We start from the raw sequence: 288,358 nt of genomic DNA, 5'->3' as shown, positions 1-288,358 counted from the left end.
AATACTCCCTGCCCCTATGCCCACACCACGGAGCACCCAACAGCACACCCCCCCACACTTTTCCTGGACAAATAAAAGCAGACACTTGTTTGTGAAATCAAACTTGTTTACTTTGAACTCTGTTCTAACTAATACTAACTATATACAGGAACTTCTAACTAACTTAAATATGAAAAGTGTATGTATATATTAACAAAAAAAACAGGGATAACAAGGAAGGGGAGAACTATTTACATGGGGGGGAAGGATCAGACTGGGCAAATGGTGGGGCACAAATAAATAAATACAAACTATATACAATGCAAAGAACAAAACAGTGGGGGGAATATATACACGGGAGGGGGGGCCACGTCCTGGGCCCACGCCCCTATAGTCTGGCACTGGGGGTGGGCGGCCAGGAGCCCCGCCTCGGCCACAGCCCTGTCCAGGGCTGGCTGGGGGCCGGGCGGACCAGCAGATACGGCCGGCGAGTATCAGCTGGCCCCAGGTCTCCCTCGGTGGAACGGCCCTTGGGGGCAACGGCGGACGGTGCGGCGACGACAGGAGCAGCGGGTGGCGTGGTGGGTGGAGCAGTCAGGGCGGGTGCAGCAGCGGCCGGCATGGCATGGGGGGCCAGGTAGTCCGCTATGCGGTTAAAGGTCTCCATGTAGGCCCCCCATACCTCTTGGCACCAGGCCAGCGCCCACTTCTGGAGGCGGAGGTGGCGTTGCTCCATCCGCAGCCACTGCTCCGCGAATTCCACCTGCCGGCGGTGGAGGGCCAGCAGCTGGGGGTCCGTCGCCGTCGGGTGGTGGTGCTGGGTCCACCGTCTTGCCCGCCATGGGGCTGGTCGGTCCTCCGCCGAGGGGCTGGCCTGGAGTGATGGCCCTGGAGGGGATTCTGGGACCACTGACGCCTTGCCGGCACTCTCCGGTCCTTCCGATGGTGCAGCTGTGGAACACAGGAGTGGGGGAAGAAGAGTGGAGACAGGCGTTAGTGTGGGCCCCAAGCCGTGGCCCTTGTCCCCCCACCCCTCTGCTGCAGGTTCCCCATCTCCGTCCCCAGGAGATGCTGCTGTGATGGGGTTCAGGGGTCCCCCTGCACTGCACCCCGTCCCCCGGTGGGAGTGACTCTCACTTCACTCAGCAGGGTCTGACAGGAGAGGTTTCTTAGGCAACAGATGCCCAGTTTCTCCCAGAAGTGACAGTGCAGCAGTTAGAGACAGTCCTTCCAACCCATCCTGGGGAGAAGACCCCGAGGGGTGCCCCTCTGGGGTGTAGCTTTCCCCCTCCTCAGGCTGGCTGCCTTCCAGCTCTCCCTTCCCCTAGCCTCTAACTGCGGCCCCCGATTCAAACCCAGCTCGGCTCCTCCCTCCTCTTTGTTCAGGGCAGAGGTGTAACCTGCCAGTTGTAGCCCCAGGATCATCCTTAGCCACTGGGAGCTATTCAGCTTGTTGCTCATATCTAGCCTGAGACTCACATTTGCACTCCCCCCACTCCATCACATGCTGCTGCTGCTGCCAGGTGTCCCACCCCCTCCTCCCAGGGGACCCTAGAAGTTCCGCTCCCCCCAGCCCCGGAGATGGGGCATGGCACTGTCGTGCTGGGCGGGGGGGCAGGGGCTGATGCACTCCTGTGAGGGACATGGCACTGCTGTCCTTGGGGCCATGGCCATCTGGGCATGTGGACAGCCCTGGCCACATATCTATTACCCCCGCCCCTCAACCCCGGGGGTGTACACCAGGGGGGGTACATACCTGTAGGTCCACTCCCATGGTCGGGGGACACTCGGAGGGCGGACGCCCGGCTGCTGCTCCTCGATGGCAGGAGGATGTGCAGGCCGGTGTCGGTGGAGGAGGAGTCCCCCTCCTCCTCCTTCTCCCCCTACTCCGGTGCCCCAGGGGTGGGCTTCAGGGGTGGCCCCCAGGGTGCGGGGCTTACCTCTGGGGCGGACTCCGGCTCCGGGGCCTGCTGGGGCTCCTCAGCCGAGGTATCAAGAGTGGCCGGAGGGAAGGAGGTGTCCGGGGGCACAGGATGTCCCTGAGCTCCCTGTAAAAGGGGCAAGTGATGGGGGCGGCCCCAGATCGGCCAGCCGCATCCCGGGCCTGGGCGTAACCCTGCCGCAGCTCTTTGACTTTACTCTGGACATGGTCCAGAGTGCGGGCAGGGTGACCCCTGGCAGCCAGGCCCTCAGCCAGCCGAGCTAACGCATCCGCGTTCCGCCTCTTGCTCCCCATTACCTGGAGCACCTCCTCCTCGCTCCAGAGCCCCAGCAGGTCCCGAAGCTTGGCCTCCATCCAGGAGGGGCCCCGCTTCCGCTTGCCGGCCTGGCTGCCAGCCTGCGAGCCCTGGCTGCCCTGGCTCTCCTTGGGGCGGGTCCCCTGGGGGCGCTGGGGGCGGTGCCAGGCGGCCATCGCAGCTGGGGTGGCTGTCTGTGCTCGCTGAGGAACGTGCAGGCTGGCCGCGTGTCTGGGCTGCCACCTGCACATTCTCTCAGCTTCCTGCACAGGAAGGGAGGGGGCAGGGTCCTTTAAGGGGCGCTCCATGCAGCCACCATTGAGCTCAGGGGCTAGAGAGAGCGTCTCTCAACCCCTCAGCTGATGGCGGCCATGGAGGACCCCGCAATTTTGATGTTGCGGGACGCGCAACGACTACACAGTCCCTACTTCGCAGTTGAACGTTGAAGTAGGGCGCTATTCCCATCCCCTCATGGGGTTAGCGGCTTCGACGTCTCGCCGCCTAATGTCGATGTTAACATCGAAATAGCGCCCAACACGTGTAGCCGTGACGGGCGCTATTTCGAAGTTAGTGCTGCTACTTCGAAGTAGCGTGCACGTGTAGACATGGCTCTAGAGTGCAAGGATAAGGGGTTTTAAAAGACAATATAGACAGATTACTCTGGACTTTTAATTAAGAAAAAGAGTACTCAGACAGCACATGAGTGCGCACAGTGGCAAAGCACAGTGAGGAGAGGGGGACAGCTGGGCCCCAAAGCCCTAAAGCTCGTCCCCAGTCAGGGTCCAGGATGCACCCATGCCTGCGGGCAGCACCCAGCTCCCTTTCCCATGGAGCACTCCCTGAGCATGCTGAGGCCTCCACAGGGCAGCATAGGTGCATCCAGAACCCCCCCATGGCTGAGCCCCTTGACAGGGTGAGCCACCATGGATAGTTCCCCAGCCCCAGCATCATGCCCAGTGGCCGCCGTGGCGAGTGCACGCAAGCCCACATGGCAGCTTCCCCTGGCACCTGCCTGTCCTGTGGGTCCATGGAGAGGGTAACCAGCCGGGGAGACTGGGACCATGCCACCCAGGTCCCAGATGTGGCACTGACTCCCCCCCACCCCCACCCTCTCTCTCTTAACAGTGGTACCATCCTCAGGCTGGGGCAGCCAGACAAGGAGCCCGGGGCCTGACAGCCCCATCCAGGCCAGAGGACTCAGCAGCCCACCAGCTGGGCCCTCACCAGCCCCTGTTGCATGGAGGCCATGGGTGCGCCAGACCTGACACAGCACCAGAAGGAGGAGATTGCGACCTACATGGTGGCCTTCTGTCACCAGAACACCCTTTCTGAAAGACAGCTGGCCCTCAACAAGGCTGAGCTACAGTGGAGGTGGGACACATGAGGGGAGGTGGTGGGGATGCTCCGCACCATGTGTGGGGCCCAACCAGGCCAGCCCCCCAGCCCGCACAGCTGCTCCCCTCACAGTCCCACTCAAGGATCCCCCCACAGTCCACCCTGAGGCCTCCCCTTCATTCCCCCCCAACCGCTCCCCCGCTGGCCCCTCAGCTGCTCCTGTGCCCCCAGCCCATGACCCTGAGGCCCTGGCTGCCCTACTGCCCCTGGGCCTGCCCAATGCTGCACTGAGGGACCTCTCAGCATGGCTTGTGGCCATGGTGAACCCTGTGGAGGGTCGCCAGAGCCACAACCCCCCCCCCACTCCAGCCCTCTGCTTAGGCTGGGCCAGGTGCTGTCCGGCCCTACCTGCCGGTGCTTCCAGTCCCATCAGCTCCCCACAGGGGACCATGTACCTGCGGTGGCAGGGGCACACACAGGTGGTGGAGCTTGCGACCTTCCACCCTGTCCCCTGATTAGGGTCCCCCACCACTCCTGCCCCAGTCCCTGTACAAGTTTAAGTGTCCCTACCCTATATATATAGTTCACTCACTCTCAGGTTTGGTTCATTATTTTTATTATTCCCCCATTTACTATTTACATTGCTTACAGTTGTTAAAGGTTGAGGGTTAAATATATGTTAGCATTCTGCACTCCCTGTGTCCCTAATTACTGTGGGGGAGGGTGGGGAGTGGGGGGGTGGGGTGTGCACATGAAGGTGTGTGTAGGGGGGGCTGTGGGCTGGAGCGTGGGGGTTAGTAGTCCCCTTGGCTGAATATCTCCTGAAGCACCTCCCGGATCTGGAGCCCATCACAGTTGAGCCACTTGTCGGGGGCCACAGCGGGCTGTTGGTAGCAAAGGGCCAGCTCCACCATCCAGCCCTCGGGCAGGGTCCCCTCACGTGCCTCAATGAGGTTCTGGAGTGCGCAGCAGGTGGCCATGACCTGCAGGACGCTCTTCACCCCAACATTGAGGCGCGTGAGGAGACACTTGAACTGCGCCTTCAGATGGATGAAAGTGCACTCGACAGGATCCTGGGCCTGTGTGAGCTGGGCGTTAAACAGCTCCTGGGAGGGTGTGAGCTGGCCCATGTATGGGCACATCAACCAGGGCTGGAGTAGGTTGGCCGGGTTGCCCACGAGGCAGAGAGGCATCATGACATCCCCGACAGCGCGGTCCCACCGTGGCACAAATGTCCTGGCCTCCATCCTGTGGAACAGGGCAGAATTCTGCAGGATCCGCACATCATGTGTCCTGCCCAGCCAGCTGACATAAATGTCCATGAACTTCCCACGGGCGTCCACCACCGCCTGGAGCAAGATGAAGTGGTACCCCTTGCGACTGATGTATCAGCCACCACTGTGGTCTGGGGATCCGATGGCAATATGCATCCTGTCAATCACCCCAAAGCACTGGGGGAATCTGAACACAGTGAAGCCCTTGACGGCTGCATCCAAGTCCCCGATGCTCACCAGCTGCCACACCAGCATGTGGTTGATGGCCCTCATGACCTGCAGGGGAATGGGAGTATTCAGGGCATATACAGAGGGGTCCCTGCCCACTTCCCCTTCCGTCCCCTCCCTCTCTACTGGGTTCCCCCTGCTGAGGGACCTACTCCAGCGATGGACATGCGGTATCCCTTCCGGGCTAGGCCTGCCTGCCTCCCAGTCCTGCTCCCTCCCAGTTGATGCCTGGGGTCCCCCAAGCTCGCCAGCCCCCTCCCTCCCACCAGTGGGGCAGTTTCTGGGGCAGGGCTTACCTGGAGGACGATGGCCCCGACGGTGAATGTGCCCACCCCAAACTGCTGCCTGATGGATCGGTAGCTGTGGGGTGGCCAATTTCCATATGGCGATGTCCATGCGCTTCTCTGGGGAGAGGGCCAGCCTCATCCAGGTATCCTGGCATCATAGCATGGGGGCGAGCCAGGTGCAGATCTCCAGGAAGGTCTCTTTCTTCATCTGCAGGTTCTGCAGCCAGAGGTCATTGTCTCACTCCCCCATGACCACCCTGAGCCACCAGTCCAAGCTGGTGGTGTGGGTCCAGATGCGCTGGACCGGTTGGAGGGGGCCCGGCAGGGGCGGTGGGGGTTCAGGACCCACGGCCCTGGGTCTCTGACTCCACAGGAGGCTGTGAAGGGTGACCAGGAGGATGGCTATCCTGCGGGAGAGGACAAGCCTGCTGTCCTGCGGCTGCTGGGGGTCCGTGCCTGCTGGTCGGCGGGCTCTGGACAGGGACCTGGGTCTGGGTTGCTGGGCTTCTTTGGTTTATATTCTAGACTGCCTAAAACTGCCTAGCTAAATGTAGAGTCCTTTATGTTTCCATAGGTCATGTTCTAAAAGCAGCAATGTGTACTCCTGTTTTACTCGTAAACTCAGTATAATGAATTCTAGAAGGATATTTCTGCTAGGTAGCTCTGGGGCTATGTGAGCATAGCAAGCCCTACCAAGCTATCTCTTCTCCTGCCCCACCTTCAGATACCTGCCTTTGTGTTATGTATGGGCTAGGGACCAGTGATTTGTCAAATGCCATTGCTCTTTCTCTCACACAGGGCATTAAAAATAAAATGCACAACTGAATCTTATTCAGACCCAATTGCTAGTTCCCTTTCTCATCTTTATGGTCTCTCTCATGTCTTCTTTTGTGTTTCCACTTCCATATATCAACTTCTGCACGCACGTATAAAGGTTTTTACAGTCATGCCAAGAAGTACTTATCAAGCCCATAGTTCACCTGCACAGAACCCCAGGCACTTTGACCGCCCCCACCCCCAGGCTCTTAGCAACCCTCTTTCAAACACTCCTGTTCACTTAACCAAGCTCCCAGCTATGTCCCTAAAGGACCTAAGCTTTGATGTTGATGAGGCTGGGGCGGGGGGGCCCTAACAGTTCTTGCAATGGCCGCTTTCACTCTGGAGCCAAGCTGCACTGAAATCTTCTCCTGGAACCACAATGCACAGTGCCAATATTAGAGCATATTGTCCTGTATAGCTTTGGGTCTCTCTTTGATGTGAAAGGTGCTATACAGATTGAAATTGCTGTAATATCTTCAAATAGCAGCTTTGTTGGCTGTGGGTAATCATACACAGCCAATTGCTGCCCCTGGAGCCTCTCCAGCCTATAATACTCTGCACAGAATTCGTCTTCCCGGCAGCATCTTTTTTTTCCCCAACTAGCTTTCTGTGAGAGATTTTCAGTCGAGCAGGAGCTCTTAGTGTTTTTATTGGCTTGTACTATGTGGGAAAAGTGTCAGCAGATTTTTCCGACAATGCCAATTAGGCCATCCTGCGAGCGTTGAGAGGTTCCCTGACCAACAGGTTTACGCAATAGACACAGCACAACACCTCTGTCCTCACTGCAAGCTGTCAAAGTATGCCTTTTTCTCCCTGCAAGGGGGAAGCCTGGTTTCATGCTCCTTGCTGGGAGCCACTTATTAAATGGCTTTGGGCTGCCAAGCCGTAGGTAATGGTTTGTGTGTTCATTTTTAAAACCCAGTGACACAGTGCTGCCTTTCTCCTGGGTGCTGTGAAAGCACACCCAGGAAGCACCAACAGCCAGGTGGTGCACGTTTACCTGTCTGCAGTGGTATGATGTGCAGCCTATGTTATGAAAGGTAGTTGTGAATGAAAAAGGGTATATGAAGGTGGTGTGCCTGGAGGCTGTAAGTTCACTCTTCTCGTCTTTCATTGGTGCAGAGCTGTAATGGGGTGCCTATTGCCGACAGGCAGAGAAGGGGTTAATGCCCTGCCCTGAAAGGAGCAATGGAGAGGAGTCCTGCTAAAAGCCCAGAGTGGATATGTGAAGCTACAGTCATTCCAGGAGGAGTTGCAGGGAGCAACCCAAGGCTGGCAGGCTAAGATAAAAGGGAGCTGCAGGGTAGGATAAGATCAACTGCTGCTGGGAGCTCAGGAAATAAGGATGGCCTCCCTGGAGGTCTGAAACCACACTAAGCACCTTGAATAGAGCAGTGGCTGGCTCCTGGGACTGAGCAGCTGAGTGCCCTGGGTGCAGGTGAAGAAGGTCCTGGGGCCCTGGAAGAGTAGCCAAGGAAAACAGAGCAGCGTAGACAGAGGTTTCCGAAGAGCAGCAAGAGCTAATGTTTACAGGATCCCTGGGTCGGGTCCTAGTGTGGTGGGCTGGCTTGGGCTCCCCCAGTGCCAACATGCTGCTGGAAAAGTGGCTGGACTATCAGATAACTACCTTCTTTGTCCCTGCATGCTCCCCACCCCCAGAAAAGGGAAACATGGATGGTGACGTGGCCAGCAGGCTGAGTTTGGGAGAAGATGCTGTGTTTCCTGAAGCTGAGAGAGGAGCCATAGGTAGAAGCAGAGTCAGAGTGATGATGTGCAGGCTGCAAATGAGGGCATTGACCTTGAGCAAATTCCCAGAACTGCCATGAGGAGGCAGCAGTTTAGTACTGAGGGCTGCAGCCCATGACACAAGCATCCCATTGACCCTTTTATAAATGGGACAGAATCGTGGTGATGATCTCTTCCCTTCTTGGGCATCCCATCCCACCTGAGTGTCAGAGCAGAAACAGTGTTTCCAGTGGCATCTGTGGGGTCAGGTTCTCCAAATGCTAGACCTGCTTCTCTTCCGTTTCGGTGCTCTGGGGCCATTGGGATGGAAAATTCAGTGATTGTTGCCTGACATTTAGGTGAGCAGCACAAGCAGAGAATGATTCCTGCTGGAGAACTTGAGATATAGCTAGTCTGGAACCTTACGTGTGCTTGCAGCTGGCTGGTTTGGAATTTACCAACTCCATTATGAAGGCAGAAGGGGTCACTTTTTCAAGTCCTGGTGACTCCCCTCAGAAATTAAATAATCTAGTCAAATCAAGGCAGAAATGAAAGCTCCATATGGAAAACTATGTATTTACAAAGATTTGAAATAAAATCAAAAGAACAATGATTCCCTCCACTACACTTTCATTCTGAATCATTTTAACACTTCCTACCCTGGGTAGCAATAACATTTTCTAGTTTTTCCTGTAGCAGGACAAAGACTCACCTGGGCTACGTCTACACGTGCAGCCAACATCGAAATAGCTTATTTCGATGTTACGACATCGAAATAGTCTATTTCGATGAATAACGTCTACACGTCCTCCGGGGCCGGCAACGTCGATGTTCAACTTCGACGTTGCTCAGCCCAACATCGAAATAGGCGCAGCGAGGGAACGTCTACACGCCACAGTAGCACACATCGAAATAGGGATGCCAGGCACAGCTGCAGACAGAGTCACAGGGCGGACTCAACAGCAAGCCGCTCCCTTAAAGGGCCCCTCCCAGACACAGTTGCACTAAACAACACAAGATACACAGAGCTGACAACTGGTTGCAGACCCTGTGCCTGCAGCATGGATCCCCAGCTGCCGCAGAAGCAGCCAGAAGCCCTGGGCTAAGGGCTGCTGCCCACGGTGACCATAGAGCCCCGCAGGGGCTGGAGAGAGAGCATCTCTCAACCCCCCAGCTGATGGCCGCCATGGAGGACCCAGCAATTTCGACGTTGTGGGACGCGGATCATCTACACGGTCCCTACTTCGACATTGAACGTCGAAGTAGGGCGCTATTCCTATCTCCTCATGAGGTTAGCGACTTCGACGTCTCGCCGCCTAACGTCGAAGTTAACTTCGAAATAGCGCCCGATGCGTGTAGACGCGACGGGCGCTATTTCGAAGTTGGTGCCGCTACTTCGAAGTAGCGTGCACGTGTAGACGCAGCTCTGAAGAATAGATTATAAGGACAGTATAAATACTCCCATTATGGCTATGTCTACATTAGCACATTACGTCAAAGTAGCCTATTTCGAAGTAAGAACATCAAAATAGGCTACTTCGATGATTATCATCTACATGTCCTCCAGGGCTGGCAATGTCGACGGGCAACGTCGAAGTAGCAACGGGGAACGTCGAAAGGAGCTGCCCTGGAAGGAAATGCAGAGCGTCCACATACACAAGCACCCTCTTTCTAAATAAGGGGCCAGGAAAGACCGCAGACCGGGTCACAGAGCACACTAGCCCTTCCAGGGCAGCTGCAAGCCGCTCCTTTAAAGGGCCCCTCCCAGACACTATGTTGCTCCAGAGGGTCGTCCAACTCGGGGACCTGGATGCAGCCGTCGCCGGATTCGCCTCCATGGGGTTCCCCAACTGCTTCGGGGCCCTGGATGGGACCCACATCCCCATCCATGCCCCAGACCACAGCGGAGGAAGATACATAACCTCAGGGGCTACCACTCCATGGTCCTGCAGGCCATGGTGGACAGTCAGGGCCACTTCCAAGATGTGTATGTGGGCTGGCCCAGCTGCACACACGATGCCCGTGTTTTTAGGAACTCAGGCCTGTGCCGCCTGATCTCCCTCTGGGGGACACCACCGTGCCCCTCTGCCTCATGGTGGACGTGGTCTACCCCCTCCAGCCCTGGCTCATGCACCCGTACACTGGCCACCTCACGCTAGCCAGGAGCGGTTCAATGCCCTCCTGAACCACACCCGCCAGGTGGTGGAGAGAACATTTGGCTGTCTGAAGGGCTGCTGGCGGTGCCTCCTTTCCTGACTGGACGTCAGCCTCCAGAACATCCCCCCAGTTGTGGGCGCATGCTGCACGCTCCACAACATTGTTGAGAGCAAGGGGGAGGCTTTCGTCTAGGGGTGGGCGGTTGACGCAGGCACCGGCTTCCCCCAGCCAGCCACCGCACCCAGCCTCCAGGCCCACCATGAGGGGATACGGGTCCACGAGGCCCTACAGGCCCACTTTGATCAGTGAGACCCCTGAGCACCTCCCTGGCCTTCCACAGAAGACCACCCCACACACACAGCCCACAATGCCCACACACTGCCCCCAACAACTGCATGCCATGCCGCCAACAAGCACACACCTCCAGCTTTTTGGAAAATAAACCCTTTTTTTTTTAACCGGATAACTTGTTTGATTCAACAAGAAACTGCAACTTATCTACACAAAGGGGGACAACTATATACAAAAAGGGGGGGCAACTATATACATGGGGGACTACTATATACATGGGCCAACAGCCAAGCCATCCGCTGGGCCCCCATCACTCCGGGGTGGGGGTAGAGGAGCACAAGCCCCAGCGGGTACAGCTCGCAACCCCCCCTCCCCGTGTCTGCGGTCCCCAGCATGGCCAGCTAGGGGCTGGGAGGACCAGCAGGTATGGCCGGGATGCCTACACTGGCCAGTCTTCTGCCCCAGTGGGCTCTGTGGAGCTTGCCGGTGGTGAAGCGGGTGGGGCGGCAGGCGGGGCAGCAGGCGGCGAGGCAGGTGGGGCGGCAGGTGGGGTAGCAGGCGGTGAGGTGGGTGGGGCAGCAGGGAGGGCAGCCTGGGGTGCAGCGTGGAGCGGGAGCCGGGCGACGGCCTCCCAGATCGACCTGACTATGTCCCTGAAAACCCCCATAAAGTCCTCCCATGCCGCCCACCGCCGGGTGGACTCCTCCCGCTCAAAACAGAGTCTTTCCTCCACCACCTCCGTCTGCCGCCGGACAGCTTCCAGGAGCTGAGGGTCCACCGGGGCCATCCCCAGAGTCCGGCGGTGGCGGAACCATCCCGATGGCCTTGGGGGTGTCTCCGGGCACTGGCAGTGGCTGACCTCCGGTGGGATGTCGGGGACAACAGAGGGTGCCTGGCTGCCTGGGGCGTCGGATGCTGCAGCTGGAGAGAGGGAGAGAAGGAGGGGAAGGCTGTTAGTACAGTGCCCTGGCCTGTGGCCCGTTCTCCCCACCCCCTCTTGGACACTGGGTCTCCGTCCCTGTCAGTGGGTTTGATATCCCTGTTGGCTGTTGCCATGGCATTTTCCCCCCGCCCCCGGGGTCAGGACTGAGTTCTGTCTATGGGTACAGGTGCTGATGGGCGCTGATGGCCATACCACCGTCCTGGGACTGTACTGTGTCTGGGCATTCACGGGTTGGGGTCCGCTGGGGGTGTGTGAGGCTCCCAGTCGTGGCTAGTGCCCCCGCCTTGTGGCCCATGGGTGTGTGCTCTGTGGGGTACGTACCTGACTGTCCATTGCTGAAGTTGGGGGAAGCCCGGTAGGCGGATGCCTGGCTGGTTCTCCGGGAGGGGAGATCAATGAGGAGACGCCCTTCCTCACTGCTGGACCCCTCCTCCGCTGTCCCAAGGGTGGGGGGGCTCCTCTTGTGGGCCCTGGTGTGCGGGGCTGGCCTCCGGGCCAGACTCCGGCTCTGAGGCCTGCTGGGGCTCGTCAGCCATGGTGTCAAGGGTGGCCGGCGGGAGGAGGTGTCCCGGGGGCCCAGGATGGCCCTGAGCTCCCTATAATAGGGGCAAGTGGCGGGGGCAGCCCCAGACCAGCTGGCTGCATCCTGGGCCTGGGCGTAACCCTGCCGCAGCTCCTTCACCTTACTCTGGACATGATCCGAGTGCAGGCAGGGTGACCCCAGGTGGCCAGGCCCTCAGCCAGTTGGGCAAACACTTCTGCATTCCACCGCTTGCTCCCCATCACGTGGAGCACCTCCTCCTCACCCCAGAGCCCCAACAGTTCTCAGAGCTTGGCCTCTGACTAGGAGGGGCCCCGTGTCCTTTTGGCCCCCTGCCTGGCTGCTGGGGGTGCCTGGGTCCCCGCAGGAGGGGAGTCCTGGGGACGCTCAGGGGGCTGGCTTGAAGCCATAGGTAAGGCAGCGGGGATCGGGGCCTCTGAGATGTGTGCAGGGCTAGCATGTGCCTGTGCTGCTGCCTGCATGCTCTCAGCTTCCTGCCACAGGAAATCCAGGTCCGTGCTGCCTTTAAGGCTGCTGCGCGTGGGGACCATAGAGTCCCACAGGGGCTGGACAGAGCGTCTCTCAACCCCTCAGCTGATGGCCGCCATGGAGGACCCCACAATTTCGAAGTAGCGGGTTGCAGATCATCTACACACACCCTTCTTCGATGCTGAACGTTGAAGTAGGGTGCTATTCCCATCTGAGGATGGGAAAAGCGACTTCGATGTCTCACCGCCTAATGTCGATTTCAACGTCGAAATAGCACCCGGCGCGTGTAGACGTGATGGGTGCTATTTCGACGTTGTGCTGGCTACTTCGAAGTAGCCGGCTAGTGTGGACACACCCTATATGTAAGTCTTTTGAATGGCTTCAAAGTAAGAAGTGAAAAATGTCTCTATGCCATTCATTTAAATTATTTCTTTCTCACTTAAACACACAACCTGAATCAATCATTCTGATTTTACCAGTGCGAAGTAACTCTGCCATGAATCTATGAGCTCCATGCAAGTCCCAAGCCTGGATGAAAGAGGAGGGTTGGTCAGATGTATGTCAATGCACTGACCATCAAACAACAATACGAATTAAATCTGATACCAGTACGACTGTAGCCAACCAGGCTTGGGTTCCCCAGAGACGAGGCTGCACCCAGAAGGTGAGTGCCATATTTGGTTTATTGAAAGCACGTGACACCCGCGACGGGAGCCCCGGAGACACCGCAGTCACCAGTGGGGGAAGACCTGAAGCGCCAGAGCTTCGCTCAGGGAGAGGCTCAGTAACAGGCCTCCTAACACTAGCTGATAAAGCTGAACTCATTAACATAAGATTGCCTAAAATTGCCTATGCATTTCTTATCACTATCTCTTGTGGCCTACTGCCAGCGTAGCCTTGAAATCTTGGCAAGCGCGGCTTGTTCTGCAGCTGTTCCCATGGCAGTTAGTTTGCAGCTTTTTACCTTGCACAGACTGGTCTGTTTAGATTCTCCTGAGGATTCACAGAGGGGTCGATCTGCTCTCATGAGACCGTTACAAACTCTTCTCGCACCCTACAATGACTAAATGATAAAAGATGCTGGCTTGGACATCACCCGGATAAACAAGGTCCGCGATACCAATCCAGCTATCGGGGTTGGGTCAGTAAGTTGGCTACCGAAAGAAAATTACAACTAACACAAATGCTATCCAAGTGTATAAGACAATTAAGAATGTTAATAGGAAATGGCAACCGAAGCAGATGGCAGTCAAAGATGAGAATGAAGAAGTGCTCATGAACAGGGAGAAGATTGTGCAGCAATGGACGAGATATTGCACCAACCTGTACAAAGCACAGTTGGACCCCAGTGTCTCAGAGAGACTGATTGAAGAACTGAAACAGATATCTCCATTGAGCATCGAGAGCAAGACTGGTATTTCAAAGGAGAAAGTAGAAAAAGCAGTGAAACAACTAAAGGACAACAAGAGCCCTGGAAAAGATAGGATCACAGGAGAGATGATCAAATATGGTGCAGAAAGCATGACTCAGGAAATACACCGACTATGTAATATAGCATGGAAAGAAGGGAAAGCACCTAAGGAATGGACAAGATCTATGCTAGTGACAATACCCAAGAAAGGAAGTACATTGGAGTGCAAGAACTACGGAACGATTGCCCTAACGAGTCATCTAGGTAAGGTGCTGATGATGATACTGACTGACAGATTAAGATTGCAGATAGAAGAACATATAGTAGATGAGCAAGTGGGGTTCAGAAAAGATAGAAGTACCAAACAGCAGATATTGGCACTAAGATTGATAGAGGAAAAAGCTCAACGGAAGAACAAAAACGTATACACTTGCTTCGTCGATTTTCAGAAGGCATTTGACAGTATAGATCAGAAAGTGACTTGGGTGATGTTGGAGTCATATGGAGTGGATAGCAGACCGATAAGGTTGTTGAAGGATATCAATGACAATGCGGAGGCAGCAGTGAGAACATGCAGGAAGTTGGGAAGTTGGTTTAAAACAAGTAGAAGTACGAGACAAGGAGATCCAGTATCACTAAGTATCTTCACTGCACATCTGGAGAAAGCGATGGACAAGATCAAGGAAGAGGTAAAAAGGGTATCTATGCATGGGAAAAGAATTAACAACTTGAGGTTTGTGGATGATATACTTATCATTGAGGAAGAGGAGGAGAAGCTAGCGAAAACAGTGCAGGTGCTAAACGAAGAGAAGCAGTACGGACTGATTATCAACATTGATAAAACAAGAACAATGGTATTTGCAGCTAAGGAAATAGGAAGGAAGATCAGTGTCGATGGTATTGAACTAGAAAATGTAGAGAAGTTCACATATCTAGGGAGCAACATAACATACTATCTCGACTGTAAGAAGGAAATAGCAACTAGAATAGCGAAAGTAAGAGCAAGTTTGAAGGCAATGGATAAGATCTGGAAAAGCAAAGCAATTAACTTAAGAGTGAAGCTGAGCATCTTGAAAACGTGTGTATTCAGCAGCATGTTGTACGGATGTGAGAATAGGTGGTAATGAAAGATTCAAAAAGAAGAATATTGGCGTTTGAAAGGAGTTGTTATGGAAAGATTCTGAGAATAGGATGGATGCAGAAGGTCACCAGTGAGGGATTATATAGGAAGATACAGCCGAAAGAGAACCTGCTGCAGAAGGTTATAACGGAAGCTACAACAATTGAGGAATATTTGCAGAATGAACAACAAACAAAAAATCAAGACCCTGGTATTCGGCATAATGGATTGTTCGAATAGGAGAGGCAGATCTCACAGAGAATGTACAGATGATATAGTAGATTAGTGTGGAGCTCATCTACAGAAACTAAGCTACTCTGCACTGGATAGGGAAAGGTAGAAGGAAATAGTGAGAGAGGCATCAGACAGCAACAGGCGCTGAGCCCTTGCTTATTGATGATGATGATGATGATGCTGAGTGTGAAGTGGTGGCCTAAGAATCAGTCCCACACAATAGTGGATAAACAATCATGTTGGCTAATCCAAATTATATTTCAAAAATGACTTAAAACAAATAAAGACTCATTTGTACTATGCCTATAACCCACTCAAGGGAAACCATGTGGTTAAATGTCTGAGAATAAGGTGTTCAGAGCAGCAATTTTGTTTTCTGTCACAATTATGCCACATTCCACAAGAAGGGGATTTGGCCCTGAATGGGACATTTACCACTATGGGAATATAAATATTAAAAAATAACGACTAGAACGTTACCATTCCTCTAAGAAAGAAAAACTTTGAGCAGTCCATAGCCTTAGCCTAGTTCTGCGGGTGTAGTTAGTTACCAACTCCCCTACCATTTTTAGCCATATTGTAACCAGATCACCTGACATCCTGCAGTGAGCTCCAAGTAGGCAAATTCCTGGATGAATGTGGAGCCTCACTAATTTCATGGACTTTTTGAAAGATCAGTGCCTGAAAGCATGGAAACAACAGGATCTAAAGTTTTCTCCTATGCTCCACTGAGTCATATTAGTGAAAAAGAATAGATTTGTCTGTCATCATTGGAGATGTTGTTAAAACCTTTAAAAATTCAATAAACAGCTTCACATGGTATCAATACAGTTTAATTTAAGAGCTTGAGATCTTTCAGTCATGCAATAAAAGACATCAGAACTTGAGATAAACATATTAAAAGAAATGCAGGGGCACTACAATAGTGAATGTAGAAAACTATTTGTACACAATCAAGTTAGGTAATGATGCAAAAAATTACTCCATAAATCAATCAGCCCTCTATGCTCATTTCATTAAGGGATAATATAACTGTGCTATCATTTCCCTAAAATTGGCAGGGCTTCTCAGATTTTATTTCCATCCAATTTTTTTAGCAGAACTCAGCACTTTAGAAACAAAAGAAAGAGAAAATCCAATGCAGATGTACGTTTTCATGATGTTTAATGCATAGCAGCAAGGTTGCAGTACATTAGTCATCATGGCAAGCAGCCTATATAGAATGTTAACTAAACTTTGAAGAAAAGCTGTATTTCTTCTAAATGCTTGTGCAGATCTTTCTGAGTGGGCTACATATTCCAAAGTGCTTGTGTGAGCAAATTTTTGTTAGTACATTGCAGGCCAAAGTTTGCCCTAAGTAAAGTACACGCAGCTCCCACTAAGACTAAAATATAAATTTACATTCATATTCAAAGGCAACATTTGCCCTAAGTACATGTATTGCTTGCCCGCGCTGACTTGTGTGGCAGGATTTCTTTATTCTCAAAGGCTGTAATGATTGCACAGAGTGTGTTAAACTTAGTAAGTAATACCCAGTAGTGCATATCTCCACCTCATCTCTGATTATAGCCTAGGCACTGTGGGTTTGATCCTTTGCCCCTTATAAAACATACTCAGCTCTCTCTGTTTTGTCAAAGTTTGACTCAGACTCACAATTTATCAGACCACTCTGTTTTATTAGCAAAGCCGCTCTGCTAATACATTTAGAAGTGAGCCCCCCGAGCGGGGCTTGTGTCTCTTAATTTATACAGTTTTTTGGAGAACAAGTTACAGAGAAGTTACAGACAAAAGAAGAAAAAGATTTTAGTCACCACCCTTCGAGATCCCTGAGACCAGTTACATATCTTCAATTACCTGCCATCCTTAACAATCTCCTTTAACAGCTTCCAGTTAGCTTAACTAATTGCCCTTCACACCTTCCATTCTGATGCCTGCTTCTTAGACCTGCTGGCTCCATCTTAATTGCTTCTCCATTCAAAAGCTAACTGTCCCTACGTGTGCTCCCTCAGATACTTTGTAACATGTTCTGGCATGCCCTCTCGTATACAATGTATCCAGCATGTCCCCTTACACAACGTTATACTTATACAATGTTATACTTCCACAATCCCCCCTTTTGGTCAAGGCTACGCCCATGACCAACGACTTACTGGATTTCATACATTAATCGTTTTTTTTTTATTACTTTCACTGGTGACATTTAACAACATTAGATTAGCACTCTGGTTTGATCCCAGGTTGAGAGGAAGTTTATTTTTCCATACCCGGTTTGCCATTCTTCAACCTTGTTTGAATAGTTCCATACACCATGGGACACGCTGTATTGGAGACAGCTGCTCCTCCCTAGATTCAGCCCTGTCCCATTACACACCCAGCACCAGTGGCCCTTTCCTTTCACCACACTTATAAGTTTAGGAACATATGTTTTTCACAGCCCCCAAGTGTTATTTTCCTTCCATGTCCTTTTAAGTGGATAGGGTTCTTCAGCAAGCTCTGAGGAATTCAAAGGGATTGCCATGGTGGGGATACTAGCTTGTGAGTGAGCTGGGATGTGGCTGCAGACCCAGCAACTAGAAATATTTAGGATCTGGGCTATCTGCACCTGTTGTTGGATGAAAGAATTGTCACTGTTACTCTGGATTTCCCAGACCCTCAGGACACAGTAGCTGAGGATTAAGCTTCTCAAAGGACACATGTTCGAAGCAGGACCCTTTCTGGTTCCAACAACCCCTTTCGAGGGAACCGCAGTCACGGTTTTACGTCCACCAGGCAGCAGGCGCTAGGCTCACTACTGCTTCTTGTTTGTTGGATCCTGCTGTCTGCTTACCCTCTGCTTCTGGCAACCCTTACGAGAGCGCAGATTGTAAGGTATTGCAGGCTGTTCCTCTTTGTCTTCTGGGGTTGAAGCTGGTTCTGCGTGGTCTTGCAGAGGTGCTTGGTCCCCTGGAGGTGGCGCTGGCTTACACTGTGAGGCGTGGATCCATGCAGCGATGCCGGATAATTTCACTGCTGTCTGGGTGGTGAGCAGTACCTGGTATGGACCCTTCCACCGGGGTTCCAAGGCGTGCTTCCGAAGGTGGTGCCGCAGGTAGACCCAATCACCAGGCTCAAGAGTGTGACAGGCAGCAGAGGTGGGTTCCGTCGGCCAAGCTGCTCGCACCTGGGAATGGAAGGAGCTCACAGCTTGCATTAACCCTTTGCAGTACTGGAGGAGCGTGCTGTGAGTTAGGTTTAGGTCTGGGGCTGGGGTAATAGTAGCCATTGTTCGCATAGGGTGTCCCATGATGATTTCAAATGGACTCAATTTGTGTCTCTGGGATGGGGATGACCGAATTTCCATAAGGGCCAGTGGTAAAGCAGCTGGCCAGTTTAACCCTGTGGAACTACAGATTTTTGCCAGCTTATTTTTAAGCACACCATTTCGCCTTTCAACTGCCCCTGCACACTGTGGATGGTAAGGGCAGTGCAACAGGTGGGTGACATGTAATACCTGGTTTAGATGTTGAACAATTTTTCCAGTAAAATGTGTTCCCCGGTCACTAGACAAAGTGGCAGGAATTCCCTTGGTAGGGATAATGTGGTTTAACAGACATTTTGCAACAGACAATGAATCAGCTTTGCGACAGGGAAAGGCTTCAATCCAACCAGAAAATAGACATATTATAACTAAAATGAATTCATATTTCTGACACTTTGGCATTTGTACAAAATCAAGTTGCCAGTGTAGGAAAGGTGCTTGAGGCAAACCCCGGAACCCTTGTGTTACTTTTACAGATTTGCCTACATTGTGGCTTTGACAAGTAACACAAGCGGCACAGTGGCGGGTTGCAAAGGAGCTGAAATGGGGAGCCCACCACCCCACCTTACTCATAGCAGAGACCATCCACTCCTTGCCGACATGCGAAACACCATGTAGCAGGGCGGCTAAAGATGGGTAGAGTGAGAGGGAGGCTACAAAGGTACCGGTGGGCGATCGCCAAAGGGAATCAGAATGCAAAGAGCAACCCAAAGCACTCCAGGAGTCTTTCTCTGTTTCTGGGGCAGAATCCTGGAGCTGAGCAAGATGAGACAGGGATGGTGGTGTTACAGAGACAGAGAGGGGACCAAGAAACGCTTCTGGTGAAGGTTTTATAGTGGCGGCATGTTTTGCAGCAGCAGCAGCAAGTGCATTACCTTTTGCCACCTCGGTGTCTGCCGCTGAGTGGCCAGTACACTAAACAATTGCCAAGGCAGACGGTAGTAAAACTGCATATAGGAGGGCGGCAATGTAGGGGCCATTCTTGATAGGGGTATCAGTAGAGGTAAGAAAACCTCAAGCCTGCCAGAGGGTGCCAAAGTCGTGCACAACCCCAAAGGCATACCGAGAATCAGTAAAAATAGTGGCAGAGAGCCCCTCGGCTAGAAAGCAGGCACGGGTTAGAGCAATCAGTTCAGCCACCTGGGCAGAGGTCACAGTGGGTAAGGGCGCAGCTTCTATGGTTTCAGAGAGAGAGACCACAGCGTACCCTGCAAGAAGATGGCCTTGGTCATTTCTATAACAGGACCCATCAGTGAATAATACCAAGTCAGAGTTAGGGAGAGGTACATCTGAAAGGTCGGGGCGCGGGACAGTGATAGCAGAGACAGTTGCAAGGCAGTCATGGGGTTCACCATCACTAGGTAAAGGAAGGAGGGTAGCAGGGTTTAACCGGGAGCAGCGCTTAATAGTGATATGTGAGGCTGAAAGCAGCAAAAGTTCATACCTAGTGAGGCGAGCAGAGGAGAGGTGAGCAGTGTTGCGTTGCAGAAGGAGAGTTTCCACAGAATGGGGAACCATGAGAGTGAGAGGAGAGCGGAGGACAAGGGACTTAGACATCTCGACCAGGCGCGCTGCAGCAGCTACAGCGCGTAGGCAAGGGGGTAAACCCTGGGCTACAGGGTCCAAGGTTGCAGAGAAATAAGCCACTGGGCGATTTCTGTCACCGTGCTCCTGAGTAAGAACCCCAAGGGCACAAGCAGATTGTTCGTGACAGAAAAGGGTAAAAGGCTTGTCATAGTTAGGTAATCCTAAGGCAGGGGCAGAGGCTAAATTCTGCTTCAGGGAGATGAAAGCAGCATTCGCTTCAAGTGGCCATGGCATGGGGTTAGGTACAGAGGATCGAGTGAGTTCTTGGAGTGGTTTAGCCAGAGAAGCATATTGGGGAATCCATTGCCTACAGAACCCTGTCATGCCTAAGAATTTTCTGACCTGGCGTGGAGAGCAAGGCTGGGGAAAGCTAAGGATGGCTTGTACCCGGGCTGGAGAGAGTGTACGGGAGCCCTGGGAGAGAAGGAAGCCTAGGTATGTGACAGAGGTTTGGCAGAGCTGCAATTTTGTGCGAGAAGCCTTATGACCCTTGTTCGCTAAAGCTGTGAGAAGTGTTAGTGAATCAGTTTCTGAGGCAGACAGAGAGGGGGAGCACAGGAGTAAGTCGTCCACATATTGGATCAGTGTGGATCCTGATGGGAAAACCAGATCAGCGAGATCCCTGGCTAGGGCTTGAGAAAAATAGGATGGACTCTCTGTATACCCCTGGGGAAGGGTAGTCCATGTATATTGCTGACCCTTGTAGGAGAAGGCAAAGAGATACTGGGATTCAGAGTGAACTGGGACAGAGAAGAAAGCGGAGCACAAATCTACAACAGTAAAGTGGGTTGCATTTGGAGGAATAGACGCTAGTATTGTAGCGGGGTTAGGAACCACTGGAAAAGAAGGTATGACAATACGGTTAATAGCTCGAAGGTCTTGAACAAATCGCCGCGATTTGCCATCAGCCTTTTGAACTGGGAGGATAGGGGTGTTACAGGGGCTGGAACAAGGGACAATAATTCCTTGTTCTTTTAATGCAGATATAACTGGAGCAATCCCAGCCTCTGCCTCAGGATTCAAAGGATACTGAGACAGGCGAGGCAGAGGTTTGGAATTGTCTACAGTAATCCGAACTGGGTCAGTATTTAATCGGCCCACTTCAGATGGGTGAGATGGCCATAGGGAGGAAGGAACCTGAGGGATTAGGTGCTCTAGGGACGGAGTTAAGGGACAGCAAGGGACCGGAGTGGAGAGGGAAGTTTCAGACAGCAGGGAGGCTACAGAATCACATAAGGAAGACTGAGGGATTTGCAGATAGACACCATCTGGGGAGCAGTAAATAGAACAGCCAAGTTTGCATAGCAAGTCCCGTCCCAGAAGGTTTGCAGGGGTGGAATCAGAGAGGAGGAATGCATGCTCCTCAGAGAGGGGACCGACCTGAACAGACAAAGGTTTTGAGAGGGGAAAAGAGGTAGGGATCCCTGTAATGCCAACAGCAGACACAGATTTTCCAGATCGGGGAACCACAGGCAAGTCAGTGGTGCAGATTGTAGAAAGAGAAGCTCCAGTATCAACAAGGAAAGGGAGAGAGAGATCATTTACAGTCAGGACACATTCTCCAGTAGGGGACAGAGGTAATAAGGGAGCTAAAACTTTCTGAGGTTCCCCAGCATCCCGTCATTGTTGGAGTGAAAAATAGGGTTGGGGATCAGCTGGAGGAACCAGCGGGGGGTTCACTTGATTTCCCATACAATTATTAGGTCGTCTTGGACACTCTTTTTTCCAGTGTCCAGGCTGTTTACAGTAGTTACAAACCCCATTTAATCCAGCCCCCCGCCCCCTTCCGCAACCCCGTCCCTGTCCCCGGTGTGGTCTGCTTAGTCCTGAATAATGCTGTATCTGCAGAGCCATTAACTTTTGGGAGGACTGTTCCTCCTTTCCTTTTAAAGTGCCGTGGCAATGCTCTGCTACTGCCAGCAATTTGTCCATGGTTTCAGTCTGCCATCCCACACTTATTTGTTTTAACATGCTGCCTGTGGCAGGGAGAAGACCATCAACAAATGCATGTGCCAAGGCCCCCTGCCCATTTACATTGGGCTCTTGTATTCCTGAATGTTGTAGGAAAATATCAGTTAGCCGGGACCTATAGTCGCCTGGGCTTTCTTCTTGCCCTTGCTTACAGCAACGTATTGCTGTCCAGTTTGTTTTAGGAGACCACACTTTGGGAATGGCTTGATGCAGGCGCTTCCAAAGAGCCATACACCGGTCTCTGTACACCGAATCTGGGCCAGTACTTTTTATGGTTGAGTGGCGTGCCTCAGCTGGCCAGTCTGCGGCAGCCAACCATTTATCATAATAACTGGCAGGAGCTAACAATTTACACAGTTGGAGGAGATCTGTCTCAGAGGGTTCATAGGTTTCACAGATTAACAGAAACTCCTCAACAAATTTGACAGAGTTTTCCTGTGGTTTGGGAAAACCTTTAACTATAGATAAAAGTTCCGTACGAGTCCAGGGCTTATAATCCCATATGGACTCACTTTCTCCCATCTTAAGGACTCGTAAGGGTGCCACAACAGTTTGATCGGAGTCTCTCATTAACCTCCCATCAGGTTCTCTTTTCCAAGAAGAGATGTCAAGAGAATCTTTGCAGTCTGCTTTGGATTTCTTCTTCATAATATTTTGCAGAGCTCCGAGGCCAATGAGGGTATCTTCTTCACTTTCATTATCTGTAGTCACTGAAGATTTTTCTTTTTCTGATTTCTTATTTGCGCAGGAGTATGGTGGGGGTCGGGTTTGATCCGGATCATTGCACAGGACTGGGCAAAGGGGAGCGCTCGGACTAGTGGTGGGAGAGACTGCATTCAATTGAACTTTTAGTTTTTTGCTAGAATTTTTTAAGAGAGGTGAGTTTTGACTCAGTCCATCTACGATTTGCCTCTTCCCACCACTGCATGAAGCAGTCTACTTCTCCTCTCTCCAATTTGGTTTTTGGGAGGACGAGTTTGCTTTTTAAAGCGTCCACTCGATCCTTGTCCCAAGAACCTAACAGTGGCCACTGTAATTTGAGGTTCTCTAGAGCTAATTTGGACCATTTTTCAAGAAACCTACAAGAGTCCGGACCCCTCCTAAAATACATAAAATAAGCCGGAGTTCCCTTAGGGAACTGTTCTACCTTAGACTTCTGATTACCCATCCAGGAGGACTTCACACAGCACTCACACAAGAAGGAAATTCGGGCTCGGCAGAGCGGTACCCGGTGCAACACACAGGAAGGAGCCCACAGGCTACTGCCTCAACTGCCCTTGCTTTCACACCAGGGGTTATACCCAAGGTGTGGTGCGGCTGCAGCTGTGCAGATTCCACTTATTCAGACCGTGGGGACGGGGACCCCTTGGTCAGCCAGTCTCTGGACAGAGATGGCTCCCAGATTCACACACACACCACAGGGAAGATGGATAGACACAAAGACAAGACAGTCCTCAAACCGGTTAAAGCACAAAAATAATAATTACCTGAGACGTCTGATTCCAGAAGCTGGATCCAAAGACCCCTACCCGAACAGAGTGGGAACCAACAAGTTCAATGGCGTAGACTGCACTGCTGCTGTGTACCCTTCTGTCTTGTGGAGGATCGCTTGGACTAAGCGTCCAGGCGCCGGCTGCCACGATCATCCTGCAAGGCAGTCAGGGATCACACAGCCTCAGCGAAGCCGCTTGCCATCTCGGTGGAACCTCCAAATTGTCAAAGTTTGACTCAGACTCACAATTTATCAGACCACTCTGTTTTATTAGCAAAGCCGCTCTGCTAATACATTTAGAAGTGAGCCCCCCGAGCGGGGCTTGTGTCTCTTAATTTATACAGTTTTTTGGAGAACAAGTTACAGAGAAGTTACAGACAAAAGAAGAAAAAGATTTTAGTCACCACCCTTCGAGATCCCTGAGACCAGTTACATATCTTCAATTACCTGCCACCCTTAACCATCTCCTTTAACAGCTTCCAGTTAACTTAACTAATTGCCCTTCACACCTTCCATTCTGATGCCTGCTTCTTAGACGTGCTGGCTCCATCTTAATTGCTTCTCCATTCAAAAGCTAACTGTCCCTAGTGTGCTCCCTCAGATACTTTGTAGCATGTTCTGGCATGCCCTCTCATATACAATGTATCCAGCATGTCCCCTTATACAACGTTATACTTATACAATGTTATACTTCCACAGTTTGCATTGATTTCAGCAAAGTGACACCAAAGGTGATTGGGCAGATGCACTGGGCCAGAATCTGTCACTTTCAAGATCTTTCATTGTAGGAACAAGATGATGTTCTAACAGCTCAAAATCAGCAGGAGTCATTTTAAAAAAATCATTTTCCATTCCAAACTGAAGTAAGTCTCGATTCCACTGAATCAGCATTTTCTGATGAAACTGTGTTCTGTCAGAAAAATTCCAACCAGGTCCAGACAGAAGGAAAAACCAACAACGTTTTGTAGAACTGGGATAAAGAACAGAGGGAAATAAGTGATTACCTACTGTACTTTTTAAAAATAATCTCTGCAATGCAGAGCAAAATCCACAGAAGAGCCAGTGACAGGATCATCTGACAAGTCCCTCACTGAATTACTGCAGTATTCTTTGCAGTGAAATCCTACTGACTTTTCTTCAAGAAGCAGGAATTCTATTGCTACAGAATAAGTCATTTAAATTTCAGCTCCAGGATTTATTGAAAAAAAAAGAAATAAGCAATTGACATGATTATGGTTTTAACACCACATACACTAACAGTTCTATGCTAATTTTTGCAGTGATGCCTGTTATTTGGCATGTTAAAGTAATAGGTTATTTATTACATGTTTTTAAATATTGTATTTCCTTCCTGTAATCAGCTTTTTTTCTTCTCTTGACCTGACCTTATTTTCCTCTGTTCTTTATCCCAGTTCTACAATAAGTTGTTGGTTTTTCCTTCTATCTTGACCTGGTTGGAATTTTTCTGACAGAACACAGTTTCATCAGAAAATGCTGATTCAGTGGAATCGATGTATGGGAACATGTTTTTTCCATCAGAACTTTCAATAGAAACTAGAAAGGCAGGCTGGCCAGCTTCTCCAGAGAGCTGCCCAGCTACGTTGCCCAAGGCATCAGATAGCTCTAGGATGTAGCTGCATGCAGAGTCAGACAGCTGGAAGCAAACTGAAAATTTCCATTTTGATTCTTCTGAAATGGACTTTTTTCCAGAATTTTCCTCTCAAAGATCTTAATGTTTGCATTTTTCACTATTTTACATTATTTGCTCCCACTCCTCCTTCCCCATTGTACTCTTTCCAGAGGAGGAATTCCATTTTCCATCCAGCTTCACATCTATTATTGTTTGTTCCTTTATATCTGTTCACTTCCTTTCTATGTTGCCTGGCCATCTCTTTCCGTCATGGATTTCTTCCTTTTTCTTGCTGCCTTTGGAGTGACTTCTCTCTTGCTGCTTTCACCCTCTAGATAACTTTCTTTCTTCTAATTCTGTTTTAACTATAGTTATAGCCACTGCAGTCGGGTAGGTATACCAAACCTAGCTTTGATCTATCTACATCAAAGATATATTAAGTAAAAATATCAATGCATTTCTGACAGCATGGGTGGTTAGCCCCCTGAGTAGATTCTCAGGGTCCTTGGCAGGATTATGCTCAAGAGGTTAGACCCTGTTGCTACCCCTGCTGTTGGGGCTGATAGTATTGTCCTAGCTAGCTTGAACATGCCCACAGGATCTGCAATTACACCTCCTTATTACATTGTAAAGGTACCCTATTGTTCATCTACTACATAGATGGGACATTCCAAGAAATACCCAAGTTGCTGTAGAAAGTACTGCTGAAGATTCAGTAAATTCAGAGTCTTAGTGCTGAACCAAGGAGGCAGCTGAAAGGTGACAATATGCAGCCTAGAGACAGCCTTTTTAGATGATATATAGAAATTAAGATCTGTTCATCTGTAGCCATTAATGGCCCCATTTCAACAAATGTGTCAGGGTTATTCCCACAATATATGCCTAGGGAGGTGGGGAATCTCCATCATTAGAGATTTTTAGATCAGGTTAGACAAACAGTTCCCGAAAATCAAGTATGTAGGGGCAAAATTAGAAAGGTGATGACCCAAAATGAACTCAATCTTGGTAGAGACAGAAAGAGTAACAAGAAAACACCCTACAGATAAATTAGAAGTAAGATGAAGACCAAGGACCGGGTAGCCCCATTACTCAATGCAGAACAAAAAACAATAACACAAAGTGTGGGGATGGCAAAGGTGCTGAATGACTTCTTTGGTTCAGTTTTCACCAAGCAGGTTGTTAGTAGTGGAACACCTAACATAGTGAATGCCAGTGAAAATGGGGTAGGTGCAGAAGTTAATATAAGGAAAGAACAAGTAAAAAATTACTTAGGTAACTAGAAGGCCTCTAACTTATCAGGGCCTGAAGAAATGCATCCTAGAATACTCAAAGAAGCCAACTGAGGAGATATCAGATGTAATGGATATTACCTTTGAAAAGTCACAGAGGATGGGAGAGATTCCAGAAGCCTGGAAGGGAGCACATATAGGGCTTATCTACAAAAAAAGTGGGAAAAGGGCAACACAGGGAATTACAGACCAGTCAGTTTACCTTCCATACCGGGAAAGATCATGGAGAAAATAATTAAGGAATTATTAAGGAGTCAATCTGCAAATTTCTGGAAGGTAATAAGGCGATAAGTAACAGTCAGCATGGAATTGTCAAGAACAAACCATGCCAAAGCAACCTGGTAGCTTTTATGACAGGATAACAACAGGCCTTGCGAATTGGGTGGGAGTGGTAGATGTGGCATATCTAGATTTTAGTAAAGCGTTTGATGCAGTCTCATGTGACTTCATTAACAAACTAGGGAAATATAACCTAGATGGAGCTACTGTTAGGTGGTTACATAACTGTTTGGCTAAAGGTTCTCAGAGAGTAGTTATTGATGTTTCAGTCATGCTGGAAGGGCATAACAAGTGGGGTTCTGCAGGATCAGCTCTGGCACTGGTTCTGTGCAATATCTTCATCAATAATTTAGATGATACCAGAGGGACTGCATTTATAAAGTTTGTGGAGGATACCACAATGAGAGACATTGCAAGTGCTCAGGAGGATGGATGGAAATTTAAAATGATCTGAACAAACTGGACAAATGGCCTGAGGTAAATAGGGTGAAATTCAATAAATACAAATGAAAAGCAGTTCATTCAGAAAGATATAAGTTCCATTAGATACCTGCAAAATGGGAAAGGACTGCCTAAGAAGGAACATTATATAAAGGGATGTAAGGATCATGTTGAATCTAGGGGTGGTAGTGGACCACAAGCTAAACATGAGTCAACATTGTAACACTGTTGGAGAAAAACGCAAACATAACTATGAACAATTTGGAAGGAGTTCAGAGAAGAGCAAAAAAATTATTAAAGTATTAGAAAACATGACCTATGAGAGAAGATTGAAAGAATAGGGTTTGTATAGTTTGGAACAAAAGACTGAGAGGGTACCTGATAACAATTTTCTAGTATCTGAAATTTTGTGATAAGGGAAGGGTGAAAAATTATTTTCCCTAACCTCTGAGACCAAGACAAGAAACAATGGATTTAAACTGCAGCAAGGGAGGTTTAGGTTGCATATTAGGAAAAACTACCTAGCTGTGATGGTGGTTAAACCCTGGAATAAATTGCCTACTGAGGTTGTGGAATTTCCATTACTGGAGATTTTTAAGAGCAGATTAGACAAACATCTGTCAGTGATGGTCCAGATGGTGCTTGGGCCTGCCATGAGTGCAGGTTACTGGGCCTGATGACCTCTCAAGGTCACTTCAAGTCCTACAATTTAGGCTTCAGATCCAGTGTCATCTTTTGCAAGAATAGGAATTTCTTCAGCAGTGTCCAGAACATGTTCAGAGAAATATAGCTAAGTGGTTAGAGTTCAAAGGGTTGAGGGGGGCAACAGCCCTCATAGGAGAGCCCAGGCTCATCCTGGTCCAGCACGTTCTGATCCAGGGCCCCATCAGTGCAGAAAGAATCCACCACTTGCTCAGGAGAGAATCCCTCACACTCAGGTGGGAGATACCAATCACACACCCTCCCTGGGTCATTTACTACCAGTTCAGGCATAGGGGTGATCCACATGGTCCCAGGGTCCTCAGCACCATTCTCCCCCTGAGGCTCCACCAGTTCTGGAGGCTCAGTGCAGTCCCCCTGGTCTCCAGCTTCCATTGTCTGGGTGTCTGGATGAGTTACCTCTGGAGATTCTGTATCAGATGATTTCTCTCCGGCATCCAGCACAGACTGGGCCAAGCTGCTCCCTTTTATACTGCCCCAGCCCTTGGAGCTTGCCCAGTCTGACTGGAGGGGTGTCACTTCCTTCCACTCCTCCTCCACAGGGTTTTAACTCCTTCTGTCCCAGTGCAGGGTACGCACCCTCTGTCAAACCTTATACTACGCAGAGGACTTGTCTACACTTGCCCCCAACTTTGAAGGGGGCAAGTTAATCAGGGTGATGGGAGATAACTAATGAAGTGCTGCAGTGAATATGTAGCACTTTGTTAGGCTAATTCTCCCCCACGGCAACTTCAAAGTGTCAAATTTCAAAGTGCCGGCATGCGTGTAGCCATGGGTATTTCAAAGTGCCTGTACAACTTCTAAGTGCTTTTACTCCCCAAAATTCTGAGGAGTAAAGGCACTTCAAAGTAGCATGGGGGTAGAATTAGCCTAAATAAATGCTGCATACTCACTGCAGCACTTCTTTAGTAATCTCCCATCACCCTCATTACCAGGCCCCCTTCAAAGTTGGGGGCAAGTGTAGACAAGCCCAGAGAATATCAAAGCCAACTGGTAACTCAGTAGTAAAGAAAATGGAACTGGGGCATATATAAGCATGAACAATATATTAAATATGCTGTTTCCCAGGATATCACTTGAAGAATGTTGAAAAATTTACCATAATTATCTTCTCAGTTAAGACCCTAACTCAGGAGGAGGTTTGATAGAATTAAGGGTTGATTCAAGGATCTGGGAAGAAAAGGACAGAAATGATACATGTAACTTCTTAGTTATTTTTCCATGGTCAGCTATGGATCAAGAAAACAAGGGAGTGAGGCCAATAATTCACACAAGGTTTTGGTACTCAGAGAGGAAAGAGTATGATGAGGATTCTTCCATGAACAGGAGGATTCACAACCTCTCAGGATCAAAAGTGGCTGGGTTTGTAAGAAGAGCTTGAAAGTGTGAAGACACAAGTAATTGAAGGAGACTTCATTTTATTTTAATGCTCAAACAACCAGACAAATATATATGAATTTTGATGTCCCATGGGCTAAGAGAGAGCAATGAGAAGTAAAAACAATGGGAATGCTGTGTGGAAGACTAGTCTTACACCAAAAGAAATCGGAAAAATTGAGGAGAAGGAACAAAGAACAAGATAAATGTGTTTTCAAAATACTAGGAACGTATGTGGCAAGACTGCTGAATTAGAAACATATGCTGAGGGAGAAGTTGTGATTTAATTGAAAAGACAGGGACTTGGTTAAATCAAGTTATCAGTTGAAAGATTAAATTACCAACATAAAGACTTTACAGACAGACTCAATAAAAAAAAGCAGGTGGAGGACAGCAGTGTGGATGGGGGAATACTGAGTAAACAGAAATAAAAGATACTAGGATTTTAGCCAACACAGCAGGGACCATATGGAGTGAAGTGAAAAATTAGATATGGGAAAAAGTTGGTTTTTGGATGTCACCGGAAATCTTCTGGAGAGAATGAGAAAGCACACCAGGAAATGTCTGCAGACAAAGGAAGTGTACAACAATGCCAGTGCAGTGATCATGTTAAGAGTTCAATTACCTAAATGTTAACAGGGAAGATAGTGGGAAACCTAAGGAAGGAAGCGTGACCTGAAAGCAGTGCAAGATTGCTCCATTACATAGGATGTGTCAAATACCAGCCAGGCCAGATGACAGGATATTCTGGACCTGGTAGCTGGAAATGCACCAGGCATGCTAAATCCTGCAAAATCCTAGAAGATTTAATGATCATAACATCCACTTTGAAGTGCTGATAAGACTTGGTAGAACAGGCAATAACAAAGAAACAGTATTGCATTTTGAAAATCAGACCTCAAAGTAATGTGAAACAAGTTAAATAAAACTGGTGTGACTTTAGTACCACATGGGGGAAATACAGAAAACTGTTTAGAAAGACCTTTAGCAAGGATAAAATTAAAATAAAGACCTACAAATAAATCAGAAAGGGAAACAGAAAACAAAGCAGCCGAATAGGGGAAATAAAAACCAATGCTTAGCCCCATTTATGCTGGGGCATAGTTTTAAAAAATGTTCTGAGCTAATACATTGGTGCTTGTGGATGGGATATAACTTAGTCAAAAATTATTCACAAATGCAACAATGGAGAGTCCTTGCTCATTATTCCCTCGAGCCATGTGGGTAGCCCAGCTAGTGTTAGCTGGCTGCGCAGTAAAGCAGAGATGCTTAGAGCAGAGAATGGAGAGGCACTTTGGAAGCTCCTCATTCCTGTCTGGGAACAGAGGCAGCGGCCCCTAGCTCTTCAACCTTCAACTTCCTGAAAGGAGGTTCCAAAGAGGATGGAAAGAGGCTGTTCTCAGTAGTGATGGGTGGCAGAACAAGGAGCAATGGTCTTAAATTACAGAGGGGGAGGTCTAGGTTGGATATTAGGAAAAAAATATTTCTCTAGGATGGTGGTGAAGCACTGGAATGGGTTACCCAGAGAGGTGGTAGAATTGCCATCCCTAGAGGTCTTTAAGTTCCAGCTTGACGAAGATCTGTCTGTGATGATTTAGTTAGGGCAGGTCCTGCTATGGGGAGAGTGCTGGACTCGTTGACCTCCTGAGATCATTTCCAGCCTTAGGAATCAATGATTCTATGAGCTTTTCTGGGTGGAGTGGAATTCCAAAATGAAGTCAGCCAATGAAAAAATATGACTTCATGATAAATGTAGGTTTATTTACAGCAACAGAATATCCATGCATACAAGAGTAAAAGTCAGGCTCAGAATTTAATTACCAGCTATTCTTAATCATCATTCAAAGAAGCATGACCACATAGCTCAAAAACTCATCATCACCAGATGAGATGTATTCTGAATTATCCAGCTGACTTACTGCTATTAACCATTCTGCATTTCTCAAATGTTAGCTGTTCTCCAGTTTTTTATACAAGCAGCTTCTCGGCCATAAAACTGATTTTTAACTTAAAATTTTTACGAGCCTTGCATAGATCTGGCAAGTCAGTTTCCCTCCATCCTCATCCCTGCCTTTTATTTTGAGCATATAAATTTCCCCCTCAACCTTTTTCACCCAGAAACACCATGTTTATCTTTTCATTATTTTCAAGTGATGACATTTTTGAGTTAGCAATGTCCCTTATACCGGAAGAACTGTACAGTTGTTACAGGAGCATATGGTGACAGAGCTAAGAGGGATTGACTGTCCCCCAGTGGCTTTAGATGTACGACGCCTTTTCAGACCAGCAGGTACAGTTGAAAATGGCAACACCAATGACTGAAGCTGCATGTGCAGGGGTGTACTAGGTCTCCTGATGTCCTCTGCTGGAAACCTCCCAGTCTTACCACACCATGGCCCAGGAAAGGGGCAGTGAAGATGAATCCTCCAGGCCTGCCTAGAATGGCTGCTTCCCTAAAGCCAATCAGAGCAGAGACAGCTCAGATAGAAGGAGCTGCAGGGACTGAGCAGATCAGTTGCCGACTGAGACTAGAAGGGTGAAGATGGATTGGGAGACTTTGAAACTCTCCAGGTGAGGATGCCTGTGAGGAGACCTTGCTCAGGCAGTGAACAGACAGTGAACCCCAGGATCATAACACTGATATAACAAGTGAAGGGGATGAGACAGAATGGGAAGCAACCCAGGGGGCAGCAACAGCAGCTACCAAAGGAAGCATTTATTTGTAGGGCAAGCCCAAGCCCCACCCCCTCCCCCCACTGAGCTCCCCCCATCAGCCACTGGTGAAATGGCAAAAAACAAAGACAGAGACAAGTTTAGTTTGGAAGCCTGAGGAAGGGTCTGAGAATTTAAACAGGTCCATGGATGGGCTGAAGACCCTGAAGAGGGTCAGTGTTTTGTTGAACTTTGTTACCCTCCGGAAGGAGATTGAAGTTAAGGAGTGACCTGGCTGGAGAGGTGGGAAACCACAAAAGGCAAAGAGTCTTAAGAGAGAAAAGTGTGAGAGTGTTGCTCTCTGAGTGGGCAGGGAAAAACTAAAAACTATCCCCAGGGGCCTGAGAACTGACCGCAGAGGCAGGGATGCAGATACCAACAAGGACTCAGTGGCCGTGTCTACACGTGCCCCATACTTCGAAATGGCCAGATGGCCATTTCGAAGTTTGGGGCACGTGTAGACGTAGCCAGTGATAGTCCTTTCTGGACCTTCATTACCCTGGAAGGTGTGTGTTACTGCATGTAGACAGTCTGACTTGGCTGCATGGCTGAGCCACCCACCTGAGGAGGTTAGCAGCTAACGGGGCACTGTAGCAGAGAGAGATGGGGAGTGCAGGTTTGCACCGAGCTGACAAAAGTTCCTCATGAAAAGTGAGCGTCACTGATCCCACTCTGCTGTTGGTGATGCTCTCCTGCTTGGCAGTATCTAAGGTGCCTGTCTGCTCTTCCGCCCACATTGAAGCTAATGTGGCTCCATGCATTCACAAGAGTCTGCCTGCAGAGACCAGACTGGAGAACTGGGACGCGAATCATTTCCAAACTCTGCAACACATTTATACTCCAAAGTCAGCTCTAGAACTTCATTTGCAGCTTACATTTAAGTGTGGAGATTAATCATTTAGGATTGTAATTATACATATGATGCTCTGGGAAAGTATAATAAAATTCAAAGTACCACATCTTTAGCCTGCATTTTGGTTTAGACATGTTAAATAATGCTTGATGAAGCTTTTTACATCCTATTAAGGCTTTGTGGCACACAGTACCTCCTACTTTAAAAACAAGTTGAGAGCCTGTATGTAATTGTAGCTTAAAAGAATTGTACAAATGAAAACACATTCTACAATTTTGTCTTTCTAAATAATAAAGTGTATTATAAAAATATATACTTCACTGTATATCATGTGAATTATCTCTAATACTGACGGCAGGGTTGTGAAATACTGTACACGGTCAGCAGGCAGCAAGCACCAATAGACACAGCTGTTAACAGAATGTTGATATATGACCTGTAAAAAAGCCTCCGTATGCAATATTTTTGTCACACAAAGCACCAGGAGGCAATTATCGCTCATGATTGATAATATGCCATAGAAAGGGGTTTTTCTAATTTACTGAAATTAAAAAAAAAAAGACTTTCTATTTGCATTTGCCTTTCTGCCATCAACACATTAGTACTATTTATCAGTGAAGTACTTTTTCTCATGCAATTTAAGAAAATTATTTCAAAAGCCTTGGGGACCCAACTGAGACTGTGCTCAGTTGGGCGGAATGATTGTGTATTGACTCCAGGAACATGGTATGTAGCCCAAGATTTTTCGCAGTAAAACACTTATGCATATTCATAAGTCTTACTGGAGCTGATGTAGCAAAACATCTTTACACAAGCTGAGGATGTAGCTAAGGGCTAGTCAATACAAACACTTCGCTTGTAGCAAGCTAGGGTGCAAATCTTCCCTGCACTAGTACCTTGTCTCCAGGTGGATACTGGTGCTGGACACTAAGGCTACGTCTACACGTGAAGCCTACATCGAAATAGTCTATTTCGATGAATAACGTCTACACGTCCTCCAGGGCTGGCAACGTCGATGTTCAACTTCGACTTTGCACAGCACCACATCGAAATAGGCGCAGCGAGGGAACGTCTACACGCCAAAGTAGCAGACATCGAAATAGGGATGCCAGGAACAGCTGCAGACAGGGTCACAGGGCGGACTAGCACTTCCTGGGCAACAGCTAGCCGCTCCCTTAAAGGGCGCCTCCCAGACACACACAGCCTGCACAGCACGCGGTCTGAGAAGCCATAGGCACACAGACCCCGGGCGCCGCAGTCATGGACCCCCAGCAGCAGCAGCAGCAGCAGCAGCAGCCAGAGGTCCACCCAGCCCTCCCGGCAGGAGCAGGGCTTGCCCTGCTCCATGCCATGCGGGAGGCAGCTGAACACCTCCTTGCTACCCCGGAGGAGGAGCTGCCCCCAGGGCAGCAGGGCTCAACCCCCAACCCTGCAGCACCCCGCCCCCCCCCCCGCCTCACACGCCGGTGGCTGGGGAGCTACCCCACCAGCACCGACCGGTGGGAGCGGCTGGTGCTTGGGGAGTGGGACGATGACCGCTGTCTCAGGAACTTCAGGATGAGCCGCCAGACATTTATGGAGCTGTGCCAGTGGCTCACCCCCGCACTCAGGCACCAGGACACCGCCATGCGGCGTGCCCTCACAGTGGAGAAACGGGTCGGCATCGCTGTCTGGAAGCTGGCCACTCCCGACAGCTACCGATCCGTGGGGCAGCAGTTTGGTGTTGGCAAGGCCACCGTCGGGGCTGTCCTCATGGAGGTAAGAGAACCCTAGGGGGGAGGGCAGGGCAGGGGAGGGGGGCCCGGGCAGAGGAGGGCAGGGGAGGGGAGGGGAGGGGAGGGCGGGGGAGGCCAGGGCGGGGGAGGGCAGAGAAGGGCCGGGCAGGGGAGGGGGGCCCGGGCAGAGGAGGGCAGGGCAGGGCAGGGCCACGCACACCCTGCTCACCCCTCATTGGTGCTGTCCCATGTGCTTTCTCTGCAGGTTGTGCGTGCCATCAACGCCATGCTCCTGCACAGGCTCGTGAGGCTGGGGGACCCAGATGCCACCATCGCGGCCTTTGCCACCCTGGGCTTCCCCAACTGCTTCGGGGCTCTGGATGGGACTCACATCCCCATCCGCGCCCCGCATCACAGTGGAGGACGATACCTGAATCGCAAGGGCTACCATTCTGTCATCCTCCAGGCCTTGGTGGACAGCCGAGGACGTTTCCAGGACATTTATGTGGGCTGGCCTGGCAGCACCCACGACGCCCGGGTTTTCCGTAACTTGGGCCTGTGCCGCCGGCTGGAGGCGGGGACCTACATCCCCCAGCGGGAGATCCCTCTGGGGGACACCACCATGCCCTTCTGCGTCATCGCAGATGCGGCATACCCCCTCCGGCCGTGGCTCATGCACCCGTACACGGGCCATCTCTCCGCTAGCCAGGAGCGCTTCAACGAGCGCCTGAACCGTGCGCGCCAGGTGGTGGAGCGCTCATTTGGCCGCCTGAAGGGACGCTGGAGATGTCTCCTGACCCGCCTGGATGCGGGCCCCAACAACATCCCCCTGATTGTGGGTGCCTGCTGCGCCCTGCACAATTTGGTGGCGAGCAAGGGGGAGACCTTTTTCCAGGGCTGGGCTGTGGAGGCCGGCAGGGCCGACTTCCAGCCACCTGCTGCCCCCAGTTGGCAGGTGGACCCTGAAGGGACCCGGGTCCGGGAGGCCCTGCGGGCCCACTTCGATGATGAGGCCGCGGGGTGAACTCTGCCAGGCCCCCTACTGCCCACCCCTTCCTCCACCACACTCCTGCCCCAACGCCCACACCATGGAGCACCCCACCGCACCCCCCTCCCACTTTTCCTGGACAAATGACAGCATGCACTTGTGGCTGAACTTAAACTTCTTTTTCTTTGAGAACTTTTTTTTTTAACTATAAATATATAAAACAAGAACAAACTATATACAACATGTGGAAACAAAGTCATATGTACAAATAAAACAATCGTCACAAACAAGTGTCCTCATTAATAAAAAGAAAACCAGGGAGGATAAAGGGGAGAACTATTTACATGGGGGGGATGGGGCAAACGGGGGGCACAAACAAATAAGTTTAAACTATATACAAGGGTGGGGGCACGTCCCGGGCCCCTCGCCCCTACAGTCCGGCACTGGGCGTGGGCGGCCGGGAGCCCCACCGCGGCCGCAGCCCTGTCCTGGGATGGCTGGGGGCGGGCCGGACTGGAAGATATGCCCGGCGAGTCTCAGCTGGCTCCAGGGGTCCCTCAGCGCTCCGGCCCTCGGCGGTGGGTGGCGGGGCGACGGCGGACGGGACGGCGATGGGCCCAGCAGCTGGTGGTGCGGCTGGTGGAGCAGGCACGGCGGGCGCTGCGGCGGCCGGCGCGGCATGGGGGGCCAGGTAGTCCACCAGGCGGTTGAAAGTCTCCATGTAGGCCCCCCCATGCCTCTTGGTGCCAGGCCAGCGCCCGCTCCTGCAGCTGCAGGTGCTGCTCCGCGACCTCCAGCTGCCGTCGGTGGATGGCCAGCAGCTGGGGGTCCGTTGCCGTCGGCTGGTGGTGGTGCGGGGTCCACCGTCCAGCCCGCCGTGGGGCCGGTCGGTCCTCGGCCGAGGGGCTGGCCTGGAGCGATGGTCCCAGAGGGCTCTCCGGGACCACTGATGCCTCGCCGGCACTCTCTTCCGGTCCTTCTGATGGTGCAGGTGCAGGACACAGGAGAGGAGGAGGGGAAGAAGAATGGAGACAGGCGTTAGTGTGGGCCCCGAGCCATAGCCTTTGGCCCCCCAGCCCTGTGCTGCTGGTTCCCCATCCCCGTCTCCGGGAGATGCTGCTGTGATGGATGGGGTTCAGGGGTCCCCCTGCCCTGCACCCCGTCCCCTGGTGGGAGCGACTCTCACTTCACCCCGCAGGGTCTGACAGCAGGAGAGGTTTCTTAGGCCACAGATGCCCAGTTTCTCCCAGGAGTGACAGCACCAGCTGTCGGAAGAGACAGTCCTTCCAACCCGTCGTGGGGAGAAGACCCCAAGGGGGGGCCCTCTGGGATGCAGCTTTCCCCCTCCTCAGGCTGGCTGCCTTCCAGCTGTCCCTTCCCCTAGCCTCTACCTGTGGCCCCCGCCCTCCCCCCACAATTCCAAGCCAGCTTGGCTCCTTCCTCCTCTTTGTTCAGGGCAGAGGTGTCACCTGCCAGCTGTAGCCCCAGGATCATCCTTTGCCCCGGGAGCTATTCGGCTCTTGTTGCTCATATGTAGCCTGAGTCTCCCTTTTGCACTCCCCCCACTCCATCACATGCTGCTGCTGCTGCTGCTGCTGTTGCTGTTGCTGCTGCTGCTGCTGCGGGGTGTCCCACCCCCTCCTCCCGGGGGCCCCTCGAGGTTCCGCTCCCCCCTGGCCCGGGGATGGGGCATGGCACTGTCATGCAGGGTGGGCAGGGGGCATGGGCTGATGCACTGCTGTGAGGGCCATGGCCCTGCTGTCCTTGGGGCCATGGCCATGTGAGCATGTGGGGGGCCCTGGACACATATCTATTACCCCCAGCCCCTCAAGCCCAGGGGTGTACACAAGAGGGGGGTACCTACCTGTCGGTCCACTCCCACGGTCTGGAGATCCCCGGGGGGTGGAGGCCCGGCTGCTACTCCGGGATGGCAGGAGGAGGATCTGCAGCCCGGATTCTGCAGAGGAGGAGCCCCCCTCCTCCTCCTCCTCCTCCTCCTGCCGCAATGTCCCGGGGGTGGGCTCCGGGGGGGGCCCCTGGGGCGCGGGGCTTACCTCCGGGGCGGACTCCGGCTGCAGGGCCTGCTGGGGCTCATCGGCCGAGGTATCAAGGGTGGCCGGAGGGGAGGAGGTGTGCCGGAGGCCCAGGATGTCCCTGAGCTCCCTGTAAAAGGGGCAAGTGACAGGGGCGGCCCCAGATCGGCTGGCCGCATCCCGGGCCCGGGAGTAACCCTGCCGCAGCTCCTTCACCTTACTCCTGACGTGATCAGGAGTGCAGGCAGGGTGACCCTGGGCAGCCAGGCCGTCGGCCAGCCGAGCGAACACATCTGCGTTCTGCTTCTTGCTCTCCATTACCTGGAGCACCTCCTCCTCGCTCCAGATCCCCAGCAGGTCCCGCAGCTCGGCCTCCGTCCAGGAGGGTCCCCGCTGCCGCTTGCCAGCCTGGCTGCCCTTCTGGCTGGGCTGGCTGCCCTGGCTCCCCTTGGGGGGGTTCCCTGGGGGCGCTGGGGGGGCTGCCGGGCAGCCATCACAGCTGGGTGGGTGGCTGAGGAACGTGCAGGCTGGCCGCGTGTGTGGGTTGCCACCTGCACGTTCCCTCAGCTTCCTGCACAGGAAGGGAGGGGGAGGGGACCTTTAAGGGGCCGCTCCATGCGGCCACCATTGAGCTGAGGGGCTGGAGAGAACGTCTCTCAACCCCTCAGCTGATGGCCGCCATGGAGGACCCGGCTATTTCGACGTTGCGGGACGCACAACGACTACACGGTCCCTACTTCGACGTTGAACGTCGAAGTAGGGCGCTATTCCTATCCCCTCATGGGGTTAGTGACTTCGACGTCTCACTGCCTAACGTCGAAGTTAACTTCGAAATAGCGCCCGACACGTGTAGCCGTGACGGGCGCTATTTCGAAGTTAGTGCCGCTACTTCGAAGTAGCGTGCACATGTAGACATGGCTTAAAAGTTCCCTAGTGCACTTTGATCTACGTTACTTTGAAGTAGAAGTAGGTAAAAGCACTCTAGAGCACTCAGTACATGGCAGCAGCGCCACATGATTACTGTGCTGGTTAGATTTACACTCGGGGGGTCAACAGCCACTGCAGGCCCTGGGGCAAGATGAGTGCAGAGCCAGCCGCCACATCCCTAGAGAGGGCTATGGCCAAGAACGGATGGGGTCTAGGGCAGTCAGTCCTTGGCACTACCCAGACTGCAGTTCTGGGCACCCCCTTTTCCTCCCTCACAGCCATGCCAAGCAGTGAGGTAACTGCCCCCTTTGCCCCCCGTCCACCTCACCCCATTGGTGGGCCTGTTTATACCCCAGCTTCCAATAAATACAGTACACATAGACAAGTCCTCAGAATCTCAAGCACATACAGAAAGTACAGGGGAACTAATGGGTGAAGAACAGGCAAGAGTTGTGTCCACATCACGTATTTATTTATAGATGCTCTTAGGTGAACAATAGTTTGCATTTATTTCATTGAAACTTATCATTAGGGTTCAGTGAGTTTGGTGTTGATGGGCACTTGGCCTTTGATTCAGTCAGTGTGCTAAAGCCCACTGACTGACACCTAACACACAGGATCACAGAAGGGTATAACTGGAAGGGACCTTAATAGGTCATCTAGTCCATTCTCGTACATTCAAGTCACCACATGAGTAGTCTCCATGGTTTAAGAAGTCCACTTACATGCTTAAATTTAAGACTATACTGAACAGAGGCCTTGTTGCAGGTGAAATGATGAAGGGGAAAGACGAGTCTGAGAAATATGCCATCCCCTCGGGTCTTGCAAATCAGGGCCGAGGTACAATGGTGAGGATTTTTTTGACTATTTTGTTTTGGCTATAGCTATTTTAGAAACTGACCTGAGTAAAGGCTGTCTGTGGATTTATTCTTCTGGATTTATTCACGAGAATTAAATTTCCTTTCTGTCCATAAGTATTTTTAAGCACTATGGATTATTTTCTTGGCCAAAACCAGATGGAATATTAAAAAGATGTTTAAAACATTAAGTCAGATCCTCCGATGAGGTCAATGGTATTATGATGTCTATCCCAGCTGGGGATGTAGCCCACTGTAAAAAATACAATATCAGAAAATATTGTCATCATAACTTCACAGATTTTGTCTAGATTAGTTATTTGTCAACAGAAGTTTTTGTCAAAAGATGCCTTCCAACAAAACTTCTGTTGACAGATTGCTGACAAACTGCCTGGCTGGTCTATTGGCAAAACAGCCAACTGGAAGCACAGCAGACAGGGCTGCCCCGTGTCCTGGAACCCCAGTCTGTTCATAGAAGACTCCCCATCACATCTGGACCAGCTTTCTGTCAACAGATCTCTGTCAAGAGAGGTGTTATGCCTCATGGGGAGCGAGATAAGACTGTTGACAAAAGTGCTGCATTCTATTCATTTGCTCTTGACAGAACACCTTGGGAACCTGCACACTCCCCGGGTTTTGTTGGCAAAATTCCAGTTTTGTAGACAAAACCCTCTAGTGTAGACATAGCCACAGTTAACAATTGAGAATGCTTCTGATTATTTTTCTTTAAAAATTACCAGAGCTGGAATATGTTTGATGCAGGAATCATTATACTTAACTAAAATATTTTAGTTATTTTTTACCTAAAATATTTTGTAAATGAAGTGCAGAGTACCACTGTAATGATCTGACCTAGATTAGAAGTTTGGCATTTACTATATAGACAGTGTATTGTATTAAGATGATTTGCTTACCAGATTTCTTTATTACAGTTGACTTCCCGCTAGCAGCTGATAACAAACTAATTGTTCTGCAGGGAAAATGGGCTTTCATAAAAGAATTGTCACAGTCACTTGTCTCCTTTGTTTTCATTTTGCTCAGTGGCTTGTCCCAAGGCAGTGTTGCGGGGGGAGCATGCACTACTGCTTTACATCTGTGAAAACCACTTGTGAAATAATGTGTTGTGAGTTAGCACTGTATTACCAGACAGGTAACATCCAGGAGTGGTCAGTAATCTAAATGAATTGGATTTTTTGTAAACTGAGAAATCCATATTGGCAGGAAAGGAAATTTTCCTCATTTTATATATTGCAAAGAAAAAACTGTTAAGAGAGCATTAACATTGTATAGTCAACCACTCAAAATTTAGAAAGAGCCAGAATTAAGGTTGCCTGTCCAATCTTAATTTAGTCCCTTACGTTGCAGTTTTAAAGTGCATGATCACTTTTTTTGCAGGGGACCCCCATCTAATTCAATGCACCAGATAGACTTAATTGGATTTGTGCAGGGAATTAGGCTGTCTGTAGTGTTCTCTCTGATTTTTTAATGTCCATGTGCGGAATGAATTTTTGTTGTAGTCACCAGTGTGCAGATGATATATCACAGACAACCTCCATTTTGGTGCACGTAACACAATTCATTTGGCACACGGATGTTGTGTGGCAGAAGTGCAACAGTGGGATGTGAGAGCAGGGCTCAGGGCTCGGGCAGAAGTTTGAGGTGAGAGGAATGTGCGTTCCAGCTGGGGTTGGGCCTCTCTATCCGAGTTGTGCCTCTCTAGCTGCAGGAGTTTGGCCGAGCAGGGGGCACCTGTTCCCAGCCAGCTACACCAGTTCCAGCAGGGCTGGGCAGAGCAAGGGGTACCTCGACACTGCTGCTGCAGCTCTACTGGGCTTAGCCAGGGCTGGGCGAGGGGTGCCTATCCCTGCCTGGGCTCCCTTGTTGATGGCCTGAATGTCAGCATAGCTTACTGGGAACTGAGCCCCCTCCCATGTGTGTAGGTGACTATATCTCTCTATCCCAAATGCGGGACAGGGAGATGCTGGTGGGGGAGGGGGGCATGGTTCCCCAGCCGCGGCTGCCCAGGGCTGCCTCCCCAGCTAACTTCTCCAGCTGCCCCATGGCTCCAGGAGCCAGGAAGGAAGCAGCAGCATTGCCTGTGTTCCTCCCATCTCCCCTGAGGTGCAGGAAGCCAGGAACTGGGCGGCAGCCATGCGGGTGGGCTCCCTGTCTCCCACACCTCTTGGAGCTGTGAAGGAGGTAGCAGCAGTGTCCGTGCGCCTCCGAGCTTCCCCAAGCCTCGGGAGGCGGCAAGAAGGCAACAGCCGCTGGGTCTCCCCCATCTTCGCCAAGCCTCAGGGAGGTGAGAAAGTGCTCCAGTCTTTTTAAGGCCCCCTGCCACATACTCACGTACAGTACGTGCTCTCTGTCCAGCCGCTGCACCTGCCCAGCTGGTGAGGGAAAAGGTCAGCTGGCGTGGGAGGGGGGCAAATATGGGACAATTAGCCCCTTTTTAAAAATAAGTAGGGACACCTTCCGAAATACAGGACTGTCCCACCCAACACTCGACGGAGGGTCTCTCTACATGTGTGGTGCAGAAGTTGGAAGGTGTGTAGTGAATGAAGGGATTCCAGAAAGAGCAGGTTTGGTCTCAGACTTAAATCAGCTGAATACTGCCCTGCAGAGCTGGATTCTACCCCTGCCTGTTCCACTGAGTTTCTACATAAGGGTAGGTGGCAATTAATAGTGCTCCTCATTGTCTGGCTGAGACACCTGGGGGCTGGTTTGCAGAGGTGCTGAGCACTTACAACTGCAATTGAAGTCAATGGGATCTGTAACTGGAACAAATAGAACACTATTGTATGCCAGATTCTCTGAAAAAAAATCAGACCATAAGATTCAGTCAAAACAAAAAAGCAGTCAAGTAGCACTTTAAAGACTAACAAAATAATTTATTAGGTGATGAGCTTTTGTGGGACAGACCCACTTATTCAGCTCGTAGCCTTACCAGAACAGACTCAATATATAAAGCACAGAGGTCCAAAAGTTGTTATCAAGGTTGATAAATCAGAAAAATTGTTATCAAGGTTGGCAAATCAGAAGAGCAGATGGGTGGCAGGAGGCAGGTGGGGAAGTCAAGAGTTAGATAAAAGAAGGTGAGTAAAAGTATCCTTATAATGAGCCAAGTAGTTGCTGTCCTGGCCCATTGTTAGGATTCTTTTACTCACTTTGTTTTATCTAATTCTTGACTTCCCCACCCAACTCCTACCACCCCTCTGCTCTGCTGATTTGCCAACCTTGATAACAATTTTTCCGGTTTGTCAGCCTTGATAACAACTTTTGGACCTCTGTGCTTTATATATTGAGTCTGTTCTGGTATGGCTGTAGATCTGAAGAAGTGGGTCTGTCCCACAAAAGCTCATCACCTAATACATTACTTTGTTAGTCTTTAAAGTGCTACTTGACTGTTTTTTTGTTTCAGTAGAATACAGACTAACACGGCTATCTCGCTGTCACTATTCATAAGAATCAGAATCGTAAGAGTGTTGTGATAAATTCATTAACATTTGTGAAGCACAGAAACGCTTATAGTTATGTGAGTCACAGAAAACATCCTGAAGAAATTCAGAGCAGGATTTTAATGGTATGCAATAAATAATGCAGGGGAGGGAGCACACATTTTAATGATCAGGATAAAAGCAATATTGAATTGATGCTAATTGAATAGCATCCATCCTATGCACCCAAGTGAGGCTGTTACTGGAAGGTTTGAAATCCAATTATACTGAATCAATGAGTTTGCTTAGAATAGTGCTTTTAAATTTAAAATGATTTTTTTCCTAAATTTACCTTATTCCAGTATGCAAGGCTGTGGCCCACCCTACAGACTTTCCAGAGAAAGCTGCTAACTAAAACCAGCTGACTTCTCCCTGGAAGGACGCTGATACAGCCCCCGATCAAGAATAGGCAACAAGCAATAAATTCTTCAAAGACAACATGTATTTAGAAGAGACATGTTACAGTATAAAAGGAGACACAGAGATAGAAATAAGAGTAAAATTAAACTGCAGCATACTGTTTTAAAGAGAATGAAGGCAGTGCAACAAATTAAAACACGACACCACAATAACAATTTCACTGAACTCTATGGCTGTGTCTACACTAGCCATAAACTTCGAAATGGCCATTTGCATGCAAATGGCCATTTTGAAGTTTACTAATGAAGCACTGAAATGCATATTCAGCGCTTCATTAGCATGCAGGCGGCTGTGGCGCTTCGAAATCGATGCGGCTCACCGCCGCGCAGATCATCCAGACGGGGCTCCTTTTTGAAAGGACCCTGCCTACTTCAAACTCCCCTTATTCCTATGTGCAGATGGGAATAAGGGGACTTTGAAGTAGGCGGGGTCCTTTCGAGAAGGAGCCCTGTCGGGATGAGACGTGTGGCGGTGAGGCGCGTCAATTTCGAAGTGCCGCGGCCACCCGCATGCTAATGAAACACTGAATATGTATTTCAGCACTTCATTAGTAAACTTCGAAATGGCCATTTGCATGGCCATTTCGAAGTTTTTGGCTAGTGTAGACATAGCCACTGGCATATAACAATACAATCATTCACTTAATACTCTAACTTAACAATTAAACATATAACGGTCAGTTAAACATTTGTTATTGAACTCTCAATACTTGACACTTAACATTAAAACATCCAACAAGAGCTGAGGAGTTAATTATTAGATGAGCAGGGGAAGATTTAACACAGAACTCAGGTCCAGCAGTACCTCGAGTGAAAGAGACTAATGCCTTCTGCTTGGCTGCTGCAAAGGCCTTCTGTCAGAAGCAGCCATTGTCAGTATACTTCTGGAACCTTGGAAGGTTTGCTGCTGCCACTGCAGTGGCTGCGCTAACTGATTTTTCAAGCATCATTTCCTTTGCAGGGTTCTGATGTTGCTTCTGAGGTGGTTTCTCTTGCACATGTATCTTCTCAAAGGTGTTTGACAGCATTCCTCTCTCGGTAGCACCTAGTCCCTCTGAGAACTTCTTTTCTTCTTTCTGGTCTGGTGTTACCACTGGGTTTAACCTGCCAACTGTGGCCTTTACATATGATTTGGACTTCAAACTAATCTGTTCAGCTTTCAGTTCTGCCATAACATCATACCTCCTAACAGCCAATCAGACTGCACCTCTTGCTGACCCACTGCAAACAGGAAAGGATGGAGACCTGCTTCTGTTCGCATCATTCCTAGCCCCCATGTATTTCTATGGTGCTCCCTAGCTGATATTTATCATACAATCCTAGGGCTGGAAGAGTCCAGCCCCTGCACAAAGCATGATCATTTAGGTGAACTCTAGCTAGACAGGAAATGACGCAAGGCTGCTTTCTGGTTTTATCACTCCTATTCATTCCTGTATATTCCATGTATTCATATGAGGATTTCTCCATTGACATTTGGATGAACCCTAACAACTTCCTGTCTGGAAACCCACATATTCTGGGAATAAAATGTTAAAAAAAGGAAAATTAAATCTACAGAAGATGTCTGAAACCCCTCTAAATCATCTTGAAGGTCCTTCTAGGGATATTCAGTGCAGGGTGTTTGCCCAGGCCCTGTACGTGAGACACTGGGGAGAGGGGTTGCTCCAGGCCCTGGCCCCCCTTGGGATGGCCCTGCCTGCTGGTCCACTTCCTACCTTCAGTCTTCATTCACTTCCATCCCCTCATCCCAGTCCCTACCCCTTGTTTCTTGCCTCAGTCTGTTTCCTGCCCTTTCACATGCCACAATCCCCTTATTCCAAACACATCCCCTCAGCACCCACAGATTCTGGCACTATAGTTGATGCTACTTTTTCTTCCTTCACAGCAGTACATAATTAAAAAGCAAAGTAACCAAAAATCTATAATCAAGTTATTTCTTCAGCAGATTGAGAAGGAAGAGAGGAAATATGGACAATTGTTGATGTTTCTAGTTTCAAATAGCTTGGAGGGAGCAACTACCCCAGTTACTTTTGTCTAGAACTACATAACATGCTTCAGACTCATTGCTTTCATTGTTTCATCCACTTTTATTTTCTGGTTGTTTTCCTTTTATATAATCCCATTGATTTGATTTTTCACGACTCTACCATTCCGATCCATCTGTTTCATTTTTCTATTGTGCGTGTCCTTTATACAATAGGCTTACCCATATAGACAAGAGTACACATTTGCACATGCAACCTGTATTGTTTTCATGAACAAATCAGTGTTCAATCAAATAAGATGATTAAATCATGACTTATGAATATTTATAAACCAATTTAATTATATATCTCACCACTCTTTATACCTTATTCAATGTTCAACAGTCACTTCTTGCTTCTTTATACTATAGCAGCTCTCACTAAATCAACTTTTAAGTATCAACTTAAATTCTTGTCCCCACTCTCCCCCACCCCCCTACAAAAAAAAAAGATATTAAGATGCTCTAAAATTGCATGTAGCTTCACATAAACAAGCTCAAACCTGGGCCCTCTGGAGCTTAGCACATGCACCTGTACAGTTTGAGGTAAAAGTGCCAGCTTGCTTTCAGCTAGGACTGCATAGGAGACTCAGTCTTTCTCTCTGTAGGTTGTCAAAGTACCACCACCTGGGATATTAAACAACACCCCTAGGTGCCCCTATGTGTGTGGGTTGCATGCCCTGGTGACATAATAATTCCAAATTGTCCTTCAACGTGACCTTTCTTAATGATATGATGCTACAGGCTGATGGGCCAAATAAAATGCTTTCTCTCAGTCTCAACAGTAAATATAGCATCAACTACATGTGCGTTAATATAAGCCTAGTATGAGGTGCCTCTATCTCTCCAATCATTCATGGTTATTAATCTTTCCAAATTCTTATATCAGCTTTCCTTATCATGAAACCTATTTCAAGGATGTCAGATTTACTAATGTAAAATTCCTATATTTGACAAGGTCAAACTTTTCATGATCCCCCTCCACATTTATTCTAGTATTGTTGTATCTCAGCGCTGAAAATTAATTTCATGCTTAGAATCTTGTACTGTTTCAGAAGAGTCCTTCCTTGTATACTAAATAAGAAATAGCGGAGATCCTTAAAAAGGTCAGTATGTTACTCTGGAAAAGAAAGATCTGGGGTGAAATCCTAGCTTCCCTGAAGTCAGTGGTAGTGTTACAGCTTAAATGAATAATTTATTAATGCCACTACTAGTTTACCTGTGTATACATAGAAATAGAAGTTTAGCTTCAAAGCAATCATATATACTGTCTATTTTTCTTCCGGTAAAAAGCCTGCTGTGATTTCCATTGTTGAAAGGATATTAGCTGACTACAGAACTAGAAAGGAAACTTGGGGCTTGATCTTTCCATCTCAGATCTGCTTAAACTTTGTCAGGGGGGTCTACATCTGCACTACAGCAATCTTTTGAAAGAAGCCCTTCCAGAAGGGCTTTCCAAAAGAACTTCCTTCGAAAGAGACTGTCCACACACAAAAAAGTGGATCAAAAGCTCGATCTTCTCTTTTAAAAGAGAGCATCCACATAGCCCCTGCTCTGTTGAAAGAACATGCCAGGGATCAAAAACTCAGGCCCCATGAGGTCTTCTATTTTGAAAAAAGGGACCACGGATCATCTACACACATTTTCTTTTGAAAGAAGCTTTCAAAAGTGGGCATTCTTCCTGAAACAGGAAACAAAGGCTACATCTACACGTGAAGCCAACATCGAAATAGGCTATTTCGATGAATAACGTCTACACGTCCTCCAGGGCTGGCAACGTCGATGTTCAACTTCGACGTTGCGCGTCACCACATCGAAATAGGCGCTGCGAGGGTACGTCTACACGCCAAAGTAGCACACATCGAAATAAGGGTGCCAGGCACAGCTGCAGACAGGGTCACAGGGCGGACTCAACAGCAAGCCGCTCCCTTAAAGGGCCCCTCCCAGACACAGTTGCACTAAACAACACAAGAGCCACAGAGCCGACAACTGGTTGCAGACCCTGTGCATGCAGCATGGATCCCCAGCTGCCGCAGAAGCAGCCAGAAGCCCTGGGCTAAGGGCTGCTGCCCACGGTGACCATAGAGCCCCGCAGGGGCTGGAGAGAGAGCATCTCTCAACCCCCCAGCTGATGGCCGCCATGGAGGACCCGGCTATTTCGACGTTGCGGGACGCGGATCGTCTACACGGTCCCTACTTCGACGTTGAACGTCGAAGTAGGGCGCTATTCCGATCCCCTCATGAGGTTAGCGACTTCGACGTCTCACCGCCTAACGTCGAAGTTAACTTCGAAATAGCGCCCGACGCGTGTAGCCGCAACGGGCGCTATTTCGAAGTTAGTGCCGCTACTTCGAAGTAGCGTGCACGTGTAGACACAGCTAAAGAGTGATATCAAGGGCCGTTTCTACACAGGCCACTTTCTTTGAAAGCGGCATGGTAATACATGGCCCAAAATAGGCTAATGAAGCGCAGATGCAAATTCCCCACAACTCATTAGCATACGGTCACGTCACTTGGGGTCCAGAAGACTGTTCTTCCGGACTCCGCAACGCCATTTAGAAGTGCGGCTCCTGGGGGGGTCTTCCAGAAGGAAGTCTTTCTTCCGGAGGCCCCTTCTTCCCAAAAATTTTCAGGAAGAAGGGGCCTCCGGAAGAAGGACTTCCTTCCAGGAGCTCCCCGGGGGCCACGCTTCTACACTGCATTGCGGAGTCTGGAAGAACGGTCTTCCGAACTCCAAATGACATGACCGTACGCTAATGAGGCACGGGGAATTTGCATCCACACCTCATTAGCATATTTCAGGCCGTGTATTACCATGCCACTTTCAAAGAAAGTGGCCTGTGTAGGAACAGCCAAGAGAAGCACCGCAGTCTTTCGATTTACTTTCAAAAGAGCAATTTTGGTGTGTAGATGTGCTGCGGGATCTTTCAAAAGAACCCTCTTCTTTCAAAATGCTAGTGTAGAGGCAGCCAGGAAATGCAAGTCTCAACCTCAAAGTCTCCAAGTCAATTTGGATTACTCTGATAATTCTCATGTAATTTGAGCAAATTTTGCACATAGACTGCCTCTTGGACCATAATTTAAAGAACCAGTTCTGGAAGAACTTTCACAAAATTAGCTGTTTGCCATCTCTTCTATGCAACTCACAAGAACTTTATTCAGATCTGTATATATCAACTATAGTAACTTTTTTCTTTTGAATAAATCTAAGTTTAGTTAATGGCTATGTCTGCACTACAGCAATCTGTTGACAGAAGTCACAGATGAAAGAGATCTTCCGACAAAACTTCTGTCGACAGAGTGCGAACACACACGAAAGTGGATTGAAAAAGCGATCCACTCTGTTGACAGAGAGTAGCCGGACTGCCCAGATTTCTCTCAACGTAACAACTGACCGAAAGCACAGCAGACATGGCTGCCCAGTGGCCCGGAAGCCCTGTCTGTCGATAGAGGCCCCACAAAAACGTCCACGTTATTTTTGTTGACAGATTCTGTTGAAAATTGTATTCTACCTTGTTGGGGAGAGGCAGAAGGCTGTCAATAAAAGTGCTGCTTTTTGTCAACATACTGTTGACAAAACACATTTTGTGTGTGGACGTGTTGTGAATTTTGTCAACAAAACCCCTGTTTTGTTGGCAAACTCTGTAGTGTAGACATAGGCAATAACAATTGACTTGTGTTTGGGTAAGATCTGAAATATTCATTGCCCTGCTAAGTAATGTAACCGTTCACTTGGGACTGGAAAACCTTTGCAGATGGTAGATAAGATTTTATGTAATTCTCACTGAATTTGCTTTGGTTGTTGGGGTGGGAGCCAAAGGATGAATTGCTGAAGGGAAAATGTATTTTGAGGCTTTTTGGTAACCAATGACAGAAACTATTTTGTGACTGATTTGGTGAACCTAATAAGAACATCACCATTGAAGGACTGTCTGCCCCATTCTTTGTGGTTTGCCCTGATTAAGCAATCTCATTATGACTCATCCACATGGTCACAGAGCTACCTTTGATTATGCTTTAATAGACACTAAATTTTCACTGTATACAAGGTCATAACAGGATTTTCTAAAAACTACTGTAACGCATTTTTTCTTTTATAATAGTTTTTTAACCTGCTCATCCCTTTCCTGGGGGTTCCCTTAGAAGCCGTAAACTTTAACTCATATTGTTTAGCCAAACATGTTTTATCTTGCAAGCTCATCTGGTATTAATCACTTTACACAGTCATAACAAAAGGTTATGCTCTTAAAATATTTCTGCTCAACTAGCAGACCAGCTCTTCTTTGGTCATTTTATTTTATTTCTTAAAGGCTTGCACAAAGCAACACTAACTGGGAATTTTGTTCTTAGCATAGCCATGATGGAAGCTTAGATTTTAGGCCTCCATTTGTCAACATTACAAAACTTATAAGCCTTACTAAGACCAATCTGAGAAGCATCCCCTCCTCCTCTTACTTGCAGGGGCTATCCTGCTCATTTTTTATTAACACAGCCTATGCCACTGTAAGTGCACTGTCGATAATTAAGTCCCCTAAGGCCAGAGTAAGGCAGAAGTAGGAAACAAGGACAAAGGTTATCTCTCTGAAAATGGGCTATAAGATAAAGTGTATGTGTACAGGAGACTCCAACTGCACTTGGGAATAAATAAATCATATCCTAAGTGAATAAATTATCTTTTACATTTTACTGGCCAGACTCTGCTCACAGGTATACCAGTGTAAAGATGATAATTTGCAAGGGTTCTTATGCATTAAACCAGTGTTTCTCAACCTTTTTTCACAAAATACCCCTTTTTAAAAAATAATTATAAGTACCCCCAGATTTCTCTCGCATCCCCCTGAGAGTTCGCATACCACCAGTTGAAAAACATGGTCCTAAAGTAATATGAGGTCTTGAAACAGGTGCCATTCAACCTTTCAAAATGATGGTACCCTTTGCACAAGTCCAATTTGTTTTGCATACCACTAACTAAACATCACTCAAAAACTACTTACAAAAACATGCAAAAATATCACAAAAGACTTCTACTGAAAACATGCTGCCTTTCTACCAACATATTACCAAATAAATTAATTGGAATAGAAATATTGTATTTACATTTCAGTGTAAGGCATATGAAGCAGTAGAAACAAGTCATTGTCTGAATGATGTTTGAGATTGTGCTGGCTTTACAAGCAAAAGAAAGCAAGCAGTCGTATAGCACCTTACAGACTACCAATTTTATTTATTAGATAATGAGCTTTTGTGGGTAAGATCCCAAATCTGAAGAAATGGGTCTTTCCCACAGAAGCGCATTACCTAATAAATAAAATTGGTAGTCTTTAAGGTGCTATAGGACTGCTTGCTTTGTTCTGCGAAGACACAGACTAACATAGCTACCCCTCTGTGACTTTACTAGTGTTTTTATGAAGCCTGGTGTAAAACTAGGCAACTATCTAGAAGAGTTGATGTATCCCATGGAAGACCTCAGTGTACCCTCCAGAGTACACATACCCCTGGTTGAGAACCACTGCACTAAAACAAGCAGATGAAATAGAAGCCTGATTAGCCCACCATAAATTATTATGGTTTGTATTTCTTCACATCAGACCTTGTCCTATACTCGGTTGTCTTAGATGTATGTTTTGGTCTGTGTATAGAGCTTAGTGGGGGATTAGAAAAGGAACTTAAAAGTTACAGGTCAACTGGGTTGAAAATCTCATCCTATTAGCTGTGATTTAAGAAACTATGGGTGTGCCTGCACTAGGGCTGTGTCTAGACTAGCCCCCAACTTCGAAGGGGGCGTGGTAATTAGGGTGTGGGGAGATTACTAATGAAGCGCTGCGGTGCATGTGCAGCACTTCATTAGGCTAAATCTACCCCACAGCAACTTCGAAGTGTCAAACTTGGAAGTGCTGGCATGTGTGTAGGTGCAGGTCAGCTGCCAGTACTTCGAAGTGCCCGTGCTACTTCAAAGTCCCTTTACTCCTGAGTTCGGGAACCCCAGCACTGTAAATCCGGCAGGGGCAATGTCCAGGTCCACAATGGTGATGACGCCTTGAAGGAGCACCACACTGATGGCTCGGATGACCTTCGGGGTGGAAGGAAGACACGTCCGTGAACACCAGACCAGGTGGTCCCCGTCCCCCTTGCCCCATCCCCTGCAGGGCCCCCCTCTGCCTTGCCCAGTAGCCCCTTCCTCAGGGTGGGTCTGTGGTGTGAGCCACGCTTACCTCAAGCATGACTGGCCCAATGGTGGCCTTGCCCCCACCCTCAATTGATGGTCGATGGTGGGGAAGACCTATCAGTACCAGATCACAGGGGACCAGGGCGAGGCTGGAGAGCCCAGCCCAGGGCCTGCAGGATTTGGCTGATGCAACCAGCCCTGGCATGCTGCTGAAACATGGCTGCAAGCAGCATGGCCAGCAGTCTGGCCCCAGAAGTCAGGAGATCCTCCTGTGGGAACAGCTGTCCAGGCATGTTCTCCATGTCTGCTACCTTGCACGTAGTCTGCCCTGCTGTATGCAGCCTGGCAGCCCTGAGCATATGCAGGGTGGGGAAGCTGGGAGGGGCCCTTCAAGGGAGCATCTAGCTGTGAGCCCAGAAGGCCTTGTCAGTCATGTGACTCCTGCCTACATAATTTCCTGGCCTTTCACTTTGAAGGAGGGTCTCTTGGTGTGTAGACACTTCCCTTCAAAGTACTGGGACCCTACTTTGAAGTATGGGCTGGCAGTTTTTTGGGTGTATATGCTCAACTTCAAAGTTGCTTATTTCGAAGCTGTTTTGTAGTGTAGACACAGCCTCTGAGTTATCTTCCCATTGTTGTCTTGATGGGAGTCTTCATTTTTAGACGTTCATCTGACTGCTTCAATGACAGACTGCACTGATGCATAACTGTACCTTGAACTAAGGATCCTGTAGCTAGATGGCAAAAACTGAGAGCCAGATGGCAACCTGCCTATGCTGAAAGGAACTGTTATTTAGTATGCTTCAGCTGAAAGCCTCTCTTTCCATATCAGCTTTAAGGCTAAAGGATACTTTTGATCTGTAGAAAGAAAAAAGCATTAAGAGATTCCTCCACTTTTGTTACTGCAAACGCTGTAGGCAGCTATTAAGAAATGGGGGAGAATCTTCAGGCTCAAGGTTATGATTCTGGTGGGGATTTCAACATGAGTATGAATTCTGTTGTTATAGACACAGAAGACAAGACTAGTTAAATGCTGACGTACTGAGCATGATCTTGGATGATGTAATCGATTGGTTACACAGGGTTACAGTATAGTGTCATGCCGACTATAGGAACTGAGTACAGCACTGAGCTAATTGGCATAAATTACTCAGCACTGTTGGAGTGAAAAGGTCAGAGAAGCATAATTTCCTGACTGAAACTGAAGTGCAGTTAGTGAGTGAAACAGGAAAGAACAGAATTCATCTGCACAGGAAAGGATTTCTAATCTCTGCTGTCTGTGTGAGGAACTACTCTTAACTGTCTGCATTGTGACACTACATATTTTGAGCACTTGCGCTGTGTGTGTCACTGTTCTCCTATGTGCAAATTTATGTATGCTCCTTTAATATTGGGCATATCTGATGTTTGTCACCAAAGCTTTTAAATGAGCTCAAGGAATTAGCTTTTTGGACAAACAGGATATTTAAAGAATACAGACAAAATCTTACTGTCAGTTAGTGAAAACATGCAGTTCACACATACACAATATGGCTACGTCTATGCTGGCCCCTCTCTTTCAAAAGAGGCATTCAAAAACAGCTGATCAAAACTGTAAATTTGCATATTCAGCACCTCCTTTGCACAATGGGGGCCACCCGCCGTTCCAGAAGTGCTGTTTTCGAAAGCCAAAACAGCCATGTAGACAGGGTTCCTTCAAAAGGCAGCCCCGCTTTTGAAAGCACCCTTCTTCCTGGAAAAAAGGAGGGCCTCATTTGCATTTTCTATTGGCCATTTTTGCATGCTCCTTTCAACAGGGAGAGGCCAGTGTAGACATAGCCTGTGAGGGTTATGCTTCATAAGTGGGAGGTCATAGACATGAATTATACCTATTTTTGAAGTGTAAGTAGACCCCAGAACTTTTACATCTCTTTAGACAAAAGCTCATAAACTAAGATTTTCTTGTGTGTTGGTTACTCAGTGAGGTGTTATTGATGTGTCAGTTCTCCAGCCATTTCCATTTGTGATGTGTTTCTTCTTAAACTATGTTTACAGACTTGGGTAAATGCTGCATCTTTTGCTTTGGTCTATTGGCAAGTCAAGAAACAGACAAAAAGCTTTTTCCAGGTTGAGTTAAAAAATGCCTTTTTTAAAAATGTTTGGGGATTCAAAGTGAATATAAAGTGAGTTGAACTTTTTGGGAATGTGTAAATAAATCATATTAATCAGTTTGAATGTGAAAATTTAGGTTACATTTTCAGGCTTTTTGACATAAGGAATGAGTTTGCTAAATGGCTGGTGGAGGCCCTGCTCCCTCCCCCTTAAAAGCTTTACCCCAGTAATTAGGGGACTTACTTGGGGTATGGGAGATGCAGGCTTAGGTCTGCCTGATATGAAGTGAAGACGTGTACTTATGCCTCCCACATCCCAGGTGAGTGCAATAGAATCAGGCTCACTCATTCTCTGGACTAATTACCATTGATTGTCATGAATAACCATGGGCTTCAGCATTTAGCAAGTTCGTGTGTGGCAGTCTACAGCGCACAAGTTTTCTGAGAGCAGTAACGTGTCAAGTGCACCCCGCTAAAGCACACCAAAACTTCTATAGAGCGCTTTGACATATTCCCACTTCAAACAGAAGTAGATCAAAGAGTACTATGGTACCTGAATGTGCTAGAACAAAATCCACATGATGAGTTCATGGACAGCAAGCTACTGATCTGCAGATTTACACCCTGGCTTGTTGCCTACGAGCCAACTATGTAGACAAGCCCTTTGAATTGCCGCTACGAATAAAAAGAAAAATAAGATACTTAAAATAACTGGAGGTTTTCCTAACTCTTCCACTTGATTTCTGCACTCTTGTAGAATAGGAGCTAGAACAGCAAACAAGGACCCAGACAACAATGTTTTGTTGCCATAGTATTTCTTGTCAGTGGACTTTCTTTGGATGTGGGGAGGCTAATCAAAGGTTGGCATGGGCTGTGTTTTTATTTTATAACTTCCTCTTCCCAAAGGGATCAGTCTTGAGCTAGGTCTACACTATGAGATAAAACTGAATTTAAGGCACTTAGCTTAATATTATCATGTGACTGTCTTCACTGTAAATGCCATTAGCTCCATTTGGGGAGCACTACTACCGGTATCATACCGTCAGTACCTGCTGAGTGTAGCATCAAGCTCGAATTCAAAAGTTTGATTAAAGGCCAGTGTGGAAGTGCCATGTCTTAAAATCAAATTTATTAGCTTCCAAAAGTGTCCCGTATGTAACCCACAAAGCCCCACAGTGCTCCGCTCTGGCTGCCACTCCCCAGGTGCGCAGGAATTAGGTAAGAGGAAGACCATGAATTTCAAACTGGGGCCAGGAAGCCTGTGGCTGTGGGCTCATGCTTGTATGAGAGCCTGAGAAATGTCTTCCTTTCTTTGCTATTAGCACTGTGAGTGCATCTACCCATTACAAATACCCCCTGCGGGGAGTTCAGGGTTCTTGTTATTCTTTTCTGTGTTGTCTGGTGCCAGCTACTGCCACGCTGCACCACAAGAGGCCAAGAAGCTTCTCAGAGGTTTACAATTGAGTGCAGATTCCCCTCCCTCCCTAAAAGGCACCAGGCAGTCAAGATCTTTTCCTGCACTCAGCCACATCAAGTGCGTAGCCCTCAACCCAATAAAAGAACGTGCCTGCCTTTTGGTGCTCGCCGTGCTTGTGCATGGTTAGGGGCTCCTAGGGTGGGAAAGATTTTGGGGGGCTTGCTGCCACACAGGTGGACTACTTCAACTGCCCCCCCACCAAAAATATTTCAGGGCCTTTCTGCTGCTGGGGGGAAGTCTCTCCCACTGGCTAAGATATGGTTAAAATATTCGGGGACCTTGCTACAGCCGGGGAGGAGGAGTCTCCCCCCATCAGCTAAGATTTGCAGGGGCAGGGGAATATTTCAACCAGTTCTGCAGCTACATGCTGCCCCCCAAAAACAAAAGTATTTTCAGGGGGGTCCTGCCCATTGCAGACATCGGCTACTTTTTGCAAAATTTATGATATTTCATTTATAAAGTCTTTTTCCTAATTTTTCCTATCCTCTTTCTTCATGCTTTGGCCCCCAAAAAACACAGTGAACAGTCAGTGGAGGGCCAGTTGACATTCCTGCTTCCATTACAAGTTCAGTGTAAGAGATTTCACTGCCATCACATTTTGGAAAGACAATATAGCAATTTCACATGGAAATATACCTGTGTCATAGAACTCTAAGGGACCTCGATAGGTCACTGAGTCCAGTCCCCTGCACTTACAGCATTCCAGTTCCAAGACTTTCAGGGGCCTGCTGCCATCTCCTGTGCTGGCAAATTCTGTGTAATGAAGAGGGAAGACAAAAATCTTTTTTCCTAGCCTTTTCTGTCCTCTTTCTTCTAACTTTGCATCACTTCACGTGGGGAAGAGCATGGGGGGAGCTAGTTGAGTATACATACAGACTGTGCACGCAAGCTGTGTAATGAACAGAGAAGCCAAATACCCTCCCCTTAGCAACTCTCTTTTTTCCAAATCTTTACTACCTACTCTTTCTTCATGCTTTTCATTGTCCCCAGGTTATTTTCAGGGATCAGATGCAACCAAGGGAGGGGGTACACTCAGTGGATGGCCAGTTGAGAAGACACACACTTGCCGATTTTTATGAATCAGTTACAGAAGAAAGATTTTTGTTAACTTTGCCATCTTTGTTGATGCTCTACTTTTCCTTCCTTCCGACTGGAAAAATCAACATCTGCTTACCACAGGAGAGGAATGAGGGCAATGCAAAGTGGGAAGATGACGTCAAAGACCAGTGAACATACCCAGAATGCTATGGGGATGAGGGAACTGTGGGATCCAACATGCACTACTGCAACAGTCCATGTTTGCCAACAGAATATGGCAGCAAGAAGTCGACTCTTTGAGGATCATGTGGGCAGATGAGGATAATCAAAATTGAATTTATAAATTCTAGAATTACAAAATCAATATCAATAAATTATTTTATATCATAGGCTACGTCTACACTAGCACACTACATCGAAGTAGACTATTTTGAAGTAAGAACATTGAAATAGGCTACTTCGACGCATATCGTCTACACATCCTCCGGGGCTGGTGCTGTTGACATTTAACGTCGAAGTAGCAGTGGGGAACATCGAAAAAAGCCACCCCAGAAGGAAATGAGGAGTGTCCACACACACAAGCTTTCTCCCTCGAAATAAGGGGCCAGCAAACCCTGCGGACAGGGTCACAGGCTAGACTAGCCCTTCTGGGGCAAGAGCAAGCCGCTCCCTTAAAGGGCCCCTCCCAGACACACTCGGCCTGCACATCACAAGGTCCACAGAGCCAACGACTGGTTGCAGACCCTGTGCACACAGCATGGACCCCCAGCTGCAGCTGCAGATGCAGCAGCAGCAGCCAGAAGCCCTGGGCTAAGGGCTGCTGAACACGGTGACCATAGAGCCCTGCAGGGGCTGGACAGAGTGTCTCTCAACCCCTCAGCTGATGGCCACCATGGTGGACCCCACTATTTCGAAGTAGCGGGATGCGGATCATCTATACACACCCTACTTCAACGTTGAACGTCGAAGTAGGGAGCTATTCCCATCTCCGGATAGGAATAGCAATTTCGACATCTCGCCGCCTAACATTGATTTCAATGTCAAAATAGCGCACTGTGCATGTAGACACAAAGCGTGCTATTTCGATGTTGTGCCAGCTACTTCAAAGTAGCTGGCTAGTGTAGACGCACCATAGTGCAGCTGTAGCCTTGGAGATTCTGTAATATCAGGAGGCTGTTATGTGGCTTGTTGACCTGAAAGCTAAAGCTTCTCCACCTTGCATTGCCTCCTGTTTTTGAACAAATTAGGTGTGAGGTGTACCTTGAAGCTATGCAACTTGGGCCAATCAGGTCTAAATTAAGTCATCTGTAGTGACAATCAAGTTTGGAAAAATCCTGCTTAAATCAGAATTTTCAGAATATTTGGCATTTTACATACCACAGAACCTGTTGATCACATCAAAACTACAGACACATGAAATGGATACTTGAGGCAACTGGCATGGTCTTTATCCATGTAAAAAGGTTTTGCTATTACCTCATGTCTTTGGTTTACTGAATATTTAATATTAATATCCTACAAAATAGCTAAATGTAATTAGAGATATTTTTTCCAATCAGCTGCTCAATATCCATCCATCAGAAAAAATAGAAGTCATGATTACTTTTATCACACCAGTTTCTTCCTAGAAATAGGGATTTACAAGAACTTTCCTAATTTGAATGTAAAACAGCATGTATCCTGAAAGCTTTATCTTAATACTGTAGATGGAAGTTATTTTAAAACTCATCAATAGGAGAGCTGCACAGACATTTTCCAGAAGAATTATTTTTCTGTCCAAAAATGCCAGTTCATCAAAAAAATGAACTATTCCACAGAAATGTGTCAATTTCTGATTAATATTCCATGAGAACGCTACATGGTGGAATTCAGGCTCCCAGCCACTGAGCTGAAAGCCTAGGCCTTAGAATGTGCCAGGGATTCCAGGCTTGTCACTGTGTATCTGAGCTCTCAAACAGAATTTTGTTTTGAAATTTTCAAAATGAAGCTTTATTACTTTGAAATTACATTTTTTGGATTTCCCCTTCCACAGGAAATTCTGCAATGATACGTGTTCCAAAACACATTTTTTAAAAAATTTTGGCCAATAAGACAAGAGATAAGATATATTGTTAAGCTATATTTAAAAGCAAGCAAAGTGTATCACAAAACAGAGGAAACTGTGATGCTAGATGTATTAATTTTAAGAACTGAGTACATTTTTTTTCCCAAGTTCCTGAAAAGATCTGCTTTTTTGCACACGGCACTATTTTTCATTCAGGCCCTTTCTGACCATTCAGCTGCAGTGGAAATAAATCATGTTATTATTCAAATACAAAAACAAGATTTATCTCACTGGAGCATAATAAATCTTGGTTGAAATAGATTTTTTTTTAAACTTAATGATACTATGTTAGAAAAATGCTGAAAAATAACAAAAATCAACAAAAGCTATGCAATGTTGATAATGTCCATAAAGCACCTCATTAAGCCTAGTCATTACATCCTATATGGTACTGTCTGTGGAATCGTATAGTTTCTAGAAACATCTGCAATTGCTCATGTAAACAGGGCACAGATTTTCAGTCAGTGGTCCTGATCTAGCACATAATAATCCTTGGTTTTCCAAGCTCTGGAAGCAAGTTTGTTCTCTGTGGATCCAACCTAAGGAGCTAAGTGAAACAAATCAGCCTAACAATAGAAGACTCAAAGAAACAACTAAAAATCTTAGTTAGGAATTCTTACAGGTAAGTTTGGTGTGGATGAAAGGAGGAGAATTAATGCAAATAGGCTCCATACTTGCTATGGCCTTACATTTGGTCCAGGTATATTTAAGAACAGGTTAGACAGATGTCTATCAGGGATGGTTTAGATAGTAATTGGTCCTGCCATTGGGGCAGGGTGCTGGACTTGATGGCCTCTCGAGGTCCCTTCCAGTCCTACTGTTCTATGATTCTATGATATTGGCCACTATTCTCAAAAGTGACTGTTGATTTAGCTTCTCTCATTTTTGGAGGGTAAAAATAAGACAGCTTCTAAGGACCTGCTTTTTAGAAAATCCGCCCTCTGAAAATCAAGATTTGTTAACATTTTCAAAGTTCAGCAACTAAAAACAAGCACCCAAAATCATTTGTCCCTTTTGAAAGTTGAGATCATCACCTTCCCTTCTTCCCACATCTGTCAGCCAAGGAAAATTCCATTTGATCGATGAACCAACTCCCACATAAAATTACTAGAAAACATCAGGCTCTTCTGTTTTGAGGAGTGCTTCCCCTTCTCCCTCAGGCCTTCAGAATCACTAGCTCCATGGCTGCAGAGCCTAGAAAGCATCTTTGAGAAAGTAGTGAAAAAGGCAGCCTTTGGGGGAAATAGTTTGATATTATAACATTTTTTTTTACAGGACACAGTCAAGTGACTCAAGCACACAATTCAATCTTCCTATAGAATTCACGACAGGACTATCCCTTTTTCACTACCTACTCCTTTGTCCCATTTAAGGGGCAATTTGCCCCAGGATTCCCAAAGTGGTATTGCAACAAGTTATATGGGTTTGCAGCACCAATTATGCCTGGATTGGCTTCCCCTCCATCTCCAGCCAGGCGGCTGAGCCAAAACTGAGTGGAGCTGTATCCTGTTTTAACCATTGAAAAGGCTGTGAATAACGCTAGTATGGTGTAAAGTAGGGATTCTCCAGTAGAGAGTCCACCATATGAACTAATTACAATTTGATTGGTTCATGAACTCAAAAAGTATATAAAACTGAACATTTCAGAATTATAGGAGGCACAGAGTGCAAGTTAATCTCTAACTCAGCTTTTCCCAAACCATGTTCTGTGGAACACAAGTGTTCTGCATGATGTGAATAGGCACTCTGTGAAAAAAAACGATACTCCTGATATTTTTCATTCTAAAATATTAAATGAGAAATTATGTGTGTATCAAAAATACTAAGGTATTTGAATAATATTTAGATTGTAGGTATATTAATATTTAAAATGCATTCATAATAGTGTTGTTGTTTTTATTGACTTGTGCCAAAACAGAGATGAAAAAACATTCTTCTCATTACAAAAACTGTCAAATGTTGTTCCAGTAGTTTTCTATTAAAAAATGTATAAAAACACAAAATCTAAAAATATTTTTCCATATCTAATTGGTTTTGCATTTCTTTTTCTTAAGTGTTTTTAAGCTTTAAGGAAGCATGGTCCATTTTTCAACAATATTGTCCTTTCTATTTTCCTAGAAAAGAGCAGCACTAACCATCCTTCTTCACCTGTTATATTGATGTTGGTTTGTACTTAATTTTTGTATTTAATTACAGGGTCCTCCTATCAGAAGGATGTTAATTGTTCGTTCAGATGATTTTGCCTTATTTTTTGTTCTCTGTACAATAAAAGACATCTAAAAAACCTAACTTCTTTTAAACAAACTTTTGAGCATTATGTGCAACAATTTTTCGTTATGAAATCCTCCCTCCCGTTCCCTCCCCTTCTCTCCCCACTGCCTGACCAGCATGTTTGTGTTCCATCAATATATTCCAAGCCCAAGAGTGTTCTGTGCCAAATTAGTTTGGGAAATGCTGATCTAAATCAATCATTATGCATGGTCAGTGGTCACCGACATATACAACAGAATGCCTGATTATGGTATGTGGGTTTGCTTTTGTTTCTGAGAGAGAGAGAGAACTGCAATTTCTCTTTGTTGCCAAATTTCTGTCTTTTCAAATCTGTCCATCCACCTGAACGTTGCTTGAGGTGACGTTCAGTGGCATAATATCCATGTTCATAAGATTTGTACTCTACTGTACAGCTGTACAAGTTCTTTTGGTCTAATTCTGATGTTACTTACACCCAGTGTGTTTCCATCATCCTCAAATGAGGTGACTTCTGATTTATAAGCCAGATCACAGACAAACATGAGTATTTAAGAAGTATTGTCTTCGCCTTGGAAAAAAAATTGAAAGAAGGCCCAAAATTTTAAACCTGATTGGCTGAAGTTAGGTGCCCACATGTTTATGTTGGCGCTTTTCAGAGGCTAAGAGTTCTAATAACATCCCAGCAAGTGATTTGTACCTTTTCAGGTACTTAGAAGAATGCACCTTCAATCAAATTAAAAAATGAACACATCAATGTCCTATGTGTACTTTTATAGGCAAGGTTACACCAGCATTTACTGGATATTATGCTCAAAACCCCTGAAACCAGCCCACTTTTAATTGTGTGCTTAAATATGGAATTAGATGCCTAACTATAGACACTTAGATTTAAAAACGTTGTTCACAGATGTCTCTGTTTATCTCCTTCTGGCCTAGGAACAGACAGACCATCATATATTTTTTCTGTATGTTCAGTGACATCACTGACATTGGCATGGTGAATAGTCTCTGAGAGGTAGTCGTGTTAGTCTGTATCTTCACAAAACAAAAATAGCAGTCCTGTATTACCTTAATTATTTATTAGGTGATGAGCTGTCATGTGCAAGACCCCCTTCTTCAGATCTGGAGAATAACTGATAACTGAGAGAAAAAGAATTTTTAAAAGATAGAAAAAAATGAAAGAAAAAAAAAATTATCAATCAGCCAGATGAGAGAGAAAGAAGTGGGGCGGGGGAAGAAAAAAACTCTTCAAGGGTCTATTAAGTTAAGTGGGATGCCTGCGATCACTGCAAATATCAAAGGTGGGAAAATTGTCTGTGTAAGGTGTAAGATAATTGAGATCTTTGTTGAGTCCAGGGTGATGGTTTGCAAACTTGAAAATAAATTCCAATTCAGATGTCTCCCTTTATAATCTGGTGTAAAAATCTCTCTGTTTAAAAACACACCATTAAGTCTTTAACAGTGTGTCCTGCTAAGCTGAAATGCTCGCTTATCAGTTTAGATTCCCAATGTCTGATTTGTATCCATTCATTCTTTGGTGAAGCGACAGTCCAGTTTGTCCAATGCACATGGCAGAGAGGCGTTGCTGGCATGCGATGGCATACATCACGTTAGTGGAAATGCAGGAATATGAGCCCCGATCGTGTGACTGATGTGATTAGGTCCAGTGATAATGTCTGTAGTGTAAATATGTGGACAGAGCTGGCAACAGGGTTTTTTGCAAGGAAAGGTTCCAGGATTAGTATTTCTGTGTTGTATGGTTGCTAGTGAGAATTTTCCTGAGGTTGCACTGCTGTCTGCAGGAAAGAACAGGCCTGTCACTTAGTACCTGTTGGACTGAAACATCATATTCCAGTATAGTTTGTAGATTTTCAATAATGCACTAGAGGTGTTTGAGTTGAGGGCTATAGGTGATGACAAGTGGTGTTCTGTTATAAGCCTTCTTGGGCCTATTTAGAAGTAGCTGGTTTCTGGGTATTTGTCTGGCCCTGTCATTCTGTGTCTTTACTTCTCCTGGTGTCTAATTAAGTTTTATGAACACCTGGTCAATATATTGAAGTTTTTTGTCTCTGTCAGTGGGATTGGAGCAGATGCAGTTGTATTTTAGGGCTTCACTATAAATGATGGATTGTGTGATGTGTCCTGGATGGAAGCTGGAGGCATGTAGTGGTCAGTGGGTTTCTGGTGGAGAGTAGTATTGATTTGATATCAGTGATTTGTACTCTAGGGTCCAGGAAATGGATCTCTCATGTGGAAAGGTCAAGGCTGAGATTTATGTTGGGGTGCAGTTCTTGAAATCCCTGTAGGATTCTTCCAGGATTTGTTTACCACGTGTCCAAATGATAAAGGTGTCTTTGATGTAGTATAAGTAAAGTAGGAGTAATAGGGGACGGGAGCTGAGGAAATGTTGTTCTAAGTCAACCATAAAAATGTTATCATACTGTGGGGCCATGTGTGTGTCCATAGTAGTGCCATTGATCTGGAGGTACAAATTGTCCCCATATTGGAAATAGTTGTGGGTGAGGACAAAGTTACAAATCTTAGCCACCAGATGTGTCATGGTAATATCTGGGATAGTGTTCCTGATGGCTTGTAGTCCATCTTCATGAGGAATATTGGTGGAAAGAGCTTCTAAATCCATGGTGGCAAGGATGGTATTTTCAGGAAAATTTCAGATATCCTTTGATTTCGTCAGGAAGCCAGTGGTATCTTGGAGATAGCTAGGAGTGCTGGTAGCATAAGGTTTGAGGAAGAAGTCAAGGTAGCAGGATAGCCCTGTAGTAAGGGTGCCAGTACCTGAACTGGTAGGGTGTCTGGAGTGTCCAGTTTTGTGGATTTTGGATAGCAGATAGTATAATGCTGGTCAGGGCTCTGAAGGTGTGTCTGTGTGAATTTGGTCCTGAATAGAGGCAGGGAGTTTCATAAGCAGATGGTGTAGTTTCTGTTGGTATTCCTCAGTAGGAACAGGGGAAAGAAGTCTGTAAAATATGGTGCTGGAGAGTTGTCTTCACACCTCCTGTTCATAATCGAACTTATTTATGATGACTACAGCACCCCCTTTGTCAGCTGGTTTGATTATAATGAGCTTGAAACTCTCATCAATAACCAAACTTCCACACAAAATTCCGCATTGTGGGACTTTAATAATACAAGATAAAATATGTGTAATACACACTTCTACTCCTTTCAAAAGAGAAGAGCTAATAAACTATCTAAACTACTTCCTACCACAGGGAACTACAACTGCAACTGCTTCAACTCACCGGATAATATTCTTAATCTTTCCAGCTACCGACTTAGCCTGGAAGAGGAGTCTGTCTTATCCCCGGGACTTTCTTTCTGCCCCAGCACTCCCACAAACTTGATCCAACTTTCTGGTGACCTTGAAGTCTTTTTTCACCATCTCCATCTGAGGAAATACTACCAACACACAAACGAACATGAAGTTGTCCCACTAGATCCCCCCTTAACTTACTGACTTGACTTAAACTCTTGTATTAGAAGTGGAACATAGGACATGTACATGTTTCCTCCGCTTCACTCTGTATCGCGACTAAACTTTCAGCTGACTCCAGGAGTACCCTGGTTGTTGCCTTTCAATCTCCGTAGATCTCCACATTGTCTGAGGTCTTTCTCTTTTGTGTTTTCCTTATGGGTTCCATGTGAGAGCTTGACAGACTATGCTGAATGATGGTTTGCTGAGACTGTGGCCTAGCCATCCCCACTTTCTTCTCTTGATTTGAATATCAAGTGGTGCTTGTTCTGCTCTGTTCCAAAGCTCCTCCTTTGTGACAAAGTCTTGTCATTTGATGCAAAGGATATATCTTAGGCGGCTGTTTATGAATATCTATAGCTTGTGATCTGAAGATATTTTAGTACGCCAGGTCTCGCATCCATACAAAAGCACACTCTTCACGTTTGTGTTAAAGATCTTCAGTTTTGTCCCAAAACAAAAAGAATTCTATTTGGACTCCCCCAACAATCATAATGACAGTCTAGACTTCTATACTCAAAATGCTTCTGCAACCATGCACAGGGTGACATCATATGCAAACAACACTAAGTGACGCATAATCTCAACTGTATTGAACGCAATGCTGTCCAGAGTCTCAAAAATAACCCTGACATTATAATCTTTTCAAAAATTATTTTCCTCTCCATTACCATTTATTCTCCAGGTCTGAAGAAGTGCTTCCGTCCCATGAGAGCTCATCACTTAATAAATAATGTTGTTAGTCTTTAAGATGCTACAGGACTGTCCATTTTGTTTTGTGATCACTGACACCGTTGCAGTAAAAACAAAACAATAGAGAGAGAGAAATGTGCTAATTATAGCTGGATTTAATGTTTATGAGCTCAGTTACAATTTCTGAGACTTTGATTCTGATTTGACTCTTGAAAATGATGACAGGTACCGTCAGCATTTCAGCAACATTTCCAAACTAACGCATAGCTCTTGGAAAGGGAAGCCGTTAGGAAGGCAATTACAAACAGCAGTGAGTGGAGGAATTCAAAACAATAAAAAGATGGCTCTGTGCTTTTACACATGTAGTAGAAGTCTTCCTTTGCTGTACCATAGTTAAGTTTCTCAAAAACATGTTTGTGGAAAATGATAAACATGGGCATTACCTAAGCTACTAGAGCTGCTATGAAATACAGTACTAATTTCTTACCTGGATTGTATTTGCATGTGAAGAATAGGACTATTACTATATATGATTATGTTTTCCTTTTTAATATCTAAAATAATTTTAGTTTAATATAGTCTTTCTTTCCTGTCTTAAAATGTTCTATACGGCAGGTATAGGCTGGTAAATGTCAGACGTTCCATCTCAGAAAGGGCTGGACTTCAGTGGTAGGTGAAATACTTCTGTCTGTAGTTCAGCTTGTTAAAATGCGTTCGGCTCCTCTGCCATGAAGTGAAACAGACATGTACAGAACAAGCTATTATTTCAAGGCTGAAACTTTATTTCTCAGGTTTTAAGCTGAGACTGAATCTTTACAGCTGAGCTGTTAACCTCTGAAAATATGAGTTTAAACTGCAAGTGCTGACCTAACCTTGCTTATAGAAAAGCAAATGGTACTGTAGTAATAAAGAATTCGACAGCTTTCCCCTCCCCTCAGAAGGCAAGGCAAGCGATTTATGCTTCATTCTCTAGTTTGCTCTGTTTCTTTAGATTTGACTGTCAGGAAAACAGTAATTCTAGTTGTTAAACAGTACGTAAATCCCTTTGTTCCCTCCCCTGCCTCCAGAAGACAGTCCAATGGGAAAGGTCCCTCCTATCTTGGTTGTCATGAGTTAAGGATTTCTTTCCAATAGCCTCCTATCCTTGATCCTAAATCAGCAGCAACATAGAATTATGAGCAGGAAATCCACGCATCCACTTTATGAGGGAAACTCCGAAAAACACATAGACAAGGATCACCTTTCGAAAGATCACTGTATTGAAGACGCGGCCATTGTGTCCAAAGGCTCTATTTCTAAATAGGCTCCATTGTGTGTAGATGCTGTATTTTGAAATAGCTAAGTGCTATTTTGAAATGCATTTTGTGTGCACAGATTGAATCTCTCTCGTCTGGCACCCTTGGGACCTGACCAGTGCCAGATGAGAGAATTAGCCAGGTGACAGGAGGTCAATATTTTCTAGCACATTACTAATACTTCCACTGCTCTTAGAAGACATTTACGGGTAAATTAGAGCTATACAACAGCACAGAACACTGAGAGCCAGGACTGGTGGCTGGGCACAAACTCTGTGGGACAATGGGAAATTTGGCTGCACCTATGATAAGTGGTCGTCTGGCTAACTAAAGTCATGCTACATTAGGGAGTTTGCCAGAAGAGACAGTTCTGGATTAGAAAGGTTCAACCTGTAGCAGTGCTATTCTGAAATAAGATATTCTGGAGTATCTCTTCTGGAATAGCTTATTTCAGAATAATGCTGCTGGGTAGACATACTCTTACAATGCTATCTCCTTCCAGCTCCAACATCAAGAGACAAGTTCAAAGTCAACATGAGTTTTAAAGCACACGGTTGCTGAAGGCCTGTCTGCTGATGCATTTTACTCTTTGGCTGCATTTACACTACAGCCAGATGTCGACAGGAGTTACTATCGAGAGAGATCTTCTGACAAAACCTCTGTCAACAGATCACGTCTACACACAAAAGCAGCTTGAAAGAGCAATCGGTTCTGTTGACAGAGAGTGGCCAGACTGCCCAGCCCCCCTCTTGACAGAATGTCCTACCAGAAGATATGCAAATAGGGCTATGCAGTGAACTGGCAGCTCTCTCTGTCGACAGAGAATCCCCAGAGAGTCTACACTATTTTTGTCAAGAGAATCTGTCGACAAAGGCGTTATGCCTTGTGCGGGATCAGCTTAACTCTCCCAAGAAAACTGCTGCATTCTGTCAACTGTTTCTTGACAGAATGTATTTTAGGTGTGGACGCTCCATTGTCGACAAAACTCTATAGTGTAGATGCAGCCTTTGGGTTGGGGGACCTCAAAAGATTTGTCTAAGTATCTGACCTCTTCTGGGCTTGTCTGTATTCAGTCTTATAAAGTTGATCTGTTGTTTAGCTGGCGATTGACACTTGTGATATGTGATTAAAAACAAAGAGCCAGATCTGCCCTGGTTTAATCCACATACATTTCCCATGGGAGTACCATCTATGTGTCGGAGGAGAGAATTCAAACTTACTCCCTGGGTTGAGTATGACTTTATTATTTTTTATAATGAAAAATAAAATGCATCTCAAAATAAAAGACCTTTCTACCTTTTGTTTCAAAATTACTTTGTTCTGACAGTATCAAAATGGAAAAGCATTATTGCAACTGTCATTTTTTTGGAGGAAGGGTTTCTTCCTACATGAAATTTTGACAACATTGAGATAAAATTGAAATGTTATGGAAAGTTTCCATTTGAAATTGCAGAATTTCCTGAAAAATGGAAATTCCAATTCCTGCAGGGCTCTGCTGTCACTGTGTACTGTAATACGCATGATGTATGTATTTTTATATGTAGCTGGCTGAAGTTTTTTTTTTTTCAAGTTACTTACTTTTCTAATCCAGAAAAATAAATACAATGAACAGTCTGGCAGTTATCCATATTGTATTATTCTTTTAATAAAACGCTAAGGTTTTCCCTTCAGGTAATGCATAATACTTTATAATCAATTCCAGTAGCACAGCATATGAGATCTGAAAATAAAGTAGTCAAGAACACAAATATATTTACAGTTAAGATGATTCCAATCATCTGTCTTTCAGGCTGTACCTGTTCAGAATGACATTTCTAATTTGATGTGTGTGCAATTGCCCACAAGGCGAGTGTGTGCATGAGTGTGTGTCTGAAACCATAATTTAACAATGCACCACAAACAAAATCGCATTTTATGTATTCTTTAATATATAGTAAATATATTTCTATTCCATTTCTATGGCTTCTAAAACATGTGCAGAGAAATCCATGTGCTATGCAGTATGTGTATTTGCATACATGCATACTGGGGCACGAATGTGACATAGCAAAATGTTTCTGAAAGGCAATGCGTGTGTGCATTCACGGTTGTATTGATGCAGAAGGACCAAGTTTAAAGTGTGGCCTAGTGTATAAATATGCATCAAGGTGTCTGATTAGGAGGCATAGGTAAATAGGCTCCCTAGTCAATCTTCTTTGGCTGTTCAGTCAGACATTGCAACTTAAAGAGTTAGATGTCTTGACTTCAACTCAGACAGCCCTGGGAGAAGTGAAGAAGAATGTTTCCGAATAGGCACCTAGCTAGCATAATGCCATGCACTCTAATACACTGAAAACTTCCCATATTCATGTTCCTAAAATCAAAGCATGCCTACATCTTGGGTGCATTCTGGTTTGCTGAACTGCATCTCCGAATCCTTAGGTCTGCACAAATAGATATTACTTGGGAGACACCAAAAAATGTTGTGAGCAAGACGTGATATTACTGGATTTTTAAATTAAATATTAAAGCCATTTCTCTTGCTATTGTATGTAGTGGCACCAAATCTTGTGCCAAGTGGGCCAAGTGAGGTATCTAAAGCTGGTAATGCCCTGAATTGGTTTATGCTACTTCTATATCTGTGCCATGTTTATTGTGAAGTTATAAAAGTTGACTCCATTCTATATTAGAAATGTTTTAGAGCTTAGGGCACACAACAGGAGTTGGTGTCACCTTCCCAGCCATGATGATGGACTAGACAACAAAGGCCCAGAAGTTGATTCCACATACTATGTAAGTATGTAACTATGTAAGTTGCTGGCAAACTCAGTGACCAATGGCAACATGCCTCAGCAGCCCACCTCGTCAGAGAGCCCTGCATGGTCTACGAAAGAAAAAAGGATTTTATCTCCACATAGGCAAAGGTATATAGAAGACTCTGAGTATCACCATTTTGTCTTCAGTCTCCAGGCTTCAGTCTCCATGAATTGAGCCTATGTGAACTGGAATCCCACCCGTCATGGGGTGTGCTTTCAGAGACTTTCAAGAAATCAGTATATAACACTGCTGGCCTGCATCAATATATGTGACCGATGTGTGTAATGTATCACTTTCCCAATTTTTCTCTCACACCTTATTCTTTCTTTCTTTATTCAAAAACCTTTAGCTTTTAGATTTTAAAGGATTGGCACAGCATGCTGTTTTGGCTTAGATCTAAGTATATATTGACCTGGAATTGTGGCTGGACCCTTTGGGTGCTGGAAGAATCTGCATGGATTTAATGCTGTAGGTTTCAAAAACCTCTCACCTGAGTATAGAGGTGCTGGTAGGCAGCTGGAGAATCTGTGGATTTGCTTGTGTGGCTTCTGGCTAGCCAGTGGGGTTTGCAGTGGTGCTTCTGTGGTCATTTGATTTGCCTTAGTGAGAAGGAAATCACAACCTGGGCTGCAAGTGGTCCAGTTTTAAGCAAAATACCCTGGGATGGTTCCCTCAACTGTGCTCAGAACACTCCATCATATTACAAAAGACATGAGAAGTAATTCTTCCTCCCTACTGTGTGCCGATTAATCCTCAACTGGAATACTGTGTCCAGTTCTGGGCACCACATTTTAGGAAAGAGGTGGAAAAATGGGTGAGGGTCCAGAGAAGGGCAACTAGAATGATTAAAAGTCGAAAAAAATATGACCTCTGAGAGAAGATTAAAGGAACTGGGTTTGTTTATTTGGGTAAAGAGAAGGCTGAGATGGAACATGATAGCCATTTTCAAGTACCTAAAAGGATGTTAGAAGGAGGAGGGAGAAAAATAGTTCTCCATGGCCTCTGATGATAAGACAAGAAATAACTGGCTTGAACCGCAGCATATATGTTGCAGGTAATTGCAGGTATATGTTGGACATCAGGAAAAAAATCCTAAATGTCAGGGCAGTTATGTATTGAAATAAATTGCCTAGGGTGGTTGTAGAATCTCCATCACTGGAGATATTTAAGGGCAGGTTGGACAAATATGTAACAGGGATGATGTAGAGGCTGCTTGGTTGAGCCATGGTGGGGGGGCCTGGACTTAAGATCCCTTCTAGTTCTAGTACGCAATGATTCTCTGCATAGGTTACAGACATGACCAAGTACTGAACATTTGAAAATGTGGATTGTAAATGGAAAATAACTCTCTTTGTATTCACTTTGAGATCTCATTTTCTTTTCTAAATGAGAGCCCAATCAAATGTACCATGAAGTCAATGAGATCAATGAGCAATGGATCAGTCTCCTAACCTCTATTTCCTTCATTAACAGATTATACTTTGCAGGATGATTGCAGTCTTTTGAACTGTAAATTGTTTATCAGTCTGGCTTTTCTTGAATGTTAGATGAAAAGCCCATTAGAATAGTGCACCAATAAGAGCTTTTATGAGAAATTACCAACAACTATATTTTCCTGCAGACATTTTTACAATAGGTTATTGACGAAAATAAACGACTAATTTCTGACACAAAACCTTGGATGTCAGGGGCAAAATGTTGGGTTTAATTGTAAGTTGTGCACTGGAGTTTAGAAAATTAATACTCAGATAATTTTCCTTCGGTGTGGTATAATGTTTAAACCACATCAGTCTAGGAGAGAATAGGTTTATCATTTCATAGACTGTAAAGATTTTGGTTTCCTCCAGATAATATAAAACAACTGAATGACTTTTATAACTGTGTCATGGTCTCGCATTAGCACATAGATCATCTCTCAAAATGAGCCCACCAAATGTTACAAGCGTCAAACTAAAGTATAGCTTAGGATGGCATACCTGGGCCTTCCATGCCATATAGTGACAAAACCCTTTCATTGACTTAAACAAAATTAGGTTCCGACCTGGTTTGACTTCTTGGATTAATATAACTTTCTAGTTGCTGTAGCTGGTCCAAGAAGGCCTCTCTGTGCAACAGCTGGAAGTTCAGACTTGCTCCCCTTCTCTTCTTAAATGCCAGTGTCCTAGGGTAGTATGAAGCAATGCAGCATGGTCTCCAGTAAGCGGAACTAATACTTGCTGCACCCCATCACAACTTGATTTAGCTAGATACGAACAAATAACCCCCACTATCCTCTCTCGTCCCTCACCCCATAACTAAATAAATAACCCACCTTTTCCAAAAACTAACAGACATAATTTACACTGTTTATTATTTGGCAGATCAGAATAAAAGAGGCTACATAAGCATCACCTCCAATATAGATTTCTATAATCATTTTATAAAAATAAGGAAATCTGTCATAGTCTAAAGCAGTGTATGGTAAACACGGTTCCATAGAAATAAGTGGCAAAACTCTGTTTGACTTCCATGGGGCAAGGACTCACTTCTGACCTAGCAGTCTTGTTCTCGGTTTTAGCAATCTTTATTCTTATTAGATCCAGTCTGAGTCTTGATTATCTTCCAACTGCATATCAATTAAGTGGTAGATCCATCTACACATTTGATGAACTTTATCTACACATTTTGATGAACGTTATAGATCCATCTACACATTTGATGAACTTTATCTACACATTTTGATGAACGTTATGCTGTACTCGACACAGGAGACCAAGAATTACCCTGTACAGAAGAGGAGAAGCCTCGTACTCCCAAGGCTGGAAAGTCTACAGCCACCCCTGCAAAAAGGAAACGTAGAGTAGTGGTGGTTGGAGACTCTCTTCTGAGGGGGACGGAGGTGCCCTTCTGTCGCCCTGAAATTTCATCTCAGGAGGTCTGCTGCCTGCCAGGGGCCCGTAACAGAGACCTTACGCAGGCATTGTCGAGGATTATCCGGCCCTCTGACTACTATCCCATGCTTCTCATCCATGTGGGCACTAATGATACTGTGAGGTGTGATGCTGAGCAGGTCAAGAGTGACTTCAGGGCTCTGGGGGCACGGGTCAGGGAGTTTGGAGTGCAGGTGGTATTCTCTTCAATCCTGCCTGTCAGAGGTAGGGGCCCAGGCAGAGACAGGTGTATCCTAGAGGTGAATGCTTGGTTGCGTAGATGGTGTCGCCAGGAAGGCTTTGGTTTCTTTGACCACAGGATCCTTTTCCGGGAAGGACTGCTAGGCAGAGATGGCGTTCACCTTTTGAGGAGGGGGATGACCATATTCGGACACAGGCTGGCTAACCGAGTGAGGAGGGCTTTAAACTAGGTTCGACGGGGGCAGGGGAGCCAAGCCTGCAGGTAAGTGGAGAGCATGGATACCTGGGAGATGAACTTGAAATGGGAGGGAGTATGGACTACACTGGGAGAGTAAAAATAGGGCCAGGGCAAAACTGGGAGGCAAGACCAAATCAATGTCTGAGATGCCTATATACAAATGCAAGAAGTATGGGAAAGAAATAAGAAGAATTGGAAGTACTAATAAATGAATACAAGTATGATATCGTTGGCATCACAGAAACTTGGTGGGATAATACTCATGATTGGAATGTTGGTATTGAAGGGTACAGCCTGCTTAGGAAGGACAGACAGGGAAAGAAGGGAGGGGGTGTTGCCTTGTATATTAAAAATGTACACACTTGGACAGAGGTGGAGATGACGTAGGAGATGGACGGGTTGAAAGTCTCTGGGTTAGACTCAGAGGAGTAAAAAACAAGGATGAGGTCCTACTAGGAGTCTACTACAGGCCCCCTAGCCAGGTGGAAGAGGTGGATGAGGCTTTCTTTAAACAGCTAACAAAATCATCCAGGGCCCAGAATTTGGTGGTGATGGGTGACTTCAACTATCCAGGTATATGTTGGGAAACTAATACAGCAGGGGACAGACTTCTCCAATAAATTCTTGGATTGCATTGCAGACAACTTTTTATTCCAAAAGGTTGAAAAAGCTACCGGGGGGAAGCTGTTCTAGATTTAATTTTAACAAATAGGGAGGAAATTATTGAGAATTTGAAAGTGGAAGGTTGCTTGGGTGACAGTGATCATGAAATCATAGAGTTCACAATTCTAAGGAAGGGTAGAAGGGAAAACAGTACAATAGAGATAATGGATTTCAGGAAGGCAGATTTTGGTAAACTCAGACAGCTGATAGGTAAGGTCCCATGGGAAGCTAAACTGAGGGGAAAAACAGCTGAGGAGAGTTGGCAGTTTTTCAAAAGGACATTATTAAGGGCCCAAAAGCAAGCTATCCCGCTGCATAGGAAAGATAGAAAACATGGCAAAAGACTGCCTTGGCTTAACCAGGAGATCCTGCATGATCTCAAAATAAAAAAGGAATCGTATAAGAAATGGAAACTAGGACAAATTACAAAGGACGAATATAGGCAAACAACACGAGCATGCAGGAGCAAGATTAGAAAGGCTAAGGCACAAAATGAGCTCAAACTAGCTACAAGCTTAAAGGGAAACAAGAAGGCTTTTTACAAATACATTGGTAACAAGAGGAAGACCAAGGAGAGGGTTGGGCCGTTGGTCAGTGAGGAGGGAGAAACAGTGACAGGGAATTTGGAAATGGCAGAGATGTTTAATGATTTCTTTGTTTCGGTCTTCACTGAGAAATCTGAAGGAATGCCTGACATACAGAATGCTAGTGAAAAAGGGGTAGGTTTAGAAGTTGAAATAAGAAAAGAACAAATTAAAATTTACTTAGAAAAATTAGATGTCTGCAAATCACCAGGGCCTGATGAAATGCATCCTAGAATCCTCAAGGAGCTGATAGAAGAGGTATCTGAGCCTTTAGCAATCATTTTTGGAAAATCATGGGAGACAGGAGAGATTCCAGAAGACTGGAAAAGGGCAAATATAGTACCCATTTATAAAAAGGGGAACAAGAATAACCCGGGAAACTACAGGCCAGTCAGCTTAACTTCTGTGCCGGGAAAGATAATGGAGCAGGTAATTAAAGAAATCATCTGCAAGCATTTGGAAGGTGGTAAGGTGATAGGGAACAGCCAGCATGGTTTTGTTAAAAACAGATCATGTCAAACCAATCTAATAGCTTTCTTTGATAGAATAACGAGCCTTGTGGATAAGGGAGAAGCGGTGGATGTGGTATACCTAGACTTCAGTAAAGCATTTGACACGGTCTCACATAATATACTTATCAACAAACTATGCAAATACAACTTAGATGGGGCTACTATAAGGTGGGTGAACTACTGGCTGGATAACCGTACCCAGAGAGTAGTTATTAATGGTTTTCAATCCTGCTGGAAAAGTATAACTAGTGGGGTTCCGCAGGGGTCTGTTTTAGGACCGGTTCTGTTCAATATCTTCATTAACGATTTAGATATTGACATAGAAAGTACACTTATTAAGTTTGCAGATGATACCATGCTGGGAGGGGTTGCAACTTCTTTGGAGGATAGGGTCATAATTCAAAAGGATCTGGATAAACTGGAGAAATGGGCTGAGGTAAACAGGATGAGGTTTAATAAGGACAAATGCAAAGTGCTCCACTTAGGAAGGAACAATCAGTGTCACACATACAGAATGGGAAAGCACTGCCTAGGAATGAGTACAGCAGGAAGGGATCTAGGGGTTATAGTGGACCACAAGCTAAATGTGAGTCAACAGTGTGATGCTGTTGCAAAAAAAGCAAACGATTCTAGGATGCTTTAACAGGTGTATTGTGAACAAAACACGAGAAGTCATTCTCCCTCTCTACTCTGCGCTGGTTAGGCCTCAGCTGGAGTATTGTGTCCAGTTCTGGGCACCGCAGTTCAGGAAGGATGTGGAGAAATTGGAGAGGGTCCAGAGGAGAGCAACGAGAATGATCAAAGGTCGAGAGAACATGACCTATGAAGAAAGGCTGAAAGAATTGGGCTTGTTTAGTTTGGAAAAGAGAAGATTGAGGGGGGACATGATAGCAGTTTTCAGGTATCTAAAAGGGTGTCATAAGGCAGAGGGAGGGAACTTGTTCTTCCTTGCCTGTGAGGATAGAACAAGAGGCAATGGACTTAAATTGCAGCAGGGGAGGTTCAGGTTGGACATTAGGAAAAAGTTCCTAACTGTCAGGGTGATCAAACACTGGAACGAATTGCCAAAGGAGGTGGTAGAATCTCCATCACTGGAGATATTTAAGAAGAGGTTAGATAGATGGCTTTCAGGGATGGTCTAGAAAGTGCTTGGTCCTGCCATGAGGGCAGGGGGCTGGACTCGATGGCCTCTCGAGGTTCCTTCCAGTCCTACTCTTCTATGATTCTATGATTCTATTGGGCTCCAGGTTTGTGCCTAAGGTGTGCAAAAGGAAGTGTCAAAGGTAAATATTTTTATCTGGCTTATATTCTGAAACAAACAGCCACTAGAAATTATGAGAAATAAAGCTTCAACCCTGAACTTACCTGGAAACATGAAAATAAATGCTCATGATGAGCAGGCCATTTTACTCCCTTCTCCCTTCCATCCTACCAGTTATGGTAAAGAAAAGGTAACAAATATCCAGAGTTATGATAATGAAATAATAAAAAGTTGCAGAAGGGAGATAGACCCTCAAGCTTTGAGGCATAAATTAACTTTCAATTTAGCTTAACTTAGCTTATCTCCATAAGATTTTTTCCTTGAAGCAGCTGTTACTAGTCACTGTGAAAGAAAAGACACTAGCTTCAATGTACCACTGGTGTGATCCAATATGGTAGTTCCTATGTTCTAAGCTTTCAATTAAATGTGCAGAGCAGGTTTAGTTATGCTAAGCTAGCAGAAACCGTATTTTTTTCACACACTGCACTTGTAGTCTTATAGTGCACTGACATTGTAAATCTAAATATTGCTGCTGTTGACAGGGATATGTAAAGTACTACACTTCACTTTTCTGATTAGTGAACATGTGAGAGAGAAACAGTACACACTGGTGTACTGTGAAGGATTTTATTGACTTGGATTTGGCATCTTCACGCTACTTAGAAGTGGCTATGATGTGAAAGCTATTCCCGTCGTCCCAAATGAATACCAATAAAATCCTTCTATTAAGCCACACTCACAGTAAAGGAAATGAAACCAACCAATTTATTTTCAGGAGCCAAGCTGAGTCAACTGTAAAAATTGAACAGAGTGAAAAGGAAAGGGGATTTTTAAAATTCTTCCAGTCTTACTGATCTAAGTTGCTGTTACTAGGTGACTTTGGTGACTTGAATAATGCATGAAATATGCTGGCTCTGAGAAGCCATCCATCCTCTGTGAGGTATGCAGTCACTGCATTTTGGCCTCTGTTCCAGGTTTTACTGTCCTACTGGTGTCTATATGTTGTCAGTGTCATTAGCAGCAGAGCTAATGTTATCCGAAGTCCCCCTAACATGGCTTTTCCTTTTGTAACCAGATTGCAGTTGTGGTTTTCTGTTGGTAGGAGGCACTCATTTCACACTCCAATGGCTATGGAGATATCGGAGCTTAATTTTTACCCGGGTCCAGGACTGAATACTGCTCATCTTGGTCTTTGGGTTAGTGTCATTTGGACTAAAAAGTACATCTTTGTGGGGAAGAAGAAAATCTCCTCTGGCAAAGTATTTCATTGTGGGAAGTTTTTTTACTGCGCAAGAGGAGGGGGTCATTTGATTTTAAAATGGCAGTTCTCTGCTCAGAGGTTTGGAATGTTGAAAGCAGACCTGACAATGTGACGCCCATTGAGACCAATAGGAAGGCTTCAGTGGCAGTTAGATCAGGTCCCTGGTGTACTTTAGGCAGAGAAGAAAGGCCTGAAAATAGAGATACACTGCTTGCCAAGAATGTGGGGAGCTTCTCGAAAAAGGTGTGTGCCATGCAGTTCCTAGAAAGATTTGCAGCTGTCTCAGGACATCATCAGCCACGGGCAGCTTTATTTTCTAAGTGTGGGAAAGATTACATTACTATTTTCCTTTTCCCACTGATGTCAACAGCAACTCCCTCTGACCTGAACAGGAAGATTGGATTTGTGGTCAGTCTTGTTTTTTTTTTTTTAAATATCCTGGCAAGTAACAAACAGTATTAGCATATTCACTAGATAAATTAGATTAAAATTAGATCTAAAATACAATACTGCTGTAGTTCCTATGGCACGTTCACTCTGGTTCATCAGCCAATTTGTTTAAAAGAAGTTTCACTGTAGATCTTGGAGACAGGTCCTTTGCTGGCATAAAGATGCCCCATAATCAGTATAAATGGCCAAAGGAAGATCACCCCAGCACAGGGACATTCTAAATGAGCATAGAGCCTTGAAAGTCACATAGGAACTGCTACACTGGAACAGATCTATGGTTCATCTAATGTAGTATTTTCAATCTGACATAATCCAGAACCAGGTGCTTCAGAAGAAGATGCAGAAAAAGGCAAGTTAGGGAGATGTGGGATGTTCTGCCCTCCACATTGGGTGTTTTCCTAATCCCTAATAATTACAAATTAGCTTACACCCACAATCATAGAGTTCAATATCTCTTCCAAAAATTTACCAGCGTGAACAGTTGCAACTCTGGATATTCTTATGCATATTCCACTAATTCCACTTCAAATCTTGCTAAATTTTGGCTTCAAGGACTTCCTTTGACAATGAGTCCCACAGTTGAATTCCATGTTATTACACGAGAAAGTATTTCCTTTTATTGGTTTTGAATTTGCCATGTTTACTTTTCAATGCATGCCCCCATTTTTATTTTTTTTTCATTATGATGTAGGAAGAGCAGAAGATCTTGATGTTTCTTCTCTAGATAATTCACTGTTTCATATCTTTGTTTCATGCTCCCTTATGTTTTTTTAAGAACCCAAATCTTTTCAATCTCACTTCATATAAGAGGTTTTTTCCATGTCACTGAGTCACTTTTACCACCTTTCTCTGAACACTTTCTAATTGTGTGCTATTCTTTTTGAGATGGGTGAGCAGTACCAGAATATTTTAGGTGAGGCAGACTGGATCAATATTGTCTAGCTGCATTTCCAACACTTCCTCTGCTTACTGGGCTCTTAGAATACAGTTGGGGTAAATTAAAGCTAAATAACAGGACAGAACACTGTGAGCCAGGACTGTTGGCTTGAAACAAACTTTATGGGACCATGGAAAACTTGGTCACACCCATCCTAGTGGTCATTCAGCTAACTAAAATCATGGCAGATTATAGATGTTGCTGGATGAGAGAGGGCCAGACTAGACAGGTTCAATCCGTATTAATAATAATCTATTTATGCAGAATATTCAATACATCTTGTAGTGGATTAAATTTAGTCATATAAATGTTAAGTTGTGTATGTTGCTTCCAAAGTTCAATACTCATTCAACAAAGGTATTCAGCTTTAGACCAGTTGGTTTCTACTAGTGTGCCATGGCACACTGGTGTGACCTGAGAAGTGACCCATCATGCCCTGAAATGTTGTCAATTTCCCCTTGCTGTGACCCTTTGCAGAGCCAGGGGGTGGGGAAGTGAGGGGAAATTGACAGCCCTGTGACAGCTGGGGCTCAAGCAGCTGATGTGCGGTTCATCAATCCCCCTATTTTCCCCCATGTGGTAGCTCTTTGCAGACTTACCATGAGGGGAAATGTCAACCCCTGGGGACCCAGTTCATGTTGCGAAGCAGCTGAAATATTACTTCCTAGCCTGATTGAACTGGCAGGGAGCCTGTCCTCAGTCCCTGCTGTGGCAAGCAGGAGGAAGGGTGGGAGCTGTTGGAGCTGGGATGCAGTTTAAATGCCTCGTCCTCACTCCATGGGCTGGTGGGGAGGGGAACCTGCTTTCAGTGGTCAGTCATTTACCCACCATACCTAGCATGGCACTGAGCGGGTTTTGAAAATATGTCTGCACTCGCTCTCTAAGACTGTGTATTTTGTGGTGGGTTTGAAACATGAATGCATTTGATCCTTGTGTAGCCTATTGTATGCGCTACTCTACTCTGTTGCAAAGCTCTCCAGTTAGACTGTAATCCTAGTAAGTGCAAGTACCTGTGGTGTTTGTGAACAATCAATTCACTTGAGAAAAGTGGGTGTGCTGTGGAATTGTTTCTCACATTGACTTGCGCCGTGTTACTGAAAAGGCTGGGAACCGCTGCTTTAGAGAACAAATTTTTGTTATTTCTGCAGACTCAAGTTTGCTTTAAATACTCTCTTACTGCACATGAATATTCTTTCCCTGCTTCTTCTTTTGCGGGTGTTAGGTAAGCTAGTGCTACAGTTTAGATGTTAATCACCTAGTAAATGTGTTAACAGCAGCTATCTAGTGTGTATATATAGTCAGTGTTTCCTGAAAAGAAATATTAATATGAACGAATTAATGCAGAAGGGACTTTCTGACGCAAACTCAAAAAACAGACAATAATAAGGATGATGGCTGATGTAAGAAGGAACATTGTTGGCAACAATTGATGTGTGAGATGTCACTTTGTAGCTGCGTCTACACGTGCACGCTACTTCGAAGTAGCGGCACCAACTTCGACGTTAGGCGGCGAGACGTTGAAGTCGCTAACCTCATGAGGAGATAGGAATAGCGCCCTACTTCGACGTTCAACGTCGAAGTAGGGACCGTGTAGACGATCCGCGTCCCGCAACGTCGAAATTGCTGGGTCCTCCATGGCGGCCATCAGCTGGGGGGTTGAGAGATGCTCTCTCTCCAGCCCCTGCGGGGCTCTATGGTCACCGTGGGCAGCAGCCCTTAGCCCAGGGCTTCTGGCTGCTTCTGCAGCAGCTAGGGATCTATGCTGCAGGCACAGGGTCTGCAACCAGTTGTCAGCTCTGTGGATCTTGTGTTGTTTAGTGCAACTGTGTCTGGGAGGGGCCCTTTAAGGGAGCGGCTTGCTGTTGAGTCCGCCCTGTGACCCTGTCTGCAGCTGTGCCTGGCATCCCTATTTCGATGTATGCTACTTTGACGTGTAGACATTCCCTCGCTGCGCCTATTTCGATGTTGGGCTGAGCAACGTCGAAGTTGAACATCGACGTTGCTGGCCCTGGAGGACGTGTAGACGTTATTCATCGAAATAGACTATTTCGATGTCGCAACATCGAAATAAGCTATTTCGATGGTGGCTGCACGTGTAGACGTAGCCTGTGGTTGCAGTGTCTTGCATATAAATGCCCCTTGGGCACATAAAAGGAACACAAAAGTAAATGGCATTTGGACAGTACTAAGAATGTTAGAATAGGGATTCTTTAGGGCAAGCAAATGCTTTATTTCTAAGGAATCTTCCTGTGCAAAAGTACATTCCTGTAGTAGGCAGTTCTACCTTACCATCTTACGTAATTAAAGAATGAAAAAGTAGGGGAGAAAACAGTTGTATCATTATCACTACCAAACACTACATTTTTTTCCCTGTAAAATAATATTAGTAAATTGTTACTTGGAATTTCAGGAAAACAGAAAGGGGAGGGAGCAGTCGAGGGATTGGCTGGTCTGTTTGGTGTATAACATCAGATTTTACAGAAAAGGTTTTCTATTTCCAGGCTAGTGCACGCTAGGAAATTGTTCAACACGGCTATAATAGAATAAGATTTTGAAGTAATTATTTTGGACTGGCTTGTCCATATGGGGAGATATGCTGGAATAAAGATAGTGGTGTGGTTTATTGTGCTTTATTCTGCCAGTCAATTCCCACACAGACAAGACCTGAGATAGGGAAGCTTGTTATATAAAATCAGATTGTACAACAAAAAATCTGCCATACCCTCTCCTCTGTTCTAGCCCTATGCAATTTCTTAGAATGTGGCCTGCTCCCCTTAGAAATGTCTTTCAGCTGAATCAAAATATGCTGAATTTGTGAAATATGCTGAATCCAAAAGCGTTTCCTTTTTATTCTTAATTTAGAAGCTGCAAGAATAGCAGCCTGAATGGAAAGCCCATTCAGAGATAATAGTACCTTGATTGCAAGTACTTAAGATTCCATTTGCATGCAGGTTCATCAGTCTACCAAACACAGGGAAACCTGGTATGTGTTACTTTTGGAGCACTGTCTCATCCTGGCAATATCAAGGTCACAATGAAATAGTAATGCAGGCCTTCTGCATCTGTTCTGTGGCTTTTAAAGCCTGGTTGACCTTTATTGTTTTTGTTTATGTATCGTATCTGACCAGTCCTGGGTATGTTCCAGCCAGTATGTAAGGCATGACAAAGGGGGCCATGCTTATTTATGTGGAGTTACTTGCCATAACCTCATTTAAATGATCTCTTCCCCAGCCCACACAAAGAGGTATAAATGTATTAGATGCATTTTCCCCACTACCAGCAAGGGTAGATCACTGATAGAAAGAGTAACGGAGAGGGAGCCGTGCTAGTCTATATACTATCAAAACAAAAAGCAGTCAAGTACCACTTTAAAGACTAGCAAAATAATTTATTAGGTGAGCTTTCGTGGGACAGGTCTGAAGAAGTGGGTCTGTCCCACGAAAGCTCATCACCTAATAAATTATTTTGCTAGCCTTTAAAGTGCTACTTGACTGCTTTTTGTTTTGATAGAAAGAGGTGCTGCCCTAGAACAAGTAATAGCAACAAGCAGGAATTAGGACACCAGGCAATTTTAGACCCACTAATTATGTTCCCCTCACAGTTATTATTAAGCAGTACCTCTATAAGGACTTGCACCTTTGGGAATAGAACTCTGACCACTTATCTTTACTGTAGAGGTAATTCAGTTGAGCAGCACTATGACTGGCCTACTCCAGGTCCAGGTGCAAGCAGCTGTGTGGCAAAGATACACCTAGCAACTCTCATGTGTGACTTCTGGAGGCACTTCTCATGGTTATTTGGATTGCAGTAAGCTAAGTCTTTCCCAATGTATTGTGAGAGAACTTCCTTGTCCTTCTGAGTGCAAAGAGGGAAATGGGGGGAAGGCATTGGAGGATTAGCAGCACTGAAACAATGTAGCTTGCATCCAAAGTGCAAATCAGGTAGGTGACCTGACCAAATGAAATCCGCATTTAGGCTTTAACATCTACCTGCAGCCATGCCAGCTGGCCCAGGTTGAAAGAACCCCCAAACTCAAGTGGAAGCAGTTTGCGTGGGGAGTGAAGAAGAAACCTGACAGAAAGCTCAAGTTAATTCTGCAGTGAAGAAGTAGTCACTTCCTCTTACACAGAACCTGTTACCTCTTTGTCCCTGGCTATGCTGTCTGTGAAATGTGACTCCTCATTCACAGCTACCTCAGTTTCTGTCCTCTGTGTTATGTATTCTCCTTTAGTAGCTTGTTTACACAAGAGAATAGCTGTCAGCTAATGTAGTTAGTCCAATAGCAATACTTTGTTCTGTAATGGTGAAGATTTAGCATTCAAATATTGGTGCCACATGCTGGAGGTCAGGGGCCAGGGTTTTATAGTTGTGCACAACATAATTTGCTTTTACATCTAAAAAACAAAAGTGATGAGAAGATTTCCTACTTAAAAAAATTTCTCTGATTCTGCAACTCCCCCCCCCCCAGCTGGTTTGGTGGGAACTGTTAATTATTCCATTGAATTCCTATTCTGTCTCCTCCAATGAGCTTATTTCACTAGGGTGTTATCAGAAAGGGACAGTATTTTTTGGCCTGCATATTCATTCTTTCTCTTGCCTGGACCCTAACCTGCTGTGTGGAGACATGGGCACAGCCGCCTTTGATGCCTGGGCCCATTACTGATTTCCACATACCCACAGCAGTCAGGCTGAAAGGAGTCTCCTCCTCTAATACTAAGGAAGGGAGAAGGAGTCCATCAACTATTTAAGACTCATGTGACAGGCACTCACTCCACTCCAAGCATATGCAGATATGAAGCCCTCATGAGCCATGTTGTGCCCATGCTGCAAATGTTGCTGGTCTCAAGGTCTGGCCTGCTGCATTTTGCTCCACGCTATTCTCTGCCCTTGCTGTTTAGAATCTGTGCAGGTTTCAGATGAAATAAGCATTCTCAATACCTGTTCTCAAATTCTCCTTTGTCAGCAAAGCAAGCACAATGTCTCTCCACATCTATACTGTATATCTAGAGAAAGAATGTGATGGATGATTGTTCACTTGCATTTATCTTCACAAGAGCGAAGACAACTTTTGAGCAATGTACAGTAGCCAAGAAGATAAATATCACAGCAGAGCATAGCATCATGTATAAAATGTACTCTGCGCACTAGCTTCCATTTCAGTATGAGACTTTTTTAAGAACCATTTTCTTGGTGAGCTTCCAAATGCCAGCTATCACAGAATCTAATTTTAAATTGCTTTAAACCTTAGGAAACATACATGGTTTGGATGTTAATTCACACAAAAGACAGAGGAGAACCACCCGGCCCTTCAGAATAATGACATGGGCAAGTTTTGCCCATGAATATAATAATTTCCAAAGCTTTCTAAGAGGTATCAGAATGTAACTAGTTAGTTTCCACAATGGGGAAAAGTTTGAGAAGGAAAAAATAGAACATATATTTGTGTGTTTAGGCAAGGAGGAAAGGGTAATTTTCATTTGGTCAATAAATGACAACTGCTCATGATAAGAAAGTAAAAGTATAACATTAATCATAATTACTACAATATCTCTCAACATAATACCTGCCTGCCTTCCACACCTACAACAGACATAACAGCATTGTCATTATTTGAGAGGAATGAATGATCTTGTTGTTTAGACACTGGGAGCAGACAGGAGTTCAGAGTTCAGTTCCATGCTCTGCTACATAGTGGCTATGTTTACACTAGTGAGGTTTTTCAAAAAAGCCGGAGCTTTTTCAAAAACTCCCACAGAGCGTCTGCACACCAACTGCGTTCTTTCCATATTAAAACGGAAGAGGACAGCACTTTTTCCAGCAGCCCTCTTCCTCCCCAGATGAGGAGGAGCGCCTTTTTCTGAAAGAGCCTTTTGGGAAAAAAAAATGTATACATGCCCTGGGAGCCCTTTAAAGATCACTCCTCATGGCACCAGATTTCTCAGTCCCTGGCCCATTCTTTTGAAAGAGCGGGGGCCCTGTGGCCACTCTCTAGAGAAAGATCGGATTGATTTTTCCAGTCTGCTTTTTTGTGTGTGGACACTCTCTTTCGAAAGAAGGTTTTTTTGGAAGCAATCTTCTGAAAGAACTTATTTCAAAGGACCACTGTAGTGTAGACATAACCAAAGCGTGATGTTTGGCAAGTTCTCCTTCACTTCTCTGGGCCTCAGGTCTCCAACTCTCAGCTGGGGATAGTAGAACTTCCCTCCTTCGTGTGGCAGTTGTGAGAATGAATGCAATAAAGAGAACAGGTTACTCACATATTACACGAGTGAAGGCCATACAAGTAAGATCCTTTTAGATAAATATACATAGAGAAAGTATAAATTACTCAAGAGTTGCCACCTTTGTGATGGAACAAAACTGAGCTCCCTTGCTCCACTCCTCCTCTGAAGTACCACTCAGCTCCCCTCCATCACTTTGTTGTTCGCTCTCCCCGACCCTTCCTCACTCACTCTTATGGAGCTGGGGAGGGTCCTCTTTCAACTGGTTGTCCAGTTGAGAACTGGACGCCTGGCAACCCTGATTTCTCATATGCCTAGAAAGCTATCATTGATGTAATTAGCAGATCATAACCCATACAGCAAGTAGGGACTGCTCCTGTTGAAACCCTTACTTACTTGGGGAAATTTCATCCATTCAAAAGGGCTATTAGCTGTAAGTCTCTGTGCTTGTGATCAGGGCTGCTGACAGGGGAAGGGAATGGTGCAAAGGGGGCAATTGCCCTCAGGCACAGCATTTGAAAGGGGCTCAGAGCTTAGCCTACCACCACTGATGGCATAGCAGGGGTGGCGTCCGAGCTCCAGGCCCTTTTAAATTTCAGGGGCAGTGAGGCTGCGCACCCCTGTAAGGGGTGGGGTGAAGCACTGTGGTTCAGGCAGCACTAAGGGCTGAATGTCCTGGGTCCTGCCACTTCTGGCCTTGGCCCCACCCCTTCCAGGGGGAGAAGCCAGGCCCCCCTCCCACCTTGCCCTCAGGCCATGGTGCGTCTTGGTGCCACTGCTTGTAGTATATAATAATACCTAGCTCTGGGTGTACGTTGTCAGTACTTTTCAAAGCACTTTACGAAGGATTTCCTCATTTTACAGATGTGGAAACTGAGGTACAGGAAGAGGAAATGTCTTACCTCGTGTCACTGAGAAGCTAAGCAAGATCTCCCAAGTCCCAGTCGAGTATACCTACTGAACTTCACTGCATACCTAAATACACATTAGCCTGGTAATAAACTGCTTCTTTTAATCTAACATTATGAGTCATGACAAACTACAAGACTTGAAAAATGTGATCATGTCATCTCAGACATACACAAAAAGCCAGGCTCACCACAGGATATCTATTGTTTTATCGTGGTTTAATAATTGCCCAGTACTCAGACAAAGCAAATGTAGAATATTTATTTTGCAGGAAACAGTGTCATAAATACTAGTCATTCCCTTAAACATAAATCAATTTTTAAAATCTCTAGAGAGCTCTGGGTGGAAAGCTATGGTAAATGTTGGAATTTATTCAATCCCCAAAAAGGCTGTGTCGGGCCAAAAATGGGCCATTTGTTTAGTTAGATTAGTGTTTTATGTACGGTAAAACATAGGGGAGGCCAGTCCCTGCATAACTAGTACATACTGAATTTCCACTTCAGTTACTTGATCTTAGTCAACAGGTGATTGGAGCACACAAATGAGTATTGTCTTTGTCAGTCTTCCCATGTTCTCTTCTGTACAATAGCCTCTGACAAATGTTTCGTCTGCAGTCTGTGAGCTGAAATTGGCCCTTTCTATTCTCTTGGCTGGTATTTTTATCTTTTTATTTTATTTTATTTTTGTACCAGTAAAAGCACTTCTCATAGTAGATTTTTATCCCAGCTTGAAGTTAGGAGCAGCATATGTATTTTTCATTAGGAACCATAAAAAGGTTAAAGATTTAAAAATTTACCTGAGGGTTCAGTGAAAAGAAGGATCACTCATTAAATCCTCATTAAGGGCTTGATTTGTCCTTCTGGGATAGTGGGAGTAATGGAAAAAATATGCCGTCAAAGATTTTGATTCTAAAGCAAAACTCAGCATTTTCGAATAACTGCTGTGCGATAGCAGTATCTAAATCTCCAATTTCCTCTCTCCCCTATGACCTGCACACACACACACTCTAGCACTTGCCCTAGACTAAATGAAGCAGACCACTTTTACTTTCTCAGATCATGCAAAAGCAATTCCACTTGAATGAAAAATGTCTGGCCTACGTTTTGATGGAGTCACCTTTTGTGAATTTTACATGGTTTAGTGTGTTTCAGGGTGTCACTAGAAGATTGACCTAAGAAAAGGAAATATTAATTCTCCTTCCTACCATTCATTCTCAGACTGTACAGGGGAACTGTTCTCATCACAGTGTGAGGTAGGTGATCTTCGTAGGGTGTGCACCCCCATTTTGCTTACATGTGTAAAAAAATCAAAGCCTACAAGATGACTTGTTTCCTGTATTTTTATGTTTTGCCTGGTCCTGGATCACTTAGTTTGTGAAATCTTGTGGTGTGGTCCTTTAATACAATTCACACTGCCCACTAACTCTTTATTTTTTATATTTCTAAATACATTTCCCATTAGGCATTTTGCAACTGCTCTGCTTGTTTGACTTCATTCACATTTCAGTGCTCTTGTGTCATCCTCAAGGTTTATAAAGAAAAGATTAATTCTAAAACTGACTAAAATGTCCACAGGTAAAGCAAGACAAAGAAAACTGATTCACCACCTGTCGTCATGCTACAGTACCTGGGTATATAGACATTCTTCAGAGGTAAGGTAGTCTGTCAAGTAGAATTAAAATACACACTTTAAAAATTTCCATAGTATGTGAATTTTTAGTTAATGTATTTCTCCGCTCTTCAAGAACTGTCCAAAACAATGTGCTCCTTTTTGATGTGAATAGTTTATAAATCCAATATTTCTGTAAGAAGCTTTTTTACAAAAAAGCCCTGTCCGTGTGCCAATCTCAACTTTCAAACATGGGTAAAGTTTGACATCTCTCAGGTCATCTCTGACATTAAATAACCATTGACTTTTTACTTTGAGGTTATACTGTGCTTTTATTGGATTTTCTGTATGGGGATTTCAATGTACTCTATCAATATTTTTAAATATATCCTGCATATGACTTTGAAAGAAACAGTTATCCCCTTAAGAAGGGTCTGAATGAACTCTCCCTCCAACAGATAGCGAGGAGAAGGAGAAACTTCAGCAGCAAACTTTATTTACATAAACACACCTCCTCTGCTCATCTTCATCTTACCAAGTTTAGCTGATAAATGGGTTACAAAAACGCAGGGGTAGTGAAATGCTGTTATCAGTTTTGCTGTCTGTATTGTATGAATAAAGGAGATCAGAACTGTGCTTGCCCTGTCCCAAGTGAGGGAGTCACCTTCCTAAAGGACCTCCTTAAGCCCTGGGCTTCCACCTTGGAAGGGCTAGCCACCCCCTGCAGTGGCCACACGCACACACTCTGTGGGGAAGAGTGCAGATGTTTGGGCTATTGTAGGGCACCAGCATTGTTAGGAATGGCCCTGAAAGGAACTTTAGGACATAGAATTCAAGAATGTGATGCAGATGACTCTGCCCCACTCAGGCTAGGGTGAGTGTCCTGCTCCAATGTTTATGTTTATGAATCCTGCTTGTGACATTTTCCCTGACTGATGTTGGCTGACTTCTCCTCTTTCATTTAAAGTTTCTTTTCTATGCTCAGACTGTGTGGGTACAACTACACTACAGTGGTCCTTTGAAATAAGTTCTTTCAGATCTCTTCCAAAAAAATTTCTTTTGAAAGATCGTGACCACACACAAAAAAGCGGATCAAAAATTCGATCTACTCTTTCTATAGAAAGTGGCCACACCCCAGCCACTCTTTGGAAAGAATGGGCCAGGAAACATCGCAGATTCAAAAATCCAGTGCCATGGAGGACTGCTCTTTTGGAAAAAGGGCTCCTGGGTTGTGTACACAGATTTTTTTTTAAAAGAATCTGTCAGAAAAAAGGTGCTGTTCAACTGGGAGCAGAAGAGGATCATCCGAAAATGTGCCACTTTCTTCCGAATTAATATCAAAAGAACACATTTTGGCCGTTGCTACACAGGCCACTTCCTTCAGAAGTGGCATGCTAATACAGGGAGTGAAAGACGCTAATGAGGTGCAGATGCAAATTCCCCATGCCTCATTAGCATAAGTCATGTGATTTGGAGTCTGGAAGACCGTTCTTCCGGACTCCAAAATGCTGTGTACAAGCGCGGCCACGGGGGGGGCTTTCAGAAGGAAGTCCTCCTTCCGGAGGCCCCTTCTTCCAAAAAATTTTCGGGAAGAAGGGGCCTCCAGAAGAAGCACATCCTTTCGGAAGCACCCCCGGGGCCACGCTTCTACACGGCATTTTGGAGTCTGGAAGAATGGTCTTCCAGACCCCAAATCACTTGATGTTATGCTAATGAGGTGCAGGGAATTTGCATCTGTGCCTTATTAGCATCTTTCGCTCCGTGTATTAGCATGCCACTTCCAAAGGAAGTGGCCTGTGTAGAAACAGCCTTTGTGCGTAGATGCTCTGCGGGATTTTTCAAAAGAGCTCTGGCTTTTTCGAAAAAGCTTGCATGTGTAGATGTAGCCTGTGTTTGCAAGCGGGGAAGTATTACCTCTCAGAGACATCTGGGGGTGTCTGTAATTTTCCCAAGGTACTTACTCAAACCTAATCTGTGTTGTGCTTGTGGAAAAGGAAACCCCTAGATATTGAAGCCAGCCCTTTTTGTTGCTGGTGCCACCTGCCAGAAGGGTTACATTTCCATTTTACTGATTGAGAAACTGAGGCACAGAAAAAAACCAGCCAAATCGTCATACATTTTGTCCTGGTTCTGTAAAAGCTCTTTGAAACAGGAGTAGATTAAAGCACACAGGGAACTTTTAATGCATGCCAGGAAGTGTTGTGCAGATACTTAACGTTCATATGCACTGCAATTAAAACTGGTGGCTGACCCTGGGCCTGCTGGCTCAGGGGCTGTTTAACTGTGGTGTAGACATTTGCACTTGGGCTGGCTCTCACGCTTGAGGAACTGGTGTGGTGGGGGAGTCTCAGGTATCCAGCCTGAGTCCTGAGAGGGGAGGTACCCATCACAAGGTGTTAGACATACTCTGCATGCAACAGGCTAGAGTGGGCTAGACTTATGCTGCAGTTTGTCACCAACTAAATGTTCATTCAGACAGTTACTCTGCGAGTTGATCCTTCGCAACCAATCTGCTTTTTGGAGGTAGGTACAGCTCAGTGTGAGTGCAAGGTGGCAGAATGACTTGCTTAAGTTCGATTGCCAGAGCAAAGAGTAGAATCCACATCTTCTTACGTTCAAGCCTTTTGCTTCATCCAGCAGCCCGTGTGTGCTTTCTGTATATCTTGTATGCTCCTGCAAGGATTAATTTCTTGTTAACTACAGGAAGCTACATTAAGAGAATGGAATGTTTACACAGTTAAGCAGTCAAAAGTCAAACTAACCAAGTGAAGGCAGTACATACAAATTTAACAGCTCAGTGGTTAGAGCATTGACCTTGTGAACCCAGGGTTGTGCCTTCAATCCTTAATGGAGCCTTTCAAGGCTCTGGGGCAGGTTAGAGTTTTAAAAAAAAGATAAAAGCAGCAGGGATGGTGATAGCTCCTGCTGTGGGAGCGGGGTGCTGGACTCAATGACCTCTTAAGGTCCCTTCCAGTTCTCTGAGATCAGTATAACGCTTCCCTCTCATGTTTATTCATTACAGAAGCCCAGGCCGCTTTTCAAATAATGCACTATACCAGTATTTCCCAAATGGTGTTCTGTGGATCCCTGGGGTTCCGCAAAGTAAATATAAGGGTTCCGCAAGAAAATTCTATCACGATAACATTTTATGAGTTAAAAATAATATTTAATATTTAAGCCTTCATGAGTTTTACTAAAAACAATTTTCATATGTGTTTGCTACAATAAGCATCCCTGTATAATGCCACCTTAGCCAGGTAATGGGGACGATGATGTCACTACTCAGCAAAGCACGTACACAGTCAGTGGTGTGATTGCCTGTAATATGCCACCGTAAATCCCAATATTCACACTCAGACAGCGCAGATCATTTTGGGGCAGCTTGTCAGCAAGCATGTGGACAAGGAGGATCCTGTGGATATGGTGTACTTAGATTTTCAGAAAGCCTTTGACAAGGTCCCTCACCAAAGACTCTTAAGCAAAGTTAACTTGTTATGAGATAAGAGGGAAAGTCCTCTCTTGGATTGGTAACTTATTAAAAAATCGGAAACTTCATAGGCAGTCCGTCGTGTCCGACGAGGACGTCTTGAGCTGGCACAGGCTCATCAGTTGTGGACTCGCATGTGGCTGAGGAGTCCAAGCTTTGAACGGCATGGGTGTTCACAGTGGGGGTCAAGCGAATTGTCCTGGCTCCGTTGGTGCGGCTGCTGCTGTTGCTGTCTTCCTCTCACGAGCATCAATGAGGCGTACGCATCATTGGTCTTCAAAGTTGTCATACACGTGTCGTACAAGAGCACGCCAGCCTGTTCAGTCTTTTGCATGCTGCTCTCACTGATCTGGTTTTAAACCAGCATGAGCAACGTTGGCCTTCACACAGTTTTTATAACTCTTACCAGGCCTGCCTTGATTCTTTTTGCCCTGGGAGAGTTCACCGTAGAAGAGTTGCTTAGGGTTTCTCAACTCCTCCATTCGTATGACTTGCCCTGTCCAGTGAAGCTGGGCTTTCAGAATCATGGCTTCGATGCTCGTGGTTCCTGATCTGTCCAGGACTTCCAGGTTCGTAACTCTGTCCTGCCACCAGATGTGCAGTATTGACCTCAGGCTGTGTGTGTGGAAGTGCTCCAGCAGTTTTATGTGTTTTCTGTACAAGGTCCAGGCTTCACAGCCATACAGGAGACTGGTCAGGACTACAGCTTTGTACACTTTCAGTTTAGTGGACTGTCAGTTATTGTGCTGATTCAACATTCACACTCTCAGACATCCTAGTGCCCAGCTGCAGGAACAGAGTTAAAAACAGTAGAGGAGTTCACGTGCCTTGGCAGTGTGATAGCCAATAATGGTTCCCTTGACAAAGATCTGAAAGATCTGAAACTAAGGGTAGGAATAAATGGTCAGTCTTCAGAATGGAGAGAGGTAAATAGTGGTGTCCCCCAGGGGTCTGTACTGGGACCCGTCCTATTCAACATATTTATAAATGATCTGGGAAAAGGGTTAAACAGTGAGGTGGTAAAATCTGCAGATGACACAAAACTACTCCAAATAGTTAAGTCCCAAGCAAACCGTGAAGAGCTACAAATGTATCTTAATAAATTGGGTGACTGGGCAACAAAATGGCAGACGAAAATCAATGTTGATAAATGCAAAGTAATGCACTTTGGAGAATATGATCCCAACTATACATAAAATGATGGGGTCTGATTTAGCTGTTACCACTCAAGAACGAGATCTTTGAGTCATTGTGGATAGTTCTCTGCAGACATCCACTCAGTGTGCAGTGGCAGTCAAAAAAGCTAACAAAATGTTGAGACTCATTAAGAAAGGAATAGATAATAAGGCAGAAAATGTCATATTACCTTTATATAAATCCATGGTACATCCATATCTGGAATACTGTGTACAGATGTAGTTGCCTTATCTCAAAAAAGATATACTGGAATTGGAAAAGGTTCAGAAAAGGGCAACAAAAATGATTAAGAGTATGGAACGTCTGCCATATGAAGAGAGATTAATAAGACTGGGACTTTTTTGCTTGGGAAAAAGATGATAAAGGTGGGATATGATAGAGGTGTATAAAATCATGAGTGGTGTGGAGAAAATAAATAAGGAATTGTTATTTATTCCTTCTCACAACACAAGAACTCGAGATCACCAAATGAAATTAATAGGCAGCAGGTTTAAAACAAACAATAGGAAATATTTTTCACACAACGCAGTTAACCTGCGGAACTCCTTACCAGAGAAAGTTATGAAGACCAAGACTATAGTAGAGTTTAAAAAAGAACAAATAAATTCATGGGGGATAGGTCCATCGATGGCTATTAGCCAGGATGGGCATGGACAGTGTCCCTAGCCTCTGTTTGCAACAGGCTGGAAATAGGCAACAGGAAATTGATCACTTAACGATTACCTGTTCTGTTCATTCCCTCTGTAGCACCTGGCATTGTCCACCGTCTGAAAACAGAATACTGGGCTTGATGGACCTATGGTCTGACCCAGTATGGCTCTTCTTATGTTCTTAAGAATATTCAGCTTTATCAAGGCGTGCAATTCGTCAGTTGTTACCCTGTGCCAGCTCATGCCTGTGGGAAACGGGGTTCTTGAATTACACAGCAACAAAAATAAAATACAAAAATTGACTGAATGCTGCACCAGATATGTGAATCCAACTTCCCAGCATTCAACCAAATATAAAAAGAATTTTCCAAGAAAAGAAGAAAAAACACTCTTTGCATTGAAAACTGCCAATATAATACACATTTGTTTTTGAGCTTTAATTTTTGTACACATTAAATGAGATTTTTGTTCTTAAATATGTGCAATTTAACTAAATGTTGATCTCATGACCTTGTTGAGCATTTGTTTATTATTATCCTTATTTATTTGTGGTCTTCTTTTCCAGATCCATATATAAGACTGTTATTAGTGGCTCTGCAAAATTGTTTCAAGTTTACAAGGGTTCTGTGGCCAAATAAAATTGGGAAACATTGCACTTTGCTATCAGCCAGCTTTCTTCTGCTTCTAAATGCACATAGAGCACCTCCTAACATTAGATCACCTCTGCATTCATACACAGTTTTCAGTCTCGTGGTGCTGCAGTACTTCTTTATTGACCTAGTTGCCTCTGTAATATATGTATCTTCATTACTTTATGACCAAACAACTGCTGTCTGCTACATATTCTTTTTAGCTGGGAGCCTTACTATTGCTAAGTGCAAGTCAGAAGTTGAGGCAGTTAACTCTGAAGTTGTAGTAACTTAACTGTGCACATACAACCAGTCCTCTGAATATGTGCAGAACCCCAGACTCAAAGGTGCACAGAAACAGAGTGACTCATGAGTCATGAGTTAGTGAACACATTATTATAGTATCGTTACCATCTCCGGAACAATGGGGTTTTGATACAGCTCCACAGTAGGCAGGGTACAGGAATTAGAAGCTTCAGGGAACTAGAAGGATACACAGGAAAATTTGAAGTCCAGTCAGAAACAGTGTCTCTGTACTGCTTTCTAACAAAATCCTGTGTATGGGGAGAAGAGAGGTGCATAATATTTTGGAGACCAAAAGTGTTCATTGGATTGAGCCACTATGACTGAGCTCAGACAACTAGAATGGAAGTGCCTTTGCCTGTAGAACAGCTTCATCTTTAGCATCTCAGGGCCTTTGACTGTCAGTTACAGTCAGAACTAACCAATAATAAAACTAATAGTTAGCTTACTATTGCAAGTTTCATTAGTAGAGCTCAAGCAAGTATCATTATTCCCATTTTACAGGTGGGGAAACTGAGGGAAGAGTGACTTGACCAAACTCTCACAGCCAAACAGTAGCACAGACAGGAAGAAAACACAGATCTACAAATCCCACTGTAGAATTTCATCTCCTAGGTTCTGCTCCCTCAGCATGACTTTCATGACATCATGAATTTTTACCATTCTACCTGGAAACTGGATCGATTTGGCTTTTGTGAAAGCAGTAAACCACCACATATGTTCACAATGAGGGTGTTTCCAAAAACTGCAAATATACCTTGTGTGGCCATGGAAAATATAGCATCATAATTGTACAAGTATTCTACTTCTTCCCTGACTCCCACGGCTCTGTCAACGTTGCATGCAAACATGTAGTCAAGCACAGAGTTCAGTGACTTGCATATGCAAAATTGTTATTTGCATCCACAAATTTGCTGATCCTCACATATGTTGTAGATTAAATCATTATGCCAAAATCTGGCCTAATGGCCAAGATCTCTACTAAGGTAAATTCTAACATGTGTTGTAGCTTATCCAGAAATTATGAGTTTGATAACTGTGTAACACTCTATGGTCTGTGTCATGCAAGAGGTCAAACAAGATGATCACGACAGTCCCCTCTGGCCTTAAAATCCATAGGCATCTTAACCTCAGGCAGGGAGCAATGAGGACTAACACCCTTGCAGCGGAAATATGGTGTGGGTGGGTCTGTATTTATGCCTTGCTTCTATCACAAACCATTTTAACTAGGCCATGCCAGTTGGGATCCTGCACTGCTGGATTACTAAGAGAAAAGCAGGACCAGCAATTCTGGAGCAGCTGCTGCAGCATCCAGAATGGAGCCAGGGAGGAGATAGGAACCTGGGGAATGGGCCAGGCCTAGAAGCAGTGACCTATGTGTGACATTATTGGATTTTGAGATGAAGCTGCAAAACACTGTCGCAACCACTGTTCTATGTTTGCACTGAAGTCATGTGCAAAGTGGGCCAAGCCAAATGTCTGTTGAAAGTCTATGACTTGCTGATTCTGTGTGTACTGCTCATATGCATGTATCATTTTTATATTTGGAGCTATCAGTACGGGCTCTGCACTTGTAGCTGAAATTTTAGTTTCTGGGAGACCTCCATAGGAGGCTTGGCAAATTATTGTGAAATAAAAAAAATAGATGTGCAGATACACATCTCATAGAGTTGGAAAGGATTTAGTTTTAAATCTATTTGCCCCAGGACCACTAAACAGCCTCTTCAGGGATTGAATTTATAGCTGTAGGTGTAGCAGGCTAACACTCAAACTACTCAGCTATCCCTGCCCACACAGAGTTACCAGACAAGTGAAACAGTACTTGGCAGACAAAGAATGTTATTCCATTCCAATCCACATCTGAGGAACTTGTCTGTGAACATATAACCCAGCAGAGAGGCAATGGCAGATTGCCTAAAAAAGGACATAGGCAGGTGACCTGCCCATTTGACAGACTCCATCTCGGACATGCTTCCACACACGGAGAACAATAGAATTCCCTCCAGCTGAGCAAGGGCGTAAGAGGACCCTGAGAGGTCCTCCATTTTTGTCTTCTTTCCAGCTCATCACTTCAGAGCATCTCTGCTATGAACTGAACACGGAGGGATTGATAAACCATCCTAGCAGAGGATGCACAGCCTGTTCCACCTTTGCTGCTAGTCTGCATTGCGAACTTTGTGACTGATGTACATAATTTGATTTTTTTATCAAGTTTATGCTCAACCTTTTCTTTCTTTCTTTTTATTAATAAACTGTTAGATCTTAGATCTAAAGGATTGGCACAGCAAAGTCTTTGGTAATATCAGAGATATATATTGTCCTGGGAATGTGGCTTGCCCTTTGGGATTGGATGACTCTGATCAGGATTGGTTTTGTAACTCTCATCAGTGTAAAGAGGGTACAGGTTGGGGCACAAGGTTGAAGGGACTTGCTTGTGTGACTTCTTGCTGGCCAATGTGGCAACAGAAGTCCTCCATGTGTGTCGTTTGGTGCCACTTATAGTAGAGGACACTCCCCTCCCCCGCCATCTTGGGCTATAAGTAGCACTGTTTTTTTTTAAGCAATTTGCCCTGATTTGGCCCTCTCAGCTGTGGCTGGGAAAAACACCAACATTACCCTATCCCAACTTCCCAGCTCTGACTCTGCTTTCAGCTCCATTCCAGGCACATTTCCACTGCCTCTGCTAAAAATCTATGAAAAACCACAAGCTAAAGAAAGCTAATTTTCCCTAGGCTACGTCTACACGTGCACGCTACATCGAAGTAGCTTATTTCGATGTAGCAACATATTTCGATGACTAACGTCTACACGTCCTCCAGGGCTGGCAACGTCGACGTTCAACTTCGACGTTGGGCAGCACCACATCGAAATAGGCGCTGCGAGGGAACGTCTAGACGCCAAAGTAGCACACATCGAAATAAGGGTGCAAGGAACAGCTGCAGACAGGGTCACAGGGCGGACTCAACAGCAAGCCCTTCCCTTAAAGGGCCCCTCCCAGACACAGTTGCACTAAACAACACAAGATCCACAGAGCCGACAACTGGTTGCAGACCCTGTGCATGCAGCATGGATCCCCAGCTGCAGCAGCAGCACCCAGAAGCCCTGGGCTAAGGGCTGCTGCACACGGTGACCATAAAGCCCTGCAGGGGCTGGAGAGAGAGCATCTCTCAACCCCTTAGCTGATGGCCGCCATGGCGGACCCCGCTATTTCGATGTTGCGGGACGCGGATCGTCTACACGTGCCTTACTTCGACGTTCAACTTCGAAGTAGGGCGCTATTCCCATCCCCTCATGGGGTTAGCAACTTCGAGATCTCGCCGCCTAATGTCGATTTCAACTTCGAAATAGCGCCCAACACGTGTAGCCGTGATGGGCGCTATTTCGAAGTTGGCGCCGCTACTTCAAAGTAACGTGCACATGTAGCCACGGCCCTGGTGTCCTACTCTTGCAAGTCAATCACTTCAGTGTGCAGCACTTATCTTTACAACAACAAATACAAAAAGCAAGATGAAAATGGGAGGATGCTGTACGTATGGAGGTTTTGAGTTGCTCCTACAACTCTCCTCCTTGAACCATAACTGTTTCACTCTAATACCTTCACGGAATGGTTTTGTTTTTCTGTTGGTGAAAGACCAAAGTACCTGACATCCTGGTGCTAAAATATTTCTATCTAAATTAAAACACCTGCAGTGGCTGAAGTGAGTGTTCGTCCTTAGGGTTCATGGGCATCTAGCAGCACAACACAACTGAGTAATTCATCAGCACTATGGAAGAGCAGAAGAACAGTGCTTAATAAATGTGTTTATATTTTCATCCCTTATCTGTGTTTTCAATTTTTTCCATCTCCTTTTAAACCCCATTGTGAGTTTTATGTTCAGCAAGGGAAAGCCTGTTGTTTTTTTTTTGGAAAGCAGAAGATAGACGCACAGGTTGCTGTGTTTATTAAAGCACAACAAATATGAACAGGCAACCAGTTGCATAAGGTGTGAGGTGATTGTAGTTCATTTCCACAGTCAGGAATGGTCAGATTTCAAAATGCCAAAATGGGGTTTCAGCTGACCAAGGCCAATCATGACTTGCTGTCTGGAAATACAGACTGTAATGGGGATTACTATGCAAGTGAGTGGAAATTAATTTACTCTTGTGCTGGAATAGATTTTTGGTTATCCAATGTGAGATGAAGGCAGTCATATATTGCTCTGATTTTGATAGTTTTTCACCCTTGGGAAGTAGAAGTCTCCGTGATTCTTTCTGAACAATATGTGCAGCTTATTTTTGTCCAAACATTTATTTCAGTAGTATTATGACTTTTATTTAAAAGACAGCATGACAAAGATAATACAGTAGTCTTGGAAAGAGGGAAGTAAGAAACATGCACAGTTTTTCATTATTAACAGAGAGGAAGCCATGCTAGTCTATACACTATCAAAACAAAAAGCAGTCAAGCAGCACTTTAAAGACTAGCAAAATAGTTTATTAGGTGAGCTTTCGTGGGACAGACTCACTTCTTCAGACCATAGCCAGACCAGAACAGACTCAATATTTAAGGCACAGAGAACCAAAAACAGTAAGCAAGGAGGACAAATCAGAAAAAGATAATCAAGGTGAGCAAATCAGAGAGTGGAGGGGTGGGGGGGAAGGTCAAGAATTAGATTGAGCCGGGTATGCAGACGAGCCCCTATAGCGACTCAGAAAGTTCCCATCACGATTTAAACCATGTGTTAATGTGCCAAATTTGAATATAAAAGCCAGCTCGGCTGTTTCCTTTTCGCACCGTTCTGGAAAGAGAAACAGCAGAGCTGGCTTTTATATTCAAATTTGGCACATTAACACATGGTTTAAATCGTGATGGGAACTTTCTGAGTCACTATAGGGGCTCGTCTGCATACTTGGCTCAATCTAATTCTTAACCTTCCCCCCCACCCCTCCACTCTCTGACTTGCTCACCTTGATTATCTTTTTCTGATTTGTCCTCCTTCCTTACTGTTTTTGGTTCTCTGTGCCTTAAATATTGAGTCTGTTCTGGTCTGGCTATGGTCTGAAGAAGTGAGTCTGTCCCACGAAAGCTCACCTAATAAACTATTTTGCTAGTCTTTAAAGTGCTACTTGACTGCTTTTTGTTTTGATAGTTTTTCATTATATATGGGCTATTAGGCCTGATATGTTTCTAATGCAAAATCCATCCCTGTGAAAACGCTGTCCTACTTACATGGTGCCTTGAGCCTTATGCTAGCCCTCTGCACAGGGATAAATTTTACTCCTATTCAGTATTGCCATTTCTTCAGGTGCCATAAACAAGTCTTATAAATGCAGTAAAAATAGCTGCTAATCAACACTGGAACCATATTACAGTAGCAGAGGATTCAAGAGGTCTGGGGTGAAGAAATAGGGCCAGATCCACAAAGGGACAGAGGTACTGTGTCGCCCACTTGAATCCACAGCAGTGAGGTAGGTCCCCAGGCCCCCTCTGCAATGCATGGGGACAGTCAGGTGCCTACAAAGGTATCAACACAAGCCAGCATTCAAAATAGGGAGTTGCCTAAGCTGGTGGTGTGCAGACTTTCTCAGTCATATGCCATTACCAGTGACATTACTTGTAAACCGAAGTAATCCCTTATTTCTGAATAGCTGCTGTTGCCCCCAGAGTCGGGCAGCAGCAGCTGCTGCTTGGTATGTGTAGGGTGTTTGCACACAGGAGAATTTTTTTTAATCCTGCTCCTGTCCCGCCCCTTGGTGCCCACTTGATTTTTATGCTGCTCCCACTATTATATCAGAGGGATCTGTTAGGTCCCACAGGACCCAGTTTCTTCAAGCCCCTGTTAAAGGACCCTTGGTGCCCTCCCCACCAGTTTACACTATTGCCTAAGCCTCTAGGAAATGCAGAGATGAGAGGCATGGCCTAAGACCCATCTGTCTCAGTAGTTAAGATACCAAAATGTAGACCCACAGGTAAGTCTCTATCTCTTCTGGGGATTCTCATCATGGACCTTGTCATGTAGTTGAGTAGCTGAGCTACTTTTTTTACAAGAAACAATGGGTAAAACAGAGCCCCTCCTCTCCCTCTCTCTCTCTCTCATACACACACACAACATACACACACACTGCAACCTTTAGGCCAACAGTTAGGGGACTCACTCAGGACATCAGCTGCTATGATTCAACTCCCCCATCCCTCAACCTGTTCCAGAGAAGGGTAAATTTTCCTTTGGGATCTGGGATATCCAGGGGTAAGGCTACCTCTGTCTCTCCTATTGAAACTGTTCCACTGCAGATAAATAATGAAATATGCATTGGGCCAGGAAAAGCACAAGAGACACTAGACTATTATGGTAGAGGCACTCTACTAAGAGGAAGAAACCCAGATTTGAACCCTTTCTTTGCAGCAAGCTGAGGGGCAAATTGAGCCCCATGGGTGAATCACTGGGATATAGGTTATAAGGGTGTCCACAATCGTTTTCATCCCTATATGTGTGGAGTGAGATGTGCTCCTCCTCGTTACCTCACTCCTCCCTTTGCAAGCTCAGCTAATGCCTGCTAGAATGGGCCCTGAAGGCAGGCAGGACCAGGGTTTCCCACAGGAACTGAACATAGTGACGGGGGAGGTTCCAATTTACATGTGTTTGGGGCCAAGAGGTAAGACCATGAGGATGAATACGTCTGGGTGGAGCACTATTGTAAAAAACTCAAAAATGTTTCTTAACCATCTTATTAGATGTAATTCATGTTTTAAAATCATCAGTTAGATTAGAGACTTCTACTGATGCATCACAGCTACACCTTTCTTAGTTTCTTGTTGAAATTTTGTACAGCTCACTTAATGACCATCTCAAATATGGTGCCTTCATCCTTGCTGGCTTTTCACATCCGGTGCTTCCAGTCCATCAACTGATGTGATCATTAGTTCATTCCCATAATAAGGCAGATGGCCACTTCTATCAGAACACAAGCTTCTATCCATTGCTGAAAAACAAATGCTCAGTTATAGCTGCTGTGGCTGGAAGTAGCAAGAGATGAATTCCTATTTGTTTAATCCGAGGAAAGATAGTACAAAGATTGGGTCAAGCCCCTAGTGATTAAAAAGAAGTTGAAATCAAATCTTCACTCATTCATCAGATGACCTTCTGCTCTATGTTCAAATTCTCTATTCTGTCCTGATCACATGACAGCCCCATTGTGGGTAATGCCTCACTCCACTCAGCTGTCAGTTTTCAGTAACATATGCTTCTGTAAAAGTTACACAGGGGTTGAGAAGAATCCAGAAGTCACTGCTTGTAGAATTACAAGAATCAAGTCTGTGCACTTTTTCTACTGGCTTACTAAACACTTTGGCTGGGTCTACACAGCACTCCACCCAGCACTCCACCCAGCAGAGCTATGAAAAATTTGCTTCTCAGGATTGCAAATGGCACTTGAGGGATAAGGGACTGGTGACAGAGGGTGGTTTAGCTGGCAGAGGCATGTCCACACGGCCTCTGCAGTGCTGGCACCCCCTTCTGCCAACATTGAACTCTCATGGGGTTATGGTAAGGAGCTTTGGGCGTATGCAAATTGCACACCATTTGTAATCCTGAGAAGCTCATTTTGCATAGCTCTGCTGGCAGCGGCGCTGGGTGGAGTGCCATGTAGCCATAAAGGCTGTGGCTACACTGAGCCCTAGTGCCAACAGTTTGATGCAAATAAGCAGTCTCCAAAATGCAAAATGGCGGCTCATTTGCACATTTGTGTGGCTAATGTGCATATTCATGAGATTAGTTCACATTTTTGTGGCAGACATCAAGCAGCATAGATGTAGTTCTGCCAACAAAGGGCATTTCTGCTGGCAGAACCACATCTACACTGGTTGATTTCTGTCATAAAAATGCAAATTAGCCTCATGAGCATGCATAGTAGCCTCACAAATATGCAAATGAGCAATCATTTCACATTTTTGAGGCTCCTTATTTGCATCAAACTGTCAGCACTAGGCTCAGTGTAGGCACAGCCTTTCTGTCCTTTTCAGCTAAGGCTTTACTATGTCAACTTCTGGACTGCCATCTTTGCTTCTCTGTCACAGTATATGAATGAAATATGATCGTGTATATCATTGTTACTACCGCTGTTATATAATTGAAACAAATATTATAGAAAGTATGTCATGCAGACTGTCAATGGAAAAGATACGATTTCACCTATGTACATGCAAGTATTGTTGTGTTTGAAGCTATGAAGTTTCTTCAGTAGGTAGCTGTGTTTGTCTCTTAGGATGTTTGAAGGCAGGTACATCACTTTAGCCTTCAGATGACATGTCACTAACTGACCAGTGGGGTTGGGAGGAAGAAGATCAGGGAGGGGTAGGAAAATCCCCATCGGTGCCCTACCAGTCTGGGACAGAAGTGCCGGGATCCCTTGTCTGCTTGAATTTCAAGCAATCTAAGATTCATTCCGTGCTGTACTACCCATTCCCTGAGGTCTGGCTTCACTGTAGAGTTCATTTGATTTACTGTTCTGGTTTCAGCCTACCTCAGTGGTCAGCAACCTGCGTCTCCAGAGCCATGTGCAGCTCTTTGAGGAGTCAGTTGAGCCTCCGAGTGCTGCCGCAACTGACTGCTCAGTGGCACTAGAGGATGCCACTGTTTGACCAACCGAATTTAGTTTTTTGTTTAAGTAGCAGCAGCGGGAGCTGCTCAGCCATCAGATGTGGCAGGGAGCCCAGAAGAGAAAGGTGTCCAGGCGGAGACCCACCCCACCTGGGCAGAAGTCTAAGCAGGCAGGAGAGCTGGGGGTAGGGTGTCCGAGCCTGCCCCTGCCAGAGCCGCACAACCACTCTGAGAAGCAGGAGGAGATGGTGGGGAGCAGTGCGAGGAGGCAGTGGCTGCAGAGGAGCTGTGTGTGCTGAGGTGAGTTAAGTCTGTGGTTGAGGGAGGAGATTGGGGCTCAGGGGGGCTAAGCCTGGAGGCAGGGGGCAAGTTGGGACTCAGACGGGTAAAGCCTGGGGATGTGAGGGGAGGTTGGGCTCACAGGGGCTAAGCCTGGGGGTGAGGGAGAGGCTGGGGCTTGGGGGGGCTAAGCCTTGGAGTGTGGGGAGGTTGGGCTTTGGTGGGGGTTAATCCTGGTGAGGGAGGTGGGTTTGTGGGATGGTGGGTAAAGCCTGGGATAGGGGGTGGATTTGGGGGCCGGGGCGGGTAAAGCCTGGAGATGGGGTAACAACTTTGTAACCAGTATAAATAATTGTGTTAGTGCTGTTCTTAAAATAGGGGTGATAAAAAGCACAGTTTGATGTTATTTAGCAAGGACTGACTTCTAGTCACATGCGCTGCAGCTCTTGGAAGACTGATTTTGTAACTGAATTTGACAGAATGGCCCTTCTCGCGATTTCGGTTGCAGATGCCTGGCCTAGCTCAAGTGGGAGCAGCCAGAGCGGGAAAGAATACTTGGAGCAACTGCAGTTGCTTGTACGTGGCTCTGAGACTTCTCAAAATGTAGCCCCTGGTTCTGTGTGCTCCAGTCGGCCGCGCCACTCTACGAATTCTTTCCCAGGACACTGTGGGAGAACGTGACTGCTCTTTCTGGACACAGAAGTGGAATTGTGGGAGGACTAGTGGCGTTCACTTGGGGCCCATTCTGTGGGTGCTCTGGGGCTGGAGCACCCACAGGGAAAAACCAATGGGTGCTCAGCAAGTGCCAGCAGCGAAACTCCCCTTCTGCCCCTCTCCTCCCAGTGCCTCTCGTCTGTCAAAAGCCCAGTTAACAAACTCCTTCCCCTCCCTCCTGCCCACTGTCAAGAGCTATTTCTGCAGCCTTCAGGGAGCTCCAGGAGCGGAGAGAGGGTGCAAAAGGGGGGAAGAGTTGGGTGTGGAGTGGTGGCTTAGCAGAAGGGAGTACAATGGGAGCGGGGGCAGAGCAACGTCAGGAAGATTCAGGGTGAAGATTTGGGTGGTGGAGTGGGACGGGGTCTTGGCCAGAGGGAGGTGTGAGCAGTACCTGGCTAGACGAGCAATCAACACCTATGCGTGGAGCTATCCTGTGTCTACACTGTTAGGAGCTGAAGAGTTGTGCTTACTCAAGCATTAATTTATATATTTGGCCTTGGGGTCATTTAATCGCTCTGTGCCTTAGTTTCCACTTTCCCCAATTATTTCTCTCTCCTGTCATTTAAATTTTAAGTTGTTCAAGAACCTGATCCTTATTCCTTTAAAATCAATGGGAGAATTTCCATTGACTCCCACTGACTTTAGAGAAGGCCCCTAGGCAGCAACTCTTACTAACTAATTACACATTGCATTGAACAGTGAGGTCTCTTCTTGACTGGCAGCCTGGAGGTGCTACTGTAATGCATGCAATAAATCCAGCTCATCAGAGAGCGCTATAGAAGGTCATTGCCTTTTCTGCTTCTGGCCAAACAGTTAATTCCCCTATGTCCGGATAATTGGAATCACAGTTTTCAGTGTCTTAATACACCTTCATTCAGCAGGCTACAAAAGATGTGATACGCTTTTGTACAGCTGCTATGATAGCAAGGGGCCTGAACTTGATTGAGACAGCACTGTAACTGTGCGATTGAAATGCTACAGAAGATTTCAGTGAAGCAGCAACCACTGCATAAGTGAAATTGAATGTATTGCATAGCTTGTTGACTTCTAAATGCTGTGAAGTCACCACTGTGACCTTCTGAATAGTATGTTCAGCTAATAAGAACACTTCATTTACCAAACTGATTTTGAGAGCTTACAAATGCAAGACAAGCAAGTTTACCTTCTGAATGACATCTACGTTGTCAGATAATATGTAATCGTTACAACTGTAGGTGAAAGTATAGATCCAAGTCAAGTACTTGGTGCATGTTAGTCTTATAATAGGGTTCATACACAGCTAGTGGTCACTTATTAGTCTGTGACTTAAGCGTTTTACTTTGCAATTCTAGTTATAATGATCATTCTGAAATGTACATGGCCGGGATTGTCAATGTGGCTTCAGCCCAGCCTCCACTTGTGCTCGCTCATAATTTCAAGTGCACTTTGTGTTTTAGCAGGTGTATATAGCTGGTGGATTTTGTGCATGACAATCTGATGTGCCCAGGCGTGATGCTGTTATCTTTCATTTGTACCATATTTACACTAATGTATAGCACTGTTGCACTATTGTGTTAAATCTTGTACAAAGTATATCTTGTAAAGTATAAATAGAGAAGTTATATTCTAAGGCTCCATCTACACTACATTATGCTTTTGGAAGGGGAATGCAAATGTGGCTGATCAGAAATGCAAATAAGTTGCTGATTTGCATATAGTGTGCCTCATTTGCATAATGGACGCCACTCACTATTCCGGAAATGCTGTTTTCAGAAAAAAAAACAAGCAGTGTAGATGTGGTTCATTCAAAAGGAAACTTCACTTTCGAAAGCACCCTTCTTCCTCATATTTTTCAGGAAGAAGGGTTCTTTGAAAAATGGGGTTTATTTTCAAAGGAACCCTGTCTACACAGCTGTTTTTGTTTCAAAAGCAGTCTCTTTCAGAAGCAAGATTGTGCAGGAATATGTAAATCAGCATCTCATTGGCATTTCTGATCGGCTACTTTTGCATTCCCCTTCCAAATGGCTGTAACGTGCATTGTATAACCTTCTATATGTTAGGACAGAACAATGAGAGGTGTGTTTTATATATATATATATGGATAGTGTGTAAAATGTTACAAGATTTTGCTGTATGGTTGTGACAAAATATTTCATCAAGTTGCTAGCAGCATACAAAGAATGCAAACCACTCCTAGAAGGGAGCTTGGGAACCATTAATCAACAGGGAAGTTGTAATCAAGTGATTTCAATTCAATTACAGTTGCAAAGCCCACACCAGAGGGACTGCTCAATTCAGTGACTCAGCAAACCCACCAGGGCACATCTGGAAGGATATAAAATCAGAGACAGTGGCATCATGCTTTTGGCTTTCTCATCCTGCTCTTACACAGAAAGCAACAAGAATGCTGAGAAGAGGAAGATTCCAACTAAAAAGCTGATCCTGATTTAGGAGAGTTTTATTAAGAACTATAACATCCAGTTGGATGTTGCTACACATATCTAAAGAGGTACTGGCATGTACAAGCTGCTCTCCAAACTGGCTGACCAAAAAGGAAGCATCTACTGTTCACACCACACACACACCGTGGAGCAGAAGGTGTGTTCTCCATGTGTGCAAGATCTCCAGAAGGTATTGTACTACCCTGTATCATGTCTCTGAAGCCCGGAATTCCTTTTGGACCAGTTCAATTCTGCACCACTCCTGCAAATGCTATTACCTAACTGGCATGACTGAGCTCTACACCTTCAAACTTGTCATTCACATCCTTCAGGTAACTGCAAGCTGCTGTGTTCCCTGTTTTGACACCTGTCAGCCAAGTCACGCATATTTTGTCTTGTCGCTCTTCCTTCAACAGTCATCCCCAGAGCTTCCTGACAGTTTCTGACAGCAATGAAGAAAAATCAGTGTTCTCTGGTTTGGGAGGTCAGAGTGTCATGCGTGGTGTGCCACAGCAAAGAATGAATAGTGTACAAACTTGTAAATCATGATAATTGAAAAGACTTTCCTTCAAATTTGTGGCTTTATATAGGCTACATCTACATTAGCATTCCTCTTTCAAAAGAGGAATGCAAATGAGGGAAATCAAAAATGCAGATGAGGCACTGATTTACATACCTTGCACTTCATTTGCATAATCTCTTTTCAGAAGAAATAAAATAGGAAGAAGGGTTCTTTTGAAGATGGGTGTGTTTGAGTCTAAATCTGAATAAGCCAAGAGTGTAATGTCAGAAGCTGTTTGAAAACCCATTTCACCTTTGGGGTTCTGTCTTAGCAGTCAACCAAACTTGTCAATGGTATTTTTCTTGTTCATATGGAAGGTCACAGAATAAAGTCATGTCTGTGGGTGAATAAATTCCTCTCTTCCTTCCAGGTGCACCTTAGAGGAAAACCAGTACAGTGCTTAATGACTCCTGCAGCTAGTCTTAAAATACCCTTATTTTAAAAAAAAAAACAACTTATTTGAAATAAGACAGCCCCATCTTTTTATCCTGCCAGGAATGTTAGCCTTGAAGGTGCCACAGGAGTCCTTATTGTTTCTATGTGTGTGTCACAGTGAAGAGAGGTCAAGGATACTTAGGCTATGTCTACACTAGCCCCGATCCTTTCGAAAGGGGGATGCTAATGAGGCACTTCAGGATATACTAATGAGGCACTGCAATGAACATGCAGCACCTCACTAGCATAATGGCAGCCGCAGCACTTCAAAAAGGACCCATGTAGACGAGCCACACCACCAAAAGTGGCACTTTCGAAGTGCCGCGGCTGCCATTATGCTAATGAGGCACTGCATATTCACTTCAGTGCCTCATTAGTATATCCTGAAGTATCTCATCCCTTTTGAAGTGGGGGGCTAGTGTTGACATAGTCTGAAAGATGGTGCTTAGAGTTGTTTTTTGTTAGTATCCATATTACCTTGCTGACAGGAGATATTTCTAGACACTGATTGCTAATATTTGATGTCACTGGCACTGAATAATGATTCCTTTTCTACGAGTTGAACTATCATGTCCTAGGGTGGATGGCAGAGTTTCTTCAAATGTGTTGACAGTATCTGTTAAAAGGGGACTCAGATTTTACCACCTTTTCCCATCATTCAGAAAGGACAGGGTCAGATTTAAAGGAGGTAGATTTGATTGTCATGAGTGGTGCAAGACTAGCTCCCAACAGTGACATAGGTCGATGGGAATAACTTTTTTGTTTGGCTGGTTTGGTTTGGTTTGCCTGAATACTAGACCAAGCAAAGCAGGAGTCAGGTAGGAGATTAAATTGGAGAAATAGGCAGAAGTTATGCTGGTCAATCTCCCTGGCTCACAGGACCTGGCATAATCAAACCTATTTGCTGCACCCTAGAGATGGCTCTGGTTGAAGAGATGAAGATCAAAGACTTTGGTAAGAATGATGAGGTTTGGTTACTTTCCCTAATTACTCTACATCCATCCTCCCACACTTCCATCTCCAACATGCCCTCACGCGTAGTCTTCCTGTCCTTCAGAAAGTAAGTGACTCCAACATAAACAAGATTGAACTCATTCATACCATGAATTACTTCCTTTCCAAATGTGGCCCACACAATTTGAAAGGCAAAAGCATATCAAAATCAGAGGCCTGTGCACTGTATGTCATCACCTAACTGCTAACGCGGTTCAGAATTGTGGACTGCAGAGAGTGGGGGATGAGATTGACAGTAGTGTCCCATAATGAGTGAAAGAGAGAGAATTCATTTTAATTCTAACCGGTAACCTTACTTTGGTTTAAAATCTCAGCCTTTATATTGCATTATGTGTTTGTATCAAATGTCTTCCTTTTTCAGTAAAAGAAAAAGGAAGGGGAGAGGTGGGCTTTCTCAAGTCCCTAGCACAGGCATCAACAACCTGTGGCATGGGTGTCACAAGTGGTATGCAAGCAGGTATTCGGCAGCATTCAAGGATGGAGCTCAGTCCCACCCTACCTCCCCTATGCAGCCAAGAGGTTGCTCAAAGCCATGCCGCCTATAGGTTAACAAAAGACCAGCTAGTGCCACCAACCACCACCTAAACAGTAAAGCTCTGCATCTTGATTTAGTTATTAATGAAGCTGTTGTAAGTAGAACTATTAGTGACTTTAACATTATCACTGGTACTTGGACTGTACATAAAGGTCAAAAGGTCAAATTTTGACACTCCGCTTGGGAAAGGTTGCTGACCCCTGCTGCTGCAAAATTCAGCTTTTCATATGTGAAACTCAGACCACCCAGGGTGGACAAGGCTCAGGAGATTGGGTAATGTTTTTTTTCTTTTTTTCATGGATGATGTAGCCAATGGTTAGAGTGCATACCACTGGAAGTGGTCAAAGAATGGAGGTGGGGAAAATCTTCACAATCCTCCAAACAAACAAAAAACCCTCTTTTCTGTCATAGTTTTAAACTGACTTTTTCTTTTTTAAACACAACTTCAGCCAAATCTACAAGTGGTTAGAAAGAAAACGGAAACTTCAGAATTCGTCTTCAACCAGAGTTAGAGCAAGGTGATTATTTTCCTCTAAATTCAACTATTCAACTAAACTCTTTACCAGAGTCTTGAATTTCCAAAAACTCCTGACTAGCCACCATCATTTTTTGCTGCACTGGCAGTTATGTTTAGGCATTTGTTCTCTACTTGTTACTAGCAACCCACTTGTTGAAACTAGCAACATCATGCATATTATACCATCAAGCAAAGAAGCATTTGGATGCAGTATAAAGCCATCCACAGTGTCTACATTTCAAAAGGGAAATGTGTTTATTTAGCAATGCAGCCATATCAGCACAGCATCTCACCCACACGTAGTTTTATTATACTTCTCAAAGAGGGAGATAAAATGGACTTCTAGCCATCTCAAGCCCCATCATAGTAAAGCACGCACCATTTAAACTCACATAGGTTTATCTAGTATGTTGTGCCAATCCCTTAGAATCTTGGATGGCTTTATAATGGACTTAGGCCTTGACATTAGTGCATTTTTGGCAACTGAGATGTCTGAGCCATCTACTATCACACAATAGCTATAGCTCTCTTCCTGTGTCAGTAGTGGGGAAAAGTGGTGGAAAGTGTCCTTAAATATTGATATACCGAGAATGAAAAGATTGTTTGCTGCTCTTATTATAAAGTGCTGCTGGAGGGTTATTTTGACAGAATGTGAAGAAGCAAAGATTTGGCAGTAATATTAAAATAACAGATGAAAGAGCCACTTAATACAAAGTTGCATACATAAAACCTTGCATCATCCTTCCTTTCTTCCAGGACAGCCCCAGCTTAGACAGTCCCACAGAAAAATAAGTGCTTCCAGACTTGAGTTGTCATTTATACTAATAGGAACATAGCATGAGACTAGCATTTTCCCCCTCATATCAGCATAATAATCTGTATGTTGCTGAATACTGGGAGAACTTTGTCATAAAGTCACACTGACCCTGCTGTGAATACTGGCAGCTTGCATTTTTCCTCTGGATGGCTGTCCTCTGGCAATTATATACTTAAAACATCTGTTCCAAAATGTCATCATAAATAATTGTCCTTTGGGCTTAGATGCTCCCTGCGTTAGCTGGGGACTGGTTGTTTTCATGAGTCACGTGCTGACATGAGTTTTCAGGAGGAGTTTTCATTTTGTTTTAAATAAGGGTCATTGCTCAGTCAAGTACATGTTGGAAAGTAAGAAAAACACAGAAAATTCATGAAACAGAATTCCATTGGAGAATTACTTCAGATAACATTAAGCTTGCTGAGCAACTGGAAAGTATGACACAATCGTGAAGGTGCATATAACAGTATGTTTCACTTATTTAATCTCATGTTTTAGTTATTTCTTATGTTAACTAAGTTAACGTCCAGCTGCCGATAGTTCTAATGTAAAATCATAAGCCTTGATGTCCTTCCCCTTCACAGAAACTTGTTTTATCCCTCTTTTGTTTTTATGATATCACTGTATTCTAAAATAAGATAAAAGAGGAAATAAGCATCTCTTTAAGCATGGTTTCCAACTCTACCCATTGGTGTCTGTAGGGTTCTTTGCTTTGGGAAACAAAGAATGGTGCCTCAGATCTTGTCTAAAGCTCCACCACCTCCCATGGAAGGGCCACACATCTTTTCCAGATGTAGCATTTTTGGTTAATGTTCAAAAACAATGTTAAAAAGCAGTCACATTTTCAAAAAATGGAACGTAAAGAGTTGCTCTTCTTTTCTGGGTAGCCTAGCAATTGGCTGATTATAGTGGCACCATCAGCTCAAACAGATCCATTTTTTCCACTGTAGCAGCAGTCTGCTACACTCTTTTTAACTTTGAACTGACCAGCTTGCCCAGTCTATGCCCATGGCATTGTCCATTTGTTTGAAGTTCTATGAGTCAGCACAAGGATAAAGTCTGAGTCAGAACTACAGAGACAATTAGTGATGAATCCCTGATTAAGTAAATGTGAGTAATTAAAAATGACCTTAAAGATGAGTCCTATATTGGGAAGTTAAGAGGAGAAGGTAACTGCAGTGCTCATTCTGGAAAAACTCAACAGCAATAAAATGTGTTGAGGCAGCGGTACATATGGCTAAAAATAAGAGGTGAGGGTAGATTTTCATGGAATCAAAAGCACCATAGACAAAGCTCAGTTACAAAACTGCAAAAGGAGAAGCCAACTTGTAATAAAAGTTTACTTCTGTCATCCTCTGACTTGTCTGTTAGTCTGTTCCTGTGTGTGTAAATCTTGGTGCATGCTTCTTCATTTAGCTTGACTGTTCCTGTTATATTTGTGAAGTTTGATTTTATTTGGTCCCAGGAGAGGGATGCTCAGACATTCTCCATTTCTGTTAAGGGCCTGAGCCATACCTTAGGAAGTCAATATGATCCTTTCCATTGGTTTCAATGAGCTTTGCTCCAGCCCTGAGGGAATGGTTGGTCTACATTTTAAAGCCACTGTACCTGTGGGCCATAGCCACGCTACCCCTCCCTTTTGGAAGGGACATGTTAATGAGGGATTTTGGAAGGTGCTAATGAGGTGCTGACATGAATATGCAGCTGTTTAAAACATTTGTCCTTAAATACAGTAACATCTAGCCCTACTTTTGCTGTGCCTCTTATAAGCTGAAAGAAACTTCATCCTCTCCAACCCATATCTTCCCTCACTCCTATCTTTCCCTTTTAGCCTGCTCAGTCTTGTCACAATGCCAGGCCTCTGATTCCATAGCCTACATTAGGGGGGTTAGCTTCACTCAAGCAAGCATGCAAATACCCACCCCTACCTAACTCAATGCTACTGAGTGTTTATGATTTGCTGCTCTAAACAAACACTGGTTTTACCAATATGTAAGGCCAGACCTGTCTAATTATCTGTCCAAACACAAATGTTAAGAGAGAGAAAAGTGGTCACCCCATTTCCTTTTATTGGGCAAGTCTCCTCCTCCCACTTTTCCACCAATAGATTCTGGCCCTAGAGTTGTACAACCACCTCTGGAGGCGGAAGATGAGTTCAACAATTTGTTGCCAATTCTTCTTCCCATTTCAGTTGTCCACATGACTCAACTGGAAGCTCTAGCCAGGTCTGGAACCATTATGGGCTTTGAAGGTTTTGTTTGTTTGCTTGCTTGCTTGCTTGCTTTTTGTATGAGCAGTCAGCAGAGTATTATTGTACCACTAAGAAATTAGAATTTAGTTGGCCATGTAGCTAATCACTTGTTCCAAAGATGGTCTAGCTGATACTGACAGCACAGATGATTAGATAACTTTCACCTTGTTTAAACCACATTGGCCACATGCTATACCCCAGTGAGCTTTTCTATAATATAAAAGTGTTTTTCTAAAGCTAGCATAGCTCTTTGTAGAATATGGAAGTGGTGTTCTCAGTAATAATCTGCATTTATCTGACCCATCAAGTATGTCACAAAAGTAAATATATTACCCCTTACAGCATTATTTGAGAAAGGGATGTATTATCCTCATGAGACCAATGAGCACAGCACAGATAGTGACTAACCCAATGTCAAATAAAAAGTCAATGGCAGAGTTGGAAGGGGAGCCCAGATCTGCTGAAAGCCAGGCCTGGGCCATAACCACAATCCTATCCTTATTCCCTAATGACTGCTTCTTTACAAAGGACAAAGAGGACTTTTGGAAATGTCTTAAAAATATGGGCCCCCATCTTGAATTTCTTACTGGGGCTAATCACACCATCTAAAGATATTTCTCCGAGTAAGGGAGGACTTGGGACTAGGTCTAGTGATAACGATAGTACACTCATATTTTATTAGCCAAATAATTTCATTTCTGCTGAAAGGCTTTTGTATATTTTCTGCTTACTGCAGTGACACCTACTGCTGCTTCTGAGGCTTTATGAAACTGCAATGAAAATAAATGTGCTAAAATGATACTACAAATTCATGTATGCAATTTCAGAGTGCTATTAGCTTCAGGAATTTTGGTTTCAGGTGCTAGAGGGTACATCAACAATAGATAGTAAGCCAAAATTCAATTACATATTCTTCAAATGACTGAAGAACTTTCTGTTCTCAGAAATTCCTGCTAATTATCACTAAGATGGGGAGCAAATGGAATCAAGCTGGAAAGAGGGTTGAATTTGAGATCTTTTGTTAGTGCCAAGCGTAAGTAACAAAGGGAAAAGACTAATTTTGGAGACAACTGATGGATGTACTCGCAAGTTACAAGGCAGGGTTTTAGGCTTATGAAGCACTGAAATGAGAGCTGACTGTCACTTTTATAATGAAACTAGTCCAGAGGTCAGTTAAACACCAGATAGCAAACACTCCACTCCTCTTTCAAAAGAGGAATGCAAATGAGGGAAATCAAAAATGCAAATGAGGCATGGTTTACATATCTCATGCTTCTTTTGCATATCTCTTTTTGAAAGAGATTCTTTCGAAAGGATAAAAGCAGTGTAGACATAAAAATATAATCGCTACTATACATACAGAACGATACAGTTTCAATTAGCTGGTACCATTCAAGAACAAGATCTTGGAATCATTATGGATAGTTCCCTGAAAATATCTGCTCAATGTGCAGTGGCAACCTAAAAAGCTAACAGAATATGGGGAATCATTAGGAAAGGAATAGAAAATAAGGCAGAACATATCATATTGCCTCTATATAAAGTCATGGTTTGTCCACATCTTGAGTACTGTATGCAAATCTGGTCATCCCATCCGAAAACAAAAAAAAAAAAAGATAGATTTGGGAAAGGTACAGAAAGGGCAACAGCTCCCATACCAGGACTAATTACAAAGACGGTGGCTGTGTCTGCACTAGCCCAAAACTTCGAAATGGCCATGCAAATAGCCATTTCCAAGTTTACTAATGAAGCACTGAATATCCCTCGTTAGAATGCCGGCAGCCATGGCACTTCAAAATTGACACGGCTTGCTGCTGCGCAGCTTGTCCAGACGGGGCTCCTTTTTGAAAGGGCCCCAGCAACTTCGAAATCCCCTTATTCCTATCTGCTGATTAAGATATCTGCTGATAGGAATAAGGGGATTTTGAAGTTGCCGGCGTCCTTATGAAAAGGACCCCTGTCTGGATGTGCCACATGGTGGCAAGCCGCGTCAATTTTGAAGTGCTGCAGCTGCTGGCAGTCTAATGAGGTGCTGAATATGTATTTCAGCGCTTCATTAGTAAACTTTGAAATGGCCATTTGCATGGCCATTTCGAAGTTTTGGGCTAGTGTAGACATAGCCTGTGAGTTTTATGCTTGGAAAGGAAATAACTGAAGGGTAGGGGGATATGTTAGAGGGCTCTAAAATCATGAATGGTGTGGAAAAATTGAATACAAGAATGTGATTTCTTCATTCACTAACAACACATGACACTCATGCAACTGCATTTAGAGTCAGCAGACTTCGAACAAACAAAAGAAATTATTTCTGCACAGTCAGCCTGTGGAACTCTTTGCCAAGGACAGTGGAAAGGCCCAAACTATAACTGGGTTCCAATAAGAACAAAAGAAGTTCAAGAAGGATAGGTCCATCAATGCCTACTAGTTAGGCTAGACAGGGATGATGTCCCTATCCTTTGTTTGCCAGAAGGTGGGAATACACAACAGAGTATGACTCACTGGATTATTTCTTGTTCTGTTCATTCCTTTTGAAACACCTGGCATTGGCCATTGTTGGCTGATAGGATGCTGGGCTAGATGGACCACTGGTCTGACCAGTATGGCTGTTCTGGTGTTCCTATATAGAACAAAAATGTATCTGCCCCCTGCTGTTAACCACTTGACTCCACTTCCCTCCCAGAGCTGAGATAGAACCCATGAATCCTGACAGTCTGTCTCTCACTTGCTCGCTAGTGACAAACTAACAGTATGCATTAAAATTTTAAGCTTAATCATTGTCTCTTAAGTGACTTGCCACAAGATGTCGGAATCTGTTACTATTAGAGCTGAGTGGATGTCATATTTTCCTTCTTTTAGAGAGGAATCAGATACAGGGCTCCTGTCGTCTAATTGCTAAGTTATCTGCCAAAAGAATAGTGGTTTTGCGTGCCTTTTTCAGCTCTTGGAACGAGGTGATGTGTGTGACTGAGGAGGCCAGATAGAGTTGATCATATGACCCCTACCCTGTGATTTGCTGCTTGTCTTGTACCAAGCATGCCGAGTACCATGGCCCTCACTCAACCCTCTCCACCCCCACCCCCTGCCTCATGGCATGCACAGGGCACCCCCACCCAACCAAAATATGAAATGGCACCCCTGGTAGAAATACTTTCAAAAGGTATCACAGGTTTGACAGGTCCTTCTGTGAAGAATGAGAAATTAATCAAGAGCTATTATCCAGCAACAATAATGTAACAACAAGCTAAGTCAGAGAGCTGCATTATATAATGCACTTATTTTGCTCCCATGTGCCTTTCAGTTAAAATCAAGAAGATGTATACAAATAAGAATGTGAGTTGTCTCCCTGGACTTTATAACAATCCATATTACTCATGAATATATCCTTCAGCTGTTTGCAGATGCACTGGGAACGAATGAGTTATGAGTCATGGGAAAAAGAAAAGACATGTTTCAAATATTGGAATTAAACACAAGGTGAAGTGACAAATACTGAATATATGAACAGCTGAAAAAGTGACAGGGAGTGAAATAAGGCAAAACTAGAAAAAGCAATAATGAAAGACAGATATATAGGGACCCAATAAAGTAAAAGAGGCACAAAGAATATAAACAGATATAATGGTACCACTGATACGAAGAAGCAATGAAGGAATAAAACAAATAGCAGAACAAATGAAGCTGTCTGGAAAATACTTACCTAGGAGCACTACAAACTCTTGGAAAAAATGGAATTAGGAAAATTTCATTTTGTTAACACAGCCGTCTAATCTAGACACAGCCTAAGTGATGAGAGCAGAAGACTGAAGACTGAAGTTCATCATCTATTGGTTCTACCTCTGTCACTGCCAGTGACATTTTGCTGGGACCTACCTATGCAAAGGTCTATCCGTTTGTAAAAATGAGTACAAATCTGCATTTCTGTTTTTTGGTTATTTATCCCAAATTCAGGTTTGTTTTGTAAAAGTATTTGAATTAATATTTGTTTTATCATAGAATCATAGAATATTAAAACTGGATGGGACCTCAAGAGGTCATTGAGTCCAGTCCTCCGCCCTCAGAGCAGGACCAGGCACTGTCTTAGATCAACACTGAGAGATGTTTGTCTAGCCTTCTCTTAAATATCTCCAATGATGGAGAGCCCACAACCTCCCTGGGCAATTTATTTCAGTGCTTAACTACCCTGACAGGAAGTTTTTCCTAATGTCCAACCTAAACCTCCCTTGTTGCAATTTAAGCCCATTGCTCCTTGTCCTATTTATAATTAAATATAAAATATGAAGGACTATCCCATGGCTAAAAGCAATAGAAAGACTGGTGCAGAAACGCCAGGAGCAGTTTGTACAGATGTGTGCCACACTGCAACTGAGACTGTAGCCACACTAGCCCCTCCTTTTGGAAGGGTGTCATGACCATGAGGGTTAGCCAAAAGCCTGGGAGTAAAAGGGTTAACCTCCTTAGCCAGGTGGGGTTGGCCTATAGGAATGTAGGTAATAATTGAATTTTGGCTGCTCCCTCTTCTGTTCTCTGCCTTTCTTTCTTCTTCTTTCCAGCCATGAGGGAGACAGACACAGAATATCTCCCTCCAAGAACAGGCCCTCCAATCTTCTGTAAGTAGGGTAAAGTTTAGATAGATCCATTAGGCTTTATTGTTTTATGGTTTGGGGAGTGGGATCTGATGTCTGCGCACTTTTTAGAAATGTTCTTTTACTCTCCTTGTAACTAAGTTCTAGGCCCATGGTGGAGACTCCCCATGTGTTTTACTTTGTGACTCTTCCATCTAATCATGAGGCTTGCAACATGAATATTGTTGTAATAATAAAAGTTCTCTCTTTTTCTTTTTATTAACTTGGTATTGGTTAATGTTTGTGTCCTGGGTTTTTACTTTTGGAGCTGAGATTTCCCAAGTAGTCTCTCCCTGGTTTCCTTATTATTACTTGGGTGGTGGCAGCGAATTTTATCCCCAAAATCTAAGGTTTTTAGGATTTTGGGGGAGGAGTTTATACCAAAACCTGGTAGATAAGGTTTTGGAGGTACTTTTGCTGGCCCCTACTTCGCATTTGTCTTGCTAGAGTGGGGAGGGAGCCATGACAAGGGGCTATGATAATGTGGCTACTGATGCACTGTCATGAATATGCAGCACCTCATTAGCACAATGGTGGCTGCTCATGCTTCGAAACTCCCAGTTTCAAAACGCTCAGTGACCGAACGCTAATGAGGCACTGACTGCTCAGCGTCTCAATTGTATTCTTCGATTTGGCCATTAGTATGGCCATTCCAAAGGTTTGGCCAAGTGTGGCTCCAGGCTGTGCTTATTTGCACTGAGGCCCTTACACACTGCTCTGGTAGCATAAAGGAGTCTTAAAGCTTCTGTAATGTAAATAAAGCATATTCCTATTTACACTGCCAGGGACATTTTAAAGAGATGTAGGTTGGTCTACACTAGAAACATTTGTTGACAGAAGTTACTGTCGACAGAGAAATCTTGACAGAACCTCTGTAAGGTGCCGCAGGACTTCCTGTTGTCCTGTGGACAGATTGCTCCTACAAGCTGGGTCTACGTTAGAGACTTTTGTTAACAGAAAGGGCCTTCTGTCGACATTACTCAGGAAGCATCCGCACACGCTTATAGCATTCTGTCGACAAAGCTCTGCATTTTCCTCGACAGTATTATCCCTCAAAAATTGTTATCTGGACATAGTATTGTTGACCAAAGTGCAGTGTGGACCCTTCTGTCCACAGAGAGGACTTCTGGCTGTGGGGCAGCCCTACTGGCAGAGCTGCCATTTCGTTTTCTGGCACCAGAGGGCAGTGCAGTCTGGCAGTTCTCTGTCAACAGAGAAAGTTGTAGAAGCAATCTGTTGACAGAGGTTCTGTCAAGATTGCCCTGTCGATGGTTCTAATGTAGACATGGCCACACACGACTTTCTCTGTCAACAGAAAACTGCCAGGCTGCAGTACCCTTTGGTGACAGAAAGCAAGCAACCAGAAGCCCTCTCTGTCAACAGAAGTGTCTGCATTGCACTTTTGTTGACAGTACTATGTCCAGAGATTGCTACGCCTCAAATTTTGGAGGGATAATACTGTTGAGGCAAATCCAGAATTCTGTCGAGCATCTGTCGACAGAATGCTTCAAGTGTGTCACTTTGTCCCTTCTGTCGATAAAAGTCTCCAGTGTACATTCAGCCCATGATTATTTAATAGGACATTGCAATATGGTGGGAAATATAGAAAATGAAGTATTTAAATTATTTCAGCCAAATATTTCTGTGATTTAATCGTAAATGAATTACTTTTAGGGGAATACTATAAACAACAGAGTTAAAATCATTAAAAACAAAAAGTTGACTGTCTTTTCATAATGTATCCAAAATAACAAGGATATGTTATTTATACAAGGATTAAACATTGACAAATGTCCATTTGGGAAGTGAGGACAATACAAAATAAAACACAAGCTTCTTCAGTATACCAAAGACACCCAAGAACTGTATCAGAGAGGCAGACATGTTAGTCTGTATCTTCGAGAACAACAAGAAGTCCTTTGGCACCTTATAGACTAACAGATATTTTGGAGCATGAGCTTTCGTGAGGTGCATGAGACCTGGTTCTTCCTTGGTTACTTCACTCCAAGTACATCCTTACCAAGTTCTGAATTATCATATTCTCAGACCATTCCCTTCTGGTTCTTCATCTCTGAAGGTATGAAATCAGCCCCACCACCACTATCCAATTATTGGCTCACATTGGCATAAACCTGTCACACAGTTTGCAGTCCAGAGACCTGATTGGATAAACATAAATAAAAGGTTTATTTAATAGAAAAAGCAGAGATTCAATGACGAAATAATGAGGGAAAGCAAACGTTCAAGTTGCACAGAAAATAGAAGTATAGCCACAACCTGAGGCTTTACATTGTCTATTAGATTAAAAACCTCTTTTCTTAGGGTTACTTCTTGCCTTAAAACAGTTTCCTGGTGTACGGTCTAAGTCTAGGAGAGATCCTGAATTCACAGAGGCTGTGTCTGCACTAAGACAAGCCTTCAAAATGGCCATGCTAATGGTCATGTCGAAGAATACTAATGAGGTGCTGAACTGAACATTCAGCACCTCATTAGCATTAGGGTGCTTCGGGCTGCAGCGCTTTGAAAGCACCGCTTTTGAACGTGCACAGCTTGGTGCAGCTACACTGGGGTCCTTTTCGAAAGGCCCCCACACATTTCAAAATCCCCTTATTCCCCTCAGCTGAGAGGAATAAAGGGATTTCAAAATGCGAGGGATCCTTTCGAAAAGGACCCCCATGTAGCCATGCTGAGCTGCGCGTGTTTGAAAGTGGCATTTTCGAAACACCACAGCCGGAAGCGTGCGAATGCGAATGAGGCGCTGACTGTTCAATTCAATGACTCATTAATATTCTTCATCTGGCCATTAGCATGGCTATTTCAAAGGTTTGGCCAAGTGTGGCCACAGCCAGAAAGCACTCCACCTCAAGACTGTCCTTTAAGTTCTGAAGGCTCTTCAATTTCAACTCCTTCCATTTTAAAAGTGGTTTCCATTTTTTTTAATTCAAGCTCTGTAGGAATTCAAAGTGGGGAGAGCTCTTTCCTTCCTTAGGCTATCTCTACATTAGCACTTTCATTGATATCACCTTCCAAGCAACGTAAGTTACACAAACAAAAGTACCGGGTGGACAGTGCTATGTTGGTGGGACATGGTCTCCTGCCATTCTGGCTAATGCCTCTCATGGGGAGATGAGGGAGATCTTACAGTGGTGCAGCTTCATGAGTGTAATCAGGACCATTCTTAGAGGCATGCAGGGCCTGGGACAACTTACTCTTACAGTAAAACAACATCGTGTGTAGTTGATTTAACTGCTCATACTGGGAGGTTAAACCGTCATTTCTCCCCTCTGGACTGACTGTATCCCAAATGTCATGTCCAGGTCAAAGGAGTAAGGACTTCTGACTGCAATCTAGATGGCATAATGTATCAGTAGAAGTAAATTATTTGATTTCCCTGCAACCCTATTTATCTGTAAATTGGTGTTATTTCTCCCTATGTGCTAAGAAGTTTAATTAACATTTGTGAAGTACTCTGGGATTTTTGGATGAAAGGTACTGGATAATGATGCTGTGAGTTTGTGATGTCTAACATTAAAGAGAGAAATAAAAATGTCCTTGGCTTGACACATCATCAGTGGTTTCTTTCAGAGTCAGTTGTGTGTGTGAACCTCTTAGTAGGGAAATCTTCAATTGCAGACTTCAGAGAGGATATCATGTTTTGCTTCCAGGACCACACCATAGCAAGACACATTTTTATCAGTATGAAAACCCTTGTTGTGTTGATGTAGCACAGAATTTCTTACGTTGAGTTCAAACTGATTTTATTCATTGCATTTTCTTATCCCTCTTTCAAATCTTCAACATGGGCTTGTCTACACTGCCTTCGAAGGAAGGATGGTAATTAGGGTGTTGGGAGTTTACCAATGAAGTGCTGCCATGCATAGGCAGCACTTCATTAAGCAAATTCCCCACACAGCAACTCCGAAGTTTTAAACTTCAAAGTACCAGCACCCATCTAGCTGTGGCACACCCGCCGGTACTTTGAAGTGCCAGGGCAAAATTTTGAGGAGTAACGGGACTTCGAAGTTGCCGGCACTTCAAAGTACTGGTGGATGCACCATGGCTAGATGTGTGCCGGTACTTTGAAGTTTAAAACTATGGAGTTGCCGTGGGGGGGGAAGTTGCTTAATGAAGTGCTGCCTATGCATGGCAGCACTTCATTAGTAAACTCCCAACACCCTGATTATCATCCTTCCTTCAAAGGAAGGTGGTAGTGTAGACACAGCCCATGAGTAGTATCAACATCCAGAAAATATTCATGTGAGTTTCCTGCAATTTATGGAATCATAAAAAATTAGAATCAGAAGAGATCTCAGGAGGTTATCTGCGCCAACCCTCTTCTCAAAGTAAACTAAATCGTCCCAGCCAGGGCTTTGTCAAGCCTGGCCTTAAAAACTTCTAAGGATGGGGATTTCACCACCTCCCTAACCAACCCATTCCAGTGCTTCACCAGCCTCGTAGTGAAACAGTTTTTCCTCATATCCACCCTAGACCTGCCCCACTGCAACTTGAGACTATTGCTTCTTGTTCTGTCATCTACCACCACTGAGAATAGCTTAGCTCCATCCTCTCTGTAAACCTGCTTTAGGTAGTGAAAGGTGTGTATCCCATCCCTCCTCACTTTTCTCTTCTGCAGACTAAATAAGCCCCATTCTTTCAGCTTATCCTCATAGCTTCTTAGAAATCATTTTCCATCTCAAATCATCTTGTTATCCTTTCTTTTATGGATATATTGGCCGATTTACCTGGCGTTATTCGGGTCCTTTAACTCAATTAAGCTTTTTTAACTCAAAGGAAAAAGGACAAGATTTATTTAAATTATTGTATTTTTCAAAGATTCAGTGTGATTTTTATGAAGCTAATTTTTATTTCAGTTTTCTTTATAAAAAGGGGCTGTTTACATTTTTGCATTTATTTTTTGCAAATATTCTAAAATGGAAATTCCATCAAGTGTATTTTTCTTCATCCCTGCAAACTCTTATTATGCAGTATGTTTTAACATAAAAGACCTATAGTCAATCTAATTTGCAATAACATTCTCTTCTAGATTTAAACGTTCAACATTGATTTGGGCAAAACGAGCACTATTACACATTTCTCTGTTTTCTCTCTTTTCCATAAGATTTATTGAGAATTAATCCTATTCCAACTTCACCCTATTTTTCTGGCTCATTCAAGTTTGTCTCTTTCAACATCCGTTCAGTTATGTCAGTTTTAAGGACTGTACTTGGTTTGGTGAGTCTGTCTCTTTTCTGTTTGCTTTTATGAGAAGCAATCCCATTCCAGGCACATCCCATTTTGGGGCACAACCAAACATTTATGCTGCTTTCAGTTATGAGAAGAGGAAGCTACATACCAAATTAGTCCTACCTCTTACTGTCTGGAAGGGTTGCATCTACACAAGCAAGTTCTTTCGAAAGATTTTTTGAAAGAAGGGGGATCTTTCCAAAGATCCCATGGATCATCTGCACACGAAAAGCGTTCTTTCAAAATTAAATTGAAAGAATTAGGCACTCCTTTCGAAAATGCTCTTCCACTCCCATTTCAGGAAGAACATCTTCTTTTGAACGCTTCTTTTGAAAGAAAACATGTAGATGAACCGCAGGACCCTTTTTTGAAAAGAGCAGTCCTCATGGGGTCTGATTTTTTGATCTCTGGCCCATTCTTTTGAAAGACTGGGGCCTGTGTGGATGCTCTCTTTACAAAGAGCAGATCACTCTTTTGAGCCACATATTTGTGTGTGGACACATTCTTTCAAAATAAGTTCTTTTGGAAGGGCTCTTTTGGAAGATCTTCTTTTGAAAGATCTCTGTAGTGCAGATGTAGCCAAGGAGTTCTTGATCAAACAGACAAACAGACAAAATCTCTAAAATATATGTTAGATTTTCAAATGCTTTTACAACAAAGTATGAGTGAGTACGACTGCTATCATTGAAACTTTTATTTAATGTATTTCACATACAAACCATAAAACCACAGGTGCAACAAAGTAGTTGCATGTACAGTTATTCCACCTGAGGGTGCTAATGTTCATTTGTTCACATAGAATGTTTGTGTGGTTTCAAATCAATTAACTGAACGTGAATTTTGTGTCTCTCACCTATTTTGTAAATCTTTGAAAGTTGAACTCGGGAAGTCTGGCAAAATTTAGTATTTCAGGTAAGTTTTTCTTTCAAAGTATCTTAAAAAATGGTCTCAGTTTGATAACGTGTTTTTGTTTCAATTTTTGGGTATTGAGAGTTATTGTGACTGACTGCTCTACTTAGTCAAACTTGAGACTGATGACTGAGGACACCACTGCAAGTTTGAATTACATGTAGTCATAGACCAAGGAGATGTACATAAGATCTATCTGTTACATGTACTGGGTATGCTCCCTTTGAGACATTTTAAAGATAATCTCTCTGGGTGCACTAATTTGATAGAAGGAAACCTTATATCATCAATAAGCCAATTTGAATTGAGGAAGTCTTTTGCTCTTATCCCTGACATGATAATCATATTATAGAAACTGCCTTACATCTACTGATGAATTTCACTTTATGAGTCACTGCTTCCTGATTCAGCTGTGTTGTTGAAATTCATATTTCAAAGAATCTGTAAATATTGAGATTAAAATAATCTGTTATTGCAATCTTGTTGCGTTTTGCTTTGCTTCCTCACCTGGCTATGTCTACACTACAGTCCTCTTTTGAAAGAGGAATGCAGATGAGGAAAATCAAAAATGCAAATGAAGCACTGGTTTACAAGTTTCACACTTTATTTGCATAATCTCATCTGGTTACTTTTTTGGAAGATTTTTTTTGGAAAATAAAGCAGTGTACATGGGTTTCTTTCAAAAAAAAATTGTTTAAAAGAACCCGGTAAACCTCATTTATTTCAGGATTAAGGGGATTACTGAAAAGAGACTTTAACAACCCTCTACAGAGGGAATGCACAGAACTAACATTCATATTCAAATTTGACATGTTAACACATAGAATCATAGAACAATAGAGCTGGAAGAGACCTAAAAAAGCCATCAAGTCCAGCCCCCTGCTCTAAGCAGAACCAAACCCATCAGATCAGCCCCGCCAGGGCTTTGTCGAGGCAAGACTTAAACACCTCCAGGGATGGAGATTCCACTACTTCCCTGGGTAGACCATTCCAGTGCTTCACCGCCCTCCTAGTGAAAAAGTTTTTCCTAATGTTCAACCTGGACCTTTCCAACTGCAACTTGAGACCATTGTTCCGTGTTCTGCCATCCATGAACACTGTGAACAGCCTCTCTCCAGCCTCTTTACAACCTCCCTTCAGTAAGATGAAGGTTGTTATCAAGTCCCCCCTAGTCTGCTCTTCTGCAGACTAAACAGTCCCAATTCCCTCAACCTTTCTTCATAAATCATATGCTCCAGCCCCCTAATTATTTTGGTCGCACTCCGCTGGATGCTCTCCAGTGTACCCATGTCCTTCCTATAATTAGGGGCCCAGAACTGGACACAGTACTCCAGATGCGGCCTCACCAAGGCCGAATAAAGAGAAATAATCACTTCTTTGGATCTACTGGCTACGCTCCTCTTGATGCAACCTAATATGCCGTTAGCTTTCTTGGCTACAGTGGTACATTGTTGACTCATGTCCAGCTTCTCGTCCACTTCAACTCCCAGGTCTTTTTCTGCAGAACTACTACGGAGCCAGTCAGACCCCAGCCTGTAACAATGCTTGTGATTCTTCCAGCCCAAGTGCAGGACTCTGCACTTGTCCTTACTGAACCTCATCAGATTTCTTGCAGCTCAGTCTTCCAATTTGTCTAAGTCAGTCTGGACCCTGTCCTTACCCTCCAGCGCATCTACCTCTCCCCCTAGCTTAGTGTCATCCGCAAACTTGCTGAGGGTGCAATCCAGCCCCTCAGCCAGGTCACTGATAAATATGTTGAACAGAACAGGACCCAGAACCAAACCTTGGGGCACTCCACTAGAAACCGACCACCATCCCAACATCAAGCCGTTGATCACTACCCCCTGAGCCTAACCTTCTAGCCAGCTTTCTATCCATCTTACCATCCATTTATCCAATCCACATTCCTTTAACTTGCTGACAAGAATATTGTGGGAGACTGTATCAAAAGCGTTGCTAAAGTCAAGATGAATCACATCCATTGATTTTCTCCTATCCACAGAGCCAGTTATCTCATTGTAGAAATTAATCCTATTGGTCAGGCATGACTTGCCCTTCATGGATCCATGCTGACTATTCCTGATCACTCCCCCCGCCTCCAAAATGACTTCCTTGAGGAGCCCCTCCATGATTTTTCCAGGGACTGAAGTAAGACTGACCACATGGTTTGAACAGGGACGGCAATGACCCATTTTAAGGCCTCTTTTACATACTTTGATGTTTTATCTAATACTTAACTCCCCCCCCCCAACACACACACACCAGCCCTCTGCTCTTCTGATTTGCCAGCCTTGATAACAATTTTTGGCCCTCTGTGTTTTATATATTGAGTCTGTTCTGGTAGGGCTGTAGAGCTGAAGAAGTGGGTCTGTCCCATGAAAGCTCATCCCCTAATAAATTATTTTGTTCGTCTTTAAAGTGCTACATAACTGCTTTTTTGTTTTGATAGAATACAGACTAACACGACTATCTCTCTTTCACTATTTTACATTCAACATATTTATTTTCTTTCACATGCTGAAAGGTTGTCCCCCCATATGAACGTAACCAAAATGTCTGTGAATTTAGATTACATTAGACAGGGGCCATGCTAATTGCAGGGACAAAAAGTGTGGCCTGATATAAAAAGTTTGCACACCTCTGCAATATATATTATAGCTAAAGAAACACCCATCATCCTTGCTCAGTTCTCATGAGTTAAATCCTATTAGAATAGACTCCTTTCTTTTTCTTTAGGTATAGTGATATTATAGTGGTACAAAAATGATAAACCAGTTATCTTGGTCAAGGGTGTTGGAGCAGGGGAGTCATGGACCCCATCCTTCTTTACCAACCATAAGAGGTCAGCCGTTGGCTGGGGAGGACTGCTTAGCCAATCCAAGCAGACTGAGGGTACCCACCCCAGATCCACTTCAGCCAAAGGACAGAAGTCGAAACTGCATCTAGGGCCCATGGGCCCCATACAGCAGTATCCATATTATTTGTGGTAAAGTGAGCCAAGCAAGAGGCTGCGGTGCAGGAGTGACACTGAGTCTTCCACCACAGGTTTATGCTTCATATTTCTGACTTCAAATACAGGAATGATACATGCACACATATAGAGTGTACCCATTGAACAGATTATAACTTTTAACAACAATATGTTACGTGGAGTATTTTGCATAAAGTATATCCAAGTTATGTCATATGCCCATTCATAGGCCTATTTCCATAAAGAATATGGGATCATGTTTCCTAAGGGGAAAGGGACAAGGAATATATGAACTTGTGTTTGGATGACTGCAGCTGTACACTAAAGCAAACCGCCACCAACCATATTATCCTAGTAAAACTTTCAGTCTACGTATGACACATGTGAGCAAGTAAAATGTACTTCTACAAAATGGTTTTGGATGCATGTCTCCTGTGCTGACCTTTGGCCAGTGAAATATTCTATCTATAAATTAAAAAAAAGAAACCCACATTGGATGAAATCGTTAAGAACAAACTAATGAATTTAAAGTAAAGTGCAAAGACTTTGAAAAGGACACTGAAATAATTAAAGGAAATGTGACCTACTCTCTAACTACGGCTACACATCAGAGAAACAATTAAAAGAGCTGACTCAAACATGGGCTGCAAAGCAAACCCCACACAATGTAAATCAGAGGAATTTCAGTACAATAATAAAACTCTGTAATTAATTGTAGTATTTAAAAAGGGAAGGAGAAGGTCAGCAGGGCTAATGCTAAAACCGGTATGAAGTACTAAGCTAAGCTCACACTGAAGGCTGGATAAATTATATTTGTGATTGGGTTCAAAATATTTTATATACCATCTGAAAAATATATATAAAGTCAGCTTTGACGAAACTCTGTATAGAAGATGTCAGTATTTTAAACCAGGGATGGGAAATCCCCAACCCACGGTTCAGATCCAGACCATAGCTTGCCTTGATCCGAACCCCAAGGCTTGGGGAATCTCCGCCCCAGCATCTGGCCCATGGCACGGTTTGGGCTGTGGAGCTCTGAGCCTCGTGGGCTGGAGTAAAGCAAGCAGGGCTGGATCCAGCCTATGGGCTCTGTGGTGTGTGTGCGGGGGTGGGGGGCGGGCAGTGGTTTTGCACGATGATGCTCCCACTCACAGCCATTCCCCCAGCAGGGGAGCAGCACCGCTGCCTGGAGGCTTTATCCCATTGCTCTGATTAGCCAGTTCTGGCCAATCAAAGCAGCAGAGGGTGGTGCCTGGGGGTGAGGGAGAGAGGGATGCAAAGCCATGTGCATTGCCAGGCTGCTGCACAGGTAAGCTGCACCCCCATCACCCATACCACGCGCACCTAGACTGCCCCTGCACCTTTTCTATTGCCCAGATTCCCACTCCTGTCCCATTCCTGCACCCTTCCTCCCCTCTTGATTCCCCACCCACACCCGGCTCCTGCCTGCTCCCTCAACCCAGACCCCTCAACCCCACCCTGGCCCCTGCCTTCCAAACCCCACAACCCAAACCCTCTTGCATCTTTCTCCCTGCCCAGACCCCACACTCCAAGCCCACTTCCTGGCACCTCCCTCCCACACTTACCCCCTCCTTTTTGGCCACACGCCAGAGCTGACAGTAGCCCACAAAATTTACTGGCCTTTGCCCCCCCTAGACTCTGGGCTTGGTGTGTGAGGGGAATGAGGAGTGTCTCCTTTTTTTGTTGTCTTTCAATTGGGGACCACATCATTGAGGGGATTGAGTTTTTTTCCTTCTCGCTTGTGTGGCCACCAACTGATTTCCTCTGTTTGTGAATTCATAAATCTTTAGTAATCTAGATTTTTAGGGGGATTTTGGCAGCTAAAATTAACTAAGACTGCTCAGAACTACGCACGTTTGAATGCATACGCATCCCTTTTGTAAGATACAGAAACCTACACCTGTCCTTTGGCACAGCTTCAGTACCACAGGGTACCATAAAACTACATATATGATCTATGAGCATATTAACTTTGTTGACACCTCAGTGGATAACATCATCATCTGGGACTCTGTTAAATCGGAGCATGATTTTTGACTTTGGGAAGTTTGGGATACAGCTAGAGCTTGGGAGGAATGTGTTTTAAAGATTAAGAAACAGGTTTTTGCTGGAAATATTTCGAGTGAAGATGTAAAATGATAAGAATTAAGTTTTAGCTATTGAAATGATGCCTCATTCCCAGGCAAAGAAAAATGTCTGATAGTTCCTGGAAATGGTTAATTATTTTGGAAAATTCAAGCCTAGTCTATTTACAAATGCTTTGAGGAAAATCCTACAAAAGAAAAACAAGAGGAATCATGGGAAAGTTTGAAATAACTGAAGCAAAAGCCAGTATTGAAACTCTATACAACAGACAAATCGACTATGCACCATCAAATAACAGGTCAGACTAAGAGTTAGCCAGGAGAAGACAGAAGTATGACCCTAAACATTGAGGCACCAGCATCAGTTAAGATCAATGGTCATGACCTACCTACCACAGAGAGCTTTACATACTTGGGTAGTATCATCAGGCAAGATAGAGACATCAGAAGCACTATCCAGAGCAGACTCAGTAAAACCAGAAATGTCTTCAGGATCCTGAATGCTGTATGGAAGTCATCACAGTACCACATCCACACCAACCTGAAGTTTTATCAGAGCCGTGTCTTATCAACATTATTATATTGATCAGACTGCTGGCAGAAGACAGAGTATAACCTCGATAAATTGTTGACCTTTCACACCAGAAGCCATCAGAGAATCCTCCATATTTAGGCCAAGAATAATGTCAAATCAAGACCTGCTTGCATGGTGCAAGCAAGAGGACATGGCCACCATCATTATGAAAAAGACATTGGAGATACATTGGTCATGTGCTCAGGAAAGATGGAAGCTCCCTCACAAAGACTGTGTGCACTGGACCCCTGAAGGGAAGTGGAAATGAGAACAACCCAAGATAACATGATGTTGGACTGTTGAAGTAGAAATGAAGAGCATGAATCACACTTGGGGCACTATTGAGAGGATGGCAAGTAACAGACAGAAGTGGAGGACCTTTGTTGCTGCTCTTCATGCCAGTAGGCATAAAGGGTGATGATGATGATGAGACAGGTGCATTAAAACTTCAGGTGATGCTTCACACTCTGGGTTAGCTGCCATGATTTTACAGAAGCACAATGATTGTTAGCAAAGGGAAGTCTGTGTCAAGCTCACTGACTAATGCAGAAACCAGATAGGCATAAACTGAGAAGGTGCTTTTAAGATTACTGTTTGCCTGTGATTGATATAATCAGCATATTTACTGTCAGAAAGTGGATGTTAAAATGGACCACAAGTCCCAAGAGCATCATTTGGCAAATGGCTAAATGACTGTATCTTAAGGACTCAAGGAATGATGATATAGCTACAAAAATAAGATTTGTTTGTGACCTATGTGCCTGGTAAATTCACATATACTGACTGAGGATGCACTTTCCAACATATCAGAGGGGTAGCCGTGTTAGTCTGGATCTGTAGAGCAACGAAGGGTCCTGTGGCACCTTATAGACTAACAGAAAAGTTTAGAGCATGAGCTTTCGTGAGTTAACTCACTTCTTCAGATGCGGCATCTGAAGAAGTGAGTTAACTCACGAAAGCTCATGCTCTAAACTTTTCTGTTAGTCTATAAGGTGCCACAGGACCCTTCGTTGCTTTCCAACATAATAACTCCTACTATGAAACCAGAGAAGACCTCAGAGACAGAGATGCAAGCCTATATAAAGCTGACTCTGAAATTAATTGCCCTCACTCACAAAAATCTCCAGGAAGGCAGGAAAATGGAGAATGGAATCATTGGGAATCCTTAAGGAAGTGATCGTTAAAAGGTGGTCTGAAGACATAAGCAGTGGAAATCCAAGTCTAAGAGATTATTGGAATTGCAGATATGAATTTACTGTGATAGATGGGGTGATTATCAAGGGTAGCAAGGTTTTATTCCGATAAGCTTCTGAAAAGAAATGCTACAGAAGACCCACGAGGGTCATTTAGGAGTTGTGAACTGCAAACAACAAGCAAGAGAGGTGGTGTATTAGCCACAGCTCAATCACAGGATCACTAAGGGAAGAGGAAAATGCTTCTCAGCCTTGACATACAAGCCATTCCAACAGTCAGCTACCATGGTTTACCTAGTTCCACACAGAACTTGTAAAGGAATGAGAATGAGAAAGTCAGAACTGACATTCACCAGGCAATCAAGAGATGATTTAATAGTCACAGATTATTATTCTCTGCGCCAGACAGGTGCACAGTACACAGTACCAGTAGCAAGGCAATAAAAGCTGACCTTAAGGGAATATTTTCCAGACACAGAATTCCTGAGCAAGTCTTTAGCAAGAATAGGTCACAATTTTCCAGCACAGATTTTAAGAAATTTGCTAATAAGTCCACCAAAGAGGTAGGATTGAAGAACTGCTACATCCAAGATCTTAGGTAACCCAGACAGACCAAGGGGACACATTTTGGTGTTACCGAAGGGATCTCAGAGTAATCCCAGCAACATCAAAACATATATAGTGTATGTGGGCTCTGGCATTTACCAGATCATTTATCATCAACAGACAGTGGAGAAGATGGCAAGAAACCAGACAGCAATTCAGATTCTCATGAAAGGCTGATACTGGTACTGGTAGACCAATCTGATATATTAATAGTCACTTGCTAATCTGCCTGGAAAAGGGGTACTTGAAGGAAATGAAGGATAAAGACTCACTCCAGAATGATGTTCTGGTAATCTGCTTTTTAAATAGCTGACATGCTGGATATATAGATTTTAGTTTATGGTTTTTTACTAGTTGGATAAATATTTAATGTATATATGATTAGATACTTTTTACATGAGCTTCTTTTTTAGGAGAGATGAGAAACAGAAATATTTGTGCCAGATTATTATGTAGAAAGGCTCTGTCACAAGGGATGGTATTATGAAAATAGGAATTCTCAGATCAGCCATGGAAGCAATAATAAAAAATATTCCTTTCTTATTCAATGGTTTGTTGTTTAATGAACCTCAAGATCATTAGAGGTATTAGTCAGTGTTTTCATTAATGATTTGGATAATGAATTGGAGAGTACACTTGTTAAATTTTCATATGGCATCGAGATAGGCGTGGTTACAAACACTATGGAGGACAGGATTATTATTCAAAATTACCTTGAGGACTTGGTGGATTGACTCCATGAAATTCAATAAAGAGAAGTGCAAAGTACTTCACCTGGGCAAAAAAAATCAAATGCACAACTACAAAATAGAAGATAACTGACTTGGCAATATAGCTGCTGAAAAGAATCTGGGAGGATGAGAATTTGTGTATGAATCAACAATGCTGGGCAATTGCAAAAAAAGTCTAATAGTATTTTAGGGTGTGTAAACACAACTGTCATTTGTAAGACATGGGCAGTAATTGTCCCAAATACTTTGCACAGGTGATGTCTCAGATGGAGTACTATGTTCAGTTCTGGGTGCCACCCTTTGGGTGTGAACCCTTTCAATGTGTTACCAATAACACATTCCCTTAATATAAGAACTAGAGGACACCAAATGAAATTAATGGGTAGCAGGTTCAAAACTAATAAAAGAAAGTTTTTCTTCACACAGCACACAGTCAACCTGTGGAACTCCTTACCAGAGGACGCTGTGAAGGCCAGGACTCTAACAGAGTTTAAAAAAGAGCTCAATAAATATTTGGAGGTTAGGTCCATAGATGGCTATTAGCAAAGGGTAAGGTATGGTGACTAGCCTTTTGTTGAAGGCGGGAGATGGATTGCAGGAGACAAATCACTTGATTATTGTCTTCGGTTCACCTCCTCTGGGGCACCTGGCATTGGCTACTGTCAGCAGACAGGATACTGGGCTAGATGGACCTTTGTTCTGACCCAGTATGGCCGTTCTTATGTTCTTATGTGAACAAATTGGAAGAGCACGACAATAATGACAGAAAGTTTAGAAAACCTGGGCATGTTTAGTCTTGAGAAAAGAGGATTGAAAGGGAATCTGATAAGTCTTCAGATATGTTTGTGGCTGTTATAAAAGGGACTGTGAACAATTGTTCTACACGTCCACTGAAGGTACGACAAGAAATAAAGAACTTAATTTGCTGCAAGGGACTTTTAGGTTAGATATTAGGAAAAAAAAGTTCTAAGTATAGGTAGTTAAGCTCTGGAATAAGCTTCCTAGAGGAGGTTGTGGCATCTCCATCAGTGGAATTTTTAAGAACTGGTTGGGCCACCTGCCTGCATGGGGCTGGTCACAGGAACTGAAAATAGAAAGAATGTGTTCTTAATGACCTCCTTGCAGGCTCTCATGCAACATGGAGGAGAGAATGCCTAACTCAAATGCAAAGGAGACAATAGCTGACTGAAGTGAAGGGAAGAAGTAAATCAAGAAATAGAAGACAGAGGAGAAGAAAGAGTCAGATGAGACTGGAAAGAGCCATGGACTGGGAACTCTTGGGAAGAGTGTTATATGATAATGTAATTGGGGATGCATCAGGGTTGCATAATGAGTAAGACTGTTGTCTATATGGCCCTTGCCTCATTTGTTGCAAAACTTAGAATGAGTGCATTGGACAACAAAGGAAAAAGCAGGGAGAAAAATGAGGCCAAAAACTGGTGATCCAAAGGAGGACACTGAGCAGAAGACCCTGAACAATACCCACAGTGCCTCAGAGGTGCCTAAGGAGTCAGCTAACACCATCCAGAGGCACTCTGTCTAGAGATGTGGGAAGGCTAGAATCCAGAAATAGCCCCCAAAGTTGCAAAGTATCCTCCCCCCTCCAGCTTTCTCCTTCTGGAGTGACAGATGGCTATAGTCCTTCGGAGGTTGAGGAAGAGATCAGGAGGCACAGGGAAAAGTACAGCCAGACCTTCAGTAAGTAGTCCTAGAGGAGCCAATAGAAGAGCTGCAAGCTGGCACACCTACATAGATGTGCCCCAAAAACTCAGTCTCAGCACAGAAGAGACAGGTGTTGGAAGCGTTTCTGAGCAACAGGAAATACAAACCTGTACTCACGACTCCGCGGATGAGACACAAACTAATATCCCCAGTAGGCCATGGAACAAGAGTTATCTGTGATTTTGGATGCTCCAGGGCAGAGTTGGATGACTACTTTGGCTAGCTGTGAGTTCAACATTCAGTACTGAGCAGGGAAACGTAATAGAGGTGCAGACAGAGTGTCCTGATGTCCAGAGGCACCAGAAATTGCTGCGATCCCTGTGGGTGGAGTGAAAACTATTTGCAGTATGAATCATGTATAGTCAGAGGCCCAAGAGAGTCTTTATGGTTGCATAGCAAAAATTCTGGGCATATCTCCTGAAAGTGTGTCATCTGCCTCAGTGACATGTTGAATCAGCCTCCTCTGCCCAAGTGCATTGCTGCTAACAGGCAAAAAGCCTACCTGTAAGACAACACTTTATTTGTTATATACTGCTTGCTAAAATCAAAGGGCAAAACTCAGCTACCATTATTCCTTCTACAACTGATGACAAACTGCTAATGAAAAAGTGGAGCACACCCAAACTGAGTCAGAGACTGCTGCACTAAACCGCAGCAGGTCTTTTATAAAATCACAAACCCAACTACAGCTACCAAAGAAGTACTGAGTCTGGTCGTGAGGGTCCCACATGAAGAATTTAGACACATGGGAGTGGAGAGAGGCCAGAAAAATCTTCATAGTAGGTTCTGTTGGTCCTGGATGGCTAATGATGTTTGCAGGCAATGCAAGATGTGTGATCAGTGTCCTCAAAGGAAAATTCTGCCCTTTAGAGTTATGTATATAGCAAATATCACTAGCAGAAAATCGTTGGAGCATATCTTTGGTTTCTTGTCTTCAGAAGTGGCCAAGAGGAATGCTGGGAAAATCTTGGTAGCGACTGACCAATTTACAGGGTAAGTGCATACATATCCCACTTGTAACTAGAATGCCACCACTATTGCTCAAATGTTTTTGGAGAAACAGTTTCAGTGTATGGATTCCCAATTTTAATGCGCTACAACCAGGGATGGTATTTTGAAGGAGGCACTGAGGATGGCAGAAACTTAGGGCAACCATGTCTCCCTGTAACAAATACAGGACAGGGAGATATGGAGAGAGGGGAGGCTCCTCTTGGCTGCAGCAAGCCCCGGGAAAGCGGCAGTCATGGGCACTCTGGGTCCTGGAGCCTTGGGAAGTGCCAGCTGCAGGCGGTCCTGGCCCCAGAGCCCCAGGGAAGAGGTGGCCATGGGCACTCCCAGCCCTGGAGCCCTGGAAAGTGGCAGCTATCGGTGCTCCCAGCCCCAGGGCCCCAGGAAGTGGCAGCCGCAGGAGCTCCCAGCCCCAGAGCCTCGGCACAGCAGTGGCCACAGGTGCTCCCAGCTCCAAAGCACTGGGGAAGCAATGGCCACAGGTACTGCCGGCCCCAGAGCCCCAAGGAAGTAGCAGCAATGCACGCTCCCGCCCCCAGCCCCAGCTCCCGAGGGACTAAGTACAGGACTATTGGTCCCTTTTAAAAAGTAAGCTGGGATGCCTTTTTGGCATCCCAGATACGGGACCGTCCCACCGAATATGGGATGGATGGTCACCTTAAAGAAACCAAACAGTTCAGTCCCACGCATTATGTGCCACAAAGTGACCTCAGCCAGAGCAATTTAATCAAACTCTGTTAAATAGTCTCTGGACTTCACATCCAAAGCAGAAGGCAATCTGGAACAAACTGTGCTGTATTTTAACATGTGACTACAATGTTGTGAAGAACAATGCTGTGGAAGTCACCTGAGATCTCCTGATGTTTGGGCAAGAGCCAAGATTAGCCACAGGCTTGTGCTTTGGTGTCTCAGCAGGTGCAGATAGCCATGGGGACTCATCAGCAGCATAGCTGCCAATTAAGAGAATAGCTGGGCCATGCTAGTGTGCAGAGCGGTAGTGGGTTTGATTTCCCCCAGCCTGAGCTGCTGCTGAATGCCTGCTGGGTGCTCGTTCCCTCCCCTTGCCCTCTCCCCACATGCCCTCCCCAGAGTTCCCCTCATCCCCTTGCCAATGTGTGGAGTGTTGGCGGGAGCTTTGCCTAGCTCAAACAGCCCTAAAGAGATACCTGTCCTGTCCCCTTCCTTTCTTGCCCTCTCCCCACATGCTTGCTACAGTCCCCTCCCTGCCCAGTGGTCAGACTTCCCCTGACTCCTGCTAGTGTCTGGTAGGTTTCCTTTCCCCACCTCATGCCACTAACCTACTCTCTGGTTTCTCCTCCTCTCTGTCTCTGCTGCTCTCCTTTTTCTCCTTGTGTTTGGCCCTCTTCCCTCCCACCCCCACCACTCACTCATTATTACAGCCTCTCTTGCCCTATTCACTCAGCCCTCTACTCACTAGAGGCATTTCCTCTTCACCGCCCACTTGTCCCTCCATCCACCCCCTTGAACCTCCTCTTCTCCTTTGTGTGCTTCTCCCCCTTCCCTCACTCTTCCCTCACTGTTCACCTGCTCTCCAGTTCCACTCACCTTCTCCTCCCTCTGCCCCCTCCCACACACACACATATGCTTGCCTCACCCGAGCTTCTCCAGCATCAGCTTTGGCAGGGCCAGCAGCAGCAGGAGTGGGGTCCCACAGCTTTGCTGGCTAGCCAGTGAAGAACAGGCACACATTTCACTCTGGCCCCAGGGTCCCCCATGTTCCCACACCCTTTAGCTAGTTGTTCAGCTCAAGAAATATGGATATTCAAAAATATTTTGGAGGGGACTCTAAAAAGCCTATTTCTGAAAAAAAATGTGTGTCGAATCCACACACATGAGACTAAATGTAAAGAATGCTCTTATAACTGTGGGGTGGGGGCAGAGCAGAGAAAAAGGAAAAAAGACAGTGGAGAAGGAGAAGGGGAAGGGGAACGCAGAGACCGGGGTCTTGGGCAGAGCAAGGGTGGAGTATGGGTGTGGCCACAGGCAGAAGAAGTGGGCTGGGTAGCTGCTGCTTCCCCAAACAGAAGCTCTTGCTTGCAAATAGGGAAGCCTTGTCTCGTAAGGACCCCTGCAAGATGACTGGGTTGGAGCTTGAGCCAATTCTATTTGACACGAACCAGAGGAAGCTCTAGACACTGCACACTGCTCTTGTTGCTTCCAACTCCCCCAGCAAATGAGCAACACTCACAACTTAGTTCAGAATGGCAGTGCCCACTAAAGGCAGGTCATTGTAACAACAAAAAACCATCACCCGTTTTACCAGGTTTTGCCTGGTATCGTCAAGATTGATTTATGGCATCCAAAATCTTATATGGACATTCATAATATGACTAATTCCAAGGCTGCTGTTCAGGAAACAGAGCTGTTTTACTGACACAGCTATGCTTAAAAAATGGCCTCCAAAGAGATTCTGGTGCTCATCCAGTAGCAGCATTATATAATTTAAACAACTTTTACACACACATAAAACATCAGAGCAGAAAGTGTAATGACATAATAAATAATTTAGCAACAGTTGCTTGCGTGAGCATTCTGTCAGTAATTTAGTTCTGTCTCTTCTGCCTGACTGGTGTGAAATATTGTGTTCATGATACTAACAGCTAAAGACATTGAGACAAAGAAAGCCTGTTCAGCACTTTTGCAGTGGTGAGAGGTATTAATAATGTAGTTGTCACAAGGCAGACTGACAATACGAATATGTTGAAATGTATTGTCAGGCCAGTAAGCCATGGGACCAATGGCTCTCATGGATCATGTGGGTCTATTCTGCAAAGCGAGTATGTTCTTTCTCAACAGGCTTGAATTCCGGTCTGAACTGAAATCAGTAAGGCTACATCTATGTGAGAGGCTTTTCCTGGCAAAACTGGGCTTTTGTCAGGAAAAATCACAGAGCGTCTATACACCAAATGTGCTTTGTCAACAGTCTGTTGAGAAAACTCAGCACATCCACTGACAGTGTTAGCCGTCTCCGCATTCAGGTATAATGCCTCTCTTGACAGTTTCTTGTCAACAAAACAGCCGTGTGGATGCTGCTGGGCCCTTTTGTCAACAGACAAAGCATCCAGTTCACCAGGCAGCCCTGTTTGCAGAGCTTCTGGTTGTTTGTTCTGTCGAGAGAGGGTCAGGCAGTCTGGCTGCTTTCTGTCCACAGAGCAGATTGCTCTTTTGATCTGCTTTTATGTGTAGACGCAATTTGTCAACAGAAGTCTTGCTGGGAAATCCTTTTCGACAGTCACTTCTTTTGACAGATGCTTCTTGTGTAGATGTAACCTAAGGCTACAGTTACACTAGCAAGTTTTGCTGACAAAATCCCAGTTTTGTCAAGAAAACTTGTGCACACACAAAACACATTTTGTCCATAGTATCTGGAGAAAACAGCACTTTTGCCAGCAGTGTTCTGCCTCAAAGCTTTGAGGCATAAGACTGCTGTCGACTGATTCGGTGGACAAAAAAGCTGTGGGGATGATCTGGGGGGCCTTCTCTCGACAGACAGGACATCCAGAACAATGGTAGCCCTGTCTACTGTGCTTCTGTGTGCCTGTCTTGTCAAGATAAAGCCAGGCAGTCCGGCTGCTCTGTCAACAGAGCAGAGCACTCTCCTGATTGGCTTTTGTGTGTGGCTTCACTCTCTCAACAGAGGTTTTTTTGGGAAAACTTGCCTGACAGTGACTTCTGTTGACAGAGCACTGTAGTGTAACCGTAGCCTAAGAGTTTTGCCATTATCTTTAATGGACCCAAGATTTCACCCGACATATTGTATATTCACCCCTATCTAAAAGTGCTGAAAGTCAGTTTTTAACAACATTTTGCTCCTGCCAGCACTGCACAGCCAACTCAGCTAATGGAGAGATGCCAAAGCATTTTGCCAGCAACCTGTAATATACGCTAGAAATGCTATTTTGGGGATTTTAAGGTTTAGTTCTGTTACATTTTGTATTGTATCAGTGAGCTCAAAATTCACAGAAATTCTTCAATGGAAAAATAATTTCAAGGTTTTATTTTTTTCTTTTTAAGCGGAAAGGGAAGTGCTCCACCTGCAGAAGTTAGACTGCCAAATCAGGACATACACTTCCTTCCCTGTGTTTCTTCCACCAACTAGTTTGGGCTGGGAAATGTGGGTGGGGTTGTTTTAAACAGATGATTTCAAGATGCTAATAATAGCACATTCATTAATTACACAGATCTCAAGTGGACTTGGTGTATCACCTGCAAAGAGCTCTGCTTGCAATGACAGATACATGACTGTAAGGGTGGCTCTGGGAAGAATTTCAAATACAGTCAAGCATACCTTTCTACCTAAGTGGCCTCACAGAATTTGCCCATTCTTGTAAAACAACACTACTCCAAACACCTGCACTGCACCTTCCACTTACATTGTTCTGTTGCTCTTTCTTTGGGGGTTCTTCCAAGTACTCTCCCACTCCCTTGTATAAAAGCCTGTCTGTTCTGCAGCAACCATTCCTGCTCTTCTAGGCCTTGTGTGACATTCAAACCTACCTGCTGGTAGCATGAAATTTAAGAAGAAACATTGCTCTGAAAAGAAGACAAAAAGGTACAAATTGCTGCTCTAAAATATAGAAAAGAATTGCTTGTATATAATAAATTTGTGTGAGAACTGTACTCCTATGTGTATCACATCCCTGATATCCAGGGAGGTTGATAAAGCTTCTTGAACTGTCAAGCAGATTCAACCCTGTTCCACACTACAAACTTATGATGGTAAAACTGTCTCTCTTCTGGGTGTGAACCTAATTTGTGCTCTAGAAAGCGCTATGTTGATAAGGTTGTGTGTGACAAGGGGAAGCTTTTCCTTCAGCTTAAGCAACATCTTCCCTAAGCTACACATCACTTTTAAAAGGTTTTGACCTATCAAACTGCACATATAGCTACCATGAGATGTTGTTGTTATCCTTATCTTCTATTCCTCCTTTGTCGCTCTCTCTTGCCTTAAATTAGATAGAGATCACTTCAGGGAAGGGAACAAAAATTTTGTGTGTGTTTTTGTACTGTGTTGAACACATTAGTCCCTAAGGCCAACTGGAAGCTTCAAGTTTCCACACCACCATCAACCTTAGCCTGGACCAGTCCACACAAGCAATTCACTTCCCAGACACTACTGTGCAGATAAGCGATGGTCACATAAACACCACCCTACACTGAAAACCCACCGACCACTATGCTTATCTACATGCCTCCAGCTTCCATCCAGGGCATACTACATGATCCATTGTATACAGCCAGGCACTAAGGTACAACCGTATTTGCTTTGATCCATCAGACACAGACAAACATCTACAAGACCTTTTCCAAGCTTTCCTCAAACTACAGTACCCACCTAAGGAAGTGAGGAAACAGATTGACAGAGCCAGATGGGTACCCAGAAGCCACCTGCTACAAGACAGACCTCGCAAGGAAATCAAGAGGACACCACTGACCATCACATACAGTCCCCACCTAAGGCCTCTCCAATGCATCATCAGTGATCTGCAACCCATCCTGAACAATGATCTTTCACTCTCACAGACCTTGGGAGGCAGGACTGTCCTTGCCTACAGACAGCCTGCCAACCTTGAACAGATCCTCACCAGCCACTATAGATCACAACACAGTAACTCTAAGCCTGGAACCAATCCCTGCAACAAACCTCATGGCCAACTCTGCTCACATATCCATACCAGTGGTATCATCACAGGACCTAACATCAACCATACCATCAGGGGCTCCTTTACCTGCACATATACTAATATAATACATGCCATCATGTGCCAACAATGCCCCACAGCAATTTACATTGGCCAAGCTGGACAGTCTCTACATAAAAGAATAAATGGACATAAATCAGACATCAGGAACGGTAATGTACAGAAAACTGTGGCAGAGCATTTCAATCTCCCTGGACACTCAGTAGCAGATCTGAGGGTGGCAGTCCTGACACAAAGAAATTTTAAAAATCAAATGGAAAGAGAAATCTCTGAGCCGCAATTTATTTGCAAATTTGACTCCATTAACCAAGGATTAAACAGAGAGTGGGAGTGGTTCGCACCTTACAAAAGGAGCTTCTCTGCCCCAGGTGTTAACATCTCCACATTAGACTGACAATGGGCCATATCCCCCCGTCTTATCTGACCTGTTTTTTTTACTCTCTTCATACATACTACTGATAAAGGGCTTTTTCCACCCTGACTGAACAGACCTTGTCAGCTCTGGCCCTCCCTTTTACTGGGACCCCACTCTTTAAATACCCTTCTGAAACCACCCCCTCACTCATGCATCTGATGAAGCAGGTCTTTGCCCACGAAAGCTTATGCTCCAATATATCTGTTAGTCTATAAGGAGCCACAGGACTTCTTGTTGCTCTCAAAGATACAGACTAACACAACTACCTCTCTGATACTTGGAACGTTTGAATGCTCCAAAAATAAGTGTTAGAAACATTCCAAAACTAATAGCTGTAGAGGAAAGACCACAACAAACCTGGGATCTGAAGTCACTCCTCTCCCTGATTTCAGGGAGGGGGCTAGTTTCAAATGTCTAATGTGCATCTGCCTGTAAGGTTTTGTTTTCCAGTTCTAGTTCAGAAAGCACCCCAGGTTCAGATAAAAGTCTCATCGAATTTCCAATTTAATAAGATTTCCATCATTCCAAGATACATGATGACATCAGCAGTCTTTCAAGATCTATCACTTGGAGCTAACATCTTATGAGTCCAACTCAGAATTTCAGTGCCACGGAGTCAAAGTCATTGACCATAAATGTGAATAAAGGATTTAATTCTAGATTAAACAGGTCCTAGGGAATGTTTTGTTATTTTTTTATTTGTGGAGATTTATATCATGAGGATTTTATCTGCCATTCCTTTCATGCTTTGCCTTTCTTTAGCAGCACAGGAGCTGCGTCTACACGTGCACGCTATTTCGAAGTTAACTTCGACGTTAGGCGGCGAGACGTCGAAGTCGCTAACCTCATGAGGAGATAGGAATAGTGCCCTACTTCGACGTTCAACGTCGAAGTAGGGACCGTGTAGACGATCCGCGTCCCGCAACGTCGAAATTGCTGGGTCCTCCATGGCGGCCATCAGCTGGGGGGTTGAGAGATGCTCTCTCTCCAGCCCCTGCGGGGCTCTATGGTCACCGTGGGCAGCAGCCCTTAGCCCAGGGCTTCTGGCTGCTTCTGCGGCAGCCGGGGATCTATGCTGCAGGCACAGGGTCTGCAACCAGTTGTCAGCTCTGTGGATCTTGTGTTGTTTAGTGCAACTGTGTCTGGGAGGGGCCCTTTAAGGGAGCGGCTTGCTGTTGAGTCCGCCCTGTGACCCTGTCTGCAGCTGTGCCTGGCACTCTTATTTCGATGTGTGCTACTTTGACGTGTAGATGTTCCCTCGCTGCGCCTATTTCGATGTTGGGCTGAGCAACGTCGAAGTTGAACATCGACATTGCCGGCCCTGGAGGACATGTAGACGTTATTCATCGAAATAGACTATTTCGATGTTGGCTGCACGTGTAGACGTAGCCAGGGACTGCAATAGGATATCTTATACCATAGGTAAGCAAACTGTTTATGTTGAGCCCCATTTTTCATCCCTGCAATTAGCAGACACCCCTCCCGCAAAACCATTCTAATGTAATCCAAACTGATGAAAATTTCGGCATGTGTAAGAAAATAAAAAATAGGTAGAATGTAAAAACTTGATTTTGGTATATAAATATGAAAACACACACATAAAACCAGTAACATATTTCAAGAGTTTTCATGAGAGGTATCAGCCTGAGATCCAGCAGCTGATCATGCTGCGCCCCTGCTCCCTTATGAAATTTCTCACACCCACTCCAAGGGGGCTCACCCCCCCCCCCACTTTTCTCACCCCTCTCTGATATCATGAGAATAGAGGGCAGGTCTAAACTATTTCTTATTTGATATGGAAAACAGCTAAGGCTTTAGAAGATTGCTGGCATCTGACCATGCTTAAGTATGTCCCTAGATGTAATTTTTGTTGCATAATCGTTCCTATATAATGAGTCTGGTACATGGAATATGCTTCATTCTAGGTAATGTCCACAAGATGGCATGCAATACAAGCAGAACTACTTGAAGAACACAGAAATAGTACTTCCACTAGAGCAAGTGGAAATTTAAAGAATTTTGCAATATTGAGTCAGTGCATTTCAGTTTTGGGAGTGTCTGCCTATTCTAGTCCTAATTTCTCAGATTGGACAAGGAATAAAAATGACTCATATCTTATATTCTCACTTGAGTAATCATTAGAATCAGTTCAGAAGTTTTAAAAGATATACAAAGAAACTTTTTCATACAAAAAACAAGCTTCCATTGGAATGTAGTTATAATCCTGGTGGCAAACTTAGACCTTTTAAAAGTTTAATTTTAATAAAAAAATGTTTCTTTGCTTATTATAACTCATCCACAGGGATTTGTTCTACTAAGATAGATGGAGTTTAGTGGATGGAAACCTCAAAAAATTTCTACTGTGTAGCCAACAAAACTACAAAAAATTTAGCTGCTTCACTCTGCATGATATGTATGGCTGTAACCAGTCAGCCTCCAATTTAACTTAAACTAGTAATCTCCAGGGCACACTTTTTTAAATTAAACCTGAAGCATTCCCCCTTGTCAGACAAATTTAGGTGATATGACAGGAGTGTATTGTTGCATAGCATTTGAGGCTCAAGTCCACTTATGCTGAAAACAATGTGTGGAAAAAGTTAATTTCAATATTTCTCCATTTTTTTCAGTTAAATGTGGCCAGTCTCTATCTTTATGAAGTATTCAATGACTCTGAAGCCAGAGGGGGATGGCCTACTGGTCCACTAGCATGTGTGCGAGTATGCGCGCGTGCATGCGCACACACACACACACACACACACAATTTCCAGCCCTTTGCCTCTCTGTCAGGGTAGTAGAGGTGCCTGCTCCTGATCTTAGGCCAAGGAAACTTTTGCTTTCTACTTGCATGTGAGCCTTGGCCTTTACAAGGTACAGTTAGGGACCTGGGCCTTCCCACTCCACCAGGTCCCAATGGAGGGCTTTAAGAGAAGCAATACTAGCACCGTCTTCCCTGCAGCAAACCCAAGCTTGTTTCTCTGAGCTATTTCCTACCTTTTTGGTTTGGGACATGGTCCCTATTGCCTAAACAGACACTCAACAACAACCACAGGAGTCCAAAGAAGCAGCGTGCTGCAGGTTCTCAAAGCAAGGGGGTGGCTAGAGAAGAGCCCTGCCCACCCTGTGTCCCCTCTCAGGCATCACCCACCGTCTGGCTTTTCTGGTTCAGCTTGTCCACCTCCCTTTATCTGGGCTTCTGAGCTCTCCCTGGCCCCCTTTAATCATCTCCTCCAATGAGGGGATGTTTGACTAGTGCAAATGGGTGGTGCTATCTGGGCCCATTATTGCCCCCCTACCCACATGGACACTCTGGGGTTTGTATATCCATCACAAACTTTATGACATTTCACCACTTAATTGTGCCAAAGGTAAGGGATCGCAGTAGAGGACATGTGACCTGTGGTTTAAAATCGCTGAAAGCAGCGTTATTCAGATTTTCTAAATCTGGGACTCATTTGGGATCCACTTAGCCAAAAACAATCTCACCTATAGATAGCACCTTAGATCGATGTCTATTTCCTGCAGTACAATTCACCAAAATATTACTATTTCTACTTGTTTTTTATTGAAGGATCTTTTACTGATTGTACCCTAATAATTTACTGAAGCTGTAAATGCTGAAAATAAACCTAACATCATCTTCAGATGATAGGCATAAATTATACTGACATATGACAAGAAGCAATAACCACATTTGTCTTTTGAAAACCAAAGAAACAATTAACACAATTATTCCTTACTGTTAGTTGACAGCAAATTCCTTAGCATTAAAGACAAGTACTACTGATAAAATTCATAGATGTTACTGATGTTCAAAATAACCTACATCTAAATTAATGAGGATGAGTTACAATAAAAAGGTAAATTTGCCCATTAGATTTTGAAAGACAGGGCTAGCAAAAGATATGTTAATGCATATGATTGACAGCAAACACTAGTATACTGGTTCTATTTAAAAAAGTAAATCTTTACACAGAAACCTTGTTACACACAGAACAGCAAAACAAGTAAATTATATTTCACTATATGAGAGGGTTTCTGGTGGAGACAGCTGCAAACTGCAAAATTTGGACAAGATCTGAACTTCCTTGAAGAGGCACAAAATCCAAAGTTCCAGTGTGAGACCCATTTTGGGTTCAGTTCTGCGAGGTGCTAAGAGCCCTCAACTCCCACAGAAGCCAAGAGACATTGAGGGTATCAGCTGCCTTACAGGATCAATACCTTCCCCTATAGTTCATACTTGTTAATTTAGATGTAGCTCAGACTGAAGTTTAACTTCATGGCACATAGGCCTATAAGTTTTGGTAATTAAACCCTTAGTTTCCAATGACATTATAAATTACAAGAATGAAGGATGACTAATTTGTACGTCTCTAGACTTCATCCTCCCATAATAAAAATATAGCTAAAGGTTGGCTGTGCTTTATTTTTAAATAATTTAGTAGTGCTATAAAGCACAGAAAGCTAATGGGAAGGCTTAAGATTTGTGTCTTGTACCTCACCTTTTGTCTTAATAACTAGTTTGATTATCTTGTCATTTTTCCCCAAGTTTTGTGATGATATAGAAACATTTTACTTTGCTGAACTGTGACTGTCATTTTCATAGACATTAGGAAACAATTATCATTCAATATACAGTGCAGAACTCAGATAAACAACATAACTGAAATATTTTCCAGGGAGATATCTGATATTCCAAATAATGTTTTACATCATATCCACAACAATTCTGCTTCATTGGCAGGGGTAACGAGAGAGAGAGAGAATGAGAGAGAGAGAGAGAGATTGAACTAAAAAATGTTTTAGCACATCTCTAAAGGGCATATTTCTGTCCGTGCTAGTACTGGCTTAAGTTAAAATCAAGTTATGAGCCTCCTCAGATGTAATGCTACAAAAGGAATGTCATTAAAAGATTTAAAATATAGAGAGTCATATTACCCACCCCAGGTTGAACATTATAGGAGCTGAGACATTTCCCCGATTTCTTCCATTGAGGAGACAGAAATTATCCAAAGCAGAGAAGTGGGAGGGGTCTGACCCAAATATAGAAGACCACTGGGAATCATCAGACATAGGCCATCTATGGGGAGCCTACATGTCCTCACATGTTCCCTGGCAGAAGAGATTGAGGAAAAGGAGATAGGTAGCATAAATATGTATTTTCTTGTCCAACTACGGTTTCAAACACCCTCTTCCTACCCCTCCACACCTCTTTCCATCCTATCCTGTCCAGTGACTGCCCCTTAAGCTAGTGGAGGTGGCTCCATTGGGTCCTTGTGGTGAGGGGGGTTGAAAGAGGATAGGAACCAAACAGGTGTCTGAGCCACCCACATGAATGGAGGATGTTTCTGTGCACAGATGTAGGAGGGACGGATCTGACCTACAGATATGAAGATGATCAAACACAGCATGGGCTTTGTTATGCTCTATCACAGTAGAAGTTACTGGAGTTTCAAAGAGCGACCAACTAGCCACACTACTTTACCATGATATTATGTTGTTATAATTGTGTTATGATGTGTCATCAGAACTTAGCATCCTCACAGTGCAAAACAATATAACTCAATATCAGGCTGTAGTGCAAAGAATAGCATGTGACTCAGAGTCTGCTAAACACCTCCTCCTTCTCTTCTCCTCTCACTTCCTCACTGCTGGATAGGAGCCTGGCAACTTCCGTCTCTTTATTCAGTGCTGTCTATGGTACCAGTGTGTTGCAATTGTTGAATAGTTACACTTGTCTGCAAACAAAGTTCCCATTTAAAAAAAAAAAAAGACTCTCCGAAACATTATGAAGCCTTCAGATATTTCCTAAAAAATGTAGATCTCTAAAAACCATATAGAGATTTGGGACATGTATAGTCTTGCTCCTTTGTACTCAAAACAAGCTGCACCAAGGAATACTTTAAGACTCCAGACTGATGAGGCAACCACTGAGACTTTCAACCAGATTTGTGTGTTTCCTGAAATACAATTGCTGAAGTAGACAGAATCAGAGCCAGAGGATGCATGGGGCAAACACAGAGAAGTTAGTTACCTTGCACAATAACTTTAGTTCTTCAAGCTGTCTGTCTGTCTCTCTCTAGCGGTGGTCCACCTGCACAGGACATGCACTCACGTAAGCCATCTTGATCAAAGATTTTTGTCAGCAGTGCACAAGGGTGCACACCCAGACACCCTTGTAACCTTCATATCAAGCACATACAGAGAGGCAGACCGCCACCACTTCAGTTTCTTCCCACCCTCAAAAGTCCCATGAGAGAAACTCTGAGGCAGAGGGAAGGAGGATGGGTAGTGGAAGTCCCGGAGGGGTACACACTATGAAGAACTGCAGTTACTGGCCTTCTCTGAGTCATGTCCCTGTGGGTTCTGCCTGTCAGGAGATACCTAAGCAGTACCTCCATCCTGGAGGAGGATGCCTAGGAGGTGGATGCAATACAGTTGGTAGAACTGCATCTCTGAAGGCCAAGTTAGTTCTGGAAGTTGGCATGAGATCATCATGCTGGTAAAACATAGACAACAAAGATCAGGTATCTATCCTACAGATGTCTGAGAGGGGCATATTATTTGAAGAGATACTCAGGTAGATTGAGCCCTAGGGGACTAAGCAATAACACTTGGGCTACGTCTACACGTGCCCCAAACTTCGAAATGGCCATGCAAATGGCCATTTCGAAGTTTACTAATGAAGCACTAAAATGCATATTCAGCGCTTCATTAGCATGCGGGCTAATGAGCATGAGCTCATGGGAATAAGGGGACTTCGAAGTAGGTGGGGCCCTTTCGAAAAGGAGCCCCGTCTGGACGCGCCGCTGCGGCCCGCACGCTAATGAAGCGCTGAATATGCATTTCAGCGCTTCATTAGTAAACTTCGAAATGGCCATTTGCATGGCCATTTCGAAGGTTGGGGCACATGTAGACACGGCCTTGGAGAGGAATCAACTGCAACCCTGAGGCATGGCAGGGTACAGCCTCTAATCCATTTGGGAGTTCTTGGTTCAAGACTGTATGGCCCTGCTCTTGTTCTCCAAAACACAGGCATGAAAGTAATTTAAGATTGTTACAGGTATTGTCATATCACACCCCTACCCCAGGGAGCTGGGGGCAATATGACAATACGTGTAAGAAATTTATGTGTGGAGTGGAATGTGGGGGGACAGGAGTCAGGGTTGACGGGTGTGAGAATGGTCTCAGGGCAGAGAATTGGGGTATGGGAGGAGTGCAGGAGTCAGGGCAGGAGCCAGAGGTGTGGGGGCTCACAGAAGGGGTTAAGAGGTACATGGGGTGCAGAAGTCAGAGTTCTGAGTGAGGAGCAGCTCAGGGCAGAAGGTTAAGGTTTGGGGCCACTCAGGGCAGGTGATGGTGGTGCAGAAGTCAAGGCAGGGGCCTAAGGATGGAGGAGATCTAAGGGAATGGGGCTAGAATGTGTATAGGGGTGACTGTGTTGGGGGAGGAGCCAAGGCTCCATTTTGGGAGGGCAAGGAGCTCCAGCCACACGTACCAGGACACTGTTGCTCTTCTTCCCCTTCCCCTGACAACCAGGGAGCAAGGAGGAAGTGCCCAGCTTGTGTGCATTACTCCTCTGCTCCTCCCCTCAGCAGCTGGGAGTTGGGAAAGGAATGCATGCAGCTGTGCACTTTCCCCTCTCTCCCTGACTGGGGAAGATGAGCTGCAGAATTCTGCGTATGTGGCGCTGCAGGGCTCCCACCTTCCCTAAATGGCACCCTGGGAGGCTTGGGCCTGGAGCAATCCCAGACCAGTGGGGGTGTGCCCCAGCCAGCTCCTTTCCCTGCCTAGCTGCCTGTTGCTTAGCACAGCAGTTGGCAGCAGAGCTCTGGGAGGAAGCCAGCTGGATGCGTCTTGCTGGAGCAACACGCTGTGGTGCCTGGGCTTACTTTTACCTCTTCCAACTGAGATAAAAAGCCTAGGGGAAAACAAGAGAGCTTACTGCTGCTGTAGTAAAGATCAGGGCTCTTGTAATACCAAGCGCATGCAGGCTCGCTGTCAGGCTCTTGGTTCTAGGTAATCAAGACTGGTGGTTGGAACAAGGGTCAAAACCATACACCAAGACTGGACCTGGTAGGTGACTATATAGCAAGTGTGAAAAATCGAGACTGTAAGAAAAAAGCCTGAATATTGGGATTGGTTCTATGAAACTGGGACATCTGGTCGCCCTAGCCAAGGGCAGTGCTAAAACCAGGGTCTATGAACAGGCCATTTGTCAGATCTAGTGTCAGATGGACAAATCAGGATCATATTCAGGTGAAAGCCACAGTGGCATAAGTCCAAAGGTGGGATGCCAGGAAGTAGGTGCAAAGCTGGAGAGGGTCAGGAACAGGGTTGGAGTAAGGGTCAGGTAGGGCAAAGATGAGCTCGACCAAGCATTGCGCAATGCTGGGGCAGGGACAGGAAATGGACCAAGGCAGGCTGGAAGCCCAGGGAGACAGCACCGGAAGGCAGAAGGAGGGCTCCTGACCATGCAGTCCAGTTCCTTAGACTAATTTGCAGCTCTTGTGGAGCCAGTGAATTTCCTGTACCTGGTCAGTAATCTGAAGCAGGCACTCCTGAGGGATCAGCTGTTGCAGTATGGCTAAGGACTGAGTCACTGCCAGCTCTCCTTATGGGATCACCCAGGACAGCTGAGTTGATGCAGCATGCTTGAATCACACTGGCTTTGCTGGGTGGACGAGTCATAACAGCTGAGTGAGCAGCCTTGGATTGGCTATAGGTTTGCCTCACACTTTTCTCTAGGAAAGGGAACTCATCCAGGCTAGGGAAACCTGGCATCCCTGCAGCGAGGAGCCCTTCTTCAGCACAGAGCCCCGCTGGCAGCCCTGCAGCTGGGAGTCCCGTGGGGAGCCCTGGCCAGCAGCCCAATAGCAAGAAGCTGGAGTAGAGCCTGTCCGGCAGCCTGCCAGTAGCCAGGGGGAGAGACCAGCCATCCTCACAGAGGGAGGTTGGTGGGAGAAACTCTCCTATCGACATCTCTTATTCCTCACGATATTGAGGAGTACAGGGTTCGACTGTTGACTCTTTATGGTTCGATTCTGCACAACTCTACTAGCCATGCGAAATCGAACCTCGGATGATCAACCTCTGGGTAGTGAAAACGTATCCTGCGTCTCCTCCCAAAGGTAGGTTTTCCTTTCCTCAGATCATCCTAGTAGCCTATCTCTGCAGCTCTTTGAGTTTGAATTCAACTTTCTTTAGCATGGGAGACCAGAACTGTACTCAGTCCCAGAGGAGATCTCACCAATGCTTTATAAAATGGCAATAACTCTTTCCTTTCCTTACTAGAAATACCTCATCTGATTTTTCCTAGATTGCATTAGCTTTTTTATGGCAACATCACAGTGGTGTCTCAGTCAACACACCCAATCAATACATCAGTCAATATACCCAGTCAATATACTTCTCCTCTGTCACTTCCAACTGATACATCCCTCGTTTATACCACATTCTTTTTAATATTCCCTAAGTGAATTACCTTGCACTTTTGCACTATTAAATGTCATCCCACTTTTATTACTCCAATTTTCAAGATCCTCCAGATTTTCTGATATGATATTCCAGTTCTCCTCTGCTTCGGTGATACATCCTAACTTTGTGTCTGCAAATTTTATTAGCATACTCCCACTTTTTTGTGCCAGAGTCATCTTATTGTGGTAGAACATTGTTTATAATGTGCCCCCACTCAAGGTTCCAAGCTCCCTTACTTTCTACAAGGAATGATGTCCAAAGTGACAATTGGAGGGAACAACTCCCCATAAGGTGAAAGGGGGGATTCTTCAGAATACTGCAAACTAATGTGAGGTGCAAGACAGACTATTTTCAAACATGTTTGAAGCCATCCAAGAAAGAAGTCTTGCTAAGAGAGTCACGAATGTACAGGTTGCCATATGGCTGAGAAGTTGCGGGCATGTTGGTGGTTGACACACAGTGGTGTCTCTGGTGCATGTGCTGTGATGGAAGAGGAATACCCGAGTGGTGCAAATAAAGTGTATACATGGTGCGTGTGTTAGGGTATATTTATCCACACTGATGTGGAGACCCAGGGAATTTCCCTGCTGGCTGTGCATCAGACATCAGCAGCCTTTCAGGAGCCAGTCATCCAGTTACGGAAAGGTGATGATGCTAATCTGACACAGATAGGTTGTTGTGGCTGCCAGAACATTGGTTAAGATCCTTGGGGCAGTGGGGATGGCTCTACTTAGCTTCTTAGTGCACAACATGACGTTTTTAATTGGTACCAGGGTCATGGTAGCAAAAGGAATGGGAGGCCAAGTGGTACCCATATTAAGACATAAGGGCTGTGTCTACACGTGCCCCAAACTTCGAAATGGCCATGCAAATGGCCATTTCGAAGTTTACTAATGAAGCGCTGAAATGCATATTCAGCGCTTCATCAGCATGCGGGCGGTGGCAGCGCTTCGAAATTGATGCGCCTTGCCGCCACGCGGCGCGTCCAGACGGGGCTCCTTTTCGAAAGCACGCCACCTACTTCGAAGTCCCCTTATTCCCGTGAGCTCATGGGAATAAAGGGACTTCGAAGAAGGTGGCGTCCTTTCAAAAAGGAGCCCCGTCTGGACGCGCCGCGCGGCGGCAAGGCTCGTCAATTTCGAAGCGCCGCTGCCGCCCGCATGCTAATGAAGCGCTGAATATGCATTTCAGCACTTCATTAGTAAACTTCGAAATGGCCATTTGCATGGCCATTTCGAAGTTTGGGGCACGTGTAGACGTAGCCAGGGTATCCTGAGACCCAGAAAAAGGAGATGAGTTTCTCTTTTTCTTTTAAAAACAACAAGAAGTCCTGTGGCACCTTACAGACTAACAGATTTTTTGCAGCATAAGGTTTCATGGGCAAAGACCTGCTTCATCAGACACATCTGACAAAGAGGGTCTTTGCTCAAAAAAGTTTATGTTCCAAAATATCTGTTAGTCTATAAGGTGCCACAGGACTTCTTGTTGTTTTTGAAGATACAGACTGACATGGCTACCTCTCTGATCTTTTTCTTTTCTTATTCTGGAGAATGGGCTGTCTTCTTCTTGCAGATCTGGAGAATATCCCAGAACCTACTGGACCTTTGGGCTACGTCTACACGTGCAGCCAACATCGAAATCGCTTATTTCGATGTTGCGACATCGAAATAGTCTATTTCGATGAATAACGTCTACACGTCCTCCAGGGCCAGCAACGTCGATGTTCAACTTCGACGTTGCTCAGCCCAACATCAAAATAGGCGCAGCGAGGGAACGTCTACACGTCAAAGTAGCACACATCGAAATAGGGATGCCAGGCACAGCTGCAGACAGGGTCACAGGGCGGACTCAACAGCAAGCCGCTCCCTTAAAGGGCCCCTCCAGACACAGTTGCACTAAACAACACAAGATCCACAGAGCTGACAACTGGTTGCAGACCCTGTGCCTGCAGCATAGATCCCCAGCTGCCGCAGAAGCAGCCAGAAGCCCTGGGCTAAGGGCTGCTGCCCACGGTGACCATAGAGCCCCGCAGGGGCTGGAGAGAGAGCATCTCTCAACCCCCCAGCTGATGGCCGCCATGGAGGACCCAGCAATTTCGACGTTGCGGGACGCGGATTGTCTACACGGTCCCTACTTCGACGTTGAACGTCGAAGTAGGGCGCTATTCCTATCTCCTCATGAGGTTAGCGACTTCGACGTCTCGCCGCCTAACGTCGAAGTTAACTTCGAAATAGCGCCCGACGCGTGTAGACGCGACGGGCGCTATTTCGAAGTTGGTGCCGCTACTTCGAAGTAGTGTGCACGTGTAGACGCAGCTTTGGTTACCATAGAAGCAGGGGTGGTCAGCAGACACAAAGGATATCTGAGAACACTTCACAAGTTGGAGTTTAACTCAAATTTTTACATTTTCTTTTAAATCCTAATCACATCTTAGACCTAGAAAAAGAGCACAGGTTTCTGCTAAGCAGGAAAGGCAGCTTGAATATCACTTACTGAAAGGAAAGGCCATATACAGGACTGGCAACGTTTGAAACCCCAGGGTGTTAGAAGTAACCTTCACTCAAAGCTGTGGATGAGACTCAAGGGAAAAAATCCCTGAGGGCCCAAAATGGGCAAGCAAAGAAAAGGGAACAGGGAACACCCTCAGAGCATGAACTTGTGCTCATAATAGAAAATCCTCAGGAAATGCATAAGGCAAAGAAACTATAACAAAACAAAGGGCTTGTCTACACTTCCACCTTCCTTCGAAGGAAGGAGGGTAAGTAGGGTGTTGAGAGTTTACTAATGAAGTGCTCCCGTGCATACGCATCACTTCATTAAGCAAATTCCCCCCCGCGGCAACTCTGAAGTTTTAAACTTCAAAGTACCGGCTCACGTCTAGCCGTGGTGCACCCACCGGTACTTCAAAGTGCCAGGGCAACTTTGAAGTCCCTTTACTCCTCAAAATTTTGAGGAGTAAAGGGACTTCAAATTTGCCACAGCACTTTGCAGTACCGGCAGGTGCACCGCGGCTAGACGCATGCCAGTACTTCAAAGTTTAGAACTTCAAAGTTGCCACGGGGCGGAATTTGCTTAATGAAGTGCTGCATATGCACGGCAGCACTTAATTAGTAAATTCCCAATACCCTAATTACCATCCTTCCTTCGAAGGAAGGTGGTAGTGTAGACAAGCATAGTGAGCTGAGTTGCTCAGTTAATTAACTTCAAGATGCTCCATCTCAAGCCACAGCCATTGAACAGGAGCTACAGTGGCAATGCTCCAGACTTCTCTCTATATCCCCATCTTGGGGAACATGGGCGCTGCTGCAGCTGGTGCAGTTTAGCGTGGCCGGGAAGCATTTACTCCACTCAAACTGCAGAGCTGGAGCAGGATACAGCATTTGTCCGTCCTCACACGGACCTATTGGCCTGACTGGAGCTGCTTCCTAAACAGAGAAGTCAAGCTACACCTTTGTTCTGCCAACAAAAATCTCCCATTAAGAGTGCATGGCCACATACATATCCTGACAAGGAACACAGGCAATATTGAAGAAGAATCTAACGTTTTGGCCCTGAAGAAAGCAGGATGTGGGAACTATTTCTCTTTGATGCCGACTTCATTCTCTTTGTAAAACCAGTCACCAGGGTTTGTGCTCGTGACAAGTTTTGAAAAAATAATATCTGGAATAATTTACCATAGAATAGGATTATATATTGTGAACCTCTATCATGCAGCAGGCTCTGCAAGTGAACAGGGCTATTTTGAAATAAGGAATTGCAGCGTGTTCCAGAACTGATTGGAATTAGGTTATGGCAATGATGGGTGTACACTTAGGCTAGGGCATAACAGCCACATCTACATGAGCAGCTTTGGTCAACAGAAGTCACTGTCAACAGAAATCGCAACAGAACCTCTCTTGATAGAGAGCATCAAATGAGTTTCAACAGAGCGAGCCTCTCACTCAGCAGGGAGCGTCCACACGTGCCAGCCACGCTGTTGACAGAATGGACCCAACCTATATAAACCTATATAATGGACCCACCCAACCTATATAAAACTATGGTACGCCCACATCTCGAGTACTGCGTGCAGATGTGGTCTCCTCACCTCAAAAAAGATATATTGGCATTAGAAAAGGTTCAGAAAAGGGCGACTAAGATGATTAGGGGCTTGGAAAGGGTCCCATATGGGGAGAGGCTAGAGAGACTGGGACTTTTCAGTTTGGAAAAGAGGCGATTGAGGGGCGATATGATAGAGGTATATAAAATCATGAATGGTGTGGAGAAAGTGAATATAGAAAAATTATTTACCTTTTCCCATAATACAAGAACTAGGGGACACCAAATGAAATTGATGGGTAGTGGGTTCAAAACTAATAAAAGGAAATTTTTCTTCACACAGCGCACAGTCAACCTGTGGAACTCCTTGCCCGAGGCGGCTGTGAAGGCCAGGACTCTATTAGGGTTTAAAAAAGAGCTTGATAAATTTTTGCAGGTCAGGTCCATAAATGGCTATTAGCCAGGGATAAAGTATGGTGCCCTAGCCTTCATAACAAGGGCAGGAGATGGATGGCAGGAGATAAATCACTTGTCTTCTGTTCTCCTTCTCTGGGGCGCCTGGCATTGGCCACCGTCGGCAGATGGGATGCTGGGCTTGATGGACCTTTGGTCTGACCCAGTATGGCCGTTCTTATGTTCTTATGTTCTTATGACCCCTCTGTCGACAGAGACGGCTCTGCAACCCGGAAGGCAGGCAGGCATGGAGAGAAAGCACTTCCTGGAGCTCTGGCCCTACACACCTTTAAAGGGGTCCCTCCAGCCCATGCCCCCTGCCATTGCCCAAGCTTGCCTACCTCCTGGAGGGAAAGCAAAGCTGTTGCGGGGCTCCATGATGTTTGAGAGAGACACTGCTCTTTCCAAACCCCCTCTACCTTACCTGGCACTGCACTCTTCCTGACACCCTACCCCTCCTGCCACCCACTCCCCTGACCCCATGTCCCCCAACCCAACCCCCTGTCCTCACCCAAACCCCCCAACCCAATACCCTTCCGCCCACCCAACCTCGACCCTTCCCAACCCTCACCCTGGCACAGCAGCCCCCGGGCATGCCCGGGACCGCGGATCAGCTCCTGCTGGCCCAGGCACTGGCTATCATTGGTCTCCATGACCACATCTGGGGAGCAAACCCTGAGAGACAGCCTGCAGAGCAGGCCCCTGACATCATTGTACCCTGGGCACAGACACCCCCTCAGGTGCCTGGGCAGATGTGGTAGCACCCCACGAACACCGAGTGGTGGGACCAGGTCGTTATGCATCAATGGGGTGATGAGCAATAGACACTGCACTTCAGGGTGTGCAAGGACGCATTCCTGCAACTGCGCACCTGGCTTGACCCCTGCCCTTCATTGCCATGACAACAACATGCAGACCACCATGCCCATGGTGAAGAGGGTCGCAATCACCCTCAGGAAGCTACCGCTCCATGAGTCACTAATTTGGTGGTGGGAGGTGTCCCGTCAGGACCATCTTGAAGCAGGTAAGGGAACCAACCAACCACTGACCGAGCACAGTGGGAGGGGGAAGTGGGGGACAGGGGCAGAAGCGTGGAGGGAGAGGGGGAAGGGAGGGGTGAAGAGGGGAAGGGGCCAGGGGTCAGAGGAGGGAAGAAAGAGGAAGGGAGAGAGGGGCGGGGGGAGCGATGGAGGCGGGATGGAGGGACAGAGACACAGGGTCTGCTGCAGTCTAGGGGGCCTAATACCATCACAACCCTCACAGGCATCTCGCCCCCACCCCTACCCTCCACCTCCCTCCTGCAGGTGGTGTGAGCCATCAACACCATCCTGCTGTGGAGACTGGTGCAGATCAGCAAAGTGGATGCCCTTGTCACCGGCTTCGCCCACATTGGCTTCCCCAGCTACTGCGGGGCGCTCGATGGGACCCACATACCCATCCGGGCCCCAGAATACAGCACAGGACACTACATCAGTCAGAAGGGCTACCTCTCCTTGGTGCTGCAGGCCCTAGTGGACCACCGGCAGCAGTTCCTAGACACGTACTTTGGGTGGTCATGCTGCGGCCATGACGCGAGCATGTTCTGCAACTCCAGCCTGTTCAGGCGGATGTCAGCAGGCACATGCCTCCCCCATCAGGAGCTGGCTGTGGGGAGCACCCACATGCCCCTCTGTATCACGGCTGACGCAACCTACCCACTCCTGCTATGGCTCATGAGGCCCTACACTGGGCACCTGGACCCCGGTCAACAGAAATTCAATGCCCATCTGGCCTGGGCACGGAACCATGTTGAACTCACCTTCAGGCGATTGAAGTGGAGGTTCAGGTGCGTCCTGAATCAGCTGGACGTGGGGGAGCAAAATGTCCCCCAGGTTGTGACTACCTGTTGTGCTCTCCGCAACCTGGTGGAGAGGGAGGAGGAGGACTTCCTCCACAGGCGGGCACCAGGGGCAGGGCTCCCCTATGAACATCTGGGTACCATGCCTACTCGCCAGGCACACACCAACGGGATCCAAATATGGGAAGCCCTGCAGGAGCAGCTCACCCAGGCCTGATATGACCCCCTACGAGTCACCTCTGGGTATTGCCCCAGGCCTGCAGACCTTCCACCACCCACTGTAACCCCTACCATCACCCCCATCATCCTTCAACCCATGCCCAAATGAAAGGTTGCAGGTATGGGCTTCAGAGAACAAACTTTATCAAGAAAACCTGAACTTTTCACAAACAATATGGAAATATGAACTAATCAAAGCAATGATGTACAAAAATAAAGGACCATCTATGACATACTGATGTGTCAACTATTTACATTACTGGGTGAGGCAGGGTGGCATCGAGGGCAGCTGAACTGGCAGGGGGTACTATTCGAGGGAGGGGGTGGATGGCCTTGAGCCACGCCAGCCCAGGCTACCCCGTCTGCCTGTGGTCCAGGGTCTGCCCCAGGATGGTGTTGGAGGTGGGACTACAGGGAGTTATGGCTGGGGGGGAGGGGTACCTGTAGGCTTGGGTTTGGCACACTGACCAGGGAGACCTGGGGGCCATGGGCATGGGGGCTCCCAAATGTCCAATGCAGGGCCTGGCCCAGCACCTGGGCTATGAGCTCAGGGGCAGCTGGGGTGGGAGGGAGGACATTGCCAGCGGTATGGGGGGCAGCCAGGGGGCCATCAGTGGTGGCCAGAGGGGGAGCCTCAGGGCCCCGGAGCACCGCACACTGGGCCAGCCAGGTGGTGACCAGGCCCAGGGAGAGGTCCACCTGGGCCCGCCAGAGACCTGAGGCCTGCACTCATTCCTGCTGCCGTTCCCACTCTGCTTGCAGCTGCTCCCATTCCACCTGCAGCCACTCCGGGGTGATGGCGTTCTGCTCCCGGATGGCAGCTGCCAGGGCCCTGTAGCCATTGTCTGATGGCTGGCGATGGACCTGTGGGCCATCAGTGCACCTCGGGGGTGATGGTGTACCCTCCCTGGGCAGCACTGGTCAGGTCCCGCTGGCTTGGTTTCCTCTCTGGAGCTACCTGGCCAGGCATCAGGGCTAGCCTGGGTCTTGGACAGTGCAGTTGTGGGTGGGATGGCGGACCGCACTGGGTCCCTGCCACGGCCCATTCCCTGGGACCCCTCCGCACCGAGCAGCAGGCCCCCACTTGGGCCATGGGATGGGTCTGTCCAGGGCATGCGTGCATGTGCTCCCTGCTGGGTGGGCACTTTTGCAATGGGGCCACTGTAGTGCAATAGGCACTGGCCCATCCTCAGTGCCCTGTTGAGCCAGCCCTGTGGCCACTGCCCCTGCAGCGGGTGGGGCTGAGAGGCAGTCCCTGCCTGCAGAGCAGGTCTACCCAGTGTAGCCAGGGCGTCCCCCCTCCCTTGCACTTATGCAGCTAATGGAACTGTCCCTGGGGGTGGCTGATGGCCATTGCCTGCAAGTGTGCCCAGTGGCGTAGCAGCAAACCCAGGGTGGTGTGTGCGCGGTGGGCCCATTGACCCTGTGGGCTGGCATGCTCCCAGGCATGGCAGTGTCGGGTGCCTTCCTCCCACCACTGGAGCCCTAGGGATGGTCCGGGGGCCACCCATGGGGTCTGTGTGGGATGCTCCGATACGTACATGGCACGCACGCCAGGCCCAAGCTGTGTGTTCCTGGCGGAGCTGTCCCATCGGGGCCTTGTAGCCAGACAGCCAGCCCCCTCTCAGACCAGCATTGCTGGGAACACAAGGGAGCCAAAACAACAGGGCACTTAACATAAATTCCAGCACAGCCTTTGAAGCTGTGAGAAGCACAGGTGTGCTGCTGCAACGTGCCTCTGGGAACATATACAACGATTAGGCTCACAGCAGACAGAGAAGCTGTGACAGACATGGCTCTTAGCCCCTACTAAATAACGTGATGCACACACACCCACATCCTAGGTGGGAAAATATTTACCCTAATAAAAGAATGTCCAGTAGTCGAAACTTATTGTTTCTCTCCCTTGCAAGTGTAAACTACTCTTGCGAGAGCTGGCGTCGCCCAGACAGACCAGCCCCAATTTGGCATAAGAAAGGAGAAAGAGAATAAAGGAGTACAGAGGTATAAGTATGGGACCTACAGCACCATGATTTTTGAGTGCTTCTCACTATCTATCTGCTGGTCAGATAAGTGACAGCCTCCCAAGGCTTCTGCAGCTAAGAGGGTCCCTGAGCCTTGTCCCTTATTCGTCTTTCCGCGGAATTGAGTGACCGATCCTGGCTTGGCACCGCTGGAATCGAGAGATTCAAGGAGGGTAAGAAGCACCCACACCTGATCTCCTATCTTTAGTGTACACATATTTTGAAATAGAGCTCTATACTTTGTTTTCTTTCTTTGGGATTGTGGCTTCAGCTTTGTAACTTGTTTGTGTGTGTAACATCTATACATTTAAATAAGTAGGCACTAGCAATTTTGTAACCACATGATTAGAATCTAGTTTAATAAATTTTTGGTAACCATTTGTGCATAAGCCTGACTTGTTTCTCTGGTTTACTGTAAAGCAGCCAACACAATTAAAGAACCTCAGCCGTTTTGGCTATAAAGCCTGGCCATTAGGTGAGAGTACTAAGAGCCTAGCGTTGAGTTGTGCCGCCTCCACGGGGCAAACTCTTGGGGCGCCTGTCAGTCAATCCTGACTGCCCACTGCGAAGGAGCTCTGAGCGCTAGCAGTTAAAGTCACGGGTGTGGAAAGGCTCTTAGTGCTGCCATTGGGGCACCTGTCAGTCAATGTTGACTGCCCACTGCGAAGGAGCTCTGAGCTCTAGCAGTTAAAGTCACGGGTGGTTAGGACCTTGGGGCATCCGTCAGCCTAGCCCGGGCTGCTCGCCGCGAAGGGACAGTGCGTCCTAGCGGTTAAAGTCACGGATGGTATAAAACGGGCATAGCTGGCACCTCACCAAACATCCTTGGCCGTCGGCTAACAGGCCTGTGGCACTCCCTGTCTCCTCCCCCCTCCCACTCGGGTGTACACTCCCTGGGCGGGACTCGTCAGAGGGTAACATGTACAGATCTGGGGATGCCCAGGCTGATGCCATGACATTGGAGGGACCGGAGGACAGGGCTATGGTGAGTGTGCCCTGGCTGGTGTCAGGGTCAGAGGATGGCTCATCCTGTAGCTCTGGGGAGAATCCTGGGTCTGTGGTGCTAGCTTCAGTGAGGAGGACCTCCTCAACAGTGTCCACCATCGCTGGGCCTGGAGCTCCATCGCCTCCCCGCAGCAGGCAGTGTAGGGCTGCATAGTGGGGACAGGAGGGCACCCCTGCACCTGAGCGGCAGCAGGTGTCCCTGGCCCTCACGTATGCCTGACACAGCTCCTTCACCTTTGCACACACCTGTTGGAGAGTGCGTGCAGAGCAGCCACACCACATCAGGGCTCTGGCCAGGTGGTCACAGCCGGAGACATTGCACCATTTTGCACTGGGGTCCAGTATGAGGGTCTCGTTCAGCCCAGATGGCCAGGAGGCCCTTGACCTTGCTGCTGGACCACAACAGGGCACGCCTTTGCCCCCCATTCCTCCCGTGGGCTCCTGGGATAACTCCTGGGGTCCTTGGGAGGGCACAGGGCGATCCTGGGCTGTTTCTGCCATTTTGCACTGTGTGGAGTGTGGCTGCTGGGGTGTGTGCCTGGGCACGTGCAGCCAGCCTGCAGGCATGCCCCCAGTTTCCTGCTCTGGACTTCCTGGATCCCTGTTCCTTTAAGGGAGGGTGGAAGCTGTAACCATAGAGCCCTGCTGGCTGTGGAGAGGGCATCTCCTGGCTCTGACAGCCAGCCACCATGAAGGACCTGCTCTGTCAACAGAACTGTCCACACAGGCACACTGTTGGCAGAAACATTATACCTGAATGGGGAGAGGTATAATGCCACTGGCAGAACAGCTGACTTCTGTCGACAAACTCTTGACAGAGCACTTTAACCATGTAGATGCTCTGTGAGTTTTGTAGACAGAAGCCCTGTTCTGTCAACAGAGGCTATCCATGTAGACGTGGCCAATGATTCCCCCAACACTTTTCCTTCACTTTATCAGACAAAAAAACTTACAATTTTCATACATCACACTTAATAGAAAAACAAGTCTTACCGCTAGAAAATTCAGAATATGGAACTAAACTGTCTTGCAAATCAAAATGCAAACCTCTCCTTCATTGAGATGTAACATGATAACATCTCGGTGAGCATGCCAATATGTACATTTCACCAAACCAGTTTGACTGCTTCATCTGATCTGAAGTTTGCAGGAATCTGAAACACCTGCTGTAGGTTGTCTCTTAGGATTTCCCCACGCCAGCAGAAATGCTATAAAAGCTAGAGTGAATACGTGAACACACAAAGCATGTTCTTATCTTTCACTTGCTGTATAATCCCCAACACCGTCCCATTACAGGTAATAATTGTACAGCCAACAAAAAGACGTGGTCCATTTTCTAGTTTAAAAAAAAAAACAGCAAAGGCTAAGAGTCCCCACATTATACAGCAGCGATCTTGCTGCATCTGCATCATGTGATACAATCATGAGAACAAAATGTAACAAACAGTGGGTGTGACTAAAAACACCCACTGAAGAAACTTTAATGAAAACCTTTTAGATAATACGTTGGAGAAGATAGAGAGGACCACACTAGAACTGAGCATAAAGTTAACAACAAATAAGCAGTTGAATTTCATGCCTTTTTCTCAAAAACAACAAGAAGTCCTGTGGCACCTTATAGATTAACATCTGTCAGTCCATAAGGTGCCACAGGACTTGTTGGTTTTGGAGATACAGACTGGCACAGCTAGCCATCTGACACTTAAAACCCCTTGCTGTTTGCCTAACAGGCAAATAGTGAAATTCTTTAATTTTGTTAACATTTTGCCTATACCATAATCTTGCAAACAGTTCATTGTAAACATTCAAACCCTGAAGAAATTCATAGTGTGTCAATCAGCAATATAAAGTGGATTATTTTGCAACATAGCATGAATATGGATTACAACTGGAAATACAAACTGAAATTTGCTTACCGCAAATCTTTGAACACTACACTTAAAAATTTTCTTTCCATTGATGCATGCTAGTTAAGCTCAAAAGTTCACAAACAGCAAACACAAAAGAATTGGGTCACAGTCATTGTCGAATCAAAATTTATTTATTAAAATTCTGTGCCACTATATGATCCATTCTATTCCTAACTACATATATGGCAACAAAGGGCTGCAGAATATGTAAATATGTAAATGTTAAAAGGAATTTAACATATTTTCACATTAATAGGTAAGGGTGAGGTCAGTCTTCAATCTACCGGTAGCTGTTACAAGCATCCACAGCATTATGAAGAGGACTGTGTTCTAAATGCTTAGCATGCTTTGGTGTTTTGTCATACGCTTGTGTAAATAGTCTTATCTAGGTGAGATAGATTAGCTGCATTTAAGATTCACATTTTTCAAATTCTTTTGTTACTCATATGTAGTAAAACATGCTAATGGTTACTAGAATTTACGTTTTTTAATATACAGTTTATTTAGCAACAAATTATTTTGACCAAATACAACCACCTTTACCACTTAATTTTCATGACTGAGTCATAAAGTTATATGTCAAAACTGCAGCAGTTTATTATAGTCTGCCACAAAATTCTACACACAACCTAAACATCCTTTGTTATTGTGCTATTATACCAAAGTCCAGCACGAAAATGATTCCATGCATAATACTTCCAAAACATCTTCAAACTCCACAAAATAAGGTGTGAGTCAAAGAAATGTGGGAGGCATTAGGACAAAACCAAAGAACTCAGAACCTGATTCTGCTCATTATTTTGATTAGTTCAGTTTTAATTATTTGCAATATTTTTGTAGATTCATAGATATTACGGTCAGATCGTCTGCTTTGACATCATGCTAACATAGGCCATAGTAAGTGATGACTTGATCAAGCTCACACTTTGTGAAGCTAGAGCAGGGGTCAGCAATCTTTCAGAGGAGTGCTGAAATTTGACCTTCTGACCTCTATGGATGGTCCAAGTGCCAGTGCTACTTTTTAAAGTCACTGACAGTCCTACTTACAACAGCTTCACTAGTAAATAAAGAAAGATGCAGATCTTTACTGTTTAGGTGGTGTTTGGTAGCATTAACTGGTCTTTTGTTAATCCACAGGCAGCATGGCTTTGAGCAAGTTCTCAGTTGCATGGGGGATGAGGGGCATGGCTAAGGTCCTGCCTTGCATGCCAATGAAAATCAGCTTGCTTGCCACTCTTGGCACCTTTGCCAGTGGTTGCTGACCCCTGAGCTAGAGCATATTTTATAGAAAAATATCCAATCTTGTGTGCGGTAAAAATTGTGCAATCCTGTATGTGCTCCCTAAGCTTAGAGGTACTAAATTTTTGCAGAGGAGGAGGAGTGAGGTTGTCAGTTCTTTGGGCTTATGCACAGTTTCTAACAGAAATTACAAAAGAAAGTGGCAGTCTTGCTATCAGCAGAAACATGCATGTCACGTGAGTATGGCAAAATATAATTGTTAGTGGATACTTAAGCACGCAGGGGCCAGAAGCACACAGAAAGCATGTGTGTAATTACAGCAAGGTTCCCACATTCGCAAGTTGAACATTCACAAATTCAATTATTCATGGATGCCGGACTCCCCTGTGTGGTACCAGCAGAGGAAAGTGTCTCACCTGGCCCCTCCATCATGGGTCCACTGAAGCCCCCTGCTGGCCATCACTCCAGGCGGGGCTTCCACTCCAGCAGCCACAGTGGTGCTGACACGCCCCACACCACAGTGGCGGCACTGGCTCCGGCCCGGCCTACATAGAACAAAGCACCCGACCCTGCTTCCAGCCAGAGACACAGCCTGGCCACACAACAACTCCCCACAGTCCCACTGCCAGGCTCCTCTCCTGCCCCACTGCTGCCCAGAGCTACCTGGGAGCCAGCCAAGTTCCACTCCCCCATCTGGGGTAAAATGGGATAAAATGATATTCATGAAATTCAAGATTCACAAGGGTTCTCAAAAATGAACCCATTGAGAATGTTGTGACCCTACTGTAGTCTTAGACAGCCAGGGATTCAGAAAAGGACATTACAATTTTCCACATTTTGTTACTTAATTAAATGGGGATCTTAGCAGGTCTTTGAAGTTTATGTTGCTCACAGGAAGGGTGTCAGGAGTGACATGTAACTGATTTCTTACTTTATGCAACTGCAGTAATGGGCAACTTCTAAAAACCTTAGCTATTGTTATATTTATTAGGGTACTGCTACTCGAAATAACTTATGAAACTTGCAGAACGTAAATTGCATAAGGTATTTTGAGTTACCTTATTCTGAACTTGGTGCTGTCAAGAAGGGAAAAGTAAATTTGGGAGTTTATTAACGCAGAAGCTAAAGTTGAATACCTGAAGATTATTGAGTACTGTATTCCAGAGGGAGAAAGGCGCTGCCAACTGTATGTTGAAAGACATAAGCATAAGCAGCAATTAGGGAGGAAACAAAATGCAAGGAGCTGATATAAGTGCACGTTACCTGCTGCAGGGCTAGAGGTCACTTGAAAACCAAATTAAAAAATATCTTAAGAAGTCTGACTGTCCAATAATAAATTCATTCAAAATAATCAAAGGCAGGGGCTTTCAACTCCACCCATTTAGTACATTTGATTTTCTTTATTACTGCCCATCAGATAGCAAGAAATCAAAAAGGCACATCACAGCAGTGTAGAAGTAAGTTCATAGATCACGTGGCAAAATTAGACAGATGACAAGTTTTAAACTACATCAGAAGTTCACTGAAACACCAACAGTGTCAGGTAAAAAGCACAGAGATTCATCTATGCAAAGATCTTGTATGGTCTAAATAAAAATATGTTAAAACTCAATAATTACTTATTGGTCATACCAGCAATCAATCATATTTATTGATATAGGTTTAATTTACTGGCTGCGATTTATCTTCTCTTCTGTAATCTAATACTGTAGTCTGTGTTTTGCCAGAGCCTTTAGTTGGAAATTTATAATGCTGGGATATCCTAACTTGTGCTCAAGGCCAGGCCCAGGATCAGAGAATAGCTATAGAGCCATTTTTGTCCATGCTCAGCTTCTGCACTCAGCAAAAGGATTGTCCTGTGAGCATGTGCGTGTACCCTTACATTGGGATTATTAAATGAGAAATACATTTGGGGACAGTTACGCCCTACTGAAATGATGGGGTGAGGAAAGATAAGTGTTTATTTTAAGCACTGAAATATTTCCGAAGGAAATGTGCGTGAGATCAGACATCCAGAAAGTTGCTTGCTTGCCGCTATAAGGCCTCCTGCAACTTAAATTCTTCACTTTGATGTCTGAAAACAGTATCGTAAAACAGGAAATTCCACTTCCTTGAAACACAGAGAAGTTATAACTATGAAAGCAATATTTCTTATTGCAATATTAGATGGGCAACGAGGTTCCACATGGATGGGAATTTGATTAGATATCACCTCTAGCACTCACTTCCTCTTGTAATACAGCCTAGTTACCCTGCACTTTTCGGTAAAGCCATTAAATGCTTACAATCCAGGCATGAGTTATTCATATTCCTGTACTATACTAACAAAGAGGAAGCCGTGCTAGTCTATACACTATTAAAACAAAAAGCAGTCAAGTAGCACTTTAAAGACTAGCAAAATGGTTTATTAGGTGAGCTTTCATGGGACAGACCCACTTGTGGTCTGGCTATGGTCTGAAGAAGTGGGTCTGTCCCACGAAAGCTCACCTAATAAACCATTTTGCTAGTCTTTAAAGTGCTACTTGACTGCTTTTTGTTTTGATATTCCCGTACTGTGTGACTCAAGTTTGAAAAAAGGATGCCACACTAGAGTGGCCAAACATCAACTGTTGCAGCAGCACATTGTGGGAACCTACCCCACAGTTCCCTTAGCCCCACATTCTGCGCCCTCCCCAGGGGCCCTGCCGCCTGGTTCCTGGGTCCCTGCAGGTTGTGGGAGCTGGGAAATAGACCAGTGTTGCTGTGCCTGGCTCGTAGGAGCCAGGAGCCAGGTGCAGGAGGGAGCCAGAAGCCAGGTGCAGCAGCACCGTGAGTCTCCCAGCTCCCTGCATCTTGCCAGGAGCCAGGTGCAGCAGTGCCAGTCAGCCTCTGGAGCTAACGAATTCAATTCAAAGACATGGCGCTTCCATACTGGCCTTCATTTGAACTGTTACATTCGAACTTGATACTACACCCCCTCCCCCAGTTCTGACAATATTATATCAATATTAGCACTCCCTACAGCGAGCTAATGGTATTTACAGTGAAGACAGTCACTTGGTACAATTGAGCTAACTGCCTTAAATTTGAATTTATCTCATAGTGTAGATGCAGCCTGAGTCAATTTAGTAAAAAAAAACAGTTGTTGCTGATCACTGCTGAATCTTGTATTTATGCTGCAGGGGTTTTGCACCTGTTATAGTTTAATACTTCTTCTTGCAGTAAAAACCATCAAAGAGAACTTAAGTAAATCTGGAGGCCTTAAGAGCTTATGTGTTTTTTCCACCTGGGAAATATTTGTGGCAGAAAATGTACAATGAAGGAACAAATGACTGTAAAGGAAATTCTCAATTGTTTAACAAAAAAGGCGGATTTCAAAAAAAACAACATTAACAAATGTTACTATGTGGCACACCAGTCTTTCAGATCTTTTTGCAATTATCATTACTGAAAAGACAGACAACAAAGATGTCATAAATATTTGGCTACCTCTGATGTGCTCCATAGATAATTATTATGAAATATTGTATTAGCCTAAATTTGCTGTATGCAGTTAAGATTGCAGGTATATTGTGTATGATTCAGGGTTTTTCCATTTTTGTGTCTTAAATTATATAGATGCATAATCCAGAAAACCCACGTTTTATTTAATACGCAATTATTTTTAATGAGACTTGTATTTACCATTCTTTATAAATATAATTTTTAATATAAATGTAGCCACTTTTCTTGTTCACTCTGCACAAATGCACTTGTCAATAATACTCTGCTCTGCCTCTTATGCTCTGGGCCCCATCTTGTAGTATGATATCTGAGGATACTTGTCACCTTGTAAGATTAGGTCCTTGCTCCAAGTTTGTTTCTTTTCAAACTGAACAGTATATCATTGCCCTGTATGCACCTGCATTGTTCTTCTAACTTCCCATTGTTGAAAGTCCTCTGTGCAGTGGGGGAAGCACAAGTATAGACACGCTGACAGTAGTTGCTGACATCATCAGTCCTCTTTGAGCAGCTTTACACAAGAGGGTGGAACTGTCTTTGCTCGTGCTCCTTTATTTTTATCACAAGTAGTGCAGTGCTAGAAAGTTTTGAGGAACAATGTGATAGTGGACACAGCCTATGGGCCCAGTTCTGTCCTGATATTTACTTGTGCAATTCTGCTGAATTTGAATGGGTTCCATAAATACAACTGAAGTCCAAATTTAGTAGTGTGCCACATTCATGCATAACTGGTGAAATCCTGAATCCGTTAATGCTCATAGCAAAACTGATCGATTTCGATGAGGACAGGATTTCGCCTATTACATTGAATAGTCACTTTTACCCAACTGACCATGTCCTTTCAACATAAGTCTACCCCCAAAATACCCTCAATCTTTGCAGATTAGACTTTGGAAAAATACATGTCAACATTAATGGTGTCATGAAACTAAATATTTTAAAATTTCAATTTGTAGCATTCTTCAGATTCTGAGAAGCAAAACTATTTTATTTTCTAGCAGCAGTTAATGCCACACATTAAATTTAGAGTGATGTGAAACCCAAAGCCTTTGAGATTACATGGAAGCATGCCAAATAATGTAGACAAGAGCAATGATTTTCCCCAGAAGCAGTGGCAGATTCTTCTGAATTTTCTCTGTGTAACCAGTCATTACCTACTCCTGCATGCAGAATTCCCACTAGATTATAAAACATTTAAAAAATGCATTCAAATATGAACAATTGCTTTCAGTGTATCAAACAAAATATATAGCTAGATAAATTAAGATAGTTACTGGTACAGAACTTGAATCAAATGGAGAAACTCCATTTTCCTTCTGTCACCTTATATTTTAAAGAAGCAGAAGTGCTGTTCAGTTCAACCCCAATTTGTCATTCTAAAAAATAAAAATAAAAAATTAGTCAGCAGCAACTGGCTACTGCTTCCTATCACCCATTTGTTCTCTTATAATTTATTGTTACCAAAGTGGAAAAGATTCTGCTCACACTCAACAGGCAGAGGTTGGGAAGGCTTTCACTGACATCAGTGAATTTGGACCAGGCTCCAGTGTAATTTACTATACTTCTGAAATAAAATCCTGGGTCCTTTGATTAGTCAACATGAGTCTGAAACTCATGACAAAACTCCCACTGGTTTCAGATTGGCTAAGATTTCATCTCATTAATAAAACAGGTATGCAGCATATTTTACAGAGCTGTTCCCCCCCGCCACACACACTCTTCTGTTTCTTTTTTGTTTGTTTTCTTTTAAAATGTAATGCTCTTTGGCAATTCACTGTTTTTTGACCCTTCTAACTGCTTTTTGCAAGTTTTATTACATTTTACTGAACACAGAATATCAATACAAAAATGCGCAAAAGATATATACTTTTTGTATGCACTCCTTAGATCTTATAGTATTTATAATTCATAATGAACAGTTATAAGGGATGCCATTAAAATGGTACATTTACTGCTTACTGGCTGGGTCTACACAGAGCTCTGCTCAGTGTGGCTGCTGGCAGAGCTATGTAAACTGAGCTTCTCGGGACTGCAAATGGCTGAGTATTTGCATACTCCTGAAACTCATTACCATAGCCACGCGAGAGTATGGTGCCAGCAGAAGGGGGTGCCAGCACTTCAGAGGTCATGTGGACGTGTCTCTGCCGGCTAAACCCCCTCTGTTGTCAGTCTATTATGCCTGAAATGTTTCACAGGGGGGTTTAGCTGCCAGAGGCACGTCCACACAGCCTCTGCAGTGCTGGCACCCCCTTCTTCCGGCACCAAACTCTCGTGTGGCTATGGTAATGAGCTTCAGGAGTATGTAAATAAGCAGCCATTTGCAATCCTGCAAAACTCACTTTGCATAGTTCTGCCAAGAGCAGCATTGAGCAGAACGCTGTGTAAACCCAGCCACTGTGGTTGAATTTATCACAGTATTTGAGGCAGTTCCCATTCTAAGTCCAGCAAATACCAGCATAATAATAAATATAGCAATGTAGCAAAGACACATTTTAATAATGCCCATTGTATATTTTCATTATTAAAATGTTAATTTTTATATATTGTTATGGGCCAGGTGAGTTGAGTTAAAACTGATATGTGAACACACACTTCAACTAACATAACTGCAAGGATAATTACCCACCTACAACTAAAGTATGTGAAACTTCCCTGTGTGTGTATTGTTTTTGTATTTGCGTATGCATGTGTGCGAATGAGAGAACAAGGTGGCAGAGCACAGAATCAGGGGCCGTTTCTACACAGGCCAGAAGTGGCATGCTAATACACGGAGCGAAAGATGCTAATGAGGCGCAGAGGCAAATTCCCCGCACCTCATTAGCATAACGTCATGTGACTTGGAGTCCGGACGACCATTCTTCCGGACTCCAAAACACCATGTAGAAGTGTGGCCCCGGGGGCACTTCTGGAAGGAAGTCCTTCTTCCAGAGGCCCCTTCTTCTCGGGGCCGCGCTTCTGCATGGTGTTTTGGAGTCCGGAAGAATGGTCTTCCGGACCCCACGTCACATGACGTTATGCTAATGAGGTGTGGGGAATTTGCCTCTGCGTTTCATTAGCATCTTTCGCTCTGTGTATTAGCATGCCACTTCCAAAGGAAGTGGCCTGTGTAGAAAAGGCCAGAGAGAAAACAAACAACTAGAAACAGAAGCTGAAAGGATGATGTCAGACCCCGAAAGAAATTTGAGGGAAAAGTTTTTGGGTCATGGTGGAGGATGTAAAGAATGTGCTTGCTAGTGTAAACAAAATTAACTGTTTCCTGCTATTTGGGTTTTTTTTCTTCTGTGTTCAGTGACACAGGACTTCATACATTCTTTGTAAATAAACAAGACTGAATTTGTAAGACTTTGTAAATAAATCTGACTATCACAGATTTCTACTCCTAACCTGGACACACTAAGGCTGAATCTATGCTACCCCTCCCTTTTGGAAGGGGTATGTAAGTGCAGTGGATCGAAAATGCTAATGAGTTGATTATATGAATATTCAGTGCCTCATTTGCATAATGGCTTCCACTCGCCACTTTGAAAGTGCTGCTTTCAAAATGCCAACTAGCTGTGTAGAGGGGGCTCCTTTGAAAGGAAGCCCTACTCTCAAAAACACCCTTCTTCCTGAAAAAAAAATTAAAAAGAAGGGTGCTTTTGAAAGCAGGGCTTGCTTTCAAAGGAACGCCCCCATCTACATGGCTAGTTTGCATTTCAAAAGCAGCACTGTCGACATGGCGAGTGGCTGCTATTATGCAAATGAGGTACTGAATATTCATATCAGCACCATATTAACATTTTCGATCTGCTGCATTTACACGCCCCTTCCAAAAGGTAGGGGTAATGCAGACACAGTCTAAGGGTCCTGAACTCCTGACTATCTCATCAGGTTGAAAAGGGGCAACAACATCAACGATAGTTGGATGAACAGCACAGCATTACTAACATGCAAGAAACCACAGTGGTTTTGGACAACAGATGAAAGTGAAAGTTGAAATTAAAATAATTCTGAGCTTCCCCTATTAAGGGTACATGTCTCTACATACAATATAATAAAGCTGAAACATAGGAAGTGAACCCTCTGAAACTCAAGAGCAGAAAGGCCTCATGTGTAACATTCAAAGTGAACAGAAATAGCTAATATGGCATCTAAACAGAGAGCTGCAAAAAAGCAATCACGTATTACAATGTTGTAACTATGCAGAGTATGATTTTATTATCTGAAAATTTAGCATCCTCATCTCATCTTCCCACCTCCATTGGCAGTTGGAAGTAAAAGGGATGGACAGAAGGCATATTCGCTCTCATTCTCCCCTGGCCACAGGCTCCATTCCTGACAGAGGGCCAGGCCTTTTCCTTTTTCACAATGTCCATTTGCTAAGCCCTCCACTCTTTAATTAACTTGTATGAAGTCTTGCAAACACCACTTTACTTGCTTTGTTCAGGACCAACTAAACTAGAGCTAGCAGTAGGGCATAAAATGCACTGAAGAATTACATATACAGCTTTGAAGAGTTTTATTCTTTAGAATCACAGATCAAGCATATTTGTTATGGATATTTTACTCTTACTCCAGTGTACCTATCTACTTCTAGATTTTCTGTCATGATATCCAGAGCAGTTCATTCTTTCTAAACCATTAATTTAACACAGTATAAGTGAAAAAAGCACCTAAGAGATTTAGGATCATATGTGTCAATGAAAGTTGACTTGCTCAAACCAAATTTGGATAGGCAAGTTGAACCTCTTTGAATGTGTTATATCTGTGTATGTCCCAACAGTGCATAACGGTGGCATTTCTGAATAACAAAGAAAGCCCTTTATCTGTTATGTTAAGCAAGAATTAACTGATGAAGAAATATAATACAGACCAAGGCCATGGCTACACTACAGAGTTGTGGTTATACACTATAATATGACTTCTGGTGTAGAAAAATGCCCTGTTTTGGCAAAGAAAGAAAACCATCCCAATGAGAAAAACAAGGCTTTTTTTCTGCTAGGGTGAACTCTCCACACATTTCCTGGAAGGTGGCTTTTCATATTCAAAAATTCTGCAGGCACTGCCATCTCCAGCCTGCACGACAATATGCTCTCCTGCAGTGCTACCTTCCTGAGCCCAAAACCAATGCTTCATTTTGTACAGCTATTCCTTGAATGACAACAGGAATTTATAACTGTTCTGACCTATATTACAGAAGGCCAGGCAAGTGGGAATCCTATTCATTTGGGAGCTTCATGATTTTTGAACTAAGGGCTGGGGGAAAGCCGATGGAAGCAAAGGAGCACCTGGATCAGACATGTCTTAGGGGAGGGACTATTAATAAGGATTCTCTGTGGTCTGGTAAGGAGGAGAGGATTGAAGAGGATAAAATATGGGCAAAATCAGATGAGAAAATCAAATGAAAAAGAGCCTAACACATCAGGAAATGGCAGACAGATATATAGTGACAAATTTTAAAGTACTTATACACAAAGGCCATGTCTAGGCTAGCAAGTTGTTTCGGGGAAACAGGTCCTTTTTTGAAAGAACATGCAGATTGTCCACATACAAAATGTGCCCTTTCAATCCAAAATCGAAAGAACATGGCTCTCCTTCTGGAAGCTATCTTCCACTCCCAGATCAGGAAGAGCACCTCCTTTTGAAAGCTTCCCTTGAAAAAAAGGATGCGCTGATGCTCAGTGCGGCCCTTTTTTCAAAAGTGTAGTCCTCATGATACCGGATTTTTCAACCCCTGGCCCATTCTTTCAAAAGAGCAGGGGTTGTGTGGATGCTCTCTATCAAAAGTTTTTTTGTTTTTTTTTTGGAAGAGATCTTCTGGAAGAACTTTTTAGAAAGATCGCTATAGTGTAGAGGTAGCCTAGACATTTAACTATTCAGATGGGTGAACTATAGTGCCTCATATTAAAGGAGGATATTGATATAAAAGGCATCGCAGAAACTTGGTGAAATGAGGACAATCAATGAGACACGGTCATACCAGGGTACAAAATATATTGGAAGGACAATACAGGTTGTACTGGTGGGGAAGTGGCACTATACATGAACAAAAATGTAGAATCAAATGAAGGAACCAAAATGTTCCATATAATTTCTATGGATAGTAATTTCATGCTCTAATAATACAAATATAGCAATACAGCTATTACATTACTGACCACCTGACCAGGATAGTGATAGTGACTATGAAATGATAAGGGAAATTAGAGAGCCTAACAAAATTAAAAACTCAGTTATAATGGAGGGCTTCAACTATCCCCATATTGTCACCTCGGGATGGGATGCAGAGATAACATTTCTCGTAACTTAAATGACTGCTTCTTTGAGGAGCTGATTCTGGAACCCACAAGGAGAGAGGCAAATCTTAACTAATCCTAGGTGGAGCTGGGATCTGGTCCAAGATAACTTGATGATATGGGATAGGTACCCACAGTACTTTGCTCATACTGTCCATGCTAGTGCTCCAAATGTGTGCACGCTCTGCCAGCAAAGGGAGTGCAATGTGAACGTGCAGTACTGATTTTTGTTACACAGTTTGAACCTCTCTAATCTGGAACTCTTTCAGCCAGCAAAGTCTGTAATCCGGCATGATTTTAGTTAGCCAGACGACCATTTATCATAGGTGTGGCCAACTTTCCCATGGTCCCATAAAGTCTGTTTACAGTCACCTGCCCTGGCTCTCAGGGTTCTGTGATGTAATTTACCCCTAAATGTCTTTTAAGAGCCCAGTATGCAGTAGAGGTTTTAGAGATGTGCTAGGAAATATTGACCTAGTTTTGTCAAGCAAATTCTCTCATCCAGCACCAGTCAGGTCCTGAAGGTGACGGATGAGAAAAGCTCAACCTGTAGCACTTTTTGAGTTCTGACATAACTTTTCCAACAAAACTCTGTAATGCAGAGGAAGCATGAGGGTGGAGAGAAAAGACATACCTGGGGCTCTAGTCTGGAAAAGAAAGCAGTAGTTTCTGCTTCTTTCCCTTCAAAGCAACACGCCATTTTTTCAGTAGCAGTTTGCAGCCTACAGCCCCTTTTAGCTAACTCTGGCTTTGTCTACATGGCAGTGCTATTCCAAATACTTCAAAATATCTATATTTTGAAATAATGCATCTGCACACAAAATGCATTTCGAAATAGCATTTCCAGGTCTGCAGCGCTATTCCAGAAGAGTGCTATTGGAGCCCACTATGGCTTATTTGGCAAGAGTGATAATCTGTATGGCTGTGACCACACTAGACCCCTCCTTTTGGAAAAGACATGTTAATGAGGGATTTCGGAAGATGCTAATGAGGTGCTGACATGAATATGCAGCGCATCATTAACATAATGGCGGCCACATTTGATTCAAAAGCACTGCTTTCGGAACACCATCACCCGTGTACACAAGAGCTTTTCCAAAGGACCCCAGACTTCAAGAGCCCCTTCTTCCTAAAACTAAAGAGGAAGAAGGGACTGTTAAAGTCAGAGGGGATCCTTTCGAAGGGCCCCCATCTACATGGGTGGCAGCATTCTGAAAGCAGCACTTTCAAATTGTGTGCGGCGGCCATTATTCTAATGAGGCGCTGCATATTCATGTCAGTGCCTCATTAGCATCTTCCAAAATCCCAGGTTAACATGCTCCTTCTGAAAGGAGGGGGCTAGCGTGGCCACAGCCTGTCTTAATAATGCCTATTTTGAAACTGGTGTTACTGCTCATGGAACGAGGGGGGTTTTTTTAATTTTGAAATAGCATGCACATCATTTGGACACTGCCAAAGTTATTTTGAAATCACTGCTGTTATTATTGTGAGATAACTTTACCACGTCGACACAGCCTTTCTCTTTTAAAGACTGAAATGGAAATTACATATTCCAAACTTACTTTCTTTAAAGAAAATGAAAGCAATTATTACATCACACTGTTGATGAATGGGAAACCTAGTTTCTTGGGACATGGAAAGACAATGAGGAGGTAGAAATAGTCCAATGGATTAATAGAAAAGTGGACAGTGGTATTGAAAAGTTTGTAGCAGAAATTAAAAACAGCACTTTTTTGTCCTTCATTCACTAAAAAGGACTTTTTGTAGGAAGACATTTAGAATCTCCCTCCTCTTCTTTTACCTCGACCTCCCAGCTTCTTAAAATTTAGGGGTAGGGTTGCCAACTTTTTAATCAGAAATATGAACAATCTTGCCCAGCCCCCTGTCCTGCTCTTTTCCTGAAGCCCCACCTCACTACTTCTCTGGACCCATCCCCTGCTCATTCCATCTCCCCTGCCTCTATCACTTGCTTTGCCCCAGTCTTGTTTACTCAGAGGAATTCTGCCCAGGTGCGTGAATGGATTGAGAGGTGCAAGCAGGCCCCACAGTTGCTGTCTCCTTCTCCCACCCCCACAGCCAGCCTCCTCTCTCTGCTCTTACAAATGGCCACCTTGGCCACAGCCAAAAGGACGCTGATGAGGAGGAGGTCCTGTGACTTTGTGGATTCATGGATAGAGTGTGCAATGATCAGTTGGTGTGGGGAGAAGCAGGGCTGGTCCTAACTCATTGGTAGCCCTGGGCAAATAGGGGCCGCTGGGCCAGTGCACCCTCCTGGCTGCTCTGCCCTCTTGCTGGGCCCTACTGCAGCCTCTGCTGCCGGAGCATGCCCTGGCCACCAACCCACTCAGCTGTGGCCCTGCCCCTTCCCCAACCCCATGCGGCAAGTGGCCACAGGCTCCAGCCCCACTCGGGCTGGTCCATTACAGCAGCCCCTTGAAACTGGTGACCCCGGGAGACAACCCGACTCACCCACGCCTAGGACCAGCTCTGGGGAGAAGTACTGCCAGAACCTCAACATTGGAGATAGATATGTGCCAGGCTCCGCCTCATACCACAAAAAGGAACAAGTGCCAGGGACTTAGGCGAACCACACCAACTACATGCCTGTGCTCATGGCACCATGGGGGATCCTCCAGCCAGTGTCCCAGGTTGGCTTCAGGAAAAACTTTTATATGAGAACAACGGAAGTCCTGTGGCTCCTTAGGGACTAACAGACACTTTGGAGCATAAGCTTTTATGGGCAAAGACCCGCTTCATGCATCTGACGAAGCGGGTCTTTGCCCATGAAAGCTTGTGTTTCAAAATATGTTAGTCTATAAGGTGCCACAGGACTTCCTGTTGTTTTTGCAGATACAGACTAACACAGCTACCTCTCTGATTTGGGTATAAGGACACACTCAACAAAGTTACCAGAAAAAGTTAGTGCAGCTTGGTGTTTGCCTCAGCTCACTACACAGAAAGTCCTGGAAAGTACCAAGGGAAAGTACACTGATGGTCGTTGGGTCCACTGATTCTTCCCAAATACACCAGCTTGCAAGTCACTTTGAAAGTAAGCCTTTTCCCTATTTAAAAAAAAAAATAACCCTATGGCTCCTCACAGACTAACATATTTTGGAGCATAAACTTTCATGGGCACCGACCCCTTCATCAGATGCATGACTGGGAGGCACAGGGAAGGTTCCAGAGGATTTAAAAAGGGGGGTCACAGTAAAGGGGAGGGCCAGAGCTGACAAGGTCTATTCAGTCAAGGTGGAAATGGCCCATCATCGGCAGCTGATGTGCAGTTGTGAACATCAAGAGAGGAGAAAACAAGTAAGGGACAGGGGGATATAGGAGGTGGGGGCGGCTCCTCCCAGCCACACCAAGCTCCAGGGAAGCAGCAGCCGCGGGTGCTCCAGCCCCCAGCCTGAGGAAGCAGCAGCTGCGGGTGCTCCCATCCCCACCCCTAGCCCCGCGAAGGCCGACATACAGGACAATCGGTCCCTGTTAAAAATAAGCTGGGACGCCTTTTCGGAGTCCCACAGGGGAGGGAGGGTCCCCCCGTTAATAGCCGGGCCACGGACACACGCAGCAGGCGCTGACTGACCTTTCCTCCGCCGCGCTTTGGCGACAGCGGCTACAGACAGACCCGGGGGTTCCTAGGAAGCGTTGTTGGGCTGTTTCCCTCCCCACAGCCGCGCACTCCTCCCTCCCGTGGCATTTACACGTGATCAAAACCAGTAACTCCTTCGCCCCTGCTTCTTGTCACAGTTGCCGAAGAGTTGCCACAACCATGACGCGCTCCAGCGGGTGCGCCACTGCGCCCCCTCTCCATACACTCACCCCCTCTTCCCACTGCCGCCCCCGCCCCCCGACTTCCAGCTCTGGCCGGCCGGCGGACGAGGCCTCTCACGTTCCGCTCCGGACTTTCCCGAGTACAACCGGGCACCGGAAGAGGGAGGTGGGGACTCCAGCCCGGCCGCCACCTCCACCGCCCCCGCCGGGAGCAGCGTGGAGCGCAGGGGCCTGGGTGCGCGCGTTGCGCCCAGGAAGCGAGGAGGCTGGACGCGGCGCTAGGGGACCTGCGCTTTCCAAGCTCCCGTCCGCAGCGAGTGGGGGCCTGGGGCTGGAGCGGGGTTAGAGGGCCGGCAGGGGGCGGAGTGCCGGGACTGGAGCGGCGTCAGGGCCCGAGCGGGGTCCCGGGGCTGGAGCGGGACTAGGCGGGGCAGCAACGCGGGGCTGCGGGCTGGCGAGGGCGAGGCCGGCCAGGGGGCGCTCTGGACACTTCCCCGCGCCGGTGCGTGGGGACAGGGAGCGGCCGGAGGCAGCCAACCCGGAACCCGGCTTCCTGCGAGTCCCTCTCGCGGCTTGCCGGAGCCGCCTCCCCGCGCTCGTCAGCGGCTGGCGGCCGCGGGGCCTGGCGCCAGGATGAACAGCGGCGACGGCGGCTTATCCAGCAGCATTAGCTGCGCGCTGCCCACCATCCCCTCCAGCAAGCTGCCCGACCTGCGCTTCCTCAGCCGCGGCGCCTACGGCACCGTGTCCTCTGCGCGCCACGCCGACTGGAGGGTCCCGGTGGCCGTCAAGTGCCTGCAGGGGCCGCTTCTGGACAGGTAACGGGGCCCGGCCGGGCGTCCTCTCCCCTCCCCGGGATCCCCTCGGGCGACCCACCCTCGGGCCCCCCGCCTCTCCCCCGGTGCCCGCTCACTCGCCCCTGGGAGCTGATCCCGCGTCGGAGGCTTGTGCCTGCCTGTGTCCCCCAGGAGCGTGATGGGCGCCGCTCTGTGCGGGCCCAGGTCTGGGCGCATTCGTGGCCGGAGGAGGTGAAGAACAAGGCGCAAAGCCAGCCGGGGGGCTTAGGGGCGCGGATGCCCGGCCAGTGTGCCCAGTCCGCCCTCCAGCCCCCGCCATCTATGTCAGCGATGTACTTCCTCTTCGTTAGTATCTTTTCTCGAGTCCTGGTACAGGGAGGCCCAAGTCTTCCCCTTTGTGCCTGGCACTGCCCAAACACACAGCCAGAGCCAAGCAAAACTCTGCCCCAGCTAGTTTACAAAATGCTTTAATCGGAGTGATTGCCATGTTGCCTGGTGGAGCTGGTGAGGGTGTCCTGATAGGCTAATGAGAGGTTATTAAATCCATTTTCATTCCTGTGAGCAGCCACATTCGTTGGCTGATAATGTATCCTCACGAACTTTTAAGGTGCTGTTGTGATGTACAATGAAGTGGTGATTTTTAGCACGTCAAAGAAAAGGCCACAGAGCAACAGCAGGAATGTTTTAGTGTGCCTGTTTCAATCGGAAATTGGTCAGCATAGTGAACATTGTCTTTGACAAGTATCACAGGATAGCTGTTAGTCTGTATCTGCAAAACAACAAGAAGTCCTGTGGCACCTTTTTGAGTAACAGATATTTTGAAGCATAAACTTTCGCAGGTAAAGATGAAGATGCCACAGGGCTTCTTGTTATTGTCTTTGACAGCAGGGATTTGACCAACATATATTAGAAAGCCAGTTGGTGTGTCACTTTTTAAAACTTAATAGGTAAATTTAACATACTGATCTTTCATTTTTCCTATTTCAGATATTGAAAAATAGTGGCTGCTGAGAGAAGATGTTTATTGATATTAGTCTTGCCAAAGTAAATATAAGGGTTTGAAAAGATGAGAGACCATTCTACTGAGATTAGACAAAAGTTAGCAAAGATAGGGACTCCAAATGCCAATATATAATGTGGTAAATGTTTAAATGGAAGGACAAGTTGTTTTGCATCTTGTCACTCAAACACTTGCTTCTCATCATCATCTAGGTATAAATGTCTTTTATGGTTGTCTTGGAAAACTTACTGCCATGAAGCATCATATGCTAAACTAGTTTTCTGGCAGAACTCCTGTTCATGTTTCCACTGTCTTTATCTGGCCACTATAATTTACTCCTTTTAATGTCTCCTGCAGTTCCAGATAATCCAAAATGAGCTGTCCCATCTTCCCAACTTTACCAGAAACAAATACACATCACTTCCTTCTTTTAGAAATGTACACTGCATTCCTTTTTATATCAGAGTCCAGTACAAAATATTTTTGTGGAGTTAGGCTGGGAAAAACCCTACTCAGGACTTCCTCTGATTAAGTCATTTATGGTTTTTCCAGATTTTTTCCTGTATGTCAAACTGCTTTTTAATCTTCATTTTCTGTAGTGTCTAGTAGGAAGTCCCTTCCTTCTTGTAACATCAGAAGTAATTCCTTTTTCTTTATACATATTTGACTTCAAGGCCTAATGCTACACTCCTTTCGCAAAGAACCAGTTTTGTCTCAGGGCCTATAAATTCTAAGCTTTTACGTAATAAAACTAATCTTTGTTTTCCAAGACTCTCACTCTCCACCACCACAGTCTGTTGGGATTTTTAACCTATAGGGCTCCAAATCCTGCAGTCAGAAGTCTCAGGAAGATCCTTGCACTTGTGCAGAGCTCCATTGACCAGAAGTCTAGGTTTAGTTTCTTTTCATTGCTCAAGCTATATAAACACTACTGTTTATGTAAATTATGTCACTCAGATGTGAATAAGACACCCCCTGAGAAGCATACATTACACCAGCCTAAGGGCTGGCGTGGGCATTGCTACGTCAGCAAGAGAGCTTCTCATGGGGGCTGGAGTCAATGGGAGAGCTCTATCCCATTGACTTAGAGCAGGGGTTGGCAACCAAAATGGCAAGAAGAGGAGCCATTTTTTCCAATTTGGTAAAAAAATCAATAATTCAAGAGCTGCAGTGTCTGTGAATACAATACAGTCCTTAATAAATAATGTCAAACCATACTTTTTGTAACTCCTATATATAGCGCACACAACGATTTGTAATGTGATACATGTTTACAGCAGGACATTCACAAACTCTTTTACCTATTCTATCTCCTCACGCTTTATGTGTGTGTTTTACCAGTCTTCCTGATTTTCACTCCTGAGCCCTCTCTCTCTCGGGGATGCTAGAGGGAGCTATCCAATATTTCCGAGATCACACGTTGTTTGCTTTATAGACATGAGTTGTTCATTGAGGAGCTTTTAGATGCTCACAGTGTATTGAAAATAACCAGGAAGGGTTATTTTTTCTCTGCAAATATAGCCTCTGGAGCCATAAAGAAGTCCTTAAAGAGTTGCGTGCGGCTCTAGAGCCCTGGCTTAGAGCATCTGTGCTAGATGTCCTATAGTGAGACAGCTCTGCAGTGTAGCCATAGCTCTATCCTCTCTTCTTTTGTGTTGTCAGTCTTTTCTCCCCACTTTGCCAACCTCCAAAAAGTGATCTGTTTTAAATATTGTTATATTGAAAACAACTCCCCTTCCATCTTTTGACTTCTTTGCTCAATAGGTCCACTCAGATTACATTATCTAGCTTTTTCCTGGAGTCTTGAAAGCAAAACACTCAATTTTCCTAATATTGTTTTCTGAAATTAAAGACCAACATGAAACTGTGATTTTCTCTTCCAAACATTGCAGACAGTATAACTCCAACTAAACTGAGGAGCATCTCCTGTGTGTGGTGTGGTTTTTGATGTCTTTCAGGGCCATAGCCGGTTTTTGATATTTTTTCATTTGATTGTCAAGATCGGAACGATATATTTGATATCCAGAATAGTTAATTTGAGCCATTTCTCTTCTTCCCTCTTCGAAAATATGTTTTCATTGGATGTGTTTATCTTTATTTGTATTTTCTGAGGGTGCACCTGTGTATTAAGTCGAAGCTAGAGACATTTTGATTTTCATTAGCTCTGGTTCGTGAAATTAATATGGGAATTTCCCACATTACACTAAACGTGCAAGGGGCGGAATTGAAAACTCCAATTTGCAGTTATGGTGGTACCCTAATATGTCAAAATTACAAGCATGTAGTTATTGTCACTACATTTCACTAGGGAGATAAATTTGGAAATGGCACAAGCAGAAATACACTCGAGTACAAATTCCAAAAAAACAGACACTCCGCCTTCCCACTGCCAAGCAATACCTATTTATTCTTGCTGAAAAAATTAATTCCTGTTCTAGCATATCTGTCAATACTACTGTGTACCAAAACAGCAAAAGACAACCCATCTAGTTTACATATGTTTGCATCTACAGTAAAGGATTTCTTCCCACAACACACAATCAGCCTGGGGATTTCCTTTCCAGAGGATGTTGTGAAGATTGAGATTATAACAGGGTTCAGAAAAAGAGCTAGATACATTCATGGAGGATAGGTCCACTAAAATCTATGGTATAGACAGTGTTCCTAGCCTTTGTTAGAAGCTGGAAATAGGCAACACGGGATAGATCACTTGAAGATTACCTGTTTCTTTAATTTTGTCTGGGGCACCTGACATTGGGTACTGTTGGAAGACAGAATACTGGGCTGACAGAACCTTTGGTCTGACCCAGTATGCCTGTTCATATGTATAGACAGTAACTTGTGAAGCATTTTGTGATAATTATATACAAACAGCATAGTAGCAAATAATTTGTAATGTTTTCAATTTTTGCACATAATGAGATCTTGTGTTATACCAATATTGATATTTATTTTTCTTACCTCACAAGTAAACATCATATATTTAAAAGAACTAAAAAATAATTGCATGTTTCTTAGCACTGATTTATCAATTTAATATTTCTTCCTTCTTGAAGTGAAAGAAACAATCTCTTAAAAGAAGCAGAGATTTTACACAAAGCCAGATTCAGTTATATTCTACCAATTTTGGGAATTTGCAATGAACCTGAATTTCTGGGAATAGTAACCGAATATATGACAAATGGATCACTAAACCAGCTTTTACATGGGGTAAGTGTATAGTCCTTTTTTTATACTGTCAATTCTAATTGTTATACTGGCTTTGTATGCATGTAATACAGTTTTTTTTAAACCGAAAAACATTGGAAAAAAAAACCCTGCAATTTACTCCATTCAGGCAGGCTGCTTTATCCATGAAGAGACTCTTCACAGTGGTACCCTGCGTGGGTGTAGCAGTGTACTTTCTTTAGGACAGTTGCAGCATTTGGGGCTTTAAGAGAAATAATAGGGAAATGACTATGAAAACAAAAAAAGCTGTCCAGTAGCACTTTAAAGACTAACAAAACAATATATTATATATAATATTTTGTTAGTCTTTAAAGTGCTACTGGACTGCTTTTTTGTTTTCATAGTACGTAGACTAGCACAGCTATCTGTCTGTTACTAGGGAAATGACTGTTCAGTTAAAAACTGTCAGCTGTGATTTACAAGAAGTTAGAAGCTCACTGGGGCTTGAATAGGTGTACTCGTGTATTTGTTGCAAAATCCCTGGCCTTTCCCATGCATGCATGCATTACTTCTGGGAAATTTTGTGCCACTGCAAAAGTACAGAATTCATGTCCTTCTCCCCTCCCTCTGCAGATATATTTTTTTTTCTCTGTAGAATATACATTCTGCTCTACAGAGGAGCTCTACAGTTACACATTTCTGCCACCAGGGGCTGCTATGGCACCAGGAGAGAGGTTAGCCCACTAGTAGTGGCATTCCTTACAGAGGGTCCAGGTGAGGAAGCATGAGCTGGACAGAGTGGGGCACACAGGGGCTACTGGGAGTCATAGACTGGAGTTCTGTGCGGGTTGATGGTGATGGTAGGGGAACAGACTAGGTTACTGGCTCAGGAGCTAGTGCAGTGACAGCATTGAGCCATAGGCTGAATGGGAGGGAGATTGCATGGCCACAAGGAGACAGGGAATAGAGGGGCTGCAAGGACACACAGGAGTGGGAGCAGATGTGCCTGACTGCATGGGAGAAACTAGACGTCAGCCAGGGTCTGAATGGGTCTAACAATCCCCCTTCCCCAAAAAACTCTTTTCCCACCCACAGTCAGCAACCCTCCAGGTTCACTCCCAAGCTCCTTCCTGTCCCTTAGCTCCTCCATTACCCCTGATTCCCCCAAGCCTTTTCAGTGCTTCTGTGGGGTGCAGGAGAAGCATTTTATAATGCAGTTAAAATGAATTACTCAGCATTCTATATTTATGTGCCTAGTGAGGAATCTATTTGTCAAAAAAAATTTTCCTAATTTTTTTTTGTAGTTGTCAGCTCTATTTGTCAGACATACTTCCTGAGAGGTATTTTGAAATAAATTACCAAAATAATTTAAACTGATGTGGTTATATTGTGGTGTTCTGACAAAATATGGAGAATTTTAAAGTATTACACACAGAGGTATTTTTAATGTTTTAGTGTGAAATTAATATGTTGGCACAATACCACCACCAGCAGCGCTGCCACTGCCCCCTGGAATAATTTGTTCATGTTAGTAATGTGCATGGATTTTTTTTAAACTGACTAGTTTCTTTAAATTAAGACTGTGACTCAGTCTGGAACCAGAAATTGCAAAACTAAAACAGGCACCCAGTTGTGCATTTTTAATGAAGGATTGAACTTTTATATGCAGTTTGAATTTCTTAGCTTTTGCAAGCATATTTCACAATTGCGTCATTTTAAAAAGATAGGTTATGCTGAAAGTAACCACATACTAACATCACATGGGGGAGAGGGTGGCAGTATTATGTAGTGGACAGGACCTGGATTCTCTCTCTGCAGTTGGCACTGGCCTATTGGGTGACCATAAACATATCAACTTGGCTGTCTGTTCCTTGATTTTCCCATCTGTAAAATGGTGACTGTCCTACTTGTCTTTATTTTCTTCTTGGGATGTTGTCTATTATTTTCACTAGCCACAAATAGAAGTTTTCTTTTTCCTCTGGGCTACTGTGATAAAATATTGAAAAATGGATGCATTCTGTAACTTTGATATAAATTGTACTGTGATAATCCTTTCCAGAACATGTGCCCATTCTGTCAGGCTTTTGGCTGCCCTTCTTGATGGCATTAAACTATTGCCATCTCCATTTATGTCCCTGGTAATTGGTAGCCCAGAATATAGTAGGACGTGTTCAGCTGACAAAAAGGCATTTTTCCTGATGTTACCCATCTCATTTCACTTAGGCCAAGTATACCTACTTTATATTTGTCCATATCTGTTTGGACCATTTTACTAGGCTTATACAAGGGGTAGGACTCCCTTGGTGTGCACGCATGTCTCACTCTCACTCTCACTCTCACACACACACACACACACACACACACACACACACACACACACACACACACACACACACACACACACACACACACACACACACACACACACGGCCTCCCTCTCCCCCCCCCCTTTTGTCCTTTGTTTACTTGCTGTACTCCCCCAGTGGCAGCACTTAGGAGAGTTTTGTGACGGAATTGCTCCCTAGTACTGGGCTGGTTTTTCCTTTTTCATGTCCCTGTTAGGGAGGAGGGACTGGCTGGAATAGTGAACAGCCTCTCTTGGCAGACCCTGGATAAAGTTTTATGAGCTCAGTCTCTGAAAGTCTCCTACTCCTTAGGTCTTGTTCTCCTTTCTCTCAGTACGGTCCGTGGCTATTTGATCCTCACCTGTCCTATCTTAGTTACTTACAGACTCTTCCAGACTACTGCCCCTTTCTATGTTAGGTGTTCTCTTATAGGAGGCCCTCCTCCTTCAGAAGGAACAGGTGAGCCAATCTGGTTACAGATTTAAGAAAGAGCAAATTTAGCAACAGACTGGCATCCTGGTATGTTTGGCCACTTCACATCCTTCTCTCTCTCTTAAGTCTATTTGAGTGGAGTTCAGCTGAACTGAGGGGCAGTGTAGATTTCTCTAACAACTTTGCTTCTTACGGTAGTGAGGCATTAGGTCACTTCCAAGCACCCTATTAGGTGGGATAGCTGCTGACTTAAATCTAGGTCCTATTCTCTGACCAAGACGTGACTTCTAAAGCAATGACACTGCCAGGGGAGTAGTTAAAGGTAAACAAGGCCCCAGTGTCTTGAAAGGAAATAGTGTACTGTTCGCTGATTTTTGTGGAATGAATGACTGGTCATTGGAAGAAATATCTTCCATCACTGTATTATTAATAAGATACCAGATCACAGAACTGTGAACCAAGTGGGTCACCTTACAATATGACTCACATAGGGCATAGCATTAGAAGATGCCCATAGAAGGAATGGGGCAGATATGGGACTAGCACATGCATTAATGATAGCTAAATTTGAGAGTAAGAAATAAAAAGCAAAAAGAAATCAGTACAGCAGAGATGCCTTCATTATAACATCATCAAGCTAAAACAGATAACAATGCAACAAGAGTTTTTAGAATTGTATCAGCAAGTAGCAAGAGCTTAAAGATCATGGAACAGCAGAAGTCAAATGCAAATGGGTGAAGGAAACTATGACCAGAACTTCTGAAGGAGTCCTGAGGCTGAGAAGAAACACCACAGGGAATGGTTGTTTTCCAAGGACACAAATTCAGCAAATAAAAGATGCAAAATTAAACTGAAACAAAATTCAGAACACACCTATTTACTCTAGAAAGACTGTACCATAAAGAGTAAGGGACCAAAATGAGTGTGAAGAAAGACAAATGAGAATTTATACATAAAGTGACAACAGATGCACTACACAATGATATGAAAACTGTATATCATAACATTCAGTAGTTTTCAGGAGGAAAAATACCAACCAAAACAACAAGGGCAATATAATGATGAAGACATCAGAACATAATAGAGGCAATATTTTATACTACTGAATGGTGAGCCAGTGGGCATTGCCCCAGATTTAAAGGAAGGGGACAGCCAGTAGATGCATCAAACTAGAATCTGTCGCCAGAGGAGAAGTATAGAGGGAAAGTAGAAAGGCACCAGGTCTGGGTAACATCTCAACAGTGGTTTTTACAGTAGAAATACAGACATTTTGATAGGCCTCTTACAAAAGACACAGAAAGAATAAAAGTTTACCAGATCAGTAGAAAAGAGATCATATAGCGAAGCTGCCAAAGAAAGGAGACCTCAGTCAGTATAAAAACTGGATGGGCATTGAATCAATGTCTATCCTAGGTAAGTGTTTACACATAGTGTTCTAGATAGCAAAAAGGCAGCTAGTGCACAAAAATTGCCATGCTGAATTAGGCCAATGGTCCAGCTAGCCCAGTATCTGTTTTCAAACAGTGGCCATTGCCAGATGCTGAAGAGGGAATGCACGGAACAGGCAGGAATTTGTGCCTTGCCATCCATTCCCTACTTTAAGCAATTAAGAAGCTGCATAGGATTGCAGCTTTACCCATCTTGTCTAACTGGCCCTATCCATGAATTTATCTGGTACTTTTTTGAACCCCTTTATAGTTTGGTCCTTAGCAATACTCTCTAGGAATGAGTTCAGTAGGTTGATTGCGTGTTGTGCGAAGTACATTTTGTTTAGTTTAAACCTTCTGCTCATTAATTTCACGAGAAACAAGTAGTCCTGTAGTACCTTGAAGACTAATAATTGTATTTTATTTAAATCATTAGTCTTTAAGATGGTACAGGACTGCTTGTTTTTTTGTGACATTACAAACTAACTTGGCTACCCCTCTGAAACTCATTTCACTAGGTGACCTCTGTTTTTTGTGTTACATGGTGGGGTAAATAACACTTTTTGTTGCTCACTTTTTCCACACCAGTTATGATTTCATAGACCTTAATCATATCCTCCTTTCGTCATCTCTTTCCAAACTGAAAAGTCCCAGACATTTTAATCTTCCCTTACATGGCAGTTGTTCCAACCCCCTAATCCTTCTGTTGCCCTTTTTAAATTCTGATATATTTTTTTTTGAGATTGGGTTACCAGAATCACAGACAGTATTCAAGATGTCAGCATACCATGGATTTAAATTTTGGCGGTATGAGACTTTGGCTGTGTCTGCACTACCACCCTACTTTGAAGGGAGGATGGTAAGTAGGGTGTTGGGAGTTTATTAATGAAGTGCTGCAGTGCATATGCAGCAGTTCATTAAGCAAATTCCCCCCCTCCCATGGCAACTTCAAATTTTACTCCTCAACATTTTGAGTAAAGGGACTTTAAAGCTGTCCAGGCATTTCAGAGTACCAGCGGGTTAGGTGTGGCTAGCCACAAGCCAGCACTTCGAAGTTTAACACTTGGAAGTTGCCGCAGGGCAGGGGAGGATTTGCTTAATGAAGTGCTGTATGTGCACCGCAGCACTTCATTAATAAACTCCCAACACCCTACTTACCATCCTCCCTTCGAAATAGGGAGGTAGTGTAGACAAGTCCATTGTGTTTTTATCTTTCTTAACGCCCAACATTCTGCGAGATTTTTTTAATCAAGGCCGCTGATTGAGCAAGTATTTTCAGAGAACTCATCACAATGACTCCAAGATCTGTTCTTGAGTAGTAACAGCTTGTTTAGATCTCACCATTTTCTGTGTATTCTTGAGATAGTTTTCTAATGTACATTATTTTACATTTATCAATGCTGAATTTCATCTGCAATTTTCTTGCACAGTCATTCAGTTCAATGAGATCCCTTTATAACTGTGTGGGCTCTTGTTTTAGACTTAACCTTCTGAGTAATTTTGTATCATTTGCAAATCTTTGTCACTTTGTAACAGATAACTTACCAATATATTGCGTGGTGCTGGTCCGTGTTCTCTCTGGGTGGTGTGCTTGGGCAGTCACCCAGGAGAAATTCAGATACCGCCCAGCAAATTAGCAGAGCTCCCACTGCCTGTAGCATGTGTTTCTATTGGTGGTATACATACCAAAGTTTATTCTGCCCATGGTTGGAAGAAATAATAGAGAGAAAAATTTTGTGCTTCTTCCAATAAAGATCCATGTAGGACACTTCTATTTACATTTCTTCAATTGTCCATTTTTTCCATCCTCTGTTTTCTCTTTTTTTTAACCAGTCTATTAGGGCACCTTCCTACTTACCCATAACTGTTTACTTTGCTTAAGAGCCTTTTATGAAGGACTTAATAAAATGCTATTGCCCTTGCCAACATGTTTGTTAACCTTCTTCCTCCCTCCCCATGCTAATAGATTGGTAAGGCATGATTTCTAATTATAAAAGACATGTTGGCTGTTCTCCAACAAATTGTGTTCCTCTGTATGTCTAATATTTCTGTTCTTCACTAGAGTTTTACATAATTTACCTGCTACAGAAGTTAGGTTTAAGGGCCTGTAATTACCAGGATACCCTGTGGGGGCTTTTTAAAAAATTGGAGTCACATCACCTCTACTCCAGTCATCTGGTATAAGCAGCTGATCTAAATGATAGGTCAAACACCACAGTTAGTAGTTCTGTAGTTTCCAATGAGTTTCTTCAAAATACTTGGATTGAATAGTAAAAAGTCATGATGACTTATTACTATTTCATTTATTAGTTTGTCAGTTGAAGTGGTTATGAAACAATCTGCGACAATTTCTCAGATTTGTCTAAAAAATAACTGAGGTATGGGAATCTCACTTACATCTGCTACTGATTCAAGGTACCGCAAAGAGCAGGCAGAGTTCAGGCAGGATAAATCATATATATCAACATAGAACTGTTGATTAAATGGTAGTGCACTTTATCTGAATTGTTTGGATTTCCAAAAACACTTTGGTACTGCAGATAGAACGGTTTTGTGGAAGTTGCTACACTCACCATTACAGAATCCTTCTTAAATTTGCAAGGATTATGCCGAGCCTCTATGAAAAATACAACAAGCCTAGTAATATACAACAGGAAATTGACTAAACTGTTCAAAGTCACTATGGGTATCAAATAAGGGTATCTTATTTCATTCATGGTTTTTACTAGTGGTGAATTAGGTCATGAGACCTATCACAATTGAAGGGGATATAAAGAATTTTCAAACAGATGTTAAAACTTCTTTGTAGATTACATTAACTTGGTGTCACATGGCCATTGAGATAATGAAAGCCAAAACAAATGATTTCCAGTCTATGCACAATTAAATTGAAAATAAGCACTGAAAACCAACAACACAACACAAGTAATATTTTCTGGGACTGACACACAAGAGGTGTGATTTTACACAGCTGGTCAGCACAGTAAGTTAAATGTGTAACAGACTAACAATATCCTGCACAGTGATTATGGAATTAGAATAAGACTTAACTTAATTTCATAAGCTTTTCTGAATTAGATTCTATATCTTTGGGATTCATTGTATTAAAAATGCAGTTGTATATATTGTGAAATGTTATTTCAGTTCTCTAGGAGAAGGGGAATGCTAATGTAATTCCTCTGGTTGTGAGCTCCTTTGAAGTCACCCCTTGGTAAGATCTGTGTATACTAGTTCAGAACAGATTCTCTGTGGACCAACATGCAAAGAAGTCATTTGGATAAGTAACCTGGTTCAGAGACTTCTTTCTGGTTCAGCACATGGACAGGATTTCTGATCCATAGAGACACCTGATCTTAGGGAAGGGTTGTACACACTAAGCCTGTCGTAGCTCCATAAGACATTGTGCTTTTTCTGGTCTGATGGTGTGATGAACTTGAAACAAGAGGTAAACCCCTTTCAGCTGTAGGTGAATAGCTGCTCCTGTCAGAACCCTTGTTAGATCACTTGTAATCATGTAGGCATGCCTAGAGAGTTTTTTCTGTGATTATTTTAATGTGTTTTCTCTGTATTGTTTTTTTTAACTTTAAGAATAAAATAGGCTTACTTAAAAAGAACTGCATGATAACTTAGAACCACGAGCAGTCACTCTAGTTAGCATCTCAGAAGAGAAGGCAAGCAAATATGGTTGGACAGTCTGTGTTACTGGAAATAACTCAGTGAAAGCAGGGAATTTATCAGCCTGAAAATAAGGGAGTGTGGTGAAGGTCTCCACCAGATACTACATATATACTATGAGATAAATTTGAATTTTAGGCAGTTACCTCAGTTGTATCAAGTGACTCTCTTCACTGTAAATACCATTAGCTCGATTTAGGGAGCGCTAATATCAGTATGCTAATATTGTTGGAACCAGGTAAGTGTAGCATCAAGTTTGAATTGAACAGATGGAATGAAGGCTTGTGTGGAAGTGCTATGTCTTTGAATTGAATTCACTAGCCTCCAAAGACAGGGTGACTGCTGCTACACCTGGCTCCTGGCTCCCTGCCACTCGCGGGAGCCGGCAAACTGACCGGCACTGCAGCCCTTGTCAGTGTCCTGGCTCCTGCAAGCGGTGGGGAGCTGGGAAGCTCACCATGCTGCTGCACCTGGCTGCTGACTTCTTGTCACTTGCAAGAGCCAGGAAACTGACTGGCACAGCTACTGGCTCCTTGCTGCACCTGGCTCCCGGCTCCTGCAAGCCAGGTGCAGCAGTGCTGGTCAATTTCCCAACTCCCCCCCCGCCCCCCACAGCTGTGGGGACCTGGGACCAGGCAGCAGGGTGAGCACTGCCAGGAGTGTGGAATGCAGCTGGGTGCTGGGGGAGGATGCAGAATGTGGGGCTGAAAGAACTGTGGGATAGGTTCCCACAATGCACTGCTGCAACAGTTGATGGTTGGCTGCTCGAGTGTGGCAGCACTAACTTGACTTTGTGTGGACTTTGCAGAAAGTGATGATACTCAAAATTGAATTTATGAAACCTAGAGTTAGAAAATTGAATTTAATAAAATCAAATTTATCTGGTAGCACAAGAAAGATGGCGGTTGGGGTTTGGAAGCCTGATAGTAGATGTCCTTGGTGGACCACTGACAGGCAAAAGACAGAAGTGCTGTGATCTGTGACACAACAGAGCAGATGAAAACATTACAGCCAATAGAGCAAAAATTATACATGTAACTCTAAAGCCACTGAAAGTTGGCCTTTCTATAGAAGTAGCCGTGTAAGTGTGTATCTGCAAAAACAACGAGAAGTCCTGTGGCATCTAACAGACTAACAGATGTTTTGGAGCATAAGCTTTCATGGGCAAATACCCGCTTCTCTATGAAAGTGTATGCTCCAAAATATCTTTTAGTAGGTAAGATGCCACAGGACTTCTTGTGGCCTTTCTGTATTGTTCTGAAAAAGACCCAGACCTTGCTATCTAAAATATAATAATAAGTAGCTGACAGAGTAATCTTCAATATCAGATATTGAGAGGAAAATAAAATCACGAATCAGGAACTCTGGAGAAGGACAAAACAGATATCACTAGCACAAGAAGTTCTAGAATGAAAAAGGAGATGGCTAACACACATGGCATTAGAAACCCAAACCTTGTGAGATAGAAATTGAATCTTATCCACCAAGGTGAGAGGCAATGAAGTAGACCAAAGATAACACTAAAGTACACAATATAAGAAGAACTGAAAATTAAAATTGCAGGAGGAGACCAGCAATGGTAGAAAGCAGTGGTGAAAGCCCTCTGTTCTGCATGGATTAGAGAGGTTTAAGAAGGTGCTAGCCACTTTGGTAAAGCACTGTCAGCCTGTTATTAACGTCTACATCTTATCTATAACTTTATCACCACCACCACAAGGGCATAGAGTATGTGTATTAGTAACACAGCATATGTAATGATCATGAACTAGTAGAGTTTAATTGCTAAAGAACAGGAACCTGTTATTTTGAGTGATTAAACAGTTAATAATGTTATCACAGAAATGGTCTCAGAGAGGTAGCTGTGTTAGTCTGCATCTGCAAAAACAACAAGGAGTCCTGCAGTACCTTAAAGACTAAGGCTACGTCTACACGTGCACCCAACTTCGAAATAGCTTATTTCGATGTTGCGACATCGAAATAGGCTATTTCGATGAATAACGTCTACACGTCCTCCAGGGCTGGCAACGTCGATGTTCAACTTCGACGTTGCTCAGCCCAACATCGAAATAGGCACAGCGAGGGAACGTCTACACGCCAAAGTAGCACACATCGAAATAAGGGAGCCAGGCACAGCTGCAGACAGGGTCACGGGGCGGACTCAACAGCAAGTCGCTCCCTTAAAGGGCCCCTCCCAGACACACTTTCATTAAACAGTGCAAGATACACAGAGCCAACAACTAGTTGCAGACCCTGTATATGCAGCACGGACCCCCAGCTGCAGCAGCAGCAGCCAGAAGCCCTGGGCTAAGGGCTGCTGCCCACGGTGACCACAGAGCCCTGCAAGGGCTGGAGAGAGAGTATCTCTCAACCCCCCAGCTGATGGCCGCCATGGAGGACCCCGCTATTTCGATGTTGCGGGACGCGGATCGTCTACACGTCCCTACTTCGATGTTGAACGTCGAAGTAGGGCGCTATTCCCATCCCCTCATGGGGTTAGCGACTTCGACGTCTCGCCGTCTAACGTCGATTTCAACTTCGAAATAGCGCCCGACGCGTGTAGACGTGACGGGCGCTATTTCGAAGTTAGTGCCGCTACTTCGAAGTAGCGTGCACGTGTAGACGCAGCTTAACAGTTTTATTTGGGCGTGGGTTTTTTACCCATGAAAACTTACTTCTTCAGATGCCCTGAAGTCTATGCATGTGACAAAGTAGGTTTTACCTGTGAAACCGTATGCCCAAAAAACCTGTTAGTCTTTAACGTGCTGCAGGACTCCTCATTGTTACAACAAATACATAAATTGAAACCAGTCACTCCATGATTTATCACTTTTTAAATCTGTGACTATGAGAAGCATGTAAAAAAGACCAAATTATGTCTCCTCTAACTCTGGGATTCTTGTTAGATTATTTAAAATGGACATTCCTATTGTGATTTTTCTGGGATGTGTTTTTTGTAGAAAAATGCGTATCCTGACATTGCGTGGTCACTGCGATTCCGTATTCTGTATGAAATTGCTTTGGGAGTGAATTATCTGCACAATATGAGTCCTCCATTGCTGCACCATGATTTGAAGACACAGAATATTTTACTAGACAGCGAGTTTCATGTTAAGGTAAGGTCCTGCATATTTTAGTCCCTATGTTCCTCTTCAGTGAGCACAGAGGAATTGAGGTGTATTAATATTGCAGAGTTGGGGTGGTGATAGGAAGGGACAAACTTATGTTCCAGTCCTGTGGTTATGTTTTTTCAGTCAAAGACCCATTATCTTCTATGACGTTCTCCACAGAAAGAGGTTGATTTGCACCGATACAGTTGCTGATTCCTGGCATTTAGCAGCACACTGGCTTTCCATAACATTGGTCTGTGCAGTATGCCATGCAGATAGAATAAATTAATGTTAGTAGATGATTTAATTAAGAGAACATGTGCATATATGAAGGAATATATCTATTAGAAATAACTATATTCTTAGAAAAAATAACATGGAAGTAGTAGTGATTTCTTAGATTTAGTTACAGAGAAGAGGGAATTGCGGTCTATAATAAGGCAGTGTTAAGGTTAAACAAATCTTTCGTAAATGGTAGCAAAATGGAGAAAAATTAGAGAAATAATTAGACAGTACAAAAAAAAAATCAAAGCAGTGGTCAGTATCCAGACGTGGAAATACTTTCATAAGAAAGTCCTTAATGTGGCCCTGTCAGAGTAGATCTGCCTACAAGGAGTTATGCAAGTTTTGAAGTCAGAGAAGCTCAGGTATGCCTTGGTGGGTTTCTAATTCCCAGAAGGAGTGTAATGTATAAGTGATGTAATATATTGGTTCCAAAGTGCCATTCATCAGCCAGCAATCTTTTTAATATAACCTTAAAACAGCTCTTTAAATATGCACACTCTGGGCTTGGGTTGGATAGCATGGGAATGTGAAAAACTTACCTGGAAGATAACTTCCAGAAGGAGACTTGATGAAGAGGTGGATGATCAAGGTTTTGGTTGCTTGTTAAGCTTTATGTTCATTTTAGAACACAACAAAAAACTTACATATTTTTTTTCTCAGTCTTCCTAACTTTAAGGGTTTACTAGGTAGATATAATTTAGAGGCCAAGGGAAGGAAGTATTGGTGATAAAAAATCTGTTGAAAAAATTGTTGGTCATTGTTATAACCTGATTATAAATAAAACAGTTTGCTAAAGTTTCATCAGTACTTAGACAATTTTAAATGGAGGATCTGAAATATTCACTGTTACAGTAAGTGAGAGCGATGCTTTACGTTAAGTGTGAATGATTAATACTTAAACATTGTATGAGTAATGTAAGAAAATTTTTTACAGATAGTTTGTGTGGGGGCTAATTCCTCATTAATAAACTGTATCTTTGAGCTGCCTTGGAGTCGGGATGTTAAAGATTAACCATTTAACTGGTGTGGGCTAGAGACACCACTAGCAGGGGGTTACTCTAGTGTCATAGAGCCACCATGAGTGGGGGTGCTCCAGCTGTGCCAGAGTAGCCCCACCTGCAGCAGGAGAGGAGTAGCTGAGGAGGCCACTCCAGCCCACCTGAGATAGAGCAGACCTCCTGCTATGGACAGGGGCTGCTCCAGCGGGGCTGGAGTGCCCTTGCCCACAGCACACTGGGACCCAGGCTGCTTTGGCTTAGTCAGACTGAGTAGTCCCCATCCTCCGTGCATCCAGGTGCTGCTTCAGCTGCCCCGGAATGCATGCCACATTCGCAGCAGCCCATCAAGAAGGGGTGCTCCAGGTGGGCTGGTGCAGGCCCCGGTCCCTGGCGTGCCACAAGTCGGGGGTGCTCCAGTCTGGCCGGAGCAGCCCCTGTCCACAGTGATCGGGCCGCTCCAGTCAGCTGCCTTCCCGACCTGTTTAATTAGTTAACCAATTAAAGAGGATTTTACACGGCTGCTTGGGGGGAGTGAAACTAAGATTTGAGTAACTGGCAGAAAATGAAAGTAGTTGCACGTCTGCTTGTGCTATGTTATTTTTTAAAAGGGAGGTGTTAACTGGGTGTAAAATTTGAATCAATCCTGTACCGTGTATGTCTGATTCCGTCAGAAAGTTGCTGAATGAGTAACGTTTCTGAAGGGTTGAATTACTGAATGAGACCAGACGCGCACACATGCAGTATGCAAGGTGGTTTTAAAATCTGCCTCATCCCTCTCAGTGGCTTCAGAAGCGAGATAGGAGAAGGGACTTACTGACTCCAGGACACAGTGAAATTTGATCCATTACCAGCACCTTAATCTATTCTGTTCACATGAAATATTCTTCCTTTACTTCCACCTGTCCTACACACACACAAACTTCTTTCATATATTCTCCAGGGAGGTCGTATCCACAGGTCTCAGCTGTCGCAGTGTTGTCCAGGCAGCCTTGTGAAGAACCAAATTTCCCTCTCATGTATTGTGCTGGGATAGCTTGAGCGTTTGTAGATCACGTCATCTCTTTGGATTCCCCTGCCTGAGCCGCTGTACAGAATTCTGGGCGTCCCAAGTGGCCAGGCTACACTTCTGATTCTCAGACCGGAACCTGTACCAGCTCTTGCTGCCTAGTTCCATGGAAAAGTGCAGAGTGCTGAGCATAGTTGCTCTGCTCACTGCAGGATGATGCCACCTCCTTGCAGTTGTGGAGATTAGCTTCGTCCTAGCAATATGCATTCTAGGGGTTACACCCTCCTCAGTTTCTCCTCTGCACCTTCTCTCTTGCTCTGAGGAGCCACTTCTTCTTCTCCATGGCTTAGCCATCCAGCCAGGTCACTCAGGGTTTGGAGTATTGTCCTTCAAAGTCTCTGTCATGCCCATAGTGATGTAGGCAGTTTCCTAGTTCACTGTCTGCAAATTCCACTTTCTCTGTAGCAGCCAAGGAACCTAGGCCTGCTCATTTCCACTCCCAGGGGCCTTACAGTAGGTAGCCAAGATCTGTGCAGTCTCCAACGTTGCTGCTCTCTGAGCTGCTTTCTATCCCAGTACTCCCCTACTCTCTGGGATTTGCCAGTTTCATTACCTCCTCCTGGGGAGCAACCATGTGCTTTTTATAGCCCCCTCCCTTCTCTTAGAGAGTGATTGCAGACTCCCTCCCTGCTATCAGCTGCTTGGCTTTATAAAGCCCTTACCTATTCCCATACAGGTGGGCTTTCCTCTCAGCCTAACTGGCTTATCTGACCTCTGTTAATCCCTTCCGGGTGAGTGTGGGATTGACACCCCATCGCAAGTCCGTGCGTCACAAGCCAATTGACTCTTGGCTTATACGGAATACTAGAGAGCGAGAAGCAGTTTCAGTTATGTCACAGCAAGCAAAATATTGGATATGTGTGTAAAGCAGAATGGCAGGTTTCACAGTCAGTTCTATGACCTCGTTGGAAAAGTGCCAGGTGCCACAGGTGGAACTGTAAGGTCCAAGGCAGTCTGAGATGGTTTTGAAGTACCCCACGACTAAGCTGTTGTCTTTGGAGAATGCTGCATCATTTTACACTTGAATAATGTTTCAAAATTTTCTCTCCAGCCTTAATGGCTAGAAACACAGGTGTTTGGTCTTTGGAAATGAAATCTGATATTCTGAAGTATAGGGTTGTTTGGTTTTTTTTTTTAAATAAGGGGTGAATGCCACAACTATATCAGGGACTACATGGGGGTCTTCCCTACCATGAGCAATGGGAGGGAGCATCCTTTTATTCTCTTTGTACACCACCTAACACAGTGTTGTCCTTATTCTGACTAGGGTCATGAACTGCTGTGGTAATACAAATAAATAAATAATATCATGATAGGAACATGAACCCTGATTTGGAACCATTTTCTGAATCAGGGTTGTTCTTTTGTAAGTGCAGGTTGAACCTCTTTAGTCCTACCCCTTTGAAACCTGACTGGTGCTGAACGAGAGAATTTGCTGTTTTACCCAAAATTGGGCCAGCTAGTAAACTTAGGGAGGACTAATGACCCACCACAGTTTGGCAGAAAGCAACACGTTTATTACAGTGATAACTAAGCTCAAGAAGGGGAGTCACATTCACACTCACACATTCATACTCACACTCCCAGGCATTGGAGATGTCAGGCATCTCTCAGGACAGGCACAGCTCTGGAGATGTCTTCCCGAGGCAGGATGGAATGCAACGCGGAGGACCGCTGGCCAGGCAGTCCAGGCGAAGGGCCTGCCCGGGAGGTGTAATCTTGTGAGTGTGCTCCTGAGCATCTGGCTCCTTCCCCTTTAAGGACCTGCTTCTTCTGGTGTGACTAAAGATAACTTGGCCATGTCTGGTTGGTCAGACCCCACCTGAGGTAGTGTCCATGCATGGGACATGTGATAGCTGCCTGATCAGGGTCTGCTGCTGAGTGTCCATGCATGGGACTTGTGATCTGCTGCCTGATCAGAGTCCCAGACGCTTTGTCTACCTTGGAGCTCTGCTGATCTCTCAGCTGCTCAGACAGCCCATTCATCCCAAGACACATTCCAGGAGAGGGTGGCAGGAGAGCCATGTCCCAGGCATTCAGTGAGAAACAGGAGGGAGGAAGTATAACGAGCTTTTTAGACATACAGGTCACTGCTGCTCCTATAACACTCTGCCCCTTGAGCTACGATCATTATAGCTGTTTTTGTCATTGTAGGGCACAGGTGATCTGTCACAAGCCAAATAATCATAACCAGATGAGCTAACTAAAATCATTACAGTTGAACTGAGCTCAGATATGATAACAAACGTGAATGCAAATTTTCACAATCAAAATTGGCCGTACAGTAAAATTGTAAGCATAAAATAATACAATCATGACAATAATAATAATGGACAATGCAATAAACCCACCACCATCACAATAACTGAGTAGATTAACAAAAATAAATCAGGTTTGATGCTGCAATAGCTATCAAATGATAAAAGTCACTGAGGTCAGGACCCACCCCCCCACTACGTTGAACAGGTAAGGTTTGTAGGGCGTCCCAGTTGTTATGCAAGGCCAAACTGACTCGGAAATACAAAGCAATGGGGATTTAGTGAAACAGCTGGTACATAAACTGACATCTAGTTGCGCCAATGTTTCAAAGTCCTGTGCTACTAACAGTTCTCGAGGGATCTTTGGAGCAGAAAAAACACCTATCACACTGTAGTGGGTCAGTATGGCCTCCTGCAGACCCGGAGGCCGGGGAAGCTATGCAGAGGCCCTGGTGGGCGGGGCCGGAGTCAGGAGACCAGAGGCCCACCCCTCAGAGGGCGGGGCCAAGGGCTAGAAGAGCCAAAGGCGGGACTCGGGAACCATTCAGGGCTGGGCCTCCGGGCAGGGAGGACGTGCCTGCACGAGCTCCCCGGGGCCAAAGGGAGAGGGCCTGCGGCCGTCCGGCCAGGCCGGAGGAGCAGGCCCCCAGAGGCTCCACGCAACCCCAGGTCCGTATGCCCCAAAGAGACTACCTGGACTTCCCGGACCTACCAGGACCTTCCCGCCGGTGGAGACCCCCTGCCGTGGAAAAGGCCCCGGGAGCAGGCTGCCCCAGAGTCCCGGCGGATCCCTACAACACTCAGACCCAGGACCGCCCTGCATCTCCTGTATTGCCACCGCCTGACTACCCTAACGACGTGGTCATGGACGATTGGCCGGAGCCCCCACAGGTGAATGACCCAGAGGAGACCGACCTAGGAGGACCCCTCGACCAGATGGACTGGGACCTGCTGCCAACAGAGGGTGAGGTAGGAAGTGGCCCGGGGAACGTCGCTCACGAACCAATGGCAGTGTGTTGCGGTCTGGATCCCCACTGCCGGGGTTGCATGTGAGCGACCCCCAGGGCCCCGGGCCGGGTCGCAGTGGAGTGGGAGGGCCTGCGACCCCCTACCCCCCTCCCTGACAGGGCCGGCCCCCGCTGAGCCTGTCGGTAGACCCTTGTGTTGCTGCCCCGCCCCAAACTGAGGGCTGGGCCGGTGGTTACCCTTGTGTTGCTGCCCCGCCCCAAACTGAGGGCTGGGCCCAGAACTATATAACTCTTGTGAACTGCTGCCCCGCCCTGGACTGAGGGCTGGGGCCTGTACGGGGGTAGCGGTGGGCCACTGACTGCCCGAACTGAGTGCGGGCTGGTGCCCTAACCCCCCTCTTTTGTTGTCGCCCGCCCTAGACCAAGGGGCTGGGCGTCACGGGACGTGCTACACGTGGTGGAGAATGTGGGTACCCGATCCCCACCCCTGACGTAAGGGGTGAGGAAGTGGGCGCAGACCCACGGAGGGGAAGGTCCCTGGACAGTGAGGGCAACTGTCCGCTATCTTTTTTTTTTTTTTTTCTCTCTCTCTCCTCTTTCCCTCTGGTGCTTGTTTTGTGGGTTCTTGTATTGCTGCTAACTCTGCTTCCCCAATGGAGGTGGACAGGGTACTGCAGTATTTGGCGGAGAGCCAGCAAAAGCAGCAAGCTGCCCAACTACAGCAGCAGCAGCAATTACTCCAGCAGCTGGGAGCCCAGCAGCAGCAGCTCCTGACGGAACTGATGGCACAGAGCCAGGAGCACCAGCAACGGTGCCTGCAGCAGCTGGCAGCCCTGGTGCCGCTACCCGCCGAGCCACGGCAAGAAGCTCCAGGGGAGGGCCCAGCGTCGGCCCCACCGGTACGCCTGACGAAGATGGGCCCCGCGGATGACCCGGAGGCCTTCCTGGTCACCTTCGAGCGGGTGGCGGTGGTGGCCAGGTGGCCCCGGAGCCAGTGGGCCACATTACTGGCCCCTTATTTGACCGGGGGGGCCCAGAGAGCCTATCGGGCGTTGTCGGTGGAAGACGCGCGAGATTATGACCGGGTAAAGGCAGCCATCCTAGACGCATTGGACATCAGCCCGGAGACCTTTCGCCAGCGCTTCCGGACCCTGACCTACCCCCCGGGAGCCCGGCCACGGTGCGTGGCACAGGAGTTGAGGGACGCGTGCCGGCGGTGGCTGCAGCCGGAGATGAGAACCTCCGCAGAGGTCGTGGAGCAGGTTGTGCTTGAACAACTCCTCTGCATCCTCCCACCTCGAGGACGGGCTTGGGTGCGGCGCCACCGCCCTGCCACCGTGCAAGTTGCTGTGGGCCTCATGGAAGACTTCCTAGCGGCGGAGGAGCCAGAGGCACCCATGGGCCTGGTCCCATCGTCCTGGCCCCTGCGTCGGGGAGCTGGGAAGCCAGAGGAGCCCCACTCCAAATCGTCCGGCCAGCTGCGGGACCCACCCAATCCATGTCGGACAACGCCCCTGAAGCAGGACCCCGGTAAACCCCAGGGGCGGATGGAGGGGGCTACTAGCACGCGACCACCAGATCCTAAGGGGCGCCAAACCCGGGGGCGGGCCCAACCCGCGGTAGGACCCTGCTTCAGTTGCAGTCAATGGGGGCACCTCCAACGGGACTGCCCGGAAGGCATCTGTAGCTTTGGCCGGGTGTGGGCGGCTGAAAAGAGGGCGCGACCCCCTCAGGCACCCACAATTACAGTCCCAGTCCTCGTGGGAAACAAAGCAGTGATTGCTTTAGTGGACTCGGGGTGCAGCCAGACTCTAATACGACAACGTGCCGGCCTGGAGGCTGACCCCGCTCTAGGGACTATCCGGCTCCAATGTATCCATGGCGATGTGCGCCCTTACCCCAGCGCACGAGTGCCCCTGACGGTGGCAGGGGTGACCCATTATCTGGTCGTCGGCCTAGCCCCGCAACTAGCGTACCCTGTGGTGTTGGGTCGGGACTGGCCAGGCTTCACAGACATCTTCTGGCCGGCCACGGGACCCAACGAAGAGGCGGCCCCTGTTCTAGAAGGGGACACGCCCAAGGACCCACCCGAGGAGAGTGTGGAGCCGAGCCTGGAGTCCCCAGAGGAAAGACCTGCTGAAGGCCCAAAAGGGACCAGCCCCGACGACGGGGCAACCTCGGACTTTTGTCGCGATCAAAAAGACGACCCCACACTAAGTCGGGCCTATTCTCAGGTGGCGGCCATCGACGGGGTGGCGACAAACCCCCAGCTCATGACGCAATGGCCCCACTTTGAGCTACGCCAGGATCGGGTGAATCGGGACCCCCAGACCCAGGGCCAATGGGCACAGCTTTTGGTGCCAAAGTGCCACCGACGGGCTGTGATGAAGCTGGCCTATGACATCCCTGCTGCAGGCCATCTGGGCCAAGAGAAAACCGTGGCCCAAATACTGTCCCGATTCTTCTGGCCCGGGGTCTACCAAGATGTGAAGGACTATTGTAGTTCTTGCCCCGCGTGCCAGCTTGCTGCGCCCCCGCGGGTCCCTAGGGCCCCTCTGGTTCCAATGCCAGTGATGGGGACCCCGTTCGAGCGGGTGGCTATGGACCTAGTGGGCCCGCTCCCTAAGAGCGTAGCCGGCTATAAGTTTGTGTTAGTCCTCGTGGACTATGCCACTCGCTTCCCAGAGGCAATCCCACTGCGCAATATCACGGCCCGCACCATCGCGGGGGAACTAATGAAGATCTTTGCCCGGGTAGGATTACCACGGGAACTGCTTACGGACCGGGGAACGAACTTCACATCACGCCTGATGAAACAGGTCTGTGCCCTCCTGGGGATCAAACAGTTACACACCTCCGTGTACCACCCTCAGACAGATGGCCTGGTCGAGCGATTCAACCGCACGCTAAAAGAAATGATGCGCAAATTCCCCCCAGAAGACCTGCGACGGTGGGATCAGTTGTTGCCCCCCTTGCTTTTGGCCATCCGTGAGGTTCCCCAGTCCTCTACACGGTTTTCGCCATTTGAACTGTTATACGGACGGCGTCCCCGGGGAGTCCTTGACCTGGTGCGAGAGGTCTGGGAACAAACCACGTCCCCCTCAAAAGGACTGCTGCAATACGTTCTCCAGCTCCAGAAGCACCTGGAACAGGTAGGGACTCTCGCAGAGGAAAATTTGAGAACTGCGCAGGTGTCCCAGGCTCGATCGTACAATCAGGAGGCACGGAGCCGCAGCTTCGAGCCAGGTGACCGGGTCCTGGTCCTACTGCCGTCCAGCGAATCGAAGCTGTTGGCTAGGTGGCAGGGACCCTACGAGGTTGTTCGAGCCGTAGGGCCGGTCACCTACGAAGTCCGCCAACCCGACCGCCGCAAGAAGACACAGCGGTACCACATTAACCTTTTAAAACCATGGCGGGACCAGGAGGGCTTCATGATAAGCCCCTGCCCCCCCGGAACCCGAACTAGGACCCCAGGTGCCTCATGGGGAGGAACCTGTACAACCGGCTCTTGGGGCAACGCTAACGGGGGAGCAGCGGAAACAGGCCCAGTGCCTCCTCCAGGCGTTCCGAGAGAACTTCACGGCCCTCCCAGGACACACCTCCCTGGTCTGCCACGTCATCTGCACGGAGCCAGGGAAGGTGGTTCGCGACGCCACACGTCCACTACCCTTTCGAATGCGTGAGGTAGTAGAGGAGGAGGTACGGGCGATGCTGGCTCTGGGAGTCATAGAGCCATCCCAAAGCGAGTGGCGCAGCCCCGTGGTGCTCGTCCCGAAGCCCGACGGCACCCAGCAGTTCTGCATCGATTTCAGGCGGGTGAATGCAGTCTCCAAATTCGATGCATACCCGATGCCCCGCGTCAATGAGCTGCTGGGACGTCTGGGGGCCGCCCGCTACTTTAGTATCCTGGATCTCAGCAAGGGGTACTGGCAGATCCCCCTGACACCTTCCTCACGAGAGAAGACCGCCTTCGCGACCCCATCAGGCCTATATCAGTTCACCCGGATGCCTTTTGGTCTCCATGGTGCCCCGGCGACTTTTCAGCGGCTTATGGACCGTCTCCTTCAGCCCCACCGGGACTATGCCGCGGCCTACCTTGATGACATCGTTATATATAGTCGTCACTGGGAGGAACATCTAGACCGGGTGGCCACGGTCCTTAGGTCTCTGAGGGCCGCGGGCCTAACAATGAACCCAAAGAAGTGCCGGATTGGTTGGCAGGAGACGACCTACCTTGGGTATACCGTAGGAGGGGGCCGGGTAAAGCCCCTCGTGGGCAAGGTACAGGCCTTGGCGGCCTGCCCTCCCCCCAGTACCAAGCGACAGGTACGATAGTTCCTGGGACTGGCAGGATATTACCGACGCTTCATCCCTGAATTCGCCTCAGTTGCAGCCCCCCTGACGCAGCTGTTAACGAAAACCCAGCCACAAAGGGTGGTGTGGACTGCGGCTGCCGACAAGGCATTCCAGGCACTAAAACAATGCCTAATACGGGAACCAGTCCTCTACAGCCCCGACTTCACTCGTCCGTTCATCCTGCAGACGGATGCCTCCGGTGTAGTCCTGGGAGCTGTCCTGTCCCAGGAGGTGGACGGAGAGGACCACCCCGTAGTTTACATCAGCCGGAAGCTCTTCCCCAGGGAACAGCGCTACGCCGTGATAGAAAAGGAGGCTCTGGCGGTGAAGTGGGCCTGCGACGCCCTTAGGTACTACCTGCTGGGTGCCCCCTTCACCCTAGTTACAGACCATGCACCCTTACAGTGGCTGGCGCGAATGAGGGATACGAATGCCCGTATTATGCGGTGGTACTTGGCATTACAACCGTATGCCTTTGACGTAGGTCATCGGGCAGGTAAGGACCACATAAATGCAGACTTCCTGTCCTGCCTGGGGGAAATGGAAGAGCCCGCCCCCATGGCATGGGAGACGGACTTGAGTGGGGGGGGAATGTAGTGGGTCAGTATGGCCTCCTGCAGACCCGGAGGCCGGGGAAGCTATGCAGAGGCCCTGGTGGGCGGGGCCGGAGTCAGGAGACCAGAGGCCCACCCCTCAGAGGGCGGGGCCAATGGCTAGAAGAGCCAAAGGCGGGACTCGGGAACCATTCAGGGCTGGGCCTCCGGGCAGGGAGGACGTGCCTGCACGAGCTCCCCGGGGCCAAAGGGAGAGGGCCTGCGGCCGTCCGGCCAGGCCGGAGGAGCAGGCCCCCAGAGGCTCCACGCAACCCCAGGTCCGTATGCCCCAAGGAGACTACCCGGACTTCCCGGACCTACCAGGACCTTCCCGCCGGTGGAGACCCCCTGCCGTGGAAAAGGCCCCGGGAGCAGGCTGCCCCAGAGTCCCGGCGGATCCCTGCAACACTCAGACCCAGGACCGCCCTGCATCTCCTGTATTGCCACCGCCTGACTACCCTAACGACATGGTCATGGACGATTGGCCGGAGTCCCCACAGGTGAATGACCCAGAGGAGACCGACCTAGGAGGACCCCTCGACCAGATGGACTGGGACCTGCTGCCAACAGAGGGTGAGGTAGGAAGTGGCCCGGGGAACGTCGCTCACGAACCAATGGCAGTGTGTTGCGGTCTGGATCCCCACTGCCGGGGTTGCATGTGAGCGACCCCCAGGGCCCCGGGCCGGGTCGCAGTGGAGTGGGAGGGCCTGCGACCCCCTACCCCCCTCCCTGACAGGGCCGGCCCCTGCTGAGCCTGTCGGTAGACCCTTGTGTTGCTGCCCTGCCCCAAACTGAGGGCTGGGCTGGTGTTTTCCCTTGTGTTGCTGCCCCGCCCCAAACTGAGGGCTGGGCCGGTGGTTACCCTTGTGTTGCTGCCCCGCCCCAAACTGAGGGCTGGGCCCAGAACTATATAACTCTTGTGAACTGCTGCCCCGCCCTGGACTGAGGGCTGGGCCCAGAACTATATAACTCTTGTGAACTGCTGCCCCGCCCTGGACTGAGGGCTGGGGCCTGTACGGGGGTAGCGGTGAGCCACTGACTGCCCGGACTGAGTGCGGGCTGGTGCCCTAACCCCCCTCTTTTGTTGCCGCCCGCCCTAGACCAAGGGGCTGGGCGTCACGGGACGTGCTACACACAGGGACAGAATATCACCAGGGCCGGTTGTGATGGATTGTGTGACTGATGCTGAACAAGCGCCAGTACTCACATCCAGTGTTCCAGTCAGGAAGCTGAAAGATAGAAGCTCAGAAACATATTAGCACAGTGCTGCCAAGTGGTACAGCCCCTGGCATCCAGGGGTCTGCCCTTTTCTTTTGGAGCCCTTCTAACTATACAGGTGGCAGCACTTCCTGAGGTGGGGTGTTCTCTCGCTCAGGCTGCTTCATCTTCCCTTTCCCTTGCCCCACACTGGCATACTCAGCAGCAGCATCCTATTGCCTACCATTCAGTAGACCACTAGGAGGCACCAGGGATTTATAACTTAACCCTCTCCCTTGCCCAGCACTGGCACTCAGTAGCCACTGGGGGGCATCAGGGGACTATGACCTAACTCTCTCCCTTGCCCTACACTGGCACTCAGCAGCTACCAGGAGGCACCCGGGAATCCTTACTCTTAGTTCAGGTCCTCCATAAAGCTGCCTGCGTTCTCCACCAGTAATGGAGAATTCTCCAGTGGTCTGAAGAAGTGGGTCTGTCCCACGAAAGCTCACCTAATAAATTATTTTGTTAGTCTTTAAAGTGCTACTTGACTGCTTTTTTGTTTTGATAGTATATAGACTAGTACAGATCCCTCTCTATTACTACCCACCAGTAATGTTACCCAAAATTCAGCCAGTACTAAACTTAGGGAGGACTAATGACCCACTAGGGTCTGGCAGAAGGAAACACGTCTATTACAGGGATAACTGAGCTCAAGAAAGGGGAGGGGAAAGGGGTCACATTCACACTCGCACATTCATACTTGCACTCCCAGGCACTGGAGATGTTGGGCGTGTCTCAGGACAGGCACAGGTCTGGAGATGTCTTCCTGAGGCAGGATGCAATGTGGTGTGGTGGACCGCTGGCCAGGCAATCTGGGCGAAGGGCCTTCCCAGGAGGTGCAGTTTTGCAAGCGCATTCCTGAGCATCTGTCTCCTTCCCCTTTTAAGGCCGTTCTCCTTCTGGTTTGTGCTAGAGATGACTTGGCCTTGTCTGGTTGGTCAAACCCCACCTGAGGTAGTGTCTGTGCATGGGACATGTGATTGCTGCCTGATCAGGGTACCAGATGCTTTGTCCACCAGAGAGCTCTGCTGATCTCTCAGCTGTTCAGACAGCCCATTCACTCAGCCCTCAGGCAGCCCATTCATCCCAAGACGCATTCCGGGAGAGGGTGGAGGGTGAGCCATCTCCCAGGTATTCAGTGAGAAACAGGAGCAAGGAAGTATAACAAGCTTTTTAGACATACAGATCACTGCTGCTCCTACAACATGCTGAACCACGGGAAGTTGATGTTGTCCAGTGGCATTGCCAATATTTCCAGTGCTTGCTGTGCTCTTAGAAGGCATTTAGGGATAATTAGAGCTAAATAATAGCACAGAACACTGAGATCCAGGACTGGTGGCTGTGAACAGACTTTACAGGGTCATGGGAAACTTGACCACATCCATGATAAGTGGACATCCAGCTAACTAAAATCATGCTGGACCATGGATGTTGCCAGATGAGAGTGTGCTGGACTAGAGAGGTACAACCTGTAGCAGAACATCGTAGCTGCTTTTATTTCAAGGGGGGAATGAAGGATTTTAAACAATCTCTTCATTCAGTTCTATTTTTGACAACTTGCATTAACATCAGTGGGTAGACAGGACCTGTTGCTCTCTCGGAATGACAGATTTTTGTTCTTTACCAGATTGCAGATTTTGGGTTATCGAAATGGCGCATGGTGTCCACGTCGCAATCACGAGGTGACAAATCTCTACCAGAGGGAGGAACAATTATCTACATGCCTCCTGAAGACTATAATCCCAATCAGAAAACCCGTGCAAGTGTAAAGCATGATATATACAGGTATCACCCGTTCTCCTCCAATGGGCACTGCAAACTGAAGAGTAAAAACTGTTGGTGGAATTCTAATGACGAGAGCATGTTGTATTTAGGGAACAAATGGCTAAAGTACAGCTTTTGCAAAATTGTTTCCCTAGCAAACATTAGGGCAAGTATAATGCCCTTGAGTTAGTGGAAGGCTGTGGGTCACTGACAGTTGAAGATGCAGCTCTACCACCCCTTGGGCTGACGCCATGCTCTGTGAGTCCCATGTCTCTTAGCCCAGGGGCAGTGGATCTCCAGCTGTCAAAGGCAGCGACAAGCATGGACACCGTGTCAATGCATCTTCGTCGACCTAGTCACTGCACCCCTCATGTAGTTATTAGGTTGGCCTACTGCATGTGTTAAATCAGTGAGAAGAAGATTGTAGTGTAGATGCTTGCATGGTTAGGTCAGTGTAAACTGCCTTTGTGGAGTTATGCTGTAGTGAGGACTAGGCCTGTGAAAGAAAGCCCTCTTAACTCTGAGAGCCCAGGATGAGTTTGAAGGGCTAGCAGTTAAAATAAAACTCTCTACTTCTAATTTTGTTCATGTGAAGTCGGTATGATCCTAAACATAGGCCCTCCATTCTTTAGTTTTTCAAAGCTGCTTGTAGCTAGCATGAATTGTCAGCTATAGCACATTGTTTTTTGCTCAGTAATATCCCTGTTGGTTTTCATAACTTACACAAAGGAGCACGTCATAATAGCCATAGGTGGTGGTGTTATGAACCACTTTATTTTAATTAACTACATGTTTTAAGTCCTAAAATAATTCCCTTTTTTTACTTTACCAGCTATGCAATTATTATGTGGGAAGTGATGTCAAGAAGACAGCCTTTTGAAGGTGAGGACGTGTTCTTTAGTTTTAATTATTTTGTAGCATTACTAGCAGATTTTCCTGGTGTTCAAGTATGTAAGTGAAGTAAGGTTTTGGGTTTGGGAGATTTTGGTTTGGAAAATAAATGGAAAATGTTCATGCAAACAATCGTATTTTTGGATAATGAAGGAAAAAAGAAGTCTGTGTTAATGGTCTGAGGGTGATTCGGAGATTACATAGAGCTTCCTGGTAGAGAATGTTTGCAGTCTTTCTGTCTTGCCTGAATAAATAGAGGGGTAGGTGGGTGCTGAAGTGTTGGAGGGCTGACAGTGGGAAATGGTATTATAGGAGTGAGCAGAGAGTTGGGTGAGGTCAGGGCAAGAGGTGGAGGGTGCTGCAGTGAGGGCATGTGGTGAGAGGTAATGGCAGGGGGCTTGTTGTGTGCTGGGGCTGAGGATGGGGGTGGGGTATCATAGAATTATAGAAACCTAGGGCTGGAAGGGACCTCAGGAGGTCATCTAATCCAGTGCCCTGCCTAACGCAGGATCAACCCCCACTAAGTCATCCCAGCCAGGGCCTTGTCAATCCTTTGTCAAGGGTAGAGAAGTGAAGGCAGAGGTTTGGGTGTGGGAGTCTTAGGACAGGGAGTGGGGAGTGCCGGAGGGAGGGCAGGTGGTGGATACACAGAGCAGAGGGTTTGGTGTGAGTGAGGGGGGCCTGGCTAGGGGATGGGAGTACAGCTGTTACAGCAGGGGTTTGGTGTGGGGACAGCTTTGGGCAGAGGTGGAGAGTGGTAGAGTGAAGGCAGGTGCCATGGGAATGAGGGCTGAGGGTTGGGGGGCTTAGAAGCAGTGCGGGGGTTTGGGTGGGCTGTGGCTAAAGGGCAGAGGTGGAGGAGTGCAGGGCTGGGAGGACAGGGGCTTAGTGGAAAGGTGGGGTTAATGTGAGGGCAGGGAGTAGGATGAGGGCAGAGTTCAGTGTGCGGGGAAGGGTCAGGGTGGAATGTGAGATGCAGATATCGCAGTCGGGGGTTTGTTGGGGTTCAGGGTGGGGTGGAATATAGTGGAATGAGGGCAGAGGTTGGGGGCGTGAGCAGAGGGTTAGGTGTAGGGAGAGATTGCGGAGTGGGGGGCTTATGGCAAGGGGTTGGGAGGTCTCAGGGGGTTTACGGGGGGCAGCCACAGTAGCGAAGGTGGAGCTGGTTCATGGGGGGCAGGACCTGGCATCTCCTCACGGGGATCCGTGTCATGGTTCCTGGCCCCAGCATCTCAGGACTGAGCCAGGTCAGCATCTGCATCCTGAGCCATAGCTGCTGATAACCTCATGCATTTGGATTAATCTGTGTCTTTAAGGAAAACATAAATATAGCAGCTTCTCTCACTCTGGGGGAAGCTGGGGCTCAGCTCTCTGCTGGGGCAGAGGGTGGACGGCATGGACATAGCTTTTTCCCCCCTGGCTCCAGTGCAGCAGCAGGGAGGGGGCAGGGCCAGGACCACACCACTTTTCCATGGATCCAGGTCAGCGTTGCAGGGACAGGAGCTGCAGCTTTTTTCTCCTGGCCTTGGCACAATGGCAGTGGGGGGGCTGAAGCCGTAGCTTTTTTTCCTGGCCCTGGCAGCCCCAGCATGAGCTTGGGGTGGGGGCAGGGCTGGGTTACATGACCACAGCATGTCGGGGGTGCTACTTGTGGGAAGGCAGCAGGGCTCCCCCTGCATGGTGCTGTGGCCGAGTGCAGAGCAGCAGTTAAGATAGAGGGGGACTTACTTCTCCCAGCAGGGTGGAGAGCCACTGTTTTCCTGCTGTGGCTGCCACCAGTAGTCAGTCTGCCATATCGCTCTTCCCTTCACTGGCTGCTCCCAGTGGTGAGTCTGAAGTATGTCATCCCGCTGCTTGGTGCCCCTCCCTCTCTGTGTTCTGGTCTGTCCTGCTATTTCAGGTTTCCCACTTTCCAGGCACAACCACCCCCCGACCTTAGTTTAAGTTAGGGTGGGTGGGAGCCGCGTACCAAATGTGGTGGCTGTAGCTCTTATAAGAGGAATTCGTGAACAAATGCATTGACAGACAGACAGATGCACTCAAAAACATACAGTGATTTTATATTTAGCTAAAGCCTATTTTCAGTATTCTGAAAGCACAGTTTTAGGAATTACTGTAAACCAATTTATCGCATACTAGTCACGGTATAGAGCTTATTTTTCAAATTAGCCTATATTTACTTGTGGTTTTCAGTCTAGTATATATTCAGACAAAATCTAATACAAGAACAATATTTTGTCAACACTGTGGTATAGAAGTCCTCAGTTATTCTGGCAGAATTATAACATCTGTAAATATCATGTGTAGTTTTATTTTATCGCCCTATGGCAAACAATATTTATAGTACATATATTTCTAATAAATAACTAATATCTATTTTGACAGAAGTTATAAACCCCTTGCAGATTATGTATAGTGTGTCACAAGGAAAGCGACCAGACACTAGTGAAGAAACGTTATCAATGGAAATACCCCACCGAGTGTTAATGATAACATTAATGGCGAGTGGATGGGCACAAAATCCAGACGAAAGACCTTCTTTTTCAAGTGAGTTTACTTGTTTTACCTAAATTAAGTGTGAAAGGAAATGTAAACAGCTGCATCCACAACAGTTTTAATTCCACTTTCTTTGTAATTTAGGCTTGGTTTACTCTAACCTTTACAGTCTACTGCAGATACGCAGTTCTAGCCTAGACAGTTACGTAGCTAGACTTGACTATCTGCAGTCGACTAAAAGGTCTATCCTCACTGAGGGAGGTCGATGGGAGCATTTCTTCCATTGACCTCTCTTACTCCTCGCGAGAGCAGGAGTACAGAGAGTTAACTGTGGACCCCAGAGACATTGATCTTACATGTTTTTACCAGATGTATGAAATTGAGCTCCGGAAGATTTAACCCTGACCTGGTCAATCTTCCTGCAAGTGCAGACAATCCCTTAGAGTTTACATTTAACATACAGTTACATTAAACTGCTCATGCTAGACCTCAAACAGCAATGGAAATATGGTGTGTATGTGCAGTGCAGATAGATTTATATTGTAGTTAGAAGTTTACATTTTGTATTTCCTGTCCTTTTGTGGTTAATTGTGCAAACTGAACATGATTTATTTATTTGCACTTAAATTTATTGCTTGCTTTTGAAGGGAAGAGGGGATTGTTTGTTTTTTTAAGGAGGAAAATAATTAGAGGAAAAGAGGTAAAATGAAGCTAGTGGAAATTATAAGCGATCCAGAGATGTTTTGTTTGTTGAACTAACAGTGAGCCCTATGTCAGGTCACCAGCTCTTCTCGACAGCATGGAACGGGTGTCAGGAGCAGCAATGGTGTCCAGTCAGACCCAGCTGGCAATCCAAGTGCTAGATTATAAATTTCCCTTGAATCAAAACAGAACCAGCTTTTTACATTTTGTGAACAAACGTTTAACCTTTCATAATGAGGGGCTGCTGTTGCATAAGCCACTTCAGCCTACTTTGTGTCTAGTTTGTCAATTCCACTGCAGTTGAGCTGCCGGTGAGATTTCCTGTCTGCGGAAGTAGCAGCTAGCTGTGCCCTTAGGTGCACACGCATCATTGGAAATTTCTATTGTGAAGGCTCAGTATACAACTTCCAAAGGTGTAGTTTTCGTTAAATGTACACCAGTTCCTGCAGGATACTAATGCCAGCTCTAATATTATACTCATAAGAGATGCATGGATCTTTCTCAGCAGAAAGAGGCAATATGCCACACTAACCCAAAGACTAACCCAGGACTAACCCAAAGCTCCCTGGCTACACACCGCACTTTTATGTTTGTAAGACCTAACTTTAATGTGTGGATTTTGCAGCGTCATGCTGGGGTCATCAAATTAATTGGTGTTTACATCAACAGCTGCTTCCAGTGTCATGCTCCATCAGTACTTTGATTCTGGGAGTGACTACAGCTGTTTTATCTCATTCACAGATCATGTTCATGGGTTTATGCCTTTGCTTTAGAGTTGTCAATTCTGCCCCTCTTCCTCCATTCTGAATTTAAGGGACAGCTGAGTTCAAATCTCCTTGTTAACCTGGAACATTGAATTCCGAAAGCAAACATGGTATGAAAAGTCTGTGTCAAGAGGGACAAAGCGAGGAGCAGGCATTTGGTTTTGATTTTGCAAATTGTTGTTGATCAGGCTTCTCTCACCAAAAAAAAAAAGGGGGGGTAGGTGGGGCATACCTGGGTCCCATTTTTTCCTTAACCATTTCAGCCTGACACAGATTTTTGTTTTTATAGCTAGATGGTGTAATTACTCTGTGTACTTGTATTGACTGACTACCTTGTGAATGAGTATGTTTGGACACAGTTTTAGCTCTTTGGATAATTTGATTCTAACTGTCCAAAGGAGATGGCAGGTTGTCTTGCAAAAGCAGAAAGTAGCAATCTGAGATTTTTCAACATTTAAAGACGTTGATACTTTTCTTCTCCCTCCACTTGGTGTTGCAACAAGAAGACAGTAAAATTGACCTGGGGTAGAAAATTCTGTATGTTAGAAGCCCTTTGACAGTTTACAGGCCTAGAGCTACAGTTTTTCTTTAAAAAGTTATTTCTATTTTTAAATTACCCCAATATAAAGCGTTTAACCTTTACCTTCCAAACAGAGAGTTTCAGCAAATTTAACACTGCAGTTTCTAGAGTGGCTGGGTTGAACAAAAGGTTCATTTCCCTAAAAGCGTTACTATTTCTTTTGAGGTGGCGGGTGTTTTGAAAGTTGCTTTCCACAGAGCTCAGAACACAGACTGTTTTGATAATTTCAATTCCTTCAGTAAAGCTGGCAGAAGAGAAAAATGAGGCACACTTAGGTCTTTAATCTGAACACACACAGCATACTTGTGTATGGTTTAGTGCATGGGTGTCCAGCCTTTTGGCTTGCCTGGGCCGTATTGAGTGAAGATAGTCTTGGGCCGTGTACAAAATATATAATATAGTTAACATATATAAATCACGTAATAATGTTAAAAGTTTACGATCTTGTGGGGCCGCATTACTAGCTGTCCAGGGACGCAGGTTGGACACGCCTGGTTTAGTGGGTAACTCAGTCTAGCACTTGAGTTTTACATTCTTTTGCTCACATCATGGGCAGGTATTTTAATGGTCTTTAATTTTGGCAGATATTTTGAAATTGAATGCCAGCCATAGGCACCGATTCCATTGGTGCTCCAGACTGGAGCACACAGAGGAGAAAACTAGTGGGTGTGGAGCATCCACTGTCTTCCAAGCTCCCACTTCTGCCTGTCTCCCATCCCTCTGATTTGTTCCTCTATGCTCCCAGTGCTTCCCAAGTGCCATGTACAGTTGATTCACAGCAATCAGGAAGCTCTGGGAGGGCAGGGGAGAAGCGGGAAAGGGTGCACACAGAACAAGGGCTTGGAGGAAGGGATGGGATAGGGGCAGGGAAGAGGCAGGGCAGGGCTTGGAGGGAAGGGACTCCAGCACCCTAGCTAGAGGGGGAGTCGGGGCCTAAGATATGTATTTTAGACAGAAGTCGGTTTGGGGCCTGTGAACTTCTACCTTTTCTTTTGTTTTAATCCAAAGCAAGGAGTATGTCATATCACATCCTTTTTTAGAATCAGGAAAATATGTCTGTGTTATTGTACTTCCTTAGCATTGTTATTTTGTAATGAACTGCATCAGGTAAAATGCAGCTTGCAGTATTAGCACAATAGTAAACTGTTAGGATCGTTTGATGTATTACCTTGTGTCTACACTTATTTAGGATACATAATCAAAGGAGTGTGTATTTACTATGACATTATAACAATAATTAATGTCTCACTTTGTTAATAAAACCACGTGCTCACTTTTATTTACAGGGGAAGCTTTTTCTGCTTTCCTATGGTAAATGCAGAATTTTACTTCCCTTAATTTTTCAATGATCCTTGTAAGAGTTGAAATGTCTACTTTTTTGCTTCCTCTTTACCTTTCTGTGCTACTCATTGATAGTAAATAAGGAGAATTAGTGGTGCATCTCATTTAGAGTGAAACAGCCATAGTCCCTCTGGCTACACCTTCACCATTTTTGGAATATCTTGCTTGGTTTCTGACAAGTGCTTTTTAGTTTGAAAGAAAAGTAAGAGCAGTTTTGCTTGTAATCTACTGGTATTATGTGGGGATGTATTTTCCATTCACTCGAGTAGATTTTCCTCTGAGTATATTCTTGTAATCATTATTGTTCGCAGGAATTGCACAAGTGCATGAAATAACATATTTCTTTGTTTCTATGAATTCCTGATAATTATGTGCTTTCAAATGGATTTTTGAGTATTGACATGTGCGATATTATGAATACCTGCCCTGAAGAGATACAGTAGTTTAAACTTAAATTTTGGCCCACCTTGATTAGGATGAATTCTAAATATCTTTGTTGCTTTAGATTAAAGAGTTCACCACACTAATGGGAAGGGGAAGGAGGGTTGTTTTGTTTTAAAATAGCTACTGTTTACATAATGTTGACCTTATACCAGAGGAGCTTATACCAGAAGAAGTTTTTATGCCCTCTGCTGACTGTTCAGAAGCAGTCAGCTGCTAAACGCTATTCTTGAGAATTCATTGCTCAGAGAGAAAATTTTAAAAAAAAATGTAAATTTTCTCTTCCCTAGAAAAGCGGTGGGGGGATATACAACAATTAGAAGGGGATAAGTATAAGCTTTCAGCAATTACCACAAAAAAGTAAAAAAAAAAAAAAAGTAGAAAATCCAAAAATCCGGATTATCGCATAGTATGGAGTACAGCAAAGTGAATAATGTATTATTTTCTCCTTTTAAAGAAAATTATGCAGAATAGTGGTGTGGTAGTGGAATCTGTGGGGTTTCCCAGATTCTTTGGTTTGCTTAAATGTATCACTTTTCGTAGCTGCGCTCAATTTAAAGTACACATTTCTACAAATAACATAGTCAACCAGAAATGTAAATATCAACTTTGTAAGTGTTACGTCAACACAGATATACTGAAATGGAGTGCTTGAACTTACTGATATCTAGTTATTAAAATGACAAACATCACTAGATAAATAGGTTATGATTGACATCCTTGGGAGACTATCTACCACTTGTAATGAACATGAGAAAATGAGCATATGGATATATTGGTTGTGGTAGAATATTAAGTTCACTATCACCTCCTTTCTGGTCTGACTTCATAGCCACACATTTCTGCAGAGGGGAAAAAGAATGTAATGCTGGAAAAATCAACATTCTGGTGTGGGTGATTTGCCAACTCCAATAATTTTCACCCTTTGGAATTTGATCTTTGTTTCTTCCTTCTTGCACCTCTCCTGTTTTATGTATTGTTCATATGATCTCCCATAACCTGATTTTGGATGGTGCTGATTCTACACTTTGTAGTGGTGATCTAAAGCAGGAGTGTGGAACCTTTTTTGAGTCGGGGCCACAGAGAAATCAGAGTCTCGCAAAAGTGAGAAGCAGAAGAAGAAGAAAAAAGTCATTGATGTGGCCGCCAACTGAGACAGCTCATCCCCTCACACTCCAGCCCTTGGGGTGGGGGTGGGTAGAGTGGACCAGAGCTTCTCTCAGGCCAGATCTAGGGGTCCAAGTCAAGCAGATCTGGTGGGGCCAAAAATGAGGGGTTCAATGTGTGGGAGGGAGCTGCCAGGGAGAAGGATGAGGACGGGTGTGCAGGATATGGGCAGGAGGTAGGAATGCAGGAGGTGGGCTACGAGGCTGTGGAGGGAGGGTGCAGGAGGTGGCTGGGGATGGGGGTCTGGATGTGGGGGGAAGGGTGCATGAAGGCAGTGGGATGGTGCTTAATGGTGCAGCTTCATGCTCCTTCCTCTTCCAGGCATCACCCTGTGTTGCATTTCCTGCTAGTGGGGGCAGCATGGGAAAAGCCTCCAGGCCAGTGCTTCCCTGCACTGCCATTCCCCCAAGACAAGGCCACAGGTTCCCCATCCCTGATCTAAAGGGTAGCGTTGTTTGTCTGGTAGAGCAGGGAGCCCAGTGTTCCCCTCGAGGGTGACACTGCTTCATTGTCCAGCTGGTAAATTATGCCCTAGAGTGAACCGTTCACCCTAGAACTACATCTTGTTTTCATGGGCGTGATCTTTCCCCTCCAGGATGCAGTCTCTTCCCAAGTCTGATCTCCGTTGGCAAGGCATTCAGTGCTGAGGCGGCCAGTCTTCTCAGCCACATTGACATGGTTTTAAATAGATTAACTGGTTCTTTATCTGAATGCAAGAAGTGTTACTTAGCAGTCTTAGGGCACTAATAATTTTGTGTTCGCATAAGAAATATTTGCGCAAGTAGCTGAAACAACTTGAAAATTATAATTACTGTTATTAAACATTAATGTTGAACTTCATATTCATTTCTTATTTAGAATGCTTAATAGAGCTTGAACCAGTGCTGAGAACATTTGATGAGATATCTATGCTTGAAGCAGTACTTCTGTTAAAGAGAGATAAGGTAAATATCTTTATTACAACGTACAGTAAAATTCCTTTAATCCGGCATTTCCGGGACCGGACAGGTGCTGGATTCCCAGATTTTCTGGACTATTGCATGTCCCCACCCCCATACCCAGTTGCAGCTCGCCGTCCCTGCATGTTCCCAGCTTCTTCACTCCCGCTTCATAGAGTGACCGACCGCCCCATGTTGGGCAAGACAGTCCCATATTTGAGAAGCCAAAAAGGCGTCTCGACTTACTTTTTAAAAGGGGGTGAATTGTCACTATTTAGGCCCTCTAGGGGTGGGGCCAGGGGCACCCACTGCCACCACCCCTGGACCCCCCGGCAGCCCTAATCCACCCTAGGCTTAAGCCCCCTTCCCATGGCCCAAACCCAGCACCCAAGTCCCCCGGCTTACTCGAATTTCGAGGTAGGCAAGGGTTGAATAGATCACAATCCTCGTGTATCTCGGGGACTGCTGTACAGTAATCCCCCGAGGTACATGAGGGTCGCGGTCTACACACCCCTCGTGTACCTTGAATTTTGCGTAAGTCAGGGAGGAGTTGGGGGATGGGTTGGGGCCCTGGAAGGGGGCAGGGGGGTAAGCCTGGGATGGGTTAGGGCTGCAGGCAGGCAGGGTGGGAAGGTGCAGTTGAGCCAGGGTGTGCAGGGGGTTGGGCCGGGGGTTGGAGCCTGGCCATGGGATTGGAGCCCGGGCCGTGGGGATGAGGTTCAGGTCTGGAACAATACACGCACACCAGGGGTTGGGAGCCCCAGGTGCAAGTTGAAGCCGGACCCCCGTATGCTGACGGGTGTGAGCTGGGGCTGTGGGGGCTGAGGGCCTGTTGAACAGGAGGCACCAGGGAGACGGGGATGACTGAGGAGGGTAGAGCCTCATGCACCTGCAGTGGCTGGCAGCTGACAGCTCCACGTGCACGGGGGCGGGGAGCCGGGCACAGGGGGATTGAATGGAGGTGGACTGGGGTGGGGTGGTTGAGTGGAGGGGGCCGGGGGCTGGGAGCTGGACCCATGGGGAGGGGTTGAGATGGGTGGGAAGGGGGTTGAATAGGGATGCACCGGCATGGGGTGCTTGAGAGGCGAAGGTTTGGGTCCCTGTGTGTGCTGAGCTGGGACTGCACAGATGTTGGGGAGGGTTGGTCTGGGGCATTGGGGCTGGATCCGTAGGGGTTGGAGGGGAGTCCCTGGTGTGCAGCTGGAGCTCTTGCTGGGGGTGGGTGGAGGGTGAGCTGGAGCCAAGGGGGCAGGGGATTTGGAGGGGTTGAGCCAGTGGGGGTTTTAATGTGGCTGAACTGGTGCAGCTGTCAAGTGGCACCACTCTGGGTAGCAGGGGTTTTAGCCCACCTGGCTGCCCACAGGGCTAAAAGCCTTCCCTTGCCTTCCCAGAGCAGTGCCTCGTGCTGCCCTGGGAAGGCAGGGGGAAAGGGCTCTTAGCCTGCCTGGCTGCGGGAAGTGAGGCAAGCTGGGAGCCCAGCAGCTTCGCATTGTGTGAAACTAGCACTAAAGCAAGTTGTGTGCAATGTGAAGCTATGTAAAGCGGGGGATTACTGTGTGCTGCACCATCACGTTTTGCTGGATTATCTCTTTAAATGGGACTGTTTTTGCCAGAAACCAGACTATCACGATTTCCAGACCATGCCGGATTAAAGAAACGTTATTGAAATATGAAAATGCACTGACCTGGCGACTTGTACTCGTCACAGTGTGACTAGCATAAGAATTTAGTATACACTGTCCTGGTCTCGTAGATTTGTAATCCACAACTAATAAGTAAACACGTTTCTTTCAGTCACTGTATGAGTCGCAATGTATTCGCCTAAGTAACAAGACATCTAATGTGGAGCTGACAGCTGTTAATATACCCCTGAATCTTAGTCCGCAGGAGGTAAATCATTTTTCTTTTTAATTCTGAGTTCGTACTCTTTCCCTAAAATGCTGGGAAAACTGAACTATTTTGAAATGGTTTTTAATTCAGCATAGGGAAAACTTCTCCCACGTCTCTTCTTCAACTTCACTGCCATGGAAAGCATAGAATGCCATGGAACTAGCAGAATCAGTGGGGCACACAGCAGAAGGAAAGTCTGTTTCTGTCTTCTGCACATCCGAGTGCAGTGCTTGCATAACAGCATTGGTTTGGTTTTTTTGTGGGAGGCCCAAGGGAGCTGGAAGATATGGTCAGTGAGTACTCAGAGCACACACATGCCTGTAAGTAGAGCATAGTGGACCGCAGTGGGTTCTTTGTCAATTGGAAGAGGGGTTCCATCCCCAACTTCTGCTGGTGTCGTCCATGCAAAGTGCTGTGGATTAGTTTTTAAATTAGTGTCTCTTAGTGCTGCTTCTGTTCATCCTTACCTGTAAAAATTAAAATTTCACATAAAATCTTGGTCACATGGTGGAAGAACATTTGCATTGTTTTCCACTTTTTTTAAGACCCTCCTGTATTTCAATTGTGAAGTAATTTGATTATCTTAGTAACAAGGAAAAGCCAATGATAGGAAAGCACTTTAGCAATAACTAAACCTTTCCCAAAAATGTATATTTTCACTATACACGTGAACTAATTTCAGGAAACGTGTGCTCCCTTCATGCAAAGTGGTATACACCCCCTCCGGAGCATGTCACCTGAATTATCAAGACTCAAGTCTGCTCCAAAGTATAACTTGCTCTCAACAGGTATGTGACCTTGTTGCGCAACAGTGATTCATGATGTTGCATTATGGTTGAACTGCGATTTTATGCTCTAGTGACATTGCATTTGTACAGAAGTACTCACCCAGCACTGAGTTCACAGTTCAACTGAGTTAGCCATCCACAGCTGGCGCCAATCACTCTAACTCCACTGGGACAACTGATTGCCCCTGCGTGGCAGATCATGGGCAGGGATGAAGAGTAACTGCTTGGTAATGGGCCACACCGAGCCGTGGAAGTCCATTTATAAGTATTTTCTGAATAGAGACAAAAGAGGTGGAGAAAAATTGTTTAGAGTGATACAAGTAGTTAAACTAGAAATAACGGTGAAAGTGACAAGGGAAATTTCGACTGGGTATGAAGGAGGAGTATGAATCTGACTGGACAACACACTGGGAAGTGTCAAAACTTCTTGACACTGACTGAATTGCTACGTACGCTGTCTCCCATTGCGGGGACTCATGGAATGAGGGACCCTTGAGAACTCATCACGTCCAGTCCCCTGCACTCACAGCAGGGCCAAGCACCATCTTGACAGTCCCTGCCAGGTGTTTGCCTATACTTCTTTTAAAAATCTCCAGTGATACTGATTTCACAAGTATCAGAGAGGTAGCCGTGTTAGTCTGCATCTTCCAAAACAGCAAGAAGTCCTGTGGCACCTTAAAGACTAACAGATATTTTGGAGTATAAGCTTTCATGGGCAAAGACCCGCTTCATCAGGAGCATAAGTCGGGGCCGGGGGGGTGGGTTTCAGAGGAGGATTTAAAGAGGGAGTCTCAATAAAGGAGAGGGCCAGAACTGACAAGGTCTATTCAGTCAGGGTGGATGTGGCCCATTATCGGCAGTTAATGTGGAGTTGTGAACATCAAGAAAGGAGAAATCAAGTCAATTCAGTTGAGAGATGTGGCCCATTGTTAGTTGCTAATGTGGAGGTGTGAACATCAAGGGTGCGTCTGCACTTGCCCTCTATTTTGAAATTAATTTCAAAAGTGGGCCCAATTTCTAAAGAGGCTGTGGAGCGTCTACATGCCCAACAGCCTCTTTCGAAATTGTTTTCATCAAAAACGGGCCCAAGTTTCGAAACTGCTCTTCCCATCTGGGATCAGGAAGAGCGGACCCTTTCGAAATCAAATTTTGAAATAGGGCATTGTAGTGAGTCAGTATGGCCTCCCGCAGACTCAGAGGCAGATGAGGCTGCGCAGAGGCCCTGGTGGGCGGGCCCGGAGCTAGGATACCAGAGGCCCGCCCCTCAGAGGGCGGAGCCCAGGGCTAGAAGAGCCCAGGGCGGGGCGCAGGGCTCATTAAAGGCTGGGCCTCCGGGCAGGGAGGACGCGCCTGCCCGAGCTCCCCGGCGCCAAGGGCAGAGGGCCTGTCGCCGCCCGGCCAGGCCGGAGGAGCAAGCCCCCAGCGGCTCCCAACAACCCCGAATCCAGATGCCCCAGGGGGACTACCCGGACTTCCCAGACCTGCCAGGACCTTCACGCCGGCGGAGACTCCCTGCCTTGGAAGAAGCCCCGGGAGCGGTCTGCCCCAGAGTCCTGGGGGACCCCGACAGCCCTCAGGCCCAGGATCACCTCGGGTCCCCTGTGCTACCGCCGCCCGACTATCCCAATGACATTGAGATGGGCAACTGGCCGGAGCCCCCAAAGGTGGATGACCTGGAGGAGACCGACCTAGAGGGACCCCCTGACCAGATGGACTGGGACCTTCCGCCAGCAGAGGTAGAGGTAGGAAGTGGCCCGGGGAATGACGCTCCCGAACCAACGGCAGTGTGTTGCGGCCTGGATCCCCACTGCCGTGGTCGTGTGTGAGCGACCCCCAGGGCCCCGGGCCGGGTCACAGTGGAGTGGGAGGGCCTGCGACCCCCTACCCCCTCCTGGACAGGGCCAGCCTGCGCTGGGCCTGTGCTTAAACCTCCTTGTACTGGTGCCCCGCCCCAAACTGAGGGCTGGACCTGTGCTTAAACCCTTGTGCTGTTGCCCCGCCCCAAACTGAGGGCTGGGCCTGGGCTAACCCCTTGTGAACTGCTGCCCGCCCTGGACTGAGGGCTGGGCCGGAATTGTATTGCTATTGTGAACTGATGCCCCGCCCTGGACTGAGGGCTGGGCTGGGCTTGTACTGCCATTGTGAACTCCTGCCCTGCCCTGGACTGAGGGCTGGGCTGGGATTGCACTGCTATTGGGAACTGCTGCCCCACCCTGGACTGAGGGGCTGGGGCCTGTATTGTATTGCACTGGGAACTGCTGACCGCCCTGAACTGAGTGCGGGCTGGTGTTATAACCCCTCTTTGGTTGCCGACCGCCCTAGGCCAAGGGCCGGGCGGTCTAGGACTTCCTACACGTGGTGGAGAATGTGGGCATGTGGTCCCCACCCCTGATGTAAGGGGTGAGGAAGTGGGCGTAGACCCACAGAGAGGAAGAAGCCCCGGACAGTGCGGGCAACTACCCACTGGTTTTTTTTTTTTTGTGGCTTCTTGTGTATTGCTGCTAACTCCGCTCCCACGATGGAGATGTACAAGCTACTGCAATATTTGGCCGAAAGCCAGCAGAAGCAGCAGGCTGCCCAGCTGCAGCAGCAACAGCAGCTAATCCAGCAGCTGGGAGCGCAGCAGACCCAGCTGCTGACGGAACTGATGGCACAAAACCAGGAGCACCAGCGACGGTGACTGCAGCAGCTGGCAGCCCTGGTGCCATTACCGGCCGAACCACGACAGGGAACCCCAGGGGAGAGCCCTGCGTCAGTCCCGCCGGTACACCTGACGAAGATGGGCCCCGCGGATGATCCGGAGGCCTTCCTGGTCACCTTCGAGCGGGTAGCAGTGGTGGCAGGGTGGCCCCGGATCCAGTGGGCCACATTACTGGCCCCTTATTTGACCGGTGGGGCCCAGAGAGCTTACCGGGCATTATCAATGGAAGACGCCCAAGATTATGACCGGGTGAAGGCAGCCGTCCTCGACGCCCTGGACGTTAGCCCGGAGACCTTCCCCCGGCGTTTCCGGACCCTGACCTATGCTCCGGGAGCCCGGCTGCGGTGCGTGGCACAGGAGCTGAGGGATGCATGCCGGCGGTGGCTGCAACCGGAGGTGAGAACCTCCGCAGAGATCATGGAGCAGGTCGTCCTAGAACAATTCCTCTGCATCCTCCCACCTGGAGGACAGGCTTGGGTGCGGCGCCACCGACCTGCCACCGTGCAAGCTGCCATTGACCTCATGGAAGACTTCCTAGCCACGGAGGAACCAGAGGCAGCCACGGGGGCGGCCCCACCGTCACGGCCCCCGCGTCGGGGAGCCGGGGAGCCCCGCTCCGAACTGCCCGACCGGCTGCGGGAACCACCCAGTCTTCGTCAGAGGTCACCGCGAAAGTCAGGCCCCAATAACCCCCAGGGGCGAATGGAGGGGGCCACCAGCGCGCGGCCATCAGGTCCCGGTGGGCGCCAGACCCACGGGCGACCCCAACCAGCGCTAGAACCCTGCTTCAGCTGTGGTCAACGGGGACACCTCCAACGGGACTGCCTGGAAGGTTTCTGTGGTTTTGGCCGAGTATGGGCGGCCGAAAAGAGGGCGCGACCCCCACAGGCAGCCACAATTACGGTCCCGATCCTTGTGGGAACCGAAGCCACGGTCGCCTTAGTGGACTCAGGGTGCAGCCAGACTCTGGTACGTCAACGGGCCGGCCTAGAGGCTGACCCCGCTCTAGGGACCATCCGGCTGCAATGCATCCATGGCGACGTGCGCCCCTACCCCAGCGCACGGGTGCCCCTGACGGTGGCAGGGGTGACCCATCATCTGGTTGTCGGCCTAGCGCCCCGACTGGTGTATCCCGTGGTGATAGGCCGGGATTGGCCAGGCTTCGCGGGTATCTTCCGGCCGGCCAACAGACTTAAGGGGGAGGCGGCCCCTGTCCTGGAGGGGAATACGCCCGAGGTCCCACCCGAGGAGAGTGTGGCGTCGGGCCTGGGTCCCCTAACTGAAGGACCTGCCGAAGGCCCAAAGGGGACCAGCCCCGACGACGGGGCAACCTCGGATTTCTCCCAAGACGAGAAAGACAACCCTGCACTAAGCGAGGCCTGTGCCCAGGTGGCGGCCATCGAAGGGGTGGCAACAGACCCCCAGCTCGTGGCACAGTGGCCGCACTTCGAGCTGCGCCAGGAACGGGTAGACCGGGACCCCCAGACCCAGGAACAACGAGCACAGCTCTTGGTGCCGAAACGCCACCGGCGGGCCGTAATGAAGCTGGCCCACGATATCCCCGCTGCCGGCCACTTGGGCCAAGAAAAAACCTTGGCCGGATACTGTCCCGATTCTTCTGGCCAGGGGTCCACCAAGAGGTGAAGAACTATTGTAGCTCTTGCCCCGCATGCCAGCTGGCTGCTCCCCCGCGGATCCCTAGGGCCCCGTTGATCCCAATGCCCGTGGTGGGGACCCCGTTCGAGCGGGTGGCCATGGATCTGGTGGGCCCGCTCCCTAAGAGCATAGCCGGGTACAAGTTTGTGTTGGTCCTCGTGGACTATGCCACCCGCTTCCCGGAGGCGATTCCAGTGCGCAGCATCACGGCCCGCACCATCACAGGGGAACTAATGAAGATCTTCGCCCGAGTAGGACTGCCACGGGATCTTCTCACTGATCAGGGAACCAATTTTACATCACGCCTGATGAAGCAGGTCTGTGCCCTCCTGAGGATTAAACAGTTACACACCTCCGTGTACCACCCCCAGACGGATGGCCTGGTAGAGCGCTTCAACCGCACGCTGAAGGAGATGATGCGTAAATTCCCCCCAGAAGACCTGCGCCGATGGGACCAGTTGCTACCTCCCTTGCTTCTGGCCATTCGGGAGGTTCCCCAGTCCTCCACACGTTTCTCGCCATTCGAGCTATTATATGGACGCCGTCCCCGGGGAGTCCTCGACCTGATGCAAGAGGTCTGGGAACAAACCGCGTCCCCCTCAAAGGGACTGCTGCAGTATGTCTTCCAGCTCCAGAAGCGCCTGGAACAGGTAGGGGCCCTCGCAGAGGAAAACCTGAGAGCTGCACAGGCATCCCAGGCTTGAACCTACAACCAGGAGGCACGGAGCCGCAGCTTCGAGCCAGGAGATCAGGTCCTGGTCCTACTGCCATCCAGCGAATCTAAGCTGTTAGCTAGCTGGCAGGGACCCTACGAGATTATTTGGGCCGTGGGGCCGGTCACCTATGAAGTCTACCAACCCGACTGCCGTAAGAAGACGCAGCGGTATCACATCAACCTCCTAAAACCGTGGCGGGACCGGGAGGGCTTCATGATAAACCCCTGCCCCCCGGATCCCGAACTAGGACCCCAGGTGCCTCACGGGGAGGAACCTGCACAACCGGCCCTTGGGGCAACACTAACCGACGAGCAGCGGAAACAGGCCCAGTGCCTCCTCCAGGCGTTCCGGGAGAACTTCACCGCCCTTCCCAGACACACCTCCTTAGTCTGCCATGTCATCTGCACAGAGCCTGGGAAGGTGGTTCGTGATGCCATGCGCCCACTACCCTTCCGGATGTGGGAAGTGGTAGAAGAGGAGGTACAGGCGATGCTAGCCCTGGGAGTCATAGAACCGTCCCAAAGTGAGTGGCGCAGCCCGGTGGTACTCGTCCCGAAGCCCGATGGCACTCGGAGGTTTTGTATCGACTTCAGGCGGGTGAATGCGATCTCCAAGTTCGATGCATACCCAATGCCCCGGGTCGATGAACTGTTGGGACGTCTGGGGGCCGCCCGCTATTTCAGTACCCTTGATCTCAGTAAGGGGTACTGGCAGATCCCCTTGGCACCTTCCTCACGGGAGAAGATGGCCTTTGCAACTCCATCAGGCCTATATCAATTCACCCGGATGCCCTTTGGCCTCCCCGGCGACCTTCCAGTGGCTGATGGACCGTCTACTTCAGCCCCACTGGAACTATGCCGCGGCCTACCTTGACGACATCGTCGTATATAGTCGCCACTGGGAAGAACACCTGGACCGGGTGGCAGCAGTCCTTAGGTCCCTGAGGGCAGCAGGCCTATCAATGAACCCGAGGAAGTGCCGCATTGGATGGCAGGAGACGACGTACCTCGGGTACACTATAGGAGGGGGCCAGGTAAAGCCCCTCGTAGACAAGGTGCACGCCCTAGCGGCCTGGCCTCCCCCAAGTACCAAGCGGCAGGTACGACGGTTCTTGGGACTGGCAGGGTATTATCGACGTTTCATCCCGGAGTTTGCTTCCATTGCTGCCCCCCCCGACGCAGCTTTTGATGAAAGCCCAGCCGCAAAGGGTAGTATGGACCGCAGCCACAGACAAGGCATTCCGGACGCTGAAACAGTGCCTAATGCAGGAACCGGTTCTCTACAGCCCCGACTTCACCCGTCCATTTATCCTGCAGACCGATGCATCGGGAGTAGGCCTGGGGGCTGTCCTGTCCCAGGAGATAGACGGCGAAGATCATCCGGTGGTCTATATCAGCCGGAAGCTGTTTCCGAGGGAACAGCGCTACGCCGTAATAGAAAAGGAGGCCCTGGCAGTGAAGCGGGCCTGCGACGCCCTTAGATATTACCTGCTGGGTGCCCCCTTCACCCTAGTTACGGACCATGCACCGTTACAGTGTCTTTCCCGAATGAAGGATACCAACGCCCGAATTATGTGCTGGTATTTGGCCTTACAACCGTATGCCTTTGACGTACGTCATTGGGCAGGTAAAGACCATATAAATGCCGACTTCCTTTCCTACCTGGGGGAGATGGAGGAGTCCGCCCCCATGGCACGGGAGATGGACTTGAGGGCGGGGGAGTGTAGTGAGTCAGTATGGCCTCCTGCAGACTCAAAGGCAGACGAGGCTGCGCAGAGGCCCTGGTGGGCGGGCCCGGAGCTAGGATACCAGAGGCCTGCCCCTCAGAGGGCGGAGCCCAGGGCTAGAAGAGCCCAGGGTGGGGCGCAGGGCTCATTAAAGGCTGGGCCTCCAGGCAGGGAGGACGCGCCTGCCCGAGCTCCCCGGCGCCAAGGGCAGACGGCCTGTCGCCGCCTGGCCAGGCTGGAGGAGCAAGCCCCCAGCGGCTCCCAGTAACCCCGGATCCAGATGCCCCAGGGGGACTACCTGGACTTCCCAGACCTGCCAGGACCTTCACGCCGGCGGAGACTCCCTGCCTTGGAAGAAGCCCCGGGAGCGGTCTGCCCCAGAGTCCTGGGGGACCCCGACAGTCCTCAGGCCCAGGATCACCTCGGGTCCCCTGTGCTACCGCCGCCTGACTATCCCAATGACATTGAGATGGGCAACTGGCCGGAGCCCCCGAAGGTGGATGACCTGGAGGAGACCGACCTAGAGGGACCCCCTGACCAGATGGACTGGGACCTTCCGCCAGCGGAGGTAGAGGTAGGAAGTGGCCCGGGGAACGACGCTCCCGAACCCATGGCAGTGTGTTGCGGCCTGGATCCCCACTGCCGTGGTCGTGTGTGAGCGACCCCCAGGGCCCTGGGCCAGGTCGCAGTGGAGTGGGAGGGCCTGCGACCCCCTACCCCCTCCTGGACAGGGCCAGCCTGCGCTGGGCCTGTGCTTAAACCTCCTTGTACTGGTGCCCCGCCCCAAACTGAGGGCTGGGCCTGTGCTTAAACCCTTGTGCTGTTGCCCTGCCCCAAACTGAGGGCTGGGCCTGGGCTAACCCCTTGTGAACTGCTGCCCGCCCTGGACTGAGGGCTGGGCCGGAATTGTATTACTATTGTGAACTGCTGCCCCGCCCTGGACTGAGGGCTGGGCTGGGATTGCACTGCTATTGGGAACTGCTGCCCTGCCCTGGACTGAGGGGCTGGGGCCTGTATTGTATTGCACTGGGAACTACTGACCGCCCGCAACTGAGTGCGGGCCGGTGTTATAACCCCTCTTTGGTTGCCGACCGCCTTAGGCCAAGGGCCGGGCAGTCTAGGACTTCCTACACGCATGTGTAGACGCTCCAGGCCCATAATTTCAAAAATTGTGGGTCCACCATGGCGGCAGCTCCAGGGAGCACGGGAGACGCACCAGCAAGCCCCAGTGGGGCTCTATGGTCCCTGGGCCAGCCCCTTGAAGCCGCACGGCTCCGGAAACCCTGTGCAGGAAGCTGAGAGCCTGCACAGGGATAGAGAAGCACAAGCTCTGCCCATCACGCTCCAGCAGCCAGAGGACAGATGCACCACCCAGCGCATCAGTGGGATGGCAAGCCCCCCACGCTCCAGGGCACCCCAGGAGGGCCCCTCTTCCCCACCGGAGGGGTCGTCCGGGGAGAGCCAGGGACAGAAAAGGAGGGGCTCCTCCTGGACAGAGGCCGAGGTAAAAGATCTCCTTGGCCTCTGGGCAGAGGAGGAGGTGCTGCTCCACAGCACAGGGCAGCCCCGCAATGCGGCTGTACCAGGGGCTGCAGAGGCAGGGACTCCCCCAGCGCACGGCCGCTCAGGTCCAATCCAAGGTGAAGGAGCTGAGGCAGGCCTATAGCTGGGCCAAGGATGCCCACAGCTGATCGGGGGCTGGGCACTGCAACAGGTCCTTGGCCCGAAGGATGTCCCAGAGCTGTCGGTGGTGGTGGACACATGAGGGCCTGACACCGAGCGGGAGACGGACCCACAGGAGCAGCTGGGACCCTCCAGCCAGACCACAACTGTGGGTCCAGGGAGCAACTCGGAGGAGGGGGCCCACTTGTGATCGCGGTCAGCTCCGGTACCTCCAGCCAGGCCGCCTTGAGGCCGGTGTCCCCGGACCTGTTCTCCGGAGCCCCCGGTAGGTGACAGGTGGATCAGGCAGCCTGGGTGGGGGAGCGTATCCCACAGCGCCCTGCCCTGTCCCAGACCCAGACACAGTGCCATCCAGCACCCACACCCGTGGACAGCACCCTAGCCCTCCCAGTCAGGGAGGGATGCAGGGGCCAGGCCACAGCCAGCAATCGCCACACAGACAAGGTCCCAGCGGACACATGGGAGCCCCAAGGGGGGGTCAGCAGGGGAGGCACCACCCCGGGGGATGGTGGGGGTGGCACAGGTGGAGCCTCCAGGCCCAAGCGACAACACTGATGGGTGGCCTGTCTCCCCTTGTCTCCGCAGCATCATCCTCTGAGGGCCAGACCACACCCGCGCCACCGTCCAACGTCGCCGGAGAGCCCTCCTCCCCGTTGCCCAGGCTGCTGCCTGGCCAGCCTCGGAGGGCCCAACAGCGACACCATTATGACCCACAGGAGGCGGTGGAGGCCCACACTGCAGCCAGCTGGGAGCAGACCGCCGTGCTCCTGGAGTGGCTGCAGATGGAGCGGGAGGACAGGGTCTGGCGGAGGGAGGTGTGGGCTGAGGCGGCCGCAGCACTCTGACGGCTGGCCCCCCGCCAACCCCGAACCTGCTCCTGCTGCTCCCGAACACACTGCCCTCATCTCACCCACCCTCACCCCGTCCGCCCGTCTCGCCCTGGGCCACTGGCTGATTGCCAGTGCAAGCCAGGAGGGGAATCTCCTCCTTGGCCCCCCTGCCACCCCATCTCACCCAGCCCACCCCATTCCTTAGCCCCTGGCCAATCCTACCTCCCTGTCCTTCCAGCCCCTTCCCAGCCCCGACAGGGCCCCTGCACCCAGGGCAGCAGGGGCACCCGTACCTGTTGGGGATCTCGCCCCCCTCACTCCTGTGGGGGACTAGCCTGCCCGTGCCTGTGGCCCTGGCCATGGAGGCATTCCCCTGCCCCATTGTATATAGTTCCCCCCCCCCCGCATTCCCCCCATATTTAGTTCCCGTAGGAAGACCCCACACCATTTTTCAACAGCCATTCATTTACATGTATATAGTTGGCCCCCAATTATTAAACCCTTTTCGTGTACCCCAGTGTCTCCTGTGTGTGGGGGGGAGGCCACGCTGCAGGGTGGGTGTGGGCCACGTGCCAAGTGGAGGTCAGTGTGGCTCCTGCTCAAAGGCCTCCCAGAGGGCTTCCTGGACCCTAACCCCTTCTCCATGTACCTGGTGGCACAGGGCCATGGGCGGCTGCTCATAGCTGGGGCCGCAGTCCACAGCCCACCCGGGCAGGTAGTGCTCCTGCTTGCCCTCCACCATATTGTGCAGAGCACAACAGGCCGCAACCACCCCAGGGACGTTGGGCAGGCTGACGTCCAGCCATGCGTTCAGGCATCGGAAACGCCCCTTGAGACATCTGAAGGTCCACTCTACAGTGTTGCGGGCATAGTGCAGGCAGTTGTTAAAAATATTCTGGTTGGCAGTGTGTGCCCAGCGTAGGGGCTCATCAGCCACGGCCGCAATGGGTATGGCCCATCAGCCACTATACATGGTGGCATCGTTGTGTCCCCCACGGGGAGCTCCCGGGCAGGGATGTAGGTGCTCTCCTCCATGCGCCGCCCCAGCCAGGAGTTGCGTAGTACCTGGGCGTCGTGGGCTGGACCGGACCAGCCCACGCAAATGTCACAAAACCGGCCCCGGGCATCAGCCAGCACTTGGAGCACCACCGAGTGGTACCCCTTGTGGTTTATATAGCGTCCCGTGCTGTGGTCTAGGGCGCGAATAGCTATGTGCATGCCATTGAGCGCACCAAAGCAGTTTGGGAAACCGAGGGCTGCGAATCCCGCCATGGCGTCGTCCAGGTTGCTGAGGCGGACGATGGCCTGGACCACCTTTAGGGGGGGCACCAACATGTGGACCTGCGCATCGGGGGGCCCCCCTGCCCCCTGCAGGCCCCCCCACCCAGGGGCCCCCCTGGCCCTTGTAGGCCCCCCACCCGGGGGCCTGCCTGCATCCTGCCCCTTCCTGGGGTGGGTGTGGGGCCCTTGTCTGACTTACCTCCAGGAGTACGGCTCCCACATTGGCCTTGCCCACCTCAAATTGGTGCCCCACTGAACGGTGGCTGTCTGGGGTGGCGAGCTTCCAGAGGGCGATCCCTACACCTTCTTCACTGGGAGCGGGGGCCGCATGGGGGTGTCCACGTGCTGCTTGGCAGGTGTGAGCCATTAACACAGATCCATGAATGTCTGCTTCGTCATCCTGAAGTTCACGAGCCACCTTTTGTTGTCCCACTGGCCCAGTACCAGCCTCTCCTACCAGTCCACGCTGCTGGGGTGGCGGGGAGCAGTGGTTGCCCCGTTGCCAGGGCCTGCAGGACCCCTGGGGGGGTAGGTGGGCTCCAGGGCATCCACTATGCCCAGGATGGCGATGACCACCTTGGTCCCAGTGAGGGTGGCAGCATCAGCCTCAGGCAGCTGCTGTTGCTCCATTCCCCTCCTGTTCTTGGTGCACAGTCCACTCAATGTTGTGCACTGCTCTGTTGTTTTGTGTGTGTGCAGGGTGGGTGTGTTTGGGAGGGGCGCTTTAAGGGAGCTGCTGGCTGTGTGACCCGGAAGGGCTTGTCGGCCATGTGACCCCGTGCATTGTGTTTCCCGGCTGCTTATTTCGAAAGAGCCTGTGTTCCTGTGTGGACGCTCCCTTTTGAAGCATGGAGGGTGTTCTTTCGAAATAGCAGATCAGTACAATGATCCGTTTTGTGTGTGTAGCCGTGCTATTTTGAAATCCCTGATTTTGATTTTGTTTTTCGATGTTCCCCCTTTCAAAATTTCTTTGTAGTGTAGACACACCGCAGGAGGGAGAACTGTGATTTCAGTGTTTCTCAGCAATTTATTCCCATGCTTAACGACCTTAACAGGAAGTTTTTCCTAACGTCCAACCTAAGCCTCCCTTGCTACAATTTAAGCCCAATGCTTCATGTTTTAGCACCACCAGTGAACATTGCTTCTTACCTAGAGTTTCCTTTCAGGCTTCAATGTATAGGACAGAAACTCTGCTGATATCATTAGCCAATGATCTTCGTCTAGCAGTGGTGTGGAGATTAAATGCCAGTAATGATTCTGTTGGCTCCTTTAGCTCTCTGTCACAGGGCTGACAGGTATTGTTGGCAAACCTGCCCTCCACGGGGCCATGTGTGAAACCTCTCAAGTAACTCTGCTCCTTCCTTTGTAAAGGTCACATGAAGTAGGTTTCTTTTATTATTTATTCTGATTCGTGTCCAAAGCCTGGCATCGATCAGAGTCTTATTGTGTTAGGTACTGGGAGCAAACAGAAACAGGACAGTATCAGGACTAAAACCTGACTGTTGAAGATGACACAATGAATTTGTACAGGTGGCAGGGGAGAGACAATCAAATGTACGTCATAAACACATCAAAAATAAAAACTGACTGTCACCAACTGCCCTTAATGTTGGCTGATCTATTTTAGGCAATGCAGCAGAAGAATATTATTAGCCCTTGGCTGCCATAAGCAAGTAATTCATCACAACGTGTGTTTCAAAGAGATGTTGCAAATAAAACATTCAGCTATTTTACTGCTTTCCCCGATTGTATTATGAAAGCAGACTATGGTCTCACCTTTTATATATGATCAGTTTCATCCCACAGGTTTTCATGCATGGGCACAGTGTTGCAAACATTTTGATTTTTTTTTTGTTTGTTTGTACAGTGCAAAAGGGGCTCTGGCCCATAATGAGAGTTCCTAGGCGTGGCAGTAATACAAATAATAAAATACAAACACTGCTGGGAATGTTCTTGTTAAAAGCTGTTCGTTTGGGGGTTTGACTTCTGCAAAACATGGAAACATATCAGTTGGTTTGGGTTTTGTCAAAATGTCTATTTGCAAACAGTCTAAAGCAGTGGTTCCCAAACTTTTCAGCATCACACCCCCCTTTGGTTTTTGAGGAACCCTCCCACCTCTTCTTTACCATCATCCAGCCCCCTTTAACAAAAAATTCACTCTGTCATTTAAAACAAACACAAAAATTAAAAATAATACAAATAGTTTTTCTTGGCCCCTTGTGGGTGCCTGGTGCAGCCCCAGCTAGCCAGTTGCCTGAGCCCTGTGCAAGTCACCAGAGCTGCCCGTGCCAGCCGCCACCTGCCTCAGGCCTGTGCTGCTATTGCCACCCAGCTGCCCACCCACCCACCAGTTGCCAGGGCCAGCCAGCCACCCACCAATCTGAGCCTCCCAAGCACCATGTTGCCGGGGGCAGCCTCCTGCCTGCCAGCCACCCAAGCCACATGCTGCCAGGGCCAACTGCCCATCTGCGAGCCCTAGCCACCCAAGGCCCATGATGCCGGGGCAAGCCATCCAAGCCTCACAAACTGGCTGCCTGAGCCCCACCCCTCCCCCGAACCATGTACCACCAGCCCCCCAATCTTACCCCATCCTCCTCCATCACTCCTCCCCACCCACACTCACTCACCTTTGCAGGAGGCAGCTAGTTCCTTGTGGGTCTTTGCCAGATGCCGCTTTTTATAGCAGCTACACCGGCTTGCCCATGTAAAATGGCAGGAGCTGAGAGCCAAAAGCAAAGGCTGGCTCTTTCTTTGGGTGAGGCAAATGATGGTGGAAGGGACTGGGTCACCTCACACCCACCTTGGAATTTCTTAATGTCCCCCAGTTTGGGAAACCATGGTCTAAAGGGTTCTTTAAGTGGTGCACAGTTTTAGGTTTACACTGGGTAATTGCCCATATAAATTCTGATTTTATTTATCCATCAGGCCCTGTGTCAAGGTAAACCGATTTCCATATTGCTGCATCCCTTTTACAACGTAATTTATTCTTGTGCAGGTTGACCATCTCTAATCCAGAACACTCTCGTCCAGCAAACCCTGCAATCCAGCATGGTTTTAGTTACCTGGGATGACCACTTGTCATGATTGTGACCAAGTTTCCCAGGGTTCCATAATGTTTATTTCCAGCCACGAGTCCTGGCTCTTAGTGTTCTGTGCTGTTGTTGAGGTGTAATTTACCCATAAATGTCATCTTAAAGCCCAGTAGCAGGTGGAAACGTTGGTAATGCTGTAAGACCATATGACCTCTTATGGTTCAGCAAATTCTCTCATCCAGCACCGGTCAGGTCCCAAGAGTACTGGATTACAGAAGGTCAATCTGTATTCAGTTCTGCGGTTGAAGGCATTGTCAGACAGTATACAAATATCTGTTGCCTCATGAAATACAAGAGAGAGCTAATAGAACAAAGAAGAGAGAAACTTTTCATAAAAATAAAGTTCACCTTTAGTTGTCAAGATGCTATGATTCTGCCTGAGCCTTTTTAGGAGGGTTTAACCCCTCCACACTCATCATTTTGCTGAAATAAATAAAAGACACTAAAACAAATCTGATCAGAAATAACTGGACAACAGGAAAGTTGGAAATCAGATCTCTCGCTGGTCCAGCCACTGCGGAATTCTCTACTGCCTAAGACTTTTGAAAGTTGAAACATGACAAACCTGGTTTTCTCAACCATGTTTTGCCCGCCCCGCCCCCGCCCCCCAAAAGAGTAAAGTGCAGTGAACCTCAGCTTCATGAAAAATCTGACTGAACAGACATGAAAGGAATACAATTAACGTGTCCTTGTGAAGGTCCTGTAAGTACTTTCTAACGTGTTTTGTTTCTTGCCTGAACCCAAAAGTAATGTGATTGTTTTTCTTTAATTTAAGGAACAGACAGCAGTTCTGAAGGACCATGCTCCCTTGTTAGCATGGATGAAAATATCCCTCCAGCCCAGAGTGCTAAAGTGTATGTGCCCTACCACAGTTACCCTTCCTCATTTGGTGCAGATTGTTCAAATACATCAACTCCTATGACACGCATGCTGCAGTCATCAGCACTTATATCAGGTACAACAAAAACTGATGGAGTTCTAAGTCCCAGTAAGATCAGAGGGAAATAGTGAATGGTCAGTCTGACATACACCTGCCTTTAAGTTTATTCAGAATCTCGATGTATGTGCATCTACCAGTAATTCATGTGTGTTTGAAAGGAAGACTAGACCTATTACTTACTAAGCACCAGCAAAGCAATTCAGAACACAAAATGCAGGCGATACCGCCCTGAAGAGTTGACAGTATTGGGTCAGGATGAGAGTACATACTGTGTGACTGTAGTGTGTCTGATAGTTCTGCTTCAGTGAGGTGTTTGTTAAAGGACATAATAGTTCAGAATGGTACAATTACAAATGCTTACCAAAGATGCTCTCAGTATAGCCAATCCTGCCTTTCTCCCCCTGACATGGAATAGGAGAAAGGAGGCATTTTCCCATTCTACTGATGAGGAATTGAGGCACTGAGAAATTTTGCCCAAGATGAAAAAGGCGGTGTGTGGTAGAGTTTGGGTTTAAACTGGGGTCTCAGTTCAATGTCTTATCCCAGTATAAATCTCCTGTCTGGACAGTGGTATAGATCATTTTGATCGTAATGTAGAAATGTTAATTGTAAGCAAAGGCAGCTTTGAGTTTATGGCGCATAAGAAAGGGACAACAGGGCAAGCCAGGAAAGGTCAGAGGGAACTACATGTTTTTAAATAGAAAAAGGCATCATTACAGATTGTTGTGATCCATCCCTGTAGCTCTATCAGGAGGAGGTGGGTTTGTGTGGCAGGGAGACATTGGTGGGGGGGATGGTTGAAAGGATGCACTTCCTGTTTCAGAGTAACGGTGGCATTTTAGGAAGAACAGCTATATTTGTAACTTTTACTCCCCCCAAGGAATGAAGACCTAGCATTTGAGCTACTAAAGAGAAATATTTATTCAACCAGTAACATATTTAACACAATTTCAATCTTGGGGTAATGTAGCAACATTTTTGGGCAGAGTGTTACAATGCTGTTGTTTAACCACAAGTAAGGTTTTAGACCGTTCTTTCTCAACTCACTTTTCATTTTGTAGTACTGTAAGTTCCCTTTAACTATGACACTAGGCTTCTGAATTTTTCTTAAATTTTAGGATTTCCCATGGAATCCCTGCAACAGGATGGAGCTCACCAATGGATCCAAAGTAGGAGGGAGGACATTGTCAGCCAAATGACTGAAGCTTGCCTTAACCAATCTCTGGATGCCCTCCTATCAAGGGATTTAATTATCAAAGAAGACTATGAACTTATCAACACCAAACCTACAAGGACATCAAAAGTCAGACAGCTCCTTGATACTACTGACAGCCAAGGAGAGGAGTTTGCTAAAGTTATAATACAAAAGTTGAAAGACAATAAACAGATGGGCCTTCAGCCTTACCCAGATATAGCATCACCTTCAAAGACTGCATCTTTAAATTTGTCATGTCAGTATAAAGCCATGTAAATGTTTCCTTCCAAATAGAGTTCATGTTTCTGAAAGGTCACGTTATATCTCTATTGCTTTCGTTTTTATTGCACTTACATAAAGTCTGGTAAGTGAGAGAAGTAGATGTCAATAAGGTTACATTGTAAGGTTAAAGCTAATCATCTTCAAGAGGAACTAGAAAGTCCTTTACTTCAATAGAGTATATATAAATATTTTGTTTATACATAAAAAGAGAAAATGTTCCCTATTTTAAATAATCCTAAATATTGCATTTATTTATATATATAAAATGTCCTTGAAGTTGCAGCTGTCTTAAATATTGGTAATCCTGCCTACACGCTATCAAGGCGGGATTAATAGAAAAGAAAAAAAAGTTCAAAAGCTTGTAGGCTACATCTGCACTGCAGCAATCTTTCGAAAGAAGTGCACCGACACACAAGATCTCTTCCAAAAGAACTTCTTTGGAAAGAGCGCGCCCACACACAAAAAAGCAGATCAAAAGAGTGCTCTTTCAAAATAATGGGCCAGAGGATCAAAAAATCAGGTGCATGAGGACTGGCCTTTTGAAAAAAGGGCCCACAGACCACCTACGCACATTTTCTTTAGAAAGAAGGCACACTTACTGAAACAGGAGTGGAAGAGCGCTTTCTAAAGGAGCACCACATTCTTTTGATTTAATTTCAAAAGAATGTTTTTTTGTATGTAGAGGCTCCACTGGATATGTTGAAAGAACTTGCTAGTATAGATGTGGCTGTAGGGTTGTGCCAATGTTCATTTCTGGTGGAAGTTATTTGCATAGAATCATATAAAATTATGGCTGGAAGAGACCTCAGGAGGTCATCTAGTCCCACCCTCTACGTAAAGCAAGACCAACCCCAATTAAATCATTCCAGCCACGGCTCTGTCAAGCCTGGCTTTAAAAATCTCTAGGGATGGAGATTCTACCACCTCTCTAGGTAACACATTGCAGTGCTTCACCACCCTCCTAGTGAAATAGTTTTTCCTAATATCCACCCTGGACCCCTCCTGCTATGGGCAACTTGAGTTCATTGCTCTTTGTTCTGTCACCACTGTGAATAGCTTGGCTCCATCCTCTTTGGAATGTTACCCTTCTGAGTTGAAGTGTTCCTACCCTGAAGAGCACAGACTGCTAGGTTCTTATTCCAGTGTGTAGATTTTACCTTTGCCTCTTCACTCAAGTAGCTAGCATTGATTAATCTAATGATTCAAGTTTTGCACCTGCTTCCATTTCAGTCAGTCCGCTGTCCAGTGTGTCACTGCTAGAACATTGATGACTAACTCATCTCTTGCCTCCACCAGCTTGAGACACACTCACATCCAAAATGTAAAATGTTGCATTTGATCCATGAAACTTCTAATTCCAGTTTACTGTCTATGTAACCAGCAGTAAGATGTGATTATTGTGTGGCCAAGCATGTGCTTCCTAGGCACATTAGTAGGAAAGCAATAAACACACGTGACCTCCTTTGGCTCTGCAGCACTTTCAGTGCTCGGTAGTCAATGTATTTACATCTGGGCCAAAATGTGCTGTGCAATTCTCTTGGACAGAGTAAATAGCACTGAAAATAGTGGTAGCGTGCCCTCAACCTCCCATCTTCCTTGGTTTTTGGCCTTTCTTGTCTGAGAGAAGGCCATTGTTAGAGAGATGTATGGCCAGTCTGAGAGGAGGAATCTGATTTTGCTTTTATTCTCTGTAGCCAATTTAATACAGATTCAGTGGTTATAAATTGGATTCATCATTCTTTAATGTCCCTGGATGCACACTCATACACCATCCACGCTTTGAAGCAATGTGAAGCTGTTGTTCACTTACACTATACACTGAATGCCGTTGGCCCTAATTAAAATTTTGCATTTGAAAATCTCACCACCCCATCCCAGAGGGTTAATATTCAGTATTATTATGAAAGGTGCAAGTCAATGAAAGATCGAAACAGTTAGTTTGAAAATCTGGGAAGGTAAGTAAATCGCCCCATTTCAATCTAGTTCAAGCTTTAAATTGTGTGTTGCTGCTTGCCTGTGTGTTTGAACATGGCAGTGATTATTTTTTAGTAACTGAACTTGTTTTGTGAACTGGGTCATCTTTTACTACAAGGTTTTGCAGACATGACTACAGGTTTCACCTCCCTTTTCTGGCATGCTGAGGACCTGACAGGTCCTGAACAAGTGACTTTGCTGGATGAGGGAAGGTGGACAGCCCAGGATCCAAGGAGCTGCCACAGGGGTCCAGGCAATACCTGCACCCCAACCCCTGTGCCATAGGGTAGGTGGGGGCTCCAGCCCCATGGCAGGCAGGAGCTCCAGTGCAGGTCTGCAGCAGCCTCCCAGCCCCTGCTGCTGCAGGGTAGGCAGCACTCCTTGTCCTGGTCCTGTGGGTCAGGCAGGTCTCCAGGTCCCAGCCTCATGGCAATGTTCATCCCCCGCTGCTGCAGGGCAAGCAGGGGCTCCAGGTCCCAGCCCCTCAGGTGAGGCAGGGGCTCCAGCGCCAGTCCTGCAGCCGCCTTCCAGCCCCATGGGGCAGGAGAAGGGCTCTCGCTCCCTGCACCAGAGCAGTCTCAGCTCCTGCTGCTGCAGGGCAGGCAGCAGCCCTGGGTCCCAGCCCTGTGGGGCAGGACGGTGCGCCAGGTCCCAGCCCTGCAGCAGCCTCCCAGTACCCACTGCTGGATAGGAGGCAGGGTTCTGGCTCTTGGACCCACAGCAGCCTCCCATCCCACAGCCATGGGACAAGCAGGGCCTCCGCTGCCAGCCCCACTGGGGCTCCTGCACCTGCCTGCTATTCTCTCATCTAGCAACATCCGTGGTCGTGCTGGACGAGGGATGTTGCCGGATGAGAGAGCACCAGATCTGAGAGTTGCAACCTGTCGGTAAATCCATAAATTGGAACTTTGCATTTCACCCTGTGTCTGTGCGGGTGTTTAAACCTGTTACCAGTGCGAAGTTCTGACTGGGGCACAGGCAGTATGTAACAAGACAGCCCTAAGCTCCAGGGTGCCTGCTTTTTATAGGATACATTTGAAGATAGCCGGCTGACATACAGCCATAGAGAGCTGTGCTGGTCTTGTTACTTTGATGGCAGCCCTAGATAATGGCCATGGAGGGTGATACTTTTTTAATGCAAGTCAGATGTACCAATAAATAATTGTAAATGCTCTTCATTAGGCTCCTGCTGTACTTTCTAAAATTCCAGGGGGCCTAGCAGCACTTCAGACACAGAGATAAGGAATGCCAAAGTCTGGGAAAATCAGTCATTGACTGTGCAAGGCATATTGTTTACAAGTCTGAGAGCCAGATTAAAGACCATGTTAAATGCAACAAGCGGGGAATGGGCTAGAAGAGTAAAGTGAGAAAATAAATATTGCCAGCATAGGCAAAACAAATATTGTCAGCGTAGGCATCACCTGCATGCTGAAATATTGCTTCCATTTTTCTGTCCCCAACTCCTTCCCATTCCATTACTAATGGTTTTATTCCTGGATCTCAGTCTTGCCTTCTGAAGTGGTGCAAGATTTCTTGAATATATAAAATAAATGTCAGGTGATTGGGTTCTCTTGTGGCACACGTTTATAAAAACAGCTTTGAAATTTTCTTTTTGCTAGTTTAAATTCCTAAAAGATGGCGGTGTTCTACAATAAGCCATACATATCATTATTACATATTTTGTTTCTTCATCTTCTTAAAAAAGACAAAGAAACTTTAGCAGGCTTAAAGGGGAAACCCAGCAAGAGTATTAACAATGTATAGGTTTGTCCTTTCTTCCCTTCCTTTGGAAACACTGACTTTCTTTGAGACTGTTCTCAGAAAAAGACAATACCAAAGCCTTCTTTCATAAAAACAGATTATTAGTAAGCTTTGACATGCAATGTAGAACTTCAGTACACATAGGTTTGTTTTCCGCACAAGCATCCTTGCACAAATATTCATCTTCCGTTGTCTTTTCAAATAATTATCCTATTAATTTTTATCTTCTAATTTATAAATGGTAAAGCATGTTTGTGTACTGCTGAGTCAAGGTCTCAATTTCTCTGTTCATTATTTATTTGACATAATAATAATAATAATTAATAATAATTTCTACTACTGATATCTTTAAAATAAAAACCTGACCATCAGTGAGGTCCTGCATCCAGCATGTTAGCCACAGACATGGTTAGCATTTCTGTTTTATCTGAATGTACATTTTACAATGCTGTGTGTGTAGATCTGTATTCATCTGGTCGATGACTCTTTTTCTTTTTTTATGAAAAGCAATAAATGGAGGAAGATTCTTTAAAACCCTACTGGGCACAATTGCTGACAAGACTAATCCTGGCACCTGTGACAAACAAGAACCTACGGCATTTCTAGAGCTGACGTAGATGAGTGTGCCTTTAGCAAACTGTGTCACTTTTTCTCTTGTAATTCTTTACTGTCTACTTTAGAGCATAGAAGAAAATGAATTGTGTCCAGGAATCTCTCAGTAGTGTGCTGTAGTATGTCACAGGTGGAGAAGATAATGATGAAGGTATAGCTCTGGTCATGTTGTGATGTTATACTGAACCAGCCTGAGTGTACCAAACTGGCAATTAGGTGCTCTTTTAGTGCTGCTGTCCTAGTCTCAAATGTCAGTTTCTTTTCAAGTGAAGGCCGGCAACCAGCATGTCCTCAAAAGTGACCAATACAAAATTTCTACCTCTTGACTGAAAAGTGAGTATGCAAAGAGTTCTGGAACATGTTAGCAGTGCAGTGCTGAAGTAGCTGGTAATCCGGTTAATCCTACCAACAGTAATCTAAACAACCATCTTCCTGATGCTCCTCAAATCCCATGCCTGCCTGGCCCTGTATGGAGGGGAATCTGTTGTCCTGGGTATAGAGGCCCTAAACCTTGTTTTGCAGCCCTTAGCAACAACAAAAAGGATAGGGCTGGCTCCCTTTTAGAGATCTGCGTGGGTGCAGGATAGCTCTGATTCAGCAGCTGGGCAGGTCACAGGCACACAAGGAGAGCAGTGTGACCTGAGAACTCTCGGGTGCCGGAGCACAGTGCAAAATGTGCCCTCCTGAGCAATACAAGCACAATAGAACAGTGGGGGGGGGGGCAAAGGGTGAATGTAGTTTTCATTCTGTTAAGTATTATTCTTCCCTGACATCCCTATAGAACCAAATGCATATTGTGTAGTGTGACAGGCACTGGGCCAGAGAGCCTGAGCCAGAGCTCTGTCTGGCAGCTCTGTCCAAAGAGGTTATAGAACTCAGCTGGCAAACCCAGGCCTGATGGCTGACAGCTGTGAGCTGCAGAGCACAGGGGGTTATATAAGGCAGCTGGGAGTGCAGGGAAAGGGTGAGGGGAGGCGTGGAAAGGTCTGCTCCTCTGCAGGTGGGTAACCAAAGGGGTTTCTGAGATCAGCTGTATAGAGAAGGAGTGGAACTTTTACACATAATAAAAGCACAGATGCCTGGGACTGGAGTGGTCTCAACTTAGTTTGTGGACAGAATGGGCCTGGAGCCCAGGAGCTGAGACAACCCACTACAGTAGCATAGTTAGTCTTCCATGCACTAAGGGCATTCGGCTGAGAGAAACCTGTTTCACAAAGACTGGTTTCTATAGAGCTATATAAATGGATGAAAACCTATAGGCTGTGTCCAGATTGCTGAGAACTGTTGGCAAAAGATACACAAATTGCGCTATGCATTTACGTACCTTTTGCCGACCGTTCTGTTGGGAGAGGCTTTTCTGACATTTGGCTCATCCACAAGGGGCCAAATGTCAGAAAAAACCCTCTGTCGAGACATCCCTTCTTCCTCGTGGAAGGAGGTGTACAGGAACATCGACAGAAAGCTCCCGACCAGCAAATCTCTGCAGTCTGGACGCAAGCTCTTTCAATAAGACTGCTCTCCCCAAAACTTTTGTCAACAGAAGACTGCAATCTAGACACAGCCTTATATTACTTCAGAAACTTGACAGTGATTCACAATCTCCTTAACCTATGTCTGGGAGAATGGACGAACACAGAAAACAAGCATAACGCCAACAGACCCAGGGATAGACCCTGTGAGCATAGGGTCTAAAGCCCTGCACTGTACCACATGAGCTAAAGGCCAGCTGGCTCTCAGCCTAGGCTGTGGAGCAGAGACTTCACTCACCCCAAATGAGGACTCAGTGCCTCTGGGTACTACACAAGTGTGAGCAAAACAATCTAAAATAAAGCGTTTCCCCCATTTTCAAATGAATTATAAATGGATTCTTGCGCCTTGAGCAATTGCTTAAGAATTTGGAGTAATAACTCAGCATCACAGACTTGGCTGAAATGAGTATGATGATCAGCTATGCGTCTGAGCAAATTTGTTTGATTATTGCTGGTTGGAAATACAAGTGAAAATATGTTTCTTTGTTTGATTTTGTTTTCTCTCCATGTTCCCCTAATCCCTTTTCCTTTTGATGTTTGTAAAATGTGGACTACTGTTTGGGCTGCAATGTTGTAATAGTAGGATAAACTTAAAATGGGGAGCAGAGTATGGTTCATGGTAGGGCTATTTCAAATGAACATTTAATATTTTCCAGATAAATATGAAAAAAGTACCTACACTTGAAGTCTGATAAAAGACGGCTGTATAGTCTTAACAGACACAGGCATAACACGATCCAGTGGCTGCAAGCTACTGCTCAACAAATTAAGGTAGAAATTAGCTGAAATATATATAGAGAGAGAGAAGTTAAATGTTCTTTAAATCAAGCTTGGGAGCCTGTTTCTCAGCTACCCTTGGGCCCTTTTACACTTGTCACTAGGGCGTGTAGCAGCATGGAAAAGCCTTTAAGTGACTGCAAGGGTATAATCTAAAACCCAGATTCTGGGGCCACCCCACATAGCAGAGTCCCACTGCTCAGGGGCCTCCCTGAGCCCAAATGACTTCAGTGCCATTTACAGATGCACAGCCTGCCTCAGCTGACATGGACAAGTTGCCAGTGTTTAGTAAGTGTTAACAGAGTTTTGAATGACTGAAGCAAGCAGGGTAGGGCCTTGTGTACTTTTAAAAACAGAATAACATGCATTCAAAAAAAATGTTTCCCAGAAGCCTCTTTCTCTACTATAATTTTCATAACCACATGTTTGTGTAACTGCAAAGAGATGGCAGCCAGCTAGTGTCATGCAATCCAAGCTTTAAACCTACACATTCCTTACTAAACGGAGAGAACTTATTGCATAAATACCTCCCCTCTATGGGCAAAAATAGCTTGAGGAGTGTTTAAGTAAAATGCCTTGGCTATGCTTTGTCCTTTTTAATACTGCTTTTCAAACAGTACTACATTAATTGGGTACAGACACTCAGACCTGTACAGTCCTTTCTTTCAGAAACATGCCTCAGCACATAGTAGTAACTTTTACAAGACGGTGTTCGAAAAGCAACAAGCAGCAGCAGCCCCGCCAAATTTGCCCTAGATACTGTTTGTTTAGCAATTAATTTGTAACCTTTTCATGGTGTTCCAACTTACTGTACAGTCACATTTTATTGCTATCTTGCAACTTGTTTTTCTGGACTCTGTGCTCAGAGAAGGAATCGGAAAGACACTAAGAAATACATTATTCTCTTACTAGTCTTCCTGTACATTCCCACTGTCAGCTATCTTGGTACAGTCCACTACCCAAAGACTTGATCAGCTTGATGAGCAATTTCTAGATGCCCTTTGATTTCTGAGGGCAAATGTTGGTACTCGCTCTGGTCTCAGTTTACCAGCACATCAAAAGCAAGGGTGTGAACTTAGTGGCCCTTTCATTCGTTAGCTTTTTAGTCTGCTTGCTCGAAATGATTTCCTTGTTTGATTCTTTGATATCATACTGTGGTTCATCCAGGCCCTTGTTTTCCAAGAGCACTTTATAAAGAGAGCACCATATAATTTCAAAAGCCAAATCTGATCAACTAGATAAGTCTTTCTTTGCTTTACTTCTTTTTTTCAAATCTTAGTTGAAACAAAAGCCTATTGATTAATATCAGATGTATACGGTTTGCCAGCATGTTGTTTTTTTCAAATAAAAAATAACTGTTATAAATTTTGGGTGAACTATAGAGGCAATTTTCTGATGCAGAAAAGTAGCAGGATAGCTAAACATAAATCAACGTACTTGCAATAAAGAGAGATCTGTTGTTTTCATTTAACCACCTGTCTTGTGCTAGTCAAAAAAATGTCTGGGAAGTTAGCAGACAGCCTCTGGTGCCCCTCCAGCTGCACAGTAAAGAGAGGTTTGTGCCTGGCTTTTCTATACTCTATGCTGTCCTGAAAACAGACTTCTTCCACCATCACATTGTAAAAGTATCATGTCGTGATGGTTGCAATGACTTAAGAGATTGTTAGTTTTGAAAATATTACCTTTTCCCCTGGGACACTATCTTTTATGCCCACAGTGGCTATGGATGAATGCATTAAAGCAAACAACCTTCAGTTTATCTTAACGAACATGCCTTTCTAAGATAAACTGTAGGTATTCCAGTTCACTAACGTATTTGGGTTATTTGGAGCCATTTCATAAAAACCTCACACCTTCTCTTTTGATAGCTGTTGCTGGTTTGAATATTCGTACTAAAAATAGCAGCTGACAGCAAAGCTCAAATGAAGTCCTGAGAGACAGAGAAGCGAGAGTTGTGTATGTTCATATCCATATCACTTACCAAAGCACCTACCAAACCAACTGCTTGCATGCTGGACACAGAAGGAAGTGAAAGGGTCAATGTTCAGTTCCTTAACTTACAGCAGCCTTTCCCCTTACAGGAAGCAGCACGTTAACTGGTAAGCTTCAACTTTCTTTTTTAATTCCATTCTTAAACTTAGAGTCCAGCAGCTTCTCCTTGTGTTTCATCCACTGTTACATAGTTACTGTGTTAATAATAAACTGCAGGACTGCATTTGTAGGTAAGTTAAAAACCCATAAACATTTTGAGCACACTAACCAAGTAGGGAAAGACTAAACATGATTGTGCTCCATATTTTTATAAACAAAGCAAGAACAATGATCTGTGGAGCTGGTAAGGTCCTACTGAATAATTGTGTTCCCTGCAGAGGCGATAGAAAAGTTTTGCTTTACTGTAAAGTGATTTTATTGCTGTTGCTTCTTCGCAAGGCATAATCTTGTTTTGCTCGATTAGCCAGTTCTTGTACTGGAATGTGTTCAGACGTGAGACCATACTAAAAGCGTTCCATTTAGAATCTGCTTTAGCTCATGCACAGTGTCTCTGGTCTGCTGTTTGAGCCACACAGTAGGAATTCCTGAGTCACAGTGGTAACCCGTGGCTCATCTGGTCTTTGCACATCCAATCAAGCATATTCACATAAATGTGTGTGTCTTCAAAATGTGTTGCTTTCTTTCTCCATCATTATTGCTGCTGTAACTGTGTTATTACTGTTCTGTTCGCTTTACGGACACAGCATGATGGATTACAGATTTTAAAATTGCTTTTTTAACTTGCCTTTATTACTGATCTTCGCAGCCGAAACACGAAAGCGGATTTCATTTTAAAATGGTGTTTGTTGTCTCTGGCGCCTCTCGCTTTGTGTGAAACTGGAACACCCTTGTTTACCTGGATTGTACAGCCTAGTCCCTGTGTGCTAGTGTAACAGAGCATGACACACCGCTGTGGCACACGGGGCTGTTTCCAGAATTTGCTCTGTGGTGCCAGTGCACCTTCTTCCAGTGGTGTCTCTCTCACCGTTACTACCTTTACATACCCCCGCCGCTCCCCAGACCATGGCATCCTCTTCTGGGCATTGCCTTCCAGATGTGCCACTCTCCACCTTCTGCCGAGTTGCAGGAGACTGGCAGCTTATGGTTCTGCCACACGCCCCAGCAGCCAACTGCAGTCTAGCCCCTTGCCTCAGGGCAAACTGCAGTCTGGATACTGGACAGTCTCCTCATTAGCATATAGGGTACAATGGGGTACCCAGGCCCACCCATTACTCTGGGTCCCAACGCAGGGACCCTACACCCAGCAGCCACCTTCTGCCCCTCCACTAAACTGCTACCTGTTGTCACTGGGCTACTTCCCCCATAGTCCTAGCACCTTCTCAGCCTTTGTAGCAAGGCCTCAGTCTGGCAGTGGCCATCCAGAAGCACCCCTTCAAACTCTGCCAGTGGGTAGTGCCATAGACAAAGCAATGCTGGGCATGGGCAGCAATCAGTCAGCCTCCTCTGCCTTTTTATAGCCCTCCCTTGCCCTGACTGGCTGATCCAACAAGCCGCCTCTGTGTTGGCTGTCTCAGTAAGTCCTCTTCCCATTGGTTGGGGTATTGAGCAGCCTCTCTGAGAGTTGCTTTATCTCCCATTATCTGTGTGGGGAGACACCCTACCACAGCTAGATTCAGTAATGCTGACCTAGCAGAGGACTCTGATCTGGGTTTCCATGGTGATGGGTAGCTGATGATTCAAATTACTGGGAGCAGAGAGGCATTTAAAATCTGAAAATGGCCTAAAAGACAAGAATAAGACTGACTCATATTTGATACATTTCATTTGTATTAAGATCTGGCCTTCCATAGGCCCTCAATTTTCACTGAAGTCAATAGGAGCTGGAGGTGCTCAGGACCTCATAGTAAACACCAGTCATCTTGAATCTTTAATCTGTGAACAGAGCAGAAGCAAACAGAAGCAAAACATTTTTTGCCGAGGCAGGGCTGTCTTGTTGACCATGTCTGAATTCACCCTGTGCCAAAAGATCGTAAATAAACATATAAAGTTGCTACTTGCATTTCACCATAATACTGACTCGTGAGTTACTTGTTGTCAAATGATCCCTCACAAGGGCATATTTTGTACAAAGATAACTACAGTGTGCCTAGAGTGAGAATACATGGGTGCTTAATATCACAGAGCTATACATGGATGATGTTTGGGGAATTTTGTTATGGATCATTTGAACTGACTTAGTAATAAAACAGACTTAAATATGAAGTATTTCTGAGACAAGAGAGCCTGTTAAGATGGGATGTAGGATGATAGCTCTAGCTGCAGGCTGCTGAGCACATGAAAATGCATGGGGGTTATTCATTCTGGTCAAAGACAGCCACCTCACCCTAAACTGGAGTGTCCTGGCACAGAGACAAATTAGGCCAGATGCTGCAGGAAGAGTAAAAATGGTTAAAGACTCAAGCCTTCATTCTTGATACTCATAATATGACATTCATTTAAAACTTAATACATTACATTTGTAAAGCAAAACATTTAAATATTAGTGACACAATTAAAGTTGCCTGTGCAAATTCAATTTGGTGTTTCTGTGCATGTGTATTATGATGATCTATACTCATGTAAGTAAAGACTTATTTTGTTCGCAGGACCCCTGATTCATTCAGCTCACAAGAATAAGCAGAGCTGCTTATCCTTGCAATGAAGCGTGCTCAGAGCATAGGGAGATTTTGTACAATTTAGTGACATACAGGAAGTCTTTACAAAAGATGTGCAAACTGCAGCATTTGAGACTTAACAATTTGATCCTGGGTTCATGGGATTGGCAAAAGCCACATTTCCTACTGCCATGGCCCTATGCCTTCAAGCCCCATTCTCCCTCTTGGAGCTGCTAGAAAGTCACTTATCAAGCCCCAAATGTAGCCCAATATATTTAATAGCCAGCAGGGGACAAGTGTTTAACCAGAGCTACCCTCTCTACCTCTGCCAGTTGGCAACATACAAGTCAATAGACATTAGTATAGTCTTGAGCACAACAACACTTATGTATGAACAGTACCAGAGAGGTAGCCATGTTAGTCTGTATTCAGTCAAAACAAAACAGCAGACATGTAGAACTTTAAAGACTAACAAAATGATTTATTCGGTGATGAGCTTTCGTGGGACAGACCCACTTCATCAAATCAATCGCATTACCAGTACAGACTGAGCTAAGTAAAGAGGTCCAAAAAAATTGCAATAAAACTGACAAATCAAGTACAAAGAACTGAAAAAGTGGGGTGAGGGGTACAGGATGTTAAATGTCTTTCCTGAGATAATTATGAGTATCAAAGGAAGAGAAGAAGTCCTTGTAATGTGTGAGGTGATTGTCTCTGTTCATACCAAGTGTTAATGTATTGAATTTGAATATGAACTCCAATTCACAGCTTTCTCTATGTAATCTGTTTTTAAAGTCTCTTTGTTCTAAGGCACAGATTCTCAGGTCTTTAACAGAATGGCATACTCTGACTGGCTTATGCGTATTGAAATTCCTAATGTCTGCTCTGTGTCCATTCATTCTTTGGCAAAGAGTTTGCCCAGTCTGTCCAATGTATAGTGTAGAGGGGCATTGTTGGCACATAATGGGGTGTGTGTGTGTGGGTGTGTGTGTGTGTGTGTGTGTGTAACATTCGTTGAAGTACACAACAATGTGCCCTTGATCTTGTAATTAATGGTTAGGTCCAGTGATGGTATCCTCAGAATAAATATGTGGACAAAGTTGGCAGCAGGGTTTGTTGCAAGGAAAAGTTCCAGGATTGGTATTACTGTGGTGTCTCTCTGGACACTCAGTAACAGATTTAAAAGTAGCAGTCCTACAACAAAAAATTTTCAGAAATACAATGGAGAGAGAAATCTCGGAGCTGCAGTTCATTTGCAAATTTGACTCCATCAACCAAGGATTAAACAGAGACTGGGAGTGGCTGGGCCCTTACAAAAGAAGTTTCTCTGCACTGAAAGTTCACACCTCCCCATTCAAATCTGACAGTGGGCTACATCCCTCCTGACTGATCTGACCTGTTTTTACTCCTCTCTTGATGTAGTCTACTGATAATGGGCCATTTCCACCCTGACTGAATAGACCTTGTCAGGTCTGGCCCTCCCTTTTACTGAAACCCCACTCTTTAAATACTCCTCTGGAACTCCCTCCTCCCATTCATGCATCTGAAGAAGCAGGTCTTTGCCCACAAAAGCTTACACTCCAAAATATCTGTTAGTCTATAAGGTGCCACAGGACTTCTTCTTGTCCTCGACTATACCCACTAATACAGCTACCTCTCTGATAATTGTGGTGTAGCTCGTGATTGCTAGTGAGAATCTTTCTTAGGTTAGGAGGTTGTCTATAGGAGAGAACAGACCTGTCACCTAGCGCCTTCTGGAGTCGAGCATCATGATTTAGAATAGGCTGTAGAGCTGTAGTTTTTTAATGATGCCTTGCAGGGATTTGAGCTGGGGGCTCTAGGTGATGACAAGTGGTGTTCTGTTTCTGACCATCTTGGGTCTATTTTGAAGTATCTGTTTTTTTGTTTTCTTTTTAAACTTCTCCTGGTGGGTAATTAAGTTTCATAAAGGATCACACCCTACAAATAATAAAGGAGAATAAACTATCTAAATTACTTCATACCTCAGAATACTACCATTACAACAACTGCAACACAATGGATAATATTGTTAACTTTTCAAGCTACAAACTCAACCCAGCTGAAGAGTCTTTCTTATCACAGGGTCGGTCTTTTTGTCCCACTGCTTCCACAAAGCTAACACAATTTTGTGGTGACCCTGAGACCTTCTTTTATCATCTCTGTCTAAGGGAATACTTCCAACACACCAATGAGTATCAGTCTGACTCACTTGATTCCCCCCCCCCACACACACACACCAACACCAAAAGAAGAAGAATTCTATGTGGACTCCCTTGACAGTCATAGCGACAGTCTAGATTTCTATTCACAATGCTTCTGCAACCAGGCACAGACTGAAATTATACACAAAGGTCATCAAATGAAACACAAGCTCAACTGTGCTGAACACTATGCTGTCCAGAGTCTGAAAAATAACTTGGACTGACAAATCAAGCTGGCTGACGAAGGGGGTGCTGTCATCGTCATGAGTAAGTCAGACTATGAACAGGAGGAAGCTAGACAACTCTCGAACACCACATTTGACAGACCTCTTTCCTCAGATCCCACTTCAGAATTCCAGAAGAAACGACACCATCTGCTTAAGGAACTACCTACCTCTACTCAAGACCAAATTCACTCAGACGTACCATCTGAGCCCCGCACTGGATTATTCTATTTACTGCCTACAACCCACAAACCCAGAACACCCCATCATTACAGGTATTGGCACCCTTACCACCGGACTATCCAGACATGTAGACTCCTTCAAACCCTAAGCCACCAGCACATCTACCTATCTCCAAGATACCACTGACTTCCTGAGGAAATTACAACACATTGGAAAACTTCCTGACGATTCCATCCTTGCCGCCATGGATGTACAGGCTCTCTACACCAATATTCCACATGTAGATGGACTACAAACGATCAGGAATACCATCCCTGATGTTACCACAGCAAATCTGGTTTCTGACCTATGTAACTTTGTTCTCACCCACAATTATTTCCAATTTGGGGACAACTTGTACCTCCAGATTAGTGACACTTCTATGGGCACTTGCATAGCTCCACAATATCCTAACATTTTTATGGCTGACCTAGAACAACGATTCCTTAGCTCTCATCCCCTGGTACCGCTCCTTTACTTAGGCTATATCAATGACATCTTTATCATTTGGACCAACAGTAAAGAGGCTCTGGAAGAATTCCACAGAGATTTTAGCAACCTGCATCCTACCATCAATCTCAACCTTGACTATTCCACACAAAGAATACATTTCCTGGACACTACAGTACAAATCACTGATGACCACATCAACACCACTCTCTACACTGACTGCTACACTGACCTACTTGCCTCCAGCTTCCATCCAGCACACACCACACCATCCATCGTTTACAGTCAAGCCCTTAGATACCATCGCATCTGCTGTGATCCTTCTGACAGAGACCGAAAACTTCAAGACCTTTACCAAGCATTTATAAAACTTAATTACCCACTAGGAGAAGTGAATAAAACAGATTGACAGGGCCAGATGAATACTGTTTCTTATGGTGAAATGTAAGTACAATATCTCTATTCCAATTCATTTATTTGATAAGATGATAAAGAGTCAGGAAGTTTTCAGTAGAAGTTTTCTGTGATATTTTTGCATTCAGTCCCCAACTAGCCTGACATGCATGTGTACAATAAAATTCAACTATATTTATTTAAAAAAAATTAAAGTCAACTTTAGCTATGTGGAGGCCTCCACATTTGCATAATAAACCAAAGGTTGGTGCTACAATTCCAGAAACACAGGACTCTACCTAGTGAGCTAAAAGACCTCTCTTAATTGTCAGTTATAAAAGGGCTTTTATGTTCTTCCTTAACTAGATATTATGAACAGAGGCCAATATGTTCACCGATTTATCTCTGATCTTGCTCCCACTGAAGTCAATGGTAACTGCCACACTGTACACAACCCACAAAGTATTCAGTACAAAAGAAAATCAATAACCCTGTTTGGCTGTGGTTTACAAATATAGCTAGCACATGAATTACCCTGGCAATTCAGCAACGTAAAAAAATCTGAGGGATAAAAACAAGCCATTTTAAAGTCGGATGGAGACAGTAGACATAAACCAGCAGTGAAAGACAGGGTCCATTTTGAATGACCTGTAACTCAAAACTCATTGGATAAATTTTCTTCAAATTTTACAGGAATTGTCCTTTGTTTTCAGAGTAGTTCACAAGTCTCCAGCCAAAAACAAAACAAACACACAAATCAGCTCTCTGAATTCAAGGCATGCAGGACTAAAACAGGTCTTGATAATAGAAGCTGAGCTGTTTCCGTAAGTACAGAGAGCCAGAATTAGACCAAATCCATTTCTAGTAAATACCTACAGGCTTGTTATGCTCAATGCCTTAATGCTGAATTCATTATATGTAATGGTGAAGTGTATGTGTATGTATTCCCAGTATTTGTAATGCGATAGCACCTTGGAGTCCATACTTGGGTTCATATCCCATTATGTTAAGAATGATATACAATTTAATTTGATCCAGATTTGTTCTGTGCAACAGCTTTCTTTAATTCAATGATTTTTCACACTCACCCTGCATGCTAATTTACAGTCAGAGGCTCCTGAAGAGGTTATTGGCAGGGTTTGAACAGTGCAACGTTCTTTCACATAAGTTGCGATAAGATCCACTCCCCACAGGTGGCATGGCCCCCTGGTGCTCTGGGGATTAGTTCCAAGCAGCCACCCCCTCCTCTGCTGGTGTCTTTCACACCATCCTGCACACGCTCTCACTCCTCTGCATAAGCCAGCCCACCTGCTAGGTCACCACCTGGTTCCCCCTGTCAAGGTATGTAGCAAAGTCTTTCCAGAATAAATCAGGCATTTACTGTTCTCTACTAGTTGGTGCCACATCTCCAGCGCTGGTAAGGGAACCTGAGGTAACTCTCTACTAGAGGGCCAGCTCTGGGGCCCTCTAATCAGCAGGTCGGGCCAGGAATACCCTACCATGCTGCCTTCCCCCCAACCTTGCTCCTACCTTCCTAGTGCTGCCTCCCCACTGTTTGTCAGATTCCCACCTTCCTCAACCAAGGGAGTAACTGTGGGATACTTTCTCTAATCTTAACACATCTTCCTTCTCCCAGGAAATGACTGCAGGCCCCTTGTGTTTCTGGTTTATCAAGGCCCCGCCTGTCCCCACCCAGCAGAAGTTCATGTTGAATTTACCAATCTCTGCTCCCTGGCTTTTCCTCCAGATACAGCCTAGGCGATTGATAGGGCCTAATTTACCCTCTGAGGGCCAGGATAGGGAGGACAGACCTACAGAGAGAGCTGGGACAGCCAGAGATTATAGCAATGAATTTTATTTCATCTTTATGAATGAAGGAGAATTTAAACCAAATGTTTATTTCCAAGTATTTTAACTGTAATTGAATGCCTATGGCTGATAACATCACTAACCAAGCAGTGTAAAATCTAACACTTAATCACTGTAACCAGTGCGTAAGATTCATGAAATAATGGAGTCTGAGGGGAGACAAATAAGGCTAAATACTGGGCTTATGGAGAGTGTAAGAAGATGAAAAGTAAGCCGGCTAATATGAAATGGGCATTAATAGAAAGGTGGACACTAGAACTCCTGTGGTGCACCACGAACAAAGTTTAAAGCTCTCTCTCTACACATGGGTGTTTATTGATCACGTTTATCCAGAAGAATAGTAACAGAGAGGAAGCCGTGCTAGTCTATACACTATCAAAACAAAAAGCAGTCAAGTAGCACTTTAAAGACTAGCAAAATAGTTTATTAGGTGAGCTTTCGTGGGACAGACCCACTTCTTCAGACCATAGCCAGTTCTGGTCTGGCTATGGTCTGAAGAAGTGGGTCTGTCCCACGAAAGCTCACCTAATAAACTATTTTGCTAGTCTTTAAAGTGCTACTTGACTGCTTTTTGTTTTGATAGTTTATCCAGAAGGTGCACTAAGTTACCATCTAAAGAAAACATACTGTTCATTGCTGCAGGATTCTCACATCCTGGAATGTGAGGAAAAGCTTCCAATTCTCAAACTTCTGCTCACCTGCAATAACCTTCCCTTGCCACATCTCAGCTTTCATTTCTGCCTCCTTTCCTCTCTCACTGTGTTTCTCTTCAGCCTATCTGCTCATCCAGCTTTATGGTGACCCATGGAGTTGAAACACCGCGTATCTGGCAAGTGTTTGGTTCTTGCCTGCAGATTCTTCTTTAAAGCCCACTGACTACACAATCCTTCACACAGTTCTCAGGGTACCCGCCCTTTGATACAATGGGAAAACAGTCTGTTTTCCCTATTCTCTTCCAAACTATGTGGATTACCAATGGGTACGGGTTGAAAGTGGCAGGGGAATCTTCTCCTCCTTTGTGGTCCCTCAATAACGAGTAGGACATCCGCAGGTCACCCTCCTATTTGTGAGTCCATTGATGGCTGATCAGCCTGATTCTGAAGCTGCAGATCTTATCACGGAAGGGGCAGGTGTTGGTAGCTGTTGGAGGGGCATGGGACAGTTTTTAATGCTCATTCCTTCTTCTCCACCTCTCCTTGTCTGCACTGCGGTGGGACCTCTCAAACTGCACCACCCCCAAAGCACTCTTTATGGAGTGGGTGTGACAGCTAGAAGGGGCCATCATGTGAACAACTGTGGCTGCAAAAACACTTTGTTGGTTTTCCTTGAGAATGTGATATTGCCTCACTTATTCTGATCCCCCCAATATGACAGTAATGTGCACTTACGGTATGATATCAGTACTTAGTAAGAATGAACTCGGCACTCAAGGAAAGTTCTATTATTGATAAGCAATATTGATTGATTCAGAATCACCCATAAAACAGATACAGCACAGTCATCTTCCCACCTGTGTGCCCGTGTTTGACAATATTTTGGAGATGAGTGAGTAATTCATTTCCATTTCCCCCTTATCCCTTGCTGCCAATACATACTGATAATTGTCGTGGAATCTGTGATGTAGACATCTACTTGTTGTCAGTTTAGCCTGAGCTCTTCAGTTAGTAACACACGTCTTATGCATTATAAGAGTTCTCTCTCATCATTTGCAGGTAGTGATCATTCAAGATGACAGGCTCCTGGAACATCTGCTGTAATAAAAAAGCCACATCCAAGAACAGAGCACGTGAAATGGATGGAGTGGCTGAAAATGCTGAAGAAAAAATGCAGATGAAACAACGAATTACGTTGCTTAATGGTGTTTCGTTAATAGTAGGGAATATGATTGGTTCTGGGATATTTGTATCACCCAAAGGTGTACTGATATACAGTGCCTCCTATGGACTCTCACTCTGCATCTGGGCCCTTGGTGGAGTCTTTTCCTTGTTTGGAGCTTTGTGTTATGTGGAATTGGGAACATCCATTGTGAAATCAGGAGCTAGCTTTGCCTATATATTGGAAGCTTTTGGGGAATTTATAGCCTTCATCAGACTGTGGTCTTCCTTGTTAATTATTGAACCAACAACTCAGGCTGTAATAGCAATTACATTTGCTAATTATATTGTTCAACCAATTTTTCCATCCTGTGAGCCGCCCTATGAAGCAGTCAGGTTGATTGCAGCTGCTTGCATCTGTAAGTAAAAGTCTGATTGGTACAAATGAATTAATGTAAATCAGGTACTTGTAAAAGCCTCGTCAGATTACCCTACCCTTTAATTTTATGTGCTATAACACATTTTTACCTAGGGCAAATTACTGAGAATGTAGTCTGTCTCTTCAGGATTGAATGTGTGTGAGATGAGTGGTCAGAAATCAGGTGTGGGGGAGGGTTTCCAATATGTTGACTGAGAGAAGCTGAGATTGCTGATAGAAAAGATAATGTTTTGCTGTGGATCAAAAGCCTGACTCAAAGCCCGCAACAAAGTCCACAGAAAAATTCCCGTTGGCTTCCATGGTCTTTTAATGAGGACCCAAATGTTTCCATATCCCCAGATAGACCAGGAACTGCTTGTGAAGCCCTGACATCCCTCCTTAACATCAACCTACCAACCACAAAAATCTTTCAAAACAAATGCTATCCCAAACAGAGTTTTGATTCCCAAATGGTAGATGTGCCCAGCAGGTGCTCCATTCTCAGACCCAACATCTATAGATAGTGATATAAACCCCTATGTCTGTAATACCCAAAACTGTGCATAATGTGTTACTGTAGGGTTATGTACGACTAATTATCCATGAGGTAAGACAGTGCATTCCTTATAGGACACCTGACACAGCTAGGCTACGTCTACACGTGCAGCCAACATCGAAATAGCTTATTTCGATGTTGCAACATCGAAATAGTCTATTTCGATGAATAACGTCTACACGTCCTCCAGGGCCGGCAACGTCGATGTTCAACTTCGACGTTGCTCAGCCCAACATCGAAATAGGCGCAGCGAGGGAACGTCTACACGTCAAAGTAGCACACATCGAAATAGGGATGCCAGGCACAGCTGCAGACAGGGTCACAGGGCGGACTCAACAGCAAGCCGCTCCCTTAAAGGGCCCCTCCCAGACACAGTTGCACTAAACAACACAAGATACACAGAGCTGAGAACTGGTTGCAGACCCTGTGCCTGCAGCATAGATCCCCAGCTGCCGCAGAAGCAGCCAGAAGCCCTGGGCTAAGGGCTGCTGCACACGGTGACCATAGAGCCCCACAAGGGCTGGAGAGAGAGCATCTCTCAACCCCCCAGCTGATGGCCGCCATGGAGGACCCAGCAATTTCGACGTTGCGGGACGCGGATCATCTACACGGTCCCTACTTCGACGTTGAACGTCGAAGTAGGGCGCTATTCCTATCTCCTCATGAGGTTAGCGACTTCGACGTCTCGCCGCCTAACGTCGAAGTTAACTTCGAAATAGCGCCCGACGCGTGTAGACGCAACGGGCGCTATTTTGAAGTTGGTGCCGCTACTTCGAAGTAGCGTGCACGTGTAGACGCAGCTCTAGTATATACTGAGTAGTGAGTATAACTAAGTACAGCAAACTTCAGTATACTTTGAACAACTTTCTCCCCTGTAATTAACCCTGTTTATTCTTTTAACTCGCCCTATTGAGGCAGACAGAAAATTATCCTCTGGAAAATAGAGGCCCTGATTGAAATGGGGATCCTCATTCATCCCCCTTCAGTAGTCTGCGTGTCACATTTATTGAAAAGCAGGTGTATTCTAATCTATTTCATTAACTTAACTGTGATTTCGATCATCTCCATCCATACTGGAGCTATTTATTTCTCCACAACTTCATTTTGTTATTCTGTCTCAGTGATTTTTGCTGTATTCCTCATGTGCAACAGTTTCTTTTTTTTTGAAACACCCTTCATTTCAATGTGCTGCTCCCCCACCTGCTTTACGATTTTTAAATAAATGAAACATGATTCTCTGAAATCATGGATTTGAACGTTTATATCAACAATCCTAAATAAGGTTTTTTTTTTCCAGTGGTAAAATAGTTTCAGGTGGGGGAAGAGGCTCTTCGCTTGAACTAACTCCAAAAGTGACAGTTTTTCACCAAGAGCAGTCTTTCTACTTTGGTGCAATGCCATTACCTGGAATCTACAGATCTGCTCCTAACTGATAGACTTTACTAAAAGAATGAGCATGCTCTAGTTTCCTTCTCTATTTACAGAAAAGGAAGATGGTAGAGGAAGAAAATGTATTTTCTAGCTCTTTTCAAATAGGTTTAAAAGTAGGTGGCTTTCACAGTGTTCGGTCTGCCCATATGCAAATATGAGACCCTGGAATTTTAATTATCTGGCAGATGCTAAGGCCCTGTCCCAGGGCCTATTGAAGTCAATGGGAGTTCATCTGTCCTTTTCATTCGGCACTGGATATGTTCAAAATTAGGAATTCAATTTTTTTTTAAATAGTGAAACTTGGGAGTCTCAGTTCCTTGTGCTGAAAGTTTTGACAGAAATGTTCCTCAAGTAGAGTTAAATTGTGGGGTGTTTTTGACCAGACCACGCAGTTGAAAAGGGACTCTGGTGGCTCCAGTTAACACCACCGAATGGGCTATTAACAGTGTAGCGGGGGCTTGAGGCTGTGCCAGGTTCCCTACCGGCTCTGGCTCTGGATGGCTTCTGAAAGGGATCACCAGCTCCCTGTGGCTCCTAGGTGCATGGGTGGCCAGGCTGGCTCTATGCACTGCCCCTGCTCTGAATGGCAGCTCTGGAGCTCCTGCTGGCCAAGAACCATGACCAGTGGGAGCTGGGGTGGAGGGTACCCGCAGAGGCAAGGGCAGTGTGCATACCCTCCCTGGATTGCCATGCACCAAGGAGCTTCAGGGTCCTGGGGGCTGCTTCCCAAGTGCTGAGGTAAGTGCTGCCAGAACCACACACCCCAAGTCCCCTCCTGCACATCAACCACCTGCCCCAGCCCTGAGCTCCCTCCTGCATTCTAAACTCCTCATCCCCAGTTCCCTTCCACAGTGCACATGGATCCCTCAGCCCCTGCACATACCTCACCCCCAGTCTAGTGAAAGTGGGAGAGGGTAGGTGTGAGTGAATGACGGGGGGTGGTGGTGTGGATGGGGCTCAGGAAAAGGGCAAGACAGGGGCAGGGCCTCAGGAAAAGGGTGGCACAGGAGTGTTCAGTTTTGTGCAGTTAGAAAATTGGCTACCAAAGCAGAGTTCCTGATTCCACTCACTCACAGGCACAAATAGAGCGGGATCATGAACCAGGAAACAAATTTGGGTCCAAAATGTGAGGCAATTGAAAAAAAAAAACTCTCTGTTCCGAAAGTTGAAATATATAACTGGACACACAGCATTGCCATGGACATAGCTACAAACGCTCTGTGATAGCAAATGTGCCCTTCTAGGAACAAGGAATTCTGCAAGTTGCCATTGTCTGCATTGTACTTTTAGAGTGTAGTGAAAGGAATCGTGCTTTAATGTGCGCTCCATATTGGTTAATAGACTGAGCTTTATCCAGCTCACCCAGCTAACAGATACATTTAAACTGGGCTGCTGCTCGGACATTGGAAAGGTGTTTATCTTAGAACAATTTGCAATAAAATCTAATATTTTTAGACCAAGATCCTGTTATCATGGCATAACTCCAGGTGTGTACCAGTGTATAACACCACTGATTTCACTGGCCTGCCAGTGGTATAATAAAGAGAAATGTCATGTTGTATCAAATCCCAAATGGGCAAAGTAATCCCATTGAAACGAGCAGGGCTACGCACAGTGATAAAGGTAAGCGTGTGTACAAGTGTTTGCAGAATCAATCTTTTGTATCGGATGCTGATTTTATGCTTGGAAAGAATAATGTGTCAGTTGCAATACTGTGAGGAGGTCCGTAATTGCTTTCTCTGCATTGGAAACAAAAGGAAAGTGAGGTGTAGATGAAAGGGCAAAGCCCAAATGAGAGAGAGAGACTTTCTGTGTGAAAAACTGTGTCAGAAAAGGACTGTCCAAGGATACAGATGACTCAGTTCTTGTCCCTGACCTAGTCTCCAGGGCACTCTATACCTCACAGCCTGTTGCTGCTGAGGGGAGAGTCAGTGAGCCCTGCTCGGGCCAGATTCCAGCAGCGTGGTTGTGTTAGACCTCGTGGGGGCGGTCTGTGTGGAAGTGGGCTGCAGAGTGAGGCAGGAGGACATGGGAGGTTAGGGCTCTGCTTGTGGGTGTGAGCTGTGGAGTGGGCTGAGCATGAGGCATTTGGGGTGCAGGCTGGGGCCAAGGGGCTGGGAAGGTGGGAGAGTGCTCAGGACAGGATACTGGCGGTGGAGATGGAGGGTATGGGCAGGAGTTAGGGTGCTGGAGCAGGGTAAGGATTGAGGGTTGGGTTTGGGGTCCAAGGACTTAGGGCTGGCGCCGGGGTTGAGGAGTGAAGCAGCTCCTCTTTGGTGGTGAAGGGAAGCAGTTGGCTCAGCCTGGCCTGTGCTGCCCTGCCCTTGCCTGCAGGCACCCCTCCACGCACACAGCTCCCATTGGCCAGGAGCTTGGGGTGACATGGCTCCATCGCTTCACCCTCCTTGCCCCTCTCCAGCCAGGCAGAGATGGGTAATGCACAGAGGCATTAGTGCCTGGAGCCCAGGCCCATGGGCTATGGGACTCCCACAAGAAGATCTGGATTTTCAGCGGCCTGGTGATGTTTTGTGGGCACCCCCTTAGCCATGGGCCCTGGGCTACAGCCCCTAAAGTCCTTTACTTAATTCAGCTCTGCTGCCATCTCCAGTCTTGCCAAGTCACACTGTGTCCAATTCCCTGCTCTTCACCATTTTGCTGTGCTGAATTGTATGTTACCTTTTCTAGGGCATGTACCATGTGTTTTCTTGGGGGCAGCACATGCTGGCAGAGTCCTCTCCACTGTCTGAGCTTCTCGTGCTGCAGACATGGCAATTGACAGAGTATCTTAGCAGCTCACCAGGTTTCAACTTGTATAACTAAACTGACAGGGACAGAGTTTGACAAAAATCGGTCTCATTTCTCAGAACAAAATCTACAACCACACTGTTTAGCTGTTTTCAACAGCAGAGGCCCAGGGCTTGGTGGCGATCCAAGTAAGTGATTTTTAGTTACAATCTGCTCTGAGTCAGGGACAGAAGCAGCCCAGACAGTGAAGTCTGACGCAGAGTCACACACTGTTCCCTGATAGGAGGAGGAAGAAAATTACTCTCCCGCTTTTAGTGGAGCTGTTTATTCCCTCATATGCACATATTAGTAACCTGGCCAGTAAGAAGTGGGCAGTGGTGACCTTTCTCCAGCACACTTGATTTCTAATAGACCTGGGAAGCTAACAGCTTGTAAAAGTAAATGATTTCTGAATGCTGGTTCAGCAGGTTTTTCCTTCCTGAGTTTTAAGGATGAAATATTTTGTTGACTTGCACCTTCACAGGACTTTAGGGGTCATCTGGTTTGACTCCCTCCCAAGATGCAGAATTTCTTAAGTAAACCAGCCAAGACAGATGGCTATTCAGCCTCCCTTTGAAAATACCCACCAAAGGAGATTCCACAACCTCCCTGGGTAGCGTGTTCCATTGTCTTACTATTCTTACCAGTTCCTTGAATCAGAGAGCTATGCTGTAGTTTTAGATTAAATCTCAGGAAAAATTTCACATATTCCAAGCATGGCCCATATGGTTACAGAAGTCAGCGTGCAGTCTGATCCCAAGGGGAAAGTATTTCCATTTTGTAGTTTGGTTTTAACTTCACTCTGTAAATTCAAGGTGAGCATCAGGAAAATGGCTTAACTGAGATCTGTTACATTGTGAAGTGTGTCTCAAAGGAAATGAAGACTGCCCCACTGCTTGAGACACTTATAACTGGATGAACAGAGAATCGCAGAATGCGCTGCAGTGGAAAATACAGCATTGACAAGATGAACTAAATGGATGAGCTAATTAGTCACTGAACCTACCACCACCTCACTGATTCCAGGCCTGTACTCTAACCACCAGACTGCAGAGTTTTTCTCATTGCTCCTCCTCAACCTGCACCCTGGAGTGTTTTGGCTTTGACAAAAGAACATATTTGGGTGAAAATGCTCCATCCAGGTCAATGTGAGAACACCAAACGCAAAGTGAAGAACCAGAAATTGACCTTGTAACCAGAAGGAGGACTACGGTGATTTGGGTTCATATCCCAACTGTGCTATAGGCTTTCCTATGCAACCTTGGAAAAGCCACTTAAGCTCTGTATCTCAATTCTCTTGTGTGGAATATAGGTTTTTGTTCTTCCATCCTTTGTCTATTGAAACTGCAAACTCTTTGAGTCAGAGATTGTCTCAGATCCAATCACAATGGAACATTAATCTCCATTGTGGATTTTAGGCACTATTGTAATTCAAATAAACAAATAAATTAATAATTAATAATAATCTTGCCTTCTTTATGTGGGTAAGGGTAACCTTGCTGAGATCAATGAGATGTCAGCCATGATTGGTGCTAAATCGAAATTAAAAATCCTGTGTTCTCCCGTTGATTTCAATGAAGAATGTCTTACATCATCTGCTGACTCCTCTTTCTTACTGTTTATTACCAGGAAATGGCAGGCATCATACAGTGAATAAGCTTTTATTTCTATTTAAAAATAAAAATTGACTCAGAAATTATCATGTTAATTTTTAAGAATAAATGTTTATTGCTTTCAGTAAAGGTCTAGATAATTCTGAATGGCTGAAAGAGTTTTTCTGTACTTGTAACTTACGTTTTAATTCTTGAGCAGTGTACAATTTAAGAAAGCACTCATCTTATGTGTATTCTATTCTCAATAGGTACCTTAACATTTATTAACTGTGTCAATGTGAAGTGGGGGACCACAGTACAAAATTTGTTCACATATGCAAAAGTTATGGCCCTCATCCTGATAATATCGGTGGGTCTTTATAAAATTAGTAAAGGTAAGAATGCATTTCAGTTTATATATTTTTTTTTAAAAATGAACTGTATTTGACAGTCAAAAATCTAACAGAAGTATCAGAATCCCCAGCATTTTTCATATGAAAAATTATGCACTGAGGAAGGGCTCTTAACCTCCTAGAAAAGAGATTACAGCTATGTAGCCCTGCATGGAACTTCAGCTTGATCTAAACTGCAATAAAAGATCTATGGCTGACCAGAGTCATCTGACTTGGACTCCTAGTTTGGACACTGCAAATTGCAGTGTAGACATTTGAGCTGCATCTAGATTCAGTCCAGCTGCTGGCAGAATGATGCAAATGAGGGCTCATAAAATTGCAAATGGCTGCTCATTTGCATAGTCACAGCAGAAAACAAGCTGTATAAATGTGGTTCTGCCAGCAAAAACAACCCCTCTGTCAACAACCCTGATTTTTTTTCAGGGATAAGGGGCTGGTGACAGAGGGGCTTTTTGCTGGCAGACCTATGTCTACACAGCCTGTTTTCTGCTGTGAATATGCAAATGAGCAGCCCTTTGCAATTTTGTGAAGCCTCATTTGCATCATGCTGCCGGCAGCTGGACTGAGTCTATATGCAGCCTTCGTGAACAGGTCAGCAGTCTTTCACTTTGCAGTTACTTTATAGGGAATGTCATGTCATGTCCTGTTTCTCCCCACCTTCAGCATTCATGATATAGTCAGTGTTTATTTTTATATGAAATTAGTATATTACAATATCTGTTATTTTGAAAACATGATGGTTTTAGAAGGTAAGTTTTCTCAGCCCTGTCTTCACTACTGCTAAAGTCAGAGGTATCTCTCTTTGTCAGCACAGACCCACATCTTCTGTCTCTCTTCATGGAATATAGATGGATTTTATTATTTAGTCACTGACAAGAGATTTTGTTACAAAGGTGAAACATTAATAATTGCAAATTTTAGCTATTGGTCACATGAATTCCCCAAATTCAATTACCTTACTATCCAGGGTAACTGTGTAGAGAAAGTTTCCCTTTGCTCATAACGAGGGATCCTTGTTTCCATGATTAAAAAAAAAAAAAAAAATTTCTCAGATTAAAAAAAAAATCTGCATTTCTTAAGCATGCTAATGAGAACCTTGATCCCAGGAGTTCTTTTCATACTAGACACAAAAAGAAACCTACACTGATCTCTCTAAATATTTAGAATTACGTCGTATCAGATTTCACATTGATACATGCACAAAGAAATTGTAAACTTCTAAAACAATGACAATATTATGCTTTTATAGAAAAGGTTATTCACAGAATTCAACGTGCTTTAAAAAAAGAAAGTAACTATAATTATTCCTGTCTTATAAATGGGGAAACTGAGGCACACATATTCAGTGACGTCAATCACACATCAAGTCAGAGGATCCAGGAATTGTTCTCTATCCTCCTGAGTCCCATTATATCCACTGGTCACCCTAATCATCTGTCACATTCTCCTTCTAATGCCCTCTGGGCTTCTAATGGAGGTTGTGGATGTTTCCACTGAACTGTGCTTTGTGAAAGCAGACAGAACGTGTCCCATAATATACAAATAACCAGTATGGGCGAAGATTACTTACATGTAGGCTGCGTCTACACGACAAAAATAACTTCAAAGTTGCTTACTTTGAAGTAAGCAACTTCGAAGCTGAGCATCTACACACACCCTGCTTTGAAGTTAAACTTCAAAGTAGGGCACTACTCTATTCCCGGGAAGGGAGTTAAGACTTCGAAGTCAGGGAAAATGTGTGTAGACTCTCTGCTGGCTATTTAGATGTAGTGCCTAACTTTGGAGTTAACTTTGAAGTTAGTTCCTAGTGTAGACACACCTGCATAGTTCTATATGGCTCATTGTGAAATTTTCTAATAAAGTCTCATACTAAGCTTTTTCATCTCCAATACTATGAAGATATATAGATATCTTAAAAGGTTTTGTTGTAGTCTGAGAACAATAGCTCTTGTTTCATTTGTTTAGCTGAGACCCTCGGCTTGTAGTGTAAATACTTGAAGTATGTAACATAGAAAAACATTTCCACATGACCTATAATGACTTTATAATATTTACATAGGAGAAACAGAAAACCTTAAAGATCCATTTCAAGGTTCAACAACTGATATAGGATGTATGGCACTTGCTCTGTATTCAGCCCTCTTTTCCTACTCTGGATGGGATACCCTGAATTATGTCACTGAGGAGATACAAAATCCTGAAAGGTATGTAAGTGACTACCACATGCATAATTTCAAATCCCCCAAAGAAGAGTATGACTAGATGACCCACTGGCTGAATTCAGCGGGGTCCCCTCATTTTGAAATTAACCAACCTATTATCCATAAAAAAAATCTTTTGCTTTGGAAAAGATCTACTAAACATCATACCCCTTTGTGGCTTCCCTTTATTGCTTCAGATTTATTATAGCAAAGAATCAGTAGCTCTATATGTGAAATTATTAATTACTTTACTCTTTAGTGTGGGATTTTCCTAAGGAATTGGGCACCCAACTTCCACTGACAGTGAATAGGATTGGGGACTTACCTTTCACAGGCCCTTTGAGATGCCAGCGAGGGCTGGAGATCAGTCAGGGCTGTATTTTACTATTGAGAAAATGAGCCAAGATCAACAATAACAATAAACTGGGGCAAAAAGGAGAGAAAAGAGTTACACTCATGTTCCGGGCACAAGTTTATTTCCAAAGGCCTCCTCTCCACCTAAAACTTAGATCAGTCTAGCTATATCCTTCCAGCTGTGAAAAATATCATGTCTTGTATGTGTGTGCTGGAAGTAGGAGCACAGAAGGGGCTGCAGTGCCCCTGGCTTGAAGTGATTTCCATGATACATGAGGTTTACAGTTTGGTTCAATTGCACTCAGCAGAGGAAAATCCCCTTCCGTTGCTTCAGTAAATGTCCATATTATTGTGCCACTCTAACTTGTACCATAAACATAGTCTAGTTTAAAAATAAATAAATAAATAAAAGCAAATTGAGACATGGAAGACATGAGAAACATGTCTCCACTACCAACTCTAGTCAACATGAGCCACCAGAGTTAGTGTATTGCTCCTGCACGAACAGACAGTAAACTCTTACATATCTGGAATTCTATTATCCAGAACTCTCAAATAACCAGCATTCTAACCATCGGTAAATTTTACTTCCATTTTCCATAAGTACAGTATAGTGAAAGTAAATACAAATAAATACAGCAAAAACAGTACAAGTTTACGGTGTACAATGCTGGTGTTGTTGATAAATCAAGTACTCTGTATATATTTTTGTTTGTTTCTTAATAGCTAACCCCATTTTTCTTTAGTATTATGCATTGCTAGGCATACCCCTCCATTATCCAGAATATTTGAATATCTGGCAACCTCTCGGTCCCAGAACTGCTGGATATGAAGGAGTTTACTGTACTTGGCTTCTTGCATTGGCACTACACATAAGCACCAGGAATCTTTGAGTAACATAAATGGCAGTCCACCATGGGTAGGTATTCCAGAGTGGCACATACCAGTGCCTTTTCCAGAAAAGATCAAAACCCCAAATAAATCCATTTCTCTCTCTGTGTAAAAGATTTACACAGGGAGGGTTCTTTAGGTTAGCCCCCTTTATTGATGAAAGAGAGATGTGCACCGTGGCAGCCCTCCTCAGGTAATAACAATTTACACTGGGCTTGATTATAAACAAAAGATTATAAAGCAAAACATTGGGATTTAAGTGCTTCTAAGAAAACAGTCAGATCAAGTTAAACAAAAGAGAAAATGCAAAGCTAATACTGTTTCTCAAAAAATCTAGTTACTTGTGAGTTCTGACTCTAGCCAGCTGCCTTTATGTATCAGGTGAAATCTTTAGGTCAGGAATGATCTTATCCTGACCTGGGTCCCCAGTAAAGTTCTCTGTCTTTCTTAGAGTGTTAGACAACCATTAAGCTCTCGAATAATAAAAGACAAAACACCTTATCACCTGTGGGTGAACACTTTTCAAAAGCAGTCACTCTCCATCTGACCTTTCAGTCCTTGTTCCCAAAGGAAACTGTACAACGCTCTCAAAAGACGAGCCTGGGGCTTAAATTCCTAACTTCGTCAGATACTATCATTTGTTGAACAGAGATACTGGATCTATGGCTTATTACAAAAATCTACAACCCACTAACAACTTTCCCACCAGCTCCTTCCCCAACCTTCTTAGCAGTCACTTGATAATGAGTAGGAAATCTTCAAGCCACCCTCCTATTTGTGAGTCTGTTGTTGGCTGATCAGCCCTGTTCGCACGTGTTGGTAGCTGGTGGAGAGGCTGAGCAGTTTTTGATGTTCCTTTCTTCTTCTCTGCCTCTCCTCATGTGCACTGCAGTGGGACCTCTCAAATTGCACCACCTCCTCATGGATTACTATTATCCACTGGGGACGGTCTTGGGCAAGGTTCTCACAAGTGTTGACACCGAAGCTGCATTTTTTCACGTGTGCCTTCAGCATGTCTTTATAACGCTTCTGCTGGCCCCCAACGCTCCTCTGTCCTTCCTCCAACTTGGAAAAATATCATCTGTTTTGGGAGGCGCTGATCAGACATCCTAACCACGTGACCAGACAATGAAGTTGTTGATGAAGGATAAAGGATTCAATGCTGGTCATGTTCGACTCTTCCAGGACGCTAGTGTTCATGCACCTGTTCTCCCAAGAGATATTTAGGATTCTTCTGAGGCAGTTTTGATGAAATTGTTCAAATCCCTTCAAATGGTGCTTGTATGTTGTCCAGGTGTCACATGCATATAGTAGCGTTGGAACAACCACTGCATGGTATACAAGGAGCTTTGTCTTGGGATAGATGTCCCGGTTCTCAAAGACCTTTTGTCTCAGGCATTGCACAGCTCACACAATGCTGGATTTCGGCGTCAACATTGATTTTAGTGGAAACCAACATCTTCCTTGCCTCCCTGGTGCCTGGAGGGGCGTTGACAGGGCACTTCACCATTAATGGTCTCTTGAAATATGTGTTAACTACTTATGCGAAACAGTCTGCTCCCCCTTGTATTTAGCTGTGATTCTCTGAAGTCATGTCTACATTCCAGAATTATGGTGACGTATTTTACCTCTGCATATAGATACAGCAGTTATTAAATCACTCTTGCATTCATATGTGCGGATGGTGCATATCATGAGGAGTGCTTATATCAATTGTATTGTCAGTATGGGCCTCTGAGGGGTGTCTCCTCAAAGCCAGTAACAGTCAATGTACGCAACGCAACAGCTGCACAGAGGGTATGTCTTCATTGTCGTCTAGACTGACAAGGTGTAGCGATTCATACCATGGGAGATGTAACAAAGACCTGCTAAGCTGACTACCAATCATGCTGATGTCCACTTCAGTAGTCCACTGGAATGAGAAGTGCAAGGGAGGTCAATGGGAGAGCATCTCCCGTCAATGTACTGCAGTGAAGACATTACAGTAAGTCAATGTAAGTATGTTGACTTCAGGTACATTATTCACGTAGCTGAAGTTGAGTAACTTAGATCGATGCCCCCCTGTAGTGTAGCCTAGCTCTGATGCTGCATCAACCTAATTTCACTGATGGTGACTGTACACTACTCAGAGAGGTTACTTTACATATCATGTCTAAACAGGAGAGCTTGGAGTGGTACAGAGGGATAGCTTCTCCCACCAACTTTAACACTGTCCACACCAGCACTTATATTGCTGTAACTTATTTCACTCCAAGGATACTTTGATTGCACTTCTGAGCAGCGTAAGTTATAACAGCATAAGCAGGTGTGTAGCCAGAGCCTAAATCAACATTAAGAGGCACATATGTCAGCAGGAGCCAAATTTAAGTAAAGACATTTCCATGGCTAAGTCAAGTCAAGGTGGCTTATGTTGACCTAACCATACCATGCAATACCATTTTATCTGTCTTTGTAGGAATCTACCCCTCTCAATTGCAATTTCAATGCCTATTGTGAGCATTATTTACTTGCTGACTAACGTAGCATACTATGTAGTGTTGGACATGCCAGCTCTCCTAAACAGTGATGCGGTGGCAGTGGTAAGTTGTGTGAAATTTGAACAAATTGCCCATGCTTACAGTATGTTTTTAATGTTATGCAAAAGTTTCTCCTAATTCCCTCTATACCCAGTTTCTTTACCAAGCAATTACAACTGTATGTGTCTGTGCATGTAAATTTAATAACAATAAGTACTTGCTCCTGTGTAGTAAAACCAGTACTTTGTGATGACTTAGACATAAAGCATATCTCCTTGTAAAATGGTGCTTGTTAAACTATTTTATTATCTCCGTGAATATTGATTCTGCCAATGTTTTAAAGAAACATGGAGAATAAGAAGTAGAAAGTCTGGGTAGGTTTGGGAAGAACATTGCTGTAGTTCTAGTCCATGATATTCAGTGTTGTTTACTGAGCACTCCACATTCACAGAAATAATTTTGAGACAATTTTTTGCTAAGTGCTGCTTGATCTATTATCAGCATTTTACACACTCAAAATTCAGCTACAGTCAACATATTAGACAACATATAAAGTCTATAGCTATTGACACACTTCAACAATAGATGTATACGTCTTTCTCTGCATGGCAAACACTACTTCAAAATCAATGTATAGAAATTAACAAAAATCTATTTTTTGTTTTAAGGCAAATATAGGATTCATCTGAACATTTATCAGCCTTTAAAATTCCATCAAAACAAAAAAGCAGTCCAGTAGCACTTTAAAGACTAACAAAATAATTTATTAGGTGATAAGCTTTATAAATTATTTTGTTAGTCTTTAAAGTGCTACTGGACTGTTTTTTTGTTTTGATAATATGTAGACTAGCACGGCTATCTCTCTGTTACTATTTAAAATTCCAGTCACCCAACCACAGGGAGTAATTTTCATTATCATCATGGGCTAGGAGATCTATGCTTGGGCTGATCAAGTTGACTGACTGTTTTGCAAAGCTGGAATGACATATTTAATGTAATTAGCCTCATGCACTTTCTTTTCTATTGCAGACATTTGGCAATGAAACCCTTAGCTTTGCTAAGTGGATAATTCCCATTGCAGTGGCCATGTCTTGTTATGGTGGATTAAACTCATCACTTATTTCATCTTCCAGGTATGAAACATCAAACGTCAGGCAGTAGTCAAAGGGCAAGTAGTAAGTGGCATCATTTAATGATCTATTACAATGGGACTTGCTGAAGTTAAGGATGTGTGGCTATCTCAATTTTAGGTGTTTAGTATTGTAGGGTAAAGTAATGCACTCCATTATGTGCAGAATGTAGTCTAATTGTAGCAATCGAATGTTCACAGGAGTGACTGCTGAGTTTCCATAACTTTGGTCTAACTTCGCTGGGACTTGCTACAAAAATGGTAGGGTCTAGATGTGACAGGTCTAGGAAGGGAGGGTACAAGGACTCCCATGCATAACTGACACAAGCTTCAGTCCAGGTTCACAAAGAGTGTTGCCTATTAATACTATTCAAAAGGACTCAGAGGGATAGCTGTGTTATTCTGTATTTGCAAAAAACAATAAGGAGTTGTGTGGCACCTTAGAGACTAAAGGATGTATTATGCTATAAGCTTTCATTGGTAAAACCCACTTCATCAGCTGAGTTGGAGAGGAAGTTACAGAGGCAGGGATCTATATAGGAGCAACCAAAGAAATACTTGTCAAGTATAGACTCAGTACTAATCACTCTAATCAAGTCAACGTGGATGTGTCTCATTTACAGCGTTTTTTTGTGGAGAAGTGACAATTAAGAGAAGGGAAATTGCCTTTTTAGCCTGTTAACCAATTAAGATCTTATTCAATCCTAAATTGATGGTATTGAACTTGGAAATAAACTCCAGTTCAACTGCCTCCCTCTGTACTCAGCTTTTTAAGTTCTTTTGTAGAAGGATGGCTGCTTTCAAATCCATTGCTAAATGACCCAAAAGGAGTGAAGAATGATAGGGAGGAGGGCTTATAAAATTGTCCATTGTGCGTACTGCCCTTGCTAGTGAGGGACACGGCAGATTCACTACTCCTTCCCAGTGGGGAGCCTTTGGAGACATTGTCTGAGATATGCTTGTGTCTTGGCACAAGTTTTCCAGACTCCCGGGCTGCAGCAGTACAACTCCGCACAGCCTCATTTGCTGTACAGTGGGTACATTCTGCAGTGTGGCCCTATGACTGTAGACCACTTAGGTCCGTGGCTTTACACTTCTGTGTAAAGCTCAAGGGAAATCTCTTTGGCACAGAGAGCTGATAGGGTAAAATCTGAATAAATAAAGTGATCTCTGAGCCCACCTCTGGATTTCCATGAAAAATAGCATGAGTAGGATGCAGATGATATCTTAGAGCCCATTTATGATCAAATTTCGTTCACGTTACTCTGAAGAACATCCGTACTCTTCCATATCTTTCCTCTGACAAAAAAAATTCTCATGATGGATATTGCTTTATCACAATGTTTGAAACTGATCCAATAACATTTCCTGTTGGTAACAAATAATAAATAAAATTAAAACTGTTTTAACACAAATACAAGGACCATTTACGATTTTTTTTTTGCCTTTCAGTCAAGCCAGAATTGAACTTCCATAGAAATACATCATCACTCTCACCATACTTTTGATATGGATCCTATTAAACAGATTTGAAAGGGTGATACTGTTGCCATGTGGCTGAATATGTTAAGGAGTAGGAATATGTTCCCAAACCTGAAGGAATGCCACAATCCAAAGATATAAGGGCATCATTCAGCGCTATCTTTGTCCAATATGTCATGTAGTCCCAGAACACATGGTTTCTGTAATGCCAAAGTAAAATAATTCAGACTGTGCAGGTTTAGTGTAGGGTTATTATTCATTTGTGTGGTGCAACAGTGCCCTCACAAATCTGGTAAACAAGCTAGCTATAGCTGCAAGCTAATCTGCAGCTAAATAAAGTTTTCAATATTTTGGATTAGTAAGCATTTTATTTCAATTCCAACAGTTCCTATTGTATAGCTAAGGGTTTAACATAGTTGTATACTGTCTGTGAACAGGTATATACTTGAGACTTTTGAAGAAAACCAAACCTTCAACACTAAGCTGCAGCTACAGTACTGAGGGTCTGACCTTGGGTGTCTGCAGCTATGAAAGAACCTAATTCAGGAAAAGAGCTCAGGCGCATTCTAGTGTGGCTTGTTTGAGTCTCACATTGTCCCTCTCACTGTGTCATTATTATTTAATTGTTTGTTTGTTTAAACATTGTTCTAGTGACAAGAGGCAAACAAGGTCAAATGCTGCCCCTTTGTGCTAGGGCTGTGCAAAGGAATGGTACGTGACTGTATAGACTAACACAGCTATCTCTCTGTTACTATCCCTGTCCTAAAGTGCTTAGAATCTAAAAGAATGCATGGAGCTTCTCCACCCTATGCAAAGGGCTGGATCCAGGTATGGCTCCTTCAAAAATAAATCAGTGTAAAGGATTGGACTGAACTGTATACTTTTTTACTGTCAAATTGCCCCTCCTCTAAGTAGTCTGGTGAAAGAGAAAGTGACTCCAAGAGATCCACTAAACCTCTGCTGAGCTTTTCCCTTTCACCTGTCTATCAGAGTATTCAACGGAGGAGTTCACACAGAGTTATAACAAAAGTGTACTTCATTAACTATGGGATAGGGAAAGTAAAAAGGACTGGGGAAGGATGGAGTAACTGGATCTGGTAACTGGTGAACTCACACAAGCAGCCAAACATGCACAGCAGAGAAAAACAAAGAGATGTTTGCCTTCTACCTTAGCTCACCACAGGAAAAGCCAGTCTGTAGATTTCTGTCCAGATGATGGAAATCAGGGATGGCTGAAGAGCAACAGGAGCTCAGGCTGCATCCTAACTAGGTACCCACCCGTGCCCTTTCCGTCAGCGTGTGTATCGACCCTGTCTAATTAAGGTGATCTATGGCTGCGGGTATGCTGCCCAGTGAGTAGATATGTCTTGTGATGCTACCCCCACTAACGCAGCAAACCGTCACTCCAAGTCAATGAGCAGTCTCTTGAGAAGTTCTGTCACCCAGGGGAGCAGCACTCACTGTACCCTCTCGGTGGACAGGCAAGAGGAAGAGAGCCCAGAGCACCCTGGGCACTCTCTATTTAGAACCTACTGTTGCCTAGCAACACCTTCCTCCTCTTTTCTCCATCTTCCCACCTTTCCTCTGGACAAGGAAGAAGAAGCCTGTTCAAAATGGAGAGTTCCTTGTTTAAACAAAAAACAAGATGGCAAACCCATAGGCAAATGACAAAACAATTTTAAATACACTTGTCCCTCATTATGTGAGTACTTTACTTACGAATACTCACTAAAACAAGGGACACACATACCTACCTTTGTTCACTATGGCTGAGTCTACATGTGCCCCTTCCTTTCGAAAGGGGCATGTTAATGAGTGGGTTCGAAAGATGCTAATGAGGCACTGCAGTGAATACACAGCACCTCATTAGCATAATGGTGGCTGCGGCGATTCAAAAGTGCGGCTTTTTGAATCACATGCCGCCTGTAGAGACAGGACCTTCTGAAAGGACCCCCCCCAGTTTTCAAAAGCCCTTCTTCCTAACACCAGATAGGAAGAAGGGTTTTGAAAATTGGGGGGTTCCTTTCGGAAGGTCCCATCTCCACGAGCCGCAAGTGATTCGAAAAGCCACACTTTCGAATCACTGTGGATGCCATTATGCTAATGAGGTGCTGCATATTCATTGCAGTGCCACATTTACATCTTTCAAACCCACTCATTAACACGCCCCTTTCGAAAGGAAGGGGCATGTGTAGACCCAGCCTAAATGAGTGAAGAACTTCCTTCTAATATGAGCCTTACCCCACCCCCTGTGGCCCCAGCCCACTGCAGTCTGAACCCCCCGGCCACCTCGCAGCCCTAACCAACTGCACCCTGAACCACCCGCCCTCCCTGCAACCCCAATCTGCTGCAGCCTGAACCTGCCCATCCGCCCGCCCCACAGCCCCAACCCACAGAAGCCTGAAACCCCCTGCCCTATATACCCAACCCACAGCCTGAAACCCCCACACACACCCAAGCCGCCGCAGTCTTAACCCCCACCACCCGCCTCCGCCATGGATCTAACCCACCACCAGGTTTTAACCCTCCCTCCCATTCATGGCCCCAAATTGCGCCCAGCCTTTAACCTCCATAACCCCCCTCAAACCCAAGGTTTACTTACCTTTCAAAGGAAGCGCCACATGCTGCCACTCCTTGGCTGAGTTACAAGCATTTGGAACGAATCAGAGATTTTAATGTGTATTAAATGGTAATTCTGTGTCCCTCTTATGAGTTTTCATCTACAAGCAGAAATCTGGGAACGAACTGTGCTCGTATAGTGAGGGATGAAGGTACTTCAGCCGAACCACTATTTGAAGAAGGAGCTAGCTTTAGCAAATAAAAGGAATTCACATTAACAGTGATGGCTTTGTTAGTCCTGGTGGGGACATTTCACATTATAGGAACCTACAATATAATTCAGTACATTTCAGGCTTCAGGAAATTATGTCAATAATATTTAATACAATGTGCACTGGTGCTATGATTAACATATGCTTGCAGTGAATTACTACTGTCAGTAGCATAGATTTTATTATAGCAATTCTCAAAAGAAGGACTAATGAAAATAGGACACAGCGCAGTGCAGTCTTCTCATTGTCTAGCAGTCTGATCTGCATTTGTCACATCCAGTCAAATCATGGAAACATTTTTATGCCCTGGCAGATACTCTAGTGCTGTTTATTATTCAGTGAAAAGTCGTGGTGGACAAACAAATGGCACTTATAACAGAAAAGCATTTTTCTTCATAAATGTTTACAGCAACAGCCAAAACGAAGTAAGATAATTGGTTCTACTTTCGTGGCAAAGCAGAAGGATTCTGTTTGGCTAATTAGACTTTTTTTTCCTTTCGTGTTAGGCTTTTTTATGTTGGAGCCAGAGAGGGACACCTTCCTGACAGCCTGAGTTTGATTCATATAAAGTGTTTCACGCCAGTCCCTGCTATTTTCTTTAGTGTAAGTAACAGTAATTCCCCTCTTTTTACCTCGCTCTTTTAGGACTGTGCAGCCTGGTAAAGTGTTAAGTTTCCCCTTTATATGCAATTTCTCCAGGCCTGTCTCCACTGGGAACATTTCACCATAACAGTTAGTGAACTTAATAGGGTGGTGTGGTTTTTTTTGATTGCTTTTTTTTTTTTTAAATAGTTAAGTGCACGTGGCCTGATTCTGATTTACAATAAGTGGCCTTAGTGTGAATCAAGATTAAGCCTCCAAGGTAGGAATAGTCAACCCCAACTAGTCATAAAATCTTCTTTAGAGGGTTATCTGAATCATTTTTAAAACCAGTTAGAATCTCAGTTGCAGTGTCCCCAGTTTATGCAGGATTTAGCATTAACTAGTCTGTGCATTCTCCCTCAGCTTGGAAAAATAGAGGTTTAAAATGCATAGCAGCATAGAGAGCTGTTGTTCTAAGGCCCATGGCTACACCACAGTGGCCACTAATGCAGCTGGGCCACTGCAGACCTGTTAGTGCACATGCTCTAAGCCAGCTGGAGAGGGCTTCCCACCAAACTCCAGCTCCTGCAAGCAGCGATAGCTGTGTAGGCCAGAGCAGCTCTCCTCTCTGAACCAGTGCTTAGGTTGGTGTAACTTACACCACTCAAGGAGGTGGCTTATCTACACACCGGACATAACTAATACCAACATAAGCTGTAAGGTGTACATAGTCTAAGTCTTTGTGTGGATTTGAATGGTCACAAAACTGTGTATCGAAATACACGCTAGGGCTATGTCGACACTAGAGCATAAAGTCAATTTTAAGGCAGTTAAGTCGATTTTACAATGTGACTGTCTTCCCTGCAAATACCATTAGGTCAATTTTAAAGGGCACTAAGGTCAACTTTCTCACCCCATCCCTCCGGTGCATTGTAATGCCAAGTTTGAATTTACAAGGTCAGATTAATGCTAGTGTGGAAACAGTGTTACTTTAAATCATTTTTATTGGCATCCAGAGGTATCCCACAATGCCCCAAATGTGTCTGTTCTGGCCGCTTTCATCTCCGCTGCTCTCCAGGTGTGCAAGAAATAGGAAACAGGAAGCCCAGCAATTTGAATTCATTTTCTTTCTGGCCAGCACAGCTGTCCTGGGTCAGCAGACTTAAGTTCGCATTGTGGGGGGTGAAAAGTAACAATTGCTGAGTAGATTTTCCTGTTCTAAACTCCAGGGCCCTCCACACCTGTAGCCTGAGGCCAAACATCTTTTTTACCTGTGTAGATGTAATCTCAGTGACACCTCAACCCCCTAAACTGTTGGCACCCAGGCAGAATGCAGGCCGCGACCTCCTGACTAGAGGACTAGAGGTGGGCCTGGGAACAGGGTAGAGGAAGCAATAGATTGGCACGTTGACTTTAGCTACATAATTAATGTAGCAGAAATTGCATACCTTAATTTGCCCTTCCCTGGTAGTGTAGACCCGCCGTCTGAGGGCTGTCCACCACTGTATGTCCAAATTTCCTAGAGGTTCATAGAATACAGCTTGCCTTGACTTCAGTTAGAAGCTCAACACCACTAAAAATCAGACTTTTAATGTGTATTTACTATATAGTACATTGCTGTTCCATAAAAAACTATTTTTTACTTAAAAGTCCTTTCCCCTTCCCCTTTTATATTTGTAGGGTTTAATGACCTTGATTTACCTTCTTGTGGAAGATGTCTTTGTCCTCATTAATTACTACAGCTTCAACTACTGGCTGTTTGTTGGACTGTCTGTTGCAGGATTAATCTACCTGAGACATACTCAGCCTGATAGGCCACGGCCTATTAAAGTAAGTATATTTCAGAAGAAAATAAAGCATAATATTCTGTCACTGCATGTTTGTATATACATTACAGTATTTCTACTAAGAATGTGTCAGCAATTCCCTTATATGCTGTTTTTAGTCATAAAAGTCCTTTAAATATATGCTGTTGCAAGTTAAGGAGCAAAGTGTATTCCAGCTTTCCGAAGGATAACTATTACAGCATTTTTGCTATATATAGTATAAAAATTGACATTTGTTGGTTTTTGTGACTCATTTTTGCTTCTGAGCAACTTGAAACTTCCTTCATTTTTGCAGTGAAATTGTCCAGCTTCTTTAGCCCATTTTGTATATTTGGATAGACCTGTATTTTTGTGCAGTTATTTTTTTCTCATAGTTAGATCGCTACATTGCTACAGTTACAGGATATCTGGGGCTCCCTCACAATCTGATATTCAGGTTTGATGACATTTCCTTTATTTTGGGGAATTCTGAGCTGCCAGACAATAGTTCCAGCAATCTTTCTTTTGTAGGACTAGTACTTTTATTTTTTCTTTCCTTCATTCCTGTGTACCCTGCCATCCATGACACGTATGGCAGCGGGTGAAAGAGGTGTATTACTTTGTCCCACCAGATAGGGATGACCTATACACTCTTGTATTCTTTTACCAGGACTATACAAACTTCGCTCCAGCTGACATTTATGAAAGATCCAGAACTGTGGTAATAGCAGAGCAATGAAAATGAGCTCTGCCACGTAGGGTGCGTCTACACTACCCGGCTACATCGAAGTAGCTGGAACAACGTCAAAATAGTACACGTCGCATCTACACATGCCGTGAGCTATTTTGATGTTGAAATCGATGTTAGGTGGCAAAACATTGAAATCACTATTTCTATCCAAAGATGGGAATAGTGCCCTACTTTGACGTTCAATGTCGAAGTAGGGCATGTGTAGACAATCCCCATCCTGCTACTTTGAAATAGCGGGGTCCTCCATGGCGGCCATCTGAGGGGTTGAGAGACGCTCTGTCCAGCCCCTGCAGGGCTCTATGGGTGCCATGTTTAGCAGCCCTTAGCCCAGGGCTTCTGGCGGCTGCTGCTGCTGCTGCTGCTGTTGCTGCTGCTGCAGCTGGGGGTCCATGCTGCATGCACGGGGTCTGCAACTGGTTGTCGGCTCTTTGGATCTTGTGCTGTGCATGTGAGTGTGTCTGGGAGAAGCCCTTTCACAGAGCGGCCTGGGGCTTTGCTGGCCCCTTATTTCGAAGGGGAGCACTTGTCTGTGTGGACGCTCCGCATTTCCTTCCGGGGCGGCTCCTTTAGACATTCTCTGTCACTACTTCGACGTTGAACATCGATGGCACCAGCCCTGGAGGACGTGTAGATGATACACGTCAAAGTAGCCTATTTGGATGTTCTCACGTTGAAATAGGCTACTTCAACGTAGTGTGCTAGTGTAGACGTAGCTGTAGGGAATGTTTTCTCTTTAAGTTTCTAATGCAGAACTTTCCAATGCAAAAAAGTGTTACCAAGTAGCATTCAGTCAGACAAATGAATTTATGTAAAATCCAAACAAATAACCTTTATGAGCTTTTCCAAAGACTTTGATTGTGCCCTGTACAATCCTTACCAGCATCAGTTTTTGTCTGCCGTTTTAAAGAGTGTAGTGTTTTGGTTCCTATCCAAGGATTCACCACATAAACAGAACTCGTATGGAAATTCAGCATTAAATGCATGCACTAGAAAGCTTTCTAATCCTACAAAGCCAGTCATTTTTTTTTTACATTTTAAGTTTGACAGGACCTTTGTTTCAAATTTTAAATGTAAAAAACAACAGCAGCCACAATAAAAACCCAGTGTCACAACAACAACCAACAGGGGGAAATTTTGTCCAATCCTTATCTTGCTGTTTTTTGACCAACCAGCTTTGTTTTCTTTTGGGTATCAGACTGAAAAAACACAAGCGGCTGATGAGTCTGCTGCAGCCAATAGATCTTCAAGCTGTAAAAATGAACTATTCGATTCTGCACTTTACCATGTCTTGATAAACCTTATTGTCTTCACACTTCATTTACAAATTCTAGATAACAGACAGAAGAGATGAGAGAAGCCCTATTAAAATCAATGGGAATTTTGACATAGCCTACATTCAATACTGCATCCAGAGAGTTTAGCTAAGCTGACTGTGGATGGTAATTTATGAATTTCTGTTACTCTTTGCTTATTTAGCTGACCTCATCGTATTTTTGCATGGAATTCTGTGCTCTCACAGTGGATTGTTTTCTTCAGTTTACATTTTGTTTACATAGAAATAATATTTATACTAAAACCCTCTCTCTCTCATAAATTACAACCAGCTGATCACATGAGATTTTGAAATACCATTCTTGAGAACAGTGACAAGGTATCAAAGTTCTATTTTTAGAATGACTCTGTGAATAAGTTTATTATGGGATTCTCCATCAGTTTTACAGTTATTTCCATATCAGATTTTTTGCTTTTTTTTTTAATCTCTGCTCTAACTGCCAACTCTGCAAACTCAACTACACTCTTGAAAGTCAAACTGGTTCATTCAAGTTCTGACATGCAAATGAGAAAATTCTGCATTAGAAACTTCAGAGGAAAAAATTCCCTACATGGCAGAGCTCATTGTCTTTGCTCTGCTTTTACCATGGTTGTGGATCTTTCATAAATGTCATCTGGAGCTGAGTTTGTGTAGTTCTGGTAAAAGAATACATGCACATACATACATTTACATCTGGGAGGCAGCAGGGATCTCCCAGTCTCCTCCTGGCTCTGCCTCACATCATGTATAGTATCCTTTTTCCCCACTTTGTAGCAGATGAAGGGCCCCTGAATTACATCAAAAAAGAGGCAAAAGAAAGGTCCTTTCAAGTGGGGGGAAACGTGGCCTGTCTCTCAGCCTGTCTTTCTAGATTGATATCTTTAGGCTTGGTCTGTTAATAGATCTGTTGTCTTTTATTAGGGTCTAACTCTAATTCATCTTCTTCAGGGCAGGGCTGTGGGGGAGTGGGGGTCCTTCTGTGCATCTGGTTAGTACAGTTTGGTGGGCAGTGGCTCCCTCTCTGCTGATGTTTCTCTGTGGTTAGCAGGCTTGGAGGTGAAGCAACCCTCCTCTTCCTCACCGCCTCCTTGAAGCAGGCAGCTTTCCTTTTTCAAGCTTGTCTTCTTCTTTCAGGCAGAGCAAGCCTTACAGGTCTGCCTCATTAGCACTATGGTTTGTAAGGTGTCCTGCATTTTAAGAGTTTGTTTGTTCCTGCTTCTAATTTAGGTTGATGTTTTTGTATCCGCAGCTCAGCCTCTTCTTTCCTATAGTATACTGTTTATGCTCCATTTTCCTGGTGGCGGTTCCACTCTACAGTGACCCAGTGAATTCCCTCATTGGAATTGGCATAGCTCTCTCTGGAATTCCTGCATATTATCTGGGAGTCTATTTACCATCTGAAAAGAAACCTAAATGGCTTCAGTGGCTCTCTGGTAAGCAATGTAGTTTTACATTAGTATATGTACATCTCTATGGCCAAGCACCTTTAAATATAAATTGTGATAACCTCATCAGAAAATATGAGAGAACTATAAGAAATGTGTTCCCTCAGAAATGTTTAAAATGCAACACATAATGGCTACGTCTACATGGTGTGCTGCTATCTGCAGGGTCATGCAAATAGGGACATGTGAAAATGCAAATGAGGCGTGCCTTATTTGCATATGCTTGAGTGATCGCTCTCCCAGCAGAAGTGTCAGTTGCCATAAAGCAAGCTGTGTAGATGGAGTTCTATCAACCAAACCCCTCCTTGTCAACAGCTCTGTATCCCTGATAAAAATGTACCTTTTCTCATTTATATGTTTTTTGTTATCTTGCAGCCACAACAACTAAATATGTTCAGCTGCTGTTCTACTGTTGTCTGACTGACTTGGACACTCCAGTGGACCAGACAGATGCTAAAGACAAATAGACATTTCCGTACTTGAAACATTTCTATTGACAAAAATTCATTGTGTGGGGTTGGTTACACTAAAGCACCAACAGTTACACTATGCATCAGTTTGATGTTAATTATTTTTGTGCTGATTTTAATAGCCCCTTCACTGTGAAGGGTGTTTACCAGTCCCTTTTCTACAGTATTCTTTTAACTTTGTTTATTAATGCTGTTTATTTAGCTGGTGATTGTGATTATAAAAATGTTCCCTTTTGCAAGCCTTTTGGAATAAATCTGTCCAATGCAAAGAAGAATCTTGAGAAACAAGAAGACAAATGAAAGAATCCAATGCAAATCACATATTTACTAGAGTTAGATTTCTAAACCTTAGGTGGAAGAAGAAAGCCACAATATAAATTTAAGAATGATATAGCAATTAATGTCTGTTCTTTTTCTCAGAAAAAAAGTTTAAGTAGGCTGGCAAGCATTTTCATGTTATAAATGAACCACTATAACAAAAAATATTTAATCCATAATCCCCAAATGGATCCCAGCAGATACTTTTAATTCAGTTACACGAAGAAAACAATGCAAAGTAAAAGTTAAATCTGTGTTAAATCTTATGTGAGGACCTACAGATGTGTTTTTGCAATGGAGACATTTCAGATGATAAATTAGTTCACATGGTGGTTTTTACAGGAATGCTAAATCTCCGGCAGATCAGCTTGCTGTTGAGTGGGATGAAAAAAAGACTGCAAATTCTACTTCAGTATACGCATATTCAAGGATAAGCACATCAGCTTTCCATAATACTCCTGTGTTTGCCTACAAACACCAAAACCTGTCGCTTCATGAACCAGAGTAGGTACGTTAAATGGTTTTCATTTCAAAAGGCACTAAACATCTATCCCCTAAATAAGTAAAAGAGAAAAAAAATGCTGAAAGAAATACTATAAACTCTTCCATATCCAACTGTCGTAGGACGGGGAGGTTGCTGGAGATGAAAATGTTATGGATAGTAGAGAGCGATCCCTTGTCCCTGGAGCAGCACCTCTGCCCCGCTGCCCACTGCACACTCCCGCCACCCCTGGGTCTCAGCAACTCAGGCCCCAGCCCATGCTGGGAGGAGGGGGGGGAGCTGGAACCTGGAACTTTAAATATAGGTTTTTCAGCCAATCATGTTTCTTGAATACATATGACAACTGTTTTAGTTTTCATTTTCAGGATATTTTCTTTTAGTTCTGCGGTATGAGCTATCAGATTGTGAGCATTCCAATGAAAGATTGATATTTCCATCACAATCATTGTTCACCAATAATGTAATTTAAAATAGCATGAATATGGTCCATTGCCAAGTTATTGATATATAGATATTTTTCCCTGTCCTTGTTATAATTTTCATTGTTTCTGATTTTTCCTAGTTTGTGATGGACAATTTATCATTATCATAATTGTAATAAACCTCTCATTTTTCATTGCTTGTACATCATTGGCTATTCCTTCCACAATGTTTATCACTTTCTTTTCCTTTTTCCTCTGCTGATTGCCTGATTCTTCTTCATGTGGTATTTTGGAAAAACAACAAGAAGTCCTGTGGCACCTTATAGACAAACAGATTTTTCTGGAGCATAAGCTTTCCTGAGCAAAGACTTACTCCGTCAGATACATCAACAAGTTGGGTCTTTGCCCATGAAAGCTTATGCTCCAAAAATCTGTTTGTCTGTAAGGTGCCACAGGACTTCTTGTTGTTTTTTGCAGATACAAGCTAATATGACTACCCCTCTGATACTTAGTATTTTGGAGTCTCCTTACAGCTCACACATAAGATACATTAGTAACCATTTTTGTCTTTTGTATCTCTTCAGCTTGCCTTGCCCTAGTACCGTGTTTCCTCAACCCTTTTTTTTATAAACTACCCCTTTTTAAAAAAAAACATAAATACCCCCAGTACCTACAATTTTCAGACATGCTATTTTTTTTCCTACTATTGCAACACATTTATTTAAACAACTTAATAGTAAGGGATTGGTTGGGGGAAAAAATGCCTATAGGCAATAGATTTGTTCTTGCACTTATAATTGTGAAAATAGGAAAAAATAAAAAATTAGATGAACATAAAATAAGTCCCATTTTTTTTATTCATAAAAGGGTTGAGAAACACAGTTAATGTACCTGCTGGAAGAGCTCTGTGTAGCCCCCCCCCCCCCCCCGGCCGGGGGGGGGGGGTACATGTACCCCGGTTGAGAACCACTGTGCTAGTCCACCTTCTATATGTTGGACTGTGATAACCACCATTCACTATAGCTGAGGGGCAGTGTTCCCTCTACTTTATTCCATTTGGGGGGTGGAGTAAATTTTGTTATGTGTATCAAGGCATGTGCAGCACCAACAGAAACAAGTGCTGCCCACTGCAAGTGGCTGTGGGTTCTCTGCTACTCAGCTGGGCAGCACCTGACTCTCTCCTGGGTGAATGCCCAAGTGCTCAGCTCAAAGGGCGTGCTGCTTAGGGGAGCAGGAGCTTAATGGCTTGGTTCTGAGTATCTGAGACCCTCAGGTTACTTTCTCAGGTAGAGTCCATCCCTCAAATGTAACCAGTGCAGCTGCTGAAGGCTTGTTTTCACCTCCTCATTTGCTAATTAATGACTGACTTACTAACACGTGAGCTTCTTCTATGCTATTGGTTATCTCACCATTGGATAGCTCTAATGGCACTGCACATATTGCTCCAGGGAAAGGCATTCATTTTTGCCGGGGGGGGCAGGGGCACGCCACAAATTTTGATAAGTTGTCATGGGATGCACACTCCTACAGTATTAGTGGAGAGGGTGCGGGGTCTGGGAGGGTGTTTGATGCAGGAGATGGCAGCTCCAGGCTGGGCAGAAGGTTGGTGTATGGGAGGGGGTCCGAGGTCCAGGCTCTGGCTGCGAGGTACTTACCACAGGCAGCTCCTGGTGGGTGGTGCAGCAGGGCTCAGGCAGGCTCGTTACCTGCCATGCCTCAAACTGCTCCCAGAAGTGTCCAGCTGCTGCTGGTAGGTCTCTGTGTACCCCTTGGGGGGAGAGGGGCAACAGGTTTCCATGTTCTGCCCACACCTACAGGCTTATCCCATGGGAGCGGTGGGGACAGTGTCGGGGCACACAGAGACGTGTGCAAATGGCATGGGGCCACAGCAGGCAGGTAGTCTGCTTAAGCACCCCGCTGTACTGCGGGTCTTCTCACGGGCTGGAGATCACAAGGAGGCAGCCAAAGAGTGGCAAGGGGGTCCGGAGCCACAAGGTGCTGACCGCAGGTCCAGTAGTTTCCTCAATTGCCAGAAGTCATGGTGAGCTGAACAGGCATGTTAGATGGGCTCGACTGAGCATAGGGCCCATCTTTTGCCCACCTATGTATTACCTGCATGTTCCAGTCAAACACTTGGGTAGCTGGCACCTTTGTTAGCTTTCTCCAGCATTTTAGTTTTTCAGCAGTTTATCAGCTAGGTCTTTGTTTTACAGTGAATTAAAAGACTGCCAGCCTAACAGCCACCTCATCCTTACAAGAACCCCCGCTGGGTGGGGTTGTTTTTTTTTTAAATCCAGCCAGCCAGTTCATAGTGTGACCACCTCCTGCTCTTATTTCTTTAGCCAGGCACCTTACAATTACAATAGTTTGGTTCGTTGCCTTCCTCAGCTTAGTTTTTTGTCTGACAGCATCATCTGATTCTGTCTCTACTATTTTTGATTCTCCCTCTCGAACATTCTCTTCTTCAGTTTCCAGGGTGACATACCTGGGGACCAGAAAATTCTCCAGGCTGCCCTAATCAGTGGTTGCTTATCCAGCCTAATTCCCTTCAGTTATTTGTCTATCAAGTTAATTGGCCCTCTTCTGAGTTTCATTAACCCTTTCAAGTTTGGTGTGCAGTGAACAGCCCCTCACAAGGGGTGCAGGAAGTGATTAGTTGCCTGTTACACTCAGCTTTTCTCCACACACATGCTATGCCAAGGCTACTGATGATTCTGATTAGTGCAACTCCTGAGCACCCTTCTAAGGCTCCCTTAGTTGGATGCCAATGCTGCACTTGCCCAGCAGAAACTCCAAGGGAAAGGAACAGTGATATTGTCCCCTGCTCTCATCTGTGCCCTCATCTCCTTCCTCTCGGATTCTCTGGGGCTACAGACGTGTGACGATGAACATACTCCACATTTAGGTAAATGAGAATGTTAACAGCGCATACTGATCGGCCTGATTGCTGAAAGTTAAAAGCATGTATTTCAGCGCCTGTGGAGAGTTACTGCGGAAATCATCATGGCATGACTATTAGATCACTTGAGAAGTGCTGTCTCACAATCACTGTATTTGCAGTACCCTGGTCTAGCTACCCTGAGCAAAAAACCCACAGCATGGGCTCTGGGACTGTAAAATGGCAGTGTAAATGTTTGGGCTGGAGGCTGGGCTGTGCACCCTTCCTGCATTGCGGGACCCAGATTCCCATCTCCAGCCCAAGGTCTACACTGCAGTTTTATAGCCCAGCAGCCTGTGCCCAAACCCAGTGACCCAGGCCAGCTGTTGGTCTTTCATTGTCACATAGACTTTCCTTGAGATATGTTGCCTCATCTTTGCCGTTCAGGTTTAGCAAATCTTTTATCTCAGGACAAGTTTGGGGCCTGCTCAACACTAGCTTCTCCTTGCTTCTATGAGGCACTGTAGCCTTGCATGTGTCACCAGAGGCTCTAGAAAGGCCCCCAGTGGACACCTAGTTGAAAACCATTTTTTCCCGAGCCCCCAATGGCTCTAATTGAAATGTAACTTTCCCGAACAACCTTTCATCTTGGTGACAACCTCTTGATTTTTTTTTAAATGGGAAAACTAAAGAATTTTTTAAAGTTTAGAGCTCCTTCCTATGCCTTTCTCTCAAATAGATACAATTACTTAACTTCATCAGAGATTATTTTAACTGAAAATATATCACCCTTTCCAGCCAACTCAACCTTTAATAAAAAATCTCTGAACAACTAGTTGCACTAACCAAGCTAGACATTTTTCTAGCGACTTCACAGACCCACAGATGTTTTACTTTTGAAATAACATGAACCCTGGTCCATATTCTAAACAGTGTACTTCAGTTGTCTGATTATGTTGGCCTCACAAATGCCTGTCTATTATTAGAAAAACTGCATTCAAGTAATCATCTTTATCTCTTGCTGGTTTATGTGTTATATCTCATTTAATTAAGTCAGTGTGTGGCAGCTGATGGGGAAGATAAAACTTCAGCTGACTTACATAAGAAGGGAGAAAGAGGCCACAAGAGAGGAGAGCTGATTAGCCCAATGCCAGTTAAGGACAAGTCTATAAAGGGAAAAAGGGAAATAGCTGATCATTTACAGTGAGACTGTATTGTCTCCATGAGAGAGGAGGGAAATGGTTTCTACCAGGCATTTCTTGTGGGCTTGTATTTCTAACCGAAAAAAAAAGGATACTGAAATAAATAATAATAATAATAATGTCCCGGCTTGACAAGGTCGTGGCTGGGATGACTTACTGGCGGGTTGATCCTGCCTGAAGCAGGGGGCTGGACTAAATGACCTCCTGAGGGCCCTTCCTGCCCTATGATTCTGTGATAACATGGAGACATTTCTATAGCAAATCTAATAGCAAGCTCATGTTGTAGCAGGTCAGTCCAATAGCCACTGGCTTAGCGCTCAGGTGGCAGGTTCACTGTCCTTTTCAATCTACCCACCCTCTCAGTTTGTATATGGCAGGATCCCCTTTGTGTCCCCTCCTCTTCCCTTCAGGTTTCTGTCACGACAGAGTGGAGCAGGGGAGAGGGACCCATCCACCAGGCTTCATCCAAGGTCCTGAAGAGGAGTTGCAGTGTGTGGAGTTCCACTCGAAATTACACACCCTGCCTACCATAGAATCATAGAACAATAGAGCTGGAAGAGACCTAAAAAAGCCATCAAGTTCAGCCCCCTGACCTAGGCAGGACCAAACCCAACAGATCAGCCCAGCCAGGGCTTGTCAAGGTGAGACTTAAACACCTTCAGGGATGGAGACTCCACTACTTCCCTGCATAGACCATTCCAATGCTTCACCACCCTCCTAGTGAAAAAGTTTTTCCTAATGTTCAACCTGGACCTTTCCAACCACAATTTGAGACCATTGTTCCATGCTCTGCCATCCATGACCACTGTGAACAGCCTCTCTCCAGCCTCTTTGCAACCTCTCTTCAGTAAGTTGAAGGCTGTTATCAAGCCCCCCCTCAGTTTTCTCTTCTGCAGACTAAACAGTCCCAATTCCCTCAACCTTTCTTCATAAGTCATATGCTCCAGCACCCTAATTATTTTGGTCACCCTCCACTGGACCCTCTCCAGTGTATCCACATCCTTCCTATAATTGGGGGCCCAGAACTGGACACAGTACTCCAGATGCAGCCACACCAAAGCCGAATAAAGAGGAATAATCACTTCTCTGGCTCTACTGGCAATGCTCCTCTTGATGTTACCTAATATGCCATTAGCCTTCTTGGCTACAATGGCACAACGTTGACTCATGTCCAGCTTCTCGTCCACTACAACTCCCAGGTCCTTTTCTGCAAAACTACTACCAAGCCAGTTGAACCCCAGCCTGTGACAATGCTTGGGATTCTTCTGACCCAAGTTCAGGACTCTGCACTTGTCCTTATTGAATCTCATCAGATTTCTTGCAGCCCAGTCCTCCAATTTGTCCAAGTCAGTTTGGACCCTGTCCCTACCCTCCAGCATATCTATCTCTCCCCCTAGCTTAGTGTCATCCGCAAACTTGCTGAGCATGCAATCCAACCCCTCATCCAGGTCATTGATAAATATTTGGGACTTGGTAACAGTTTTATCAGTAACATCTGTCTGCCAGGGCACAATGCCACCTTTCCTGGGGGCCTCTTGTGGGTTCTCATCTCCAATATGGAAATACAAATCACTGCTCTTGGAGTGGCTTTATCACAGCTGTAGTCATTATGCCCTCAGTTTTCAACTTCAGCCTCACTCCTTGATACACCCTGTAACTCCTTCCTCCTCTCTGGACTACCCTTGCCCTTCTAAGCTGTCCCTCCCACCATAGCATGTCCTGCAGCTGCTGAAGGGCAGAGCCTCCCTCTCCCAGTTCATGGCTTGCTCTGGTTTAATGTTGGATGTGAACACCCTAGCACAGAGCATCCCCTTGAGCTCCAAAGTGGACTTGTGCTGGCAGACCCCCCACCCCCAGTCTTGTGAAAAGGAGTTTTCATTTTTATGATCTCTGCCTTCTCGGTGTAGTTTCAATAGTTGTGGCCTTTCATGGACAGCCTGTACCAGCTGGACCAGATGACACCCACAATTAGTAGCATAGGGCATCTACAGCCTGCTTCACTGTTTGAGCCTCCTCCTTCATTACCAGTCAGGACATTTCCTGAGGGACCCACTGTCTAATAAGATAAAGAACTGGATATTCCTCCCCTGACACTTCTTGTAACAGTGTGTTTCCAAAGTAAGGATCACATGCAAAATACAAGGCCTCTAGACCTCACTGTGAAACAAAACAGGTTCCTGGGTCAGGCCTGCTTTTAATACCTAGACGGTTTTGTCACAGGCTTCAGTTCAGTGGAATGTCTTTGGTGAGGCATCTTTTACCAGAGCTCTAAAAGGGGCAACAATTGTGGCAAAATCAGGGGTAAATGTTGCTAATAGCCTGCAAGCCTCAAGACACAATGTACCTGTTTATTTTTTGTCATTCTGGTTTGTTTTGTAAGGGGATCAGGCATTCAGATCAGGGCTTTCACCAATGGCCTTTACCAAGCCCCCTTGCCCACACAGTATCCCAGATAGTTAATTTCATGATTGTCCAAACAACATTTAATAGGGCTGGCTGTCAGTTCAGCTTCCTGAAAGGTGTATAGGACCACAGGGAGATGTTTCCTGTGGTCAGCCCAAGTCAGACTATAAATGCCAACATCTTTCATATAAATGGTCACAGATGCCCATGTAATAATGTAACCCATGCATCTTCTGGGTGTTGTGTACTGTGCCATCCAGTGGCACTGAGCCACTTACAGAGAGAATAATGAGTCTTCTCTACAGCCTTAGCTGACAGCCACTTGGCTTTTAGCTCCTGCGGTGGAGGCTCATGTACTAAGCTCCAGCAGTCTCAGATTTGATTCCACCTGTCGGCGTTGCAGTAACACTGTGTTCATTAACCTCTGGACCAGAGCAGTAGCCCCATGCCACCAAAGGGCATGCTTTTAAACTTTAATAAGCGTATGGGTATACTCAAAGTAGTCTTTTCCTGGTATTTGGAAGTGAGTGGGATTTGCCAGCAATCTCAGTCGGATCAACGGTGAATAAGTACCGGGTGACCCCAACTTCTCCAACAATTAATTCACTCAAAGTGTGCGATAAGTATTGCACCTGCCTACTGCATTCATTTTTCAAAAGTCAATGCACAGCCTTGTTGAACCATATGGTTTCAGCAAGAGGACAACTGGACTTCATAGGTTGCTGTGTGACTTCTCAAGGACATTGTTGTTCAACACAGGCTGCAGCTCTTCCACGTTCTCCTGGTGGTGGTCACACATTCTTTTTGACTTTTCATCCAGGTTCATTTTTGTACACATTGGTACAGCAGATAGACTAGTCATGCTTTGCCAAAAATATGAATGGGAAGATGCTGATGAGTTTATGTAGTGGACAGTCTGCTCTGGTTGTATCCCTTCTTTGACTGGCAGTGTCTATGCACTGGGAACCATCCTGGTCTGGGCCAGGCTGTGCTGAGCTCAGACTTGGAAGGGAATGGAGTGACAGGAGATCCCACCTAGTCTTTCCATACCTCCATCCTCTCTTCCCTGGCTGGCAAATTTCATATGCAACCATCCTAACCCATCTGACTACTTTGAAGGGGTCTTGCCGGCAGGCCAGAAGCTTGGATTCAGAGGCAGGTAACACAAACAACTGTACTCTGCCTACTCCATTCCACAGCCATTTCAACAACCAGAGCATTTTGCTTTCCCTCAGAAATTGTTATGAAGGCTTACCATGAAGAATTAAACATTCCATATACTTCCAAAGTCTGTATTTGGATAGTGGTGAGATGATTCCTAGTACTAAGTGCTCTCTTGGATGACAGTTTCACACTGTAAGTATGTATAATGAAAAATCCAAAAATAGTGTTCAGTTTCCAAAGCATATACGTAGCCTTTAGTACTGTAGGAATTGAGCAAGGGACAGTAGCTTTCCACCTTCCAAGGATATTGAATGTAGTACTTCATCTGCTGACTTAAGGCAGTTGCTCTTCAGGTCTAGAAGAGCAAGTTCACTTTACTTTTGCACACTGTAAAGTCTAGAGGCCACAACCATGGCTGAAGCAACATTATGCTAGTCTCTTGACAAACAAAGGTGTGAGGGAACTCCTGAAAGAAAGCAGAACCACCATGGATCATTCTGTCTTCAACCTTAAAAGCAATATTCTGCAGGTTCCCGTTAGCTAAGCCTTATTAACTCCCACCTAGAGGATAATATTACAAGAGCATCTTAAAAAAACAACTGCAAGGGAGAGAATGGCCATGCACACGGCCTCACTTTTTTAACGATTCACTTTTCAATCACATGTAACTTTATAAACAAGGAAGCTAAAGGCAAGATCCTGACAGCATTTACCCATGTGCTTAGCCTCTACCTAAGTCCCATCAGAGGCAATGGGATCACTTCTCATGAGAATAGAAATGACTCCCCAAAACATTGGCAAGAGACCAAAGTTCAGAGACCAGTAACTCCCCAAAGCATTGGTAAGAGACCAAAGTTCAGACATGACTTGACGTAATTGTAATGCAGCCCTTACGCAGTTTCTCAAAACGCCCTAGTTGTATGTGCCTGACTCAGCTTGTTTCTGATTTCATCTTCTTTATTTAAAAGTTGTTTCATTTGAGGATGAAGAAATCCACACTGATTTTCTTAGACACTTCAGCTACTTCTTATCATTGGATTGGATTCAAGACATTTAGTCATCCAAGCTTGTGAGCATTCAGTTCAACAGGTCACTGCAAGGCGCTTACAATGCTTTGAGACAGCTGCCGTCCAGCTGCTGGATTCCTCTTCCATATTTCCAGAGCATCTTAAAGTCTGGTATGTAAGTTGCTAAGAATGCTACTGAATTTACTGGAGCTATGTCATCAAAAGTGACACTTCCATTGTCTCTGCAGAGAACTTTGATAATGTAGCTGCTCCTTACGTACCAACTCAACAAGATGCAGCATCCAGAGCCTTCACTGATGTAAAGGGACATAGCATCATTATAGTCAACAGAGCTACTGAGATTTACTCCAGATGAGAATATGGTCACTCTTTCCTTCACGTTGTTGTCCTCGTTAAGTATTTGTCCCCCTTTTAGCTTCTGCTCACTCCCTCGATTCCTGACTTACTCTTCAGGGCACAATGATATAACAAGAAGTAATGTTAAACTTACTTACTGCATGCTTGACAGTCACCCTGGGTTATGACCTGCCAGCAATGATAAATTCTGCTCACCATTGAATGACTCACTAATCAAAGAGGAAGACTGAGATTATTTAGTGTAGATCTGAGGTGGTCCCTTTTCTTCTTTCTCCTCTCCTCAAGCCCCCCATCATTATGCCTGCTCTAGTGAAAATGGACTGAATACAGCACCCTGTGAATCCCATCAGCACTAGACTTAACTATTGGTAAGAGGAAATAATTTGAACTGTCTTTTGCTTTTCACATAATAGTAATACCACCAAGAAACCATGGCAGCATAGCTGGGTCTCAAATAGCCATATTTATTAATTGTATACAAATATGGGAAGTCTCATGGTACATAGTGCTGCTTTGACTGGACTCGAGTCGCAATTCAAATATCAAATAGAGAGAGTGCTTTAGAGTCTCAAATTATTCCAAGGGGTGCCCCTCCAGCACAAGAACGATACTAAGCACCCCAATTTTTCTCTAAAAGGGTCAGATCATACCATCTCTGTTTCATGTATAACCCACGCACCTACTGCGTTGGTTCACAGTCTCACGTACTGGCTCCTAGACCACTTACAGAGAGAAAGAATGAGTCTTCTCTACAGCCTTTGCTGAGTGCCAGCTGGCTTTCAGTTCAGACTGTAGAGGTTGATGCACTAAGCTCTAGAGGTTGCAAGTTCCGTTCTCCTGTTAGTGGTTACACAGGCATTTCCTTGGCTGAGCTGCAGGCTCAACACCTAGAGTCAAATGTCTGAACAGCAGTATGTCATACTTGACTGCCAGGCTAGAGCAGGGAAAGTAAAACATTTGGGCCAGCAAGAAGTACCTCCATCAGAAATAAGTGTATTTGATTTAACAGAGAAAGAGACTATAATGTCCCTGGTTTTAGTACTAGACTCAGAGACAACTAGAGACCTTTGCTGTGTCTTATTTAGAAATTCCTCTGTATGTGCAGTGAGTGGATCCAGCCAGTTATACTTTCCGATTTGGGTCACTAAGGGCTTGTCTACTCCAGCTCCCTACTTCAAAGGGAGCATGGTAAATAGGGTGTGGGGAGATTATTAATGAAGTGCTGCAGTGCATATGCAGCACTTCATTAAGCTAATTCTCCCCTGTGGCAACTCTGAAGTGTTAAACTTCGAAGTGCCGGCTAACATGTAGCCGCGGCTACCCACCGGGACTTCAAAGTGTCTGGGCAACTTCGAAGTCCCTTTACCCCGCAAAGGGCTTGTCTACACTAGCTCCCTGCTTTGAAGGAAGGATGGTAAGTAGAGTGTTGGGAGTTTATTAATGAAGTGCTTCAGTGTATATGCAGCACTTCTTTAAGCAAATTTCCCCCCTCCCCCTACAGCAACTCTGAAGTGTTAAACTTTGAAGCTCTGGCTCACATGTAGCCACAGCTCACCTGCTGGTACTTTGAAGTGCCTGGGGTACTTTGAAGTCCCTTTATTCCTCAAAATTTTGCCTGGGCACTTTGAAGTACCGGCGGGTTTGCCACAGCAGCACTTTGAAGTTTAGCACTTTGGAGTTGCCATGGGGGAGAATTAACTTAATGAAGTGCTGCTTATGCAGCACAGCACTTCACTAATAATGTCCTGACATCCTACTTACCACGCTCCCTTCGAAGTAGGGAGCTGGTGTAGACCAGCCCTAATAGTTCTATTAAAGACAATCTGCTACAGGGAAATGTAGTCTGCTACAGGGAAATGTCACTGTTTTCCTGTCTGCTCTCCCTCCTCACTGTCAGTTTGTCTGTATCCACCTGATGTCTAGACTTAAACTTTACTTCTTCAGGGCATGAGTCTTTCATTGTTATGTTTGTTCTTGAGTAGAAGGTGCCTTAACCTAGCTGGGACTTGAAAGTGCTAGGTTCAGTACCCTCTTCCACCATGGATGGTCAGTGCAACACTGGGCACATCATCTAATCTCTCTCTCTCTCTATCTCTCTCTCTGTCTCCATTTCCTGATTTGTAAAATGGAGATAGAGGCACTTGCATAGGTCATGAGGTGTTGTGAAGATAAATGCAAAGAAGATTTTGTGAAGAGCTCAGTACTTCTGTAATGGAAGCCACTTAAGTACATAAACTCGATTTGTGCTGCCCCTAACACAAAGGTGCTCTGCCCTCTACATTTTACTATGACACTATTAATGATAATAATAATAATAATACTAATAATCCTTTATAAACCTGCATGTACACTTCTAAATTCCATGGGATGGCTGAACAATTTTACAGAAAAGTTATCATTATTTGTTTAATACCAACAATTTTTAGAGTAACTTGTATAGAAACCTACTGGCCTCATCCCTATTAAGTTCTCTAAAATGATTCAAGAAGGTGCAGGAATTCTTGGCTACTTATAGTGCGTGTGTAAGTGGTGTGCATACCTCTGAAAGTTTGGTCATTTCTGGCTTGAAAGCAATCGATCAAGAGTACATTGCAGAGTATCTTGATTTTGTGCATCTTGGTATCTGTAAGGTATGAAACAGCTTACAGAAAAGGGGACCCAGTATGAAAGGATCAGTTCTAGATACAAACGTCCCTAAATCCCAATAGTATTTGGAGCTGAACATCAACTTCAGCCCATTTCTACTGATGGATCAAAAACA

At 45.6% G+C, this 288,358-nt stretch overlaps 3 protein-coding genes and 1 long non-coding RNA gene across 9 annotated transcripts; 3 read left to right on the top strand and 1 right to left on the bottom strand.

Annotated features, from left to right (window-relative positions):
* Window positions 1–89,410: 89,410 nt before the first annotated feature.
* LOC142009236 (uncharacterized) lies at window positions 89,411–174,173 on the bottom strand. 2 transcript variants are annotated; one of them, XR_012644386.1, is made up of 4 exons: window positions 174,081–174,111; window positions 144,572–144,631; window positions 91,742–91,913; window positions 89,411–90,705 (listed from the first exon to the last, which is right to left on the bottom strand). It is a non-coding gene; the product is annotated as an uncharacterized LOC142009236 (long non-coding RNA). The 2 variants fall into 2 exon arrangements; XR_012644385.1 differs by lacking the exon at window positions 144,572–144,631 and having other exon boundaries at window positions 89,413–90,705; window positions 174,081–174,173.
* A 50-nt stretch (window positions 174,174–174,223) lies between these two features.
* Window positions 174,224–231,901, top strand: RIPK2 (receptor interacting serine/threonine kinase 2). Of its 2 annotated transcripts, XM_074986982.1 has the most exons (11): window positions 174,628–175,086; window positions 179,122–179,275; window positions 190,070–190,225; window positions 203,631–203,788; window positions 204,600–204,649; window positions 207,044–207,205; window positions 213,008–213,093; window positions 214,882–214,977; window positions 215,660–215,765; window positions 230,226–230,405; window positions 231,509–231,901. In XM_074986982.1, the coding sequence occupies exons 1-11, from the start codon at window positions 174,902–174,904 to the stop codon at window positions 231,859–231,861; spliced, it is 1,686 nt and encodes a 561-aa protein (XP_074843083.1). In that variant the 5' UTR covers window positions 174,628–174,901; the 3' UTR covers window positions 231,862–231,901. The 2 variants fall into 2 exon arrangements, with proteins under 2 accessions (XP_074843085.1, XP_074843083.1); XM_074986984.1 differs by lacking the exons at window positions 230,226–230,405; window positions 231,509–231,901 and adding an exon at window positions 224,833–225,588 and having other exon boundaries at window positions 174,224–175,086.
* LOC142009235 (uncharacterized) lies at window positions 217,518–220,115 on the top strand. Its single transcript, XM_074986985.1, has one exon. It carries the CDS (start codon window positions 218,545–218,547, stop codon window positions 220,108–220,110), a length of 1,566 nt encoding a protein of 521 aa, XP_074843086.1. The 5' UTR covers window positions 217,518–218,544; the 3' UTR covers window positions 220,111–220,115.
* An 8,364-nt stretch (window positions 231,902–240,265) lies between the features above and the next one.
* On the top strand, window positions 240,266–276,807 carry LOC142009233 (Y+L amino acid transporter 2-like). Of its 4 annotated transcripts, none has more exons than XM_074986978.1 (10): window positions 240,266–240,619; window positions 250,259–250,779; window positions 257,411–257,536; window positions 259,614–259,758; window positions 263,456–263,579; window positions 264,546–264,649; window positions 269,465–269,561; window positions 271,221–271,370; window positions 274,658–274,841; window positions 275,229–276,806. In XM_074986978.1, exons 2-10 carry the CDS (start codon window positions 250,275–250,277, stop codon window positions 275,318–275,320), a joined length of 1,527 nt encoding a protein of 508 aa, XP_074843079.1. In that variant the 5' UTR covers window positions 240,266–240,619; window positions 250,259–250,274; the 3' UTR covers window positions 275,321–276,806. The 4 variants fall into 4 exon arrangements, with proteins under 4 accessions (XP_074843079.1, XP_074843082.1, XP_074843081.1 ...); XM_074986980.1 differs by lacking the exon at window positions 240,266–240,619 and adding an exon at window positions 240,675–240,742 and having other exon boundaries at window positions 275,229–276,807; XM_074986979.1 differs by lacking the exon at window positions 240,266–240,619 and adding an exon at window positions 245,704–246,728 and having other exon boundaries at window positions 275,229–276,807.
* The last annotated feature ends 11,551 nt before the right edge of the window (window positions 276,808–288,358 follow it).

The sequence above is a fragment of the Carettochelys insculpta genome, chromosome 2 (genome assembly GCF_033958435.1).
Source record: "Carettochelys insculpta isolate YL-2023 chromosome 2, ASM3395843v1, whole genome shotgun sequence".
Taxonomy (NCBI): Eukaryota; Metazoa; Chordata; order Testudines; family Carettochelyidae; genus Carettochelys; species Carettochelys insculpta.
This window is presented reverse-complemented; position numbering and strand designations above follow the sequence as displayed.

Coding starts and splice junctions, on each gene's coding strand:
- LOC142009235 (XM_074986985.1), top strand. CDS start 218,545: ATGGGCCCCGCGGATGATCCGGAGGCCTTCCTGGTCACCTTCGAGCGG.
- LOC142009233 (XM_074986980.1), top strand. CDS start 250,275: ATGACAGGCTCCTGGAACATCTGCTGTAATAAAAAAGCCACATCCAAG. Junction 250,780..257,410: donor GATTGCAGCTGCTTGCATCT/GTAAGTAAAAGT, acceptor TATTCTCAATAG/GTACCTTAACATTTATTAAC. Junction 259,759..263,455: donor GAGATACAAAATCCTGAAAG/GTATGTAAGTGA, acceptor CTGTCTTTGTAG/GAATCTACCCCTCTCAATTG.
- RIPK2 (XM_074986982.1), top strand. CDS start 174,902: ATGAACAGCGGCGACGGCGGCTTATCCAGCAGCATTAGCTGCGCGCTG. Junction 175,087..179,121: donor CAGGGGCCGCTTCTGGACAG/GTAACGGGGCCC, acceptor TCCTTCTTGAAG/TGAAAGAAACAATCTCTTAA. Junction 190,226..203,630: donor ACAGCGAGTTTCATGTTAAG/GTAAGGTCCTGC, acceptor GTTCTTTACCAG/ATTGCAGATTTTGGGTTATC.